Below are 272,749 nucleotides of genomic sequence, written 5' to 3'. Positions count from 1 at the left end.
CGCTGGCCCCCTGGCCGTGAGATGCCCCAGGCCCATGTTCCCAGGAGGCAGGGTGACAGAGAGCGCGGCACCCAAACCACAGGCCCTCCTCTGACACCCGGACCCTCTCTGCCTGTGAGTCCCCGGCGAATGTCACCGTGATGTCTCTGGAAGGGACAGGTTGGCTGGACAACCCCCCCCACCACCACCACCCCAATGTCAGTTGAGATGCGTGACTGAAAGGTGTCCTGGACCAGAACGTGCCTTCCTAGAGCAGGGACCCGGCCGCAGCCCTTCTTCCCAGCGGCCCTAGATCACCGCCCTGTGTGCGCGCCCCAAGGTGGGCTTGCGTGAGGGCTGCAGGAGAGCAGAGAGCAGAGGCCACTCACATGAGAAAGCAGGAGAGAGCTTCTGCGTCGGGGCTCTGCGGGAGGTGCCTCCGGGCCAGCGACTTGAAGCGCTGCCAGCGCCGGAAGTTCTCGTAAACACTCTTGGGGTTACAGGAGTCCTCGGGCGAGGCCGTGGTCCGGCTCCTGGAAGCTCCGTGAGGCTGTGGCCTGGCGTCGACTGGGGGCACGACGGTGGTCAGCTGCGCGGCTGGGGGCTGAGCCGGAGGTGGAAGGCTTGGGGCCGAGCCTCCCTTGCCAGCCTGGGAGCCCCCATGGGCCGAGGCAGGCATGCTGGTCTCCACCGCAGAGGCTGTCACGAAGAGGGGTGCGGGACACGCAGCACCCCCACAGAGGGCCCCTGGAGCACTCCAGCTGAGGGGGGCCTGAGTGAGGACGATGGTCTGAGTCTGGGGGGTCACTGAGCACCCCTGTTCTGACCGGACCTGCACAATGACATTGCAGGTCCCAGTCCCATTGGGGCCGAGGCCAGCCTCTCCTGCCACCAGCGGAGTCCTGGAGAAAGCTGGCAGCACCAGGGGGCCACCAGGAGGGAATGGGGGGTCATGAGGGGCGGCGGGTGCTGCCCCCACAGTGGCCGGTGAGGGGCGCCGGCAGTGGGTGCGGGGAAGGGCCGTGCCATGAAAGCAGACAGGGAGGCTCCTGGGTCCGTGGCCACATGGGGTCCCAGCACTGCAGATGCTGTGGACAGAAGGAAAGGGCCGGATGGGGTCAGAGAACCCGCAGCCGGGAGGGAGGACCCGGGGCCCCCTTAGCCCCGGGGAGCAGAGCAGTGAATCCCGTGGCATCGCGTGAGGGGCATCACGGGAAAAGGTGCGGTTTGCCAGTGTCCGAGAGTGATGTCCATGCTCTGGCCTCCCGCAGGGAACTCCCGCCGCCCCTCCCACCACGACATCCTGTCTGCACAGGCGGTTGGGCCAGCACTGCCTCTGAGAACCACCCACGGACCCCCCAGACACGACTCTCCAGCCTCACGGGCTGCCTCCCAAGACGTGGGCCTGGCTGGACCCCTGACCTGTGGGAAGTGGCCTCAGCGGGCCCCCTGGCAGCTGGGGACCTTCTGCAAGGTCCCTCCTAGGCACCTGTAGGGCCTCTGTGAACGGACAGCGTCTGAACCATTCGGGCCCCTCTCCGCCAGCCTTCCCGTTCCCGACGCTCCCTGGGAATCCCACCCTCTCCTTCCCGGCCCAGCACAACCGAACAAGAACGCTTGACCTGGATCTCTGCCAGGAAAGCTCCCCCCAAACCCTGCGGTAAGCCCGTCTCAGAACCATCCACACACCCGGACACAGGGCCAGGGTCCAGCAGCCCAGAAAACAGGACAAGAGGAAGCAGGTGGGAACTGCGTTTCCTCAAGAGGGAGAGCGACCCAGAGCGGCTGAGGAACCCGAGCCCTACCTTGAGGCCTCCCGGTGCCCCGACCCTGCTGAACCCAAGACAAGGCCTCCGTGGCCTGCGGACACGTGGGCTCGGAGTGACCACCGGCCCAGGTCTCGGGGAGGACACGACACTGCACACTTGGCCGCACACAGCCCCATGCAACGACGTTCTGGCTAAGACCGCCTCTCCGCCTGCCCCGGCCCGCGCCGCCGGCAGGACACACTCCCACCTCTCCCTGCAAACTGCCCAAGGAGGCGTGTGCCCCCGGAGGGAGTCGGCGAGACGGCCGCCGTCCTTTCTCCACACACAGGGCGTTTCCCCCGACAGGGCCTGACCCACCTCCAAGGAGCCCCTCCCCAAGGTCCTTGCAGGTTTCTGCAGACTCCCGGCCTCTCGGCCCCCAGGCCAGCTGTCCTTGGGGGTCCAGTGCGCTCCCTTCCTCTGCCTAACCCACCGGAGTGCCCCTGGCCGGCGTCACATTTGAATCCCGAGGACTTCAGGGGTGGCCTGGGCCCTGACACGTCCAACCCAAGCCAAAGGCTCACCTCCTTGTAAAGCCATCCCCACAGGCAGAGGACGCCGCCGCCTGGCAGCCTCCACACTGAGGAAAGTCAGGTCCGGGCCCCACACGGTGAGCTGCTCCAGGAGACAGTCGGGAACCAAGCCAAGGACGGAAAAGTTTGAATCTAAACAGGGCGAGAACGCAGGACTTCATGACATTCTGTGGTGGGGAGGGGCGGAGGGCCCCTGCCCTGGCTGGGGTGGGGAGACATTCCATGAGTCGGGCTCTGGCAGGTGGGCCAGAACCCCAGGTTCCTTTCGAACGATGCAGGGGCAGCACAGTTGGGGCGCGCGCCTTTCCAGGCAGTTCAGACACTGTTTTCCAGATTCACCGCACCAAGGTGTGACCCGGTGCTCCTTGGCTCGATTTTGTGTCCAGAGACCTCGGCTCGTGTCCCTCCACCCGCTCTGCTTCCTACCTGGCTCTTGACTCCTTCAACAGGGGCTGCGCAGGGGCGCCTCTTCCTCCCACCTCCTACTCCTGGCAACCCGGCCCCTTTCTCCCAGGAACCCAGGGTTACCTGTGTCTTTTAGATCTTCAGAGAGATGCATTGTGCCTCAAAAAGTCAATGTACGCCCTTCGTTTCTTGAAGAATGAAAGCCTATTTCTCTCCGGTTGAAGGTTGAGAGAGGTCCCAAAATGTGTGTGGATATGCACAGTGATTCTTCTTGTCCTGGTAATGTGGCTCCTCTCCTCCTTTCTGGGGGCTAGATTCCCAGAAGAAGTGCTACAGTCCTCTAAAATTCGGAGGGCCCCATCGAATGGGGTGGCCAATTTTAGCAAATAACAATAATGGACACTCAATTAAATTAGGATCGCAGATAAACATGGAATCAGCGTTCACAAGAGTTGTGTCCCATGCAATATTTGAGATACACTTTTCATGCAGATCTTTCCCCCTTTATCTAATTTTGCATTGAGGTGGGATTCTCTATTTTATCTGGCATCTCTACCAAAAATGTGTAACGTACCCAGTTATTATTAGTCCCTTACCTGTGAGAAAAAGATCTTGGATATGAACACTCCAGAGTGCTATCTCGGCTTCACTGCAAAGCTCATTTGTGTACACACACACACACACACACACACACACACACACAGTATCTGCGGGCTCTTTGAATGATTTGGAATTTGGAAGAGCCATCATATATCACTGAGTGTCTAGGCTTAGTGGGGGTGAGGACAGAAAGAAGGCATAGATCTTCCCCTTTTACTTCGAAGGGGCATAGAAAGACCCGATAGCCCTGGTTTTTTGAGCCGTTACAATCCCTGCTCATGAAATGGATGTGCCCCTTGAGACAAAGCCTCCTGGGGTATCCACTCCTATCCATTTCCCACTCACACAACCAGCTTCCTCTAAGGGCTGGCCGGCCACTCTGAGCCTGGAAGCCCTGCTCTGGGCTTGCAAATGGTAGACCCTCGTTCTTTGGAATCCAGGCTCACACTGAATGGGGTCCCATGTACGTGGGAATCATGGTAGCACCCCTTCAAAATCTCACGGACTCTTATCTTCATGGTTCACGTCAATGTCAGTTTATTGGGAACACAGTGATGCGAAGGAGCATTGATTGGTGTTTTCCTTGTGAGAAGAGGACTGTCAGGAAATGGGCCAAGGGTGATGAGGGCTGAGAACTTCAGAGGCTGAAGCCAGATGTCTCGGGAGACAAGCCTCATTCCCACCGCCATGACGGCAGAGTTCCTACGACAGCAGGGTGTTGGGGAAGGAAAGGGAGCGTGAGAAGGATGGCTCCGCTCTGAACTGGCACTGAACAAGAACTCCTTTTGGTTAAGGCGCTGAAACCCTTCTTGCCTCCCTCCACCCTCCTCAAAGGAAAGCCGACTCCAAAGACCACTGTTGGGTGAAAAGGAACCTGGGGCCATTTTGAAGGGGAAGGGCCATGGACTGTGAGCCCAGGGCCTGGGCTGCTTCTCCCCCTCACCCGTGTTACAGTTGTGGAACAAGTCACTTCTCAATTCCTGCCCCATTTCCTCATGATTTTAAGTGTTCTCCCAACACACCCCGTGACTAGGTCTAGGCAATATTGATATGGAATACTTCAGGAGCGTCCCACCAGCCACCTGAAGGAAGGGAGCTGCATGGTGTGGCCCTATGGGACACTTCCCAGGCCTTTCACCCTATGCAGCCCTCACGTGGCCCTCCACACACACCCTGCCTGTTCTCCCGCAGCTGCTCCACGCACGCTTCCTTGATCTTAGCTGGGGACATGAGCTGAGAGCAATTCAGGCAAATCTCAGGGAACTTAATTTCAAAGATCCGTGTTGGGGACTGGAAAAAGAAACAACTTGGAGACATTTCTCAGGCCTTGAGCTCTTATCTTGGGAAGCCTGAAATGATTTCCAGCCGACTTCCCGTTAGAGAGATGCCGACGGAAACTGCTGCACCTGGCGAAAGCACCTCCTTCCTGCTTCCTGCCCTTGTCCTGTCATTCCGTCAAGTTGCCACAAGATTCTCACTCATGGCTCAGATGTAGGATCTGAGGGAGCCTTCCCGGGGCCACTGATACAAAAGTGGCACTGTGGGAAAAGGATCTCGGCTCAATTCTGCAACCACTTCTGTACTGCTTCAAAATCCTACAGCCCAGAAGCAGATGGAATCAAATTCGCCCAAATGCAATTTGGGAAGACCGGTGGTGGAAGGCACCACCAGAAATCCTTCCCGTGCTGGTCTCTGAGCATGCCTGTAGTGACTGCTCAGAGAGAGCCATCTCTGGACAGGGCTCACAGGTCTGCGAAGGGCCATGACCTCCACCCAGTCAGAGGACACTGGCAGAAGGCGAGACAGCAGGCTTGTGTGCTGTGGAGTCTTCTTCCCGTGCACTTGGGGTGGGCCGTGCGACGCTCGCGAGGTCCGCGGTGCCCGGAAACAGCCCTCCTCTGGCAACGGACTGGAAAGAGATGGCATGATTGAAGCTTCTTCCAAAAATGTCACACAAAGTCAGGGCAATCCGTTGCATCCTTTTTTCACGCGCACTGAAGTTCTTCGATATTCCAGAAGAGGAGGGAGGGCAGAGCAAAACTGCGGCCACGCCGCCTGCTAGGTCACCTGAAACAGGCGCGTGCCGACCCAAGGCGGAAGACGAGCCTTGCGAGGAAAGCTGTGTGGACGACGCTCACAGTCACTGAGCAGCTCCGCCAAGAAACCTGTTGTGTACAGGCTGTGCCCCGGGGAAAGTCTGGGAATGGAGTCAGGGCAGATCGCGTCTCGAGTGTTCCCCGGGTCTGGATTCTCCGCCAGAACTGTGCTTCCATGGAACCTTGCGGGGCTCAGGGGTTCAGCCGGGCGCAGAGGGCGCAGAAAGGCGGGAAAGAGCAGCCGACGCGCAGTCGGGACGGAGGTGGCCGCCCGCCGGCCCGCGGGGCCCTCGGGCTTCTTCGGAGGCACCTGTCCCAGGTCGTTCGCAAGGTCGCGTCTGAGGCCAGGGAGTGCACGCCTGCGATGGTAGGGCCCTGAGCGCTCACTTCCCACGCGCTGGCTAGAAGGCAGGAGGACCGCAAAGAGTGCGGGAGGGTAGTCCCGTGCAGCCCCCGGGTCTTGGACCCATCGCTTCAAGCCTCTCCTGCAGGCCTCTCAGGGCCCGTTTGGACTTGCCCCGCGCGCGCCCGCGCCCGCGCCCGCGCCCGCGCAACCTCCCCAGGGGCGGGGCTGAAAGTCTCCCGGACCCTCCCCTGCAACAGCTCCCGGCGTCCGTTGAGGCTGCCCGCGGAGAAAGCGCGCCTGCGCGGGCTCGGGGGCGGGGGTCCCTAACTGTCCTCTGGCTGAGGGGGGGCCGTGCGTGGCCGCCTCGTGCTTGCGTGAGGTAGGCTTGAAGATGAGGGCGCGCGCTCCCCGGCGTGCAGGGGTGGCGGCCCGCGGTCTGTGGCGTTCTTGCTTCGCGTTGTGTGCGCCCTTGAGGTGGCCCGCGGGGACTGGAGGCATGGCCGTCGCTTTCTGCGGCTTTGGCTTTACGCTGAGGTGCGTCGCGCGGTCCCTCGGGCGGGTTGTTTGCACCCTGACCTTGTAGGGGTGAGGTCGGTTCCTGGGATTTGGTGGCCGGTACTTTGGGGCCGCGGGTCTGCGGTCAGTGCTCGGGTCCCTGGGGTCTGGGGTGTAGGTTATGGAGGGTCTGAGGGTTTGGGGTCCGCGCTCGAGGGTCTAGAATTCAGGGGTTGAGGGATTGGGGTCCGCGCGCCGAGTCTGGGGTGTGTGCTTGGGTCCCCGGGGTCTGGGGTGTAGGTGGATGAGGTTGGGGTCCGCGCTCGAGGGTCTGTTATGGAGGGTCTGGTTGGGGGGTAGCGCGCGAGGGGGGTTGTGCGTTGGGTGGCCGGGGGGTCTGGGGTTCGGGGTCTGCGCTTGTGGGTCTCAGGTACCAGGGGCCCGAGGGTCTGGTGTCCTGGGCGGCCTGTGGGTTCCCCTTCAGCTGCCCGCTGTAGTGGTCCTTGGGGCCTGGTGCGGTGGGCGGGAGGCCCTGGGGGCGGGTCCGCGGGGAGGAGCCGTAGTGGTTGCAGGTGTGATGGTGCGGGGCCACGAGGGGAGTGGAGCGCAGGTGGGGCTTGGAGGGTCTGGTTAGGTCCGAGTCGGTAGGTATATTCTGATGTGTGGTATTTGTGGAAAGGGGCGGTGAAGCTTGTGTGTGTGAGAGTGAGCTGAGTGTGGTTAGGAGGGTGTTAGGAGGTCAGGGTCCATACAGAGTCGGAGTTGGTGGTTAGGGGTTTGTAATCGGTGTTGAGTGGAATATGATACGTGTGGCTTCCCCCCATGACTTGGGGAACCGTGTGAGTAAGAGCAGATTTGAAAGCATTATGTGCATGTGGGTAGGGCATGCTTGGGAAAGTGCGCATTCGTTTAGGTAGACCGCGCTGGTTTTTATGTACGGGCATTGCAGGAGGACCATTGGTGTATCAGAGCATGTTGGATGGTTCTGTGTATCTTTTTCTGATCGGCAGCAGTCCTGTTTGTCTCGGTGTGTTGAGGGTAAGCTGTGATTGTTTTATGGCACTGGTGGGTGTTTATATGTGTGATACGGGTTTTGTAGGGCTGTTGTGCAAGACGGAAGAGTTGATTCTGTTGAGAATTTGGGACTGTGAGGTTATGTATGTAGAGGTGGTGTGGCATATGTGTATGTGAAACGGTGTGGGGTGATAAACGGACATGTTGTAGCATACTGGGTTATTTTAGGTATATTCGGGCTTGTGGAGAGAGGTGTGTGTATTGAGTTTGGTGTGTATTCAGGGACCATGGTTATTGGAGGAATATTTGCTGGGGCCGTGTGTTTGTTGTATTGTTCAGTAGGGGCCGTTAAGCTTGTGTATTTTGGAAAGTGAGCATGTATGTGTCTGATGGGGAGATGGGGCAGTGTTCATACGGAGAGGAGAATTGTATTTCTTATTATTAGAGGTATGTGATATGATTATTAGTATTTGCAGGTGTGAAAGCTGACTGCTACTCACTACAGATAGCTTGGGATTTGGAAGTTGTTTCATGTATGGATCGTGAGGGATGTTTCTTTGTGTGTGTGTGTGTGTGTGTGTGTATTGTGTATATCTACTGGTTTGTGTAAATATCCAGCACCAACTGCATGAATTATCAAATTTGTTCGTAAGGTTTGAAGTTAGGGAGTATTCAGAGTGTTTTCTTTGGGTAGTGCTACTCTGTGTCTGAATGTGTTTGGTCGTAGATAGTAGAAGGTGGTCTCTATATTCAGGATGAGGATAGAAATGTGGTGTGTGTGTGTGTGGAGATCTATATGTATTTCGTGTATATATTTGTATATATATGCACATATGTACAGATACATGTAGTGTTTTTGTGTATGTATCTGGGGTGGAGTTGCTTGGCGTACAGTGGATGTGTGCACATACTTATATGAGAGGGGGGTGTGGTGCACTGGAACTGGCTCGTACTAACTTGGGATGGTCGGTGGTGCATCTCTTTCCTTTCTGTTTGATTAGGTAGGTAGCTGGAAATTAGTCATGCTGGGAATATTTATGCCAGGTAAAAAAACCCAAGCAGAAGTCTTTCCCACCTTCCTCTGAGAGCATTTTCTTAAGTATTTACCAGCACACCACTGGTGTCTATGTGTGAAGCAGGCATCATTGGGTGTGTGAGTGGGGGCATCCAGAGCTCTGGGCCCTTGTATGTGTGCCTTGACCCTGGTCATTCTGAACCACTGCATTACTCCTAAGCAGGTTGGCCCATTCTTTCGGGCCAAAGGATCCCTATATATTTGGTTGATTTCCAGTTTTTTGTGCAGGTAGGTTCAGGGGTGTTTATATGTTAGGCAGGTGGACATTCCTTCAGGATTTGTGGTCCTTACATCAGGGCATCCCAAGATGGATGGCCCTGGTAGACATGGCCGTGCAGAGCAAACCTTCATAAATGTGTTGTTGCTGTGACAGGCAGCATTCAGAACATTGTGGGGATCCTGGAGAGGAGGTCAGAGAGCATGCTCTCCCAGACAACCCCTTGTAAATCACCTAGGTAGCTGCAGGCGTCATTGTCTCTTCTGGAGCATGGTAGGAGAAAACGCCTCCGCATGGGTCCAGGAGGTGAAAGCCTGCAGAAACCCTTGCCCAGAGTCATGGGGAGTGTTGGGAATCTCTAGTTCTCAACCAGCCTATCCCAGTGGAAACCTGAGTCCTCGGGGCTAGGCAGGACCCCTAGGGGTCAGCGAACTGACAAGGCTGGGTGTGGGGAGGCTTTGTCCATGAAGAAGAGCTAGGGGCTGTGACCCAGAAGGACTGCGATGTTCTGCTCTGAATGGATATGGCTCTCATGTCCCCAAACCCTTTAGAAATGCTCTCTCTTTTCTGAATGTTCAGGATGCTCCTAGGACTGGGAAGCACATAGCTTCATGTTTCTCTGAAAGGAAAACTGATGCTCTTTCCTCTGTCCAGGTGGAGCTGCAAACCCACCAGCCACGTGATCAGCATGGCCACCAGCTGGCCACGTAGCTGCCTCCTGCCTCCCACCTCCCTTGGACCCACCCAGCATTTCTGGGCCTTCCTTATGGTGAGTCTCTGGATCTCCCTCCAACAGAAGGTGCTATTGCCAGCTTCTTGAACTGACTTTCTTAGTACGGGTGGGTTCCTAGTAGCTCTCACTGCCTCCTTCATAACCTGTCCCCAATAAAATGCCGGGTATGGTAGGCTAACTGTATTGTGTTTGTCGGCGGAATGGATCTCTGCCTGCTTTTCTGTTTTAAAGAGTATTCTAAAGAGAATGCAATATGTGTACAAGGTATACATCCTTGGGTTTAGTGTGCCTTGTCTTTGAGATGGGAAGATGTAGACCCTGAGATTTAAGGGAGAGAAATAGGGATATCGTGGTATTGAACCAGCACTGAAAACCCCCCACTCAGATGGAATGAATGGGGATTGCTGGAATGGCTGAGGCTGGTCAGAGCTGGTTGTTCTGGGGCCTCAAGTATTTTTTGGAGTGTGTATCATGGGACATAGCCTGTGTTGCCCCGTATCTCCACGGACAGAAGGAATCCTCTGTTTCGTACTGAGTGGCCCCTTTGGCCAGGCCATTAGAAGCTCCAACTTGCTCTACTTCCCAGAAGTTGTTGGGGAGAGAGGACCTGAACCCTCTCAACCGCCCGGGGCATGGGGGCCCAGGAGCCCTGCAGCGACACAGGAGTGCATCTGAGGAGAGACCAAAAGGTGGCTCTGTGGCCACTAGGGAACTGTTCCTACAAAGGACACTGTTCTTTCTTTTTAAATTTTTTAATTTAAATTCAGTTAGCCAACACATAATACATCATTAGTTTTTGATATAATGTTCAATGATTCATCAGTTGTACATAAAACAACACCTGGTGCTCATCGTGTCACATGCCCTCTTCAGTTCCCACCACCCAGTAACCCCATCCCTCCACCCACCTCCCTTTCCACAGCCCTCAGTTTGTTTCCCAGGTCAGGAGTCTCATAAGGTTTGTCTCCCTCAATGATTTCTTCTCATTCAGTCCCCCCTCACCCCCATTGTCCTCTGCACTATTCCTTATGTTCCTCTGTGAGTGAAACCTTATGATAATTGTGTTTCTCGGCTGACCTATTTCACTTGGCAGAATACCCTCCAGTTCCATCCACATTGGTGTAGATGTTAAGTGTTCATCCTTTCTAATGGCTGAGTATATTCTGTTGTATATATGAAACATATCTTCTTTTTCCATCATCTGTTGAAGGACATCTCCGCTCCTTCCACAATTGGGCTGTTGTGGACATTGCTGCTATGAACATTGGGGTGTATGTGCCCCTTCTTTTCTACTACCTCTGTATCTTTGGGGTAAATACCCCGTAGTGCAATTGGTGGGTCATAGGGTAGCTCTATTTTTAACATCTCGAGGAAGCTCCAAACCGTTTCCAGAGTGGTTGTACCAGTTTGCATTCCCACCAACAGTGTAAGAGTGTTCCCTTTTCTCCACACAAAGTACCCTGTTCTGATGTCTGCTAGGGTCCAAGAGAGGAGGCTTACAACCTACAGAGACCAGGAAAAGCAGAACAGGGCCAGTGGGACACTAGGAACAGAGGAGGGAGAAGATGGGACTCAGGATGAGGCTGGAGGCAGGCTTTGACTCTGCTGGGCGAGGGGGGGAGCACGTCGGGAGGTAAATTCCTCCACCCTCGGCCAGACCTGCTCCCGTGGCTGCTAGTAGTTGGGGGATGCTGAGAGGATTCTAGTTTGGGGGTCAGTGGTCTACGTCCTTCCTGCAGCTTTCTCATGCTTCGAGCAAGAAACCTGTCCTGACTTGCAAATCTGTTTGCACCTTCCCCCACTTCCTCCCAAGAGATCAAGAGTCCTTTGTCACCGTCTTGACTGTGCACGTGCATGCATCCAAGTCCATGATATAACCATATGTTTATTATCTCTTTTCTCCCTGGAATGTAAGAGCCAGGAGAGGGGTCTTTACTGTGATCCTTGATGCTTGATAATAATTGTCATGGGTGTGTAGAGTGTCATAGTTTGGAACACAGAACCAGACACAGAGTTTAGGAAACAAGGTATTTACTAAACAGCACCTGTGAGGGTAGAAACAGGAAGAACTGGGCACAGTGGTCTCTCAGCAGACTCCGGAACAGCCTCTGCTTCTCCTCCTGGAGCTGAGGAGCTATACTGTCTCTCAGAGCTGTCACCATTGGAAGAAATTGGCCAGGCCTTCATCAGCCCATGAGACAAATGCCTTCCTGGAAACAGGATGCCCCCGGGCAACGCTGTTCTCTGTAGTTGCCGCCATCCCTGAGGGAGCAGGGGGCTGACGCTCTCTCCCAAAGGTGCTCTTGTCAACTCAGGACGCATGCCACTGTCATCAGACTCCTGCCTGTTACAGCTTATAGCAATTCTTTACATAGATTCTGAGTGTGTGAGTGTCTTCAAGGTGGAGGCAATTGTGTATGTACGTGTTGGGGCTGTGAGTGTGTGTGTGTCAAGTCAGGGAGCCTGGAGGTGTGTGCTTGTGTCTGAGGGAGGTTGGGATGGCCCTCGTATAAGGTTCGGAGGTATGTTGGGGGTCCTGAGCCTGGTACACTGTATTGAGAACCTGCAGGGTATGACTTGCTGAAGGAGGGAGCTCCCTCAGCACGGGCACTCCCACTTTGGGGAAGTGAAGGCACAGTTTCAGTACAGCCCCTCCAAAGGACATGGAGTCACAAGATTTACTTACAGATCCCAGTAATGGGGTGTGTGCAATGGAAGGGCAGTTCTCTGTCTCCGGTCACAGCCAGCAGGACATAGAGAGCAGGGTAGCAAGCACTGAGGACTTATAGGTGTTTGGGGCGGAGGTCCCTAAATTTTCGTGGGCTCACCTCTTTAGTGGTTACCTGTAAAGGTGCCCTAGGAAAAGTAGAGTGGGAGCTTGGGGTGGGAATTCTGAGCTCAGGTCTTTATGGAACTGTCCAGACTGGGTGTGAGCAGGTTGTCATGCTGTAGAATGTGCCGGCAGCCCCTCAGAAGAGCTGTTCTCTCATCATGAGGTTGGAGCTCTGTGTGCAAGTGTGTGCTTGTGTACACTCTGTGTACACACTGGCATTGTGTGAGTGCCTCTGAATGTTCACAGTGCTGGTAGGAAGTTGGTGTGGGTGTATAGAGTGTCTATAGCACAGGCTGGGCTGTGGTGTGTGTAAATTCAGAGTGTCTAGTGAGGAATCTAATACATACATTTGAGGGTTGGGGATTGCTTATGTTCTGGGTACATGTATATTTGGGGCATGGACGGTTGCACATGTATGTATTTATGTAGGGGGTCTAGGAGTGTGTTTGATGAATTTGGAAGGGTTCTTGTGTATTTTACGAGGTTTGAGGGATTGGCTCTGTATATTCAGGTTTAAGAAGATCTGATGAGTATTTTTTTCTGGAGACCTTGGGTGGGGACAGGGATTGGAGGGATGTGTGTGTGTGTGTGTGTGTGTGTGTGTGTGTGTGTGTGTGTTGTGTGGAAGGAGGTTGGGGAGAAAGCCTGAATCAGGACATATCGGTATGGGGGGAGCCTATGGGTGTATTTTGGGGGGATGGATGTTTCAGGATAATTTTAAAGATGTGTAGCAACCGTGTATGTGCGATTTTGAGGGGCAATGAAAGCCGTGAGTATATAGTTGGTGTGGCATGTGTGTGTCTGTGCATTTTGAAACTATTGTAAATATGTGTCTGTGCATTTGAGAAGACATAATGTTATGTGTTAATGCTTTGTGTGTTGGTTTTATGTATATTTGCACTATCAGGGCTGTGTGTATACTTAGGGTAAGAATTTAGGGAGTAGAGGGCTTTGGGAGCTTCAGATTGTCAGTGTAGTGGGGTGTTGTGAGTTGTGTGTCTGTAATTGGGGGGTATAGACAGATGCCATTTATAGGTTATCAAGAGGAGACAGGTATAGGTTTGTATTGGGGTGGTGAGGTCATTCTTTTGAGGAGTATTTAGGAGAAAGTAGGGAACCCCATGTGTATCTATTGGATGGTATTTGTGTGTTGAGTTTTGGAGGCATTGTACACAAGTGGACGTTAATAGTTCTAGGGGACTATATGTGGTATATTTAGGATTATGGGATTGTGTTTAATATTAAGTATGTGAGTTTGGTTTTAATGTATTCAGTTATTGTTGGAGGGTTTGTATGATTTCATTGGGGATTGGTACGGGGCTGAGTGGATTTTTGGGGGGATATGAGGATGTGTGTATTTAAGTGTTTGATTATTGGGGGCTGGTTGGGAGTACATTTTTGTATTCAAGACCATGGCTGTAATTTCATTGGGGTTAAAGGTGTAGGTCTGGGACATGAGGGTTCTAGGTGCACTAGTGGGCATCTGGTGGGTACGGTTTGTGTGTTTGGGGACACGCAGAGCTCTGTGGGACTGTGTGGTAGTGGCTCATTGTGACTAGCTGGAGTGTGTGTTGGTGTAGGAGGGGGACAGGGGGCATATTGGCGACTGTGAGGCTCTCCCATGTGGACTGACCCTTGTTTGTTGTGATCTTCTGTTGCTCAGACTCATCCTGTCTCTTTTCTAGAGCAGCCATTCCCCTGGCATGGTCAGTGGTCTTCTTAAGCTTACCTGGATGGGTCTGGGAATATCACTTCTGCTAGTGGCTGGATGCAGAGTGGGGCTGACTTCCCCAGAATTCAGTGTCACTGTCCTCAGTGGAGTGGCTGGGAGATCAGGGATTCTCCTCTAGGAGGTCAGACTTGACCAGTTCTCTCCAGAATGTGCTGGTGGGAGTGACCCATTGGATGAACTCTGCCAGGAAGTAGTAGATCCAAGGATAGTTCCTGAGGGAGGAATCTACTTTCTTCTTTGGATGGCTCCCACAGAGGGTAAGGGCCAAGTTCCCCACAGGGTCTTTCTCAGGCCTGGCCCTGCTGACGGTCTGTGTATGCACATGTTCTACTGTACTTTGTGTCCTCTGGTGACATCAGCATGAGGCCCCCTGCATGTCAGTTCTCACTGTCCTTCCCCAGCCTGCCCCTGCTTCCCATCCTGCTTTCTCTCCCCTGACACCGTGGGTGAGAGTCACCTTCTCCAGGTAGGAGGGATTCCTCTTCCCCATGTTCTCACACCATCCTCCTGCCTCTCATTTCCTCCGCCTTTTGCACCCACTCTTATCAGAACAAACTTGACTCCTCACAGTGTCCCTTCCTAGGCACCTTCTGGGTCTGACCACCCTCTCACTGCCGCCCCACTGCCTTGGTCATGAGCCCCAGGTGCAGCAGCCTTCTTTCTGTCTTGAAAGGCACATTGGGGCCTCTTCATTTTCTGTTTCCTCATGTTAGAATGCTTCCTCTCTTCTCTTTATGGAGTCCTTCCTGACTGAGATCTGCCCCTGTTACTCTCTTGGCCCTCATCCTGCTTCATTGTCCTACAATGTCTCTCTCAAGGCTGAAGTGGGGAAGCTGGTCAGTGTCTTAGCGAGTATCCTAACTCCAGGAATGGTAACCATTGACACATGAGACACCAGGCCATCCGTGAGAGAATGAACTGCATGGTCCGCTTTGTCAACAGGACCTGTGAACCTGCTGCCTAGTGGCACACATGTCCCTCAAGGATGGGAGCATTGAGTCTTCATTACCTCCACCCAGGGACATGTCCTAGGCCTGATCACCGTCAGCTCATATCACTGGCAGGTAGAACAAATTAAGCCAGCTGACACAGGACACATGGCATCCTGCAAAGCAACAAACCCAAATGTTGCTCACGAAAAACCTAAACTCCTATGGCTCATAGTTCAAATGCAATGAAGCAGGCACAGCATATAAGTTAAAATAAACTGGGTATAAAATTCTAAATGTTCTAAATTAGACTGCAGCTTGTCTCCCGTGATCCGAATGTCAACAGCCAAAACTCCTGGTGTCCTGGACCGGTAAAGGAAGAACAGACCCAAACCGAGTGCCCAGCTGCGTTCATCAGGCTCTGTTGAAAAGTAAATTTGCATCATCACTGCACCACTGAGTTTTTAGCATGTGCCAGGCACTATGAGGAATACATTCATATTCATGCTTGCCAAATCCATAAAAAAACCCCTAGTGGGTACATTACTGTTTCACATTTCAGGTGATGAAGTTGATGTTCAGAGGTAAGCAGTTACGACCGAGCACTTGTATGTGCCGAGTATCAGTCGAACTGGTTGACCCATCCCAGCAAACTAAACATGACCTTGATCAATGCATCTGGAGGCCAGGCCGTGAAGATGCAAAGACATCCCAGGAGCAGAATGAGCAGCGTGAAATACCGCAACCGTTCTAGCAGGTGTGAGGTCATACGTCATTGTGGTTTTAATTTGCAAATGCCTGACCGTTAGTAATATTGAGCAACTTTTCTTACATCTGTTGGCCTTTATAAAAAGGGTCTTTGGAAAAAGATCTATTCAAATACTTTGTTGACTTTCTTTTGAAGTATTTGCTATTTGCTGTTGAGTTGAAGGAATTCCTCATATATTTTGGATCTTAACCCCTTGTGGGATACGTAGTTTCAAATATTGTGTCCCATTCTGTAGCTTGCCTTTCATTTTTTGATGGTTTCCTTTGCTGTGCAGAAGCTGTTAGTTTGATGCAAATCAACTTGTCTGTTTTTACTTTTTGGTTGTCATTGCTGTTGGTATCAGATCCAAAAGTTATCGCCTGGACTAATGTCAAGAAGTTTTAGTCCTTTGTCTTTATCAGTTTCAGGTCTTAAGTCTTTTTTATTCATTTAATTTTGTAGATGAAGTTAGATAAGGAACCAGTCTCGCTCTTAACTATGTAGTGATCGTTTTTTCCCGTCATTTATTAGAGGCTAACCTTTCCTCATTGTGAGTTCTTGGAATCCTTCTTGAAGATCACACTATATATGGATTTATTTCTGGGCTCTTGGTTCCACTGATCTAATGGTCTAAATGCCAGTACTAATATATTGTAGATTTATAAAATATTTTGAAATCAGGAAGTGTGATGCCTCCAGCTTTGTTCTTGTCCAAAACTGTGTTGGCTGTTCAGGATCTTTTATGGTTTCGTATGAATTTTTGGGGTTGTTTTTTTCTATTTCTGTAAAGAATTCCATTGGGATTTTAATAGGGATTCTGTTGGGGTGCCTGGGTGGCTCAGTTGGTTGAGCATCTGATTCTTGATTTTGGCTCAGGTAATGAATGATCTGAGATGGAGCCCCATGTCAGGTTCTATGCTGTGCATAGAGCCTGCTTAAGATTCTCTCCCTCCCTCTCCCTTTGCCCTCATCTCTCTCTCTCTCTCTCTCTCTCAAATAAAAAAGTATGGGTTTTATTGAATCTATAGGTCACTTAATTTTTTTATACTTCATCTTTTTAAATTCAATTAGCCAAGATAAGATACATCATTAGTTTTACATGTGTTCAATAATTTGTCAGTTGCATTTAATAACACCCAGGGCTCATCACATACCCTCTTTAATGCCCATCCACCAGTTACCCCATTCCCCCTCACCTCCCCTTCAGCAACCCTCAGTTTGTCTCCCAGAGTCAGGAGTCTCTCCTGGTTTGTATTCCTCTCTGATTTCTTTCCATTCAGGTTTCCCTCCCTTATGATCCTCTGCACTGTTTCTTATATTCCACATATCACTGAAACCATATGATAACTGTCTTTCTTTGGTTGACTTATTTCACTTAAGTGTAATACCCTCCACTTCCATCCTCGTTGTTGTAAATGGTAGGTATTCATCCTTTCTATGGCTGAGTAAATTCCATTGTATGTATGTACCACATCTTCTTTATCCATTCATCTGTTGAAGGGCATCTCGGCTCCTTCCACAGTTGGGCTATTATGGACATAGGTGCTATGAACATTGGGGTGCATGTGCCCCTTCTTTTCACTACATCTGTATCTTTGGGGTAAATACCCAGTAGTGCAGTTGCTGGGTCATAGGGTAACTCTATTGTTAACTTCTTGAGGAACCTCCATCCTCTTCTCTAGAGTAGCTGTACTAGCTGCCATTCCCACTAACAGTGCAAGAGGGGTTCTCCATTCTCTACATCCTCACCAACATTTTTTCCCTGTTTTGTTAATTTTAGCTATTCTAACTGGTATAACGTGTTATCTCAATGTGGTTTTGATTGTATTTCCCTGATGGGTAGTGATGTTGAACAATTTTTCATGTGTCATTTGTATGTCTTCTTTGCTCTTTTTAGAAAGATTTTATTTATTTATTATTTATTTATTTATTTATTTATTTATTTATTTGACAGACAGAGATCACAAGTAGGCAGAGGAGGCGGGGTGGGGCGGGAGGGAAGCAGGCTCCCCTGCGAGCCGAGAGCCCAACGTGGGGCTTGATCCCAGGATCCTGAGATCATGGTCTGAGCTGAAGGCAGAGGTTTAACCCAGTGAACCATCCAGGTGCCCCGTGTTTTTTGAGTGTTGAGTTTGATAAGCTCTTTATAGATCTCGGATACCAGCCGTTTATCTGATATGTCATCTGTAAATGTCTTCTCCCATTCCATAGGTTGCCTTTTACGTTTGTTGACTTTCCTTTGTTGTGCAGAAGCTTTTTAACTTGATAATGTCCCAATAGTTCATTTTTTGCCTTTGTTTCCCCTTGCCTTTGGCAATGTTCCTAGGAAGAAGTTGCTGCAGCTGAGGTCGAAGAGGGTGCTGCCTGTGTTCTCCTCAAGGATTTTGATAGATTCCTTTCTCACATTGAGGTCCTTCACCTACTCTGAGTCCATTTTAATGTGTGGTGTAAGGAAGTGGTCCAATTTCATTTTTCTGCATGTGGCTGTCCAATTTTCCCAACACCGTTTGTTGAAGAGGCTGTCTTTTTTCCACTGGACATTCTTTCCTGCTTTGTCGAACATTAGTTGACCATAGAGTTGAGGGTCTATTTCTGGGCTCTCCATTCTGTTCCATTGATCTATGTGTCTGTTTTTGTGCCAGTACCATACTGTCTTGATGATGACAGCTTGTAATAGAGCTTGAAGTCCGGAATTGTGGTGCCACCAACTTTGGCTTTCTTTTTCAATATTCCTTTGGCTATTCGAGGTCTTTTCTGGTTCCATATAAATTTTAGGATTAGTTGTTCCATTTCTTTGAAAAAAATGGATGGGATTTTGACAGGGATTGCATTAAATGTGTAGATTTCTTTAGGTAGCATAGACATTTTCACAATATTTGTTCTTCCAATCCAGGAGCATGGAACATTTTTTCCATTCCTTTGTGACTTCCTTAATTTGTTTCATGAGTACTTTATCGTTTTCTGAGTGTAGATTCTTTGTCTCTTTGGCTAGGTTTATTCCTAGGTATCTTATGGTTTTGGGTGCAATTGTAAATGGGACTGACTCCTTAATTTCTCTTTTTTCTGACTTGTTGGTGTAAAGAAATGCAACTGATTTCTGTGCATTGATTTTATATCCTGACACTTTACTGAATTCCTGTGTAAGTTCTAGCAGATTTGGAGTGGAGTCATTTGGGTTTTCCCCATATAGTATCATATCATCTGCAAAGAGTGACAAAAGTTTGATTTCTTCTTTGCCTATTTGCATGCCTTTAATTTCTTTTTGTTGTCTGATTGCCGAGGCTGGGACTTCTAGTACTATGTTGAATAGCAGTGGTGATGATGGACATCCCTGCCGTGTTCCTGACCTTAGTGGAAAAGCTCTCAGGTTTTTCTCCATTGAGAATGATATTTGCAGTGGGTTTTTCATAGATGGCTTTGATAATATTGAGGTATGTGCCCTCTATCCCTACACTTTGAAGAGTTTTGATCAGGAAGGGATGCTGTACTTTGTCAAATGCTTTTTCAGCATCTATTGAGAGTATCCTATGGTTCTTGTTCTTTCTTTTATTAATGTGTTGTATCACATTGATTGATTTGTGGATGTTGAAGCAACCTTGCATCCCTGGAATAAATCCCACTTGGTCGTGGTGAATAATCCTTTGAATGTACTGTTGGATCCTATTGGCTCGTATTTTGGTGAGAATTTTTCATCTGTGTTCATCAAGGATATTGGTCTGTAATTCTCTTTTTTGATGGGATCCTTGTCTGGTTTTGGGATCAAGGTGATGCTGGCCTCATAAAATGAGTTTGGAAGTTCTCCTTCCATTTCTGTTTTTTGGAATAGTTTCAGGAGAATAGGTATTAATTCTTCTTTAAATGTTTGGTAGAATTCCCCTGGGAAGCCGTCTGGCCCTGGGCTTTTGTTTGTTTGGAGATTTTGATGACTGTTTCAATCTCCTTACTGGTTATGGGTCTGTTCAGGTTTTCTATTTCTTCCTGTTTCAGTTGTGGTAGTTTATATGTCTCTAGGAATGCATCCACTTCTTCCAGATTGTCAACTTTGTTGGCGTAGAGTTGCTCATGACATGTTCTTATAATTGTTTGTATTTCTTTGGTGTTGGTTGTGATCTCTCCTCCTTCATTCATGATTTTATTTATTTGGGTCTTTTCTCTTTTCTTTTTGATAAGTCTGGCCAGGGGTTTATCGATCTTATTAATTCTTTCAAAGAACCAGCTCCTAGTTTCGTTGATTTGTTCTATTGGTTTTTTTGGTTTCTATTTCATTGATTTCTGCTCTGATCTTTATTATTTCTCTTCTCCTGCTGGGCTTAGGCTTTCTTTGTTAAGTTTGTTGATTTTAACCAAAGAAAAGTTCTACTGGGAACTGATAGGAATTGCATTTTAAGCCTATAAATCAATTTCAGAGGAACTAACATTTTCCTACAACGACTCTTCAAATCCATGAAAGCAATACCTCTCTGCACTGACTTAGTCTTGCTCGTTTTCATTAGTTTCTACAAGTTTCATTGTCTGGGTCCTCTACATTTCTTAAAAGATTTATACCAAACATCTCATTTTGGAGGGAACTATGGTATAGGTTTTTGATTTTGGTTTCCAATTGTTTGTTGCTAGTCTATGGTAATATGATCAGCTGCATATTACACTAATCTTTTATTCTGAGACTTTGCTAAAGTAATCTATTATAATTTATTGTGAGTTTTCTCATAGAGAGTCCTGAGAATCTTCAATGTAGACAGTTATATCGTCTGCAAATAATAACAGGAATATTTCATCTTTTCCAGACCATATGTCTGTATTTCCATATCTTCCTAAACCACACTAAGTAGAACCTACAATAATAAGTTGAAAATGGGATGAGAGAAGATATTCTTGTCTTGTTTTTGAACTCACAGGAAAAGCTTTATCCTAGTTCTCCGCCTCCTCCTCCTCCTCTTCTTCTGATTATTATTATTATTATTAGTAGTAGTAGTAGTATGATGTGTTGGTCACCACACAGTACATCATTACTTTTTTTAAGGTTTTTATTTATTTATTTATTTATTTATTGCAGAGCGAGATCACAAGTAGGCAGAGAGCAGGCGGTGGGAGGGGGGCGGAAGCAGGCTCCCCGCTGAGCAGAGAGCCCAATGCAGGGCTCAATCTCAGGACCCTGGGATCATGACCCGAGCCAAAGGCAGAGGTTTAACCCACTGAGCCACCCACGTGCCCCAACATCATCATTAGTTTTTGATGTAGTGTTCCATGATTCATTGTTTCCACGTAACACCCAGTGCTCCATGCAATACGAGCTTTCCTTAATACCCACCACTGGGCCAACCCATCCCCCCACCCCCCTCCCCTGTAAAACCCTCAGTGTGTTCCTCAGAGTCTATAGTCTCTCATAGTTCGTCTCTGCCTCTGATATCCCCCCTTCATTTTTCCCTTCCTTCTCCTAATGTCCTCCATGTTATTCCTTATGTTCCACAAATAAGTGGAACTATATGATAATTGACTTTCTCCACTTCACTTATTTCACTCAACATAATATCTTCCAGTTCCATCCATGTTGATGCAAAAGTTGGATACTCATCCTTTTTAATAGCTGAGTAATATTCCATTGTCTATATGGACCATATCTTTTTTACCCATTCATCTGTTGAAGGGCATCTCGGCTCTTTCCAGTCTGGCTGTTGTGGACACTGCCGCTATGAACACTGGGCATGTGGCACATCTTTTCATTACATCTGTATCTTTGGGGTAAATACCCAGGAGTGCAATTGCTGCATCCTATGATAGCTCTATTTTTTAACTTTTGAGACACCTTTACACTGTTTTCCAAAATGGCTGGTAGGAGGGTAGGGTAGGAGGGTAGGAGGGTTCCCCTTTCTCCACAACCTCTCCAACACTTTTTCTTTCTTGCCGTGTTAATTTTTGCCATTCTAACTGGTATAAGGTGGTATCTCACTGTGATTTGGATTTGACTTTCCCTGATGGTTAACGATGTTGAATATTTTTTCATGTGTCTGTTGGCCCTTTGTATGTCTTCTTTGGAGAAGTGTCTGTTTATGTCTTCTGCCCATTTTTTGATGTGATTGTTTTTTGGATGTTGAGTTTCAGGAGTTCTTTATAGATCTTGGCTATCAGCTCTTTGTCTATAGTGTCATTTGCAAATATCTTCTCCCATTCTGTGGGTTGCCTCTTTGTTTTGTTGATTATTTCCTTTGTTGTGCAGAAGCTTTTTATCTTGATGAAGTCCCAGAAGTTCATTTTCCCTTTTGTTTCCCCTGTCTTTGGAGACATGTTTTGAAAGAAGTTACAGTGGCCAATGTCGAAGAGGTTACTGCCTATGTTCTCCTCTAGGATGTTGATGGATTCCTGTCTCGTACTGAAGTCTTTCATCCATTTAGAGTTTATCGTTGTGTATGGTGTAAGAGAATGGTTGAGTTTCATTCTTCTGTATATAGCTGTCCAATTTTCCCATTATTTATTCCCACCATTTATTGAAGAGACCATCTTTTTCCATTGGGTACTTTTTCCTGCTTTGTTGAAGATTATTTGACCATAGAGTTGTGGGTCCATATCTGGCTCTCTATTCTGTTCCATTGGTCTACGTGTCTGTTTTTGTGCCAGTACCATGCTGTCTTGGTGATCACAGTTTTGTAATATAGCTTGAAATCAGTCAATGTGATGCCCCCAGCTTTGTTTTTCTTTTTCAACTTTTCTTTATCAAAAGCAGAAGGCTTTTGCACTCCAACAATACAGGATCCTGGAGGCTCCCTCCCCCTTCTGTTTATCTTTTTTTTTTTTTTAATTTCTTTTCAGCGTAACAGAATTCATTGTTTTTGCACCATACCCAGTGCTCCATGCAATGCGTGCCCTCCATAATACCCACACTTGGCTACAGAAAGGGAAATTAGAGAATCGATTCCATTTACTATAGCACCAGGAACCATAAGATACCTGGGAATAAACCTAACCAAAGAGGTAAAGGATCTATACTCGAGAAACTACAGAACACTCATGAAAGAAATTGAAGAAGACACAAAAAGTTGGAAGACCATTCCGTGCTCTTGGATCGGAAGAATAAACATTGTTAAAATGTCTATACTGCCTAGAGCAACCTATCCTTTTAGTGCCGTTCCGATCAAAATTCCACCGGTATTTTTCAAAGAGCTGGAGCAAATAATCCTAAAATTTGTGTGGAATCAGAAGAGACCCCAAATCGCTAAGGAAATGTTGAAAAACAAAAATAAAACTGGTGGCATCACGTTACCTGATTTCAAGCTTTACTACAAAGCTGTGATCACCAAGACAACATGGTACTTGCATAAAAACAGACACATAGACTACTGGAACGGAGTAGAGAGCCCAGATATGGACCCACAACTCTATGGTCAAATAATCCTCAACAAAGCAGGAAAAAATATAGAGTGGAAAAAAGACAGTCTCTTCAATAAATGGTGCTGGGAAAATTGGACAGCTATATGTGGAAGAATGAAACTCGACCATTCCTTTACACTGTAAACAAAGATAAACTCGAAATGGATAAAAGACCTCAACGTGAGACAGGAATCCATCAGAATCCTAGAGGAGAACATAGGCGGTAACCTCTTCTGTTTATCTTTTGATATCTGCCCATGGAATGATGGCTCCCCGCTTCATACCTCAAGACTAACCGCCTGAGATATTCTGTTTATAGAGATCCAGATATACCTCCTTACATCACAGGCTGCTTTTGCGGGTGTTCAGAATGGTCTGGTAGACATCCAGCTCAATTCAAGGACCAGTTGAAATAGGGTCCCCTACTCCTCCACCATCTTTGCCCCTGTCAAGGAGTGCACTTGTGATCCTCACTTTTATCTCTATATAACTTAGAGTTTAAACTTTGGACATATTAGATTACAATGCAATTATATTTTTTCAGTTAACCTTATATGACTTATTCAAATATCATTGGAGAAAACACTTTTAACATCAATTTTATCTAGAAATTCTCAATATTTTGCACTTTCAGAGTAACCAACAGGAGAATGCCCAGATACAGGACACACATTTAGCAGAGTACCCAGAGACTGGAACAGTACAATATCTTCTGCTCTCTGAGACAGCACTAGGGATCCTGCAAAGCCAGTGTCCAGGTAATAATAGGGAGGGAAGAATGGGGTCTGATCTTAATGCACCTCCTAGTTCTGAAGATACCACCATACGTTCACGGTCACTGGTTGATCTGTTTGTATATACTTCTGAGACTATCTTGGCACAATGCTTAGAATCCACATTGGATTGAAAGGTACAGGAAAAATTTTCCATGAACTATATTTCCATTTATATATTCTTAGGAGTCTTATAAGCTACAAAAACCTTAGGAATCCCTCTGCAATTTATGTTTGTGGGTGGAAAACATCTCTACGTACAACGTCCAGACACGTTGTACACGTTCACACAACACGCATCCCTGAAACTGGATCCTCAGAATGAACCAACTCAAAGTACATTCCAAACACAGACGATAGAATGAGAGTGAGATCTGACTTTCAGAGACCCAGGGAGGATGGCAGAACGAACCCTCAGACAGCACAGCGTAACCCCAAGATATTTTACGAAAATGAGCACCAAGGGCCCAGGTGTGCACAGGCATACCAGAGGAAACAGGCCCTCAGAACTCAGGGAGTCATGCCTGGGGCCATCCCAGTGGATGTGCTGGGTGGTGGGGCCCGCTGCCAGCTTGTCTGGGGGAGGGTCCCACCAACAAATACGCCAGGGGGCCGACAAGTGGCGACTATCCAAGCCCAGACTCTCCAGAGCAGACACTTGAGCAGGAATGGCTCCAGCTCGCCCCACTGTCTGTCTGAACACGCAGCCCCCACACCATCCTTCTTGGCCAGAGCCTCCTGTGACACCTGCGTCCAGGGACAGTGGATGATGAATGGAGGCGTGGACACAGGCAGAGCCTGCCCATTACCAGCCGCTGGGCGAGCGCCATGTGTGGGGGCACTGGGGCGCCCTGGCCAGGATCCCACAAGCTGGCTGCTCTCCTCTTCCCGCCCAGCGCACCGTGGCGTGAGGAACACACGCATCTCTGAATGAAGAACAAACATGCAGGCACGGAAGGGTGGCCACGGGAGCCCGAGCTTCCCGGGTGCCCTCAGAAGGCACAGCATTGTCCTCAGTGGTGACAGGAATGCTCCTCTATCCAAGGGATTCCCCAGAACTCCAGGACCCATTGCTGGATCTTGTCCTAGGGGAGCAGGAGGAGGCTCTGCAGCCAAACCCACGAGGCCGACTGACAGGGCCACCCAGGTCCCCAGGCCGCCCGGAGCCCTCGGTGCTCTCGGGAAAGCGTGAGCCTGGCTTCCTGCAGGCTCTCTGGAGACCCAGCGAGCTGACCGGGACCTGCCCCGCTGGATGGTGCAGAGCACAGCTGGGCCCGCTCTGGGTGAGCACCGGGACTTCCCCAGGTGCCCGGATGACCTGGTCCTCACCGCAGATTCGTCCTCACTTCCTGGGAGCTCCCTCCGGATTTGGCCCTGCCACACCGTCCCCGCAAGCTGTCACCTCTCCTAAGTGTTTCTGTGGCGAGGAAGGTTGGCCGCCATAAAAATCTGAAACGTTTCTCCACTTAATTTCCTTCCCGCTGCACAGACCTTCTATTTTCCAAGGAAAAGAGGCAAATCTTCGCGGATGCCGTTAGCATCCAGCGCCCGCTAGGCGCACACCATGGACAGGGACACGGCGGGGTGACAGGCACGGGGGGGGGGGGCCCTCTGTTTGGGTCTGGTTGGGCCCCTGAGCCCCTTCCTCTCTGTGAGGGGCAGCCGCTGGGGAGTGCGACCAAGAGGAAACCTCTGCTTCGGGAAGGGGCAGGAGGGTGGGGAGCACTCCAGAGCCGCCTGCCTGGAGAGGGAGGAGCCCCTGTGGGGTGGCCTGCGGATTCTCTGCAGCGGGATGAGGACGCCGGCATGAGTTCCTTTCTTCACCAAACTCTTTGCTGGGGTCGGGAGGAGGGAAGCAGAGGGCCAGGTGTCCCTTGGACCTGGATGGCCTTGGCCCCATCCTGCTTGCAGGAACAGCACATCTGGGAGTGCTGAGTGCTGTAGGGGCCTCACCAAACCCGGAAAAGCCACGAGAATCTAGAACCTGGAGAGGAGGCCGTGGCTGGGGTGGAGGCCGGTGAGGGCCTGGGTGCTGGCTCCTTGGATCAGAGCATCTGGGTGGGACAGGGGTAGGGGCTGGAAGGGACCAGCACTCCTACTGAGGGGAGGTGGGCGGACTGGGAGGTGCAGGGCAGTTGTGGGGGGCAGCAGGGTCACCTCCCTGCATGGTTGGAGAAGATGGCCCTGTCCAGAAATCCCGCCACGGGACTTGCCGCCTGCGCCACAGCTGTGGTTCCTGCGTGCACACCGTGGCCAGTGCCCCCATCTGCCCTCATCCATGCCCCGTGTCTGTCCTCACTGGGATTGGGAGGATCCCCCACTGGCCCTCCTATTTCGGTGATCCCACTGGGACCAGAAGACGCTCCAGCTACCACGAGCCCCAGGCCCAGAGCCCGTCTCCTCAGGCCCCGCACAGGGAGCCCTGCGGGAGCTGAGGACCACCCGCCCAGTCGGACCCGTGGCGGAAGCTTCGGGGAGGCAGAGGGAGCTCCGGAAGATGGGGCTGTCTGCGGACTTCATTCTCAAAAACGGTCGTGGTGCAGAGGGCTCCCCATCCCTGGACGCTCAGGGGTCCGGATGGTGACGGGAGCCCCAGGAAGCCCCTCTCAGGCCCTTCCATCCCGTGGGGAACCCTCTCCCGGCGGCAGCCCACACGCCAGGAGGAAGACAGTGGCCCAGAGCGTTAACCACAAAACTAACTTTATTCCCCATTTACACACGGTGCCCCAGTGGGCTGCTGCCACCCTGCCCCCACGGTCATGACCTCCCTCCCTCCCTCCGTCCCTCCCTCCCTCCCGACCTCCCTTAGGATCTCCCTTCCTCCCTCCCTCCTTCCCTCCCGCAATCAGGATCAGCACCAGGACGAGAAGGACCCCCTAGGCTCCTTGGGGTCCCCGGGGTGTGCCGGCCCTGGAGGGCAGGCCCACTTCTCCCTACTGGCTGCAGTGACGCTTCCTTCTCCTCCCTGTGACCAAGGAGTCACACCTTCTCTTTGCAGGCTGTGAGGGGTGAACCAGCCCCACAGCCAAGGCCGGCCTCCCAGACACCCTGAGGTTGGCCCCAGGCAGGGGCGTCTTCGCCACAGAGGCAGGACCCTCACACAGAGCCCGCTTCCTGGACTTTGTAGCTGGGGGGGTGGCCGGGCCGAGGCCTATTCTCTGAGGAGAGGGGGCCCGTGGAGCCCCCCGTGGCCCCCAACCGCCAGGGCTGGGGATGACTGAGGCAGGAGCGGGACTCTGGGAGAGCCCCCAGGGCAGCAGGCTGTGCTGAGAGGCCAGGAGGAAGGCCAGGCTGGGGAGCTCCTCCTCGTCCTCACTGGACCCATCTGCCAGCCCTCGAGTGTCCCTAGCAGGAGGGGCCTCTCTGAGAACCGGGGCATCCCTGGGGCCCAGTCCAGGGTAGGCGCACCTTTGACCCTGGGGAGGGGAGGGGACCCGTCCGGCTCGAGGTGCAGGGGACTCCTGTCGTCCGGGAGAGAGAGCAAAGGCTCTGGGCCCCGACAGGTGTGTCTGTGCTCGGCCGTGCCTCTGAAGGTCCTGGCCGTCAGTGTCTGCTGGGCAGGCTTTGTCGCTGACCCCCAGCCCCTTCCCGGGACCGGTCTCGTGCTCAGGCGTGGGGCCCGACCGGGCTGCGCAGAGGCGTGGGGGTGCCTGCACACCCTCCTCCGTATTCAAGGCCATCAGTCGTTTCTCCACCAGCTGAGGAAGGAGGTGAGAGTGACTGGCCAGCATAGGCCAGTGAGATGGGGGGATGGGACAGTGGCACTGGGAGAGGAAGGGAGGGTGACCCACGAGGCTGTGGCTCTGCTGTCATCCCCCTGCGTTCCTCCCTCCCTCCCTCCCTCCCTTCCCAGGCTCCCCATCTTCCACTTCCCATTCTCGGCTCTGTGCCCACCCGACGCTGGCCTCCCCAGTGCTGTGATTCGCAAGAAGCAAAGGGGGCACAGAGTCATGTGGGTCTTTGTTTTGGAGTCCCCTCCTCGGGCTCACCTGGGACCCCACTCCCCCCCCCTGCATCGCCTGGGTCCCCTCCATCCCCCAGCTTGCCTGGAACCCGTCCTTCCCCTGGCTCACCTCTGCAAGGCTGAGTCCTTCCTCCTGCTCCAGTTTCTCAGCCAGGGCCAGGAGGTCCAGCTGTGGTTCCGAGGACAGCAGTTCCGCCAGGAAGCAGGGGTGGATGACTGCCTCCACCTGGGACAGAGGAAAGAGGCTGGGGTCATACTTGGCAGGGAGCCCCCTGTGAGCCAGGAGGGTCTGCAGGAAATGTGGGAAAGTAAAGACTCACCCATCCTTCTCCAGATGGTGGGAGAGGTTTTAACGTTACAGTCACTGGCCCCTCCCTCTCTCTCTCTCTCTCTCTCTCTCTCTCTCTCTCACACACACACACACACACGCATGCACATGTGCAGACACACATTCACACATATATGTACACAGACAAAACCTGGGCATGCACACACACACACACACACACACACACACACACAAACACCCCCAAAACATACGTGCACTCTCAGACACACAAAGGACATACCCCTAGGCAGACACACACGTGAGCAGACACACAGGACCACATGCGGACATACACAAAGACATCCACACAAGGCACAAATACACACACACAGGCCTCTACGCACACAGACACGGGTATGCACGGGTACAAACAAACGTACACACAAACACGATGCTTGGGCATGTGTGCACACATGCCTGCACGCACAGAAGTATACAGACATGCCTGCATGTACACAGGCAAATACACAAGTATGCACACACACATGCACACACAGCCCAGGAACAAGGAAAGAGCTTAATGCCAAAGGCCTGAGCTCAGCCCCGATCTGGGCGTTGGAGTGCCAATCCCTGGAATCTTCCAGACACCAGGCTGCGGGCCAGCGCACCTTGGTGACGAAGTCTTCCTGGGAACACAGCTCGTCAATGTAGCTCAGGAGACCCGGGTCCGGGTAGGTCGCGGCCTCATTCTGCTGTGGCTCCTTTCCATCCTCTCCGCATTCACCTGCCGGGCCCCCTGGGGCCGAGTGGCCCGGCCCCAGCAGCCCCTCCATGATGTCCACGTACTCTCTCACAGCCTCTGGAGGGATCTCCTTGGGCGCCTTGCTCTCCGGGCGCCGCGGGGGTCTGCGTGGCTGCTGGCGGGAGGGCTGGGCCCTGGAACCCGCCTTCCTGGGAACGCACGCTGAGGCAGAGCGGGAAGGAGGGAGGAGGCGTGAGGGGCTCCGGCAGAGCGTCGGGAGGGCAGAGTTTGGGGGACACTGATGTCCCTGGGGGCTGGGTCAGGGCCACCGGAAGCTGTGGGCACCGTGGGACTGGCAGAGCGGGGAGGAGGAGCGTCTCACAGCCAGCCACGTGAGCCAGGGCGGACCCACCGATCCTCCAAGGGTCTCCCCACAGCCCACTTCCCAGGCAGACTTTGTGCCGGGTCCTCTGACAGGCGTGGGGAGAGGAGTCAAGAAATTCACTCGGTCAATACCCGTCCTGACAAAGGGCAGCTGAGACCCCCGGCTGCTCTGGTCAAAGGCCAGACAATGTCCCCTTGTGGGAGCAGACACGACACAGGGACAGAGGCCTTCCCTCGGCCCCCACTGCCACGGTCCACCAGCTGTCATGGGAATGCGGGGGCCTTACCTGGCTGCGGGCCCGCTTCCGCGGCTGGGGGCCCCCGCCGTTCAGGCTTCGGGGGCGCTGGGGGAGGCAGGCCCTGGGCCACCTTCACCCACTGTAACTTCTGCATCTGCATCTCCTCCTCCATCTCGAACTCCATGAACCTGGGGGTGAGGAGGCCCAGGCCGCACTGAGGAGGGGGCCCGGCCCTGGAGCCAGCAAGGCCAGCAGCAGGTTGAGGGACCGGGAGAGGCGGGGCCTTGGAGGGACGGCCGTGGCCCCGGCCACCAAGGAGGCAGCAGGCGGGCTGTCCGGCGCATCGCCTCCACAACCCCCTCGGAGGGAGTCCGACCCCAGGCGAGGCGGCCTCAGGTTCCCCAACCCCGTCCTGAGACCTTCTGGTGGAGGCAGCGGTGGGTCCAGAGCAAGGGAGGGTGGAACCGCCAGGGAGGTGGGGAGGGCGGCCCTCTGGGACAAGCGAGCATCAGCACAGCCAGACCCTGCCCCCGGCCCACTCGCCCAGCAGCCCCGGGCCAGAGACCCTGACTCACTTTCCCGCCATCTCGTAGTAGATCAAGCGGTCAAAGTTGCTTCTGCTCTGCCACTCCTGCACGGCCCGCCACACTCCCTCTTCCAGCGTCATCGTGGGCTTCAGGCGCGCCAGGGACCTCAGCACCGGGCTGTAAGCCGTCGGGGTCAGGGGCCGGCTGCAGTCCGGTCACCCCCAGCCTGCCCCGGGTCCTCTGGAGCCCGTGTCCCCCACCCAGCATGACCGAGTGCTGGCAGGTGACAGGGGGTTTCGGGGTGTGCCAATCCACCTTCTCAACCACCACGGTCAGCGCCTCCCACCACACCAGCCCTGGGCCCTGGGCTCCAGGCTGACTGTCCACTGACAGGAGCAGGGACGTGGTGGCCTGGCAAGTCAGTCCTTCTGGACTCTGCCTCTCAGAGTAATAATACTCGCGGACATTAAGGTACCCAGCAATGAGTCCAGCCTCTGCAGGAAGTGCCATCACCCCGTGTTCGGGAGGGACCCCAGATGCCATGGTCGGGCCTGCCTGGTCAGACCTCTGCAGGAAGGATCCCACACCCTCACCCCTGCACCACCTCTGCTCCCTCCCCTCCCGTTCTGAGGGATCCTCTGGGACAGCGAGGGTGGGGCCCGCACAGGACCTCTGCGGGCCCTGCACGTCCCAAGCCTCCTCTGCTGCGCTGGTCCCCTGGCCGTGAGATGCCCCAGGCCCATGTTCCCAGGAGGCAGGGTGACAGAGAGCGCGGCACCCAAACCACAGGCCCTCCTCTGACACCCGGACCCTCACGGACGAATGTCACCGTGATGTCTCTGGAAGGGACAGGTTGGCTGGACAACCCCCCCACCACCACCACCCCAATGTCAGTTGAGATGCGTGACTGAAAGGTGTCCTGGACCAGAACGTGCCTTCCTAGAGCAGGGACCCGGCCGCAGCCCTTCTTCCCAGCGGCCCTAGATCACCGCCCTGTGTGCGCGCCCCAAGGTGGGCTTGCGTGAGGGCTGCAGGAGAGCAGAGAGCAGAGGCCACTCACATGAGAAAGCAGGAGAGAGCTTCTGCGTCGGGGCTCTGCGGGAGGTGCCTCCGGGCCAGCGACTTGAAGCGCTGCCAGCGCCGGAAGTTCTCGTAAACACTCTTGGGGTTACAGGAGTCCTCGGGCGAGGCCGTGGTCCGGCTCCTGGAAGCTCCGTGAGGCTGTGGCCTGGCGTCGACTGGGGGCACGACGGTGGTCAGCTGCGCGGCTGGGGGCTGAGCCGGAGGTGGAAGGCTTGGGGCCGAGCCTCCCTTGCCAGCCTGGGAGCCCCCATGGGCCGAGGCAGGCATGCTGGTCTCCACCGCAGAGGCTGTCACGAAGAGGGGTGCGGGACACGCAGCACCCCCACAGAGGGCCCCTGGAGCACTCCAGCTGAGGGGGGCCTGAGTGAGGACGATGGTCTGAGTCTGGGGGGTCACTGAGCACCCCTGTTCTGACCGGACCTGCACAATGACATTGCAGGTCCCAGTCCCATTGGGGCCGAGGCCAGCCTCTCCTGCCACCAGCGGAGTCCTGGAGAAAGCTGGCAGCACCAGGGGGCCACCAGGAGGGAATGGCGGGGTCATGAGGGGCGGCGGGTGCTGCCCCCACAGTGGCCGGTGAGGGGCGCCGGCAGTGGGTGCGGGGAAGGGCCGTGCCATGAAAGCAGACAGGGAGGCTCCTGGGTCCGTGGCCACATGGGGTCCCAGCACTGCAGATGCTGTGGACAGAAGGAAAGGGCCGGATGGGGTCAGAGAACCCGCAGCCGGGAGGGAGGACCCGGGGCCCCCTTAGCCCCGGGGAGCAGAGCAGTGAATCCCGTGGCATCGCGTGAGGGGCATCACGGGAAAAGGTGCGGTTTGCCAGTGTCCGAGAGTGATGTCCATGCTCTGGCCTCCCGCAGGGAACTCCCGCCCCCGCCCCTCCCACCACGACATCCTGTCTGCACAGGCGGTTGGGCCAGCACTGCCTCTGAGAACCACCCACGGACCCCCCAGACACGACTCTCCAGCCTCACGGGCTGCCTCCCAAGACGTGGGCCTGGCTGGACCCCTGACCTGTGGGAAGTGGCCTCCGCGGGCCCCCTGGCAGCTGGGGACCTTCTGCAAGGTCCCTCCTAGGCACCTGTAGGGCCTCTGTGAACGGACAGCGTCTGAACCATTCGGGCCCCTCTCCCGCCAGCCTTCCCGTTCCCGACGCTCCCTGGGAATCCCACCCTCTCCTTCCCGGCCCAGCACAACCGAACAAGAACGCTTGACCTGGATCTCTGCCAGGAAAGCTCCCCCCAAACCCTGCGGTAAGCCCGTCTCAGAACCATCCACACACCCCGGACACAGGGCCAGGGTCCAGCAGCCCAGAAAACAGGACAAGAGGAAGCAGGTGGGAACTGCGTTTCCTCAAGAGGGAGAGCGACCCAGAGCGGCTGAGGAACCCGAGCCCTACCTTGAGGCCTCCCGGTGCCCCGACCCTGCTGAACCCAAGACAAGGCCTCCGTGGCCTGCGGACACGTGGGCTCGGAGTGACCACCGGCCCAGGTCTCGGGGAGGACACGTCACTGCACACTTGGCCGCACACAGCCCCATGCAACGACGTTCTGGCTAAGACCGCCTCTCCGCCTGCCCCGGCCCGCGCCGCCGGCAGGACACACTCCCACCTCTCCCTGCAAACTGCCCAAGGAGGCGTGTGCCCCCGGAGAGAGTCGGCGAGAGGGCCGCCGTCCTTTCTCCACACACAGGGCGTTTCCCCCGACAGGGCCTGACCCACCTCCAAGGAGCCCCTCCCCAAGGTCCTTGCAGGTTTCTGCAGACTCCCGGCCTCTCGGCCCCCAGGCCAGCTGTCCTTGGGGGTCCAGTGCGCTCCCTTCCTCTGCCTAACCCCACCGGAGTGCCCCTGGCCGGCGTCACATTTGAATCCCGAGGACTTCAGGGGTGGCCTGGGCCCTGACACGTCCAACCCAAGCCAAAGGCTCACCTCCTTGTAAAGCCATCCCCACAGGCAGAGGACGCCGCCGCCTGGCAGCCTCCACACTGAGGAAAGTCAGGTCCGGGCCCCACACGGTGAGCTGCTCCAGGAGACAGTCGGGACCCAAGCCAAGGACGGAAAAGTTTGAATCTAAACAGGGCGAGAACGCAGGACTTCATGACATTCTGTGGCGGGGGAGGGGCGGAGGGCCCCTGCCCTGGCTGGGGTGGGGAGACATTCCATGAGTCGGGCTCTGGCAGGTGGGCCAGAACCCCAGGTTCCTTTCGAACGATGCAGGGGCAGCACAGTTGGGGCGCGCGCCTTTCCAGGCAGTTCAGACACTGTTTTCCAGATTCACCGCACCAAGGTGTGACCCGGTGCTCCTTGGCTCGATTTTGTGTCCAGAGACCTCGGCTCGTGTCCCTCCACCCGCTCTGCTTCCTACCTGGCTCTTGACTCCTTCAACAGGGGCTGCGCAGGGGCGCCTCTTCCTCCCACCTCCTACTCCTGGCAACCCGGCCCCTTTCTCCCAGGAACCCAGGGTTACCTGTGTCTTTTAGATCTTCAGAGAGATGCATTGTGCCTCAAAAAGTCAATGTACGCCCTTCGTTTCTTGAAGAATGAAAGCCTATTTCTCTCCGGTTGAAGGTTGAGAGAGGTCCCAAAATGTGTGTGGATATGCACAGTGATTCTTCTTGTCCTGGTAATGTGGCTCCTCTCCTCCTTTCTGGGGGCTAGATTCCCAGAAGAAGTGCTACAGTCCTCTAAAATTCGGAGGGCCCCATCGAATGGGGTGGCCAATTTTAGCAAATAACAATAATGGACACTCAATTAAATTAGGATCGCAGATAAACATGGAATCAGCGTTCACAAGAGTTGTGTCCCATGCAATATTTGAGATACACTTTTCATGCAGATCTTTCCCCCCTTTATCTAATTTTGCATTGAGGTGGGATTCTCTATTTTATCTGGCATCTCTACCAAAAATGTGTAACGTACCCAGTTATTATTAGTCCCTTACCTGTGAGAAAAAGATCTTGGATATGAACACTCCAGAGTGCTATCTCGGCTTCACTGCAAAGCTCATTTGTGTACACACACACACACACACACACACACACAGTATCTGCGGGCTCTTTGAATGATTTGGAATTTGGAAGAGCCATCATATATCACTGAGTGTCTAGGCTTAGTGGGGGTGAGGACAGAAAGAAGGCATAGATCTTCCCCTTTCTTACTTCGAAGGGGCATAGAAAGACCCGATAGCCCTGGTTTTTTGAGCCGTTACAATCCCTGCTCATGAAATGGATGTGCCCCTTGAGACAAAGCCTCCTGGGGTATCCACTCCTATCCATTTCCCACTCACACAACCAGCTTCCTCTAAGGGCTGGCCGGCCACTCTGAGCCTGGAAGCCCTGCTCTGGGCTTGCAAATGGTAGACCCTCGTTCTTTGGAATCCAGGCTCACACTGAATGGGGTCCCATGTACGTGGGAATCATGGTAGCACCCCTTCAAAATCTCACGGACTCTTATCTTCATGGTTCACGTCAATGTCAGTTTATTGGGAACACAGTGATGCGAAGGAGCATTGATTGGTGTTTTCCTTGTGAGAAGAGAGGACTGTCAGGAAATGGGCCAAGGGTGATGAGGGCTGAGAACTTCAGAGGCTGAAGCCAGATGTCTCGGGAGACAAGCCTCATTCCCACCGCCATGACGGCAGAGTTCCTACGACAGCAGGGTGTCGGGGAAGGAAAGGGAGCGTGAGAAGGATGGCTCCGCTCTGAACTGGCACTGAACAAGAACTCCTTTTGGTTAAGGCGCTGAAACCCTTCTTGCCTCCCTCCACCCTCCTCAAAGGAAAGCCGACTCCAAAGACCACTGTTGGGTGAAAAGGAACCTGGGGCCATTTTGAAGGGGAAGGGCCATGGACTGTGAGCCCAGGGCCTGGGCTGCTTCTCCCCCTCACCCCGTGTTACAGTTGTGGAACAAGTCACTTCTCAATTCCTGCCCCATTTCCTCATGATTTTAAGTGTTCTCCCAACACACCCCGTGACTAGGTCTAGGCAATATTGATATGGAATACTTCAGGAGCGTCCCACCAGCCACCTGAAGGAAGGGAGCTGCATGGTGTGGCCCTATGGGACACTTCCCAGGCCTTTCACCCTATGCAGCCCTCACGTGGCCCTCCACACACACCCCTGCCTGTTCTCTCCCGCAGCTGCTCCACGCACGCTTCCTTGATCTTAGCTGGGGACATGAGCTGAGAGCAATTCAGGCAAATCTCAGGGAACTTAATTTCAAAGATCCGTGTTGGGGACTGGAAAAAGAAACAACTTGGAGACATTTCTCAGGCCTTGAGCTCTTATCTTGGGAAGCCTGAAATGATTTCCAGCCGACTTCCCGTTAGAGAGATGCCGACGGAAACTGCTGCACCTGGCGAAAGCACCTCCTTCCTGCTTCCTGCCCTTGTCCTGTCATTCCGTCAAGTTGCCACAAGATTCTCACTCATGGCTCAGATGTAGGATCTGAGGGAGCCTTCCCGGGGCCACTGATACAAAAGTGGCACTGTGGGAAAAGGATCTCGGCTCAATTCTGCAACCACTTCTGTACTGCTTCAAAATCCTACAGCCCAGAAGCAGATGGAATCAAATTCGCCCAAATGCAATTTGGGAAGACCGGTGGTGGAAGGCACCACCAGAAATCCTTCCCGTGCTGGTCTCTGAGCATGCCTGTAGTGACTGCTCAGAGAGAGCCATCTCTGGACAGGGCTCACAGGTCTGCGAAGGGCCATGACCTCCACCCAGTCAGAGGACACTGGCAGAAGGCGAGACAGCAGGCTTGTGTGCTGTGGAGTCTTCTTCCCGTGCACTTGGAGGTGGGCCGTGCGACGCTCGCGAGGTCCGCGGTGCCCGGAAACAGCCCTCCTCTGGCAACGGACTGGAAAGAGATGGCATGATTGAAGCTTCTTCCAAAAATGTCACACAAAGTCAGGGCAATCCGTTGCATCCTTTTTTCACGCGCACTGAAGTTCTTCGATATTCCAGAAGAGGAGGGAGGGCAGAGCAAAACTGCGGCCACGCCGCCTGCTAGGTCACCTGAAACAGGCGCGTGCCGACCCAAGGCGGAAGACGAGCCTTGCGAGGAAAGCTGTGTGGACGACGCTCACAGTCACTGAGCAGCTCCGCCAAGAAACCTGTTGTGTACAGGCTGTGCCCCGGGGAAAGTCTGGGAATGGAGTCAGGGCAGATCGCGTCTCGAGTGTTCCCCGGGTCTGGATTCTCCGCCAGAACTGTGCTTCCATGGAACCTTGCGGGGCTCAGGGGTTCAGCCGGGCGCAGAGGGCGCAGAAAGGCGGGAAAGAGCAGCCGACGCGCAGTCGGGACGGAGGTGGCCGCCCGCCCGCCCGCCCGCGGGGCCCTCGGGCTTCTTCGGAGGCACCTGTCCCAGGTCGTTCGCAAGGTCGCGTCTGAGGCCAGGGAGTGCACGCCTGCGATGGTAGGGCCCTGAGCGCTCACTTCCCACGCGCTGGCTAGAAGGCAGGAGGACCGCAAAGAGTGCGGGAGGGTAGTCGTCCCCGTGCAGCCCCCGGGTCTTGGACCCATCGCTTCAAGCCTCTCCTGCAGGCCTCTCAGGGCCCGTTTGGACTTGCCCCGCGCGCGCACGCGCACGCGCACGCGCACACCTCCCCATTGCGGGGCTGAAAGTCTCCCGGACACTCCCCTGCAACGGCCGCCAGCATCTGTTGAGTCTGCCGGTGGGAGAAGGCGCGCCTGCGCAGGCACGGGGGTAGCGTTCCCTAACGGTTCCCTGGCTGGGGGCGGGGCCGTGCGTGGCCGCCTCGTGCTTGCGTGAGGTAGGCTTGAAGATGAGGGCGCGCGCTCCCCGGCGTGCGGGGTGGCGGCCCGCGGTCTGTGCACCCCTGAGGTTTGGCCCGCGGGGAATGTAGCCCTGGTCAATCAATGTGAGGCTTCGCCGCATGCTGAGGTGCGTCGCGCAGACCCTCTGGCAGTTCGGTGTTCCAGCCTGGATCCTGCTGTGGTGAGTACGGTTCCTGCGAGTTTCCTGCGGGGTCCTCGTGAGGTGGCGGGTTTGGGGCCTGGCGTCCACACTTGGGTACCTGGGGTCCAGGCTGCCCGTCGGTCTGGGGTCCGTGCCTGGGGGTTTGGGGTACCGGGGACACGAGGGTCTGGCTTCCGTGCTCGGTGATTTGGGGGTCTGTTCTCTGGTGTTTGGGGAACCAGGGGCCCGCGGGTCAGGGTTCTGCACTCGGTCTGGGATACGAGGGGGCCCGAGGGCTTGGGGTCTGTGCTCGGGATTTTGGGGTCTGCGTTCGGGCATCTGGGGACATGAGGGTCTGGCTTCCGCGCTCGGGGATATTGGGGTCTGAGTTCGGGTGTCTAGGACACTAGGGTCCCCGGGGTCTGGGGTCCGCGCTTGCGGGTCTGGGGTACTGGGGGCCCACGGGTCCGGGTTCTCGTTCGGGGGTCTGGGGTCCAGGCTTCGCACTGGTCACCTCCGTGTCCCGGGGCCTGCTGTGTGGAGCGGGTCTGCGGCAATTAGGGGTGGTAGTTCACCACGTGAGTATAGGCGCTGTGGCGAGGTGCGCGGAGCGCAGGTGGGGCTGATGGAGGAGCGAAGCAAAAACAAAGGATGGCCGTAGGTACCCATTAGGTGTATGGAATTTACAAAGAAGAGTGTTGTAGCTATGTAATTACTGGTAAATACGTGCTGCACATCCGTCATGTGGTTCAAATTAAGTGTGTGTGTGTGTGTGTGTGAGTGAGTGAGTGAGTGAGAATTTTGGGGGAGAGCTGGTTCTGATTCTGAAGCCTTAGCCAGCCCACTACTGCGTGTTCATTTGGGACTTAAGGTGGTGGTGTATGCTCCTATTCTGTGGGACTGAAGGGACTGTGTGGGTATGTTTCTAGTGCAAGATGTATGTCTGTGTGTTCATGGGTTGTTGAGATTTTGCACTTGTTTTGGGGGGTTTGTGGTGTGTATCAGGAGATGTGGTTTATGTGTCTTTGTGGTCTCTGGTGGATTGTAGAACTTCATGGCAGTGGGTGGTTTTGTGCATGTCATATTCGAGTCTCCTGGGAATATGTTTAATGACTTCCTAGTTTGAGGTTTATTTGTGTTTTTATATAGTAGGAATCTGACTGGGATATCCTCATGTGTGGGTTGGTGAGGTCTATGTGGATATTTGGGACTAACAGGAAGTCCTGGGTGTGTTTTTTTGAGGGTGGGGGAGTTAAGTTTATTTAGAGGGTTTGAGTTGTAATTCAGGCATACTCAAGGTGTTTGAATAACACGCTTGTGATTTAGGACTTTGGGAATGTCTGTGTATGGGTGTTAGCCCTGTGAATGTTGGCAATTTGTGTGTAATGTCAGATTTGGAAGGGTTGTTATTTTTGGCATAGCGTCTATTTAAATATTTTCTGTGGAAATGAATAAAGGAAACCCTATTTAATAGGGACTTGGAAGCTCTCGGGCGCTACCACTCACTCCCATTTGTAGACCCAGTAGGATAAAGCATTCTTGACTACTCCAGCAGTGGAAGATTTTTCTCCTTGCCCAGCAGCAGCCCAGCGAATGAAAAGCTGCCACCAACCTGAACTCTTGATCTTCTCCAGTGAACTTTGATTCAAACCCCCTCCTCCCAGCTTACCCCTTTCCTCTCTAAAAACAAGCCCCTCTCCTTTGTTCTCTGCACTGCCTACAATTTATCATAGTTATCGTGTTCCAAATTGTACTTCCTCTGCTGTTCCTGAATAAAGTCATTCTGCTGGTAAACTGACTGGCTATTCTATGTTTAAGGTTGACATTTTGATGTCATCATCCGTTACAGATGGATCCTCTGTGCATTCAGGGCACACTGATTACATGCATTTTTTTGGTGATTTTCAGGAGCTGTGAGCACATATCTGGGGGTGTAAGGGCAAGTGTGTGACTTACAGGATTGGTGGTATGTCCCATATATGCAGATGAATGGGTTGGTGTATGAATGGGGAGTGGGTAAGGTGTAGGCTTAATCTGTATTCTGGAAGATGGTGGAGTTATTGAGTATTTGAGAGTGATTATGTGTTTGTGGGTAATGTGAAGCTTCATGTGTATTTGGGGGTATAAGGTAGTATGTTTTCATTTTTGAAGCATGCTGGGTAATTTGGGGTATATTGGGGGTATGAGAAACCTGTGTTTGTTTATGTTCATGGAGCATGGCAGATGGGGTAAATATTTTTATGGCATGTATTTTCATTTTTCATTAGGGGATTATTAGTACATATCTGGGAGTACTTTTGTATTGATACAGTAATGAGATACGTTTATACAGGGGAGCTGGATTGTATTTGCATGTATTGGGGGTATGTAATATGGTTTTGTGAGTATTAAGGAATGTGGAAGTTTGAAATCCTTTTTAAATTGGGACCTGAAAGGGTTTTACATGAATTTATATATGATGTGCTAGAGATGTTTCTTTGTGTTGTAGGAGTGTTTACTGGTTTGTGTTTACATTTATCAGCACGTGGTGAATTATATAAGGTTATTCATAGGATTTGGGGTTGTCAGGAATAGTCAAAGTGATTTTCTTTGGAGTATGCTAGGGTTTTTGTACATTTTTTGGCATGTCTGGGGATTGTGGTGGTAACGTATTTTAGAAATGTGAGGATGGTGTATAGAGTTTTGGGTAATGTCTATTTGGAGATTGGGGGAGTGTATGTGTGTTTGTGTTCATGGGTGTGTAAGGGTCATGAGTGTAGGGTACAAGGGTTGTTGGTGTTTTGAGTACATCTGAGTGTGAAGGGTGTATGTATATTCATGGCTAGTTTGTGAGTATGTATGTTTGTGGGTTCAGGGATCCACTTCTGTTACTTCTGGAATGTAATGGTTGAAGAACTTGGTGGGTTGCTTATATGCATGCTTTCAGTGTTTGTGGGGGTATTTTATGGATTTGGTAAGTTGGGTTGATTGGCTGTGTGTGTATTTGGGTTCATTGGTGGCTTATGGGGTATGTATTCTACAAAATGCGGATGTTCGGTGTGTGTATTTGGAAACAGTCTGTGTAGGTTGTGTATGTTTTCAGAAATTGTAGAGTATGTGCATTTTAGAGGTGTGAGATTGTGGGAATATTTTTGGGTGGTTCATGAAACAACTGTATATGTGGTACTTTTTGAGGGCCTGTCCTTTTCCTTTTAGGCTATTTATTGTAAGCTTGTGGCTAACATGTTAGCTGTTTGTTTGTGTGTGGGCATGTGTGTATATAGTTGTAGGCATGGCATGTGAGTATCTGAGGTAGGTAGGATTTTGCCTGTAAAAATCTAGTTAGTAAGAAGAGGTTTGTGTGTGTATTCAGGGTGCAGCTAGCAACTGTATGTGTTTAAGTGTACGGAAGACTGTACATTCCAAGATGTATTCTGGAAATATGTGGTATGTTTCTGTTTGTTCAGGGTATTACTTGGGGTACAAGTGGATTGTGTGCGCATGTCATATGAAAGGAGATAAGGTGCAATGGAACTGGCTTGTAGTAGCTTGGGATAGTTAATGGTGCATATATCTTCCTAGTTCTGTGACTTTAGGTGGAATTAGTCATGCTGAGAATATTAACACCAGGTGAATTGTTAAATGACACAGATTAACGCTTTACCACTTACCCCTAAGGAGCATCTTATGAAGCATTTGCCAGTATTTACCACTGGTGTGTGTGGCTGTGGTGTATGTGAAGCATACATTCAGGCATTGGTTGGGTATGTTTATGGAGTCTCTACATGAACTGTTTGCGGGGCATCTGTGGCTGTAGTCTTTGTATGTGTGCCTGGTCATTGTGAATCCCATGTTGCTCCTAATTGGTTCATCCATTCTTTGGGGCTAAAGAATATCTCCATTAATGTCAGTGATTTTTGGCTTCTCCTTATTTTTTAAAAAATTTATTTATTTGACAGAGATCACAAGTAGGGAGAAAGGCAGGCAGAGAGAGGAAGGAAAGCTTGCTTCCTGCTGAGCACAGAGCCGATGCAGGGCTCGATCCCAGGATCCTGGGATCATGACCTGAGGCGAAGGCAGAGGCTTTAACCCACTGAGCCACCCAGGCGCCTCTTGGCTTCTCCTTATGCAGATGGATTCAGGGGTGTCTGTATGCTGTACAGTTGGATGTTCCTTCAACATTCATGTTATCTTGTAGCCCCTATTACCCCTTTACCTGATTCTCACACACTAAGCCAATACTCCTCCTGACCTTAATCATCCCAGGGTTAGACACCAGGCAACAAGAGACAACCCCTATAGCCTAAAACCCACCAGAACTGTTCAAGCCAGGCAATCCTAAACTGTTTATTCAGCCCTGCCTTGCCTTTTCTGTGGACACTCCAGTAAAGAATCTGGCATAGTCTTCTTCCTTACTCCTGTTTCTGCCTTGTGCCCAAAACTGGTGTTTCCCTGGGGCTGTGCATGGTGTACTGTACCCTCCTGTTTGGAGAAATGCAAGTAATGAATGCTGCTTTCAGTGGCATTGGTGCTCCGTGTCATCATTCAGTCTATAAATTAAATCCTGGGTATAATTTTAGAACAATTTGCATTTAGAACAATTTACCAGCAGCATGACTCAGTGTTCAGTAGAGGGGGCTTACCTCTGCACTGCTCTCAGCTTCCCAGCTGATATTACCACACAGCTGGTTCTGCCCGAGAAGGCACCACCAGCTGTTGGCAGTTGTGCTTGGATGCTACCACTTTGTGCCATGTCCTCTGTATGCTGCCTTGGCATTCCAACTAAAATTTTTATAGCATCTTAAAGGTGGTATAGTGTAGGTCTGCAGGGGCCATAATTCCCTACTTCATGCCTTCCTCAGGAGGGTTGATCTCATCAGTCTTTTTCCTGAGACCTACATGACTAGCTTCTGGGCTGGGGGACCCCAGGGGTTACTAGAATAATGGGCTAACATACAAGGCAGAGGATTTCCCCAAATGTGAGCAAGGGGAGTCTTCCTCCACTAGACTGGGTTGGGAATGAGTCTGATCATCTAAGCCAATAGCGCTGATTCAGAAGTAGGCTACTGGTTTTTTCCATCGTTATTGAAGTATAATTGACATAGGACATTGCTTAAGATGTATGGTGTGATGCTTTGGTACACTTATATATTGTAAAATGATTGTTAAGAGAGGATTAATAAACACCTCCATCACTTCACATCATTTTTTGATAGTTAAACCATTAAAGATCTTCTTCTTAGCAACGTAATATCGTTAATGATAGTCACTGTGTTGTAAATTAGGTCCCCAGAACTAACTTGTCTTATAAATGAAAGGTTACGTCTTTGACCAACATTGTCCTGTTTTCCCCACTCTCTGGCTTCTGGCAATCACAACGATTCTGCTCTGTTTCCATGAGTTTAGCTTATTTACATTCCCTGTATAAATGAAATCATATAGTATTTGTCTTTCTCTGACTCACTTCACTTAGTGTAGTGCCCTCAAAGTCTATCCATATTGTTGTAAATGGAAGAATTTCTTTCTCTTTCATGGCTGAATATTCCAGTGTGTGTGTAATTATGTATGTATCTGTTGATGGGCACTTAGGTTGTTTACATATCTTGGCTGTTGAGAAAGCTGCAGTGAATATGAGAGTGGAGTTATCTTCTGATGAGGTGATTTCATTTCTTTTGGATATATACCCAGAAGTGGATTGCTGGATCATATGTTAGTGCTATTTTAAAAAAAATTTTGAGGAACATTCATATTATTCCCCATAGTGGCTGTACCAGTGTACATTACCACCAGTAGTGCACGGGGGTTCCCTTTTCTCTATTTGTTATCTCTTGTCTTTTTGATGATAGCCATTCTAACAGGTATGAGGTGATATCTCAGTGTGGTTTTTTTCCTCTTCCAATTTTTATTTAAATTCTAGTTATCTAACACATAATGTAATGTTGGTTTCAGAAGCAGAATTTAGTGATTCATTACATACATGTAACACCCAGTGCTCTTCATAACAGGTGTCCTCCTTAATACCCATCACTTCTCACTATGTTTTTTATTTTCATTTCACTGATGACTATTGATATTGAGCATCTTTTCATATACCTATGAGTCATTTGCATGTCTTTAAAAAAACTGTGTGTTTAGGTCCTTTGACCATTCTTAATTTGATTATTGGGGGGGAGGTTTGTTACTGAGTCATATGAATTCCTTATATATTTGGAGTACTAACCCTTTTCACTGTAGGTTTTCTTTCCATTTAGTTGAATATTTCTTCGCTAAAGCAGTAATGTTTAGTTTGATGTCCATTTTTTTGTTTATGTTTTTTTAAAGATTTTTACTTATTTATTTGACAGAGATTACAAGTAGGCAGAGAGGCAGGCAGAGAGAGAGAGAGGAGGAAGCAGGCTCCCCGCTTGAGCAGAGAGCCCGATGCGGGGCTCGATCCCAGGACCCCGAGATCATGACCTGAGCTGAAGGCAGAGGCTTTAACCCACTGAGCCACCCAGGCGCCCCTTGTTTATGATTTTGTTTCTGGTTTTGATGTTATATTAAAAAGCTTGTTGCCAAAACTGATGTCAAGATTATTTTTTCCCTGTGGTTTCTTCTAGGAGTTTTACAGTTTCAGATCTTGTGTTTAAATATTTAATCTATTTCTAGTTAATTTTTGTGAGTGGAGTAAGGTAGGGACCCAACTTGATTCTTCAGCATGTGATTATCCAGTTTTTCCAACACTATTTATTGAAGAGACTGTCCTTCCCCCAGTGAGTATTCTTGGCTCCCTTATCAAATATTAGTTAACTGTGTATTCATGGATTTATTTCTGGGATATTTACTCTGTTCTGTTAGGCTGTGGGTCTTTTTTTAATGCCAGTACCGTACTGTTTTGATTATTGTAGTTTTGTAATAAAGTTGGAAATGAGGAAGTTTGATACCCCCAACTTTATTCTTTGTCCATATTGCATTGGTATTTGTGGTCTTTTCTTACTTTGTACAAATTTTAGGATTTTTTTCCTATTTCTATGAAAAATGCCATTGAGTTTTTGATAGGGTTTGCATTGAAAATAGAATGGCCTTGGGTAGTGTGGATATTTTAATAATGTTAATTCTCCTGATCCATGAAAGATGGCATATCTTTCCATTTGTTTGTCTCTTCAGATTCTTTCACCAAAATCTTACTTTTTAAAAAAAGATTTTATTTATTTATTTGACAGACAGAGATCACAAGTAGGCGGAGAGGCAGGCAGAGAGAGAGGGGGAAGTAGGCTCCCTGCTAAGCAGAAAGCTCAATCCCAGGACCCTGAGATCATGACCTGAGCCAAAGGCAGAGGCTTAACCCACTGAGCCACCCAGGTGCTTCAAAATCTTACTTCTTAAGTGTTTAGATCTTTCATCTCTTTAGTTAAATTTATTCCTAAGTATTTTATTGTTTTTGTTGCTATTGCAAGTGAAATTCTTTTTGATTTCTTTTTCAGATGTTTGGTTGCTAGTGTATAGAAGCATAACTAAATCTGAAATGTTGATTTTTGTATCCTGTAATTTTACCTAATTTATCAGTACAGTTTGTTGGTGGGGTCTTTAGGATTATCTGTATATAAGATCGTATCATCTACAAACATAGACAGTTTTACTTCTTCCTTTTGATTTGCATGCCTTTTTTAAATTTCTTATTTTGCCTAATCACTCTGGCTAGGATTTCTAATACTTTATTGAATAGAAGTGGGGAGAGTAGACATTCTTGTCTTCTTGATCTTGGAGGAAAGCTTTTGGTATTCACCATTGAGTACAATGTTAGCCATGGGCTTGTCATAAATGGCCTTTATTCCCAACGTGGTTTTGATTTGACTCTCCCTGCTGGCTAATGATGATGAACATTTTTTTAATGTGTCTGTTAGCCATTTGTATGTCTTCTTTGGAGAAGTGACTGTCCGTTTCTTCTGCCCATTTTTTGACAGGATTATCTGTTGAGTTTGAGGAGTTCTTTATAGATCTTGGATATCAGCCCTTTGTCTATAGTGTCATTTGCGAATATCTTCTCCCATTTCATGGGTTGCCTCTTTGTTTTGTTGACTGTTTCCTTTGCTGTGCACAGGGTTTTTATTTTGATGAAGTCCCAAAGTTCACTTTCACTTTTGTTCCCTTTGCCTTTGGAGACATGTCTTGGAAGAAGTTGATGTGGCCAATGTCAAAGAGGTTACTGCCTGTGTTCTCCTCTAGGATTTTGGTAGATTCCTGCCTCATGCTGAGGTCTTTTATCCATTTCAAGTTTATCTTTTTGTATGGTGTAGGAGAATGATCGAGTTTCATTCTTCTATACATAACTGTCCAATTTTCCTAGCACCATTTATTGAAGGGACTGTCCTTTTTCCATTGGATATTTTTTCCTTGTTTGTTGAAGATTTTTTTTTTTTTTTAGATTTTATTTGTTTGACAGAGAGAGATCACAAGTAGGCAGAGAGGCAGGCAGAGAGAGAGAGGGGGAAGCAGGCTCCCCGCCAAGCAGAGAGCCCGATGCGGGGCTTGATCCCAGGACCCTAGGATCATGACCTGAGCCGAAGGCAGAGGCTTTAACCCACTGAGCCACCCAGGCGCCCCTGTTGAAGATTATTTGACCATAGAGTCCATATGTGGGTTCTCTACTCTGTTCCACTGGTGTATGTGTCTGTTTTTGTGCCAGTACCATGCTGTCTTGGTGATCACAGCTTTGTTGTAAAGCTTGAAATCAGTCAGCGTGATGCCCCCAGTTTTGTTTTTCTTTTTCAACATTTTCCTTGGTGATTCAGGGTCTCTTCTGGTTCCATACAAATTTTAGGATTGTTTGTTCTGGCACTTTGAAAAATGTCAGTGGAATTTTTATCGGGATGGCATTGAAACTATAGATTTCTCTAGGCAGTGTAGACCTTTTAACAATGTTTATTCTTCCGATCCATGAGCATGGAATGGTTTTCCATCTTTGTGTCTTCTTCAATTTCTTTCATGAGTGTTCTGTAGTTCCTCAAGCATAAATCCTTTACTTTTTTGGTTAGGTTTATTCCCAGGTATCTTATGGCTCTTGGTGCGATAGTAAATGGAATCAATTCTCTAATTTCCCTTTCTATATTTTTGTTATTAGTGTATAAGAAAGCAACTGATTCCTGTACATTGATTTTGTATCCTGCCACATTACTGAATTGCTGTATGAGTTCTAGTAGTTTGGGGGTGAAATCTTTTGGGTTTTCCATTCAAAGTATCATGTCATCTGTGAAGAGAGAGAGTTTGACTTCCTCTTTGCCAATTTGAATACCTTTTATTTCTTTTTGTTGTCTGATTGCTGTTGCTAGGACTTCTAGTACTATGTTGAACAAGAGTAGTGAGAGTGGGCCTCCTTGTCATGTTCCAGATCTCAAAGGGAAGGCTGTCAACTTTTCCCCATTGAGAATGATATTCGCTGTGGGTTTTTCATAGATAGATTTTATGAAGTTGAGGAATTTTCCCTTTATCCCTATACTTTGAAGAATTTTAATCAGGAACGGATGCTGTATTTTGTCGAATGCTTTTCTGCATCAATTGAGAGGACCATGTGGTTTCTCTCTCTTCTCTTGATTTGTTCTATCACATTGGTTGACTTGCAAATGTTGAACCACCCTTGCATCCCAGGGATGAATCCCACCTGGTCATGGTGGATAATCATTTTAATGTACTGTTGGATCCTATTAGCTAGGATCTTGTTGAGAATCTTGGCATCCATACTCATCAGGGATATTGGTCTGAAATTCTCCTTTTTGATGGGGTCTTTGCCTGGTTTGGGGATCAGGGTAATGCTGGCTTCATAGAAAGAGTCTGGAAGTTTTCCTTCTGTTTCCATTTTTTGAAACAGCTTTGGGAGAAGAGGTATTATTTCTTCTTTGAATGTTTGGTAGAATTCCCCCAGGGACTCCATCAGGTTCTGGGCTCTTGTTTTTTGGGAGGTTTTTGACCACTGCTTCACTCTTGTTATTAGACATTGGTCTATTCAGGTTATCAATTTCTTGCTGTTTCAGTCTTGGAAGTTTATAGGTTTCCAGAAATGCATCCATTTCTTATAGGTTGCTCAACTTACTGGCATATAGCTGTTGATAATAATTTCTGATGATTGTTTCTATTTCCTTGGTGTTAGTTGTTGAGATACTACCTTACACCAGTTAGAATGGCCAAAATTAACGAGACAGTAAACAAGTGTTGGAGAGGATGTGGAGAAAGGGGAACACTCTTACACTGTTGGTGGGAGTGCAAGGTGGTGCGGCCACTCTGGAAAACAGTGTGGAGATTCCTTAAGGAATTAAAAATAAAACTACCCTATGACCTGGCAATTGCACTACTGGGCATTTACCCCAAAGATACAGATGTAGTGAAAAATAGGGCCATCTGTACCCCAAATTTCATAGAAGCAATGGCCACAATTGCCAAACTGTGGAAAGGGCCAAGATGCCCTTCAACAGACGAATGGATAAAGAAGATATGGGTCCATATATACAATGGAATATTGTGCCTCCATCAGAAAGGATGAATACCCAGCTTTTTGTATCAACATGGACGGGACTGGAGGAGATTATGCTGAGTGAAAGAAGTCAAGCAGAGAGAGTCAATTATCATATGGTTTCACTTACTTGTGGAGCATAAGGAATAAACACAGGACATTTAGGAAGAAGAAAGGAAAAGTGAATTGGGGGAAATTGGACAGGGAGACAAACCATGAGAGACTCTGGACTCTGAGAAACAAACAGAGGGTTTGGGAGGGGATGGCATGGGGGTTAGGTGAGCCTGTTGGTGGGTACTAAAGATGGTATGTATTGCATAGAGCACTGAGTGTGCTGCATAAACAATCTTGGAACACTGGAAAAAATAAAATTTTAAAAATTGTCTTTATACAGAATTCGTGGATAGTTTTTTTTAGGGTTTTATTTATTTGAGAGAGACAGTGAGAGAGAATACAAGTTGGGCGGAGAGGCAGAGTGTGAGGGAGAAGCAGGCTTTCTGCTGAGCAGCGGGTCTGACATAGGACTTGATCCCAGGACTCTCAGATCATGACCTGAGCTGAAGGCAGATGCTTAATGACTGAGCCACCCAGGTGCCCTCCTGGATAGTTTTTAACATAAAAGTATATTTTGTTTTGTCAAATGCTTCCTTTTGCATCTGTGGAGATGATCATTTTATCTTTTTACCAATGTGGTGTATTGTATTTATTGATTTTCATATGTTGAGCCAGCCTTACATCCCAGGAATAAATCCCCTTTGATTGTGTTTATGACCCTTGTAATATGCTGTTGAATTTGGTTTGCTAGTATTTTGTTGAGAATTTTTCATCCATATCTGTCAGAGATACTGGTCTGTAATCTCTTCTTATAGTGTTTTAATCTGGTTTGGGTATCAGAGTAATACCGGACTTATAAAATGAGTTTGGGAGTGCTCCCTCCTCTTCAGTTTTTTGGAAGAGTTTGAGAAGAATTCAAATTTAATTCTTCTTTAAATCTTTAGTAGTATTCACCTGGGAAACCCTTTGTCCTGGGTGCTTTTTTTCTTTGTTAGGAGGTTTTATATTACTGGCTCAATATCCTCACTTACTTGTCTGTTCAGATTTTCTGTGTCTTTATGATTCAGTCTTGGGTGGTTGTATGTTTGTAGGAACTTACCTGTTTCTTCTAGGATGTACAGTTTCTTGGTGTATAATAGTTCATAGTAGTCTCTTGTGATCCTTTGTATTTCTGTGGTATCAGTTGTAATATCTCCTCTTTAATTTCTGCTTTTGAGGTTTTTGTCCCTTTTTCTTAGTCTACTCAAAGGTTGTCAATTTTGTTCATTCTTTCAAAAATCAGCTCTTACTTTCCCTGGACTTTTCTGTTGTTCTTCTGGATTCTATTTATTTTTGCTCTGGTCTTTGCTTTTTCCTTCCTTTTTCTAACTTTGGGTATAGTTTTTCTAGTTTCTTGAGGTGTGAAATTAGGTTGTTTATTTGGGATCTTTGTTTTTAATGTAGACATTTTATCATTATATGCTTTCCTCTTAGAACTACCTCTTCTATATCCTTTAAGTTTTCGTATGTTGTTTTCCATTTTCATGTTTCAAGATATTTTATTTTCCTTTTGATATCTTCTTTAACCCTTTGGTTTTTCAGGAGTGTGTTAATTCCACACATTTGTGAGTTTTCCAGTTTTCCTCCTATTACTGATTTCCAGTTTTATAATATTGTAGTTTAAAAGATGCTTAGTATCAGTTCAGTCTTCATCTTTTTGTTAAGTAAGACTTCTTTTGTGACCCAGCATATGATCTATCCTTGAAAATAGTCCATGTGCATTTTAGAAGAATGTGTATTCTTTTTAAAAATTTTATTTATTGTGCTCGCTTCGGCAGCACATATACTAAAAATTTTATTTATTTAATTTTATTTTTCCTTATGTTCAGTTAGCCAACATATAGTACATCAAAAGTTTTTGTTGTAGTGTTCAGTGATTCATTAGTTGCATTTAACACCCAGTGCTCATCCCAACACATGTTATGCAGCTGTTGAATGGAATGCTCTGTATTCATCTGTTAGGTCCATTTGGTCTAAAGTATGGTTTAAGTTCAGTGTCTCCTTACTGATTTTTTTTTGGTCTAACTGATTTATCCATTGTTGAAATCCTCTGCTATTATGGTATTGTGGTCTCTCCCTTTCAATATGTTAGTATTTGCTTAATATATTCAGATGTTCTGATGTTGGGTGTATATAAATTTATGATATGTCTTCTTGATGAATTGACTCCTTATCATTATAAATGACCTTATTATTTTATTGTAGTATTTGAGTTAAAGTCTATATATCTAAGTGTAGCTATTCATGTTCTCATTTGCATGGATGGTTTTTTTTTCCATCCCTCACTTTCAGTCTTTGTGTGTCCTTGAAGCTGAAATTAATCTCCTGTAGACAGCATATTGTTGGGTCTTTTGGTGGAGGGGGTGTCTTTTTTTTTTTTTTTAATACATCTGCTATGCCTTTTGATTAAAGAAGTTAATCCATTTACATTTAGAGAAACTACTGATAGGTAAGGAATTACTAATGCCATCTTATTAATTGTACTCTGGCTATTTTACAGCTCCCTGTTCATCTCTTACTGTCTTTCCTTGTAAACTGATGATTTTCCATATGGTATACTTTAATGCTCTTCTCCTTGTTTTTTGTGCATCTACAGATTTTTCTTTTTGGTTACCATGAGGCTTACCTAAAACATCTTACAGATAAAACAGTCTATTTTAAGCTGATAACAACTTAATTCCAATTGCATACAAAAACTGTATCCTTTTACTCTCACATTTATAAACTCGCATTTTTAATCTCATTTTATGTTTTGGGTGTCAAAATTGCATCTTTTTATATTAGGTATTCTTTAACAAATCATTTCAACTATTGTTATTTTTAATACTTTTATTCTTTTTTTAAAAAGATTTTATTTATTTATTTGAGAGAGAGACAGTTAGAGAGAGCATGAGCAAGGAGAAGGTCAGAGGGAGAAGCAGACTCCCCATGGAGCTGGGAGCCCGATGTGGGACTCAATCCCAGGACTCTGGGATCATGACCTGAGCCGAAGGCAGTCGTCTAACCAACTGAGCCACCCAGGAGTCCCTTAATACTTTTATTCTTTAGGGGTGCCTGGGTGGCTTAGTCAGTTAAGTGTCTGTCTTTGGCTCAGGTTATGGTCCCAGTGTCCATTTCAGGCTCCATGCTTAGTGGAAAAGCCTGCTTCTTCCTCTCCCTCTGTTCTCCCCTGCCCCACTCATTTTTTCCCTCACTCTGCTCTCTCTCAAATAAACAAAATCTTTTAAGAAGTAGTTTTACTCTTTAATATTTGTGCTAGAGTTAGCTTATTTTCACAACACCATACTACATTATTATTTTTTTTTAAGATTTTATTTATTTGACAAACAGAGATTACAAGTAGGCAGAGAGGGAGGCAGAGAGAGAGAGAGGAGGAAGCAGGCTCCCTGCTGAGCAGAGAGCCCCATGCGGGGCTCGATCCCAGGACCCTGGGATCATGACCTGAGCCGAAGGCAGAGGCTTTAACCCATTGAGCCACCCAGGCGCCCCATCACCATACTACGTTATTACTCTATTCTAAATTTGTCTGTATACTTACCTTTAGCAGCATGTTTTATATTTTCATACATTTTCATTTTATCAATTAGTGCCATTTCCTTTCAACTTTAAGAACTTTTGGGGGCATCTGCATAGTGCCAGTCAGTTAAGCATCTGACTCTTGGTTTTGGCTCAGGTCATGATGTCAGGGTCATGGGATCAAGCATGCTCAGCACAGAGTCTGCTTGAGATTCTCTCTCCCACTGCCCTTCAGACTCATGCTCCTTCCCTCCCTCCCTCTCTCAAAATACATACATACATACATCTTTAAAAAAAAAGAACTTTCAGTATTTCTTATGAAGAAGGTCCAGTTTAGATCTGTGCCCTCAGCTTTTGTTTTTTTTGAGAAAATGTCTCTCCTTCACTTCTGAAAGACATCTTTGCTGGGTAATGTATTCTTATTTGGCAGTTTTTTTCTTTCTGCATTTTGAACTTATCATCCCACTCTCTCCTGGCCTGCAGGGTTTCTGTTGAGAAATCCACTGATATCACTTTATGGGGTTCCTTTATATGTGAGGGTTTTCTCTTAATGCTTTTAAAATTCTTTCTTGGGGTGCCTGGGTGGCTCAGTTGGTTAGGCAACTGTCTTTGGCTCAGGTCATGATCCCAGGATTCTTGGATTGAGTCCCTCATTGGGCTCCCTGCTCCTCTCGGAGGCTGCTTCTCTCTCTCCCTCTGCCTGCCCCTCTCCCCTGCTTGTGCTCTCTCTCTCTCTGTCATATAAATAAATAAAAATGAATAAAAATTAAAATTACTTCCTTCCCTTTGACTTTAGGCAGTTTTTAAATAATGCATATTTGAGATCATTTTGGATTGATATTTTGGTATGACTTATAGCTTCATGAACTTGTATGTCCAAATCTCTCCTTAGGTTGGAAAGTTCTCAAACTTTACATTTTTTTTCTTTTTCTTTCTTCTTTGGCTTAAAACAGAAATTTTTGTTATTTTATACATTGTTGTATTCATTTCAGATGTACAATATAATGATTCACGAGTTCCATATATTACTCAGTACTCATCAAGATAAATGTACTCTAAATCCTCATCACCTATTTCACCCATCCCCCTACCCACCATCAGTTTGTTCTCTACAGTTAAGAGTCTGTTTCTTGGGACGCCTGGGTGGCTCAGTTGGTTAAGCAGCTGCCTTCGGCTCAGGTCATGATCCCAGCGTCCTGGGATCGAGTCCCACATCAGGCTCCTTGCTTGGCGGGGAGCCTGCTTCTCCCTCTGCCTCTGCCTGCCATTCTGTCTGCCTGTGCTTGCTCTCTCTCCCTCTCTCTCTGACAAAAAAAAAAAAAAAAGTCTGTTTCTTGGCTTATCTCTTCCCCCCCATTTATTCATTCATTTTGTTTCTTAAATTTCACATGAGTGAAATCATGTGGAGTTTGTCTTTGACTTATTTCACTTAGCATACACTCTAGATCATCCCTGTTGCAAATGGCAAGATTTCATTCTCTTCATGGCTATATAATATTAAATTATATGTATATACACTGTCTTCTTATCCATTCATCTATCAGTGGATACTTTGGCTGCTTCCATAATTTGGCTATTGTAGCTAATGCTGCTGTAAACATTGGGGTGCATGTATCCCTTTGATTCAGTATTTTTTTATTTGGGGGGTAAATACCCGGTAGTGGAATTACTACATTGTAGGGTAGTTCTATTTTTTCCCCCATTTTTTTCTTATTGTGTATTCTGGAAACCCATTTTCTCAGATTTAGGGTTGCTGTTAGGATTATAATTAAGACATGTGCCTGTTATTTTTCAGCCCAGAGAATTCTTCAGAAGCTTGGGTTAGGATTAGGTTTAGGTTTAGGGTTAAGATTAAGTTTATGGTTAGGGTTACAGTATGAGCCTGGTATTTTGCTGTTCAGGGATCTCTACAGAGAATAAAACCCCAGAATTATGCTTGGGTGAGAGCAGACATGGCAACCATTTACAAAGCTGAAGCAAGGAGGGTATTAGGGAACCTAAGTATTCTTTAAATAGATCTTGAATTGGTCCTTCTGTTTTTATCTCTACCTTCACATGCACTTCCACTACCAATTAATCTCCTGGGGTCATCTACAGGATAACTAGGCTGCTTTTCAGCTCTCCTTATCATGTTCCAGAAGCTACTTCCTCATATCTAGGGTGGTTAGAGTTAGGGTTAAGATATGTGTTAGGGTATATACCTGGTATTCTGCAGGTCAGAGACTTCTCTAGAGAATAAAATCCTAGACCTCTGCCGAGGTTATGATTAGTGTTTGATTCAGGGTTAGCCATTAGGGGTAATTGGTTAGGAGTTAGGAGTTAGGATTTAGGGTATGTGCCTGGTATCCTGAAGTTCAGAGACCTCTCCAGAATGTTAGGCTTAGTGTTTAAGTTAGGGTTTAGTGTTAGGGGTTGGAGATTATTGTTTATGGGTTATGGTTATGGTTAGGTTTAGCTTTTATGGATTAGGATTAGTGTCAAATTCAGGTTAGGGTTAGGATATGTGTCTTATATTTTACAGTTCAGAGATCTCTCCAGATGTTAGGGTTAGGGTTAATTTTGGAGTTAGGGTATGTGCCTGGTATCCTGTAGTACAGAAACCTCTTCAGAGAATAAAACCCCAGACTTCTGCTGGGGTGAGAATAGACATGGCATCCACCTAGGGTAATTATATTTTAATTTTTTGAGGAATCTCCAGTGGCTTCACCAGTTTGTATTTCTTCAACAGTGCATGAGGGTTCCTTTTTTCCACATCACTGCCAACACTTGTTTTGTCTTTTTTTTTATTTTAGCCATTCTGACAGGTGTGAGGTGATGTGTCATGTGTTTTTGATCTGCATTTGATGATGAGTGACGTTGAGTGTCTTTTCATGTGTGTCTTTTGGCCATCTGTATGTCTTTGGAGAAATGTCTATTCATGTCTTCTTCCCATTTTTAAATTGGATTTTTTGTTTCTTTGGTGTTGACCTGTATAAGTCCTTTATGTATTTTGGATATTAAGCCCCTATCAGATGTCATTTGCAGATATCTTCTTCCATTCAGTAGGTTGTCTTTTAGTTTTGTTGATTGTTTCCTTTACTGCATATAAGCTTTTTATTTTGATATAGTCCCAATATTTTATTTTTGCTTTTATTTCCCTTGCCTCAGAGATATATATAGAAAAAATGTTATGGCCAGTATCAGAGTAATTACAGCCTGTGCTCTTCTCTATGACTTTTTGGTTTCAGATTTTATATATATATATATATATATGTGTATATATATATATATATATATATATATATATATATATATATATAAAATTTTTTAAAGATTTTATTTATTTATTTGACAGAGAGAGATCACAAGTAGGCAGAGAAGCAAGCAGAGAGAGAGGAGGAGGAGGAAGCAGTCTCCCTGCCGAGTAGAGAGCCCAATGCAGGACTTGATCCCAGGACCCTGAGATCATGACCTGAGCTGAAGGTAGAGGCTTAACCCACTGAGCCACCCAGGGGCCCCAGATCTCATATTTAGCTCTTTCAGTCCATTTTGAGTTTATTTTTGTGTACGGTATAAGAAAATAGTCCAGTTTCTTCTTTTGCATGTAGCCATCCAATTTTCCCAACACCATTTGCTGAAGATCTTTTCATAGTTTAAATCCAGAAATCTATTCCTGTTAACTTCTCATTCTCTTCTTTCCCCTACACCTGGCAACCATTTATTTTTTCTATCTTTGTGATTTTTGACTACTTTGGGTATATATCATTTAAGTGAAATTTCACAATATTTCTCTATATTTTATGACTGGCTTATTTCATTTAGCATGTCCTTAAAGTTTATCCATATTGTGCTACATTACATCCTTTTTAAGGCTAAATAATATTTTATTTTCTCTGTATATAGCACATTTTGCCTATCTGTTCATTGGTTGGTGGACCCTTGGGTTGTTTTAAATAATGTGACCAATGCTGCTATGAACATGAGTGTACAACTGTTTCTTCAGGACCCTATTTTTTGGGGGGTATGTTCTCAGAAATATAAGTGCTGGGTCCCATATTGATTTTATTTTTAATTGATTGAGGAACAGTCATACTGTTTTCCACAGTAGCCATACCTTTTTACCATTTTACATTCCCAACAGTGCACTAAGTCCTTGCCAACACTTTCTTTTCCTTACAGTAACCATCTTGATAGGTGTGAGGTAATATCTCATTGGGGTTTTGCTTAGCATATCCCAAATGGTAAATGATGTTGAGCATCTTTTCATGTGCTTATTGACCATTTGTGTATCTTCTTTTTATACAACAACTGCCCATTGTTGAATCAGTTTTTTGTTGTTGAGCTTTAGGAACTCTCTATTCCAGATAGCGATCCATTATCAGATACATGATTTACATATGTTTTCTCCCATTCTATATGTTGCCTTTTTACTTTGTGTATAGTGTCTCTTGATGTTAAAATTTGATTTTGCTCATATGTGGAGTTTAAGAAAAAAAAACAGATGAATATAGAGTAAGGGAAGGAAAAATAAAATAAGAATACAGGGAGGTTGGGGCGCCTGGGTGGCTCAGTGGGTTGGGCTGCTGCCTTCGGCTCAGGTCATGATCTCAGAGTCCTGGGATCGAGCCCCGCGTCGGGCTCTCTGCTCGGCGGGGAGCCTGCTTCCTCCTCTCTCTCTGCCTGCCTCTCTGCCTACTTGTGATCTCTCTGTCAAATAAATAAATAAAATCTTAAAAAAAAAAAAAAAAGAAAACAGGGAGGCAAACCATAAGAGACTCTTAACTATAGGAAATAAACCGAGAGAGTTGCTGGAGGGGAGGTGGGGGAATGGGGTAATTGGGTGATGAGCATTAAGAAAGTCACTTGATGGAATGAGCACTGGGTGTTGTATGCAACTGATAAGTCACTAAAAATTCTATCTCTGAAACTAATAATACAGCATGTTAATTAAGTTGAATTTAAATTTTTAAAAATTTTTTGAAAATTTTCATAATGTCCAATTTTCTATTTTACATTGCCTGTGCCTTTGGTGTCATATTAAGGAGGGCACTTGTTGTGATGAGCACTGGCTGTTATATGCAAGTAATGAATTGTTGAACCTTTACATCAAAAACTATTGATGTACTATATGGTGGCTAACTGAACATAATTAAAAAAAAAAAAAGAAAAAATTGTTGCCAAATCCTGTGGCATGAAGCTTTAGTCCTGTGTTTTCTTCTAAGAACTTTATGTTTTAGGTCTCACATTTAAATTTAAGTTCTTGATCCATTTTAAGTTAATTTTAGTTATGTGGTGTTAGGTAAGGGTCCAGCTTCATTATTTTGCACATGCATAACCAGTCTGCTGAAAAGGCTGACTTCTCCATTGAAAAGTCTGGGCACTCTTGTCAAAAATCATTTGACTGTATGCAGGGGTTTACTTGTGGGCTCTCTGTTCTATTCCATTGGTCCATATGTGGTTTCTTTATGCCAGTACCACACTCTATGGATTAATGTAGCTTTGTAGTAGGTTGAAATCAGTGTAAATTTTGTTCTTTTTCAGTATTATTTGGCTATTAGGGTCCCTTGAGATTCCATATAAATTTTAGAGTAGGTTTTTCTATTTCTATTTTGGCAAAAATTCCATTGAGACTTTGGTAGGTATTGCATTGAGTCTTTGGGTAATATTGACATTTCAGCAATATTGTCTTATAATCCATGAGGATGGGATATGTTTCCATTCATTTTTGTCTTTCTAATTCCTTTCAGCAGTGTCTTAGAGTTTTCATTGTGTCTTTCACCTCCTTGATTAATTCCTAAGTACTTTATTCTTTTTGATGCTATTGTAAATGGAATCGGTTTTTATGATTCCTTTTCAAATTGTTCATTTTTGTGGATAGAAATGAAACTGATTTTTGTGTGCTGACTTTATATCCATCCTGTTACATAGCTGAATTCATTCTAACATTTCTTTTGTGGAATCTTTAAGGTTTTCTACATATATCATCTGCAAACAAAGATAATTTTGTTTGTTTTTCTTGCTTATGCTCTGGCTAGGACCTCCTATTCTCTGTTGAATAGAAATTGTGAAAATGAGGATCCTTGCCTTGTTTCTTTTATTTTTTTTTTCTTTTTTCTTTGAAGGAACAAGAGCACATGTGTGAGCATGAGCCATGGAGGGGGACTAACATGCCCAGTATGGAGCCTGATTTGAGGCTTGATCTCAGGATCTGGAAATCATAACCTGAGCCAGAAGTCAAGAGTTGAACGCTTAACTGACTGAGCCACCCCAGGTACCCCAGCCTTGTTTCTGATCTTAGAGGAAAAGTTTTCAGTCTTTCACCTTTGAGGATTGTTTGCTGTGGATTTTTCCTACATGGCTTTTATTATGTAGTATTAATTTTCTTCTATTTGTGTCTTGTAAAGTGTTTTTATTTTGAAAGAATGTTGAATTTGGTCAGATGCGTTTTCTGCATCAATTCAGATTATCATGTGGGTTTTTTCCCTTCATTCTGTTAATGTGGTGTAGTGATTTGATTTTTCTTTGTTGAGCCTTCCTTACATTCTAGGAATCCCATTTGGTCATGCTGTACAATCCTTTTAATATGCTGCTAAATTCTGTTTGCTTTTATGTTGAGGATTTTTGCATAAGTGTTTATGAAGGATATTAGTCTCTAGTTTTCTTCTGCTGTCTTTGCATGGCTTTGCTATCAGAGTTATTTATGTTGACCTCATAGAATGAATTAGGAACTGATCTCTTCAATTAATATGGAAAAGTATGAGAAGGGTTAATACTGCACTTTAAAATGTCTGGTAAGGGAGCCTGGGTGGCTCAGTGGGTTAAGTCTCTGCCTTCAGCTCAGGTCATGATCTCAGGGTCCTGGGATCAAGGCTCTCTGCTTGGCAGGGAGTCTGCTTCTCCTTCTCTCTCTCTCTGCCTGCCTCTCTGCCCACTTGTGATCTTTCTCTCTGTCAAATAAATAAGTAAAACCTTTAAAAAAAAATAAAATGTCTGGCAAAATTCACTATTGAAGCCATCAGGTCCATAAGAAACATATTGATAATATGTTATATTATCATATTATCATATTATTAACAATATTATCAATATTGTTGATATAATAATATTATATTAATATAATATTAATATAATATTAACATATTATCAATATGTTTCTTTACTTTGTTTTCTTTGCTGGGCAATTTTTAATAACTTATTCAATTTCCTTACTAATTATAGTTCTTTTCAGATTGTTTTCTTCATGGCTTCAATGTTGGTAGGTTTTGTATTTCTAGGAATTTGTCTCTTTCATGTAGGTTAACCAATGTTTTGGTGTACAGTTTGTTATTCTCTTATAATCCTTTTTATTTCTTTAAGATTAGTAGTATTGTCCCCACATGCATTTCTGATATCAATTTGAGTCTTCCCTTTTCCTTAGTCCATCTAGCTAAAACTGTCAATTTTGTTGATCTTTTCAAAGAACTAATTTTTCATTGACTATCTCCATTTTTCTGTTCTCTATTTCACTTATCTAGTTCCTTTATTATTTCCTTCCTTCTGCTAGTTTGGGTTTGGTTTAGTTGTTTTTTCTGGTTCATTGAGTTGTAAATTTAGGTTGTTGATTTGAGATCTTTCTTGTTTTTTAATGTGTTTATAGTTACAGATTTACCCCTTAGCACTGTTTTCATTGTGTGACACAAATTGTTATATCATCATTTCTCAGTTAAGTATTATCTAATTTCTCTTATGATTTCTTCTTTTATCCAGTAGTTGTTTAAAACTGTTGTTTAATTTCCACAATGTTGTGAATTTTCCATTTTTTTTATGTTACTGATTTCTATCTTCATCCCACCATGGTTAGAGTAGGTACTTTGTATGATGTCTATTTCTTTAAATCTACAGACTTTGTTTCTTTCCTAATGTAGGGCCTATCCCAGAGGAAAAATTCGCACTTGAGGAAAAATGTGTATGAATTTGTTATTGGGTGGAGTGCTCTGTATATGACAGATCCAATTGGTTTATTATGTTAAGTTGTCTGTATCCTTATGTTCTATTTAATGGTTTTATACATTACTGTGAGAGGGGTGTTAAAGTCTCCAATTATTATTTATTTATTTATTCATTTTTTCCTTTAAATTTTTTTTTTAATTTCAGTTAGGTAAGTTATAGTGTATCATTGGTTTTTTTGATATAATATTCAATGATTCATTAGTTCAGTATGGCACCTAGTGCTCACCATATCACATGCCCTCTTTAATGCCCATCATCCAGTTGCCCCTCCCCCCCAAGACCTCCCTTTCCACAACCCTCAGTTTGCTTCCCAGAGTCCAGAATCTCTCATGGTTTGTCTCCCTCTCTGATTTCTTCCCATTCAATTCCCACCCCCCCGCCACATTGTACTTTGTATTATTCTTTATATTCCAACTATGAGTGAAACCATATTGTGTGAGGCCATAATGCTGGCCTCATGGAATGCATTTGGAAGTTTGCTTCCATTTTTATTTTTTGAAACAGCTTCAGTAGAATAGGTGTTATTTCTTCCTTAAATATTTGGTAGAATTGCCCTGGGAAGCCCTTTATCCCTGGAGTCTTGAATTTTGGGGAGGTTTTTGATTACTGCTTCAGTTTCCTTCCTGGTTTTGGGTCTGCTCAGGTTTTCTTTTTCTTCCTGTTTCAGTTTTTGGTAATTTATAAGTTTCCAGGAGTGTATCCATTTCTTCCAAATGGCCTAATTTGCCGGCATATAGTTGCTCATATGTTCTCATCATTGTATTTCTTTAGTGTTGGTTGATGTTTTCTCTTTCATTCATGATTTTACTTATTTGGGTCTTTTTTCTGTTAGCAAAGCATTTGTTGATCTTACTAATTCTTTCAAAGAACCAGCTCCTAGTTTCATTGGTCTGTTCTACTGTTCTTGTGGTTTCTTTTTCATTGATTTCTGCTCTAATCTTATTTATTCTCTTCTCCTGCTGGGTTTAGGCTTTATTTGCTCTTCTTTCTCCTGCTCCTTTAGGTGTAAGGTTAGCTTTTGGATATGGGATTTTTCTAATTTATTGAGAGAGGCTTGGATGGCTATGTACTTTCCTCGCAGAACTGCCTTTGCAGTTTCCCATAAGTTTTGAACTGATGTGTTTTCATTCTCTTTACTTTCAGTGAATTGTTTAAGGTCTTCTTTAATTTCCTGGCTGACCCATTCATTCTTTTTTTTTAAACATTTTATTTTTTTATTTTTTAAGATTTTATTTATTTAACAGAGAGAGACACAGCGAGAGAGGGAACACAGCAGGGAGAGTGGGAGAGGGAGAAGCAGGCCCCCCGCCAAGCAGGGAGCCCAATGCGGGGCTCAATCCCAGGACTCTGGGATCCTGACCCAAGCAAAGGCAGGTGCTTAACAACTGAGCCACCCAGGTGCCCCTGACCCATTCATTCTTTAGCAGGATACTCTTTATCCTCCAGGTGTTTGAGTTCCTTCTAAATTTCTTCTTGTGATTGAGTTCCAGTTTCAAAGCATTGTGGTCTGAAAATATGCAGGGAATAATCTCAGTCTTTTAATATCAGTTGAGACCGATTTGTGACCCCCTATGTGACCTATTCTGGAGAAAGTTCCTTGTACACTTGAGAAGAATGAGTATTCTGTTGTTTTAGGAATAGAATGTTCTATATGTCTGTGAAGTCCTCTTCAGAGTCCTTTGTTGATCTTCTGCTTAGTGTTGAAGTCTCCTACTATTAATGTATTATCAATATGTTTCTTTACTTTGGTTAATTGGTTTCTATAATTGGCTGCTTCCATGTTGGGGACACAGATGTTTATAATTGTTAGATCTTCTTGTTGGATAGACCTTTAAGTATGATATAATGTCATTCTGCATCTCTTACTGTGGTCTTTGGTTTAAAATCTAATTTGTTTGATATGAGGATAACTGCCCCAGCTTCCTTTTCAGATCCGTTGGTATGGTAAGTAGTCCCCCACCTTCAATCTGGAGGTGTGTTAGTTTCAAAATGAGTCTCTTATAGACAGGATATGGATGGGTCCTGCTTTTTTATCCAGTGTGATATTCTGTGTCTTTTTATTGGAACATTCAGCCCATTTACATTTAGAGTAACTATTGAAAGATAAGAATTTAGTGCCATTGTGTTATTTGTTAAGTCCCTGTTTCTGTAGATTGTCTCTGTTACTTTCTGGTCTGTGTTACCCTTGGGGTCTCTCTTCACTTACAGGATCCTCCTTAATATTTCTTGCAGTGCTGGCTTGGTGGTTATATATTCTTTAAGCTTCTGTCTGTCCTGGAACGTGTTTATCTCTCCTTCCATTCTGAATGACAGCCTTGCTGGATAAAGTATTCTTGGCTGCATTTTCTTTTACCTAGTATATCTCGCCAGTTCTTTCTGGCCTCCTAGGTTTCTCTTGATAGGTCTGATGTTATTCCGATGTTCCTCCCTCCATACATAAGAAATCTCTTCCCCCTAGCTACTCTCAGGATAGCTTCATTGGCTTTAAGATTCACAAGCTTCACCTTTGTATGTTGGGTTGTTGATCTTTTTTTATTGATTTGGGGAGGGGTCCTTTCTGCCTCTTGGATGTGAATGTGTGTTTCCTTCCCCAGATTAGGGAAGTTCTCAGCCATGATTTGCTCAGATATACCTGCTAGCCCTCTCTTTTTCTCTCTCTCCACCCGTCTTTTACCCCACTGATTCTGACACTGGTTCTTTTCAATGACTTAAATTCTCTTAAGTCTCTCTTCATGTGCTATGAATTGTTGTTCTCTCTTTTCTTCAGTTTCTTTCCTTTCCATCAGCCTACCTTCTAAATCACTTATTCTCTTTTCTGCCTCATTTACCCTGGCTTTTAGAGCATCCAGTTTAGACTGCCTCTCATTCATAGCATTTTTAAGTTCATCCTGATTAGATCTCATTTCTTCCCTTAGTGATTCTGTATTGTCAATCCTGGCTATTAGCTTTATAATTGCTATCTTGAATTCTATCTCTGACATCTTGTGTATATCCATATCCATTAGTTCTGTGGCAGAGGATATTGTCTCTGGTTCTTTTCTTTGTTGTGAGTTCCTCCTCCTATTTTGCCAAAGGATAGTTGAGTGAATGGACAGAGTCTAAAATATCGACCACGACCCAAACAAAATGTACCCTGGAAAAAATCCGTAGTGGTCGGGAGCTACTACAGATACGCAAACAAAGCCACAATGATCCAAAACAATAAAAAGAAGGGGGAGACTCTAATCTCTCAGGGTAGATAAAGCAGGGTAATCTATCTGTTCCTGATTGCTTTTTGGTCTCTGTGTTAGAAGACGCTAAATTGCAAAGAAATCAAAACTCATATATGTATATCAAGATAATGTTGAATAGAGTGAAAAATGGACTAGTATGGGGCATAAATCTATAAAACATAGATGTGGGGGAAAAAGTTAAAAAGCAACTTAACATAAGTTGGGAAATAATCTATTTGAAATGGGAACAGGGTTTTTAAAAATGTGAAGTTTTAGCTTGAAATATAAACGAATCATGATGGAACACCTGGAGCTCAATATATTATTTTCCCCTGATGCTGGAGCTTGTCATTCACCTGTTCCTCTATTCTGTCTTTTGGGGAGGGAACTGCTGCTTGGCTTCTCAGGTGTCTTTGCCTGGGTGGAGTTGCCTTGCCCCTTGTCAGGGGAATGGGCTTAATGTGAGTTGGTTATCTCTGTGGCTTTAGTTCCATGGAGGCTTTCCACATCTCTTTAGGGGATCAGAGCAAATATGGCTGTACAGTAATCTCTGGCCCAGAGCCACAAAGTCGTGGTCCCCATTCTTCAATAAATCCTCCAGGTCAAACCACCTCTACTTCTGTGTGTATCAAACTCCACAGACTCACGCTATTTGCAACTCTCCCAGGGGAGTTCTGGGGGTAACTTCCTTCGCCCACCAACATCTCTGTGGTTTTTGCCTTTGCAATTGTGAGCAGCCATGGGCTAATGTATGTGCCCTCTTCCAGGGCTCCTAGCTCATGGCTGGGTACCATCCCAGTGTCCTTTTGGCAGAGACACTGCCCTGAGAGTTGTTGTCCAGTCATGGATGCAGCCTCTGTGTGTGCCAAACCCCTGAATCCTGAGGTTTATGCCCACGGCCACTCTCCCAGGGGAGTTCTGGGGACCCTTGAGCATCTCTGTGTTTTGTGTCTTTGTGGCTGCTCATGCACACACCCAGTTCCACTCTTCTCAGGTCATGGCTGGGTGCTACCCAGGGTCCTTCCCAGGGTTGCTGCCACTCTGAGAGCTGTTGCCCAGTTATCACCACAGCCATTTTGTATCTCCCCTGGATGTTAATCAGCTCCCACCTTCTAGTCCTTTTCAGGGTGCACAGGCAGAGAGCAGTCTCCCTACTGATCTGGCTTGGGGTTTATGGCGACCAGAGCTGGGAGTCACTTCTGGGCTCACTGACCATAACCAGTCTCCCCACTCCACTGCTTGGGCACTCTATAGGTTCAGGCTTCTCTGTTCTTTCTGAGTCTCTTGGGATCCTGGGACCATAGTTATCCACCTAGAATTCTGCCCTACTCATCCCCTGTGCCCTTTTCTGAAAGAGATGCCTCTCACTGGAGCAAACTTCTAAGGGTCCCGATTTTCCTTCTGGTGTTCTATCACTTTCTGGTGGCTGGCTTATGGAGGCTCCCTCCCCACTCCATTTATCTTCTGATATTTCCCCCGAAGATTCAAGATTCCTCACCTCCTACCTTGCAAAAAGTAGTCGTTTTTCTGCTTGTAGAGATCCAGATAAATTGTCTTACATCTCAGGTTGAATTCATGTATGTTCAGAATGCTTTGATAGATATCCAGCTAAATTCAAGGGATCAGATGAAACGGGGTCCCCTACTCTGCTGCTGTCTTGCCCCCAAAATATTTATATTTATTTATTTTTTTATAAAGTGTGAAGATTGGGCTCATGATCCTGAGATCAAGAGCTGAGCTGAGTGAGATCAAGAGTCAGATGCTTAACCAACTGAGGCACCCAGGCCCCCCTAAGTCCAACTATTATTGTAGAAGTAGTTCTTCAACTCTGTCAGTTTCTGCTTTATATACTCTGATGATCTGTCATTAGGTGTATAAATGTTTATAATTGTTTTAGCTTGCTATAGTGAACTTTTTATTAACATATAATGTCCTTTGTTGTTTCTTGTAACTTTTTTTCTATTTAAACTCTTGTTTTGTCTGAGAAATAATGAGTGTTGGTGAGGATGTGGAGAAAAGAGAACACTCATGCACTCTCAGTAGGATGGTAAATTGGTGTAGTCACTGTGGAAAACAATATGGAGGTGGCATACTCCAGCTCTCACTACCACTCAGCTGCTGGCAGGTGGCATGAGGATAACATGAACATGTCTGTCACTTCCAGGGAAGGTGTGAGGTTCCTACCTGGAAAGTGTTGTGATCATTGTTTATAAACATTAAAGTGGCAAAAGGGAAATGTTATAATACAACAGACCCAATTATAAAAGTGATAGGCCAGTACATCCTGTGACTCAAGAAAGGTTCATTAAATTTGCTAGACTTTGTGAAGAGGAATGTGTATTTCTAGCTGCAGTTCATTAATTATCACTTAAAAATTTTACCATTTTGTGTTTTGGGCCTATATTTTTGTTTGGGTCCCAGATACCTGATAATATAAATTTTAAGACAATAAAAAATTAATTTTCTTGTTCTATGATCTATAAAATAATTACAGACATCCCTGGAAAATTATACAAATTGAAAACAATTTTGGACAAAGAAACTAATCAGTTTTAGTTTTTCCACTTATCTGTTAACTGGGTAATTTTAGAGAACGGAGAATTGTTAACATTCTGTGAATATCCTCACACAAACTGAATGCCATCTTAAGGTGAAAATCCTGTTTTATAATTGATAAACTAGAGACTCTCTCAAATCTGAGAGATCTGAGGACTTCTGACAGAGCTATGCCTTGGGTGCCTTAATTATCTCAGTCACTCCAGAGATTAACAGTGCAGTGATATCCTGCCATATCATTCATCTCTTCAAGTCCAAATCCCACAGTGACCCAGCTGAGCATAGCCTATAGCTAGTTTTTCCAACATTCACTATTCTTTTTATAAACAAAATCTTTTAGAATGGTCTATGTAACTGTAGGTGTGTAGGATTTTTCTCTTCTTTCCATTTTTACTTCTTCTCTGTCCCCTACTGCCCCTCTTTCTTTTTCCTTTGGGTGTTCATGTATTAACTCTTGGTGGTCCTGAGTGGCCCTTGCTGTGAGTGTTGACTGCCCTGTCCTGGGCATCCCAGTTAGCCTCAGATGGGCTGGAGTCAGCATCTTGGATGGGAGTGGTAGCAGCATCCTGAGTTTTCAGTGGTAGGTTTGAGGAAGGAACTCAGTATGCTAGTGGGCACTGGCATTTAGGAGTGCCCAAACACATTGACTGGGAGATTTGTGATATTAAGTGTGTTGAGAGACCTCCTTGGGTATCTTGGGGGATGAGAATGAAGTGCCCCTTCCCCTTGACAAAGATTCTGTTCTGGGAAGATTCTACTCAGGGTACTCTGAACTTTCCAACTGGCATTCTTCTGAGTTCTCTGCATTGTCCAGAGTCCTGCTAAGTCATTTCAGCCAGATTCCCCACCCCTGGTATCTGGTCAGGTTCCTTCTCATCTTCCACCACCTCCCAGGGGGTGTCTGATCACCCTGGCCTGCGCCAGCAAAAACCCTATGAGGTCCATTTAGCCCTGGTCAAGGACAGGCTAGGATCATACACATGCTTCTGACGTCCTTTTTTTATCAGACCTCATGGTGACTCCTGGAGCTTTGTATGATCGCCCCCCTCTTATCCAAATCTGGATTTTGACCTCTATCATAGTAGGCTTGCATGACATAGGGCTTGGTGGTCAGGCTGAGGACTGGAATGTGGGATGAGTAGGAGGGCAAGGGGAGCACAAGCAAACACAGAAAGGTTTAGTGGTCAGCAGACATGCAGGACTGTGCACAGGTCAGAGAGGCACTGGGACATATTGGGATACAGCACTCTTTCACTGTTGGCAGCAGAAAAGCCTGTGGATTTTAGGTCCTGCTTAATGGGCATGCATTGCAAGGGAGATACTGGGTTTGAGGACCCTGTGAGGACTACAGAAAATTGCCACCTTAGCGCAAGTGACAGACTGTCAGTGCACAGTTGTTGGAAAGGACATCTCCCCTTAGTTTGCAGAGAACCACTTCTAAGCCAGACATTTGCCCTGCAAGTACTTTCACATCTCTCTTCTAGCCCAAGACAGTCCTGCAGGAATGCATGTCTGAGGGTGGGCATGCCTCCTCCACCCGCACTGGCTTGCAGTGAAGGGGTGATGCTGCTATTTCTGCCCATGTTTGTACCGAGTGCACACATATGCCCCTGTGTGCACACCTGAGAGATTGAGGGGTGGAAGAGTACAGTATGTCTGGTTGGTTGTAACTGTGCCTGAAGGCACAAGGGCTTCTGTCTGTGCCTGTCTTTAGCATGACATGGTTCTAAGGACATGCACATATGTCACCACCTATAAGTTTGGACCTTTGTTGTCCAGTATGATAACCATAAACCACATGTAGCTATTTGAATTTTTAAAAAAAAATTTCTAGGGATGTCTGGGTGGCTCAATCGGTTGAACAGCTGCCTTCAGCTTGGGTCACGATCCCAGGGTCCTGGGATCAAGTCCTACATCAGGCTCCATGCTCGGTGGGGAGCCTGTTTCTCCCTCTGCCTGCTGCTCCCCCAGCTTGTACTCTCACATGCTCTCTCTCTCTCTAGCAAATAAATGAATAAAATCTTTTTAAAAAGAATTTTTTTTGCATTTTTTTTATTTGAGGGAGAGAGAGAGAGCACAAGTTGGGGGGAGAGGCAGAGGGAGAAGGAGAAGCAGACTCCCCACTAAGCAGGAAGTCTGATGTGGGATTCAATCTCAGGACACTGGGATTATGAGCTGAGCTGAAGAGAGATGTTTAATCAGCTGAGCCATCCAGGCATCCCTTAATTTAAATTTAAGTAAAATTAAGATGGTGGGAATGCAAGTTGGTGCAGCCACTTTGGAGACCAGTGTGGAGATTCCTTAAGAAATTAAAAATACAGCTTCCCAATGACCCTGCAATTGCACTACTGGGTATTTACCCCAAAGATACAGATATAGTGAAAAGAAGGGCCATCTGTACCCCAATGTTTATAGCAGCAATGGCCACAGTCGCCAAACTGTGGAAAGAACCAAGATGCCCTTCAACGGACTAATGGATAAGGAAGATATGGTCCATATACACTGTGGAGTATTATGCCTCCATCATAATAATAATAATAATTCATATTCAGGATGAATACCCAACTTTTGTAGCAACATGGACAGGACTAGAAGAGATTATGCTGAGTGGAATAAGTCAAGCAGAGAGAGTCAGTTATCATATGGTTTCACTTATTTGTGGAGCATAACAAATAACACAGAGGACCTGGGGAGATGGAGAGGAGAAGGGATTTGAGGGAAATTGGAGGGGGAGATGAACCATGAGAGACTATGGACTCTGAAAAACAACCTGAGGGTTTTGAAGGGGCGGGGGGTGGGAGGTTGGGGGAGCCAGGTGGTGGGTATTATGGAGGGCACGCATTTCATGGAGCACTGGATGTGGTGCAAAAACAATGAATTCTGTTACGCTGAAAAGAAATAAAAATAAAATTAAAAAAATAAATTTAAATAAAATTAAACAAAACTTAAAATTCAGCTCCTTGGTCACACCAGCTGCATTTCAGAGTGCTCAATCCATATATTGTAGTGACTGCTGTATTGGACAGCACAGATCTAGAACATTTTCATTATTACAAAAACTTCTACAGGAGAGCCCTGCTCTAGAGTGGTGTTTGTGCACCTATGTGTTTGTGCATGTCTTAGTTCTTGAATGTATCCTTGGGTAAATCCCCATTTGTGCATGAGGGTCGGGTTTGTCCATGTGCTACTTCATGTATGTATCCAGAAATGCTTCATGAGTTCACATGGTTGTGTGTGCTCCTGGCTCTGCAGGTAGAATAGTGGCTGCAAGGAGTCACATAAGGTTAGATGTCAGTTTGGGACAGAGTTCAACTTCACTGAGCTTCAGTTTCCTCACATGTAAGACAGCACCAGTAATCCTTTCCTGCCACTGTGTTGTTGTAAATGATGGAGTGCTGATCATTATCATCCTTATTTCAGCTATAGCAGAGGTCTTAGAGATATATTGCAAAATACAACCTAAGTGGTTACTGTGTATGACACCCCTATTATGATTGTTCCTGAATATCTTTAGTGAAAATATGTTGTTAGTGGGTGCCTCCAGACACTGGGAGATATGCTCATTACCCTGAGCTGTAATATGCCATCTCTACCAGCTAACACTAGTCCTTCTGTCAGGGTACACACAGTCTTTACCCAGTGATAGTCCTTGGGTTATTTGAAGGCAATATCTTGTCTTGTACAAATCTTCTCTACCAAAAGTTCACTTCCACACTTCTTGCCAAACTGATCATGTATTCTAATATGTCGTGTTTTTATTTTTTAAAAAGATTTTATTTATTTATTTGACAGTGAGAGAGAGCTCACAGGCAGACAGGCAAGCAGAAAGAGAGGGGGAAGCTGGCTCCCCGCTGAGTAGAGAGCCTGATGTGGGGCTCGATCCTAGGACACTGAGATCATGACCTGAGCCGAAGGCAGAGGCTTAACCCACTGAGCCACCCAGGTGCCCCAAATATGTCATGTTTTTAAAGATCCCTTTGCTCCTTCCTCCCAAACATACAGACCCACCAGACTCCCTTAGAGTGTGGTCTGATTAGGCTATCAAGTATTTGTACTCATTAGTAGTTAGTTGATAATACAAACAAGTTTTGCTAAACCTTTTGTTTCCAAAGGACACAGTTCAAAGTTAAAAATCAGTAAAATTCTCTTGTTAGAAGAAAAAAGTGTTTTCCTGTTAATTAGAAACATTCCATGTTGTTCGGGTTTTTTGCTCCTGATTAAAGAGGACTGGAACAAACATACATGTATCTGCTCCTAATGACGTTAAAAGGAATAAAGTAATGTTATCAAAGCTTATGGAAAGTCATAGCTAAAATCTGAAAACAGAACCATAAAATCTGTTGTCTTCCCTTCCCACTGGAAATTTTGAGCTCAGGAACAGGTGGGCCTCAAACCATGTTGGGGAGAGTTCGGAGTCCTCTTTGGAGACCAGAGTTTCTAATGGTCCACTCTTCACAAGAATTTGTACTGATTCGTAGAGCTATGAATTAATACTGATTCATAGACCCACAGATCCTACCTGATTCATAGAACCATGTCCTACTGATATCTCCAATTCCAGTCCAGCACCACAGAGTACATTATAGCCTTCCTCCTTTACTTTTTCTGTAGTTTCTTTCTCCAACGAGAGAACCTGGCTGTCATTATCCACAACATATTCACTTCTTCCTTAATCCTAGAATATACAGGTGGTGTGGGGTACACAACCCCCAATCTTTATTTTAATGATTTTTGAAGACATGAAAACCAAACATATTTATAAATGTAAGGACTATTAAAAGGTATACCCTTGGGTATACCCAAGTGTTCCTCTTTCTGTTCCATCAACTGTGTTCCCATTTCCCCATCATCACCCCTTGTCCATTCCCATCTATATCATTTCCTTAGTTTTTATTTCCTGTGGAGATTTTTTTGCACATGTGATAGATACATGTATATTTGCCTATTTCCTCTCCTCTCTTGTGTGAAAAGTAGATACTTCATGAGGAAGTTCTTGCCTTTAAGTCCAATCCAATACCTAGACGGATGACATAATCTCAAACATTTAGCAGAAGGCCCTTCTGTATTCACAGAAGGAATTAAGAAAGGCTTCTAAAACTAATCTGAATTATGGATTCTACTTTCTATTTTTCTCTGTCTGTAAACATTTGTGTCCTGTGTATGAGTGTCCAAAGGTACTTAAACATTCAACAAACGTGTAACCACAAAATAGTGGCAGGTACCCATTTACCACTCTGGTAATGTGCTAAATGTGTTGAAATGTGATAGATGTATTGAAACACTCATCTCTGTTTCTAAACTAAAAGTATATGCAAGCTTAGAATCTTCTGATGGGCAAATACAAGAGTTCAGGCTAAGTGGATGGATCTCTGATGCCACTCAGCCCCAAGATTCTGCAGGGCTCTGTTCCCATGGTGTCATGGTTCTAATATTCCAAACTACAGGAGAATCATTTTGCTGAGACATTTACGGGAAGCCTCACTCCTGTCTTGACCTTCCCCTGCCAAAGTTTGACTATGGGTGGAATGGCCTACACAATGAAGAAGCGCACCTTGACAGTAGGAGATCCCATATACCTGCGGAAGGCCCTTGTGAACAACCTTGGAGAGGAGCAGAGGACTAGGCTCCACATTCAAAAACTCCAGAAGGCTTTAGCTATCCGGTTCAGGGAAATTGATAAAGAAAAAGCAGCCCTGATGAAGTTTCTGGGAAAGCTTCACAAGACAACTGGCTATTTCACTCAGCTGCCCTTCTGCTGACCAGTGCCACTATGGGTGAGGAATTCGTGGAAAAGGCTCAATACAAAATACATCTGCATCTGCCGCTATCTCTGTATGACCCAAGAAAACAGTATAAGGAACCACTGAGATAAGTTGAAAAAGGAAAATGATACAGTTGAAGATCCAAGTAGAACGTCAATAAGGGAGTCAACAGAGAACTCTCCTGCAAGAGAGAATAAGGCCTTGTGTTTCCAGATGACCCTATACTGTTACAACTTGAAGTGGTAACATGCAGTACATACACTATTTGCTTTCAAAAGTTCCTTAAGACAAAAATAAAGCTTAGCTATTATAGAGGTTGTTCTGATATTGATCATGGAATACATCATATATTTGCTTTACTTTCTCATTGGTAACAATTATTTTCCTGTACTTTAATAGCATGAATAAAAGTTGAGGCAAAACTTAGGAAAAGCATAGAATCTTGAGTTTATAAAAGAACTTGTGGGACGCCTGGGTGGCTCAGTTGTTTGGACGACTGCCTTCGGCTCGGGTCATGATTCCGGAGTCCCGGGATCAAGTCCCACATCAGGCTCCCAGCTCCATGGGGAGTCTGCTTTTCCCTCTGACCTTCTCCTCGCTCATGCTCTCTCTCACTCTCTCTCAAATAAATAAATAAATAATCTAAAAAAAAAAAAAAAAAAAGAACTTGTTTTGCCATGTGTTACCCGTGTGATCCTGGACTTAGAAACCCTTTTCTCTCATTCAAGATGGAGATGATAACACCTCTATTAAAAGATTACTTTAAGGGTTAAATAAGATACTATATATACATGGCATATTGCAGATCCCCCAACATGGTAATAGTATTGTAACTGATTAATTATTTTAAGTACTATGTAATGGAGCTCTGGTTCTATTCCTAGCTCTTTACTAACATCCTAAGTCTCTAGGCAAGTCTGTTTCCATCCCTGGGCCTTAGCTTTTGCAAGGCTGTAATGTGAGAACCGGACTGGACCATTTCCAAAGCCCCTTCCAACTGTGAGCTTGTTAACACAGTACTACTTCAGAAGGTGTTGCAGCACAGAAAAAGGATCCAGAAATCAAAATGCATACCTAGGTGACTAGGGGCTTAGACATTTTCTATTTAGTCATGACTTACTTACCAATCACGTGTTTAAAGATAGATGTTATTCACATAGGTATATTCTTAGCAGCCTCTTGTGATGTATTTTCTGGATGACAGCAGAGCAAGTGCAGCCTATTTCTTGAAAGCCTTTGGGATTAAGTTGCATGTCTTTATTACTTCTTTAGGCTCTGCCATCCAGCAGGCATGGATTCTGCCAGATACTGCTGTGTTATACTAGGCAAGTTAGCGAACACTTAAAATACCCTCTGTACCATAAGTTGCTTTGATTTTTCAACTATGCAATGGGAATAATAGTACTTCACTCAGAAGACTGTTGTCATGTCTTCCTGTGATACCATGTATATGTCTTAGCACAACATCTAACACATTTTTGAAATTCGTTATTAGAATTGCTGTGGTCATTTCTGGGAATAGGCAACAACTGGGGCTTCTGAGCTAAGAAATGGCATTATGGATTCTGTCAACATTCAGTGTGAGTCATCATTCTTGGATCTCAGATAAGACAACTTTCTTAGCTAGATCTCAGTCACCTAAAACAGAAACGTGTATACACGTATTCAAAAAAAAAAAAAAAAAAAGGTGAGCTCTAGAGATAGAATGTAGTGAGTTTGAGGATTTCAAGGCGCTGATCAAGAAAAAGACATGACCACAGACAGCAGAAGTACACAGTAAGCTTTATGTGGGTGGTGTTTGGTGGGTTGCATGAGGGGCAAAGTCCTTTACAGGAGATCACCTACTAGAGGCAGTGATACAGGACTACTGCCCAGAAGGGGAACAGAGCATAGGCACTCTAGGAGAGATGAGGTTTCATGCAGGGAGCGAAGGTGTCTAGGCAGTTGCTCAGCAACAAGATGGAAGGTACATTGGTTTGCTCAGGCTCCTGTAGCAAGGTACCACAAACTAAATCGCTTAAAACACACTGGTTCTCTCCGTTCTGGAGGCTAGAAATCTAGGGTCAAGGTGTCAGCAGGGGAGGTTTCTCTGGAGGTCTCCTGTTGGCTTGTAGGTGGCTGCCTTCTCCCTGTATCCTCGTAGGGTTGTTCATGTGCATGTCTGTCTCCTGATCTCCTTGTAAGGCCACAGTTACATCGGATTAGGGCTCACCCTAACGACCTCAATTTTACTCCAGCTCTCTAAAGACCCTATCTCCAAATAAAATCACATTGTGAGATACTGAGGGTTAGGATGACAACATAAATTGGGGCACGTTCATATGGTCTGAAAGGCAGCAGCAGTGTAGAGTCTTACAACACCAATGTTTGCCTTATCTGTGGCTAGCAAATGCTGGGTGCAGTTGCACAGGGTGTGCAGAGCAGCTGGGCTTTAAGTGGGCTTATTTGGACTGTATTTAAAGCACATATATAAAAATATGTTTTAAAAAATTGAATTTGGTACCAGTATGCTTTGAACTAGAAGTCTCAGCCTGCTGTGAAGAAACAAACAGCATTGGGGCCAATATATAGGGCATCTTTGGTTCACTTTCACAACAGCCCACCTGCTGGCTCCATGTTTGTTTTGTAGTTGAAATTGTGTGTTACTTTGTATTCCCTGAATCTGGAGCCAGTAATAAAGCATTCTAAAGATTCCATATCCTACAAAGGCACAAAGCAGGATTTCAAAGCCCATTTACAGCCAGCTGGGGGAGAAGTCCAGGAGAAGAGGTCAGAAAAGGAGATTTTTACTTGTTCGATCTGTCTAGTCAGTGAAGTGGTATTATGGCCCCGTTGATGTATGTCCCTGGCTATCTGTTAAAGCTTGATGAGTATTACCAGTGCAGAAGCAGCAAGATATGTTAGCAAGTGTACAGACCCTCCCTGCTCCCCTAACAGCACTTAAGAAATCTAAGGCTTTGCAATTACGTATTATCATGGTCCTAAAGTACACTAACATTTAGCCAAGAGTTCCAGTCCCTGGGCGGTTTAGTTTCTTTGGATAATTCCATGGACACAGCTGTTTTCTTTTAATTGTTGTGAGGTGTACTGCACACCTGCTGTCCTCAGAATTGGTGGTTGTAGAGTGGTTAACACCAGGGGGACTGCTGGGAGAACTTGTTTGTGGCATTGGAGAGGTTGAGCTAGCATGGTTTGTGGACACAAGTACTTAGGAGAGTCTCTTGCTGAGTAAAAATTTACTGGGATTTTGAGCCAGATACAAGTATATGTATATGCCAGGTTGGAGGAAGGCTTGTGACAGGGAGGCCATTTGATTTTCCTTCAGGTCTACCACACTCCCTCTGCTCCCAGTATGCTCTGTGTTCCTGAGAAAGGTAAGTTTATGTGGCTTAATGCAATTCCAAGTGGTGTCATTGTCTGAGGGACATGGGTGTTAACTTCATACTCCGCACCTGGGTTGACGAAGTGGGTTTTAGCCCACCACTGCCCACACATTTCTGTGACTAGCCTCACACAGATTACTGGATGTCGGTGCTGCTGTTGAATGTTGTTGAAGGGGAGTAGGTGCATGTTGATGAGTGAGGTTTACTGGAGACTTTGGCAAGGGGAGAACTATTATGCATATGTGCACCAAAATCAAGTTGTCAGAATCAAGACCAGCATGGAGTGGTCTGATTAGGTATATATCACGATGGCTAAGGCCATGCGCAGGTTTGGTTTGGTGAGCAGTTGTGTGTTCCTTCTAGCTCAGATTACTGTGCATTAGTGATTGAGCTTCCTCCAGATTGCATTCAGTGTGCTTTCGTGGGTGTGGAATGAGCCTCACAGGTGCTCTTGGTGGTTTGAAAAGTTGTTCATTTAGCTGTGTACCAAATTAGACCCTTGGCCATGGGGCACTCACACAGGGGGTCCTCACAGGTGGGCCAAGTTATTTCAAAAATAGATGTCAGTTGTATTACACATTTAGCCCATTTCTGCCCGTTTATGAGAATGTTGCTGTGTTTCACTGTAGGACCACCTGCTCCATTGTCACTGTCTAGGGCAGGTGGTTTACAGCTTTTGTAGCTTCACGGGTGGTACCTTGAGAGGTAGTGGTGTGATTACACCAAAAAAGCTGCTCCTGGGTTGGCTTTATTGCCATTTTTTTCATTGTTTCTATTTTCTGTAAGGTAGAATATGTAGGGTTTTTTAAATTGAGATGTAATTGACATAGTATTGTGAACAACATAATGATTTGATAAATGTATTATTGTAAAATGATCATAATTTTAACTTCCATCATCTCACAGGTAGAATTTTTTTCTCTTGAGACTTTTTAAGATCTCCTCCCTTAAAAATATACAATATTGTTAACTGTAGTCACCAAGCCATACATTACATCCCCAGAACTTATAACTAGAAGTTTGTACCTTTGTAAAAGTTTAGTTTTTTTTTATATTAAACTAGACTTTTTAAATTTTATTTTTTCAGTGTCCCAAGATTCATTATTTATGCACCACTCAGTGCTCCAGGCAATATGTGCCCTCCTTAATACCCATCACCAGGCTTACCCATCCCCCCCCACCCCCTCCCCTCTAAAACCCTCAGTCTGTTTCCTGAAGTTCATACTCTCTCCAATGTAGTTAACATACAGTGTTATATTAGTTTCAGGTATACAATACAGTTATTCAGCAATTCCATGTATTTAATTAAGAAGGGCATATGATGTGATGAGAATTGGGTGTTACATGCAACTGATGAAACTTATCTGAAACTTATGACATACTTACTATATGTAGGTTAACTGAATATAAATTAAAAAGAAAATTCCATGTATTACGTAGTGCTTGTCACTTTTAATCTCTCACTTTTTACCCATCCCCACCACCCAGCTCTCCTCTGCCATCCATCTATTTGTTCTCTATAGCTGAGTCTGTTCCATGCTGTCACAAATAGCTGAATTGTCTTGTTTCTTGTGGGTGCATAATACTCCATTATATGTGTGTATGTATATTATTTCTCACAACTTCTTTATACATTCATCCAACAATGGGCTCTTAGGTTGCTTCTCTATCTTGACTATTATAAATAATGCTTTAGTGAACATGGTGGTGCAGATATGTTTGAGGTAGTGAGTTCATTTCCTTCAGATAAATAACCAGAAATGGGACTGCTGGATTATATGGTGGTTATATTTCTAATTTTTTGAGGAACCTCCATACTGTTTTCCATAGTGGCTACACCAATTTCCATTCCCACCAGGAGGATGCAAGTGTTCATTTTTGTCCACCCCCTCACCAAACTTGTTTTGTCTTCCTGGTAATAGCCATTCTAACAGTTGTAAGGTGATATCATAGTTTTTGATTTGCATTTCCCTGATGATTAATGATGTAGGGTTTCTTTTTATGTATCTATTGGCTATCTGTATGTCTTCTTTAGGTACATTATCTATCCAGGTCCTCTACCCATTTTTTAAATGGATTTTTTTGTTTTTGCTGTTGTAGGAGTTCATTTTTTTTTGTTTGTTGGTTAAACTTTTAATTTAAACATTAGAGTAATATACACATAAAATTTAATATTTTAACCATTTTTAAGTGTACAGTTCAGTGACATTAAGTACGTTCCCACTGTTGTGCAACAACCATCATCCATCCTCAGAGCTTTTTCATCTGCTCAAACTGAAACTCTGTACCCATTAAACAATAACTCCCCATTCCTCTATTCTCTTGGCAACCACAATTCTACTTTGTTTCTATAATTTGACTACTCCAGATACCACATATAGGTGGAATCATACCATATTCATCTTTTTGTGATTGGCTTACTTCAATTAGTGTAATGTCCTCAAGATTCAAACACTCTGAAGCATGTATCAGAATTTGTTTTCTTAATAAGGCTGAGTAATATACCATTTTGTGTGTGTGTGTGTGTATCACATTTTGTTTCTTCATTCATCTGTTGATGGACAGTTGAGCTCCTTTCACCTTTTACCTATTGTGAATAAGGCTGCCGTTCACATACCTTTTGGATATATACTCAGAAGTGAAATTAGTGGATCCTATAGTAGCTATGTTCTGTTTTTTGAGGAACCAGTGGACTGTTTTCCACAGTGACTACACTATTTTGTATTCACTTTTCACTATTGATGTTCTTTTATGCACAGAAGTTTTAATTATGAGTTCTTTATATACTTTGTATATTAATCTCTTATTAGATATATGAATTGCACACATTTTCTCTTCTGTAGGTTGCCTTTTCATTTTGTTGATGGTTCCCTTTGCGTCCATGAGCTTTTACTTTTACGTAATTCCACTTATTTTTGCTTTGTCTTTGCTTTTGGGTCATAGAAAAAAATGCATCAAGATGAATGTCAAGGAGCTTAAATACACCCTATGTTTTCCTCTGGAAGTTCTATGATTTCAGGTCTTATATTCATATCTTTAATCCATTTTGACTTAATTTTCTGTATGGTATAAGTTTTGTCTGGTTTTCCCAAAACGGTTTATTGAAAAGAGTGCCCTTTCCTTATTGCATATTCTTGCATATCATTTATCATAAATTAATAATATGTGCATGAATTTTATTTCTGGGCTTTTTGTTCTGTTCCATTGATCCATGTGTCTATTTTTACATGCCAGTACTATACTGTTTTGATTACTGAAGCTTTGTAAGATCATTTGGAATCAAGAAGCATGATGGTTTGTTGTTCTTTCTCAAAATTGCTCTGGGTATTTGGGTTCCATGCAAATTTTAGGACTTTTATTTCTGTGAAAAAGCCATTGGAATTTTGATAGAGATAGCATTTAATCTGTAGATCGCTTTGGGTAGTATGAACACTTTAACATAGTTGTTCTTATCTACGAGCATGGAATGTTTTTCAATTTATGTCTTTAGTTTTTTTCATTTAATTTTAAATTCCAGTGTAATTAGCATAATGTATATTAGTTCCAGACTTACAGTATAGTGATTCATCAATTCCATACATCACCCAAACTTCATCATGACCAGTGCACTCCTTAATTGCCATCACCTGTTTCCGCCATCCTCCTACGAACCTCCCCTCTGGTAACCATAAATTGTTCTCCAGAGTTAAGAGCCTATTTTTTTGTTTGTTTGTTTCTTAAATTCCACATAGAGAAATCATATGGTTTGTCTTTCTCTGACTTATTTCACTTATGATTATACTGTTTAGCTCTATCCATATCCTTACAAATGGCAAAATTTTATTCTTTTTTCATGGCTGAATAATATTCGTGTGTGTGTGTGTGTGTGTGTATACACACACCATATCTTCCTCATCTATCAATGGACACTTGAGCTGCATCCATGGTTCAGCCATTGTAAATAATGCTGATATAAACATCGGGGGAGTGGTGGTACACATATCCCTTTGAGTTATTTGGTATATAGCCACTGGCATTATTACTGGAATGTAGGGTAGATCTATTTTAAGTTTCTGAGGAGCCTCTATACTGTTATCCTCAGTGGCTACACCAGTTTGCGTTCCCACCCCCAGTGTAAGAGTTTTTCTCCACATCCTCACCAACATATTTGTTTGGGTTTTCTTGGGTTGTTGGTTTCTTGTTTCTTGGGTTGTTGGTTTTTCCCATTCTTAGAGGTGTGAGGTGGTATCTCATTGTAGTTTTGATTTGCTTTTTTCTGGTGATGACACATGTTGAGCATCTTTTCAAGTCTGTTCACCATCTGGATGCCCTTTGGAGAAACGTCTGTTCATGTTTCTGCCATCTTTCAATTGGATTGTTTTTTGGGTATTGAGTTCTTTATATAGTTTGCATATCAATTCTTTATTGGGTATGTCAAATGTATGCAAACATCTTCTATTCAGCGGGTTGCTATTTAGATTTGCTATCTCCTGCACTGTATAAAATGTTTATTTAATTTAAATGAAATTAACCAACATATCTTAGTTTCACATGTAGTGTTCAGTGATTCATCAGCTGTGTAGAACATCCTGTGCTCAACACATCACATTCCCCATTAATGCCCATCACCCACTTACCCCATCCCCCCACCCACCTTTCTTTCCACACCCTCCTTTCCTTCTCAGAGTCAAGAATCTCTCATGGTTTGTCTCCTTGATTTCTTCCCATTCAGTTTTCCCTCCCTTCCCCTATTGTCCTCTACACTATTCCTTATTTCCACATTTGAATGAAACCATGTAATTGTTTTTCTCTGCTTGACTTATTTCACTTAGCACGATCTCCTCCAGTTCCATCCATGTTGATGCAAATGGTAGCATCCTTTCTGACAGCTGAGTAATATTCCATTGTATATATGGACCTCAACTTCTTTATCCATTTGTCTGTTGAAGGACATCTCCGCTCCTTCCACGGTTTGGCTATTGTGGACATTCCTGATATTAACACTGGGGTGCATGTGGCCCTTCTTTTCACTACATCTGTATCTTTGGGGTAAATACCCAGTAGTGCACCTGCTGGGTCATAGGGTAGCTCTATTTTTAGTTTTTTGAGGAACTGCCACAGTGTTTTCCAAAGTGGCTGTACCACCTTGCATTCCCACAAACAGGATAGGAGGGTTCCCCTTTTCCCACAGCCTCTCCAACATTTGTTGTTTCTTGCCTTGTTAATTTTTGCCATTCTAACTAGTGTAAGGTGGTATCTCATTGTGGTTTTGATTTGAATTTCCCTGATGGCTAATGATGATGGAACATTTTTTCATGTGTCTGTTAGCCATTGGTATGTCTTCATTGGAGAAGTGTCTGCTCATGTCTTTTGCCCTTTTATTTTGTTGTTTTGTTTTTAACTTGATTGTCAGTTTTTTGGGTGTTGAGTTTCAGGAGTTTTTTTTAATAGATCTTGGATATCAGCCCTTTGTCTGTAGTGTCATTTGCGAATATCTTCCCCCATTTTGTGGGCTGCCTTTTTTTTGTGACTGTTTCCTTTGCTGTGCAGAAGGTTTTTATCCTGGTGAAGTCCCAGAAGTTCATTTTGTTCCCCTTGCCTTTGGAGCTGTGTCTTGAAAGAAGTTGCTGTGGCCGATGTGGAGGAGGCTACTGCCTATGTTCTTCTGTAGGATTTTGATGGATTCCTGTCTCATTGAGGTCTTTCATCCATTTAGAGTTTATCTTTGTATATGGTATAAGAGAATAGTTGAGTTTCATTCTTCCATATATAGTAGTCCAATTCTCCCAACACCATTTATTGAAGAGACTAACATCAAGGAAATAGAAATAATTATTAGAAATAATTATCAATAACTATATGCCAATAAATTAAGCAACCTGGGAGAAATGGATGCCTTCCTGGAAATCTATAAAACCATCTATGAGAAGCCCACAGTGAAAATCATTCTTAATGGGGAAAAGCTGAGAACCTTCTCCTTAAGATCAGGAACATGACAAGGGTGCCCATTCTCACCACTCTTGTTCAACATAGTACTAGAAGTCCTTGCAACAGCAGTCAGACAACAAAAAGAAATAAAAGGTATTCAAATTGGCAAATAAGTCAAACTCCTTTTTCGCAGATGACACGATACTTTATGTGGAAAACCCAAAAGACTCCACCCCAAAATTGCTAGAATTCATACAGCAATTCACTAATGTGGCAGGATACAAAAATCAATGCAGAGAAATTGCCGCTTTTCTAACAACTGTAGAAAGAGAAATTAAGCAATTGATTCCATTTACGATACTACCAAAAACCTTAAGATACCTTGGAATAAACCTAACCAAAGAGGAGAAGGACCTATTATTCCCTAGGAACTACAGACACTTATGAAGGAAAGTGAAGAAGACACAAAAAGATGGAAAAATAAACATTGTGAAAACATCTGTGCTGCCCAGAGCAAGCTATACTTTCAATGCCATCCTGATCAAAAATCCACCGGCATTTTTCAAAGTGCTGGAACAAACTATCCTAAAATTTATATGGAATTAGAAAAGACCCCAAATTGCCAAGGAAATATTGAAAAAGAAAAAGCTGGGGGCATCATGTTGCCCGATTTCAAGTTATATTACAAAGCTGTGATCACCAAGACAGCATGGTATTGGCACAAAAACAGACACATAGATCAAAGGAACAGAATAGAGAGCCCAGATATAGATCCTCAACTCTGGTCAAGTAATCTTCGACAAAGCAGGAAAACGATCCAATGATTACAGTTTTGTAATACAGCTTGAAGTCTGGAATTGTGATGCCATCAGCTTTGGTTTTCTTTTTCAATATTCCTTTGGACATTCTTCCATTTCTTTGTGTATTCCAGTTACTTTCAAGAGGGTTCTATAGCTTCCTGAGTACAAACCCTTGGCCTCTTTGGTTAGATTTAGTCCTAGATATCTTACGATTTTGGCACAACTGTAAATAGGATCCACTCCGTAAGTTCTCTTTCTCCAGTCCCATTGCTAGTGTATAGAAATGCAACTGATTTCTGTGCATTGATTTGATATCCTGCCACGTTGCTGAATTGTATGCGTTCTAGCAATTTGGGAGTGGGGTCTTTTGGATTTTCCACATAGAGTATCATGACCTCTGCAAAGTAAGTTTGACTTCTTCACCAATTCAGATATCTTTTATTTCTTTTTGTTTGTCTGCTGAAGCTAGGACTTCTTATACAATGTAGAACGGTTGTGAGAATGGACATCCCTGTCATGTTCCTGACCTTAGGGGAAAAGCTCTCAGTTCTTTTTTTTATTTTTTAAAAGATTTTATTTATTTATTTGACAGAGAAAGAGAGTGCACAAACAGGAGGAGCAGCACGCAGAGGGAGAAAGAGGAGCAGGGAGCCCAAAGTGGGCTCCATCGCAGGACCCTAGAATCATGACCTGAGCTGAAGGCAGACACTTAACTGACTGAGCCACCAGGCGCCCCCTGGATGATTTGTTTAAATGTGCAGGTGCTAAAGCTCAATCTTCAGACCGCCAAGTTCTGTGCATCTGGCAGCTGCTTGGCATTCTGTATCCACCACTCCAGGATCGTGCAGGCTAACCACATCACCTAAAACTCCCCCAGGCTTCCCCTCTGCAATGAACCATTTCCCCTTCCCCCAGACCCTGTCAACAACCCATCCGGTTTTTTTGCGCTACAGCTTTGCTTTTCTCAGAATGTCATGTGAATACACTCACACAGCATGTAGCTGTTTGGATGTGTGTTCACTCACGCAGCAAAATGTATTTCAGATTTCTTCATGTTGATGTGTGAATCAGTAGCTCAGTCCTTTTATCGCCAAACAGTATCCCACTGGGTGCTCCACAGTTTATCCATTCACCTACTGAAAGACAACGTGGTTGCATCCAGTTTTTCATGATGAACAAAGGTGTGGTAAACATTGGTTTTCAGCAAATAAGTTTTTGTGTACCCTACGTTTTAATTTGCTGAGGTAAATTACCTAGGAGTGTGATTAATTCAGAGTCCTATGGCAAGTCTATGTTTTTTTTTTTTTTAAGATTTTATTTATTTATTTGACAGAGAGAGATCACAAGTAGGCAGAGAGGCAGGCAGAGAGAGAGGAAGGGAAGCAGGCTCCCTGCTGAGCAGAGAGCCCGATGTGGGACTCGATCCCAGGACCCTGAGATCATGACCCGAGCCGAAGGCAGCGGCTTAACCCACTGAGCCACCCAGGTGCCCCGGCAAGTCTATGTTTAACTTTAGGTAGAAACCACCAACCTGACTTCCAAAATGGTTGCATTGGAGCACTGGGGGTTATACACAGACAATGAATCATGGAAGACTACATCAAAAACTAATGATGTCCTGTATGAATAACATAATAATAATCTCTTAATTCTTCCCTATTGAGCATGTTTGCTGTGGGCTTTTCAAAGATGGCCTTTCATATTGAGGTATATTCCTTCTATCCCTACACTATGGAAAGTTTTAATCAAGAGAGGATGCTGTACTTTGTCAATGCTTTTTCTGCATCTGTTGAGAGGATCAGATGGTTCTTTATTCATGCAGTGTATCACACGGATTGATCTGTGATTGCTGAACCACACTCACAGCCCAGGAATGAATCCCACCTGGTTGTGGTGAAGAATCCTTTTACTGTACTGTTGGATCCTCAGTAGGATACTAGTCAGTGCTAGTGTCTAGTTGAGAATATTTGCTTCCATGTTCGTCAGAGATACTGATCTACAATTCTCCTTTTTGGTGGGGTCTTTGGTTTTCAGATCAAGGTAATGGATCCTGTGTGCATTTTGGTCCATTTGTTAGAAAACTAGATCCCAAAATTGTAAAGAAAACTATATATTGTCAAAAATAAATACAATGAAAGGATAGAATGTAACTGTAAAATGAAAATTAGACAAAAAAAGAAAAAGGAATATAAACAGACAAGTGAGCAGAACAGAGCCCCATCCTGAGTGCATTTTCATCTGTTAGAAGAAGCTGCTCCCAAAATTGTAAAGAAAGAAAAACATATATATACAAAAATAAAATTAAATACAGTGATAGGATACAATGTAACTGTGAAGATGAAAACTAAAAAAGATTTTTTTTAAAAAGTTGATAAATGGGTTGAAAAAACTTAAAATTGAATGACTCAAGAATCATGGGGGGAAAACCATAAATTCTATATACTATTTTCTCCTGGTGCTAGAGTTATGCAGTTCTTTGTGATTGGAAAACTTGGTCTTGGCTGGATGTTTCTCCTGCTCTTCTGCGGAAGGGACTTGTTACGCTGATTCTCAGGTATCTTTGCCCTGGGCTGAACTGCACTGCCCTTGACAGAGGGCCAGCCTATGTAAATTGCTCCAGATTGTTCTCTGTGGCTTTTATTCCCTGAAGGCTGTCCATGCTGCTTATAGGATGACAATGAAAATGGCAACCTCCTGGGTACCTGAGTGGCTCAATCAGTTAAGCATCTACCTTTGGCTCCGGTCGTGACCCCGGGGTCCCAAGATGGAGCACTCCATGTTCACCCAGCCTGTGACTGAGTGTTTCGATGTCATGTGACCCCATTTTAAGTCTCCAAATCCTGTGAACTCCTGTAGCATACACCTGCACCTTTCCTCCCTGGGGGAATTGAGGGGGAGGTCTTGCAATGGTTCTGTCGCTTGCTGGGCCCCTGCTCAAAGAGCAGTGGCCTGATCATGGTGTGGTTCATGGTTTATGGCAACCCTGAGCTGAAAGACCACTCCTGGTTCAGCTGATTGCCTCCAGCTTTCGGCACTGTGATGCCTGGGAGCTCTGCCACACTCAGGCACCCCCGTTCCTTCTGTGACCCTGAGGATCCTGAGACCACATTGTCCCACCTAGGATTCTACCCCATTTCACCACCTGAGCACCTTTCAGGCAGGAACATCCCTCAGTGGAGCAGACTACAGAAAGTTCTGATTTTGTGCTCCACTGCTATCATATGGTAGTCGGCTGACAGAGGCTCCCTCCCTGCCCCCAGTTTATCTTCCCGTATGTCGCCTCAGATTCACTTCCCCATATCGCCTACCTTCCAGAAAGTGGTCACTTTTCTCTTCATGGAGTTTCAGCTATTCTTTTCTCAGATATCCAGTTGCATTCACAAGTGTTCAGAATGATCTGATAGCTATCTAGCTATGTTCCTAGGACCATGCAAAACTAAGGTCTCCTACTCCTCTGCCATCCTGGACTATGTCCTATGTTTTGACATCTTAACATTAAATCTTCCAGTCCACGAACACAGGATTTCTTTCCATTTATTTGTGTCTTCTTTTTTCCTTTAGCAGCATTTTGTAATTCTCAGCATACAAATCCTAAACAAGATTTAAGTACTACCCCAATACCAAAACCAGAAAAAGAATCCACTAAAAAGAGAACTACAGGCCAATATTCCTGGTGAACACAGATGCAAAAAATCTCAATAAAAAACTAGGATATAAAATGCAACAATACATTTAAAAAATCATTCACCATGATCAAGTGGGATTTATTTTTGGGTTGCAAGGGTGGTTCAATTTCACAAATCAATCAACATGACCTACCACATTAATAAAAGGAAGGAAACATATGGTCATTTCAATAGATGAAGAAATTTATCTTTAATAGACACAGAAATGTGTTGGTAACACCAACATCCATTTATGATTAAAAACCCTCAACACAATAGGTTTAGAGGGAACATACCTCAATAATAAAGGCCACAATGTAGAACCTCCAGTATCATACTTAATCAGGAAAAACTGAAAGCTTTAACCCTATAGTCAGGAACAGGACAAAGATGTCCACTCTTGCCACTTTTATTCAACTAGTACTAGGAGTCCTAGCCACCGCAATCAGATAAGAAAAAGGAAAAAAAATGCACCCAAATTGGTAAGGAAGAAGTAAATCTTTCACTATATGCTGATGATATAATACTATACAGAAAGAACCCTAAAGACTCCACCAAAAATCTACTAGAACTGATAAATTCAATAAAATAAAATTGCAAAATACAAATTCAGTGTCCAGAAGTCTGCTGCATTTCTATACACTAATAATGAAGCAAGCAGAAAGAGAAATTAAGAAAATAACTCCAGGGGCACCTGGGTGGCTCAGTGGGTTAAAGCCTCTACCTTCGGCTCAGGTCATGATCTCAGGGTCCTGGAATCAAGCCCCGCATTGGGCTCTCTGCTCAGTGGGGAGCCTGCTTCCCTCTCTCTCTCTGCCTGCCTCTCTGACTACTTGTGATCTCTGTCAATTAAATAAATAAAATCTTAAAAAAAAAATAACTCCACTTACAATTGTCATGAAATAAAATATCTACAAATAAACTTAAGGAAGTGAAAGACTTGTACTCTGAAAACTATGAAACACTGATAAAAGAAATTAAAGATAACAAAAAGAGATAGTAGTAAGATATTCCATGCTCATGGATTAGAAAAACAAATTCTGTTAATATGTCTGTACTACTCAAAGCAGTCTACAAATTTAATGCAATACCTATCAAAATACCTCCAACATTTTTCACAGAAGTAGAATAAAAAAAATCCTAAAGTCTATATGGAACCACATACTTTGAATAACTAAAGTAATTTTGAAAAAGAAAACCAAAGGTGGAGGCATCACAGTTCTGGACTTCAAGCTGTATTACAAAGCCGTAATCCTCAAGATATGGTACTGGCACAAAGCCGTAATCCTCAAGATATGGTACTGGCACAAAAACACACACACACATCAATGGAAGAGAAGAATCCAGAAACGGACCCTCAGCTCTCTATGGCCAACTAATCTTTGACAAAGCAGGAAAGAATATCTAGTGGAAAAAAGTCTCTTCAATAAATGGTGCTAGGAAGATTGGACACCAACATGCAGAAGAATGAAATTGGACTACTTTCTTACACCATACACAAAAATAAAAATGGATGAAAGACCGAAACGTGAGATGGGAGACCTTCAGAATCCTAGAGGAGAATGCAGGCAGCTACCTCTCTGACCTCAGCCACAACAACTTCTTACTAGACATGACTTCAAAGGCAAGGGAAACAAAAGCAAAAATGAACTACTGGGACTTCAACAAGATAAAAAGCTTTTGCAAGCGAAGGAAATAGCACAACTAAAAGGCAACATATAGAATGGGAGAGGATATTTGCAAATGTCTTCAGATAAAGGGCTAATATCCATATAAGGAACTTATCAAACTCAAAACCCAAACAACAAAAATCCAGTCAAGAAATGGGCAGAAGGCATGAATAGATACTCCTCCAAGGAAGACCTACAAATGGCCAACAGACAAATGAGGAAATGCTCCATATCACTTTCCATCAGGGAACTACAAATCAAAACCACAATGAGATACCACCTCACACCAGTCAATATGGCTAAAGTAAACAAATCAGGAAACAACAGATGTTGACAAGGATGTGGAGAAAGGGGAACCCTCTTAGACTATTGGTAGGAATGCAAACAGGTATACCACACTGGCGAACAGTATGAAGGTTCCTCAAAAGTTAAAAACAGAGAAACCCTGTGACCCAGCAATTTCACTATTGGGTATTTATTCAAAGCACACAGACATAGTGATTTAAAGGGACACATGCACCCCACTGTTTATAGCAGCGATGTCCACAATAGCCAAACTGGAAAAGAACCCAAATATACATTGACAGATGAATGGATAAAGATGTGGTTGGTATACATATAAAATGGAATATTACTCAGCTGTAGAAAAGAATGAAATCGTGCCATCTTTAACAATGTGGATGGAACTAGAGGTTATTACACTAAGCAAAGTAAGTCAGGAAGACAAATATCATATGATTTGACTCCTATATGGAGTTTAAGAAACAAAACAGATGAATGTAGGGGAAGGAAAGGAAAAAGAAGATGAAAACAGAGAGGGAGACAAACCATAAGACTCTGAACAACAGGAAATAAACAGTTGCTGGAGGAGAGATGGGTGGGGGATGGAATAACTGGGCGATAAGCATTAAGGAGGGCACTTTATGAGCACTGGGTGTTGTATATAACTGATGAATCACTAAATTCTACCTCTGACACTACTAAGACCCTGTATGTTAGTTAAAATGAATTTTAAATTTTTTTAAAGAAAAAAGCTAGAAATATCAATTCCAGGCTTAAAGTGATATTACAAAGCTGTACTGATCAAATAGTATGTACTGATCAAAATAATATGGTAGTAAAAAAGGCACATAGGTAAATAGAACAGAATAGAAAACCCAAGTATACACCAACAATTACATGGCAAATTAATCTTCAACCAAGCAAAAAGAATATTCAATGGGAAAAAAGTCTCTTCAATAAATGGTGTTGGGAAAACTAGGTAGCTACATGCAAAAAAACTGAAACCAGGCCACTTTCTTACACTATATACAAAAGTAAATTCAAAGTGTATCAAAGACCTAAATGTGAAACATGAACTCATAAAAATCCTAGAAGAGAATACAGGCAGTAATTCCCTTGACATCAGCTGTAGGAATCTCTTTCTAGATATGTCTCCTGAAGCAGGGGAAATAAAAGCAAAAATAAACTACTGGGATTACACTATTCCTGGGATGCAAGGGTGGTTCAGTATCTGCAAATCAATAAATGTGTTAGATCACATTAATAAAAGACAAAAACCATATGATCCTCTCAACTGATGCAGAAAAACCACTTGACAAAATATAGTATCTTTCCTTAATTAAGTCTTCAAAGTTTTGGGATACAGAGAACATACCTCAATATCATAAAAGCCATCTATGAAAAACCCACATCGAATATCATTCTCAAGGGGAAAAACTGAGAGCTTTTCTCCTAAGGTCAGGAACATGACAGGATGCCTACTCTCATCTGCTATTGTTTAACGTAGTACTAGAAGTCCTAGCCTCGGCAATCAGACAACAGAAAGAAATGAAAGGCATTCAAATCAGCAAAGAAGTCAAACTGTCACTCTTGCAGATGATGTGATAATTTATGGGAAAAACCCAAAAGACTCCACCTAAAATTGCTAGAACCCATATAAGAATTCAGCAATGTGACAGGATACAAAAATCAATGCACAGAAATCAGCTGCATTTCTATACACTAACGATGTGACAAAGCTGGGGCATCACACCGACTGATTTCAAGCTATATTACAAAGCTGTGATCACCAAGACAGCATGGCACTGGCACAAAAACAGACACACAGACTAACGGAACAGAAGAATGAGCCCGGATATGGACCCTCAACTCTATGGTCAATTAACATTAGACAGAGCGGGAAAAAATATCCAATGGAAAAAAGTCTCTTCAATAAATGGTGCTGGGAAAATTGGACAACTATATACAGAAGAATGAAACTCAACCAGTCTCTTACACAATACACAAAGATAAACTCTAAATGGATGAAAGACCTCAATGAGACAGGAATCCATCAAAATCCTAGAGGAGAACATAGGCAGTAACCTCTTCGACATCGGCCACAGCAACTTCTTTCAAGACACGGTTCCAAAGGCAAGGGAAACAAAAGCGAAAATGAACTTCTGGGACTTCATCAAGATAGAAGCCTGCACAGCAAAGGAAACAGTCAACAAAAAGTCTCTTCAAGAGGCAACCCACAGAATGGGAGAAGATATTCGCAAATGACATTAAAGAAAAAGGGCTGATATCCAAGATATATAAAGAACTTCTCAAACTCAACACCCAAAAAACTGATAAGTCAAAAAATGGGCAGAAGACATGAACAGTCACTTCTCCAAAGAAGACATACAAATGGCTAATAGACAAATTAAAAAATACTCAACATTATTAGCCATCAGGGAAATTCAAATCCAAACCATGCTGAGATACCACCTTACACCAGTTAGAATGGCAAAAATTGACAAGGCAAGAAGCAACAGATGTTGGAAAGATTGTGGAGAAAGGGGAACTCTACTACCCTGTTGGTGGGAATGCAAGGTGGTGCAGCCACTTTAGAAAACAGTGTGGAGGTTCCTCAAAAAACTAAAAATAGAGCTACCCTATGACCCAGCAGTTGCACTACTGGGTAAATACCAGTAGTGTACAGGTATACAAAGATACAGATGTAGTGAAAAGAAGGGCCACATGCACCCCAATGTTCATAGCAGGAATGTCCACAATAGCCAGACCATGGAAGGAGCTGAGATGTCCTTCAGCAGATGAATGGGATAAAGAAGATGTGGTCCATAATATAATGGAATTTTACTCAGCCATAAGAAAGCGTGAATACCCAACATTTGCCCAACATGGATGGAACTGGAGGAGATTATGCTAAGTGAAATAAATCAAGGAGAGAAAGACAATTATCATATGGTTTCACTTATTTGTGGAACACAGGAACTAGCATGAAGGACACTGGGAGAAGGAAGGGAAAAATGAAGTGGGGGGAATCAGAGGGGGAGATGAACCATGAGAGACTATGGATTCTGGGAAACAAACTGAGGGGTTTAGAGGGGAAAGGGGTGAGGGGATGGGTTAGTCCAGTGACAGGTATTAAGGAAGACATGTGTTGCATGGAGCACTGGGTATTATATGCAAACAATGAATCACAGAACACTGCATCAAAAACTAATGATGTACTGTGGCTAACATAATTTAAAAAATTGTAAAACAAAAAAACACAATGCTGTCATCATCATGTCAGTATGGTACTGGCACAAAAACAGAAACCAGATCAATGAGCAGAACAGAGAACCCAGAAACGGACCCTCAACTCTATAGTCAGTTAATCTTTGACAAAGCAGGAAAGAATATTCAATGGAAAAAAGTCTCTTCAACAAATGGTGTTGGGTAAATTGGACAGCCACATGCAGAAGAATGAAACTGGACCATTTCCTTACACCATACGCAAAAAGACTCAAAATGGATGAAAGACCTAAATTGTGACAGGAATCCATTAAAATCCTACAGGAGGAGATGGGCAGTAACTTGTGTGACCGTGGCTACAGCAATTACTTGTTAGGTCTCCAGAGGCAAGGGAATAAAAGCAAAAATGAACTATTGGGACTTCATCAAGGTAAAAAACTTTCCACAGCAAAGGAAACAGCTGACAGAAGCAAAAGAGAATTGACAGAATGAGAGAAGCTATTTGCAAATGTCGTATGACACAGAGTGCTAGTATCCAAAATCTATGAAGAATTTACCAAACCCAAATGAAAGGATAAATAATCCAATCAAGAAATGGGCAGTATACATGAACAGACATTTCTCAAAGAAGACATACAGATGGCCAACAGACACATGAAAAAATGCTCAGAATCACCTGGCATGAGGGAAATACAAATCAAAAGCACAACGAGATACCACCTCACACCGGTCAGATTGGATAAAATTAACAAGTCAGGAAACAGATGTTGGGGAGGATGTGCAGAAAGGGAAACCTTCCTACACTTTTGGTGAGAATGTATGCTGGCACAGCCAGTCTATAAAATACTTCGGAGTTCCCTCAAAAAGTTGAAAATAGCTAACCTACAGCCCAGCAATTGCACTACAAGGTATTTACCCCAGAGATATAGATGTAGTGATCCGAAGGGGCACCTACATCCCAATGTTTATAGCAGCGATGTCCACAATAGCCAAACAATGGAAAGGGCCCTGATGTCCACTGATGGATGAACTGACAAAGATGATGTGGTATGTATGTATGTGTACATAATGGAATACCACTCAGCCATCAAGAAGTGAAATTCTGGGCACCTGGGTGGCTCAGTCGGTTAAGCGGCTGCCTTTGGCTCAGGTCATGGTCCCAGGGTCCCAGGATCTAGCCCCGCATCAGACTCCCAGCTTAATGGAGAGCCCACTTCTCCTCTCCCTCTGCTTGCTGCTCTACTTGTGCTCTCTCTCTGTCAATAAATAAATAAAATCTTAAAAAAAAATGAAATCTTGACATCTGGAACGACGTGGTTGGAACTAGAAGGTATTATGCCAAGCGAAATAAGTCAGAAAGACAATTATATGATCTCACTCATATGTGGAATTTAAGAAAACATAACCATAGGGGAAGAGAGGGGAAAAGAAAAGACAAAATTAGGGAGACAAACCACAAGAGACTTTTTTTTTTAAGACTTTATTTATTTGACAGAGATTGCAAGTAGGCAGAGAGACAGGTTGGTGGGGGACAGGCTCCCTGCTGAGCAGAGAGCCTGATGTGGGGCTCGATGCCAGGACCCTGAGATCATGACCTGAGCCAAAGGCAGAGGCTTAACCCACTGAGCCACCCAGGCGCCCCACCATAAGAGACTCTTAATCATAGGAAAAAACTGGGTGGTGTTGGAGGGAAGGAACTGGGGTAACTGGGTGATGGACATTAAGGAGGGCACGTGATGTAAGCAGCACCAGGTATTCTATAAGACGAATCACTGACCTCTACCTCTGAAACTAATAATATATTTTGTTAATTTAAATTTTAAAAATTTACATTACGTATGTATTATGTACAATAACAAATTATGTATTATGTACAATTAAAAAGTATGTATTATGTACAATTAAAAAAAATTACATTATGTATGTATTATGTACAATGAAAAAAAGTTCCTGTAAAGAAAAGCCAACAACTGGGCGCCTGGGTGGCTCAGTGGGTTAAGCCGCTGCCTTCGGCTCAGGTCATGATCTCAGGGTCCTGGGATCGAGTCCCGCATCGGGCTCTCTGCTCAGCAGGGAGCCTGCTTCCCTTCCTCTCTCTCTGCCTGCCTCTCTGTCTGCTTGTGATCTCTCTCTCTCTCTGTCAAATAAATAAATAAAATCTTTAAAAAAAAAAAAAAAAAAAAAAAAAAAAAAAAAAAAAAAAAGAAAAGCCAACAACCAAATGGCTTTTGGCTTGTGAGTTCTGCCAGACATCTGAAGAATAGCACCAATTATTCACAAATTCTTAAAGCAGGCAAGACACTTCCCAACTGATTCTAATGAGGCCAGCATTATCTTAATACTAAAACCACACAAAGGAGTTTGGTCCGAGATGACAATAGAGGAAGATCCTGAACTCACCACCTTCACAGAATACACTAAAATACACATATTCATAGAACGGTTCCTCCTGAAGAACTAAGGGCTCACAGCAGCTTCTACACAACCGAAGACAAAACAGCCAAAGAGAACTATAAGAGCTGGAGATCTAGGAGCAAAGGGAGCACCTACCCTGATGCTGCGGACTGCAGGGGAGAAACAGTACTGAGAGACTGGAGACAAATCCGTCTGTCCTCGGCACAAAAGGAAAGCTGCGGTTTAAAAGAGCAACTAGCATATAAAAGGGACGACGCTTGAACTTTGCCAAATGGCAGACAGGCCGCAGAAATTCTCTCTGGGTTGGAGGTATGGGAGAGAGACGTGGTTTACACTCCCCCCTCAACCTTAAAAGCCAGCCTGCAGCAGGTCTGGATGCCATAGCTGGCTTGCCACTCCCTGAGCCCCACGTCCACAAGTCCAGACCAGACCCAGCTGTGCTATGGCATGAGGGAAACTGTGCAGCATATGCGGCAGGCGGAGCACTCCAGAGCCGCTGAAACACTCTCCACGGGGGAGGGGCCAAGGGGCATGGTCAGCACTCCCTTCCCCCCAAAACAACAGACCAGAGCACAGTATGGATGCCTCCAGAAGTACAACGCTCCTAGCCCACGCCAACCACAACTGCCCCACCAGAGTGGCCACAAAGTGGTGCACAGCAGGAAACCTCGGGCTTGCACCCAGTTGGGCTTCAGCTGTCTTACCAGGTCACGCTCAGTGGTGAGAGCGCCAAGATAATCGGGCTTGCAAGCATTTCAGCATTTCAGCTTTGGCTATCCTGCCCGCCAGGGCGTATTTGCACAGAAAGCCCACAGACCGCATCAGCCCACAGCTGTCCTGCTAGGGTGCCCCCTGTGCGGAGCACCCCCGGACCTCCTGGCCTGTATCCCACCTCCGCTCCAGCTGCCCCTCTGTCACATGCTCCGTGCAGACAGTCCTGAAACATCCATTTACAGCCACTTCAGCTTTATCCTGCCAAGGTGTCCTCTGTGCATGAGCCCCAGGTCTCCCCTGCTTGGATCCACTTTCGTTTCAGCGACCCTACAAGTGTAGCCTCTGCACAGAGAGCTCAGAGACCTCCTGGCCCTCACCCTATCTCAGCTCTGGCCACCCCACCAGGGCGCCCCCTGCACAGTGCCTTGGGACACCCAAGCGTGCACCCTTTTCAGCTCCAGCTATCCTGCTTGGGTGCCCTGAGAGCATGGCATGCTGGGATGCCCTAGCCTGCATTTGCTTCAGCTTTTGCTGCCTGACAGGGTGGCTGCTGCACAGACAGAGCCACAGGATCCCCCAGCTTACACTCAATTCAGCTTTACCTGTCTTGCAGGGTACCCTCTGCATGGACCTCCTGCCTTGCACACCACCTCAGCTCCAGCTCTACCAGGGCACCCACAGCATGGAGAACCCTGAGACTGCCGGATGTGCACTTGCTTCCGTTTCACTGGTCTTTCCAGGGTGTCCTCACTGCTTAGAACCTTCGGACCCCCCTCAGTCTCCACCCACTTAAGCTTTAGCTCATTTGCCAGGGCACCTGCTGCATGGAACTCTAAAGCCCTGAGATCTGACCGATACCATTTTTCACCCTACCAGGCCACCTTCTGCATAAAGAGCCCTGGGACACCTCACATAACACCCATTTCAGCTTCAGCTATCCTGCCAAAGTGCCCTCTGTGTGCAGAGCTTCAAGACACCTGAGCAGGCAGCCCCTTTGGACCTAGCTATCTCATGAGGGCACCTGCTGCATGGAGGGCCCAGGGACCTTACTGACTGGCATCCATTTCAGCTAAAGCTGATAGCAGGACAGGGTTTCAACTATGGAGGCCCCCAGCCAATGCCAGCCACCACTTCAGCTAGCAGAAGTCACACACGTTCTACCTAGGGGACAACCAGACACTGGATTACCATTCAGATTTGCAGGGGAGATAAATAGGTTCCCAAACAAAACATAATGGAGTTTATCACCACTGATCCAGCCTTGTAAGAAATGCTACCGGAGTCCTGCGATGGCGGGAGATTAGCGAGACCTTAGTCTCTCCTAGCCCACAAGCCCCGCTAGATAACCATCCAATCAGACTAAATACCCAGAAAATGACTGGAAGACTGAAAGAACAAAATGCCAACTAAAGTTAGAGAAAGGTCCACATCAAAGAAGGTGGGAAGTTTGGAGACACTGTTTAGGGGAGAAAGAGATCACAGGGAGGGTGGGAGGGAGGCAGCTGTGATTGGGGAGAAGGGCCAGAGAGAGGAGCACATGGAGAATGAATAAGAACATCTTCCCCAAAGCCAGTGGGTTGGAATATGAGAAGGCTGAACTTCATCTGTTCTTGGAACCAGTGGGACGCAGAGCCTGGAGTTTTAAAGATCAGCAGGTTTGGCTGGGGTAGAGCCCAGGATGGGGGGCTGGGGAGCACTGCACTGCTCCTGGAGAGAAGGCAGGCAAACAACCTGGAGGCAGACAGCATGGACACAGAGATCTGAAAAACACTGTGGGCACACTGGGGAGAGATTATTTGCTTTTCCTGGGAGTGCCTTCCTGAGAGGCAGCATTCACGGAGTCGCCTCTGTGACAACAAAGGAGTTGGCTAACACCATTTCCCTCTGCCACACCTTAGCATAAACACGGAGCCGCCTGCGGGAAGGGGCACAGCACCAACAGCAGCTGCCACCTTGATTACACCAAGCTCCGTCCCTTGTGCCCTGGTGTGACCGCCCTTCTAAGTCAAGCTTGCCTCCGTCCTGGCACAGCAGGCACCCCCTCCCCCCACCCAGGAGACCAGTGCAGGCCTCTGCCAACACCATGTCTCTAAAACCTAGTGGTTTTTTTTTTTTTTTAAGATTTTATTTATTTATTTGACAGATCACAAGTAGGCAGAGAAGCAGACAGAGAGCAGGGAAGCAGGCTCGCCGCTGAGCAGAGAGCCCGATGCGGGGCTCGATCCCAGGACCCTGAGATCATGACCTGAGCCGAAGGCAGAGGCCCCAACCCACTGAGCCACCCAGGCTGCCCCACTAAAGCCTAGTGTTTTAAAGGTCAGCAGGTGGCTAGGATAGGGCCCAGAGGGCACTGCACTGCTCTAGGAGAGAACATTCTGGGGGAAGACAGCACAGAAACAGCTATTTGAAGAACACTTGGGGCACACAGGGATGAGACTTTTGGCTCTTTTTAGAGGTGTCTTCTGAGAAGGAGCATCCATGGAGCTACCTCTTTGGGAACGAAGGCGCTGGCTCGCACCGTTTCACACACACACGGCCCTCGGCATAAACACGGAGCCGCCCTCGGAAGCGGTGCAGCACTCACACCAGCTGCCCGACTCGCTTCCACCGAGCCCCACCCGCCCTGCTCTCCAGGGGGACTGCCCTTTGCAGTCCGCTTACCTCAGCCCCAGGGTGCTAGGCGCTTCCCACCATCACCAGCACAAACCCCTGCCCACACAGATTCCAACCAAAGAGTTCTGCAGGGTTCAGTTCTGACAGAGGTGGTGTCCGGTCTTATTTCCACAAGCACACAAGAGCACACCTAGTTAAAACCGGACACATTCAGGCAAGGGAACAAACACTGCCCAGAGCAGGCAAGGACAGCCTCTGCCCAAAGGATAAAGCAGCAAAATCACAACAGCAGAGCGAGCATTCAGCACATGAATTCCTAGAAAGAGGAAGAAATAGAAAACTTGAACACACTGATAACCAGCAAAGAAATTGAATCACTAATCAAAAAACTCCCAAAATACAAAAGTCAAGGGCCATGTAGCTTCATATGTGAATTCTACCAGACCTTTAAAGATCAGTTAATACCTATTCTTCTCAAACTCTTCAAAAAAAAAGGAGGAAGACTTCCAAATTTATTCCATGGAGCCAGCATTACCCTGATACCAAAACCAGATAAAGACCGCACTAAAAAAGAAATCTACAGGCCAATATCCCTCTTGAACATGGATGCAAAAATTCTCAATAAAATACTAAGAAAGTGAATCCAACAATACACTTTAAAAAATCATTTATCATTATCAAACAGGATTTATTCCTGGATTGTAAGGGCAGTTTAGTATTTGCAAATCAATCAGTGTGATACATTAATAAAAGAAAGGATCAAGAACCATATGAGCCTCTCAGTAGATACAGAAAAAGCATCTGACAAAGTACATCCATTCCTGATTAAAAAAAAAAAAACAAAACAAAATGAAAACACTCAACAAAGCAAGTTTAGAGGGAACATACCTCAACATAATGAAGGCCACCTATGAAGAAGCCACAGTTACTATCATCCTCAATGGGGAACAACTGAGAACCTTTCCTCTATGGCCAGAAACAAGAAAAGGATGAACATTCTCAACACTGTTATCTAATATAGTACCGGAAGGAGAGCCTGAGGGGCTCAGTGGGTTAAGCCTCTGCCTTCGGCTCAGGTCATGGTCTCAGGGTCCTGGGATCGAGCTCTGCATCAGGCTCTCTGCTCAGCAGGGAACCTGCTTCCCCCCTTTCTCGGCCTGCCTCTCTGCCTACTTGTGATCTCGCTCTGTCAAATCTTTTTAAAAAATAAGTACTGGAAGTCCAAACCACATCCATCAGACAACAACAAGAATAAAAGACATCTAAATCAAAGTAAAACTTACACTATTTGTAGACGAAATGATACTCTATATAGAAATCTGACTCCAGAGCAGGCTGAGACTACTTCAGGTAGCGGGAGATCAGCTCAATAGCTTATCTAAAGATTGCAAACACCTACAAATCCAATGGGAGGTCAAAGAGAAGAACAGCAACTCTAGAAACAGAAAATCAACCACTATCTGAAAGGTAGGACCGGCGGAGAAGTGAATCCAAAGCGACGGGAAGATAGACCGTGGGGGGAGGGGCCGGCTCCCGGCGAGCGGCAGAGCAACGGAGCACAAAATCGGGACTTTTAAAAGTCTGTTCCACTGAGGGACATCGCTCCTGAGGCTTAACCGGGGTGAAGCCTACGCAGGGTCAGCGTGGCCTCAGGTCCCGCAGGGTCACAGAAGGATCGGGGGTGTCTGAGTGTCGCAGAGCTTGCAGGTATTAGACCAGGGAAGCCGGCTACAGAGACAGAGCCAAGGAGTGACTCTCAGCTCGGGGTTGCCTTGAACCGGTCGCAGGCTCGGTCAGCTCGGAGCATGGCCGGAGGCCAGGGTGACGGGAGTCATTGGGCGCTGTTCTCTGAGGGCGCACTGAGGAGTGGGGCCCCGGGTTCTCGGCTCCTCCGGGCCAGACACCGGGAGGCCGCCATCTTCATTCCCGCCCTCTGGACTCTAAGGAAAGTGCTCAGGGAACAAAAGCTCCGAAAGCGAACCCGAACCCGAGCGGATTACTCAGCCCGGCCCCGGGTAAGGGCGGTGCAACTCCGCCTGGGGCAAAGACGCTTGAGAATCACTACAACAGGCCCCTCCCCCAGAAGAGCAACAAGAAACCCAGCCAGGACCAAGTTCACCTACCAAGGAGTGCAGGTTCAATACCAAGGAGAGCGGCGGAATTCCAGAGGAGGAGAAAGCAAAGCCCGGAACTCATGGCTTTCTCCCCATGATTCTTTAGCCTTGCAGTTAATTTTTTTTTCTTTTTCAATTTTTTTTCTTCTGCTGCTAGATTTTTTATTAACTTTTACCCTTATCTTTTTAAACGTTTTTTAACTAGTTTTATATATTTTTCCTTTTTTATATTTTTTCTTTATTCATTTTCTTTTTTTGTTTCTTTTTTTTTTTTTTTTAACCTCTTTTTATACCCTTTCTCCACCCCCACCAGGATTTGGGATCTCTTCTGATTTGGTTAAAGCACATTTTCCTGGGGTCTTTGCCACCCTTTCAGTATTTTACATGCACCTTCATATACTCTCATCTGAACAAAATGACAAGGCAGAAAAATTCACCACAAAAAAAAGAACAAGAGGCAGTACTGAAGGCTAGGGACCTAATCAATAGGGACATTGGTAATATGTCAGATCTAGAGTTCAGAATGACAATTCTCAAGGTTCTAGCCGGGCTCGAAAAAGGCGTGGAAAATATTAGAGAAACCCTCTCGGGAGATATAAAAGCCCTTTCTGGAGAAATAAAAGAACTAAAATCTAACCAAGTTGAAATCAAAAAAGCTATTAATGACGTGCAATCAAAAATGGAGGCTCTCACTGCTAGGATAAATGAGGCAGAAGAAAGAATTAGCGATATAGAAGACCAAATGACAGAGAATAAAGAAGCTGAGCAAAAGAGGGACAAACAGCTACTGGACCACGAGGGGAGAATTCAAGAGATAAGTGACACCATAAGACGAAACAACATTAGAATAATTGGGATTCCAGAAGAAGAAGAAAGAGGGGAGCAGAAGGTATATTGGAGAGAATTATTGTAGAGAATTTCCCTAATATGGCAAAGGGAACAAGCATCAAAATCCAGGAGGTGCAGAGAACCCCCCTCAAGATCAAGAAGAATAGGTCCACAACCCATCATCTAATAGTAAAATTTACAAGTCTTAGTGACAAAGAGAATATCCTGAAAGCAGCCTGGGAAAAGTCTGTAACATACAATGGTAAAAATATTAGATTGGCAGCAGACTTATCCACAGAGACCTGGCAGGCCAGAAAGAGCTGGCATGATATATTCAGAGCACTAAACGAGAAGAACATGCAGCCAAGAATACTATATCCAGCTAGGCTATCACTGAAAATAGAAGGAGAGATTAAAAGCTTCCAGGACAAACAAAAACTGAAAGAATTTGCAAACACCAAACCAGCTCTACAGGAAATATTGAAAGGGGTCCTCTAAGCAAAGAGAGAGCCTAAAAGTAGTAGATCAAAAAGGAACAGAGACAATATACAGGAACAGTCACCTTACAGGCAATACAATGGCACTAAATTCATATCTCTCAATAGTTGCCCTGAATGTAAATGGGCTAAATGCCCTAATCAAAAGACACAGGGTATCAGAATGGATAGAAAAACAAAACCCATCTATATGTTGCCTACAAGAAACTCATTTTAAACCCGAAGACACCTCCAGATTTAAAGTGAGGGGGTGGAAAAGAATTTACCATGCTAATGGACATCAGAAGAAAGCAGGAGTGGCAATCCTTATAGCAGATCAACTAGATTTTAAGCCAAAGACTATAATAAGAGATGAAGAAGGACACTATATCATACTCAAAGGATCTGTCCACAAGAAGATCTAACGATTTTAAATATCTATGCCCCTAACATGGGAGTAGCCAACTATATAAACCAATTAATAACAAAATCAAAGAAACATATCAACAATAATACAATAATAGTAGGGGACTTTAACACTCCCCTTACTGAAATGGACAGATCAACCAAGCAAAAGATCAACAAGGAAATAAAGGCCTTAAATGACACACTGGACCAGACGGACATCACAGATATATTCAGAACATTCCATCCCAAAGCAAAAGAATACACATTCTTCTCTAGCGCACATGGAACATTCTCCAGAATAGATCACATCCTGGGTCATAAATCAGGTCTCAATCAGTATCAAAAGATTGGGATGATTCCCTGCACATTTTTATTTTTTTTTTAAGATTTTATTTATTTATTTGACAGAGAGAGATCACAAATAGACAGAGAGGCAGGCAGAGAGAGAGAGAGAGGGAAGCAGGCTCCCCGCTGAGCAGAGAGCCCGATGCGGGACTCGATCCCAGGACCCCGAGATCATGACCTGAGCCGAAGGCAGCGGCCTAACCCACTGAGCCACCCAGGCGCCCTCCCTGCACATTTTTAGACCACAGTGCTCTGAAGCTAGAACTCAACACAAGAGGAAATTTGCAAAGAACCCAAATACATGGAGACTAAACAGCACCCTTCTAAAGAAAGAATGGGTCAACCAGGAAATTAAAGAATTGAAAAAATTCACGGAAACAAATGATAGTGAAAACACAACGGTTCAAAATCTGTGGGACACAACAAAGGCAGTCCTGAGAGGAAAATACATAGCGGTACAAGCCTTTCTCAAGAAACAAGAAAGATCTCAAGTACACAACCTAACCCTACACCTAAAGCAGCTGGAGAAAGAACAAGAAAGAAACCCTAAACCCAGCAGGAGAAGAGAAATCATAAAGATCAGAGCAGAAATCAATGAAATAGAAACCAAAAAAAACAATAGAACAAATCAATGAAACTAGCAGCTGGTTCTTTGAAAGAATTAATAAGACTGATAAACCCCTGGCCAGACTTATTAAAAAGAAAAGAGAAAGGACCCAAATAAATAAAATCATGAATGAAAGAGGAGAGATCATAACTAACACCAAAGAAATACAAACAATTATAAGAACATACTATGAGCAACTCTACGCCAACAAAGTTGACAATCTGGAAGAAATGGATGCATTCCTAGAGACATATAAACTACCACAACTGAACCCGGAAGAAATAGAAAACTTGAACAGACCCATAACCAGTAAGGAGATTGAAACAGTCATCAAAAATCTCCAAACAAACAAAAGCCCAGGGCCAGATGGCTTCCCGGGGGGAATTCTACCAAACATTTAAAGAAGAACTAATTCCTATTCTTCTGAAACTGTTCCAAAAAATAGAAATGGAAGGAAAACTTCCAAACTCATTTTATGAGGCCAGCATCACCTTGATCCCAAAACCAGACAAGGATCCCATCAAAAAAGAGAATTACAGACCAATATCCTTGATGAACACAGATGCGAAAATTCTCACCAAAATACTAGCCAACAGGATTCAACAGTATATTCAAAGGATTATTCACCACGACCAAGTGGGATTTATTCCAGGGCTACAAGGTTGGTTCAACATCCACAACTCAATCAGTGTGATACAACATATTAATGAAAGAAAGAACAAGAACCATATGATACTCTCAATAGAGGCTGAAAAAGCATTTGACAAAGTATAGCATCCCTTCCTGATCAAAACTCTTCAAAGTGTAGGGATAGAGGGCACATATCTCAATATTATCAAAGCCATCTGTGAAAAACCCACCGCAAATATCATTCTCAATGGAGAAAAACTGAAAGCTTTTCCGCTAAGGTCAGGAACACGGCAGGGATGTCCGTTATCACCACTGCTATTCAACGTAATACTAGAAGTCCTAGCCTCGGCAATCAGACAACAAAAGGAAATTAAAGGCATCCAAATTGACAAAGAAGTAGTCAAACTATCACTCTTCACAGATGATATGATACTATATGTGGAAAACCCAAAAGACTCCACTCCAAATCTGCTAGAACTTGTACAGGAATTCAGTAAAGTGTCAGGATATAAAATCAATGCACAGAAATCAGTTGCATTTCTCTACACCACCACCAAGACAAAAGAAAGAGAAATTAAGGAGTCAGTCCCATTTACAATTGCACCCAAAACTATAAGATACCTAGGAATAAACCTAACCAAAGAGGCTAAGAATCTATACTCAGAAAACTATAAAGTACTCATGAAAGAAATTGAGGAAGACACAAAGAAATGGAAAAATGTTCCATGCTCCTGGATTGGAACAATAAATATTGTGAAAATGTCTATGCTACCTAAAGCAATCTACACATTTAATGCAATTCCTATCAAAATACCACCCATTTTTTTCAAAGTAATGGAACAAATAATCCTAAATTTTTTATGGAACCAGAAAAGACCTCGAATAGCCAAAGGAATATTGAAAAAGAAAGCCAAAGTTGGTGGCATCACAATTCCGTACTTCAGGCTCTAATTCAAAGCTGTCATCATCAAGACAGCATGGTACTGGCACAAAAACAGACACATAGATCAATGGAACAGAATAGAGAGCCCAGAAATAGACCCTCAACTCTATGGTCAACTAATCTTCAACAAAGCAGGTAAGAATGTCCAATGGAAAAAAGACAGCCTCTTCAATAAATGGTGTTGGGAAAACTGGACAGCCACATGCAGAAAAATGAAATTGGACCATTTCCTTACACCACACACAAAAATAGACTCAAAATGGATGAAGGACCTCAATGTGAGAAAGGAATCCATCAAAATCCTTGAGGAGAACACAGGCAGCAACCTCTTCGACCTCAGCCACAGCAACATCTTCCTGGGAACATCGCCAAAGGCAAGGGAAGCAAGGGCAAAAATGAACTATTGGGATTTTATCAAGATCAAAAGCTTTTGCACAGCAAAGGAAACAGTTAACAAAACCAGAAGACAACTGACAGAATGGGAGAAGATATTTGCAAATGACCTATCAGATAAAGGGCTAGTGTCCAAAATCTATAAAGAACTTAAAACACTGATGAAAGGAATTGAAGATGACACAAAGAAATGCAAAGGCATTTAATACTCACGGAATGGGAGAACAGATATTCTTAAAATGTCTATACTACCCAAAGCAATCTAAATATTTAAGGCAATCACTATCAAAATACCACCAGGATTTTTCACAGAGCTAGAACAACTGTAAAACTGTATGGAACCACAAAAGACCCTGAATGGCCAAACCAACCTTGAAAAAGAAAAGCAAAGCTGGATGTGTCACAAGTTATATTACAAAGCTGTAGTAAAACAGTACGGCACTGGCACAAAAAGAGACACATAGATCAGTGGAACAGAACAGAAAACCCAGAAATGAACCCACAAGTATATGGTCAATTAACCTTTAACAAAGCAGGAAAGAATATCCAATGGAAAAAAGACAGTCTCTTCCACAAATGATGTTGGGAAAACTGGACAGCAACATGCAAAAGAATGAAACTGGACCACTTTCTCATATCACACACAAAAATAAATTCGAAATGGATGAAAGAGCTAAATGTAAGCCCTGAAGCCATAAAAGTCCTAGAAGGGAGCACAGCCACTAATGCCTCTGACGTTGATGGTAGCAACATTTTTCTAGATATGTCTCCTGAGGCAAGGGAGACAAAAGCTTCTACAAGGGAGATAAAAGGGATACAAGGGAGATAAAAAGCTTCTACTCAGTCAAGGGAACAACAAAAGCAAGGCAACCAACGAAAATGGGAGAGGCTATTTGCCAGTGATATATCTGATAACAGTAGTATCCAAAATATATAAAGAACTCAACACCCAAAGAACAAATACTCCCAACACCGAAGAACAAATAATTCAGCCAAGGAATGGGCAGAAGATACGAATAGGCATTTTTTCATAGAAGACCTACAGATTACCAACAAATCCATGAAAAGGTGCTCAGCATCACTCATCATCCCTGAAATACAGATCAAAACTACAATGATGCAATTTTAAATGGCATCAATTCCTTGATATCCCTTTGTTCTGCCTCATTGTTAGTCTACAGAAATGCAACTGATTTCTGTCCATCGACTTTGTATCCTGAAACTTTGCTGAATTTCTGTATCAGTTCTAGCAACTTTGGAGTGGAGTCCTTTGGGTTTTCCATATAAAGTATCATGTCATCTGCAAAGAGTGAAAGTTTGACTTCTTGTTTGTGGATGTTTATGTCTTTTATTTATTTATTTTTTTTGTTTGATTGCTGAGGCTAGGACTTCTAGTACTATGTTGAAGAACAGTCGTGAGAGTGGGCATACCTGTTATGTTCCAACCTTAGGGGAAGAGCTCTCAGTTTTTTCCTGTTGAGGATGATATTCACTGTGGGATTTTTGTATATGGCTTATATGACATTGAGGTATATTCCTTCTGTCCCTACAAGGTGGAGAGTTTTTAATCAAGAAAGGATGTTGTATTTTATCAAGTGCTTTTTCTCCATCAGTTGAGAGGATCATTTGGTTCTTATCTTTTATTAATGTGAGACATCACCTCACACCAGTTAGAATGACTAAAATCGACAACACAAGAAACAGCAGGTGTTAGCTAGGATGCCGTGAAAGGGGAGTACTCTTGCACTGTTGGTGGGAATGCACACTGGTGTAGCCGCACTGGAATACAGTTAAAAACAGAACTACCCTATGATCCAGCAATCGCACTACTAGGTATTTACCCAAAGAATGCAAAAATACTAATTCAAAGAGATACATGCACCCCAGTGTTTACAGCAGCATTATTAACAATAGCCAAATTCTGGAAAGAGTCCAAATGTCCATCAACTGATGAATGGGTAAAGATGTGTTGTGTATGTATAGAGACACACACACACACACACACAAATTATGGAAATAGCCGGTGTTCACTGACTGATAAATGGATAAAGAATGTGTGCTGTTGTGTACACACACACACACACACACTGGAACATTAATTGTAAAAAAGAAGGAAATCTTGCCAGCTGCAGTGACATGATAGGAACTAGAGAATATTATGTTGAGTGAAATAAAATCAGAGAAAGGCAAATACCATATGATTTCATCTATATGTGGAATTTAATACATAAAACAAATGGACAAAGAGGGGAAAAAGACAAAAGGGGAAGCAAACCAAGAAACAGACTTTTAACTATAGAGATCAAATTGAGGGTTACTGTAGGGGAGGTTGGTGTGGGGATGGGTTAAATAAGTGATGGGGACTAAGAAGTGTGCTTATTCTATATGTTGGCTAACTGAACATAATTTTAAAAATATAGGGAAAAAACTATACTTATTGTGATGAGCACTGGGTGTTGTATAGAAGTGCTGAATCAATATAGTGCACACCTGAAACTATATCACACTGTATATTAACTATAACTTAAATAAAACTTTAAAAAATAAAATATACCTTAAATGTAAATAGTTGTTATATTCAACTAATGAACTGCTGAGCACTACATCAAAAACTAATGATGTAATATATGCTGGCTAACTGAACATAATAAAAGTAAAAGTAAATGTCCTGAGTCCTCCAATCAAAGCACATACGGTGGTGGAATGGATTTAAAAAAAAAAAAAAGAACCCATCTACATGCACCCCAAAAGCAACTCACCTCAGTCTTAAAGAAACATAGAGACTGAAAGTGAAGGGATGGAATTTACCATGCAAATGGAAGTGGAAAAAAAAGCTGGGCTAGCAGTGCTTATATCAGATAAAACAGACTTTAAAGGAAGACTTACCAAGAGACAAAGAACAGCATCACATAACAATAAAGAGATCCATGCAACAAGAGAATATAATAAGTATCTACACACCCAACACAGGAACATCTGAATATATAAAGCAGATATTAATGGACATAAAGAGAGAAACTGATGGTAATACAATAATGATAGGGGACTTTAACAGTCCACTTCCCTCAATGGATAGGTCATCCAGACAGAAAATTAATAAGGAAACATCTTTCTTTTTTTTTTTAAGATTTTATTTATTTATTTGACAGAGAGAAATCACAAGTAGGCAGAGAAGCAGGCAGAGAGAGAGGAGGAAGCAGGCTCCCTGCTGAGCAGAAAGCCCGATGTGGGGCTCGAACCCAGGACCTGGGATCATGACCTGAGCCGAAGGCAGCGGCCCAACCCACTGAGCCACCCAGGCGCCCCATTAAGGAAACATCTTTCAATGACACTAGACCAGATAGACATTACAGATATATACAGATCATTCCATCCCAAAACAGTAGAATACACATTTCTTTCAAGTACACATAGAACATTCTCCAGAACAGATCACATTTTAGGCCATAAAACAAGCCTCAATAAATTTAAGAAGAGTGAAATCCTACCATGCACCTTTTCTAACCACGATGGTATGAAACAAGAAATCAATCACATGAAGGGAAAAAAAAAAACAAAAACGGAAAAAAGGCAAAAACATGTGGAGGCTAAACAATATGACACTAAACAACATGGTTCAATGAAGCAATCAAAGAATAAATTTTAAAATATATGAAGACAAATGAAAATGAAAGCACAATGGGCCAAAAGCTTTGGGATGCAGTGAAAGCCATTCTAAAGAAAAATAGTGATACAGGTTCCTCACAAAATAAGAAAAACAGCTCAGAAAATCTAATCTTAAAGGAAGCAGAAAAAGAAAAATAAAGCCCAAGGTGAGTAGAAGGAAGGAAATAATAAAGACCAGTGGAGAAATAAATGACATAGAGACTTAAGGAAAAAAAATCAATGTACCCAAGAGCTGGCGCTTTGAGAACGTAAACAAAACTGGTAAACCATTAGCCAGATTCATCAAGAAAAAAAGAGAAATGACCCCAATAAATAAAATCTAAAACAAGAGAGAAGTAACAACTGATACCACAGAACATACAGAAGCGTAACAGAGTAACACAAAAAAACTGTATGTGACAATAATACAAAAAACTATATGCCAACAAATTAGAATACTTAAAAGAAATGGATAAATTCTAGGAATATATAATCTTCTAAAACTGAATTAGGAAGAAATAGAAAATTTTTACAGACTGACTGCTACTAATGAAATTGAATCAATAATCATAAGATCTCAAAACATAAAAGTCTAGGGCCAGATGAATTCACAGGTGAATTCTACCAAACATTTATGTTAGAGTTAATACTTATCCTCAAACTTTTCCAAAATATAGAAGAGGAAGAAAATCTTCCAAATACATTCTAGGAGGCTAGCATTACCCTGATACCAAAACCATAAATACCACACACACACACGAAAACTACAAGACAACATCCTTTATGAACATACATGTAAACATCCTCAATGAAATAGCACCAAGCCACATTTGAGAATACCTAAAAGGATATTTCATCATGATCAATTGGGATGTATTCCAGGGATGCAAGGATGGTTCAATATTTGCAAATCAATCAATGTGAAACACCACATCAACAAAACAAAGGAGAAAAATATAATCATCTCAATAAATGCAGAAAAACATTTCACAGAATTCAACATCCATTCATGATAAAAACTTCAACAAAGTGGGCTTACAGGGAACATGACTCAACATAGTAAAGCCTTATATGAAAAACCCACAGCTAACAACCATACTCAGTGGTCAAAAACAGAGGTTTTCCTCTAAAATCAGGAACAAGATAAGGATGTTCACTCTTGCCACTTGAAAAAAAAACAACAACACAAAAAACTTTTTTTTTTTTTAAGATTCTATTTATTTGACAGAGACAGTGAGAGAGGGAACACAAGCAGTGGGAGAGGGAGAAGCAGGCTTCCCACTGAGCAGGGAGACTGATGCAGGGCTCGAACCCAGGACCCTGGGATCATGACCTGAGCTGAAGGCAGCTGCTTAATGACTGAGCCACCCAGGTGCCCCTACTCTTGTCACTTTTATTCAACACAGTGCTGGAAGTCCTTAGCAATCGGATGAAGAAGATGTTAAACTGTCATCATTTGCAGGCGACATGATGTTACACAGAGAAAAAATCCTAAAGGTTCCACTAAAAAAATGCTTGTAGAATACAGTAAAGCTACAGGATACAAAGTTAATATCCAGAAATCAAAGCATTTTTGTCCACTAATAATAAAGCAGAAAGAAAAATTAAGAATATTTCATTTATATTTGCAACAAAAATAAAAAAATACTTAGAAATAAATTTAAGCAAAGAATTAAAAGATCTAGACTCTGAACAATACAAAGTATTGATGAAAGAAATGGATGATGACACAAAGAAATGGAAAGATATTCCATACTCATAGATTGGAAGAATATTGTTAAATGTCCATACTACCCAAAGCAATCTGCAAATTCAGTGCAATCCCTATCAAACTACCAATAGTATATTTCCTCAGAACTAGAAGAGAATCCTAAAATTTGTATGGAAGCACAAAAGATCCAGAATAGCCAAAGCAATCTTAATTAAGAAGAACAAAGCTAGAGATATCACAAATCCAAGTTTCAAGATATACTACAAAACTGTAGTAATCAAAACTGTATGGTATTGGCACAAAAACAGACACACAGATCAATGGAACAGAACAGAGAGCCCAGATGTGGACCCTCAACTCTATGGTCAAATAATCTTTGACAAAGCAGGAAAAATGTCTCTTCAATAAATGGTGCTCGGAAAATAGGACAACTACATATAGAAGAATGAAACTCAACCAGTCTCTTAACACCATACACAAAGATAAACTCTAAATGGATGAAAGACCTCAATGAGACAGGAATCCATCAAAATCCTATAGGAGAACATAGGCAGTAACCCCGGCACTGGCCACAGCATCTTTTTTCAAGACACATCTCCAAAACAAGGGAAACAACAAAAGCTGAAATGAACCTTTGGGACTTCATCAAGATAAAAAGCTTCTGCACAGCAAAGGAAACAGTCAACAGAACAAAGAGGCAACCCATGGAATGGGAGAAGGTATCTGCAAATGACACTACAGACAAAGGGCTGGTATCCAAATCTATAAAGAACTTCTCAAACTCAACACCCATAAAACAAGTCAAAAAATGGGCAGAAGACATAAACAGACACTTCTCCAAAGAAGACATACAAATAGCCAACAAACACATGAAAAAATATTCAACATCATTAGCCATCAGGGAAATACAAATCAAAACCACACTGAGATACCACCTTATACTGGTTAGAATGGCAAAAAATAACACGGCAAGAAAAAAAAAATGTTGGAGAGGTTGTAGAGAAAGGGGAACCCTCCTACCCTGTTGGTGGGAATACAAAGTGGTACAGCCATTTTGGAAAATAGTGTAAAGGTGTCTCAAAAAGTTAAAAAATAGAGCTACCCTATGATGCAGCAATTGCACTACTGGGTATTTATCCCAAAGATACAGATGTAGTGAAAAGGAGAGGTACATGCACCCCAATGTTCATAGTAGCAATGTCCACAAGAGCCAAACTGTGGAAAGAGCTGAGATGTCCTTCAACTGATGAATGGATAAAGAAGATGCGGTCCATATACACAATGGAATATTACTCAGCCATCAGAAAGGATGAATACCCAACTTTTGCATCAACATGGATGGAACTGGAGGGGAAGATACTAAGTGAAGTAAGTCAAGAAGAGAAAGTCAATTATATGGTTTCACTTCTTTGTGGAACATAAGGAACAGCATGGAGGACATTAGGAGAAGGAAGGGAAAAATGAAGGGGGGGAAATCACAGGGGAAGATGAACCGTGAGAGACTATGGACTCTGGAAAACAAACTGAGGGTGTCATTTATTTCTAAAATAATTTTATGGTGGCCAGAGAACATACTTTGACTTTTAATTATTTAACATTCACTGAGACTTGATTTACTTCCCAGTATATTCCTTTTTTCTTTTCAAGTGATCTCTGTGTTCCTACAAAGGAAGTATCTTCTGTAGTTGTAGATGTGATGCCCATACTGGGAAGAAACTTGGTGCACCTTCTTAGATTCTCGAGTACTCCTGTTTTATTTCTCTTTGTCAGTGACCCACCTGAATTAATTGCCCTTCTAGCACTTGGATAAAATTCAGTACCATTTCAGTTTACAAAAAAAAAGTAAATGATAGTCATCCTCCAACTTCAGAGAAAATCTGAAAGTCAACCTTATCTTCTGTCAGCACAGGATGGAAAGCAACGAAGTCTGCATGTACAGCCTCAGCAGGTCTTAGTGAAAATCAGGCCCAGTTGCAGGATGAGTAACACTCTAATATTTGGGATTGAGATACTTGGTGGACAATCTGAGAATCAGGACATACACACCCATTTCCCTGAACCCTTTCTGATGGCAGAAACATCCCCTTCCATGTTAGCCTCACCTGAGGTGGATGCCTTGAACAATGATGTTTGTCCTCCTCAGGACCTTCCCCTCACTTCTCATTGCCTCTAGGTTGGTATCGAGAATCAGGTACCAGCAGAGCCTGGAGAGAGAAATACAAACCCTGCTTTGGGGAAAAAGTGCCTACAAAACAAAGGAATTACAGGACCTGCCTAATAATAGGGCCTGGGGAGTGTGTGTAAAAGTGGATCCTGGTGTTCAAAGAGGGAAGGTAGAATTTAAGACCCGACGAGATTTACCTGGGGCACTCACCTTTGATTCACAAATTTTACTTGAGTAAAAATATCTGAAGCCATCCCAGTGGACTAAGGATGTGCAGAGTCAGAATGGCAATCAAGATGGTATGACCTGGGGCGCCTGGGTGGCTCAGTTGGTTAAGCAACTGCCTTCGGCTCAGGTCATGATCCTGGAGTCCCGGGATCGAGTCCCACATCGGGCTCCCAGCTCCATGGGCAGTCCGCTTCTCCCTCTGACCTCTCCTCTCATGCTCTCTCACTCTGTCTCTCTCTCTCTCAAATAAATAAAATCTTTAAAAAAAAAAAAAAGATGGTATGACCTGAAGGGATCTGAGGCAGTGGCTGTTACACCACAACTCCCTAGGACACTAACTTATTTACATAAAAAGAAAAAAAAATGTAGTTGCCTTCCACCTTGGTAGAAAATTGGGACTCCCCCCCACCACCACCCAGTTCCCAGCTCTAAATTTATAGGCTCCAGAGCACACTCAGTGAAAAGAAGGTCAGTTCCCCTTCAGTGACATTCCTGAAACTCCATCACACATGTATACAGTGAATATTCCTTCAGTTGTTCCTCAGAGGAACCTGTGGCCGTCTGCCAGGGTGGGCACGCACTGGGATGGTAAAAGGTGTGTCAAGATGTTTCTTCTCAGGTGAAGGACAAGCAGCTGTACTTGAAGTATCTCTCCACTTGAACAAAAACAATGAAAATAGGGACGCCTGGGTGGCTCAGTGGGTTAAAGCCTCTGCCTTCGGCCCGGGTCATGATCCCAGGGTCCTGGGATCGAGCCCCACATCGGGCTCTCTGCTCAGCGGGGAGCCTGCTTCCTCCTCTCTCTCTCTCTGCCTGCCTCTCTGCCTGCTTGTGATCTCTATCTATCAAATAAATAAAATCTTAAAAAAAAAAAAAAAACAATGAAAATAACACTTTGTGGGTCTCTCTGGAATTTGAATTGGGACGCAAGTACCAAAGCTGAGAATATTCCTCTGACTCATATACTGCGCAGCCCCAGAAGCCGCGAGCTTCTCAGGAGCCCAGAAACAAAGCCAGAACAGACCCTCGCTGTGGCACAAGATACCCTCTTTCTTGATCCTAGAACTCAGCAGGTCAGAAGGTGCTAGCAAGATCTAGGATTGGTAAGGATGTTGTCTGGAATCTGGAAACCTCCAACAGGGAAGACAAAACAGAGAGGTAAGATTCTGGAGTTAAATATGTGCCTTCTAGGAATGAGAGCGAGTCATGTGAAGAGCAGCTCCTGTGCCCTGGTAGTGACAGATCACCCAACAGCAGGACATAAAGTGAGAATGGATCCGTTTCCCATCCTAAGCTAGATGTGATATGAGCTGCCCATCATAGAATTCAGTGTGCACAGCAGTGATCTCTTGTGCAATGGTAATGGCCCTTTTGGGACTGGACCATAGGGCCCAAGTGAATCACAGAACAGGTGACCCAGATTCCTACCTGTGCTGCCTCTCCTGATAGTTCCCATGCTTCTTGGGGGGTTCCTACCAATAACCAGCATGAGGAAAGGACTCAGAGTGAATCACAACCAGGTTGGCACAACCAGGTTGGCTTCTTGTGCGGGTGTTGGCGGAAATGGCCTGTGGGGCCACTGCTGCCTCATTACAGCGCCACTTGGGATGTCCCTGAAAGACACTGTGAAAGGAAGTCCTTCAAATGAACCAAGCTGAGAGTGGCTCAGTCATTCATTCATAAGAAAGAAAATGACTGGAGGTACAGAGACACATGGACTTTTGACAGTGGCAGATGGCTGACCTAGAAGGGTCCAACTGGAGGTCCAAGAAAGGTGGAGGAGGGCAAACAGCATGAGATTTTTGTGTCTTACCTGAAAGCCCACCAGAGACCATGTACTACAGGGAAGGCTCTCAGTAACACGGCAACAGGATGACCGTCCTCTGGCTGCCAGGCAGACTCTTCTCACACATCCGGTCCTTGTGCAGAGGCCTGGGAACAGTGTCCAGGATGACAGCTAAGCATAGGCTCAATGGCAAGGACTTCCTATACCAAGACTCATGTTACCACCATAGCTGAAGGCCTGTCCAGTGGACAGCAGACTGATGCTATCAACTCAGCACCATTAATCATGGGGCAGTATTTTGTCCTTACGGCCCCTGCCTATGGTTCTGCCAGCGCCATCCCCAAAGACTCACAGAATGCCTTACCTGTGATATCCCACAGCACTGCCTCAGAGCGAAGGACTCCTTTTCCACCAGAGGAGGTGTGACCATGAGCTCATGACTATGGAATGCACTGGTCTTGTCCCATCCCATCATCCAGGATTAACTGGCCTGATATGATGGTGACATGGCCTACCAACGGTTACTAAGGTGCCGGCCAGGGGGTCAACACTGAATGTGGCCTGGGTACCATCATCCAATCCAGGATGTGGCACACATTCTGAACCGATTACCAATGATGAACAGTGCCCCTACTGCTACAGTATAGGAGTCTGAAGACCAACAGGTGTAGGAGTGGCCCCAACTACGACAGCCAGCAACCCTGCATATTTCGTTGTTTCTCATTCATGCACCCTGGCACTCTCAGGGATTGCAGGTGAGCCCCAGCTCCGGGAGACGGGAGTGGAGACAGCTCTTTCAGGGTCACAGCAAGAATACCTTTAAGGGGAATCTGTGATTACCACCTGACTCTCTAACGTTCTTGGCCCAACAGGCAAAGAAAGGATTGGTTCTGATGATTGGGAGAGTAACTGACAAACATCAGGGATGAAGGTTGCTAGTAGATAATCGAGTACGGTAGGATGTGTCTACAACCTAGGTGAAGGAACTGGGTATCTCTTAGCAGTGACTTAGCGGCAATGACTTTCAATGAGCAAGGGAAACCACCACGACCATCACCTTGGGGATGAAGGTCTGGGTCATCCCACCAAGACAACCCAGATAGCCCAAAGTGCTACTTAAAGGGAATCCAACAGAGGGGCTCTTGCCACAGGCATCCAGAACAGGTCGTCAACTTTGGGACTCTGGTCACACCTGCAGAGTAAGGATGCCCTTGTTCTCAGCAGGAGGTGGCCCAGGGATGGTAGGTCCCACCATGTAGTCTGAGGGCTGTACACGATGGGAGTGGGTGGTGCAAAGGGTGGACTAGCTGGGACACAAAACTTATACACCTCCAGTTCCCTCAACCAGTCCGTCTCTCCTGCAGTTGGCACCCCATCTGCACCAGGCTGCCCCGCACCGGAGCTCAGGCACCCAATGCAGGGCATTTGAGCTGACTCTGCCAGCCACCAAGGTGCTGGGTGGTGCATACTGGAGGCACACGGGAGTGAGCCCACAGTGAGCAAGGACCTCAAAGAGCTACACCCTCAGAGCAAAGGGTGCAGGAAGTAAGAGAAGGCAGCTTAGTGCTGACCAGAACAGGGGATGGGTGGGGGCCTGGTAGGGAGCCGAGGCAGTGCTACCCGGAACCTGCACCACTGGACCACCTACCTTGGATTGGCCAAAGATGTTCAAATGCGAACAGGACTGAGGCAGCCTCCATCACTGGGTCCTGTGTCTTCCGTCCTGTGTCCACGCGTCCGCAAACACTGAGCATCATCCGGCTTCCTACTGTTTACACTTTTTTTGGCCAGCCTAATAATGCAAAGTGATGGGTCATTTTTGTTTTATTCAGCTGTAATTACTAATGATTTTGAGCATTTCCCCCTTACTTTAGGGTTTGGTTTCTTCTGTAAATTATGTTTCCTCTTAGTTCAATTTGGGGTTTGCTGTCGATGGCATTTTGGTTGTCACTTGTACAGAAAATTTAAATTTTGATATAAGACTATTTCACTATGGGATTTGCTTTTGTTATTATTTAATCCTGCTCTAAAAAGCCTTTTCTAATTTTCCTATAATTATAAAATATAACTTTTTATTTATAAATTATAACTCCTCCCCTATAATTTAAAAATATGCTGTTTAGGGGCTCCTGGGTGGCTCAGTTCATTGACTGACTGCCTTCGGGTCAGGTCATGATCCCAGAGTCCTGGGATCAGTGCCACGTTGGGCTCCCTGCTCAGCAGGGAGCCTGCTTCTCCCTCTCCTCCCTGTTACAGCCCTCTCTCTCTCTCTCTCTCCAATAAATAGATAAAATCTCAAAAAAAAAAGATCAAAAAAATGCTGTTTAGATCCTTTACACACAAAAATAGTTTGCGCATGGTACGAGAAGAAATCTGATTTTACTCCATTTGCATAGCCAGTCCTTCCAAGATCACTTACTGAAGCATCATTTCTGACTTATGTGACTTACACTGTATACCCAACCTCCAAACATACCTGCGCCTCGATCCTCCATTGTCTCTTCACACACGGATGCCACTTGTCTCAGTGACAGAGTTTAATTCTGTCTTCATAATTCACAGAACAGGTCTACCCCTTCCTTTGCCCTTTTCTTCCTGCAAGACTGTCTTGGCTACTCTTGTCCTCTTACAGCTCCATATACATCTGATCATCTTTTTACACTCTATTTTAAAAACAGTAGCAATTATATTGGTATTGCTTCCAATATATGGTCTCTTTAAAGTAGTAATTCTTCTATTCACGAACAAAGGTTATCTCTATTCTTTATTCCTTTAGAAAAGCTGTGTTTTTTCTTTAGAAAAGTTTTTTTTTTCTTTTTAAATCCGAAGATATTACAGTTTTTGGTGTTATTGTGAATGGGATAATTTTCCTATATTTTCTCATTTTTGTTACACTGATTTCAGTATACAAATAACCTATTCACCAATCATGATTTGCTAATTCGAATGATTTTCTTAGGTTTCTAAAGGAGATAGTACTATTTAGAAATTACAGCACACATACCCATTTCTAATTTTTTTTTTTAATTTAAAAAAGTATTTACATTTAATAGTACATCAAGGGCAATACTTAATTATAGTGGTGATCAGTATCATATTTATACTGTTTCTAACATCAGTAAAAATTTTTCTGATTACCTATCATTAGGCATGTTTGCAGTCTTTCACACTCCCTTTATCCAGTTAAGAAAATTATTTTCTAAGATATTTTTCATAATTCCTGCTTAGATTTTTTTTTAACTCATCAGTTATTTAAAAATGAGTTTTAATGGTGTGTATGTGTGTGTGTTTGGTATGACTATTCAAAAAGGAATTTTTGTAGTTAGCAATTAATATTTTGGAATTTGTTAAGACTTAGCTTGTGGCCAGGTATTAGGGAAAGTTCTTGATGTTTTCTGTTTCTGCTTAATAGAGAGTATCTTGGCTGCACCTGGAGTAACAGAGGCTCAGAGGAAGGCTGTGTCCCTCCTGGCAGGAATCAGAGGTGCCACTGAGGCCCTCGTGCTCCCACAGCAGCAGCGGTCCTTGCCATACGAGGGGAAGGAAGCCTCCGAACTTGGATTTACAGGACATGAGAGCATGACACACTTCGGTGTTTCCCCCAGGCTGTGATATCACACCTCAAAGACCTTGCTTTCCTGTGAGGAGCCTGTGGGCCAGACTTCACACACACCGTCTGCAAAAGCTTCCTATGCTCCCATTAGGACTCCCTCCAGAAGCTTCCTACATCACACCCAAAGCAGGAGCCCACAGAGGTGTCCCTGGGCAGGGCCACCAGAGCCGGAAAAACCACCATCCTAATGCTGCAGCCAGCGCGAGCCAGGCTCTGGCCAGTGGCCTTCCGTAAGAACTGACCTCACTGCTTTCCCAGTCGCCACATGTCCACGCCTCTCAGGTGGCCCAGACACTCACCAATCCCTTTGCTGAGCTCCCCTCCTTTGCCAACACTCCAGCCTCTTACCATGTGCCTTCACCAAAAACTCCTGTATCTCAACTTACCTGAACTTTCTTCATCTTCTGAATGAAACAGCTATTTCCTTTCTTGCTGTGTCACGTGTTTATTTTAGCTAATTTCTTGTCTCCTCTCCCTTTCCTCCATGGCTTTATGCAGGATGCACTAGGACCGCTGACTACCAGACAGGACTGTAATAGGATTAACAGAGTTCTGACTTCGAGATGACAAGGACTCTGGACAAGGACACAGACACATAATATCTGTTATGTAAGACACTCACACCAGGGGGAGGCCGGGCAAAAGGTATATCCATATACCTTACGGCACTGCCTTTGCAACTTTTCCGTAAACCTAAAATGATCCGAAAATAAGCCTTATCTTAGATTTTAAAGGTGGGGGGAGGCCACAGATTTTTTTTCCTTTTGAGGAAATGACTGTATCTGGGCTTGTCTGTACAGGGCTCAGGAGCTAAGGGGTTGTGGTACTGCACAGCTGGAGCAACAGGTTGTAGTCGAGAGGTTTTAACCCTCATTGGCTGTCAAGAAGTTTTCCTATTTTTGAAGACTTTTTCACAGTGCAAGTCAACTGGGAGCCACTCCATCGAAGCTGAAGAGGTCCCTCTCTCCCGTCCTGGCCCAGGGGGCGTGGGCATGTGGTGAAGCCAGAAACACACGCATCCTGGTGTTGAGTGTCGGAGCAGCCGGGACGTCTTCGGGCAGCGTCAGTGCCACGCACATAGCGGCAGCAGTGCGGGGGCGCCCGGGGAACGGCGGCAGGCGAGGCCTTGCTTGCCGCCCGCTGCCCTGCTTCCTGTGGGTCCGCGTCTGCTTCTCCCACTGACCAGTGCACAGCTCTATTTCCTGCCAGTAAGCTCCATTCTTGGTGTTAGCCAGCCTTCTCTCCTGTTGCTTGCCATTGGGAACTCAACTGATATGCCCCCCAAAGCAGCCAGGGCTTCCCTGCGGACCACCTCTGGGGGTGCCACTTGCACAGAATACAAAATGGTATCCCTACGGTTCTGCAGTGTGGCGCCACACAACTATTTATTTATGTGTGTCTAAAGCACGTGACAGAATAGAGGAAAAAAACACTACTTTATTACATATATGAACAACTAAACAATGAGGATACAAGCCCAGCACCTTGAATGTGGGCCTCCTTGCATCCATTCCTCTCTCCCACTTACTGGTCTGAATAAGCTTGGGCAGGTGGCAATGCAGCCAGACAACAGGCCAGTAATGGGTGACTCTGTTATTGGTCAGGCTCCCAGCTGGAAAAATAGAAACATCATATATCCTTCATAGGCCTGTTGTGAGGATTAAAAAAAAAAAGTCACATAGCACAGTGCCTGGGCCATAAGAGGCCTATGAGAATCGCTCCTTCCTTTTCCAATGTTGATAAAATAATCAGTTTGTATGCAGACAAGCTTTTCACCAGAGTGAGATTATCTTCAATTGACACAATCATCTGAGCCATGCCGGATGTTGAAGCAGTATGACCTCAGAATGCTTGTCCCGATGTTTCTGGCTTCCACACCTACAATGCTCACACTGTCGCTTTCCACGTGGGTGAATCCACTGCAAAAGGAAGGGACGGGCTGTGTGTTAACTTGCGGAAGTCACATATTTAGGGAGGTAAGTCTTTACACAAAGACAGAACACAACCTCTGGACCTTCTCCATCCTAGCATACCCCATCCGTGTTGAGATCTGCGTTCATTCCTGACAATTAGCAAATGCACTCACATTCTGGAGTGGGAGTATCAGCTTTGAGCCCTCCTGATGGTAGCTGCCCGAATTACGATTTCAGGAAGTCTAGAAACTTCCAATAGAAAACATATACCTCATCCAATCTCAAGAGGGTAGTCATTTCTCCAGAATCGAGAATCAGGCCATCAATTCCCAACCAGTTTCAGTGAAAGACATCAACGTAGGAGCCATCATTTTCCACGATGCTATCTTTGCCTAAAAAGGCAGACAGTGCTGCTCTGAGGCATGACAGCGAGCGAGCAGTGTGGAGACAACCATACCAGCCAAACCACACAAAGGACTTGAGTTTCCTGTAAAAGCTGGTTTTGGCTACAGATTGCTTCTAAAATATTGCCACTTTTTGGGTTTTGTGAACTACCTTTTAGCTTAGAATAAATTCCACACTAAAAACGACAGAAGTAAAGCTGCTAAGAACATTCATGTACAAGTGTTTGTTTGGATGTAACAGATCTCCTGGGTAGATACCTGGGGTATGTGGCTGGGTTGCTGGTAAATGTACATCTATCTAACACACCCATTTTCCCGGTTTTCTTTAGAGAATTATTTATGTATTATGTATTCACAGATGATAACATTTTAGGAAACTGAAAAGCTCTCAGAAAGTACTGTTTATGTCTTGCAGCATTCAAAAAGGTGCTGGGAAAAGCTTACGGGGAACAGCATGAAGCAGGACTGCTGGGCTCGTTGTTGCCAAATGAGGCTCCCAAAAGAAACTGCCACGCAACTACGGATTTCCGTAGCAATCTGTTCTGAATCAGGGAAGGGGCGTAATTAAAAATCATGATCCATTCTAGGGTCCTAAGTAAAACACACTTCTGAAAAGGTATTTCTAGGTGTGCTACTTATTTATCACATCGAGAATGGGGTCAGTTCAGTGAAGGACATTTTCCATTCTATGTCCATGTAATTCAGTGTGTAAAAACGCACGTGTGAAAGATTCTCCCAGTGCTACGTGCTCAGCACAATGGTCCTGTTGTGTAGTGCACACAGCACAGTTAAAAGACATGTAAAAAGGAAGTTTCTAAAAGGGTCACTTGTCTGCTAAGTTGAGAACGGTGTTATTTCAGTGAAAGGATGCTCTAACCACTCAGTAATGATGTAGAGAATTCTTTAAGGACACACATAGAAAAGAGTGGGGCCAGGTATATTTTGAGGCCAGAATGGGAGCACGAGCCCCTCAAGGGCAACCTCCCCACCTGGTCGCTATCCAGAGACCATGAGTACAAGCGTCAGCGCTGTGTCCCTCAGCGGGCAGAGGCTTCCTGCCACCAGAGGAGGAGCCATCACGACGGTCCAAGTGGCTGTGGCGTCTAAGTGGGACCTCTCCCACCAAAGGGGCTTGTCACAAACGCCAACCTCTGGTCACACGCAGACTCAGCATGGTGAGGCCGTGATGCCCCCACCCCTGAAGGGCAAGCGCGTGAAGGGGCAAGTGTACCGGGTCATTAACTAGCAAAAATACAGCAATGTAGGTGTGAACGTCAAAGGAACTGAAGGAGGAATCCTGGGTAAAGAAGTGATGGAAGCCTTCTTAGAACGAGCGCGGCAGGCTGTCCTCTGTGCTTTGCTTAGCAAGTCAGTAGAGCGTTACAGCTTACTGATTATCGGAAGATTTAAGTTCGATCTCTACTTATCAGAAAGTTGAGCTGGTTTACTAAAAGGAATGAAGTTTTTCTATATTAATTAGGAGTTTTAATAATTATCTTCAAATAACAACTGATTGAAAACTCAGAAATGAGGTAGGTTTGCTACAGACATCTGTAGTATTTTTCAGTATTTGGTTTGGGGCTTGGTGTTTTTCATTTTTCATTTGCGACAGTAAAAGGTCTGCCACGAGAAGCTGAGATCACCCCAGACCCCATACCAAGTCAGTGAGGCGGTCGGCCATCTCACTGTGAGCAGCCCAGGGCAGATCTGTCCGCCCTGTTTGTAGAACTCCATCTGGCAAGAAGAAATGAATGATTCCAAAATACTAATGACAGAACTCAAAGCAAAAGCGCACTGTTTGGGACTTTTCCCATCCCAGCCCCACTGACTCCACCACCACCTGCGTTTGGTAAGTGGTTTTGGAATCGTGTGGCTTAGGGCAGGAGGCAAGATCAGGGCTGCAGGTCCAGTCCAGGCCGGCCCAGGTGTCGCTGTGCGTCCCTGCCGGACTGTGGGCAAAACAGCCATATCTCAGCGCCTCTGTTTGATCTGGGAGAGTGGGTGGCACCGCCTGCGGGGTTTTGTACACCAGAGGAGATAACGTAGATGATGGTTGGCATCTTTGTTTTTAAGTGGAGGAGAAAATGGCATCTGAGCAGGGACTTATCTCAGGCCCCCAGATAACGAAAATGGGCCAGGCTGAGACCCAAGTCCCAGCCACACCCTTTCCAGCTGCTGCCGGTGGGCCGGGTGAGGCCACTTCACAGGTGAAGGGAAGGGAACTGGGAGCAGTTACCTGGCCCATCTGTGGGAGCCGCCGAGCAGGTGATAGCAGCTCTTCAGGACAGGAAGCGGATTCTCCTTGCTCCACACGTAGACCCGCAGGGAGAGGTCGAAGGAAGCAGTGAGGACTCGACTCTCGTCCTTGAAATGAGAAGCCAAGTGAGGCCGAGCCATGGGCCCTGGAGTTGGGGCCACAGTGCAGGCAGGCGGACCCGCACTCACCACCCACAGGGCCGAGATGGGCTTCTGGTGGTCCTGGAAGGCTGCCAGCTGCAGGCCCTGGATGGTGAAGAGCACCAGCTCCAAGCCCGACACCAGAAGGATCACCTGAGAGCCGCGGGCCTTCATGAGGTGAGGAGGCGTCATGGTGTCTGGCAGGAGGAAACTTGCAATCTGTTGTACTTTTTGAAATGAAAACACACGGACGGTCATCTCTCAGTAGCAACTGGGGGTGTGGAGTACATGTGCCTCACCTAAGATGCTGTGGGATGCTGACAGGAGCAACACCTTTGTGGCCACACATGCAGTTACTCCCTGAAGCCACCCAGTCATCCACTTTCCAGCATGGAGGACGGTGCCCTACTTGCGGGGACTATAAAGATTCGAGGCAAAATGCATGTGGAAGTGGCAATATCTGACACAAGTACATCCCAGGGGATGCCCCCCTGCCCTTCCCCAGCTACACCAAGGTGATGTGAGAAGAGCCCCGCGAGAACTATGACATTTATAACATCTGCCAAAAACTATTACTGATGATACTGTCCTTTATACTGAATAGCATTTTTTTTTTAATGAATTGGATCATTTCCTTATGGTTTACCAGCAGGGGAAAAAAAATTACCTCTTTTGAAGAATTCATGCTCATATCAAACAAGGGATCAGAGTACACATCCTGTTTCCCTTTTTTCCTCAGCTGCTAGGAAGCTCAGAGTAAAGTTTACGGTCAAAAGATGACATGAAAACAAATTAATGTAATACAAAAGAAAAAATGCTAGGGGCCACAGGGCAGGCCAGTGGCCATGAAGTGGAGTTTGGGAGACAGGGAAGGCAGAAAAAGAGATGACTGAGGTCTTGTTTTCCTGCTGGCTGCGAGCTCCTTGGGGAAGCTACAGTTGTGGCTTTTACTCATCTCTGTGCACACTCAGCACCAAAAGACTGTGTTTACCACAGTTGTGACAAGACAGTGAGGAGAGGCAAGACTGTAAGTGGCCAGTGGTTAGTGTCTGGATCCCAGGGCCACCCAGAGGGCCCGGCACGCGGCAAGCGCGCAACCACTCGGCCAGTACATGCACAAACAAGACATGTGTTGGGCCCCTGTATTCACTGAGAGGGAAGAAAAGTGCCCCAAAGGAAACCACATTGCAAAGGGCATGGTCCCGGCTCAGGACCCTTACCCACAACGTCCACTCCCTCCTGGGACTGTTTGGCCTCCAGTTCATAGGTGGTGATGGCCAGCTGCCCGCTGTCATGGTTTCTGTGCATCACCATCAGCCTGGCCGTCTCGTCAGGGGCCCAGCAGGCTCTGGAAATCCGCCAGATGGGCAGAGTGGTAGAGACGGGAGGCTCCTCTTCCACCAGAGCGAGCAGGGAGCGAGTGCAGAACACCTGAGGAAACACCACCACATGGTCCATGCCACAGAGAAGCACCCAGGAGGGCCGCAGACCCACAACCGGTGACGTCACTGTGTCTTTACAGGGTCACCCATGTCCCTTGTGTGTCTTGCTCTCCAGACTGCTCAGTCAGGCCCCGCTGCAAACAGCCTGCACACCAGTACCGGGTCAGTCACTGTGCCAGGACAACTGAATCAATGGCTCTGTGGTGTTTTTTAAGGGCTCTTGGGAGTTCTGAGCAGTGTACGTTACTGGTGTGCTTTTGTCTCCAATGTCTTGCTCTGGATTTCTGTCCTACCCGCTCGAAGTCTGCTCCTGATGACTCCTCTGTCCCCGGACCATCCTGTCTGCAGGTGCTGCTGGCAGCCTTGGTCCATTACTGGAAGTCGCCTTCCCAGACACAGCCACAAACCTGGGCACAGAACCCACCACCTTATGTGCACAAAGCCAGGACCCTGGAGCAGAGGGTGCAGCTCACCACTGACCTTTGGGCCCAGGTCTGAGTCCTGGGTTGAAGCGAACACCCACTGGCAGTCAGGAGAGCAGAGGAGGCTGGTGGGGCTGCCTGGAAACACCCCAGTCCTGGAGAGCAGCCGCAGGTGGGGCACAGTCAGCGCATACAGCATGCCCTCGGCAGAGGCCACCTGCACAGCAAAGGCTGTGGTCAGCACCCAGCCTCCCCCAAGGGCAGGGGGCCATCGCCTGACAATGCTGGGGTGATGGCACTTGCGTGCGCCAGAAACAAACACACTCCGACAGTACGGAAACCTTCAGAGCAAACCCTCTACTCCCTCCTCCCAGCAGCCGGGGCCCGGCCTCAGGGGCTCCTTCTATCAGCTACGCTGAAGTAGCCACAAACTGCCTTGTCTACAGCTCCTAACGCTCCTTGGAAATATTTCCAAGGAGACATTTCCCACGACTTTTTACTTCCTCTCGCTCTTAGGGAAGTTCAAGTTGTTCACAAGTCTCACTGCCGCAGCAGGAAGTGCTCCCACAAGGACGCTCCGGACCGCAATTCCAGTACTTCCTCCCAGAGACCCCTGGAGCTGGCCGGTCAGGTCAAAGAGGGTCACGCTGAGGACTTAACAGGGAAAAAACAACAAGCTTTTCAAAAAAGCGCCAATCTTACTTGCCAGGTATATAAAATACCCATATCTGACTACTTGTAATGCCAGTCTTTGCAAATGAAAATCCTCATCCTGTCACTTTCTTGATTACGGGTTAGTCATTGCATATTACTGGCCATTTGTGCTGTTTTCTGTGAACTGACTACTCATATATCTTTTTTTTTCAACTAGATTCTATGCTTCATATCATTTGATATCAGTGCTTTTATTAAAGATTTGGGGCCCCTGGGTGGCTCAGTGGGTTAAAGCCTCTGCCTTTAGCTCGGGTCATGATCGCAGGGTCCTGGGATCGAGCCCCACATGGGGGGGGGGGTCTCTGCTCAGCGGGGAGCCTGCTTCCGCCTCTCTCTCTGCCTGCCTCTCTGCCTGCTTGTGATTTCTGTCAAATAGATGAGTAAAATCTTAAAAAAGAAGATGATGATGATTCAGTGTTTTCTCATAATTTTCATGTATTTTTTTTTTTGTTTAAAGAATTTTTTTTAAGGTTTTTCATTTATTCATTTAACAGAGAAGGAGATTACAAAGCAGGGAGAGCAGCAGGCAGAGTGGGAGGGAGAAGCAAGCTCTCTGCCAAACCAGGAGCCAGATGTGGGACTCGATCCCAGGACCCCAGGACCACGACCCGAGCCAAAAGCAGCCGCCCAACAAACTGAGCCACCCAGGTGTCCCAATTTTCATGTATCTTAATGTTAAAATATTCTGTTTCAGATGTTTTGGATTTTTTAGGTAAATCAAACCTATGTAATTTTCCTTGATTCAAAAACCGTTTATATATTCCTGAGAGAATTTTATACTATGTCTTTTGCATTAGTTTTTAATTACTTTAAATATATTTCTACAACAGAGTGATATGGGATTAACCTGTTTCCTTCCTGTCCATATGTTCCATTTCTCAAATAGCTCGTCCTTCACATACTATACTAAAAGGACATGTTTATGGTTTGTTCCCAGGTTTCAGCACCAAAAGAACATGTTTATGGTTTGTTCCCGGGTTCCGGCACCAAAAGAAAAAAAAAATTTTAAATAAAAGGACATCTTTACACCGGCACTTACACAGGGAACACTCTCCGGACTTTCTATTCTATTCAATTTCCATAAAGACACCTGTTCTTACTAGCCAAGAAAAAACAAAAATTTCAAAATGCTCAGAAAATGGCAGGCAACATTCAAACAAAGTCTTTAGGAAAAAGTGAAAGAAAGAGAGAAAGAAAACATTTTAGCTGATAAACCATTCCCCCAAAAAACAACCAACAGGGGCGCCTGGGTGGCTCAGTGGGTTAAGCCGCTGCCTTCGGCTCAGGTCATGATCTCAGGGTCCTGGGATCGAGCCCCACATCGGGCTCTCTGCTCAGCAGGGAGCCTGCTTCCTCCTCTCTCTCTCTCTGCCTGCCTCTCTGCCTACTTGTGATCTCTGTCAAATAAATAAATAAAATATTTTTAAAAATAAATAACTAGGGCGCCTGGGTGGCTCAGTGGGTTAAGCCGCTGCCTTCCACTCAGGTCATGATCTCAGGGTCCTGGGATCGAGTCCCACATCGGGCTCTCTGCTCAGCAGGGAGCCTGCTTCCCTCTCTCTCTCTGCCTGCCTCTCTGTTTACTTGTGATCTCTGTCTGTCAAATAAATAAAATATTTTAAAAATAATAAAAAATAAATAACTAAAATTAGTGAATTCAGCAAGGCTGCTAAACAGAAGGTAAATATACAAAATTCAAAATGTATTCTTACGTATATTTATACAGAAGTAACTTCCATGTGTGCTATGTACAGTAGATATAGCAACTTCCTTATAGAGAACTACACATTTATATATTATTTACATATTCCTATATACGCTACAGACTAGGAATGAAAAATCAGAAATTAAATTTTAAAACAATGACATTTAAAATAATATAATATACAATGAATAATTTTAACAAAATCTATGCAAGCCCTGTTCACTTCAAACTATAAAACTCTGTTGAGAGACCAAAGGAGGGCCCATCTAAATGGTGACATATATGCCATGTTTGTGGCTTAGGAGACTACACAGATGTCAGTTGTCCCCAATCAATCTATAGATTCAAGGTCACCAAAACCCCAGCAGAGAGTTTTAAAGACACTGACAGGCGCGTGGTGAGGAGCACTGGGTGTCACAGGCAGCTAACGAACTGCTGGACACCACATCAGAAACCAGTGACATACTGTATGTGGGCTCACTGACATAATAAAAAAAAATTTTTTTTTAAACTGGGGCGGGGCACCTGGGTGGCTCAGTGGTTAAATCCTCTGCCTTCAGCTCGGGTCGTGATCTCGGGGTTCTGGGATCGAGTCCCGCGTCGGGCTCTCTGCTCGGCAGGGAGCCTGCCTCCTCCTCCTCTCTCTCTCTCTGCCTGCCTCTCTGCCTGCTTGTGATCTGTCAAATGAATTAAAAAAAAAAAAAATCTTAAAAAAAAAAAAAAACTGACAAGCTGACTTGAAAATTTTTACAGAAATCATCTATTTTTGAAATAAGAAAATGCTAGAAGTCTTGACTTACAAGTCTACAGCCAACAAGAGCCTGTGTCTGTCCTTACTGCAGACCTGGACCCACACAATGCTGGTATTCTGACAAAGGTGCTGATGTAGTTCAGTGAAGAAAGGATGGCCTTTCCTACAAATTCTGGAAACCCATTTGTAAATAAAAATGAACCTTGATCCTGACCTTGCACACACGTGTAATTTAACTTTAAATCATCTACATGTACAGTCTCTACATAATCCGTGCGTCAGAGAAGTCACGGGGAGCCGAGGCGCCAGGTTTTCAACAGGGCCCAGCGGAGCTGCTGGCAGCTTGGGCCCTTGTGGCCGCAGGCAAAACTGAGGCTTCCCCGGTGGCGGGTGCTGGGGCGTTCCCAGGCCCACACAACACGGCAGTCAGTGGGGGGTTCACGTGAGTGCCCCCCAGGCCTCCGGTCTCTGACCTGTGTGTCCAGCCTGAGAAAACCCGCTGCCTTCAACGGTTTCAGCGGGTCCACCCAGATCATTTCCCTTCAGCTGCGAAACAAGCTTCTCACAACGCCTGTAGATTTGACCATTTCTTGAAATTCCACAAATTTTGTCCTATATGTGTTTAGGCCAATTTTAGCCTTGCTCTATCTTCCTGGGAGGCTAATCTAATTACTATTACAAAGCTCCTTCTAATATCCAGTGACGAGTTTTATCCTGAAGTCTTGTACTCTAACGCCAACAGCTTATCGGCTGCTTTTCCTTAGCCTCTGCAGTGTGTCCTCTTCCCTCCTTTTCATTCCAAACTTTCCTAAGCGGTTCTGAGTTTTTCTCTTTTTTTTTTTTTTAAGATTTTATTTGTACGTAATCTCTACACCCAATGTGGGGCTCGAACCTACAACCCTGAGATTAAGAGCTGCACTCTACCCGCTGAGCCGGCCTGTGGTTTGCCCACACTACCTGAGCCAGCCGGGGGCCCCAAGTATTCTGTCTCAGGGTCTTACACCAACTTCTTACGCTGCAGTAACAAGTCGGGCGGTTTAAAAACCAGACATTTATTCTCTCACAATTTTAAAGGCTCGAACCAAAATCGGGTGCCAGCAGGGCCCTCTCAATCGGAAGGCACTAGAGTTGTTCTTGACTTGTCTGCCCCCGTGTGCACCTTCTCTGTGCGGCCTTCTCTGCGTATCTGTGTTCTCTCCTCCCCTCACGAGGACACTACTCATCGGACAGAGGACCTAAACCCAGGATGATTTTACCCGAGATCCTTAACTGGATACCATTTCCAAGTAAGGTCACGTTCTGAGGCTCTGGGTAGACGTGAAGGGGATTTCGGATTCCATACCCCACTGGTGCCCGGACAGAGTCCGCCATCTCCAAGCCGAGCCCAATCTTGGTAGGGGCTGATCTTGCTCCATTCCCCTACAGGGCAACCCCAAGAAGACGAGGGCTTCTGGCCAAAGCCTGCCATCTCGGGTCACCTAACACCCCATTAGCATCTGGGCCCTTGTGCTGAGGTTGCTGCTCAGAAGCCCTGAGCCCCCGACTTCCCAGGTAGGCATGAGGCCTCAGGACGGGAAGGAGCGCCTCGAAGCCTCTGCCCCGCCCCTGAAGCCTCCCTGCTGAGAGCAAACTGGCATCTCCAGAGTCCAGGCAGGTGTGGGCCATGCTGGGCTTTCCCTCTGCAGGAGGAAGGAGCTTCCTGTTGTCCCCGGGCCCTTGCCACATGCAAGGACCCTGGAAAAGGGCACCCTCTGAACGAGAAAGGGAGTCCCCACCACACACGACAGAGCCCACTGCCGTGCCCCCTCCGCCAACTGGAATATCACTGAGAAAGGTGGACCCCATGGTCAGCACAGACAGCCGCAGCTCGGGCAGTCACCTTGGCCCTGGCAGCCCCGCTGAGGACCCACCGCGGACGCACACACACGCTCTCCGGCCGTTGCCAGTACTGCCACCCCGTGGCCAGAAACAAAGCTGCTCATCCCCAATTCGCCCTCCTGGTGACGACCTCAGAAGTCTTGCCTCCCAGACACCCCAAGACATCAGCGGCAATCATACATGTCTCTGCACGTCATACACCCCCAAAGCCTCTGGAGACCCAGACATACCTACAGTGACCAGGCACTCACTTTGCTTCTCGAATACACAACACTGAGCTCCCAAACGAGCCACGCAGGAGAACCTCCCCTCGGGCGCCGGCCTTAGCACGCGCCCCCAGAGCACCACGCGAACGGCTGGCTTCGGCAAGTCCGGGTTCAAGGATATAAAACGTGTACATTTCAGCCATCAGCCCCAAGACAGAATTACAGAAAAGTCACCAGAAGGGAAACTGACTGGAGTCTGACTGTCTTTGATGTTTGGTAACAGGTGGCTTTTCGTCCTGCCCATCCCACCCTCTGTTCCACATATGGGCAAGTGGGTAAAAACCACCCGTGGAGAACTCAAACCACAGACGCCGGGCCCACGCAGGAGCCCTGCCTGCATCCCACCCGACCACAGAAGAGCAGGCCGCTCGCTCCCCCTTGCGGCCTCCGGCCACTCAGACCTGCCTCCCGGGAGCCTCTGTCCCCAAAAGCCTGGTTCTGTGACAGACGGCCTCTGCAGACCCCCTGGGAGATCACGGAGCTTCATCACTGTTGAAAATCGAGCCAAACTGGGGTCGCCGTTGGTCCTGCCCCTTCTGCTCTTAGGACACTTCGAGGCCTGATGGTCCTTCACTTCTCCTTTGGGCGGCAGGGAGGCCCCTGCACGCAGCCTTGCCTGGCAGACGTCGCTGCCCACTGGTACATGAAGGCTTCCCGCAATTCGAGGATCCTGGGTCGTTCAGCTCCTCCTAACCTGCTCCTCGCGCAAACGCTAGCGCCGTGCTCCTTCGCCGCCCACAGTAGAGAAGCCAGAGGATGCGGCTCCCGCGGTCGCGCAGCCGGAATGCTGGGGCCTGCTCGGGCCGGTGCCGCTCGTCCCCTCCTGCTCCGGGTCGCACGCGCGCTCTCGCCGGGGCTGTGGCGGCTTCTCTGGCCGTCTGAGATGCCTCCGCTCCCCTCCACTCCTGGGGGCCTGGCACGGGCTTCCTGCGAGCGGTTATTTCTTTCAAGATCCTATTCCGCGATGCCCGAGCTCCACGGCTGCCCGCAGGGGTCGGACCCGCAGGGAGTCCGCGTGCTCCGGCGGCTCCCAGATGGGCTTCCTCGCTCCCCCGGGAACCTCGGAGCCCTGCGACGGCGCCGCCGGCAGACTTCGTTTTTCTCCCACTTGGGGCTTCTTGATTCCACGGATCAACGTCCGCAGTCTGTCTGCGAGAACTCCCTGCCACGACCCCGTCGGATGCTGCCTGTGACCCATTCGCTCCCTCAGCTGCTCCTGACACCACACACTAGAACTTTCCATGGATCCTTCGTGGTCTTGCTACTCAAGCGTCGTGCGCAAACCGGCCGCACCGCTACTCCCAAGACGCTTTTAAACCTCAGACTCCAGGGGGCGCCCGGGTGGCTCAGTTGGTTTAGGGTCTGACTGGGTTTCAGCTCAGGTCATGATCTGAGTCCTGGGATCGAACCCGCATCGGGCTCTCTGCTCAGTGGGGAGCCTACTTCCCCCCCCCCCTGCCTGTTGCTCTTGCCTACTTGTAATCTCTATGAAATAAATAAATAAAATCTTCAAAAAATAAAGATAAACAAAGAACATCCCCAGTGGTTCATATGCCATTAAAGCCTGAGAAGGACTGGTCTACATCTCCTACCCTTTTTCCATTTACCTCACTCAGTATCCGCATTTCATTCCAAGTAACCTCTTAACTTATTCACTGATGCAGAAAACAACATACAGAAAAGCGCACAAAACCAAACACAACGCTCGATGAATCACTACAAAGCAAATATTCTCACTGTCACCCAAGTTAAGAAATGGGACCGTTGCCTGAGGCCCACAAGCTCCCGTCTGCCCCCGATCCCAGTCCATCCTGCTGTGAAACCCAGCCACTGAGTACAAACACCTCCGTACTCAGTGTTTCTATTCTGGAATCTCTACTTGGTTCCTCTCTGAATCTGTGATGTCCGTTTTCCAGGCTTTGAGCTCTGCTGAAACCCACCTCCCCAAACAGCAAGCACAGGGTGCCAGCGGTGAGGACCCCAGCGTCTGTGGCTCACCCGCCACTGGAGCTCGTACACTCTCATCTCTCATGTAACTAGTTAGCGCCAAATGTGTGCTGAAAACCGCATTTCAAAACAGAAATAACAGGCGGCCTCGGGTGACGTCATCCCTCCCCAGGAAGAAGTCTCGCTTACTCCTCCCAAGCAGCCAGGGTGCCGGGCCACAGCCAGGGGGAGCACGGCCCCACCTGCAGGAACCCGATGCTCCACCCTCACGGCCCCTTGCTCCCCGGGTCCCTGGGCCATCAGAGGGCTCCGGCCTCTCAGCTGCCGTAGGGTAACCGTCTCCGGGGCCAGGCCACCCCACTGCCGGCGGCTCCGCTCTGACTGCCACCGGATCTCCTGAACCCCGGTCTAGATGCTCGTTCTGGCTCCTCTGACATCATCCGGCGATGTCCGCATCCCGCCCTGACCGGCTGTCCCGGGAGACAAGTAACCGGGAGCCCCACGGCCCACCACTCCCATAGGGAACCACGGCAGGCTCTTTGTCTACACTACAGACTCTCGGGTGGGTCTGGGGATCCCAGTTACACTTACTCTGAAATCTTCTTCGACAGCTGCAAAACGGTTTATGTGAAATCTCGTTCATCAAATGTTACTTATTTTGTGCTAAGCTTAGTTCTTCCAGTCAGTTCTGCACGCATATGAAGCTGCTCCCGGATATCTGCTCCTCTTGAGCCCTGGGACGGGACGCCAGCCTGCCTGGCCTTCCCAGGGCCTCCTTCCCCAGAGGTGGGGACACCGCCTCCAGCTCAGAGCCACTGCCCGCTTTCCTTGTTTCTCCCGGCCAAACCCTCCCAATGCCCAGGAGTCACTTCTAAATGGACATTCTGGTAACACAGGCTTCTGGCACCCTGGGAAGTGCTCACGTTCATCAAACATGCCTCAGTTTCTCCTGAGTTGGGCCTTAGCTGGGACTTGAAACAAGGGAAGGAAGTTAAGAACGCAGACGAGAGAAGGACTGCAGGGAGAAGAGAGCCTGCCAGCGAGGTCAGGGGACAGGAGGAGAACAGGAGCACGCAGAGCCCACAGGCAGCCCACAGCTGGGTCTCAGCGACGGCTCATGAGAGGCAGAGACAGGGCTGGGGAGACAGGCTGCTGCAGGTGGCTGAGCTGGACAAGAGGACGGGGGACCAAGCAGCAAAACGATGGCCTGTTCTGCCACATCGAGCGCCCAGCTCCAAGAGCCACCCACCACAGTGGTCACGGCCCCAGACTGTCCATGACCCTGGGAGACAGCTAGGACCTGCGGAGGCTCCCAAGAGCCAGAGACTCACCAGCAGGAAGGGGCCCTCTGGACGGTCACAGGCCTGCAAGGCGGACGAGTGCGCAGGCAGGGAGAAGGAGGCCCACTCCCTGCCGTTCTCCGCCTTCCACACCTTGATCAGGCCCAGCTTGTCCACGGTGACAGCAAGCTGCAGCCGAGGGAAGGTCACCAAATTCACCAGAGCGGCAGGCTGCACAGGGCTTGACCAGATCTCTGCGCCCTGGGCAACGACAGCAGGGAAAAAATAATGTATACGGGGGCCATTCATTTCACAAACGCAGGAACCTCGCCTGGGGCACCCGGGGACGCATAGGCGGAGAGCACAGTCCCCACGCTCACAGGAGCCACAGCGCGGCGCAGAGCCCGACACGGACGTGGTGCTTCGGGGCACAGCAGTGGCTGAACTGGGGGTGTATGGAAATCCCCAAGTGCCGAGTGGCACCACCAGGACGGGGGATGGGGGCCGGCCACATGACTGCATCCAGAGGACTTGCACGCGGACCGTCTCCCTCGGGCCTCGGCAGTCCCGCTCTACAGATTAGCTGACTCCTGCTCGTGGGTGACAACGGGTCACACAGCATGTCTGTGTCATCAGCGTAAAATACTCCTCTTCCTGGCCAAGGCCCGAGATGGGTGATTCCATGGTCTTTCCCAGGATTGTAAGAACTGGAATGGGTGGGAAAGAGCCAGTGCCCCGGGCCCAGGGCACCTGAAGGCAGGACACCACGGGACCATCTGCGACGTTCTGTTCCTGGTCTCCCACAGCTGCCCCCTGGGCTTCCATTCCCATTCTGGGTCATTATGATGCTTTTTCTATCACATGTTCATTTTACCATGATCTTTATCTCTTTTCTCCAACTACAATACTAGGGATTCCTCTATGAGTTCCTTTCTCAGCTGATTTCTGTTGCTCGAGCAGTCACGTGACACAGGGGACAGCACGTTCACCAGCGTTAGTGAAAGAGGCATGAGACTCCCTCCCAGTGTTGGGGCGGAGGCGGGGGTCAGGGGTCAGAGCACAGAAACACACTGACCAGCGACTGCCGGGCAACGCGCCCGCCGCAGGGCCCAAGGGGGCTGCCGGCGGCACCAGGACTCTGACGCCAGAAACAGACTAACTCGCACCCTAGAATTCTCGAGGGACAGCGGATGAGCAGCGGCACGGAAAGCCAGACCAGACACCAACATAACCAGTCAAAAGCATGGTCTTGCGCACTATGCTACGTGGAAACTAAGATCATTTTTGAAAAGGAGGATTTACTGGGGCGCCTGAGTGGTGTAGCCGGTTGGGTCTGCCCCTGGTTTCAGTTCCGGTGGGGTCTCATGGGCCGTGGGATCGAGCCCCACGACAGACCCCACGCTCAACGGGGAGTCTGCCTGAGACCCCCTCACTCTGCTCCTCCCACTCGTGTGCGCTCTCTAAAATGAATACGTAAATCTTTAAAAAGAAAGAAATACTAACTGTAGGAAAAGCCGCATGTCAGTTTGCCTCACAGCTCGGTGTGAAAAGCACTTACACGACTATACAACTGCTGACCCTACAGATACTCGTTTGGGGACAGGAAGATGGCTCTGTGGAGACGTGGGAGGAAGAATGGGGCTTGTTCTCTACAGGTTTGCTCGTGAGGAGTACGAGGGTTGTGCGACCAGGCAGGACATACGCAGACGGTGTGGGCTCTCGAAGAGGCTCCTGCAGGCCAGACAGATGACACTGCAGCAGAGTTCAGCCAAACCCAGCCCACTGCTCGTGCTCGTATCTTCGTTAAAAAAGAAAAAGACGACTGTGCACCTCATACGTCAGTGGGCATCGCCAGCTCTGCCAGAACACGGCCATTCTCCTGTTCGCTGTCTGCTCCTGCGTCGTGCCCGCAGAATGGGGGCTGCAGCGGGACCGGGCCCAGGACCAACGTCTGCCGAGCCTGTACCCAGCACTCTCCCCGTTCAGGTGGAGACCTGAGCATCCGGGCAATGCCAGGGCCTCCCGCCTGCCAGGCCTTCTTCTGCCAAGCCCTCCCCGACCCCAGGTGACCAGGTGTCCGCCGCCCAGGCAGGTGCTTCAGAGAGGCCCCAGGAAGGCGGGCAGCCTCCTGCCCCGGCAACCACAGCGCCTTCCCGTGAAGTGACCTCAAACACTGCGTCGGAGAAGGAAAACCAAGCACAAAAAGAGAAAACTATCAGCACCCACTGAGAACTGGGCCATGGAGTACAGAGAAATGACGCAAATAGGATATGATTTTGTATCCTTTAAACAAAAGCAAGCACGGGGCTAAGAGCAGGCTCCTGGGAACGGAAGAAGTTTCTGCAAAGCAGGCAGCCAACACACACTCTCTGTCTCCCAGACTCTGAAGTGACCTGTGGGCGGAGCAGGGACCCCCAAGGCTGGCTCGGGGGTGCAAGGACGCAGCCCCGGCAGCCGGCTTCCCTTGCAACCAACAAGGCAGGCCCAGGTCTCCGTCGGCGTGCTGAGAGCCAGTGTGCCCAAAGGGACCGGGGAAATCTGGGGCACCCCCCTCCCCCCGCTGTCTGGGCACGAACTGGGCACTAGCAGCAGACCTGGCCGACGGCGACACGAGCAGGCCTCCCACTGCACGCAGCAAGGACCCCGCGGTGCCTGGCCGGTCCAGCGCTTTCAAAAACAGGAGGTAAAATCTGTAGCTTTCTGGGAAAAAGTCCTGTACAGGAGGTTGGGTTCTATGCATGCAGAAGCCTTGGATTTACAGGGAACCACATGGTTCAAGACTCGGAAACACTTCCCTCCATCTCAGATGGATCGTCTGTAAAATCGGGATGATAACGCACGCTCTGCTCCGCTGCTCAGAGGATCCGTGAAAAACGGACTGCAAAGCTTTTTCACTACGGTGACAACCAAGTGTGACATGCCAGTCTCAGCACTTAATGATACACAGGGGTAACTATAAGGGGCAACTGTTGGGGCAAAACGGCCAGGCCTGGACACTGGCTCCACTGTGGATATGGCGGGAACGGGTACAGGGGCAGCCACCTCGCCCCTGCCGCTCACACCCTCCTCCCCGAGGCAGGCCACACAGAGTCAAGGGCAGGCCAGGGTCCCTCTGCAATCGGACCAGAGTTCCAAGCGCAGCCAACGCTTCTCATCTGTACCACGGGGATCCCGCCGCCTAGAAGCAGCCCACAGGGGTGACCGGCTAGTGAAGGGGAAGGCCTCACCAAGATCCTGTGAGCTGCGCCCTGCCCCCCGCCCCAGCTCACCTCCTGCACATCCCAGGCACGCACAGTGCTGTCCGAGGACACGGTGCACACCACCGACTTCTCCTGCCCATCAAACCGGCACCCGCTGTTTGAGACGTAGGCCAGCTCGTCTATGCCTCCTAGAGAGAACAGAGACTCGCCCTGAACACACACACGTATGTCTGGGATGCGGCCACGCAGACTGGGGAAGGACAGGCGGGACACTCCGTCCTCCCTCCCTCTCTCACACACAGCGCTCCTTCGGGGACAGCAGTGGCCATAGGCCTTACACCCAGGACCGCCCCTCTCACCAGCCACATGGCCGCAACTCCCTACTCTCCTGCTTTCTGTTTCTCTCTACTCTGCAACAAATGTAACGATCCCTTCTTCACGGGGTGACTCGAGCACCAAGTGACTAAGCCAAATCCAGAACCCAGCAGGGCAAGTGCTCATCAAGCAGCCCCTTCCCTCTCTGGCTGAACACCACATCCCAGGGCACGCGACCCAGGCAGGCGAGCAGCAGGAAAGCTCACAGCCGTACCTTTGTGCCCAGCAATGGCTCTGCAGATGAAGTCCTTCTCCGGCCGCCCACATTCCATGCGGAACTCCAGCTCGGCGCGGCAGAGATAGTACTGTTTCCACGTCTGCGTGCCCAAGGTCATCTGGGAGGCTTTGCATGAGGACCAGCGCCTCAGACACAGCTGCCTGGAAAACAGACCCATGATCCCAGGCAAGACAGGCCAGGTGTTAGAAGAAGGTACCACGATGCCCGCAGGACCAGCTCTGATTCCCGGCTTCACCACCTAGTGGCTCGTACAATGCACTCTGCCCGGGGGCCTCAGCTGCCTCCACCTCGGAACGGGGATGGCGATTAGAGGACACCGAGCACGTGCTCGCCACCGCCCTGCGCAGTGCCTCTCAGGTATTCGGCCAGTTTTCTCAACACCTCCATGAAGTAGGTCCTCTGACAACCCCATGTACGTAACCGGGGCTTCAACCGATCCAAGGCCAAGGGCATGCAGCTTTGGTCATGTAACTATAATTCAAGAGAAGGTGCCTGGGGGTGCTCAGTGGGTTAAGCCCCTGCCTTCATTTTTTTTAAAGATTTTATTTATTTATTTGTCAGAGAGAGTGAGCACAGGCAGACAGAGTAGCAGGCAGAGGGAGAAGCAGGCTCCTTGCTGAGCCGGGAGCCCGATGTGGGACTCGATCCCAGGACGCTGGGATCATGACCTGAGCTAAAGGCAGCCGCTTAACCAACTAAGCCCCCAGACATCACTAAGCCCTTGCCTTTGACTAGGGTCGTGATCTCAGGGTCCTGGGATCGAGCCCCACATCAGGCTCTCTGCTCATCGGGGAGCCTGCTTCTCCCTCTACCTCTGCCTGGCACTCACTCTTCCTGCTTGTGCTCACTCTCTCTCTCGCTGACAAGTAAATAAAATCTTTTAAAAAAAAAAAATATTTCGGCATGCCTGGGTGGCTCAGTGGGTTAAAGCCTCTGCCTTCGGCTCAGGTCATGCTCTCAGGGTCCTGGGATTGAGCCTCGAATTGGGCTCTCTGCTCAGCGGGGAGCCTGCTTCCTCCCTCTCTCTCTTGCCTGCCTCTCTGCCTACTTGTGATCTCTGTCAAAAAAATAAATAAAATCTTTAAAAATAAATAAATAAATAAAAGTATTTCTTGAAGTCTCCAACTCTTACTGCTGAACTGTCCATTTCTCCCCTTCGCTCCAGCAGCCCTCCATGCATGCTACTGGTCTGATCAGGTACGTGTGCAACTGTAATTTGCAGATCTTCTTCGGGGAAGGAGTGACCATTAAAACAGCCTTCTTTGTCTCTACAATGCTTCCGGTCTTACAGTCTGTCTGATATCAGCATGGCTATTCCAACTTTCCTTTGGTTACTGTCTGCATGTACATCTGTTTCCATTCTTTAACTTTCAACATATCTTTGAACCTAAAAAGTTTGTCTCTTGTAGACAGCGTAAAGTCGGAAACTGTTTATCCCCTCTGAAACCTCTGCCTTTTTACTGGAGTAGATACTTCATATGTTTCACATAATTTGTGGCAAGGCATGATTTACATGTCATCTTGCTACTTATTTCTAAGTTTTATGCATTTTCCCCTCTAGTCTTCTGTTTCCACCTTCTTTTGTGTTGAATATTTTCTAGTGCACTATTTTATTTCCCTTGTCATTTCTTCTACCTTATTTTTTGAGTTCTTAAGGTTGTCTTGGAGGGTAATCTAGTTTTGCTTACCATCAACTTAATTTCAACAGTATTCAAAAACCCTACTCCCATGTAGCACCATCTCCTGCCCCCTCCAACTGCGCTGCTATGTCTACAAATTACATTTTATACGTGATATATGCCTCAACAGAGATCCCCACAATTATTGTTTTATACGGCTGTAATTTAAATCACAAAGAAAAACAGACTTAAAAATAAGCACATTTATACTGCCTCTTACAGACACCTACAGACTTACCTCACTAGAGTCTTTTTTCTAATGTGGAGTCAACTTACTGCCTAATGTCCTTTCCTTTCAACCTGAAAGACTCCCTTCAAGATTTCTTGTAGGGCAAGTGTATAGCAACAAATCCTCTCAGCTTTCGCTAATCTTAAACCGTCTTCATTTTCTCCTTTATTTTTCCAGACATTCAACTTTAAGTAACGGTCTTTTCTTTCAACAATTTCAGTGTCATCCCACTACCTTCTGGGTCCCGTGTTTTGTCATGAGACACCAACGGTTAAATCTCACGGGTTGCACGAGTTGCTTCGCACATGAGTTGCTTCGCTCTTGCTGCTTTCAAGATTCTCTATCTTCAGCTTTCGAGTTTGATTACAATGTGTCTTTTTAAATATTTTATTTTTTTAAAGTAATCTCTACCCCCAATGTGGGGCTTCACTGAACTCATGATTCTCAGATCAAGAGCTGTGAGCTCTGGGGCACCTGGGTGGCTCAGTGGGTTAAAGCCTCTGCCTTCGGCTCAGGTCATGATCCCAGGGTCCTGGGATCGAGCCCCGCATCGGGCTCTCTGCTCAGCAGGGAGTGTGCTTCCTCCTCTCTCTCTCTCTGCCTGCCTCTCTGCCTACTTGTGATCTGTCTGTCAAATAAATAAAATCTTTAAAAAAAAAAAAAAAAAAAGAGCTGTGAGCTCTACCCACCGAGCCAGCCGGGTTCCCCTACAACGTGTCCTGACGCGGACGGACTCTGGGAGGCAGCCGTGCTGCCTGCCGCACTAGGACGACACTGGTGACGTGGAACTCTTTGAGTTTATCCCACTTGCAGTTCACTGAGCTTCTGCTCGTGTAAATTAACATCCTTAATCAAATCTGGGAAGTTTCCAGACTTTACTTCTTTAAATATTTTATTCCTTCTCCTTTTTCCCTCTCATTCAGGGCCTCCTATTACGCAATGATGCTGTGCCTGATGGTGTCCCACGGGTCTCGTAGGCAGCTGGTTTTTCTTCCTTCTTCATATTCATTCTATTCTTCACACCAGATAATATCCATCGACTGATCTTTGTTTTTTTTTTAAAGATTTTTAAAAATTTACTTGACAGAGAGATCACAAGCAGGCAGAGAGGCAGGCAGAGACAGAGGGGGAAGCAGGCTCCCCGTGAGCAGAGAGCCGGATTCGGGGCTCGATCCCAGGACCCTGAGATCATGACCCGAGCTGAAGGCAGAGGCTTTAATCCACTGAGCCACCCAGGCACCCCTCGACCAATCTTTAAATTCACTGATTCCATCTTCTGTGGTTAAACCCCAAGTGTGTAGAGTATCACTGTCTGCTCTACAATTTCTACGTAGTTATTTTCAGAATTACTCTTTACAGATATTCTCTATTGGATGAGACTCTGTCCTACTTCCCTTTAGTTCTTTGCACATGGTCGCTTCTAGTTGTTTGAACATAATGGAAATAGCTGATTTAAATTCTTTCTCAAAGTTTCTGTTGTTTGCTTTATTTCCTACGTATAAGCTACACCTTTCTTATTTCTTTGCATGACTCATAACTTCTGTTGAAAACTGAACATTTTAAGTAATGTCAAATTCTAGAAATCTGACCCCCTCCAGGTCTGCTGTTTCAGCTATGTGCTGTTATTGTTTATTTGGTGACATTTATGAACAAATTCTGAAAAGCCTGCGTTTTTTGTCACACATGGCCACTGAAGTCTCTGCTTAAATTAGAGCTCACCAGCGACTGGCCACGGATTTCCAAAATGCCTGCAACTACGAAGTCTGCTGCTCATCCCCCAAGGGCCCCTGTGTGTGTTGGGGTGCGCATTCAGCACTCAGTACAGCAGCCGAGAGCTGTACCCAAGCCTTCACCTCCTACTCGCGTAGAACCTCGGCGTCAGCCAAACAAGTGAGTTTAGAGCCTTCCTAGGTCTCCCCTGAAACTGTGCACACCCCCGTTGCATGTGGCTGGGGTTTTCGATTCCCAGGCAAGTGTCAGAGCTTTTCAAAGCCCAAGCCCCTAAAGACATCACATTCTCAGCTTCTTCTTTTAAGCTTTTTGGTTAGCCTATTTGCTCAACTGCTGTCCATCCTCTCTGACAGTCACAAAGTTAATCAGGTGTCAGTTACTGTTTTGACAAAGGTCCCGAAGGAGAGGCTTTCACACTCCGTGAACTCCAAGTCAGACCAAATAAAAACAGCAGGCCCCTGGGGTCTTCCAAGATATACCAGCAGGTCAAATAACGACAATTCTCTGGTAATGAGAATCCAATCCCATTCTTCCCCCTCCAGTGACTGCCAGGCTCCTGGTTTCGCGGGGATCGTGAACCGATGACATTCAAGACTAAGGCAGAACCGGAGACGTTTATGGGAACAGGGCAAGAAAACTTGCTGTTCTAAGATTCAAATATTTTTTCTTGAATGAACACTTCCTTGACTACTACAAGTCTCTTGTTAATTTCCAGAGTTCTGAAAAAGTCGATTTTGACAATTTGTGTCTTTACTCACTGCTTTCAGGGAGGAGAGAATTTTCAAATCCACCGTGTTCCAGAGCCTGCGTTCTGCGTCTCCACGCGACCGCCGGCCGCTCTAGGATAGCAGCTTTGTCACTAGGCTTTTGAGAGTAAGAACGTTGGCTCACAACACTGTAGAGAACTGTGGACTCTGCGTCGAGTCTGTGGGCACCACAGTGAGGGAGACGTGGCTCTTACCACAGGGCACTCTCGGCCAGTGGTTAGGAGGAGAAGCAAAATGGAAGTTCACGGGAGAAACGTGACATTTCAGAAGGCGCAACCTGTGACACGGGACCTGAGCACAGAGAGTGGACTTCTGGTGAGGAGACGGCCAGGAGGCTGCTCGGGCAGAGGCCTCCGGCGCTGCACAGGGCAGCTCGGCCCCCTCCTGTGCGTCCTGGAACGCCGGGCCTGTACGTAGCGTACAAGGGCTCCCCGGGGGGCTCAGGTCATGACCTCCGAGTCCTGGGATCAAGCCCCGAGTCGGCTCCCTGCTCCACAGGGGGTCTGCTGCTTCTTCTGTCCCTCCCCCTACTTGTTCTCTCAACCTCTCTCTCTCAAATAATAGAATTTTTTTTAAAAAATTCAACTTAAAAAAAGTAGCGTGCTGGCAGCCTATGCGCCCAACGGACCCTGATTATTCTGCTCGGCTGCCACAGGACCAGCCCACGCGGACTGGCTGCCACACCAAGAAGTCGTTAAGTTTTCACATGAAATTCAGGAAAAGGCAAGTGGTCTGGCTATGCTGAACCCGAATTCCCACCTTCCAGAATCTGTCCAGAGCTGCATAAACCTGTACCCTTCAGCTAAAAACGAGCTCTCGGCTTCGCCACCTCTTCTACCTTCTGGATGTTCAGACCAAGTGTCAGTGAGCTCCCATCACTGCTCCTTATATTGTTGGTTTTGAGTTGAAATAAGAAGGGAAATTTCTTGTACCCTATCTTAATCTGAAATGTGTGAAAATGAAAGCTAGACCAAGAAGATAATATGGCTTCAGAAAAAGTCAAGTCACGTTTCTTTGTGGAAGTAAAGTCTATTTTACGTATTTAAGGCCATTACACACCATTACACAAATCTTAAATAGGACCCATGACCAATACTTAGAAGAAATGAAAAGAACAAATGATTTGAAAAAGCAAAGGCAGACTGGGGCGCCTGGGTGGCTCAGTCAGTCAAGCAGCTAACTCTTCATCTCAGCTCAGGTCCTGATCTCACGGTCATGAGTTCAAGCCCCATGCTGTGGAGCCTACTTTAAAAACAAACGGGGGGGGGGGGGGGGGGGGGCGCCTGGGTGGCTCAGTGGGTTAAGCCGCTGCCTTCGGCTAGGGTCATGGTCTCGGTGTCTTGGGATCGAGCCCCACATCGGGCTCTCTGTTCCACAGGGAGCCTGCTTCCCCCTCTCTCTCTGCCTGCTGCTCTGCCTACTTGTGATCTCTCTCTCTCTCTGTGTCAAATAAATAAATAAAATATTTTTTAAAAATAAATAAATAAATAAATAAAAAATAAAATAAAAACAAACAGGGGCGCCTGGGTGGCTCAGTGGGTTAACTGGCTGCCTTCGGCTCAGGTCAGGATCCCGGGGTCCTGGGACTGAGTCCTGCATTGTGCTCCCTGCTCAGCAGGGAGCCTGCTTCTCCCTCGGCCTGCCCCCTCCCTGCTTGAGTGCTCACTATCTGTCTCTCTGACAAATGAATAAAATCTTTAAAACTAACAAACAAAACAGAAAAACCAAAAAAATAAAAAAACAAACAGGATGCCTGGTGGCTCAGTCGGTTCAGCGGCTGCCTCCAGCTCAGGTCATGATCCCAGGGTCCTGGGATCAAGCCCCACATCAGGATCCTTTTGCTCAGCAAGGGAGTCTGCTTCTCCTTCTCTCCCTGCCTGCCGTTCCCCCTGCTTGTACTTTTTCTCTGAGTCAAATAAATAAATAAAATCTTTAAAACAAACGAAGACCATCAAAAAGGTTAAAGTAAAATATGAATAAAGTATGTGATATGTCCCTGAATTTCGATGTTATCAAGTGAAAAAATACTGTGATACCAAAACTTTTCACAGATAGCAATTAGTAATGATCTGTTGTACACAACAGAAATTATGTACCTTAAACAAAAACCAATATTTGCAACTTTACTTCTAACCAAAGTTAATGTTCAGCATGTTGAAGGCAGAATTTAAAAGGTCATGAGGCATTAAAAAAAGGAACTAGCAGCATTCTCCATTAAAATTACAGAGTACGCATTAAAAATATATGACCGGGGCGCCTGGGTGGCTCAGTGGGTTAAGCCTCTGCCTTCGGCTCAGGTCATGATCTCAAGGTCCTGGGATCGAGCCCCACATCAGGCTCTCTGCTCCTCGTGGAGCCTGCTTCCCCCTCTCTCTCTGCCTGCCTCTCTGCCTACTTGTGATCTCTGTCAAATAAATAAATAAAACCTTTAAAAAAAAATGACCACTTACCTACATTCATTTGCTGTGTTCCTAAGAATTTCTAATGCGCCTGGAGAAACTCTGGGGCCTGGTACCCGTGAGAGACACAGCCTCAGAAATGATATATGCATGTGACCACAGAGGTCGTTGCTCCCGAAATGCTGCTGTCCCCACTCCAGAAACATAAACCCACTGTTTTTACAAGAACACAGTTCAAGGCTACAATGCTGAGGAGTGGCTGAATGCTAAAACAGTCTAGCAGCAAATGGTATGAAATAGTAATGAATGGAAACCCACCGGTGACCGGGTAGCAGAAGCCAAACCATCTACCGGAGGAATCACAGGCACAACAAGGCAACACATGACATACGTGAGGAGGTCAGTGATAAGCCACAGAAGGTATGTTCCGAACTGCTGAAAGAAAGCCACTCCTGTCAGTCAAACAGAAACTCCTCTCCTGGCTGAGCAGCGAAGATGAGCACGAAGGCTGGGGTTGGTCTGGCGTCCCACCTACTTCCACGTGTGAGTACCGCTCTGCCCGGCTTCCGCAGATACTCGCACCAACCCGCCAGTCAGTCCACTTGTTTCCTGTGACACAAAGTCACTGAGAATCGTATCTGGCAAAGACAGAATTCTGTCCACCGCTACAGAAAAACCAATCTCCAGAACTGGATGTTCTATCTAGAGTACACTCCCCCAAACTGTAAATACAGAAAGCCAGTAAAAGTTCTCTTCAAAACTAACTAAAGGGATCAGTATAATTTTTCTAGCTAATATCATTAGCAATAATGAGTGAATGAAAACCAACAGATACTATAGGACACTGAACACTAAATACAGCAAGTCTGGCCTTCCAGAATTCTCAAATATCTCAATGCACAGCCATCCTGGAAACAAAACCCATCAAGCAAAGATTCCCTCCACGTTTGTCAGTCCCTTCACGTGTGAACAGCTGTGGCAGCTAAAACCTAATACAGCTCCCAGCTGACAGCCATGGCTATCGTCTGTCTCAGATCCAGCAAGAGACAGACTATCTGACACTCCTTTCTTGGGACAAAAGAAGTCAGGTTCCAAAGGGAAAATGAATAAGAAAGAAAAACATAATAAATTAATGATTAAAATATTTTTTATTTTCAAATTTAATTTTTTAAGATTTTATTTGAGAGAAACAGTGAGCACACACACGAGAGCGCGCACGAGCCGAAGGAATGGCAGAGGCAGAGGGAGCAGCAGAATTCCCACGGAGCAGGGAGCCCAAACCCCTTCTGGGACTCCGGGATCGTGGTGTGAGCCGAAGACAGACATTTAACTGACTGAGCCACCCAGGCGCCCTGATTTTATTTTAATTTTAGGATCGTATGTGCTCATACAGCTCTGTGTTGTTGCTGTCACACGAGTTCAAATTAAAGCCGTTTGAGGACGGTCTTGTCAGCCAGCCGTGCGCATCTGCTGTATCTTTCTGCCCGAGTTTTGTACTCCTGCCGTATATCGCTCTCTCATTCAATTAATAAAACTCTTGTATTTCAATACACTATTTAAAAAAGGAGTATTACAGCCTAACGGGAGGGGGAGGGAAAGAGTTTCCTGCCGATAGGTGCTGCGGATTGTCCTTTCTTGTGAACTCATCAAAGCCAGAAACAGTGCTCACAACCCTTACCCAGTGCCCCCCTCACGTTTGTGGGACACTCTCCTGCCAACATCTGGCTTTTCCTTCACTCACCTCCACAGTTCCTTGGTCCTTGAAACTTCATTCCAGACCTAGAACAAGAAAGCACAGAAGTGGGGCGCCTGGGTGGCTCAGTGGTTAAAGCCTCTGCCTTCAGCTCAGGTCATGATCTCAGGGTCCTGGGATCGAGTCCCGCATCGGGCTCTCTGCTCAGCAGGGAGCCTGCCTCCTCCTCCTCTCTCTCTCTCTCTGCCTGCCTCTCTGCCTACTCATGATCTGTCAAAAAAAAAAAAAAAAAAATCTTTAAAAAAAAGAAAGCACAGAAGAGAACGTCAGTCAACGGCAGGCGGCAGCCAGCCGGCCTGACACTGCGCGACTCAATGCCCACGGGCACAGGGACTCGCCCTGCGGAGACAGACATACTTGGAGAGTCCAATAAAAACCACCAGATGAGTGAAAAAGGAGAGAATGTCCAACTCAACGGAGCCAAGGGGCTCCGAAGCGACTACTGATCAAGCCCCCGATGGGAATGAAGCACTCCAGGGAGAGGTAAGACTACTCCAGCAAAGATTCTGATATAAGAAAAAAAGGAGGAGTATTCTGCCATAATTGGAGCATAGGGTTCTGGGGAAAGGAGCTAGAGATCTGATTAGACCCAAATCACAAAGTCCAATTTGCAAAAACTGTGAGAAGCCACTCGGGAACTGGCTGGAGGAACGCAGGGTGACACTGATTTAGGACCAGGGGCTTCCGTCAAAATGGCTGCTGCACTGGCCTAGAGGATGTCCGAGAGATGTCAAAATGGTGGAACCGAAGAGCCCCCTGGGCGAGTGGGGGTGGGACACACTATCAGCCCTACTCCAGAAACTGCTCCCTGCAGAAGCATCTGGGAGAGGCTCAGTGTCAGGCCTGGGAGGGGACCAGAGTGCCATGCCAGCCCTCCCTCAGGCCCATAGCTGCGTCCTGGGACAGCCTGGGCAGGAACGGCTCCGGAGTTGTCTGTGGTCCGGCTCCACTGAAGACTCCATCCCCGAAACTGGCTTTCTGATCCATGGCAAAGGGAACCACCTTCCTCTGAGGCCAAGTCCCCACCTCCACAGCCCTTGGTCATCTGCTAGATCAAAGTTCCGCGGTATTCTTGGCAGAAACGTACAATTTATATTTTGCAAAAATCAAGCCAAGTCAGGCAAGAAGATTTACACATTTTCCTTTTCTTTAGCTCCCAGCTCAAAACCCAACTGAGACCTTATTTCCCAAACACAGAAATATAATGTGTAATATGACCGGAAAAATACTTCCCACCGCTGAGGACACCTCTGTTCGATCCTGGCCTTCAAGATGACACCGTGAGGCAAAGATTACTGACCTCATCTTACCTAAGGAGTACACTATGTCCCAGAGAAGCTGGTGCTAGCCAACGGTTTAAGTCACACCCCTTCCAAACTCTGCACCTAAGCTATCCCTAGACTGCTGCTGGGAAAACTGCCAGGGATCCAATTCCGGCCCTGAATGGAGACTACCTGCATGACACACAGTTTCCTTACTGGTAACAAAGGGATGAAAATCCGGCACAACTGCAATTCTCTGCTATTCCCAAATAAACAAATTTTTGCTGGTAAAGTAACTGGCAGTTTCATTTCCAAGGTTAACAAACTCATTTACTCAGCACGTATTCACACAGGGTACACTAAATGCCAAGAAACTCACTGGGTGCTAGAGACAAGACGCAAAACACAGAAATCCTGCTCGCAGTCATGAGTCGGGTAATGGAAAAGCAAGCGTTATAAACACGCTCTACACTCAGTTGTGTGGGTTCTGGGAAGAGCTCCGCGCAGGTGCACAGGGGCACGGCCGCGCAGGTGGATGCACTTAACAGGCCTGGGCAAGCACAGCCAAGCTCCAGGTGTGCAAGCGTCCTGAGCGCAGAGGACGTGCCACTCACAGGAAAACCTTGGCTTCCCAGGCAGGCCCCGGGCGGGAAATTCCAGAATATTCCAGAAGAGTTGGGAGGAGCAAGGAAATTGGTGCCCAAGCCCATCTTAGCGGTGAAACCTGACAGCAGGGCGCCCGCTGCAGGCGAACCGAGCAGAGTTCTGGGCGCTGCCAAGGGCCGGCGGCTTGCAGAGCTGCTCCCCCAAAAGCCGCGCAGGTTACACCCCGGGGGCCGCGAGCATCAGGCCCATGGCATCAGGGCCGCCGACGCCGCCTCCTAAATGGGGAACCAAGCCCCGAGCACCGCCAGCCGCGAACACTCAGGCACCATAAAGCCAGCCCTGCCTCCGCCCCGGACAGAGCGCGCTACCTTGTCCACCTGCGCGGCACAGAGCAGGTCCCGGGCCTCCAGGAAGGAGAAAACGTGCAGCAGCTCGTGGAGCCCAAGCCGCGGCTCCATCTCGCCCCGCCGACCCGGCCCCTCGCACCCGCCACACCTTTCACACGCTTCTGCGCCTCCCGGCCAAACCGCACCCCACCTCACCAAGCTTGCGCAGAGCTGACCCGACCCCGCCCATCCCGCCGCTCTTCCGCTTCACTCGGCCCAGTCTCGTCCATCCCACCGCGCTTCCGCCCCGCAGGCCAAGCTCCGCCCACCCCGCCGCGCCACCGCCCCACTCAGCCAAACCCCGCCTATCCCGCCGCGCTTTCGCCACGAAGGCCAAATCCCGCCCATCCCACGGCAAGTCCAGCCCACAGGCCATACCCTCTCAGCCCGCGACACTTCCGGCCAAATCCAAACCCACCGCGCTTCCATTTCTCTCGGCAAAACCCCACCCGTCCCACGGTGCTTCCGTTCCAGTCTTGCCCCGCCCATCCCGCCGCACTTCCGCCCCGCAGACCCCGCCCCCGTAGTGCTCCAGCTCTTGAGTCAATCCTGTTGCGGCCAGACGACGCTCCTCCTGGTGCAGTACCCATCTCGCCCCGCTGCTCCCACTTGCCTCTGCCCTCCCCCTCGACCCTCGCCCTAACCTTCACCCCTGCACTAACGCTCACGACAGGGCCCTGGCCGTTGCCCTCACCCTTGCCAGTAAACGCCCTGTCCTGCATTGCGTCTCCACTTTTACTCTCTCAACCCGGCCTTTGACAAGGTCCTCTCCTTCACCACGGTCGGGCCGCCCCTACTCCTGACACTCACCCTTACCTTGACCACGACCCTCCCCTTCAACCTCGCCCTGCTTTTAACCCTCAACTCTGCTATCATCTGCCATCTCCCCTACCTTCACCTGATCGTGGACCCGGAACCCTCAGTGAACTTCACCTGGCCGTGATCCCCAGCCTCACTCTGACCTTGACATTCAAGGTCAGGGTCAGTGGTAGAGCTGTGGGTACAAGCTCAAATTTATACTGAGCTTAGAGCTCCCAGAAGGTCTCGAGACTGCAGCTCAGAGTTGACAAGATGTGGCTGGAGAAACAGGCACCCATCCCTCAAACATCAAACCTCTCCCTGAAAGCAACTTGAGTCTACCCTGTTTTGCATTGGCCTAGGAGCTTGGAGGGCAATGAGCCGTCCTCAGTGTTCACAGAAGTTCATCCACATGAAGAACAAAATGGTATTTTACGAATAAAAGACCGTTAAGTTTCTCCGCTCTGTTTTTAATTCTTCCTGAACTAAGACTGCATTGTCCCAACTGTTGAGTGCTACGGCATTAGGTCTAACGGAGTGAGTTTCTGCTGCCTTCTCTTAATCCTTTTATTTCCGTACACATTGTAGAAATGGCTTATCAAATCTTATTAAACAACAAACAAGGGCTGATTGGGCTTGTATTTGGATTTACTAAATTAAGACATGAGTTCCAGGAATGCCTATCTCCTCACTTGCTCTGTATCTGAGGAAGGAGGTGACACGTCTGGTCCTGGCTCACCCTTATCCTGAGGGTAGAGATGTTGGTACAGGCTTAAACCTGATCAGTCCCCAACCTAAGCCATCCCTGGGCTTGACTTCTGCCACCCAGCCTCCAGATGGAAGCTCCACACTGTACGAAGCCCCCAGGACCAGAGTAGCCGTGAATGGGTCCACTTTCCTCATGACCACAGAGAAGCAAGGGCCAGGAACTGATGCCACTTCAGCCACTTCCTTCAAGAGGAATGGAAGGGGGTAGACACCAGGCAGAACTACCTGGGCTTTTCCTAATAAATCTCAAAACTGAACTAGCTTTTAATGCCTCTGCCAAAACAGACCTGCCCTTCTGCCTGTGTTCCACTGTGAGGACATCGTTACACTCTGTGCTCCCCTGAACTGGGACCATCCTGACTGGGAGGCCAGGGCCTGAAGGACCAGCACCATGACAGGCACAGCCCCAAAGCCCACAGTCAGCAGCACACAGATGGGAAGCTGACAGCGCAGGCTGCTGGTCTCCTCTGCTGCGGCTGGACGTGCTCATTGCCTGGCTGAGAGCGGGACCAGGCATGGAGTGGACCAAGGAGGCTGGGTAGAGACCATGGGAGGTCGAGTCAGGCTAAGCAGAAGAACAAGGCTGGGGGGCTTTGGGGAGCAGGACAGCAGGGCTGGCCCAGCATCTCAGCCTTCTGGGATGAAAGGCCGGATCAGCTCCGGGTTCAACAGTGACTCTTCGAGAGGCCGGTCCACGTGGAAGTCATGGACGTGGGGGGGCCCTGGGTGGGCCTTGGGAGCAGGTCCCCCTGGACGCTGGGGAATCGGCAGCTCTGAAGGGTGGGCAGGCAGGGGAGCCGTGAAGAAGTACTGGTGCAGGAGGGCCTGGGGGCAGCAAGAAGGGACAGCAGAAGGAAATCAGTCACCTCACCATCCCAGCCTCGGCGCACTTCCCCGGGAGGGGGGAATCTGAGCGCCCCCCTCCCAAGGCTCGCTCCCACAGCATCTGAGTGCTCATCGTCTGAGCACTGTTCCAGAAGCTGGCAGAACCAAGAACCTGCCCTCGAGAAGTCTTCCGCGAGTCAGGGGTGCTGTGGCTGACAAGATAAAGGAGGAAGATACAGGGTGCATCACATGACTAGGGCTGTGGTAGAGACAGCAAGTGGCGAGGGACACTGGAGAGGCTGCAGGCCTGCAGAGTGGGGCTCGACCAGAGAGCTGAGAGGGGCGCAGGTGAGGCCCGAGGACGCAGAGTGCACCTGCAGCCCAGGGGGCAATGAGCAAAGGGGCAGGAGCTGGCAGGGCCAGAGGTGATGGCCCCAAGTGTGTGACACCCTTGGGCCCCTCGGACCTGGGCTTCTGCTTGTGGGGGAGGCAGTGTGCAGGGGCTCAGACTGCGGGAAGTGGTCAGATGACCTCCGCCCACTTTAGACATCCTGATGATGTGAGAACTCACGGAGCTAGTGCTGAGAGCAGCCGTAGGCTGGGGACACGGGTACACCCAGAACAGAGGCCCTGGCACTACTGGCCAGCAGTCTAAGGTCCTCCCCATCCTTCCCTGCCACACAACCCACCCTTCTGGGTCCCCCCTGCCAGACTCTGCTCATCATTTCTCCCCTGCTTAAACCTGCACTCCCCAAAGTCAGTCCCAACTCCCCACCCCCAGGGCCCAGGATGATACCGGGCGTGTGCAGGTGCAGAGTATCTGTTGAAGGGATGAGGGTGCCAGTCACCGATAATCCAGATACTCTCTTCTGCAAGGTGGGCATGGGGCCTTTGACCTGCCCATGACCCCCTGGGCTCTGGTTCCAGCCCGTCCAGGTCCTGAGGGGCCTCAGCCTTGGGCTGGCAGGGCCCGAGCAAGGAGGATCAGGGACAATGGGTCACCGTACCTGGGCGGCTGAGATGCGCCGGCGCGGAGGGTAGAGGAGGAACCGCCCCAGCAGGGCCAAGGCTTGAGGAGACGCGTCGGGCAGCACCTCCTCCAGGGGCACAGGCGCCTGCTCCTTGAAGGAGATCTTGTTGTAGTCGGGCAGCTCCAGGACCTCCTAGAAGCACCGTCATCAGTTCCTGCCCGCCACGGCCCCCACTCGCGCCCCCGCAGCTCCGGCTATCACTCCCGAGTGCCCACATCCTCCCTGACTCAGGCACCTGCGCCGCACCCAACTCGCACCCAACTCGGGAGAAGTGCAAGTGTGCCGGGAAGGAAGGGGCAGGACCTGGCCTCAGGCACCCAGCAGGGCAGAAAGGGAGAAGCCCCCAAGGGAGGCCAGGACAGTGGTCTGGGAGGTCAAGGAGACATGGGGCCACGAGGAGAAGGTCCAGGAAAGGGCAGCCCTGGCCACTGGGGGGAAGGGAGGACCCCTACCCCCACCCCCTCCCCACCGGGAACCCCTGCAAACCGGCCAGACTTGAGGACTGGGGGTGCCCAAGATTCGAAGCACACAGCAAAGCTGTTCGATGTCGTTCTCCCCAGGAAATAGAGGGGAACCGTTCAGCAATTCCCCCAGGATGCAGCCCACAGCCCTGTGGATACAGACCCAAAGAGCTCAGAGATCTCACACCGGGACCCAGATCTACCCCCACCAGCTCCACTGCCTCACGCTAAGGACCCAGATCTCCCCCCGCCAGTTCCGTCGCCTCACACCAAGGACATAGATCTTCCCACATAGCACCCACACCCGCACACTGGAGCCAAGGCACCATGAAACTGCAAAGATGCTTCAGATCTAGGAATACAAATTCATACACAAAGACCACAAGCCTAGAACACAAAACGCATCCTCCTACTGAAGAGCTCACTGGCCTCAACCCTAGAAAACACAGCAACACCCTCAACGGTTCTGAGACTTCTCAGAGCCTCATTTCGAGAACATGCAGCCGCCACCTCACACTCCCCACCTTCTGGGCCACACCTCCAAAACTGCCCCCACATGTCAAGCTCTTAGGCATGTACAGACCATCCTGGCCCAAATAAAGGCTCAGAGAGATCGGGGCCTCTGGAGAGCTCACCTCCTGGGGTATACGCAACCCCCTGCCCAGTAATGCAGATGATCCCTACGTCTTGAACCCCAGACCACGTCCCGCACTCCAGCCCGCAAGCTTCCCACTCTGAACACACTGGACCCCCACCCAGCTCAAAAATGTCAGAGAGGAAAACTGACCCCAAACTCCTCAGAGATCCTCCGACCAGGGAAGACACCCCCAAATGGCTCAGCAACCCCAAAGCCCAGGAGAAAAACCCAGATTCCCCCACGCCCAGCCCACAAGAGCCTCACCACAGGTCAACGCCCTGGTCATACTGGCGGGCACCGTACAGGAGCTCAGGGGCTCGGTACCACCTGTGGGGGGTGCGGGGAGCAGGCAGTCACAACCAGGTCGCCAGTCTTCCAGCAGGCTGCCGAGACAGGTCACCGCAGCCCCACATCAGCCCCACAAGCAATATCTGAACTGAAGGTCCAGAAGCATCTCATCCCCAGCGAGAAGCTGGGGCCCGCCCATTGCCAAGCCCTGCCTGGGAACTGGCCTTCCCTACCTGGTGGCTACCTGGTGTGTGTAGAGGCGGCTGCCGTCTGGGGAAAAGACCCGCGCCAGACCAAAGTCCGCTATCTTGAGCTGGCCTGAGGCACTGATGAGCAGGTTGGCTGGTTTCAGGTCCTGAGCACACCAAAGGAGGCATGAAATCCTCCCGATCCCCCAGAGGCCCTTGGGAGGAGAGCTCGGCAGGCTAAGCACATAAGTCAGCCCGGCTCCCCATCCTAAGGGCCACTTACTCTTTGGTGTGGCCACACCACAGGTCCCATCCAGCCACACCTTCTTCAAGGGCTGGCCCCGCAGGTCCCGCCGCAGCCCGTGCCGAGACTGACCCGATGCACGATGTTGTTGGCATGGCAGAATGCGACACCCTTGAGCAGCATCTGCAGGTAGCTCTTGACCTGCGCGGGGACCAACGGCCTCTGCGCATGGCGCACCACCTCAGCCAGATCCGACAGCATGAACTCGAAGGCCAGCACAAAGCCCGCGCCGTGCGGAAACACAGCCTTCAGCTGCACCACCTGCGGGGCGGGCATGCTGTCAGCCCTGGAGCCACAGTGCTCAGACCCTCCCGGGATGCCCAGCCCCTGCCCTGACGGAGGACAACGTGGGCAGAGGAGATGCAGGATCTGAGCTCAGAAGGGGAGCTCAGGGTTCCCTACTTGCTGCCTGCTCTGGAGAGAAGACAGGTCCCTGTCTTCCGCTGCACACTCCCATTCAAGGAAAGGAGGTTTATGGAAGGTCACCTAGGCCAGGGTCTGGTCATCCACCCAGACCAGGAACTAGAAAATCACCAGGGGTCAGGGGGGAGGGGTCTCTCTCTCTCTCTCTCTCTCACAGACACACACACACACACACACACAACACAGCACAGGTGTCCTCTGGTTTCCTGTAGGGCCATGAAGTCCCAGCATCAGGAGACACCTCACACATACTTCCTGAGGGCCCACGGGGGGTCACAAGGACCAGGCAGCTCAGCAGTGAGCAGTGGCAAGGGCTGGCAAGGCCTGACAACCTTAAGAAGCTCACAGCAGAGACACACACATCTGACACAGGAGCAAGCAAACCCCCCAGGAGTGTCCGGGTTCTGAAGAGGACAGACAGAATCTGAACTGGAGGGGTCAGCAACGCAGGGACGTGGGAAGGAGCTGAGGGCAGAGGGACAGCAAGCACAAAGGCCGGAGGTGGGAACAGGAAGGAGGGTGGAGGGATGCGGGCATGTAGGATCCTCTAGGGGAAGGACATTTGCGCAGTTCTGTGCTGTGGCCTGGATGGTGTCAGAAGAGGCACTTCAGAAGGTGTGTGGAAAGAATGAAGAAAGGGGCTGGAGTTGTCCGTGTAGGGAAAAGCCAGTGCGCTCTTCCAGCAAGCAAGTGCACGCCATCTACACTGACGGGGGAGAGGAGCACAGTGAGGAAGCAGCTGCACTGGCCCCAGTGAGAGCTGCAGGTGCCAGGGCTTAATCTGGAGGGTTTTACAGTAGAATCTTCTGGGCTGCTGACCGGATTGAGGGCCTCTGTCACCAGCCTTCTTACGGACTTCCCCCCCCACACACACACACGTGGGCTGTCTGTGTGCCCTTGGACTGTCCTCAAAAAAATGTGAATAGCCTTACTGCTGGTTTTCAGACTCTGAAGGCAGCACACAGTCATTTCACAGATCACACACATACATTCAGGTAATACACAGAATTATAAAGAGAAAAACAAAAGAAAAATCCTGTCACCTACAATCAACCTTAGAGTACATTCTATCAGACTTTACAACAGATATGGCTTGTACTAATACATATTCACGTGTATATCTATACACGCATTTTCATATAAAACTGGACGACATATTTTTAGATGTGCTTTATAAACCGTTTTACAATATGCTTTTGTTATATATCCAATATACCACGGACATCTCCAGAGGACAACAGACTATCACTCCCCAGGGTTGAGAGAAAGCAGTGAAGTTCATGAGGTTGGGGGTATATGTGTCCCTCCCCGTGTGCCCAGAGCACATCCAACCCCATCACAACAGAACCGGGCCACGTGGGCCCTGCCCTCTCTGAGCATCTCCCCTACTGCACTTAAGTTATCAGAAGCCCAATTGGGGCCCATGCCCAGCACAGGGTACAGCCTAGGGACGGCTCCCAGGTTACAACATCTGGACTCCTCAATCAGACCGCACCCAAAGCCTCCACAGACCAGGTGCCTGCCCACAGCTGGTGGAGGAGCCTCCTCCCCTGGCCTGAGAATAGGGAGATCCTGAACTCCGCCTTGCAGAGCAGCGGTTAACCCAGAATGACAATGGACCTAACACAGTTCACCCTGCCTGTGGAACAGAACAGAAGCTCAATAGAGACAGATATCATTATCATTACAAATCGTCAAATGTTTTATGAAAAGATATCAGTGAATAAATGAACAAATGAGGAGTACAGGAAGAAATAAGTGCGTGAATAAGAGGGAATACGTGCGGAACGACGTAAGCGGGGCCCGAGGTGGACAAGACAGGGAGTAAGGGAAGGGTGCGGGAGGAGCACAGGGAGGCTCCGGAAAGGGGCCCTCCGAGCCCAACCCCACTCACATGCTGATTGTCCTCGATCTCCTGCAGAGCCTTGATCTCCCGCAGGGCCTGGTTGGGGATGCCATCCTCCAGCCGTCGCAGGGCCACCTTCTTGAGCGCCACGATCTCTCCAGTCTGCGGGACAGAGCGCAGACACTGCCACCCATCCCGCGCTGGGGAAGGGCGTGCGCCGACGGGGCAGGCGCCATCTGGGGGGACGCAGAGGCCCGAGGCCCCCGTGGAAGTGGGAAGCGCCCCCACCCCGTTCTGAAGGGAAGTCAGGTGAGCCTGGGACCCAGCTGTTACAGAGCTGCGCGAACAGCTCCGAGTGCTCCCTGGGGCACTCGCGAACGACTGCGGTGGCATCGCGGGTGGACGGGCAGCTGACCGCAACCTGACGGCCCACACTGAAGGGGGCCTAAGTGGTGGGCGCACACCACTAAGCGGGGCGGGGAGGCGGGCGCAGCGGTGCAGACGTGGGCACGGGAAACACGGGGGGTTGTCTCTCGGCCAGGAACGGCTGGAAGGAGAAGGCAGGCCCCCGCGCCGCCCCGCGGCTCTGCTCACCTCCACGTGCTTGGCCTTGAAGACGATGCCGTGCGCGCCCTCCCCGATGCGGCCCAGGATGCAGTACTGGTCCATGCCCGCGCCCCCGCACGCCCCGCCCTCCCCGCCGGCCCGACGCCGCTGCCTAGCAACGGGCTGTCTCCTAGCTCCGGCCCAGGCGGCCGGCAGCAGCTGGGGACGGCGTCCGGGCCTCGTCTACGCCTTCTCCGGGTCCCCGCGGTCAGGCCGCCGCGTACTACATTCGGAGAAAACCATAGTGCCCGGGACGCTTCGGCACCTGGACCGCGGAACAATGGCGCCCGGTGACCCCTGCCCGCAACTCCCAGACGTCACGTGACCAGCGACGCTAGGGCACGCAGCGGGGGGTGGGGCCGCACAGCCTGGGGGTGGGCTTAGCGTTCAGGTGGGCGGGGTGGGTGGGGCGGGGCTGCGCGTCGCGATAGGCCGGCCTCGCAGGTGAGGAGGCGGGGCTGCGTGACTGAGGCGGGGCCTCCCGGCGACGGGGCGGGGCCTCTTGAAGGGGCGGGACCAGCTCCGTCCCAGCAGGCCAGGATGCCCAGTTGCTCCAGTTTCCGACCCTCTGGAGCCAATAATGTTGGGAGTCTGGTTCAGGGCCAGGTTGTGGAGGGAAAGTCAGTAAGGCCTCCCTTCTGGAAGGTCAGCTGGCAACACGTAGACACATCTTTTAAAAAGTTCAAACTCTGACCAGAAAGTCCATGCCTAAGGCTTCTCATGAAGAAATAATTGGAGGAATTCGCATGACTGATTCTGAAGAAGTGAATACCATCAAAGGACACTGACAGAAAACACAAGTTGCTCTTAAACCCCTGAAAAGATGCTCAATCTCACACACAAGATAAACGCAAAATAACCTACAATTTTCCCCTATCAAGTGACTAATGATCCCAGATCTAAGTCCGTTAGCCAGGCTATGGGAAAACAAGAGCTTTGTAACTTGGCAATGCTGATAAGTTACAGATGCATATCCCTGGACTCAGGGAGTCCACTTCCAGAAATTCCCCAACAGATATACCACACACACGTGGGATGACCTGTGCAAAGTTACTCACTGCAGCACTGTGGGAAGAGCAAAAAATAGTAAACACCACAGATGTCCACAGTAGGAGACTGCCTAAATGATGGCACACCCATCTAGTGGAATATGTGGTCTTAGAAATGAACAAGGATGCTTTTTAATATGCAGCAATAAGAAGACTTCTAAGATACATTGTTTAAAAACACAAGATGCAGAACAGAGCATACAGTGTGCCCTGAGCTGTGTAAAGAAGAGAAAAAAAAAAAGTCTAATGTCTGTTCATCCATTACAAGATAACGGCAAAGATACACAAGATTTCAGAACTGTGGTTACCTGGTGGAGGGACTGGAAGAACTGGGGACAGAGTAGGAGGTAAAGGTTTCTCTGGGCCTTTTTGTATTCATTGTGTTTTGAACCTTATCATTTATTAATTTTTCAAAAAGGTAAATATTTTCTAGCTCAGATGTTCCACCTTTGTTTTAAAAATTGCAGAAGAATGCCTTGATGTCCATACAAGAATGTTCACCCTATATGATGATAGCAGAGGCCAGAAAATAACCCAAATATCCCAACGAAGAATGGATACATAAATTATGGGAGAGCCTTAGCATGGAATATTTTGTAGCTATTACAAATGGTGAGGAAAAGGATGTGGCTTGGGAAAAGGATGGTCTTCAAAAAATAGTCCTGGGTCATTTGAAAGGTCATATGAAGAAAAAAATGTATATTGACCCAAACCTTACACCATACACAAAAACTGATCCCAGATGAACTGCAAAAACTAAATATGGGGGTGCCTGGGTGGCTCAGTGAGTTAAGCCGCTGCCTTCGGCTCAGGTCATGATCTCGGAGTCCTGGGATCGAGTCCCGCATCGGGCTCTCTGCTCAGCAGGGAGCCTGCTTCCTCCTGTCTCTCTGCCTGTCTCTGCCTGCCTCTCTGCCTGCTTGTGATCTCTCTCTGTCAAATAAATAAATAAAATCTTAAAAAAAAAAAACTAAATATGGAAGTAAACAATGAGGTTTTAGAAGAAAACAGAATATCTTAATGACTTTGTGTTAAGTAAGATTTTTCTTAAAGAGGTTATAGAAAGTACTAAAAGGGAAAGTGTAAGTACTAACATGAGAAATTGGACTTTATCAATAGTGAGAACCTCTGTCTTTCTTTTTTTTTTTTTTAAAGATTTTATTTATTTGTCAGAGAGAGAGGAGAGCCAGTGAGCACAGGCAGACAGAATGGCAGGCAGAGGCAGAAGCAGGCCCCCCGCCAAGCAAGGAGCCCGATGCGGGACTCGATCCCACGACGCCGGGATCATGACCTGAGCCGAAGGCAGCTGCCTAACCAACTGAGCCACCCAGGCGTCCCGAACCTCTATCTTTCAAGAGGTACCACTAGAGAGTGAAAAGGAAAGTTACAGAAAGGGAGAAAAAAACAAAATACATATATATGACTAAGGGCTCCTATCTAGAACTTATAAAGAACTCATAAAACAATTGAGAAACAGACAACCTTACCAGAAAAATGGGCAAAACCTAGAATAGGCACTTCACAAAAGGCAATACACAAATAGCCAATAAATGTTTGACAAGTCCTGTGCTAACTTCACTAGCCATCAGGAAATTTCAAATTAAAACCATAATTGTACTGGGTGCCTGGGTGGCTCAGCTGGCTGAACGTCCGACTCTTAATTTCAGCTCAGGTCATGATCTCAGGGTCACGGGATTGAGCCCAGCATCAGACTCCATGCTCAGCAGGGAGTCAGCTTGTCTCTCTCCTTCCCCCAACTCATGCTCTCTTCTCTAAATAAATAAATAAATAAATAAATCTTTAAAAAGCTCATAATTTTGCTGTAACCACCCAAAATCATTTTAATGAAAAAGAGAGACAATACGAAATGCTGGCAAAGATGTAGCGCAGCCGGAACACTCACACACTGCTGATGTGAGTGCAAGTTCATAAAACCACTTTGAACACTGTTTGATACTATCTTGTCATGCTCACATGGCGATTTTACATATTTACAGATAAATAGATAGACAGACACACACACATATATATAATCTAGTAATTCCATCCCTGGGAATTAAACATGGCAGAAGTGAATATATGTATGTTCCTGATGGACACACAGGTTCATAGCAGCACTCATTAATATACTAAACCCAGAAACAACCCAAATGTCTACAGTAGAATGGACAAGTAAACTGAAATACTCACCCAATGGAGAACTACACAGTAATGAGCATGATCAAAGCATCGCCGCTGGCAACAACACGGATGAACCAGAAACAATGTTAAGTGAAGAAGCTAGACACAAAAGAATGTAAAATGGTGCACCCGCTGTGGAAAACAGCATGGTGGTTCCTCAGAAAGTTAAAAATAGAACTGCCATATGATCCAGCAAATCTAGTTTTGGGTATATAACCAAAATAAGTGAAAGTAGTATCTTCAAGAGATATTTGTACACCTATTTTTATACCAGCATTATTTACAACAGCCCAGAGGAGGAAGCAACCCAGCTGTCCATCAACAGATGAAGAGGATTTTTAAATGTGGCATATATGTGCAATAGACAAGTATTTATCCTTAAAAAGGGAGGAAATTCTGACACATGTTACAGCATGAATGGATCTTGAGGACATTATGCTAAGTGAATTAAGCCAGTCACAAAAAGACAAATACTGTAGGATTCCACTTATATGAGTTATTTCGAATGGTCAAATTCATAGAAATAGGAAGCAGACTGGTCAGTGCTAGGGGCTGGAAGGGAGTGGGATGAGGGAAATAGGGAGTTATTATTTCGTGGGTATAGCATTTCAATTTTGCCAAATGGAAAGTTCTGGATATTGGTTGCCCAACAATATAAATATACTTAACCCTACTGAACTGTACACTTAAAAATGGTTCAAAACACAAAAGAAATTATTCAGATGGTAAATTGTATATTTGTTTTTTCTCCACAATGAATTTTTTTAAATTAAAAATCTAAAAAGAATGGAGTGGGGCACCTGGGTGGCTCAGTCAGTTATGCATCTACCTTCAGCTCAGGTCACGGTTCCTGGGTTCTGGGATCCAGCCCCACATTGCACTCCCTGCTCAGCAGCAAGTCTGCTCCTGTGTCTCCCTCTGCCTCCCCCCCTCATGCTCTCTCTCTCCCTCTCAACTAAATAAAATGTATTTGAAAAACATTAGGATAAATAATAACAGAAAGCTTTGCAAATTGGGGGAGGGGGAGATAATGCACAGATTTTAGAAGCTGAGTGAACCCCAAACAGAATAAACTCAAAGAGATCCATTCCCAGAATCATCATAATCAAATTTCTGGACACTAAAGGGAAAAGAACATTTGAAAGCATCCACAGAGAAACGATACATTGTCCACCCAGAGTACAATGTCTCCAGTGACCATGATTTCTCACCAGAAGCCACAGAGGCCAGAGAAGTGGCACCACGTTTTTCAGGTGCTAAGAGAAGAATTCCATATCCAGCGAGAAAATCCATCCGAAATGAAAGGGAAATAAAGATGTTCTCAAAAGAAAGAAAACAGAGGTTTTGTTGTTAGCAGACCTCACCTAGAGGAATTGCTAAAGGAAGTCCTTGAGACAGAAGGGAAATGATAACAGAAGAAAGCAGGGAATGTTGGGAGTGAAAAAGAGGAGCCAAACCGGTTAATATTTGGTGAATATAATAGATTCTTCTTCTCCACCTGGGTTTTAAAAATTGTTTGATATTTGAAAGCAAAAATTATATCATTGTTTGAAGTCATTCTCAAAGTAGTCACAGACAATACTGAAAATGAAAAGAAAAAAATGCTTAAAAAAAAAAAGTTCACAGGAGCTAACGAAAGAGATCCCAACAGCCAGCGCTGTAACTGTTCAACTGACAAAATAAATAATGTAGTATTGTATTATCACCCCAAGTAGAAGTAAATGTCCATGGATCCATAGTAATATAAATGATTGAATAAATAAACAGATGGAGGATAATGGAAAGTATCTTATGCAGAAGAAATAATTTATGTAGATACTCTGATCTCAGAGGTGCAGCGTGACTCCTCGATCTTTTGTGCACATCGTACATTGTGTCTTCCTGTCAAAGAGGACAGTATGGAAAGTGACTAAAAGAACTATGCAGGGGAGACACTTGACAGAGATCATCTCAGCCAGGAGATCAAGGTTGACATCACTAGTGATAAGTTGTGATGGTATCTTATCACTGATAGGTGGAGAGAATAGAACTTTACCTCTGTGGTCTCCACTCCTTCCCATAGCAGTCATTTCCCCCTTGCCCTCTTCTTCCAACCCTGGACAACCACTAATCCACTTTCTATCTCTATGAATTCACCTAGTTTGACATTTCATATAATCATATATGTGACATTTTGTGTCTGATTTTCTTCACTTAGCATGTTTTCAAGGTTCATCCATGTTGTAATGTATCAGTATCTCATTCCTTTTTTATGAATAAATCATATCCATCATATGGGCATACCTCATTTTGTTTATTCATTCCTTAGGTGATGGACATTTTGGTTGGTGCCACTTTTTGGCTCTGTTAGCGCTGCTATGAACATTTGTGTACAAGTTTTTGTGTGAAATTATGTTTTTGGTTCTCTTAGGTATATATGTGGGGGTGGAACTGCGTGGCCATATGGTAACAATGTTTAACTCTTTGAGTCACTGCCACACTGTTGTCCAAAGTGGCGCACCTGTTTACATTCCCACCAGAAGTGTATGAGAGTTCCCATTTCCCCACATCCTTGCCAATACGTTGACCATCTTTTTTAATTTCAGTCACCCTGATACTGTGAGCATACATTGGTTTGATTTGCATTTCCCTAATAACTAATACTGTTGAGCATATTTTTATGTGCTTGTAGGCCATTTGTATATCTTCAAGCCCTTTCCCCATTGTCTATTGAGATATTTGTCTTCGTATTGTTGACCTGAAAGAGTTCTTTATGTGTTCTGGGTGCTACATTTTTATCAAATATGTGATTTGCAGATATTTTCTCCTATTCTGGGAGTCTTTTCACTTTCTTGATAGTGTTCTTTGAAGCACAAATTTCATTTCAAATTTCAAGCATAAATGAAGAGAGATAAATGATGCTTTTGCTATAGGCATCATATCTAAAAAACCATTGACTAATCCAAGACCACAAAGACTTGTATTTTCTTCTAAGAGTTTCGTAGGGTTAGCTCTTACATTTAGGTCTTTGACCCATTTCGAGTTCATCTTTTTTTTTTAATATTTTATTTATTTATTTGACAGGCAGAGATCACAAGAAGATCACAAGAGAGGCAGGCAGATAGAGAGGAGGAAGCAAGCTCCCCGCTAAGCAGAGAGCCCGATCCAGGGCTCGATCCCAGGACCCTGGGATCATGACCTGAGCTGAAGGCAGAGGCCTTAACCCAATGAGCCACCCAGATGCCCCTCGAGTTCATCTTTTGATGTGGTTTGAGACAGAGGTCCAACTTCACTATTTTGAATGTGGATATACAGTTGTCTTAGCGTATCTATTGAAAGGACTATTTCTTTCTTTTTGTGTTGTCTTGGAACCCTTGTCAAAAATCAGCTGACTGTAATATATGGGCTTTGCTTCTGGACTACCAATTGTATTCCACTAGTTTGTCTATCCTTATGCCAGTATCACCCAGTCTTGATTACTGTAGCTTTGCAGTAAAATTTGAAACCAGGAAATGTGAATCTTTTAATTTTGTCCCTATTTTTCAGAATTGTTTTGGCCATTCTGGGTCCCTTGCATTTTCATATGAATTTTAGGATCAGCTTGTTAATTTCTACCAAAAAAGTGAACTAGATTTTGTAAGGACTGTAATGTATCTGTACATAATCTGGGGAATTTTCCCACCTTAAAGATATTGTCTTCTACTCCATGAAGATAGGATGCCTTTCTATTTATTTAGATCTTCTTTAATTCCTTCAATGATGTTATGTGTAGTTTTCAGTGCAACATCGCTGAACGCTTTTATTAGCTTTTATCATTTTCATGTGGATTCCTTGGTGTTTTTTGCATACAAAATCATGTCCTCCATAAATGGAGATAGTTTACATCTGTCTTTTAATTTAGATGCCTTCTATTTCTTCTTGTTGTCTAATAGCCCTGGCTAGAACCTCCAGTAAAATGCTAAGTAGAAGTGGAGAAATCAGACATGGTTGTCCTGTTCCTGATATTATGGAGAAAACTTTCAGTCTTCCACCATTAAGCATGATATCACTTGTGGGATTTTTCACAGATGCCTCTACTAGGTTGAAGAAATTCCCTTCTATTCTTATTTTGTTGGATATTTTTATCCTGTAAGGGTTTTGGATTTGTTAAATGTGGTTTTTCTTTTCTGGGTCTATGGAGGTTAGCATGTGGAATTTGTCCTTTATTAATATGGTATATTACACTGCTTGATTTTCTTATTTTGAACCCACTTGGCATTCCTTGGATAAATCTCACTTAGTCATTATGCATAAGCTCTTTTGAGAAAAGCATCCTTTATTTTTCAGAGCAGTCTTATAGTCGCAATGAAATTGAGGAGAAAATACAAAGTTCCCATATACTCCCTTTCCTCACAAACACACAGCTTCCTCCACCAACAACATCCTGCTCCAGAGTGGTACATTTATTAGAATCAATGAACCAACACTAATACGTCATTATTATTCAAAGTCCATGGTCTACATTAAGAACTACTTTTGATATTGTACAGTCTATGGATTTTGACAAATACTTAATAGCATGTACCCACCATTCCACTATTATACAGAATAGTTTCATTGCCCTAGAAATCCTCTGTGCTTATCCTATTCAAATCCTTTCCCCTAATTCCTGACAACCACTAAATTTTTTACTGTCTCCATAGTTTGGGGTATTCCAGGATGCCATGGAGTGGAACTGCACAGTACGTAGCCTTCTTTAGATTGGCTTCTTTCACTTAGCATTACACATTTCAGGTTCCTTTATGTCCTTTCATGGCTTGATAGCTTATTTTTATTTTTTTATTTTGAAAAATTTTTTTTAAGATTTTGTTTATTTATTCGATGAACAGAGATCACAAGTAGGCAGAGAGGCAGGCAGAGAGAGAGGAGGAAGCAGGCTCCCCGCCGAGCAGAGAGCCCAGTGCGGGGGCTCAATGATCTGAGATCCCCAATGCGGGGATCATGACCTGAGCCGAAGGCAGAGGCTTTAACCCAATGAGCCAACCAGGCGCCCCTATTTTGAAATTATTTTAATATACGAAACATTGGAACAACAACAAAAAAGAAATGAAAGAAAAACAGAAGACATACAGGCAAACTTTTACTCCGGGAGCTTCTCAAATCCTCACTTGTTCACCAACGCCCAAGATGCAAAATTTTTCTAAAAAGGTATTCAGGGTCCCTGGGTGGTGCAGCTAGTTCAGCGAATGACTTGGTTTTGGCTTAGGCCCTGATCTCAGGATCTTGAGATCAAGCCCCACTTTGGGCTCTGAGCTCAGTGAGGAATCAGCTTGAGTTTCTCTACCCTTCCTTGCACTTGTTCTCTCTGTTGCTCTCTCTCTAAAATGAATAAATACATCTAAAGGTATTCAGTCACCAATGATGATGTTGTTAACAGCAATATGGATCAATTTCACAAAAAGGCCAATAAATCCCACTATAGCAAATCCTATTGCTGTTGCCATGGCAATCTTCTGGAATTCTTTTCTACCAGGTTTAGTGCATCTTTTAACCGGACAAATTGAGTCCTTCTCAAACTGCCGACTTGGCTCAATGAACCGCATCACCTAATCCATGATGCTAACACCTCAGATGCCCAGGACATGTAGCACAAAAGTGGACTAGCGCATCTCTTTTTAGCACTTAGTAAGATTCCATTGTTTGGATGTACTAAGGTTTATTTATCCAATCACCTACTGAGGGGTATCTTGGTTTCTTCCAAGTTCTGGCAGTTACGGAATAAAGCTGCTATAAACATCCACCTGCAGGTGCTGTGTAGAAATAAGCTTCCCACCCCTTTGGGTAGATACTGAAACAGGAGCTAAGTTGCTGAATTGAACAGTAAGAGGACATTCAGTTTCGCAAGAATCTTCAAAACTTTCTTCCAAAGTGACTCCACCATTTCTGCCTCCTTGAAGGCAATAAATGAGCTTTTTTCCTTGCTCTACATCATCACCTGCATTTGATATTGTCAGTGTTTTTGATTTTCACCATTCTAATAGATGTGTGGTGGTATCTTGTTGTGACTTTAATTTGGGGTTCTTAATGACATATGACACGAAGCATCTTTTCATATGTTTATTTACCATTTGTATATCTTATTTGTCAAATTATTTGTTCTGATCATTTGCCCATTTTAGGTAACAGTCCTTTATCAGATATGTCTTTTGCAAATATTTTCTCCTAATATGGAGAGGCCTGGTTCTCATTTGTCTGGTACTAGCTTCATTATGCTAGTTTTTTTTTTTTTTTTTTTTTTTTGGTAAGTTTTAAAAATCCACATTCATAAAGGATATCGGTTTGCAGTTTTCTTGTGATATCTTTATTTACTTTTGGTATCACGGTAATACTGGCCTCATAGAACGTGCCGGAAAGTGTTCCCCCCTCTTCCATCTTTTGAAAGAATTTGTAAGGATTAATGTTACTTCTTTGAGCATTTGGAAGAATGAACCAGTGAAACTATCTGTTCCTAGGTTTTCTTTGTGGAAGCTTTATGATTATTAATCACTCGCTATGGGTCTGTTCAAAATTTGTTTCTTATAGAGTCAGTTTTAAGAATCCATGTCTTCTCATGAATTTATCCATTTAATTTGGGTGATCTAATTTCTTTTTTTTTTTAAGATTTTATTTATTTATTTGAGAGACAGAGATCACAAGTAGGCAGAGAGACAAGCAGAGAGAGAGAGGAGAAAGCAGGCTCCCCGCGGAGCGGAGAGCCTGATGTGGGCCTCGATCCCAGGACCCTGGGATCATGACCCGAGCTGAAGGCAGAGGCTTTAACCCACTGAGCCACCCAGGCGCCCTGGGTTATCTAATTTCATTGTATACAATACTCCTCCCCTCCCCCACAAGAAATGAAAATAAAAACACAATGATCCAAAATCTTTGGGATGCAGCAAAACCTGTTCTTTTTTTTTTTTTTTTCAAGATTTCATTTATTTATTTGAGAGAGAGACAGTGAGAGAGAGCATGAGCAAGGAGAAGGTCAGAGGGAGAAGCAGACTCCCCATGGAGCTGGGAGCCTGATGCGGGACTCGATCCCCGGACTCCGGGATTATGACCTGAGCCGAAGGCAGTCATCCAACCAACTAAGCCACCCAGGCGTCCCAGCAAAACCTGTTCTAAGAGGGAAGTTTACAGCAATACAAGCTTACCCCAAGAAGCAAGAAAAGTCTCAAATAAACAACCTACCTTACATCTAAAGGAGCTAGAAAAAGAACAACAAAACCCAAAACCAGCAGAAGGAAGGAAATAATAAAGATTAGAGCAAACATAAAGATATATATACAGACATCTCTCTCTCTCTCTCTCTCTCTATATATATATATATATATATATGTAAAACAAGGAGTTAGTTCATTAAAAAAATGAACAAAATTGATAAACCTTTAGCCAACTCATAAAAAAGAGAGTAAGAGAGAACTGAAAGTAAAAAAATGAAGAAGAAGGGGGCGCCTGAGTGGCTCAGTGGGTTAAAGTATCTGCCCTTGGCTCAGGTCATAATCTCAGGGTCCTGGGATCGAGCCCCACATTGGGCTCTCTGCTTGGGGGGAGCCTGCTTCCCCCTCTCTCTCTGCCTGCCTCTCTGCTTACCTGTGGTCTCTGTCAAATAAATGAATAAAATCTTTTAAAAAAATGAAGAAGAAGAAATAACCAACACCACAGTAATACAGACAATTGTACAAGAATATTATGAAAAATTTACATCCAACAAATTGGACAACCTAGAGAAATAGATAAATTCCTACAAAGATATGTAACCTACCAAAACTGAAGCAGGAAGAAATAGAAAGTTTAAACAGACTGATTGCCAGCAGTGAAACTGAATCAGTAATTTAAAAACTTCCAATACACAAAAGTCCAGGACCAGAGGCTTCTCAAGTGAATTCTACCAAATTTTTTTTTTAAAGATTTTATTTATTTATTTGAGAGGAAGAGTGAGAGAGAGAGAGAATGAGAGGAGAGAGATCAGTAGGAGAAGGAGAAGCAGACACCCAGCTGAGCAGGGAGCCAGATGTGGGGCTCAATCCCAGGCCTCCAGGATCATGACCTGAGCTGCAGGCAGTCACTTAACCAACTGAGCCATCCAGGCTCTCTAATTCTACCAAATATTTAAAGAAGAGTTAATCTCCATTCTTCTCAAATTATTCCCAAAAATAGAAGAGGAAGGAAGCCTTCCAAATTCATTCTATGATGCCAGCATTACCCTGACACTGTAAACAAATACAGACAGCACTAAAACCCCAGAACACTGGTCAGTATCTCTGATGAACATAGATGCAAAAATCCTCAACAAAATATTAGCAAACAGGATTCAACAATATATTTAAAAGACCATTCACCAAGATCAAGAGGTGGTTCAATATTTGCAAGTCAATCAGCAGATGAATGAATGAAGAACAGAATAGAATATCATTCATCCATAAAAAAGAATGGAATCTTGCCAATTGCAACAACACAGATGAATATAGAGGGTATAATCACAAATGAAATAAGTCAGAGAAAGACAATTACCATATGATTTCACTCATGTGGAATTTAAGAAGCAAAACAAATTAAGGGTAAAAAGGACAAACAAAAAACCAGACTTCTAACTATAGAGAACAAACTGTCATCAGAGGGGAGGTTTGTGGGGGATGGGTGAACCAAGTGATGGGGATTAAGAGTCCACATACCTTTTTTTTCCTTTAAGATTTTTTTTTAAGATTTTATTTATTTATTTGACAGAGAGAGAGAGAGAGCGATCACAAGTAGGCAGAGAGGCAGGCAGAGGGGAGGGGGAGGCAGGCTCCCCGCTGAGCAGAGAGCCCGATGTGAGGCTTCATCCCAGGACCCTGAGACCATGACCTGAGCCAAAGGCAGAGGCTTAACTCACTGAGCCACCCAGGTGCTCCAAGATTTTACTTTTTTATTTGAGAGAGAAAGAGAACATGAGCGGGGCCGGGGGAGGGGCAGAGGCAGAGGGAGAAACATACTCCCTGATGAGCAGGGAACCCGACATGGGGCCGGATCCCAGGACCCCGAGATCATGACCTGTGCCAAAGGCTGATGGGGTCCCAAGAGTACACTTACCTTAATGAGCACTGAGAAATGTTTAGAATTGTTGGTTCTATATATTGTACACCTTTAACTAATATAAGACTGTATGTTAATTATACTGGAATTTAAAAAATAAATACATAAATAAAGCAGTAGATGAAATTCCTATGTGAAAAATGTTCTCCCTTGTCAAGGTAATTTTCTTCTTCTGCCAATGGTGCAAGTGCCTGTGTGAGAGTACCCCCTTCAGGGCCTCCTAAGCCCATTCTCAGTGAGGTTTCTTTTATTTATATTCATTCACAAAGGCATATTGTGGTGTGACAGCCTCTAGTTTCCTTCAGCTTAATGGAATTTCAACTTTATTTTTTATTTTCCTTCTCAAAATTGCCAGCAAATCAGTAACAACTCTACAAGTGGGTCTTACTGTACAAATGTAGGGGATGGGACTGGAGATAAGTGAGCAAACCGTGGACGCCTGGTTCCCAGACTCCCGCTGAAGAGAACAGAAGGGTCATGCTGGTGGGAAGCAGTGGTATTCCCGAGAGAGGCCTGCCCCAGATGGTGTGCAAGACTCTGGGCCACAGCCATCCAGGGTACCCGGCAGGGTCTGGGGACCCCTACTATAGGGCTAGGAACCCCTTAGAACCTGAACAAAACCCCACAGGGCCAGGAAAACATGGGGTGATGGTTTCCTCTGGGGGCACCTGGGTGGCTCAGTGGGTTAAAGCCTCTGCCTTTGGCTCAGGTCATGATCCCGGGGTCCTGGGATCGAGCCCCACATCGGGCTCTCTGCTCAGTGGGAAGCCTGCTTCCCCCACTCTCTGCCTGCCTCTCTGCCTGCTTATGATCTCTGTCTGTCAAATAAATAAATGAAATCTTCTAAAAAAAAGAAAAACAACTTTTAAAAGGGCTTCAGCAGTGACTACAGGGTCCATATGACCCTGGGAAAACTTAGGACCCTCTGCAAGCTAGAATGGCCTAGTTTTGATGTTGGATGGCCCTCATAAGGAAACTTAGATTTGCCTACCGTCTGACGTGTTTATCACATGGTCACAGGAAACCCAGGGCACCCAGATCAGTTTCCATATATTGACTCCTGGTTAGAAATAGCTAGAACCCTTCCTCCATGGGTATGGGTCTGCAGTAATAGTAAGGGACAGTGCAGGATCCTTGTCGCTCAACCAAACAGAAGTACTCGGAATAAAGCCATACATCGGGGGTACCCAGAGAAAGATCTCCCATCACCGCCATGTTCCTCCGCCCCCCCCAACTGCTCCTGAAGTGGGACCTGGCACCCTGCCACCCTCAGTCTCCCCGCTGCCTCCGGTTCCATCCCCGCCTCCCCATTCCAGCGCCAACTGCAGCCTCTCCGACACCTCTGATTCCACCAATGGCCGCAGTCTCCCCACCACCTCCAATTCCCCAACCATCAGTGGTCTCACTACCAGCCTCTGTACTGCCCCCAACTACTCGTAATGGGGATACCTCCCCAGAACCCAAACCCCGAAACACCACGCACTGTCTCTGAACATGGGAGATCCCAGTTTACAAAATGCCCCTCTATGAGACTTGAGGTCCTGATACGATTGGTGCAGATGGCGCCCCCTCAACCAAGTGGGCCCATCATCCGTTATCAGCCTTTCACCACTACCGGCCTCCTAAACTGGAAACGTCATACTCCCACTTATTCAGGAAACCACCGGCAATGACTGACCTCATGGAAACCATCTTCCAAACCCACCCACCAACGTGGGAAGATCGTCAATGTTGGGGTCCGTTCTCAAATGAACGAGACTGAGACAAACTGAAAGTTATACAAAGCCTTATTCTATGCCAAGCATTAGAAGTCAGACGGACTGGCCAGGGGAACGAGACTGAGACAAAGTGAAAGTTATGCAAAGCCTTATTCTATGCCAAGCATTAGAAGTCAGACTGACCGGCCAGGGCCACCTCCGAAGAGAGCGACCCCCTCCCGATCTCACAGGCTGGGTTTATAGGGCATAACCGCAGACCCAAGGTACGTGGCTTCTATTGTTAAGGCGTTTACTCCCGGAATCGATACCCGGAACCATACCAGGAACTACGGGGGTGTTTATTCCCGGAATGAAGTCCGTGGATGTAAACAACAATATGGCTACCTGGGCAATATGGAGTCGCTCTGGCTAAGCAGACCCTAATAGTTAAACAGGTTTTAACATTAAATGGGCCCTAACAGTCAACAGCTCCTTCGCACCTTGTTCAACACCGAGGAGAGAAGAATCCTTCAGGAGGCGCGTAAGTGGCTCAAGGAGGTGGCTCCAGCAGGTGTTATGAGTACCGAGGGATGGGCTCAGGGGTCTGCACCAGACAATCGGCCCGACTGGGACTTCAACATGGAAGAAGGCTGTAATGCCATCAAGTGCGACCAGGAAGCCATCCTGCGAGGTCTCTGACAAGGTGCAAGAAACCTACTAACGTGTCAAACACAGCTGATGTGACTCAAAAGACAGGGAAGAAACTCCTGGGAATACTGCGAGTGGCTTTGCGAGGCTTTCCGCATATACACGCCATTGGATCCAGAAGCACCCGAGAACCAATGGATGGTAAATGCAGCCTTCATGACACAGTCATTTCCTGATATCTGTCGCAAGCTCCAAACACTTGAGGGTTTGCTGGGATGAACATCACCCAGCTACTAGGAATAGCCAGTGAGGTCTATCGAAACCAAGAGACTGTAGCAAAACACAAGGCTGAAAAGAAGATACAACAAAAGGTCACCCTGTTGACGGCAGCCCTTCAACAAGACTCTCAACTACGAGGACCCCCAGAACGGTTAAGAGGACAGCCTCAACAATGCAGAACCCTCAGAAAGGAGCAATGCACGTACTGCAGGGAAATGGGGCACTGGAAGAATGAATGCCCAAATCGAAGGCCAAAACCATTCAAATCCTCCACCCGACGTGAAGCCCAGGCAGACCGGGATCCAGACTTTATTGGACTAGCCAACACAGACTCGGACTAACGGGGACTGGGTTCATTAACGTTAGGCCCCCGGGAGCCCATGGTTGATGCAAATGTGGGGGGCCAAAAGATCACTTTCATGGTGGACACCAGGGCAGAACACTTGGTAGTAACTACACCAGTGGCACCTCCTATAGGACGAACCATAACCATCATGGGTGCCACAGGGGATCGAGCCCTAAGCCAACCCTTTTGCCAAACCTGAACTTGTTAACTCGGTGGACATATTGTGTCCCATGAATTTCTATATGTTCCAGACTGCCCTTTACTGGGAAGTCTGGGACTTCCTTTACTGGGAAGAGATTTGCTTTCAAAATTAGGAGCACAAATCTCCTTCAAATCTTCTGGACAGGCCACAATGAGTATAAACCCCTGCCAGACCCCAAATCATCTTGTCCCTTAACACACCCTGGGACAAAGAGTGGAGACTGTTCGAACAAGAACACCCTCAGAAAAACCCTGAGGCCTACCGGACTGCAGTCCCCAACGTATGGGCGGAAGATAACCCTCGCGGACTTGCCATCCGGCAAGCTCCACTCATTACAGAACTAAAGGCTGGAACACAGCCACAACGGCAAAGGCAGTATCGGATTTCACGGGAAGCCCAAACAGGCATACAGGCCCACCCACAGCGACTAAAAGAAGCAGGCATTCAAGTCAAATGCCAGTCTCCCTGGAACACTCCACCGCTCCCAGTCAAAAAGCCAGACGGTGACTACCGGCCCTTCCAGGACTTGCTTGCCGTAAACTGGGTTGCTCAGACTCTACACCTGGTACTCCCAAACCCCTATACGCTCTTAAGCCAGATCCTGCCAGACGCTGCCTGGTTTACCGGCCTCCATCTAAAGTTCGCCTTTTTCTGTTTTCGCCTAGCCCCTGTAAGTCAACCTCTCTTTGCCTTTGAATGGACTGATGTCAGCTTGGGACACCAGATGCAACTCACCTGGACCAGACTTCTGCAGGGGTTTAAAAACTCACCAACAACATTTAGTGAATCCCTGGTCTCTGACTTGACTGACTTCCCCAGGGAGCAAACCCACTGCATGGTACTCCAGTATGTTGACGACCTCCTCGTCACCAGCCCAACTAAGGAAACCTGCCACCGAGCAACATTCAACCTCCTATATCACTTATCAAAAAGAGGATATCAAACATCCTGGGAAAAGGCTCAATTATGTAGACAAGAGGTCAAATACTTAGGATTCATGATAACTCAAGGAAGATGGGCCCTCAGCACCAAAGGAAAGGCCGTGATAACTAACCTCCCACAGCCCACCACCAAACGAGCTTTGCATGAGTTCCTGGGGGCTGCAGGATTCGGTAGAATCTGGATACCAGGGTTCTCAGCCATGGCCAGACACCTGTATGATTCCCTAACGGGACCAGATAATCAGCCTCTACAATGGGAAGACAAACAAGAGAAAGCTTTCAAGGAACTCAAGGGCTTACTTGGAAGGGCCCCAGCCCTAGGCCTACCTGATACCAGGAAACCCTTCTGCCTGTATGTTCATGAAAAAAACAAAACTGCCTTAGGACTTCTAACCCAACCAATAGGCCCTTGGGAAAAGCCCATTGTATATCTGTCAAAGAAATCAGACCCTGTCGCCTGCGGATGGCCCCCTTCCCTATGAGCCTTGACAGCCGCCACACTTCTCATCAAGGAGGCTGACAAGTTCACTCTAGGACAACAGCTCACAGTAAAAGTTCCCCACTCAGTGATCACTCTTCTGAACAGTCAGGGTCAGAAATGGATATCAAACACCAGGCTCACTCAATATCAAGGGCTACTTCTAGAAAATCCTTGCATAAACCTACAGACTGTGCAGGCCCTCAACCCAGCCACATACCTCCCAACAGTGGAAGGGGAACCAGAACATAACTGTCTGGAAATCCATAGCTGAAGTCTACGCCACCCAGCCAGACCTCCAGGACTCCCCTCTGACGAACGCTGACCTTACCCTATGCACTGATGGTAGCAGCTTCCTAAGCAATGGCCTAAGAAAAGCGGGTTATGCTGTTACCATGGCTACAGAAGTCCTAGAAGCCAAAGCACTCCCTGCGGGATTGTCAGCTCAGAAAGCTGAACTCTGGGCCCTCATTCCGGCACTCATACTGTCTAAGGACAAAAAGGTCAACCTATAAACCGACTCAAGGTACGCCTTCACCACTCTAGGTATACATGGGGCAATCTACAAAGAAAGAGGACCCCTCACATCCGAGGGAAAAACCATCAAGAACAAAAATGAAATCCTCCAGTTGTCAGAAGCAGTATGGGTGCCCGGAGCTTAGCTGTCATCCACTGTCAGGGACACCAAAAAGAAGATGCCAAGCCAGCTACAGGGAACCGCTTAGCTGACCAGGCAGCCAGGGAAGCTGCCCAAGACGGACAACCTGCCATTACAGCACCTTACCCCCTCCTTACAAAATCCCACTTATAGAGCAGCTGAAGATGACTGGGCCAAAACCGAGGGAGCCATTCACCATCCCCAAGGGGGGTGGATCCTCCCAGATGGGTGCTTACGCATTCCAGCAAACCTCGCCCCTATGCCGTCACTGAACAACATTCAACTTCACACTGGTGAAAAACAGGGCTTGAAAAACCGCTGACAAAACACTTCTACACCGCCAGACTTGCAACCTTAAGCAAGTTGGTCACAGATCGGTGTGCCACTTGTGCTGGACACAACCCAAAAACTGGATCTTCCCCACCTCCCAGAGTACAGCGCACAGGGACAGCTCCCTTCGAAGACCTAGAAGTGGACTTCACAGAGATGACCCCTTACCGAGGTATAAAATATCTGCTAGTTCTGGTCTGTACCTTCTCAGGATGGACAGAGGCATATCCAACCCAGACCGAGAAGGCCAGAGAAGTCACCAGACTTGGGAGGTCAGTGACTGGGAGGTCGTGCCTCGGTACAGGATCCCACTTACCATACACAGTGACAATGGCCGGGCTCTTATCTCTGAAGTTCTACCAGAGTTAACTTCAGCCCTCAATATCTCCTGGACACTCCACACAGCCTACCGGCCTCAGAGCTCAGGGAAAGTAGAGCGTATGAACCATACCCTCAAGGAAACCCTGTCCAAATTACATGCTAAGACTTCCTTAGGGTGGACAGATCTACTTCCCTTAGCAGTGCTCTGCTCCCGCTGTACCCCTCAGAAAAATGGATTCTCCAATTTTAAATACTCTATGGCAGGTCACCCCCACTGTTGTCTTCTTTCCAGGCAACCTTAATGTCTTAGGAGACACATACCTCCAAGACCCAATGTTATCCCTAGGAAAGATCCTCGCACAATTACACGCCTACATATTAGAGAGGGCCCCTATATCCCTAGGGACCCCTGTCCATTCCTTCCTCCCTGGAGAGGAAGTCTGAGTAAAAGATTGGAAACATGAACCCCTTCGCCCAACCTGGACTGTCCCACATACAGTAATTCTCATAACTCCCACTGTCCTTGGGTTACCAACATCACACCATGGATCCACCATTCGCGAGTGAAAAAGGCAAACCCGGACCAAGCTACCTGGACCCCACATCCGTCACCATCAAACCCTCTGAAGATCCCTCTAAAGAAGGGCCCATAAACTCAAAAATACCTCCCTCCTTTCTCAACCCACCTGGAGCCTCACATTACGGCTACTAATTTTCCTCTGCCTCTTCCCACCAGGGACCCCCACTAACCCCACAATATACAACTGGAAATTAACCCAGACTTTGGGAGGCCAGGACAAAGTCCTTCACAACCAGACCACTGCGAGTGTCCCACCTTCCAGATATCCCTATGCCAACTCCTGGCTCCGTTCAAGGAACAAGTGCTTGAAGGGAGGCTATGGAAAGAACAGGGACACCAGATGTACCTTTGCCCAGACCAGGGATTAGAGGAATACAGGGAAACCTTCTGTGACCAATGGGGGTCTGAGACCATGGCCCCATGGGTGACACCAGGCAACTTTCGGGTCTCCCCAGTTTACATGTCCCAGGCTAACCAAACACTCACAATTACCCCACAGAACTTCGGAGGCTCCTACTGGGACCGGCCGCGACGCGGGGGACTGCGTTTGTATGTTTCCGGGAGGGACCCTGGAACGACATTCACTCTCCACCGGGAGAGACTCCCTCCGAGGCCCGGGTTCTCTTCTATAAACCCCACTCCCCCAGGGCCAACCATTTAAAACTGTACTCACCAGCTCTTATTTTATTTTTTTTTTTTTTAATTTTTATTTTTTTACTCACCAGCTCTTAAACACCTCCTACCACCTATGGCTCAACTCGACTCATTCCCCTACTGGTTCCACCTGCTGGGTCTGTCTCCCCTTGAATCGACCAGCTTTCTTCGGTATCCCTGTCCCTCCTAACTGGCCGTTGCCCAATAATACAAGCCCTATGAGCTCTGGTCCCGCACAAAACTCAGTCCCGCTGCTTCCAGCTAACAATCTAACCTGCTTTCCTCCCGCTGGCTGCACCGAGGCCCCCGACCCAGGCTGCCAGAACTTCGCGGCTCCTCTACCTGACTGCACCCGCCCCCGCCGGCATCTTCCTCTCCTGCGAAAACAACCTTCTCTTTAGGTGCCGCAACGAAAGTAACGCCCCTTCTGGTTGCATACTTGTGTTTTTGTCCCCCTCTGCCTCACTATACTCAGACCTCCAGTTCCGGTCCCAGGTCTTTCCTCACCACCGAAGCCGACGGGCAGTAGTCTTACCGTTCCTCCTGGGGGCCAGAATCTTCGCTGGCGTAGCTACTGGCACATCGGGCCTCGGGACTACCCTTAACTTTTACTTCAAGCTTTCACAGGAACTCAACAATGACATGGGACGTATCGCAGATTCATTAACGTCCCTCCGGACACAACTCTCCAGGCTGGCGGCAGTAGCCCTCCAGAGTGATCGAGCCCTAGATCTCCTCACTGCTGAGGAGGGAGGAACCTGTCTCTTCCTACAGGAAGGATGCTGCTACTACGTCAACCAGTCCGGGATGGTCTCTTCCAAGGTTCGTGAGCTCCGGGAACGCATCCAGCATCGTCAAGAAGATCTCACATCTTGGGATTCACATAACCCACAATCGTGGACATCTTGGCTATTACCCCTAGCAGGGCCTTTACTGTTCCTACTTCTCCTAGTTACCCTTGGTCCTTGTCTCCTCAATAGCCTCGTCCGTTTCATCACAAATACCATCTCTCATCACACAACAGCCCATATCCTCACCCTCCGAGAAAACAGTCCCTTAAATCTAGATAATGATGATCTCTAGGGTACCTCTGCCGATCAAGAGCGGGTCATGAGGCGGATAGAGACCCCCAGGCCTCAGCCCCTCCCTGCCAGCTGCTCTCCACTGCTCCTGCCGAGAAGAAAAGACCAAATGACTGTCCTGCTTGGTTAAGAAAAGAAAACAAGTCCCTGGGATGGCTTAGCGCCCTCCTGAAATTGCCCTATACATTATACTCCAGCATAAAGGGGGCCAACTGGCCCTCAGAGACCGCGAAAAACGTCCCATTACCATCCTCCATCCCCCATAACCACAAACACTCACCCCTAACCCCGCTGGATGCTCAGTCTTTGGGGAACGATCCCACTGAGCCCGCCGGCGGAAATAAAGCTGTGTTTTCCAATTTCCGTGTGCCGCTTGAGTTTCCTCGGTCGCTTCAGATTTTCCCGCAAAACACCAAGCACCAGAGGCATTTTTGGGTCTCCCCCGCGTGACCCACCTGCACCTCACGGGGTAGAGCCCTTCCTGCCGAGCTCACCACTCCCAGAACACGGCTTCTGCTTTTGCACACGGCACACCTGCCACGCCCTCCCTCCTGCTCTACCATTGCCTCCACCACTGCCTCCTGCTCTACCCTCTGGCTACCTTACGCTCATGCCTCACACACAGACCTTTTTGTGGACGTGTCAGGCCAGGAGCAAGTCCACCAGACCTTGCCCACCCACAGGCCGTCCGCGGACATGGCCCCTGTTATGGCAACATGGTGACCTTTACCGTCCCAGCCACCCTTGGCTCCCTCGGCTTCTCTCTACCGCAGCCTTCCCGTGTACTTACCAAAAGGACCCATCCTATTGGAACTGGTCACCTCCACTGGTCCAGCAGGAACGTGATGCTAACAGCTTAGCCCCAAATCAATCATTAAAAAAACCACACGGCGATTCTCAGCTGCTCTCATCAACGGTGTGCAGACGCAGCACCAGGCTCCGGGTCTGACCCAGAGCAGGAGCGCCACTCGCCAAGCCCGCAGTGACAGGGGTCCCCAGCACCAGGTTCCTGGGGGTGTAGGGGTGGAGCCTGCTCCTTACAGGACGCCTTTCCCTTCACGCCGAACAACTTGGGACAGTCCAGGTCGACCTCCAGAAGAGGCCTCAAGGTATCAGTCAGGTCACGCAGCACCTAACTGAAATAGCCAACAACCGCCATGCCGGGCACCCGGGGGCAGCAGTGAGAACGACTGCAAACGGCCCCTGACCCTATCTCGTCCCAAGCCTCGTCGCCGTGGCCTTGGTTAACTGTGTGTCTGGTGGCTTCAGAAATATGTCCTTTAACAGATTCGCCCCTCAAGCAATTGCTGCAGCTGATGGCCGGGCGACCCACCTGGACATCCGTGCTCTGGATAAGAGCGCTTCCAGGCAGTGTAAAGAGGCCACACGGAGGGGCGCCGGGGTGGCGCGTCGGTTAAGCACCCAACTGTTGGGTGCGCTCGGGCCCTGATCTCAGGGTCGGCTGGATCTGCGCTCAGCAGGGAGTCCGCTTAAGTTTCTCTCTCCCGTGCCCTCCGCCCCTCCCCTGCACACCCAGGTGTGCTCGCTCGCTCTAGGTCTCTAAGGGAAAAAAAAAAAAAAAAAAGGCAACATTGAGAGTTGGCAGGTGGATTGCTTGAAAGCCTCACCCAGGACTTTGTAAGGATGCTTTAGGGTTTGGCTGCAACACGGCCACACACTCTGCTCTGAAAATTGTCATTCTCTGTCTGCTGAAGCTCCCGCGCAGGCAGTCCTTCCTCACTGACAGGTTCCCGCGCCTCCTTCCTGACTGTGGCTGCTGGGTTGGTGAGACCCTTCTGGCCTTGGGATGCCAGCTTGTGCCGAGGCATCTTCCCCGGAGGCCCGGCCATCCCTGGCGTGGTGCTCCCTCTGGGCAGAGGCGGCGCCCCGTCCCCTCACCACCCGCGGCCGGAGTCTGGTCCGCACTCACACGTCCCTGGAAGGACACGCCCTGGACTCCAAAATGCTGGACAGGAACGTACCTGTTCGCGCAAGGAGGCAGGATGAGCTGACACAGAGGGAGTCCGGACATCTGACGTCCGTCCGCAGGGCCGCTGTGCGGGGAAGTGACACAGGAAGAGGAACCAGCCGCCCCCGGACGGCTGAGCACACTTCGGTTTTTGCAAGTAAGATGTTACGTGTAGAAACGCGAGGAAACTGCGGCAAACAATGTGAGCAGTTACCCCTGGGCTTGCCATTGGAGGCGCAGGCATTAGGGGCTGTGGGTGCAGGGAAGGACATGTTTTACTCTGATTTTATACCGTTTTTAGAACTGTGTGGGATTATCGTTGGCTTTGATTTTGTTGGTTCGGTATTTTTCTAGTGGAACCACGGACACGAACTTAAGATGTGGAGGAAAGGATTGGGCCCCTGTGTGCTGTGTGTGTCCTTAGCCAGGCCCTGGTTTTCAAGGAGTGTCCCCACCTGGTGGAGCCTACCGATCCGTGGAGACCATGACCAGTGCCCACCCCCTCCCCGACCCCGGCCCCTGTGTCCAGGGTGGTGCCGGGCACAGTCCTGTACCCAGAGTCTCAGATTCAGGTTCCGATGTTGGCTCCTGCCACCGGTGGGAGTCATCCTTTTGGGGAAGTAATTTCCCATCCCCGCCCCCCCATCACGCCCCTAGCCTTCGCCCCCAGCCCCAGGGTAAGTTATGGTAATTTTCTGGCTCCCATTATAACCTCTTAGGTAAAGAAACTTGGAGAAAAGTCACAACAAAGTTGGGACTAGTGCAACCCTTCTGCCTGGAGCCATGAAACACTTGGGTGGTGGTTCAAATAGGTCTGCGCCAGTCTATTTGCATTTCAAAGGCTTTTGGAGGCGATCTATTGTAGTCCCTGTGTGTCACTGATGCAGACACCCAGGCTCCAAGGCTCCAAAAGCAAAGTGTCTCACCAAGGCCCTCCCCTGTTCTTAGGCAAGGCCATGGGCTGGGCAAGGACTGGGTGAGAGCCGACCCCCATCCCACTAAGGGAACGGTCCACAATCACCAAAGTGCATCTCCCTCTGGGAACCTGTGCACCTGGGCAGCAATGAACTCCCCAGGAGTTCTGGGTCCTCTGTCTCTCCTGGAGAGGTCAGGAGGGGCCAGAGGCCAAGACTGTCAACCATTTCCAAAGTGACTGGGGAAAAAAAGGAGGACATAAACATTGGTCTATGATTGTAGGAGTCTTGGCGTCCCTCCGGGTGTCGCCATGGAAACGTAGAAAGCCCCTGTCCTGGGGCCTGGCTGGCTCCCCAGCTCTGCTGCCCAGTGGTCAGGTCTGCTGGCAGCTTCAGGGCCCACTCTTCGGGACTCCCATCTGGAGCAAAAGCAAAGAGGTGACACTGATTTTAATAATACATTTTATTTTACCCATATATCAAGAATGTTATCGTTTCGACCATGTAATGAATATAAACATCACTGAGCTACTTTACATGTGTTTTTTGTGTTGAGTGTTCAAAAGGCAGCGTGTGCGGGCACTCATGTCACAGCACAGCTCAGACTTGCCATGTGCGGGCGCCCAATAGCACGCATGGGTCACGTGCTGTGTAGGACAGAAGCGCCCTCATGGCCTGTGTCAGGGGAGGAAACAGACAGGAGGTCGTGTCCAAGACCACTGGAATCCAGGGCTATGTCTGCTGAGGGGCCTGGGCCTGACCTCTGCTCTGGAAGAAACAGAGATGAGAGTGGAGGTGAGGTCCACCTAACACACAAGCCCGGTTGGCCAGGGCTCCGTCCCAGCAGAGGTCCACGGGAGTCCCGGAACTCTGGGCTCATTCCTCTGCCTGACGGCCCCCTCAGTCTCTGTTTGGATCCATTCTTTCCTAGAACGTTTGAGGTTTTTGCCCCCTCTGGAAAAACCTCCCCCACTTCCCACGTCCACCCCTCTCAGAGTTTCCCCTGCTCCCTTGCACACCTGCCTGGGTCGTGTATCCCAGTCCTCCTGTGCCTCTGTTCTCTCTGCTAGTCCCTGCAAGGGCAGTGTGGGTCTCCTCAAACCTCAGAGCTCTTCAGTGGGACTGTGGAAGGCAAGAAAAGAAGGAAGAGCTTTCAAGGGTGGAAGGGTTGATCATGGCCATTGGGGGTCATGTGGGGTGCTATGGGTCCTTGTGTGGTCCTTATAGGGTTGTTGTGGGGTTGTGAGGTCAGGGGGGATCATTGCGGGGTGGTGGTTATTTTGGGGTGGCATGGGGCAGCGTGAAGCTGGGGTGAGGGGACTGAGCTAGCCTGTAGCTGGTATATCTGTCCCCTAGGGGGGGGGGGGGGACTTTAGTACACATCTGGTGACTCCTTCACTCCCAGGCAGGCTCTCTGATACTGAACATACCCAAGCAGAGACCCTGTGTATGTCTTTCAAGGATATACAGCTTTGGAGACCATTTCTAACCAGAACTGGTGCCTTTTAGGAGTGGAAGGATTCTGGATTTGTGGCCTGCTTCCCCTTTACAGCAGGGGAGCAGACTGGCAGACAGGCCGCAGAGCGGGAACCCGTTTCCTGGAACTGTCTCGGGCGATTATCAGGACAGTTCTGTAGCCTTTCGTGTGGTTCTCGGCAGCTCCCAAGGACGGTCCCACTCTGCTTCTCAGCCCCTCCATCTTCTCAAGGCTGCTCCTTTGGATATTTAAATCATTCTGTTCAGCATAGGCTTTTGTGAAAGCAATTTCTTTCTTTTTCTTTGTTTTTCCGAGAGGACCTCGTGAGGATGTCCCAAAACATTTCACTTGCAGATCAATCCAGCCAGAAACAAAACAAAGCAAAACTCTATGGAGTTTGAAAGGAGCACCTGATGCTCATTAAAATGTGGTTGTAACTAAGGACCCGCCCCGCTAATCGGGAAGTGAGATAAGCCAGCAGCAGAGGGAGATAAGGCAGCGGACGTGCGGGTTTGCACTGGGGCCTCTGCTCCTCGCTGCCTCTCCTGGAGCCTGCAGCTTGGGGCCCTTCTCAGCCCGCTGTCCTATTCATGGAGGTTTACACGCTCCTGAAAACACTGGGACTTGATCTGTCCACCCAGATTCCAGGAAAGGGGGCTCAGATATTCGGCATAAACCTTGACTCCCCACAATCTGTGTGCCAGGTGGGCATAGTGGAGCTGCTTAATGGAAAGCTCATGCTGCGGTCACAGTTTGCCCATTAGAGTTCAGAGGGTGCGCAGGAGCAAGCAGCCGTGGAGGGCTGCACAGGGACTGAGGAAGGGGTGAGACGCCCAGCCCCCGTCGCCTACAGCACAGCACACACGGGCAGGAGGCGTGCACTGGGGTGCAGGGGAGGTGCTCCTGTCCACTCTTTTCACTGAATTCACTGGTGACTGAGCCCCGCAGAACGGCATTCTTGGGTGACGCGCGTGGTCGGCGGAGTCTACACCTGGCGGCCTGTCTTGGGCCACGAGGTAGGTGCGCTCACCGGGTGGGAAGCCCTGCAGGGCCCAGGGCGGCCGAAGAGAGCTTGCGCTGAAAGGAAGCAAGAGAAGAGTGGCTTTGCCACTCTAGGAAGCACCCTTTCCCGGGAAGATGGTGTTAAGGGAGGTGGGCCTTGCAAAGTGCTAAAAAGGGGCTTAACTGGGTGGGTCCCTCCGCCTTTCTATAAGACTCCCGGTGGGGAAGAGGGAGGCAGTTCCCACCGAGGTCCCTTCTGGCTGCCGTCGGTGGCGGCTTGGTCATGTCGTCAGACCGTGAGTCCTTGCAAGGGTGGGGGGGCTCTGGAGGGTTGGGTGCAGAGGTGAGGAGCAGGGGCCAGGCAGATCTCCGCCGTGTAGTTTGAGGGTTTGTGTTCACTGTGACATCTGGTATGGAGACCCAGGAAGGGGGGAGACAAACACACCAAAGCAGCCCCTGGAAGGCCTCCTGAGGAGCTCAGGTGGTAGGAGGAGGAAGGTGGGACAGTGCTCACTCGGTTCAGAAGAGCGGGTGACTCGCCTTGGCGGGATGGTGGTGCTGTGGGACTTGTCCGGGCCTGTATTTTGCTGGTGCATTTTGTTTTGGCCTCAATCTCCTGTCAGTGGTGAGCCCAGCTCTGACAGACTCAGGGCGGCAGGGGAGGAGAGGTTAAAATTGAGGGCGTGGGGCTCCCCCCCGGTCACAGAGGAAAATGCTACTGTACAGAAATTCCTTGACGCCCAGATTCCTCACTTTAAATACTTTTCGGTTTTTGCCATCTCCTCTTGTTTGTGTGTCGTGGGTACAAGTAGAGGTAGGGACCCGGGTGTGCTTATCTGGTACCTGATGGGAACGCGAGCTGTCCCCACAGTTCATGGAGCAGCTGCGGGGAACTGTTCGGGACGGCTGGCTGTGGCAGGATGAGCCTGCGGAGCCCCAGGTGTGGGAGCTGAAGGGGCTCACGGGCAGCTTCTGCCGAGGGCCCCGGGTCAGGGGCAGCATCTCTGGAGAGACTGAGAGAAATTTAGAGGGACCTGAGTCCCATGCCTGGAAGCACCTGCCTTGTCCTTGGGAGGATGCAGGCTGCTCGCCGACCTGGACACGTGTGGGGTCGGACTAACGCCACCTCTTCCCCTGTGTATCTGTCCCAGAGCCCCAAGGAGGTCGGAGACGCCGAAGGACCAAGTTCAGCAAAAGCCAGTACAAAGTGCTCATCGAGGCCTTTGAGAGGGACTCGTACCCTGATATTATCGCCAGAGAAGAACTGGCCAGACGAACCCAGATTCCAGAGCCCAGAATCCAGGTGACTGTAGACCCGTGCTCCCTGATGGGCAGGCAAGGTGGGGCAAGGGCCGCTTTTAACTCGGACTTAACCACCCGCTTTGCATTAATCCTCTCAATACCGTTAATTATCTCCGTTCGTGGGGCTGGGCAAATACAAGATTATGGTTTGGGGACAGGTGACAGCTCTGGCCGGGCTGTATTTGCCAAATATTTACCATGTTCTTGATTTGGACAGAATTTCAAATACTCACTGATTCTTTTAAAAATAACTGTAACAAGCTCATTACATGTTAACTGAAACTGCTCACCAGGACGAGCACACGTATTCTCACAGCCGGAAATCGCCTCTGTGAGAGGATGAGAGAAGGTGAGAAGAGCAGGGGTGGGGTTGCGCCTCTGGGAAATGGAGAGTGAATGTGGTAGAGGCAGACTACATCTGGATTTTAACTTCACAGGGATCCCAAAAGGGCATCAGGGATCCTGGGGGTCTGGGATCATTGAATCCTCTGGGTCTCAGCGTTCGGGGCACTGGGTCCCACCTCCAGGAAGCCTGCGGTGATGAGCGCGGGCGCGGCCTGGATTTGAGAGTGGAGCCCCGACATGGAAGGTTGTTTGGAAAGCCCCCGCCTCGGGTAATTCTGCTGTGTAGCCAGCACTGAAATGTCTGTCCTGGACTGACGATTTTCAGTCAGACTATCAGGGTCTGTGGGAGTGGCCCCCGGTGTGCAGAAGCTTTTAAACCCCTGCCCACCGCCATCACCCCGGGGGGGGGTTCTCTTGTCCGCAGAGTCTGGGTTCAAGCTGGTCCTGGGACATCGTAAATCTCCCTGGGTGGTTCTCAGGCACAGCTGAGTCAGAGTCCCCCCACCGGGCTCCCGGGGGCCCCGTTGAGAGGTGCTTGATCACAGTGGAGGCACAAGTCAAGAGGCTGCTGCCTGGGAATGAACATCCTTGAGGGTTTGCTGAAGAAAATCAGCCCAGAGGGGAGAAGGTTACCAGAAACACCCTGGTGGGCTCATCTGAGATAAACCCAGGTGGTGAGGGCCCTGGAGCTTAACTGTTTTTAGAAACATAACCAAAACCAAATTTTTCTAAATGAATTCCCGTATCTGTCCTAGAAGGCCCCCTGCTGTTGCAAACCCTACAAAGAGAACCAGGACACAGAAAAGCTTAGTGAAAGGCCTGTGCCTGTGATGCTTGATTCAGAGGCCTCTCAGTGGTTTGACGTAGTGGCCTTTTATCAGCCGCCTGGAACCTCACTCGGAGGGGGAGGCAACGCTGCCTTCAGGACTCGATCCCATTCCCAAGGGCTTGCCAGGCACCGTCTCCTTGAAGCCCAAACAGCCCTATGTGCCAGGTGTGACCTGATGACCTTTCACAGATGGGAGAATTGGCCACAGACATTTCAGTACTTGCAGTGGGATGGGTGGGTTCTGGGTTTGCGCTCAGAGCCTGGAAGAAACCCTGGCGTTGCTTGGGCCTGCCCTGGCTGCCGGTGTGAGTCCTTGGGGGCAGAGATGGGGGCTGCGGTGTGAGGAAGGCTCGCTGGGTTCACACAGGCAGCACCAGCACCTGGGCCTAGCTTGGGGCCAGGGTGTGTGCGGGGAGGGTGCAGGCTTGGAGTTCTGGGAATGGCCCACCTTTATCTCGGAGTTTCTAGATCTTTGTTTCCTCCTGCTCAGAGAAAATGCTGGGAGTTGCTTGCCTGTCCATGTCCCATTGTTCTGTGGGATCTTCAGGCCTTGCTTGGTGGCGGGGCCTATAAAGAGGTCACTGTTCTATTCTGGAGGGGTGAAGGGAGGTCTGGTTGAGCTCCACTTGGGAGCCCCACGGGGGCATGTGGGTGATTCTGCTCCTTGCTCCGAAATGGGGAAAGAAAAGGAGGGGGCACCTGTGTTTGGGCAAAGGCGGAGGAGTCCCGACCAACCCTGGGCTGCACCAAGGACCTACCGCTCAGGTGGCCCATAAAGGAACTGACATTGAACCTGGGTGGAAAGGGCTTTACTCAGGTGTCTGTCTCACTCCCTGTGTGGTGGAAAGGAGACCACCCAGATAAGGCCGCTGGAGGACGCGGCAGGGTGCAGCCCTGTCACTGGGTTCAGGGAAGCCTGGAAGGCAGGGGGGGACCGCGGGTCTGGGTGTGCTCTGAGGGAGGCTGTGGGCACCGGGACGCCAGGGCAGTTGGCCCAAGGTGGCATCTCGTGTACCAGTCCGGGGAGCAGATGTGGCATCTGGTCCTGAGTTTGAGAGCAGGTGACGGGGGTCCCGACTGTTGGAGTCCCAGAGGCTGTGGGTCAGGGGTCTGTGGCCATAGATGCTCTGGCCCCATCTGTCTACAGGTTCAGCCCTCACTGTTTCCCAGTACATTTAAAAAACATCTATTTTGAATACTTGTTTAATGAACAATGTGAAAAAGAGGGCAAAGGTCCTCAGAGCTTTAAAAAATTCTGTCTGAAAAAAAAAAAAATTCTGTCTGAAGGTACTAGTTACCATCGCTTTGTGGGGAGAACATTTAGAACCTGCTCTCTCGGCGACGTTCAAGTATATGAGACAGAATTAGTAGCCACAGTCACCGAGCTCTACCTGAGATGGTGTGAATCTTGAGCCTGGAAGTGTGTGCCCTCTGCCCAGCACCCCGCATGCCCCTACCCAGGGGACACCTACCTGGCAGGTGACCCAGTAACAGAGGGTCAGTTGCACTTGGCAGGGAGAGAAGGTGCGGGCAGGGAGAGAAGGTGCGGGAGCCCCAGAGCACGAATGTGGCTCGCTGGACTGGGCAGGGCCCTGGGGCCTCTGTCCAGCCCGTCACTGGAGGTTCTGGTCTTGGCCCAAGATGAGGAAGCACCAGACACAGAAGTTGAGCGGTTTGAGAAGGAAAGTATAGTAAAGCCAGCACCGGCGGGCTCAGGAGAGCTGCCCGCGAGGCCTGGGTCCCCATCTCTCGTGGACAATGGTTAACTAGGGAGCAGGGTCTCTATTACTTGGGAAGGGGATTTTGTGGGGAGCAGGTTTTCGTGCCTTTTTCTCCGTCACTGGAATGGGGTCTCTGGCCTTTATCGGGTGCCGGTCTGGTTTGATCTGGCTTCCTGTGGCCGCCAGGATAGGTCCCTAACTTTCCCCTGTTAGAGGGCCACAGCTCCCCCTCTGCTGGGCTCCGGTGGCTGCCCACACAGGGGAGCGCGGGGTTTCACCCTGGCAGCTTCCCTGCAGTGCTGTGCACACCCACAAACAGGTGGGGACCAGGTGAGCGCTTCAGGGAGATGCCTGGAAGGCGGGCTGGGCTGTGCTAGGAATGGTCTGGATCAACCGAGCCAAGGAGTTGGCTTTTACTCCAAACTCGAAGTTTCACTTGATAATTACCCTCAGCTACTTGGTGATGATTTCTCAGACTGGGCTTCATTTTAAAGTGCCTCTTCTTTCTCTCCCCTTCTCGCACCATCCTTGTCCTCCAGGTCTGGTTTCAGAACCGGAGAGCCCGAATCCCGAAGAGCAGCCAGAGGAGGCCAGATGTGGAGGCGGACGCCCAGCTTCCAGGGCCCGTTCAGCGCGGCAGCTGTGCCCCAGACTGCCCGTGTCAGCAAAACCTTGTGGGGGCCCCGAGCGATGCTGGACACTTCTCTGGGGAGTCTGGGGCCGCTGCTGCTCAAGCTCTTCCCTCGGGGCATGCTGATGTCCTGAACGAGAATGTGGCCTTGCCTGACCTGGAGACTCCAGTCAGTGCGATGGGCGAGCCTTCCAGAAATTTCCATTACTCTCCCTTGACCTTCAGCCCTGAAGCTGTGTGTTCACTTCGGGCTCCCCTACAGACCCTCTTCCAGCAGGAAGCTGGCTTCGGCGGAGCTCAGCAGGGGGACCCAGGACAGCTCCTGTCCTACAGGGACTGCACCCTGCAGGGGTGGGAGCAGCCTCCTCCCTCGGAACAGCAGCCGTGGTGGGGCTGGCAGCCTTCTCCCACGCTGGAGCCCGAGATGGCGCCCCAGCAGCCACTGCCCCAGCATTTGGGGGCCTGGGAGCAGCCACCGCCATCCCCTCCACCCTGGGAGCAGTGGCCGCAGCCCTCACCCATGGAGGAGCTTGCTGGCGTCTGGAGCGGTTTTCCTACCTCCCTCAGAGACAGGATGCTGGCGAGGGGCCCTGGGGCACCCCAGCCCTCACCCCCACAACTGTGGGGCAGCCCCTGAAGATGCTCCCTGAGCAAGATGTTGAAATGACTTAACTCTCTGGTGGGTAGGAGAGTAAATCAGCAACGATTCCTCTGTACACTTAAGGCAGAATTAGAAAAGTGCACCAGTTTGTGTCCTTGCCCCCGGAGAGGTGCCCCAGCCTAGCGCTCAGGCAGCTGGGGTCTGTCATAAGGTGCAGAGAACCCCCAGGGGATTTTTATGTGGGAGAAAAAAGGGATTTTTAAACCCTGTCTGTCCTGCCTCCTATTAATTGGTAAACGTGGAGCACTTACAATGCCCTGTAAATGCTAGAAGGGCCTTGGGGTCGCGTGGGTCTGACAATAAAGGATGAGGACTCACTCTGGCTGTGTCTGTGCACCTGGAACAGATCGCCCCTCTTCTTCGTGTGCTCCGTGCTGCTGCCTCTGCATGGCCGTCACGGGGCTCCTCTCCCGTTCTCCCCGCCTCTCCCCATGGCCAGCAGTGTGTGGCTTCTGTAAGTTGTGGTGTGAAAGGGACGGGTGTGAGTAGAGGGGAAGCCGGGAGGATGGGGTGACATTTACCCCGTCTCCAGTCCACAGCATAGCTCAGGCCCTCCCAACATTCACCTGTACGAAGAAGCAGAGGGGGGGAGCCAGAGTGTGTGCTCAGCAGTGGCCATGGTCCCTCATGGTTGGAGAAATGAAGACCCCTCTTGGTCACAAGGAACCAAACTGAGGTTACAGAGAAGTAAACAATGAGCTTCACTCACTTTCCAGGCAAGGGCCAGGTGCTGGTTGGAGGTGGGCGCAGGAGACCCGGCGCCCCGCAGCCCTTGGGAATGCAGGAGCCGAGCACCGGCTGGTGGTCACACGCGTCACTTGGCAGCTGCCTGGCCACTCTGGGAAAGGAAGGGGAGGGAAGGGCACACGTTGGCAAAACTGCAGGACTTCTGTGAATGACGGTGCGTTGGCTTCTTGGTCCCCAGGTACCCCTGCTTGTCCCCATGTCGGTACTGTCCATCTCGACCGAAGCCCACTCAGGTGTGTGGATTGGCACGTACCCTCCTGGCCTATGGTCCCTGTGACCCCCCAGCTCCCGTTCTCCTGTCCCAGGTGACAGTCCCCACTGAAGGGGTGTGCAGGCCAGGTGCCGGTTGCGAGGCGGTGTTTGTCAGGAACCTGCCCCGTGTTACCTGTTCTGTTTGGATTTCCCAGGCCTGGGGTAGAAGTGGCAGGAGCAGAGCTGTGTGGCAGGGGACGTGGTGGCTGTCCTGTTCAGATGCAATAGGGTGAGGGCTCGGTGGACCGCTGATGGGAGGGTGTTCTGACTCCTGCCTTCATCTCAACACCTTGAACATGTGAGTCCACATTAGACTGGATCAACAAACCGTGGCCTTCGCCATGTGCCAGGTTGTGGTAGGGACCAGAGAGAAGGTACCTGCCATCTGTGTATTACACACCCCGGGGGATGCCGGGCCCAGGACTCACCTGCGCTGAGACGCTCAGTGGGCCTCGTTCTTCCTCTGAAGTGAGCCGCCGGCATCTCCAAGCTTCCTGTTGCTGCCAGAGAATCCAAAGGAGCGGTTTCTTTGTCTCCGCAAGAAATTTGTCTTCACTGGAGGAAGGCCTTTGCGGGACTGGTATGTGGTAGGAAATGGTCTGGGATATACAACAGGGATCCAGGCTCATGGAGGCCCCAGGTATTCTCCGATGACAACTCCTGGGTCAGCAGCCGGCCTCCCTGTCCCCAGCTGCCCGTCCCCCAGCTGCCCGCAGCTGGCCGGAGGGAGTCTGAGGAGCAGGGGAAGAGCCGCAGTGGGAGCGGGGTTCAGGTCTGCCCCAACTCTCCTAGCTATGGGGTCTGGACGGTATTCTCTTACAACCTAGTTTCCTTAATTACAGGGCGGCACTGGAGTGCTCATTTGGGCTAAGACAGCGGTTCCAAGCATAAACAAACATAAGAGAAAAGAGGGCTCTGCTATTAGGGAGAGAGAGTTACTGCAGACAAAACTCTCCATACGACAAAGTGGGGCAAAATAAGCATTTATAATAGAGAAACTAACAAGTTCAGATAATGATGAACAGCACCTCCCAGGGATGCCTGGGGGCTCAGTCGGTAAAGCCTCTGCACTCGGCTCGGGTCAGGATCTCGGGGTCCTGGGATGGAGTCGCTTGCCGGGCTCCTTGCTCAGCAGGGAGGCTGCTGCTCCCTCTCCCTGCCCCTCTGAGCTCATGTGTGTGCATTCCTTGCTCTTGCTCTCTCTGAAAAATCTTAAAAAAAAAAAAAAAAAAAAGCACACCCCAAGATGAAATTACAATGAAATGGGCAATAAACATATTTTAAAAATCGTTTTAAAATTTAAAAAGCAAGGCAACTTAAAATAGTGCCATGCCATTTTTTACCTATTATATTGGATTAAAAATGAAAATAGACATCACATAGTACAATATTTAAGGATATGCATAAGAGCTTCGTTGATAATAGTAAAAATTGGGAGAAATTTGCCAAGCTTAAGGAACATAGAATGGTTAATTATACGGATCTTCTAGAACATGAACTATTATGCACCCATTTCAAACAATGTTCTAAATGAATATTTAACTGACACATAGTCTTATTTCCAAATCTGGGCAAGAACTATTCAGCTAATTAAATCCTCTACCTTACAGGAAATATTCTGAGCAGATAATTAGCCAGACTCAACCTCTTTCCTTGTCCTTTTTATTAAATCTCTCCAGGTAATTATAAATGCCTTAAAGGCATACCAGCACCATTCACATTTAATTTTTTTATTTTTTTTCAGCATAACAGTATTCATTATTTTTGCACCACACCCAGTGCTCCATGCAATCCGTGCCCTCTACAATACCCACCACCTGGTGCCCCCAACCTCCCACCCCCCACCCCTTCAAAATTCTCAGATCGTTTTTCAGAGTCCATAGTCTCTCATGGTTCACCTCCCCTTCCAATTTCCCTCAACTCCCTTCTCCTCTCCATCTCCCCTTGTCCTCCATGCTATTTGTTATGCTCCACAAATAAGTGAAACCATATGATAATTGACTCTTTCTGCTTGACTTATTTCACTCAGCATAATCTCTTCCAGTCCCGTCCATGTTGCTACAAAACTTGGGGATTCATCCTTTCTTTCTTTCTTTCTTTCTTTTTTTACAGCTTTATAAACATATATTTTTATCCCCAGGGGTACAGGTCTGCGAATCACCAGGTTTACACACTTCACAACACTCACCATAGCACATACCCTCCCCGATATCCATAACCCCACCCCCTCTCCCAACCCCCTCCCCTCATCAACCCTCAGTTTGTTTTGTGAGATTAAGAGTCACTTATGGTTTGTCTCCCTCCCAATCCCATCTTGTTTCATTTACTCTTCTCCTACCCCCTCGACCCCCCATGTTGCATCTCCTCTCCCTCATATCAGGGAGATCATATGATAGTTGTCTTTCTCCGATTGACTTATTTCGCTAAGCATGATACCCTCTAGTTCCATCCACGTCGTCGCAAATGGCAAGATTTCATTTCTTTTGATGGCTGCATAGTATTCCATTGTGTATATATACCACATCTTCTTTATCCATTCGTCTGTAGATGGACATCTAGGTTCTTTCCATAGTTTGGCTATTGTAGACATTGCTGCTATAAACATTCGGGTGCATGTGCCCCTTCGGATCACTATGTTTGTATCTTTAGGGTAAATACCCAGCAGTGCAATTGCAGGGTCATAGGGTAGTTCTATTTTCAACATTTTGAGGAACCTCCATGCTGTTTTCCAGAGTGGTTGCACCAGCTTGCATTCCCACCAACAGTGTAGGAGGGTTCCCCTTTCTCCGCATCCTCGCCAGCATCTGTCATTTCCTGACTTGTTAATTTTAGCCATTCTGACTGGTGTGAGGTGATATCTCATGGTGGTTTTGATTTGTATTTCCCTGATGCCGAGTGATATGGAGCACTTTTTCATGTGTCTGTTGGCCATCTGGATGTCTTCTTTGCAGAAATGTCTGTTCATGTCCTCTGCCCATTTCTTGATTGGATTATTTGTTCTTTGGGTGTTGAGTTTGCTAAGTTCTTTATAGATTTTGGACACTAGCCCTTTATCTGATATGTCATTTGCAAATATCTACTCCCATTCTGTCAGTTGTCTTTTGGTTTTGTTCACTGTTTCCTTTGCTGTGCAAAAGCTTTTGATCTTGATAAAATCCCAAAAGTTCATTTTTGCCCTTGCTTCCCTTGCCTTTGGTGATGTTCCTAGGAAGATGTTGCTGCGGCTGACGTCGAAGAGGTTGCTGCCTGTGTTCTCCTCGAGGATTTTGATGGATTCCTTTCTCACATTGAGATCCTTCATCCATTTTGAGTCTATTTTCGTGTGTGGTGTAAGGAAATGATCCAATTTCATTTTTCTGCATGTGGCTGTCCAATTTTCCCAACACCATTTATTGAAGAGGCTGTCTTTGTTCCATTGGACATTCTTTCCTGCTTTGTCGAAGATGAGTTGACCATAGAGTTGAGGGTCCATTTCTGGGCTCTCTATTCTGTTCCATTGATCTATGTGTCTGTTTTTGTGCCAGTACCATGCTGTCTTGATGATGACAGCTTTGTAATAGAGCTTGAAGTCCGGAATTGTGATGCCACCAACTTTGGCTTTCTTTTTCAATATTCCTTTGGCTATTCGAGGTCTTTTCTGGTTCCATATAAATTTTAGGATTATTTGTTCCATTTCTTTGAAAAAAATGGATGGTACTTTGATAGGAATTGCATTAAATGTGTAGATTGCTTTAGGTAGCATAGACATTTTCACAATATTTATTCTTCCAATCCAGGAGCATGGAACATTTTTCCATTTCTTTATGTCTTCCTCAATTTCTTTCATGAGTACTTTATAGTTTTCTGAGTATAGATTCTTAGTCTCTTTGGTTAGGTTTATTCCTAGGTATCTTATAGTTTTGGGTGCAATTGTAAATGGGATGGACTCCTTAATTTCTCTTTCTTCTGTCTTGTTGTTGGTGTAGAGAAATGCAACTGATTTCTGTGCATTGATTTTATATCCTGACACTTTACTGAATTCCTGTACAAGTTCTAGAAGTTTTGGAGTGGAGTCTTTTGGGTTTTCCACATATAGTATCATATCATCTGCGAAGAGTGATAGTTTGACTTCTTCTTTGCCGATTTGGATGCCTTTAATTTCCTTTTGTTGTCTGATTGCTGAGGCTAGGACTTCTAGTACTATGTTGAATAGCAGTGGTGATAACGGACATCCCTGCCGTGTTCCTGACCTTAGCGGAAAAGCTTTCAGTTTTTCTCCATTGAGAATGATATTTGCGGTGGGTTTTTCATAGATGGCTTTGATAATATTGAGGTATGTGCCCTCTATCCCTACACTTTGAAGAGTTTTGATCAGGAAGGGATGCTGTACTTTGTCAAATGCTTTTTCAGCATCTATGGAGAGTATCATATGGTTCTTGTTCTTTCTTTTATTAATGTGTTGTATCACATTGATTGATTTGCGGATGTTGAACCAGCCTTGCAGCCCTGGAATAAATCCCACTTGGTCGTGGTGAATAATCCTTTTAACGTACTGTTGAATCCTATTGGCTAGTATTTTGGCGAGAATTTTTGCATCTGTGTTCATCAAGGATATTGGTCTGTAGTTCTCTTTTTTGTTGGGATCCTTGTCTGGTTTTGGGATCAAGGTGATGCTGGCCTCATAAAATGAGTTTGGAAGTTTTCCTTCTATTGCTATTTTTTGGAACAGTTTCAGGAGAATAGGAATTAGTTCTTCTTTAAATGTTTGGTAGAATTCCCCCGGGAAGCCGTCTGGCCCTGGGCTTTTGTTTGTTTGGAGATTTTTGATGACTGTTTCAATCTCCTTACTGGTTATGGGTCTGTTCAGGCTTTCTATTTCTTCCTGGTTCAGTTGTGGTAGTTTATATGTCTCTAGGAATGCATCCATTTCTTCCAGATTGTCAAATTTGTTGGCGTAGAGTTGCTCATAGTATGTTCTTATAATTGTCTGTATTTCTTTGGTGTTCGTTGTGATCTCTCCTCTTTCATTCATGATTTTATTTATTTGGGTCCTCTCTCTTTTCTTTTTGATAAGTCTGGCCAGGGGTTTATCAATCTTATTAATTCTTTCAAAGAACCAGCTCCTAGTTTCATTGATTTGTTCTATTGTTTTTTTGGTTTCTATTTCATTGATTTCTGCTCTGATCTTTATGATTTCTCTTCTCCTGCTGGGTTTAGGGTTTCTTTCTTGTTCTTTCTCCAGCTCCTTTAGGTGTAGGGTTAGGTTGTGTACCTGAGACCTTTCTTGTTTCTTGAGAAAGGCTTGTACCGCTATATATTTTCCTCTCAGGACTGCCTTTGTTGTGTCCCACAGATTCTGAACCATTGTGTTTTCATTATCATTTGTTTCCATAAATTTTTTCAATTCTTCTTTGATTTCCTGGTTGACCCATTCATTCTTTAGAAGGATGCTGTTTAGTCTCCATGTATTTGGGTTCTTTCCAAATTTCCTCTTGTTATTGAGTTCTAGCTTTAGAGCATTGTGGTCTGAAAATATGCAGGGAATGATCCCAATCTTTTGATACCGGTTGAGACTTGATTTAGGACCAAGAATGTGATCTATTCTGGAGAACGTTCCATGTGCACTAGAGAAGAATGTGTATTCTGTTGCTTTGGGATGAAATGTTCTGAATATATCTGTGATGTCCATCTGGTCCAGTGTGTCATTTAAGGCCTTGATTTCCTTGTTGATCTTTTGCTTGGATGATCTGTCCATTTCAGTGAGGGGAGTGTTAAAATCCCCTACTATTATTGTATTCTTGTCGATGTGTTTCTTTGATTTTGTTATTAATTGGTTTATATAGTTGGCTGCTCCCACGTTAGGGGCATAGATATTTAAAATTGTTAGATCTTCTTGTTGGACAGTTCCTTTGAGTATGATATAGTGTCCTTCCTCATCTCTTATTATAATCTTTGGCTTAAAATCTAATTGATCTGATATAAGGATTGCCACTCCTGCTTTCTTCTGATGTCCATTAGCATGGTAAATTCTTTTCCACCCCCTCACTTTAAACCTGGAGGTGTCTTCGGGTGTAAGATGAGTTTCTTGTAGGCAACATATAGATGGTTTTTGTTTTTTTATCCATTCTGATACCCTGTGTCTTTTGATTGGGGCATTTAGCCCATTAACATTCAGGGTAAGTATTGAGAGATATGAATTTAGTGCCATTGTATTGCCTGTAAGGTGACTGTTATTGTATATTGTCTCTGTTTCTTTCTGATCTACTACTTTGAGGGTCTCTCTTTGCTTAGAGGACCCCTTTCAATATTTCCTGTAGAGCTGGTTTGGTATTTGCAAATTCTTTCAGTTTTTGTTTGTCCTGGAAGCTTTTAATCTCTCCTTCTATTTTCAATGATAGCCTAGCTGGATATAGTATTCTTGGCTGCATGTTTTTCTCATTTAGTACTCTGAATATATCATGCCAGCTCTTTCTGGCCTGCCAGGTATCTGTGGATAAGTCTGCTGCCAATCTAATATTTTTACCATTGTACGTTACAGACTTCTTTTCCCGGGCTGCTTTCAGGATCTTTTCTTTGTCACTAAGACTTGTCAATTTTACTATTAGGTGACGGGGTGTAGACCTATTCTTATTGATTTTGAGGGGGGTTCTCTGAACCTCCTGGATTTTGATGCTTGTTCCCTTTGCCATATTGGGGAAATTCTCTCCAATAATTCTCTCCAATATACCTTCTGCTCCCCTCTCTGTTTCCTCTTCTTCTGGAATCCCAATTATTCTAATGTTGTTTCGTCTTATGGTGTCACTTATCTCTCGAATTCTCCCCTCGTGGTCCAGTAGCTGTTTGTCCCTCTTTTGCTCAGCTTCTTTATTCTCTGTCATTTGGTCTTCTATATCGCTAATTCTTTCTTCTGCCTCATTTATCCTAGCAGTGAGAGCCTCCATTTTTGATTGCACCTCATTAATAGCTTTTTTGATTTCAACTTGGTTAGATTTTAGTTCTTTTATTTCTCCAGAAAGGGCTTTTATATCTCCCGAGAGGGTTGCTTTAATATCTTCCATGCCTTTTTCAAGCCCGGCTAGAACCTTGAGAATCATCATTCTGAACTCTATATCTGACATATTACCAATGTCTGTATTGATTAGGTCCCTAGCCTTTGGTATTGCCTCTTGTTCTTTTTTTTGTTGTGAATTTTTCCGCCTTGTCATTTTGTCCAGATAAGAGTTTATGAAGGAGCAAGTAAAATACTAAAAGGGTGGCAACAACCCCAGGAAAATATGCTTTAGCCAAATCAGAAGAGATCCTGAATTGTGAGGGGGGAGAAAGGGGATAAAAAGGGGTTCAGAAAGAAAGAAAAAAAAAACTATTAAAAAAAAGAAAGCCGATAAAGAAAAAAATATAAAAAGAGGAAAAAATATATATATATTAAACTATTTAAAAAACGTTAAAAAAAAGAAAATGGTAAAAGTTAAAAAAAATTAGCAGAAGAAGAGAAAAAGAAAAAAAATTGAAAAAGAAAAAAAAATTAAATTAACTGCAAGGCTAAAAAATCATGGGGAGAAAGCCATGAGTTCCGTGCTTTGCTTTCTTCTCCTCTGGAATTCCGCCGCTCTCCTTGGTAGGTGAACTTGGTCCTGGCTGGGTTTCCCGTAGATCTTCTGGGGGAGGGGCCCGTTGTAGTGATTCTCAAGCGTCTTTGCCCCAGGCGGAGTTGCACCGCCCTTACCCGGGGCCGCGTACCAGCACCATTCAGATGAATCGCTTGAAACTTCTGAAATGCTCCTGGTCCGGGTCCTGGTCCGGGTCAGGCTCAGGCTGGGGGTGGTTGGGCAGGAGTGGGGGACCCAGGAGTGGAACCTGTCCATCTGAGCTCTGGGTTCTGGGGCAGAGAGGGGCAGAGATGTTTGCTGAGAAATTCTTTCCTTGGGTTGGGTGGGCTGAACATCAACACCAAGGGATCCTTCCCCATTCAGCCCCCAAACACGTGTCAGTCCGTGGAACACATTTGACTTCTAGGAGGTCTCCCTTATCTCTGCGGCCTCTCAGCAGCTAGCACTCCCTGACAGGCCGCTTCCTGGAAGGTGGGTTCATGAGAAGCAGAAGCAGGGGTGGTGGAGGGCCTGTGCTCATCTCCCCACACGGTCCGGTTCCGAGAGGAGAGACTGGGAGGAGGACAGAAGGTGACCAGTGGCCCCCCACACTCGGTGTGGTGCCTGCGGGTGTTCTAGAGAGTGTAGATGGTGGCTGACAGGGGTCACCCCAGCCCCATCTCTGTCTGAAGCCTGGGCTTGCATCTCGGCTGTGGAGGCCAAGAAAAACAAGGCTGTACCCACCTCGAGTCTAGCCCTGACATAAGTGCCGCCATCTGGACAAAGCCAAAGCCGGCACCGGCACCCCCTCTGCACCCGCTCCCCTCCCCTCGCTAGTATGTGTGAACAAATAGTTAACTTGTAAAAATCACAGTCCTGCAAGACAGGAGTCTCCCTCGGTTTACAAATGTCCCAGTGCTAAATCTCACTAACAAGGACGCTTGATAGGAGGAATGTGACATTCCACCAGGAAACTCCCAACTGTCTTCATGTTAGTGTCTCATTAGAGGGAAAAACGGCCTTGGCTTGATAGTAACCAGGCCTCCAATATCCTGACAGTCTTCTTTACCCCGATAGCCCTTCTGAACACCCCCTTTGTCCTCACCCACCGCCGAGTTCACCTCTACTCTGCCTTTAAAAACTCTTGACTGTAATCTGGTTCAGGGTCTAAGTCCCTACTCCGCTGCGTTGGGTATACTTGGGCCCAAGCTTAAGCTTGTCAAATAAAGCCTCGTGTGATTACATCGGAGTTGGCTCCTGGGTGGTCTCTTAGATGCGAAAACTCGGGCACAACATTGGCCTTATGGGTTTGGCAACTGCCCTGCCTGCCTCGCAGAGGACAGCATGTGGGGAAGGGCTGGGACCCGCACTCTAGGGAGAGGCTGGAAGGTCCCCCATGGCTTTCCATGGGGCTGGGAGCACCAGTGCAGCATTGTCTGCGTGTAGCCATCAGCGAATGGACAGGCACAGGGGGGCAGCACTTATCCCAATGACAGGAGCACTTTCCATCTTCGCGTTGTTTTTCCAAAGGTTGATCCCAGGTTCCTCCGTCTGCTAAGCCCAGAGCACAAGAACGCACTCCGCGTGATGGTTTCCCCCAATCCCACCCACATCTCAGCTGCTGGGGCATTTCCCACCTGCTCGGGCATCCAAGTCTCTCTGTTGGGTAGGACTGCGGACAATCAACTGGAAGGTCCTCCCTTGTCTTTTTACATTTTTGTCCACCTTTTCGCGTTTATTTATCTTCCAAGAAGCGGGGGATTTTTCTTTCTCCTTTCCTCACCCTCGACTCTTCTTTTTGAGTAAAGACAAAGAGTCCTGGAGTTACAGTTGCCATCATCCCTCCTCGCCCATGGAGATCTGCGGGGGCAGGACCTGGGATGGGTGGCCAGAGCGGTGGGGGGATCACCATAATGTCCCTCGGCCCCTGAGGCCCTAGGCATTGCTCTGCCTGTCCGAAGGGCTTGGGGTGCGCAGGGTCGCTGACAGGGCTTGCATGCGGTCTCAGACTCTGACGAGCTAAAAATGGTGCCATCCTTACTGCAGTGGGTCTCGATGGAGGCGAACACCCCGGGCAGGTGTTTGGGCACACCCCACTTGCCCCATTTTAGAAGGACTTTGGCGTTTGCATATCACCGAGGAAAAATATTATTGCTACTGTCGGGTCAACAACCACAAGAACGTCTTCCAAGGACTGCGTTACATCTCCCACCTTCTTCTCAACACTTAGCTCCGGTGCTCTCTGGAAGTCCTCATATTTGACACTGGGATTACAGAAATTAACCTCTGATTTCCTTGACTTTTTTTTTTTTTAAGATTTTATTTGTTTATTTGACAGAGATGACAAGTAGGCAGAGAGGCAGGCAGAGGGAAAGGGTGGGGGGGCAGGCTCCCTGCTGAGCAGAGAGCCCGATTAGGGACTTGATCCCAGGACTCTGAGCTGAGGCAGAGGCTTAACCCACTGAGCCACCCAGGCACCCCTCCTTAACTTTTCTCTGTTCTCCTTTTTTGTGTACCATTATTTTCCTTTGTGAGATTTCCTCAAATTTTTCTTCCAACCATCCTATTGGGTTTTTAATTACTCGCTTCCTTTCTTTTGTTCTAAATGCTCCTTTTTGTGGCATCCATATCCATATTCTTATTTCCTCTAAAGATACATAATATACGTATAATATCCTCAGAGATCATATGTTTGTGGGTATAATGCTAATTTTGAAGTTTTTCTTTTCTTTACAGACTTCTGTTCCTCCAAGCTGAGTCCTTCTTTTTTCTTGTTTCGGTCTTATTTTCCATTTCAGAAGGTAATCCACGGTTGTCTGCTGACGGTTGAAGATAAGCAATGGAAGGGCTTCCCGGAAGTTCTGTAAGTGGGTGTGGCTTGTTGACCTTGCCAGACTCTGCGGGGTGATCTTGTCCTGCTCCGCTGTCGGGTCAGCCCTCAGCCCAGAGCTTCTCTCCACAGAACAGATGTCTGTCCAGCGACTGTGGCCATCACACAGCCCTGTGGGGCGGCGACAGGGGTCGGAGCAAGCTGCTCCTTACACTTAGCGTGGTTCATTGAGATGATGTTCGAATTTCCGCGAGTCAACGACCTTCTGTGCTTTAGTTTCCGTCTGAAATACAAGGACAGTGATGCGCTGCCGTGGGCCATCCTTCACAAAGCATCGGGAACAGTGTCTGCTGCATGGAAAGCGCTCCGTGCGAACTGGCGCGTGACGATCAAAGAATCTGCTGTAGCGACTTTGCCTCCTGCTCTTCCCCAACTCCGGCCAGAGTACAGCGTCTTCCTTTCCTGGTGAACAGTCGTGCCAGAGGCTGGCTGCTTGTTGTACTTACCCTTGGCTCTCCCCTAAATAACCAATTTTAGACTTTTGGGGAGCCCCTCCAGGTATATTTTGTTTCCTTTTTAATCCATTTCTGCTATTATTTATATTATTTTCTGCTTTCTGCTTTTGGAGCCAATACACTCCTTCGTTGGCTGCTGGCGTGCACGGAGCGCTCCCAGTTCCCAGCGCGGAGTTGTAGCGGACAAGGGGGTTCAGCATTCGACCTGTCCAGCTTCCATTACACTCTCTTCCTTAGTCCACCAGTTATGTAGAATCACTGACTGATTGGCTTCTAAGCCTGTAGGCATTGCTTTCGTAATACTATCTTCTTTCATTACTGCTTTATGTTTTAATTGAGTTATGGTCAGAAAATGTAGTCTAGGTGGGTACCAGTTCTGTGAAATTCGTTGAAACCAGCTTTACGGTCTAGGATATGGACAATGTTTGTATGTTTTCCCTTAAACGTTTGCGAAATGATGTGCATTTCCTAACTGAAGGGTGCGGTGTTCTGCCTGCGTCTCCAGAGGGATCAGACCTGCTGATCAGATATTTCCCAGTTGCCGTGACTTAAATGGCAAATCACTGAGAAACATCTTTCTACGACTGTAGATTTTTTAGTTTCTCCTGGGATTTCTATGAGTTTCTGCTTTATATTTTTTGAGATTTTATGTACTATTGGACACATATCTTCTAAAATTGTTATATTCTCCTGGTAGTTGGAACCTTTACCTGCTAGCAGTATTTTCGGCCTCGGAACCAATGCGTGGCCGACGGGCATGGCGGGGCCAGCTCTGGCCGCTGTGCCTGCCCAGCCTCCACTTTTCCTTCTCTGTGTGCTGCAGGCATTTCTCCAGACAACACACAGCTCCACCGTCTTCAGGCCGCCTGGGAACATACTAGATTTATTTCTGCTGTTGCATTTAGTGCTTCCTAGTGACTCTGATGTTCCCTCTCCTTCCCTTTTTCTGCCTTCCTTTGTATGGTCCAACTTTTCCTCAACGTTCCATCCTCCCACCCCATGAATTTGGAAGTGATATACGCAGGAAGTCCTTACTTTTCACAAACCTTAAAAGCTGATTCAGACGACAGAAGGTTTTCTGCAGGCTCTACTTTGCTCCAGTAGGGAAATGATCAGCTCTTCTGCTCTACTTCTCAGACTCTTCACAGGAAGGGAATGTTCGTCTGTTAAAACTTTTGCCTTTAAAGGGACATAAAACCTTCAAAGAAAAACTGCAGTGTGTTCAAACTCAGGTTGGATACTCAGGGCCCCTGATCTCGGGACCAGGACTAGATTTGGATCCAGGGAGACCTCAAGGCATCCTGAACATCCCTAAACCTAAAACTGAACCCCAGTGACGAGGTTTTCTTGGACTAGCTGACTGCCCTTGAAACTGGATCCCAAACTTTCTCCTACAGCTCAACCTCTATTGTTTTACTGAAAATCTTTCCTATCATTTGGAAAGATCAGGATGTGTGCTTTCAACCAGAATCCAAGTTAATGCTGGTCCCCAATCACAGGGCACTCTCGTATTGGGTTATTACTTTCCAATGGGTCACTTCTGGTGGCTCCCTCCCCCTTTTGTTTATCTTCCAATATTAGTCCGATGTTCCCACTCCGCTTTACCTGTCCACTGGCGTCTTCTGCCCCCGTAGAGATCCAGTCGTGGATAATTCTAATCTCAGGCTGATTACACGGGTGATCAGAGTTCTTTGGTAGGTAATCAGCTCACTTTAGGGAACAGGTTGAAACAGTGCCTCCTACTTCTCCACCATCTTGTCCTGGAAAGCTCAGGATAACAGAGCATTTGTGACTTCAAGGAAAAGCCTAATAAGGCCCCTGCCTTTGGACATCTTAACCATCAACTTCCCTTTTCCCTTTTCTTTGTGAGAGGGAAGGAATGCCCTTGGAGCGCTCACCCCACCGGGGACCATCGTCGCCCTGTAGGGCATTACAGCCAACAACCGGACCCTGAATATGGCTCAGGTATAACCCCCTTGCCTCACAGACATTCCTGCCACTGCCCTCTTAGGTAAGGCTGGGTTCCTTCTAACCATTCTTGTATTTTGGCCAAAGGAAAATCGTAAACATTTATACAGATGGCTGATACATCTCCTAGTAGCTCATGACTTCGGAATATTATGGAAACAGCAAAATTTACCTCCGATGAAGGTAAAACAAAAACTGGCTCCAATGTTCAAAATTTATTACATGCCACACTTTTGCAGCTGCTCAGGCCATTACCAAGTTTCCTGGGTATTCCAGATGTGACTCCCTGGAGGCCAAAGGAAACCACCTCACTGACATTTCTGCCCCAAATGCTGCTCTCAAAGAGGCCAATAGCCAGACCTCTGTCAAGTCCAAAGGGAAGTTTTCCCAAATGATAATTTGGAAAAATGGAACAGAGACCCCAAAAATTGGCCCCAGAAAATGAAAAACAGTATTAGAAATCTAACAATTATTGGTTTGATAAAAAGGGAGAATTCTGGTTTGGGCCAAAAAACAATCTGCCCACCAGAAGTTCCAAAATTCCCAGTACTTACCACTGTACATGCTTTAAACCACTGGTCTCCTGACGCCGTGACTGCATTCACAAACCAGTACTGGGGCGGTTGGGGGAGCTAACAGGGCCACAGAAAGTGCCTACTTTGCTTGTCCCACCCGTTCTGAGCCCAGTCCAGAGAAAACTGCTCTGCTCCCAGACTCTGGACCGCCTGCTGGGCCACTCCAGTTTGGCAAGTGACTCCCCTACAGTCTCCCTATCTCAGGGACAGACAGACATTTCAGTCGTGGTCTGTATGTTTGGTCACTGGACCGAAACGTTCCCTTGTAGACAGGCCACTGCTTCTCGTGTGGCTAAGATTCTGTGAGAAAGAGAATCCCTACCTGGGGAACCCTCTCCAACGTCCCCACGATCGGGGAACCCCTTTTACTGGGCAGGGGCTTTGGCAGATCTGTGCTGTCGGCGGGCGCTATGACACTTGCCCTGTGTACACCGTCCTAGGTGCTCAGAGCTCGTCACACTCACTGACCGTGTCACGGAGTCTCCGCTGGCAACATCTGTGAGACCCTCTGCACACCGTGGCCGAAAGCACTGCCGTGGGTCCTTCTAAGTCTCAGATCCACGGTCTTTGGAACTCCCAGACTCACCCTCCCAGAGAGTCCTGGGACATCCGGCCCACATGGCCTCCTCTGACCCACAGCTGATAAAGGGGGATCCACTTCGCTGCTCTCAAGGCCTAGCTGTTTATATTTTTAAAAAACCACAGTCTGGGGACGCCTGGGTGGCTCAGTCGGTTAAGCAGCTGCCTTCGGCTCAGGTCATGATCCCAGCGTCCTGGGATCGAGTTCCACATCGGGCTCCTTGCTTGGCGGGGAGCCTGCTTCTCCCTCTGCCTCTGCCTGCCATTCTGTCTGCCTGTGCTTGCTCTCTCTCCCTCTCTCTCTGACAAATAAATAAATTAAAAAAAAAATCTTAAAAAAAAAAAAAAAAAACACAGTCTGGCAGAGCGATCTTTCCACGCTGTGCTCCCGGGGGACGTGACCTGCATCACACCTTGCAACCCGAGATTCCGTCTGTTGGAAAAGATGCTTCCAGAAGGACTCGCTTCAACCTCGCTGGAAAGTGCCGTCAAACTCCAGGGAATAGGCTGTCGGGTTCACGTGAGACCTGCAGAGAAACCAGCAAACCCCGACTGCCCCGCACGCCATCTGGTGAGCCTGAAGTGCAGATTCCCCAGAACTGAAGCAGGTGACACCTGACCACACGGCTTTTCCACAATGTCCCTGCTCTTTGCACTTTTTCTCCCCTATTTATGTTGGTCTCTCTGTCTTTCATGTTACGGCCTTCTTTCAAATACTTGCTGATCCTCATTCATTCAAGTGTAAGACTGAGTAAGTGTGACCTGAAGCTTGGGTAGGAGCTGGTGCGTGTGGGCGTCTGCTTCAGATGCAGATGAGTGTGCACTGCCTGTGTCTAAGTATTTTTCCTCTTCTGCTGGTCACTTTCCTGGAAGGAGCCTTCCATGTCTCTGAGCTTCAAAGCAAGTGTCAGTAGCGATATGGGAGGAACATGGAGACATGCAGCCATGTGTGGGGTGGGAGGACAGCTGCCTGGGGACAGGTAAGGGTCTGTTCTCAGTCACGTGGTAGAGCTGCAGGGGAGCAAACTGTCACCCTAAAATGTGTCTCTCTGGGATGTGGGTGTTATGGGCTGCTTATTTTTAAGAAACAGAAGGCTCAGGAAGAACCTTGGCCTCCCCTCTAAGTGTGTAAAGAATGTAGGTAGAGAACCTGCTCCAGGAGAGAGCTGTGGCCATCAGTCAACCCGGTGGAGCAGGAACTTGCTGTGCTGGACAGGGGGGCACCCCACGAGGTCTGCTTGCTGAAGTTCCTCCATGTCCCATGGTGTCTAAGTTGTTTATCAGACATTTACTCCTTTCATCCTCCTGTGAATTGTCTTCCTTCTCCTTGAAGGACCGAACACCAGTTGTTGCTAGATCCCTTTATATGGGAAAAAACACATAAATGGGGAATAGGAAATCACCTAACAGAGAGGCTTTCACTTGAAGATCTAATTTGAATTAATTCACATTCAAAGAGAAAGAAAATTGTTAAGATTCTCTTGCTTTCAGGTGCCTGATCGGCTCAGTGGGTTAAGCCTGTGCCTTTGGCTCAGGTCATGATCTCAGGGTCCTGGGATCGAGCCCCACATTGGGCTCTCTGCTCAGCAGGGAGCCTGCTCCCCCCGGCCGCCTGCCTCTCTGCCTACTTGTGATCTCTCTCTCTCTGTCAAATAAATAAATAAATAAATAAATAAATAAATAAATAAATAAATCTATCTTAGGGAAAAAAAGAAAAGATTCTCTTGCTTTCCTGTACTTGGTCTGGCACCTGTTAGCTCATGACGGAAACACATGTCAGTTGAAAAAATTGTGCATCTTTTTCTCCATTTCCCAAGCAGAATGCACATGACCTGTGAGATACTATGAAAACAGAGCTGCAGGGCAGGAGGACACACACTACAGGATCTCTTAACGTGCGGCCACCACCCCCAAATCCTGGAGGTAGCCAGCGCCACTGGGCACTTCTCACGCAGCATCCTTCAAGGACATCCAGTGTTCCCCAACCTGGTGTCTCCCTCTCCATAGCTAGCTGTCTAGACCATGTCCTTCTGGAAAGGGATTCTGAGTGAGATTTGCCTGCAGGTGGTTCTCAGGAAGTTCTCAAAGGAGCCACATGCGGGAGGGAAGCAGGACCGGATGGAGAAGGCAAGTTACTACAGAGGCTTCATCTGATCCCACAGGGACGTCTGAGGCTGGTGTGGTGCCCCAGAACTGCCCCTTTGCACCCTGCATTGACAGTCACCAGAGTCAGGCTGCCTCCAGGGAAGGGACAGAAGTTGGCAGAGGGCAGTGCCTGTGGAGGGCTCTGCTCCGCTCTGAGCCGTTAGCAGGCAGCACACCTGGCAGCTGGGGAGAAGCCTGTCCTGGCAGTGGGGGGTGGCGGGAGCTGGCCATGCACTTGATGGGCCATCATTCAGAAACCTGCAAACCCCCGACCCCCAGGTGGCTGCTGCTGCTCTGTGTCCATAGCTCATGGTCACATTTACAATCTCACATTCTTTATCTATTTACTGTGCAATTAAACCTAAATGCCGGGGCTTTCTCCATCAGCTGTTCCACCTGGGGTCATGTGTCAACGTCAGCGGAAGCCTCGCCGCCCCGCAAGGACGCGCCACGATCACGGCCGGTCTGGAGAACGTACTGCAAGCTCCTCCGTGCTTGCCACCGGCAGTGGCACCATCGCTCTGTGACCTGAAGGAGGGGTCCTTCTCTCTTGCCTGAGTTCTGACTTGACCTGTGTGCACTTTTGGAGCTGAGAGGTCTGAACGGATTCGACAGATTGCAGAGGTCACCTGTTTGCCGCCGGCGCCTCCGCCCACAACCGCACGCATCAGTGTTCTCGCAGATACTGTGGCCTACTGGATGTGAGGGTAGAATAATGAACTCTTATTTAAAGCCGCTATTTCATTTGCTGAGGCTTGTTCACGAGTGTACGTATGAGTCTGCTCGGGCTGCCGTGGCAAAGGACAACAGACATAAGGGACGTTTGGAAGCTTGAGATCTGGGTGTGAGCAGGGCTGGTTTGAGACCTCCCTCCTGGGCCTGCGGATGGCTGCCACCTCCCGGTGTCCCTTGGTGTGTGTCTGTGTCCCCATCTCTTCTTATGAGGACACCAGTCATGCTGAATTAGGGTCCTCTTGCGACCTCATGTCAGCCCACACCAGTGTGGCACCCATTCCATTTCTCAGCATAGGTCCCATGCTCCCAAGATTTGCTTTCAGACCTGTGTTCAGAATGTGTTTTTCCCTCAAAAAGACCAGCATGCTTTCCCTTATGGGTAGTTTGGATGTTGGGGCTCTATATGCATTCATTGGGCCTGGAGTCAATTTCTGTCCCATGTTCAGTACATCAAGAGTCATCAGAATCACCCAGAGGGCTGTATTAAAACTAATCGCTGGCTCCACCCCCAGAGTGTCTGACCCCAGGGGTCTCGTGGGGCCTGAGGTTTTGTGTTTCTGACAAGTCTCCCAACATTCCCCGGGCGGGGACGGGGGGACGGGACACGGGACTCACTCACCCATTCCAGGCATGGCCCACCAGGTGGCGCAGTGGGAGTGCCCCGGACAGGGGCCCTGCTGGTGCTGGTCGGGGAGGGGGTTGGGGAGGGGTAAGGCACCTGGGCACTAGGGACCCTCCCTACAGCCTGTGGATCTCTTCACCCCTTGGGAGGATTTCTGCCCTGAACTGTTGTGACCCAGCTTTAGCTGTGGCATTTCAGATCTCAAAAGTAATAAAATTCTAAATGACACGGACCGGTAATGAATAAAACCGGAAGGAACCGTAAATCTTTTTCAGTACAGGACTTTTTCACACCCGTGCAATCAGCAGATGCAAAATAGAGCTGAGAAGGACAAAGGGTCTTCCTTCGGCTTTGACTTTTTTTGTTCTTACATTTTGTTTGTCAGAGTCAATAGGATCCACTTACTTGTGAAATTAATTTCCTAACCATCTGCTACACTTGAACCTAACTCATGAGGCAGTGTTAACTCTTCCTGTTTAAACTGCGCTTGTCACCGACGGCAAGAGAATCGTAAGGGTTTATAGGACTCAGATGTTAATCAGAGGAAGTGGTTATTAGTACTGGGGGCGAAGGGAAGCTAATTAAATATGCAACTAATTATGTGTATATTAGAAGTAATGTCACGAAATTGTCATTTTGAGTGGTACGCGTCCGTGTGATGATTGAAAGCAGAGGTCATGAATAAATAAAACTTTTTTTGTAGAAAAAATAATCTCACTTTATTAACAGATGTGTTTCTCAGTGTAGTAAATAAGATGTTCATTAAGTGTAGGGGGATTACAAGATCTAAGTGCTCAGAAAGTTTGAGCTTATGTGCAAACCCTGTGTCTTTGTGTCCAAGCATCTGAAATGTGCCGGGCAAGCTATATAATTACTCTATGAATCGGGTCTATGATTTCTAGTGTTTTCCGAGGGATGTGAGAAAGCAATTATCAAGAATGCACCTTTGTGGAGGGAAAAAAACCCAAACTGCATTAGAGGGAATAAAAGTCATGCAAGGAATGTCGAGTTATTTTAGCGCAAGCAGATTTCTGAACACTTCATTAACAGAGGGTATCTGCCAGGAATCTTTTCTCTTTTTCTATATGTTTCCTTAAACTTTAGCAAAGAATATTGCTTTTTATCAAGGCAAAGATTTGCATGCGGTGATGGGGAAGAAAAACAGTAAGGAAGCAGATCATCTTGACAGGTGGTCCTCGGCACATTTAGACCCCGCAGCAGCAGGAGGTGAGTCAGTCTGCGCACTAAGTGCCCCAGGGCCTGGGCCTCAGCTCTGATGGGTGCGGTTCTGTAGGCTCTGTTTGGGGGGCACAGAGGGATTGAGGGCTAAGATGGTAAAATCTGCTGGGAGGGGCATGTGAGATCCTTAATCACAGGTTAATTCAAAGTGAATTTTATTTTTTATTTATTTTTTTCAAAGTGAATTTTAAATGGAATCCTACATTTTAATCATCACATCTGGGGTATATGTGCTGCCCATACTTCTTGTAAAGGATCACCTGGGCCCCTGTGGTGCGTCAGTCAGCTTGGGTGGTCACAGCAAACACGACGGCTGGAAGTCTGATATCAGCGTGTCAGCCCGGTTGGGTCTTTCTGAGGCCTCTCTTCTGGCAGGTAGACACTGTCTTCCCCTGTGTCCTCTCGCGGTCATCCCTCTGGGAGTGTGTGTGTCCTCTTCTTTGTTTATAAGGACATGAGTCACATTGGATGAGGGGACACCCTAATGACCTCATTTCACTTTCAGATGTAAAATCCTCTGTCCATATACAGCTCCATTCTGAGGCCCCAGGTGTTAGAAGGTGACCATATGATCTTGGGGGGCCAGAGGGCAGAGTGTTACGGCAGCCACAGCAATTGTACACACACGGCTTCCGGACCCAAGTAACCTGCGGAAGCCTTTGTCAGGAAGGAGTCTGTGGCTCGGCAACTGCACCAGCAGCGTCTGGCACCGAGGGGGACAGAGTCCACCCGTGACGAAGTACGCACATGGGGTGCCTTGGCTAACGAGGGTAATGGGAGTGCGGTGGTAGACGTTCTACTTCCAGTGAACAGGATGCTGATAAAGTTAACATGCTTAGCAAGAACTGAGTCACCCGTGTTGACGGGGCACTAAAGCTTCTCGTTGAAAAGCAGAGTGTGTTTCCCGAGCATGGGAGCAGCTAGCTGGTAGGCATCAGACGCAGAACGGTGTCTAAGTGGCTACAACTCCGTCAAGTCCCCTACCTGCCTCGTGCTTCCCAACTGAGCCTTTCAGACAGAGCGGGTGTGGACCGGCCTGGGCCCACGTGAGAAAACGAGCCTCGGTCCTCAGCTCACAGGAGCGCATGGCGCTTCCGCTGGACCACGGAGGGCTGCACGCCCCCGGGGGAGGCAGGAGACGAAATGGCAGAGGGTGCACAGCTGACGTCCCCAGAGCATCCCTCCCGTGGGCAGGCCGCCGGAGATGCAGAACCGTCCTCACCCCGGGAAGGCTTGGTGGACAGCGATTCTCAAAGTGCAGCCCTGGGCGGGGAGCATCAGCTTCACCAGGGAATGGGCTGGCAATGCATGTTCTTGGGCCCCGCCCAGATCTAGCAAACCTAAGAACCAGCATTTGAACAGGCTCGCTGGGTAAGGTTGCCACATAGAGTAAATAAATACAACACAGGACACACAGTTTAATTTGAATTTTAGAGAAACGGTGAATCGTATTTTAGTATAAGCATGCTCCAGTCTTTTGCATAAGACATACTAGAATATGATTCACTATTTGTCTGAAATTCACATTTGACTGGTGTTCTGCCTTTTATCTGGCAGCTCTCCCTCCACACGATTCTGGCACATGTCAAAGTTTGGGAGCCACTGGTAGAGATCTGTCTAGGTCAGAAGCCCTGTTCTGGCTCTTTCCATGATGAACCCCAACCTTTTTTCATTAGATTCCCTTCACTTTTATCTCTCTCTGCTCCTCTTATAACCAGTGACTCTGTTCTGCACACTTGCTTTTATGCATCTGGGTGCTAGCTTACCCGAGCCAGGCAGACACCCAGAATGTGGCCGTATTTTGTGTCTATCCCAAGGGATTTGAAATGTAGATATTACTGGGGAGAAGGACAGTGATCCTAGCCACAGTGCCAAGCGGAACTGCTGTCAGCTCCTCCTCTTCTCTGTCCTTATGCTCCCTGAGACTGCGTCAAAATTTGTTCTGACATTTGCATTGTTACCCAAAAGCATCACCATTTTCTCCCACTGGGCCGCCTTGACAGCAGCCTTCCTCAGGTTCCCAGGTTCTCCAAAAAGAGCAGGAATGTTGGGCACATAACCATCTCCCAGATCACTCTTGTCAAAATGAAATAACACACTTATGGATTATGGGAACGGCTACAAGCATTATACACTCACCACCTTGACGTCGAAGCGACATTCATCATCACGGAGGGACGAAGCCCTTGGATGAGCCGACACAAACCTTGGACCGTGCACGTTGGCTGACACCCGGGGCTGCACTGATCCTTCCTGGCCTCCATGTGGGAGTGGGGTCAGAAGGTCCAGGAACGGGGCCACAGTGTGTATTTGTGGAGTTCTGAAAGGCAGAGACATCCCAGTTACTGACCACGAAAGCTTTGTTTCCAAGATGGGTTGGTGATTCAGACAGCTGAGCCTAAGTCTGGATGCCATTTGTCACCCCATGTCCCTGTTCCTGTTCCTTTCTTGTCTGTCTTCTCCCTCTTTTTTTTTTTTTTTTTTGCATCAGTGGCTTCTTAGTTCTGTCAGGGATTATTTTAAAATGTCCAGATAAAAATTGCATGGGCCTGCTATGTATTTGTTTATGGCTTGTGGCTCACTGGAAAGGAGCTAGATCGTGCACACTCTGACCAGCACACAGCACCCCCAAGTTCATCAGTGCATTGGTAGGACCCTCGAAAGCCTCGTCCTCCTTGTGCATCAGGTTCATGCCTCCACATGTACACACCAAATAGGTCATAGCCATTAAATGCAAAGAAAACAGAACTCCATTCTTAAAAATTGTTGTGGAACAAGCTCTAGCTTTGATTTTGGGTTGGATACTGAGCTGTTTGGAGCTATTGATGGTTGAAAGGCCAATCCTTTCCTATGAAGGGCACAGCAGGTGCTGCAACCTATTGTTCATGATGCACAGTAACTACCAACCAGGACTGGTTGAATTAGTGACCCAGGGTGTTTGTCAGCTGAGAGCCTACGATGGTTGTATAATATTTGGCAAATGTGTTAGAGAAACGGAGGTAAATGGCTCTGCTCTTGCTGGTGGCGCATCCGATCACAGACAGAAAACTGTGGCGCCCGGTGATGATGGAAGTAGACACTGGGTTTTCTTTTCCTTGAGCAGAATTTGGCCAAGGATTCAGTACAACAAGAAAACGGAGTTTTATGCTTACGAAGAAGGCATATTGCAGTCAAGATACAGATTGTTCACATTTTTATCAGGCTTGAACTGGGACAGTGACGTGTGGTCTGGATAGTTCAGGCTGGGGCTGCGTGTGTGGCCTTAACAGTAATGGGGTTTGGGGCTGGGGGGCTCAGACGGTGAAGCGTCTGCCTTCGGCTCAGGTCATGGTCCCAGGGTTCAGGGATCGAGCCCCATGTCGGGCTCCTTGCTCAGCAGGGAGCCTGCTTCTCCCTCTTCTCCCCACGCTTGCTCTCTCTCACTCTCTTTCTCGCTCTCTTAAATAAATAAATAAAATCTTCAAACAAAACAAAACAGTGATTGGAATTGTATTCGTGAAAGATCATTCCAGGAGCGGCCTGGGGTTTCAGCCCTGTTGCCAAATGGGGAGATGTCGCCATCATGATGTGGACACTCCATGCTGCTCGCTCTGGGACCTGATGTCACTTGGGTTTATGAAGACCACTTCCGACAAGGCCAGCACGACTGCCGTGTGCTGATTTCCGCCCTGGGATTCAGCACTTAGACCAACACGCGGACAGCCCCGATGTGGTTCCAGGTGCGGGGCAGTGGGCCGGCCCGAGCAAGGCCCACGTGCAGGCGCTGCCAGAGGCGGGAGAGCAGGCAGCGGGTAAAGGTGACATATAGGACAGAAAGCAGGGAAGGCTTTGATAGGGCTTGATACCAGGGAGTGACTCCACTGGTTTACGAGGTTTTCGGGTCATAATTATTAATGACCGATCAGAGGAGCTTCGGTTACTCATGAGATAGCCCCTAATCCCAGCTACCATGATCCCTTGCTCAAGTTCCCCAAAAGAGAAATGTGGGAATTAACTTCCAAATATTATGCTCTAAAATCATATGATGTCACCGTGGATGTGGTTAAAAGGCGCAGCGCCCACATCACCCACCATCAGTTTGGCAGTTGCTCTGTGCCTGCACTGGGGGCTAAGCTGTGCACGCCCCCCCCCCCCGGGACCCCGCCTCACGGAGCCCTCCCTGCTCCTGCCCGGAGCTCAGGCCTCGAGCCAGTCCAGGGCTCGGGCATGCCGAGACCCGGGCAGCAGAATTGCCCAAGAAGGACACCGGCGACGTCCTCTGTGTGGGCTGCTGTCTTCAGATGACATGACAATGGAAAGCCGTATTGGGCTTCTCCAGAGAAAAGAACCAACACTGTGTGTGCGTGTCTGGACACAAAACGAGAGAGGGAGGAAAGCTGGGAGAGCCTGAGCGGGAGAGATTTATTTGAGGAAGTGGCTCACACGACTGGGGAGGCTGGTTTCAAATCTGCAGGGTGGGCCGGCGGGCTGGAGACCCAGGGAAGACTTCGTGCTGCAGTCCTGAGTCTGAAGGCCGTCTGGAGGCGGATCTCCCTCTTCCTCCGGGGAACTGTAGTCTTAAGACCTAAACTGACTGACATTACAGGGGTCATCCGCTTTAACGTCTGATAATTTGAACGTTAATCTCATTTACCAAATACTTCACAGAAATCCCCGGAATAATGCTCGACCAAATATGGGGGCCTGCGGCCGGCCACGTCCACACAAGAAAGTGACCGGCGCGCCGACAGAGCGTGCGCGATGAAGCGAGGCCGCAGCAGCGCCCTCGGAGGGGTCTGGAGGGGAGGAGGCCCGTGCCCGGCTGTGTGCCCCGCAGCACTCGAGGAGAGAGGCATGAGGGAGGCCAGGAACATCAGGCCAGGAACATCAGGCAGGTAGGCAGGCACCCGGGGAACGAGGCCGGCAGCATGAGGTCGTTCTGACCACAGGTGGGAGCTGCTGAAGGAAGAGCGGGAGGCGTGGAGGGCCGGGGCTACTCCGGAGGGCTTCCAGGTTCACGCTGTGTGCACCTTGCTGAATAGAGAGGGCCCGGAGCTAGCCTCCCAGGGGGCAGAGTGCTGTCAGGCGCCTACGAGCTTCCTTACCCTCTCACCCCCGAAGGATGTGTTAGCCATGGCCAGTTCCCTAACCAGCACTTCTGGACATGTTTGTGTTACGCAAACAGCCCTGTTTTCCATCCTAGGTGGCACTGCATCGCCTCATTCTGCATCACAACATAGAGACCCCAACAAAGGCAAGTTTCCGACCAGAACACAACTGGCGGGCACTCCTAGCGTCCAGGAGGTCGGCCCCTCCTTCATATGATGACTGATGCAAACCTTTCCAGGAACTTCGACCGTGTTTTCTTTGGACCCAGCTTGTAAGTGGTCACCACTGGGCGCTTGGCGCAGCGCGAGACGGCTGACGTCTGGCTACCACAAAAGGCACACAGCTTAGCAATGAGCCCAAAGCCAAAGGTTTACGGGGAGTCCCCTCAAGGATTCTAAAGTGGTCCTTTCAGGGTCCTTAAGAGAGAAGCCTCGGGAAGCGGCGTGAGCGTGAGCACGTGTGCAGTCTCTCGGGCTTCTCTCACCAGGAATCCGGCGGGCTCTAAGAGGCTGCTATTTGTAGCTCCTTTGACAAAACCATCTCAGGGCGGCTTGGTTAGAAGAAGTACTTGAGAGGAACAAAGCACGCGGTTCAGCGAGTGGATGAGGGAGGCCGCGGGCTCTGCCGCAGGCTCCCGGAGCTTCCCTGAGGGGCCGGGGCCTCTCCCTGGGGGGCTGCCAAGGGGCCGAGGCCACTTGCTGGGGACCGAGAGGACCAGACACTGGGCAAGACTGCCTCTTCTCTGCTACCAGAGAGGCCCGCCCAACGGCCTGACAGGCTGCTCTGAAACAGCAAAAACAAGAGGACACCAACCTGTCGATCGCCCGCAGTTCTGGGGCGTTCCTGTGCCCTTCCCCCACACCTCCTCGCTGTGGCTGGAGCCCCAGGAGAGGCCTTCCCTTGTCTTCTGAATCCCCTTGTCTTCTGAATCCTGAAGGAGAGAAGGATGAGGCCTCACACGTCCAGCTCAGGCCCCATCACACCGGCGCCTTCTCCGGGTTCCATGAAAGGCTGAGGGCTGTGCTCGGGGCTGTGCTCAAAATTCAGGAGAGGTTTGGGGTTTTTCCCCCTCTACAAGCAGGCACTTGCTAGCAGAAGCTAGCTGTGTAAATGGGAAATTGAGGTACATGTTAGAATTTTCCTGTTTTAGGACATAGGAAGAAAGATAAACGAGCAGGATAAGTCGGAGAAGTGGGCCCACATCCTGTGCGTAACGTCATCTCACTCTGGACCTGACAGAAACAAACACGTGCATCTCCTTAGAAATTTACTTTGTATAGAAATTTGATTTTGGGGAGCAACTGAGTCCAGGTGCCTCAGGACGTAGCTGCACCTGTTTCTGGGTCTGAGGACAGACATGGGAGTACAGGGAAGCCCCGGAGTCAGGGCCCTGATGCACGGGGCTGCCGAGCGTGTCGCCGCACACCCACTGTGTGTGGGGGGCCTGCGCTGCCCGCCTTCTCAGTCTGGGTCTGAGTGTGTGCAGGCCGGCGAGGAGCAGACACAGCCCAGAGTAGCCCGTGTGAGCACAGGCGTGGGCACCGCCGAAGCCAAAACAGCCCTGGACAAGGGGAAACAGGAAGGAATGACTCTGCAGACCTACTGCAGTGGGAAGAGAGGCGAGAACTCAATCTGGACTCAGCTCCTCTGAGACAAAGGACGGGGTTCTTCAAGTGCTGGCTCACGGCGGCTCAAGACTGCCTGTGTTTGCGCTGGCTTTGCCCAAAGGAAAAGCGGACTTCTCCCGTCTTGGCGACGGCCAGGAGCTGTCCAGCGTGGAAGCTGGGCGCCCACCCTCACAGACTGGGAGATGGCATGCTACCTTCTGCGGCATTTCATTTCAGAGAGTTGGCTCCCAGGTCCTCAAGAAGAACATTCCTGTGATGTAACACTGGCAAGAGGCTTTAAAAAAGATTTACATACATCTCACAGGGGCAGAGAAAGAATTTACAATGATCAGTTGTCTAGAGAAAATGCTAGTATTAGTCTGGGTAGTCCAGAGAAACAGAACCAGGAGAATTTATTTATAGAAAGAGATTTATTATAGGAGCTGACTCACCCAGTTACAGAAGCTGAGCGGTACCAAGATTGCAGTCGGCAAGCTGGAGGCCAGGACAGCCCCAGTAAAGGCGGGGGCCCCGGGTCTTGCTGCTCTCTGCCTGCACCTACACCTCTCGACCTTCCTGTGGGGCCTCTCGAGGCAGTACCTCCTCCAGGTTCTGTGAGTAATAAACTTCTCTATTTCACCTTCTCAGTGGTCTGTTGTGGAACCACACTCACTGTCCAGCACCCAGGGCTGCAGGTGCGGAGGTTAATTTAGCATGACCTCTGTCTTGGGCATGGATGCATCGTCTTCCCTGTGTCCTCACGTGGTCATCCCTCTACGCATGCCCATGTTCTGATCTCCTCTGCTTATAGGGACACCCGTTGCACTGGATTAGGGCCCAGCCTGAGACTTCATTTTTAACTCAGCCACCTCTGTAAAGACTCCATCTCCAAACATGGTCACATGCTGAGGTCCTAGAATTGGGGCTTCAACATAAGGACTTTTGGGGGGCAAAACTCAACCCATTGTTCCCAGTCCTCAAGGGCATCAGGAACGTGATGTGTTGGGGCTTCATATCACCTCATGTGGTTCTCACGGTCAGACAATGTAGGGGGTATTCATATCTTAAAGAAACTTATATGAAATGGGCAGAAGATGTGGAGAGACACTTTTCCAAAGAAGACACCTAGATAGCCAACAGACACATGAAAAGGTGCTCAACATCCCTCATCATCACGGAGATGCAAATCAAAATCACCATGAGATACCACCCCAGACTAGTCAGAATGGCAAGCTGGTGCAGCCACTCTGCAAAACAGTACGGAGGTTCCTCAAAAAGTTAAAAAGAGAGCTGCTCTGTGATCCAGCCACTGCACTACTGGGTGTTTATCCAAAGGATACAAACAGTGATTCAAAGGGGGCATGTGCACCCCAATGTTTATAGCAGCGATGTCCAATAGCGAATTATGGAAAGAGCCCAGATGTCCATCGACACATGAATGGATAAAGAAGATGTGTTATATGCACACACACACACACACGCGCGTACACGGACACACACACACTGGACTATTATGCAGCCATCAAAAAGAATGAAATCTTGCCATTTGCAATGACATGGTTGGAACTGAAGGATATTATGCTACGTGAAATGAGCCAGTCAGAGAAAGACAATTATCATATGATCTCACTCAGATGTGGAATTTAGGAAACAAAACAGATGAACATAGGGGAAGAGAGGGAAAAATAAAGTAAGATTAAAAAAAGAGAAAAAAGCAAACCATAAGAGACTCTTAACAACAAAGAAGAAACTGAGAGTTGATGAGCTACCAGTTCTCTTTAGAAAAATGTCTCTTTCAGGGTGCCTGGGTGGCTCAGTGGGTTAAAGCATCTGCCTTCGGCTCAGGTCATGATGTCAGGGTCCTGGGATGGAGCCCCGAGTCTGGCTCTCTGCTCAGCAGGGAGCCTGCTTGCCCCTCCTGCTCTGCCTCTCTGCCTACTTGTGATCTCTGTCTATCAAATAAATAAATAAAATCTTTAAAAAAAAATAAGAAAGAAAAATGTCTCTTTCTACTTTGGGCAGCCAGTTGTTTTCTGAGATTTGCAAAATAGAATCCTGACTTCTGCTTCCTGTGGCCACAACAACATGTGTTCTTCTGTCTTCAGAGTGATATTTGGAAATGAATTTCTCTTATGAAGGAAATTTATTCGACATAGAGAAACTCCTGAAATTGACTCATTCCATTTCCTTCTATTAAGAAATTCCAGAAAATTAAATTTGACAATTTTATTTAAAAATTGCATACATATTATAATCCCATGTTTGTAATTTTGTTTTCCTATTCTTCTGTCTACAAATTAGGCATGCATAGAAAGTCATTCTCTGGGTGCTGCCTTGTGTTGCTTTGAGCTGACTGGAGTCGGGATTGTATGTACATTCATGGGGGGGTTTTCTGTATCACTTTTTTAAAAAATAAGAATTATTTATTGTATGAAAAACAATAATATTTTAAAAAGCATATTCTCAAAAAAATTTGACAACGTGAAAGAAAGTGGATTACAAAGCTGCATATCATGACATTGTGCAATCGTCCCTAGTGATTTTTGAGAATTGAGATTATAGGTGATTTTTTCATAGCTTTTTTTGGATATGCTAAGTATTTAAAATGAATGTGGATTACTCCTCTGTACTAGGGTTCTCTAGAGAAACAGGGTTGACAGAACATACAGAGATTTATTATAAGGAGTTGGCTCACGTGACTGGAGTCCGGGAAGTCCCTGACCTGCCGTGGTCATGCTGGAGACCTGGGAGCTGGGGTTGTGGGTTCTGTCTGCTTTGGCTCCGAAAGGCAGCAGAAGGGGGTGCCCCAGCTCAGAGACAGTCAGGCAGAGGATGCCTCCCTTCTTGGCTTTGTGCTCTACTCAGGCACAAATGGATGAGGCCATCTGCCTTACTCAGTCTGTTGATTTAAATGTTTATCTCATGCAGAAAACACCCAGAATCATACTTAACCGAGTATCCAGACACCCAGTAGAGATGACACATAAAATTAACCATCACACTCCTTACAGTGAAAAAATAAATGATCAAGGCCACTGAGGGAAGAAACAAAGGGTGATCTTTGAGAAGGAGCAGAAAAATCCAGAGGCTGCTTATTGGCACAGTTCTACACGGGGAGCAAGCCTGTGGAACCCCAGCATGAGAAGCTGACGTTGGGACCTTCTCCGGGGCATTGGTAAACACTCTGCAGTCAAATGCTCTACCACTGAGCTGACCCCTCTCATTGGTAAACACTCTGGATGACCTCACTCCTTCGTGCTGCATGGAGGGTATCTGGTATCAGGGGTGAGAACTTTGGGCCCAGGAGCTGCTGCTTCAATTACCATAGCTCTGCTCAGGGAGGGTCCTGTGAACCTGGTACTGTGCCATAGCTCACTCCTCCTCCTCACCCCTGCAAGGAGGGGTGTTATTACTCTTTATAGACGGGGAAGGTGAAGGGCAGAGAGGCCATGTAACCCATCCAACACTATGCAGCAGGCAAAGGAGAGGAGAGATTTGAACCCAAGAGGAAAATATGGATGGACTCTGGGGTAGCTGAGTGCTTGCTTCTGGATCTGGAGCTCCATTCCTCTGTTTCTCTTAGATTCTGGGCAAGAGGCAGCAGAATTTTTTTTTTAATTGGTCATATTTATTGCCCCTCCATACACATATACAACACAATGCATTTATATATACTCGAATGCACTTGAAATATTAGTTCCCAGCTAATTAACATAAAGTTGATTTTAAAAGGTGCAAAAATTTGAGTTTAAGCTGTGACCAGGGGAGGAATGAATTATACTACCTGGGGCTGCTGTCCTACAGAAGGACTGTCTCTGCTCCAGAAGAGATCTCCAGGGCATCTGGTCTTCCAGAGAGCTGAATCTTTGGCACAATTCACATTTTTGCACATTTCCTAGAAACAAACCATCTATTAGATTTTGTAACACCACCGCTTTCTTTCCTATGGGAACCCTTGGAGATTCCCCATACGTAGAATGAAATTAAAACAATCTATCCTATCTCACCAGATGTTTTACCATCATGTCTGGTCTCAGTAACATTTCGAGGACAACAGACATTCGGGCTGAGTGGGATGCATTTTAAACAGTGCGGCAACATGGGCTCTCATTCACCCCAAGACTAGATATTTGTTAGTCAGACGGAAGGTTTTCAGATTTCTAGACAAATGGAAAATTTGATATTTTTTCTTGAGCACATCCTCACTCCTGGCCTTCTTCTTACTGCTGGCACACTGAGAAGGTTGTAAGCAATTCTGTACGTGTAGCTGGCCGTACGCCCCTGGGGCTTTAGTGGCCCTCCTATGATAGATAACTCACTTCCTGGAAAGAGCCCTCTGTCTTCCTGCTAGAAAAACTTGCTTGTGACAAGTTGTTTATGACAATTTCAAATTTTGGTGCTAAGGATGAACGTTTTGAGATTCAAGTCTTTTTTCTTCTAAACAGTTACCTTGGCTGGGACTTCAAAGTCCATCTTGAAACTACAGGCTAAGAGACAGAGTCGCTTCTCTGTAGGCCGGACTCTGCTCCTCCGGGGCAGGAAACGAGGATGGAACAAACGGAAACAAATACAAACCGGCCAATGTCACATGGGACAGTCACTTTGGCCGAAAGCAATAATACACTGATAAGACTTTTGGCAATTTCAGTGACATTCTCTTCTTAATTTCAGAAATATCCAAAGTAATAGAAACAAGATGATTGAGGGCACCAGAGGAAGGCCCTTTGGGTCATTATCAAAGCAGCTATGGATACTGCATTTTATTGGATACACTTAGACATGACTTGATTAGTGACCATTTTTGAAGTCACATTTAAAAGTCTTAAATGTAATTTTTTAAAGATTTTTTAAAGATTTTAAGATTTAAGATTTTAAGGTTTTTAAGATTTTATTCATTTGTCAGAGAGTGAGAGAGAGCGCGCACACAAAAGGGGAGTGCCAGGCTGAGGGAGAAGCAGACTCCCCGCTGAGCAAGGAGCCTGACATGGGACTTGATTCCAGGACCCACTTAACCAACTGATCCACCAGACGCCCCTTTAAATGTAATTTGATCAAGACCTTTAGCAGCAGATTCAAAGAAATAAAAGTCATAGAAACTTAGAAAGATACTTGAAATGCAATAGCGTAATATAATCTGGATCCACTAGTTTGCTAAATGTAAACCATTCCATATAATAAAATCTTAAATATTTCTTTTAAAAATGAAAGAAAGAGGGCACCTGGGTGGCTCAGTGGGTTAAGTCTCTGCCTTCGGCTCAGGTCATGATCTCAGGGTCCTGGTATCGAGCCCCACATTGGGCTTTCTGCTCATCAGGGATCCTGCTTCCCCCTCTCTCTCTGCCTGCCCCTCTGCCTACTTGTGATCTCTCTCTTTGTGTCAAATAAATAAAATCTTTAAAAATAAAAAGGAAAGAAAGAATGTTTCATGTCACTAATCACTATAAATATATGAGGGGATTCTTTGGAATTTTTTATTGAGGTTAGTTTTCCTTTTGATGTTACGAATCTCTTAAAAGATCAAACACACACATGGACACACGTGGGACACACGTAAGAACATAATACATCATTTTCAACATCTTTTCTGCCACAAAAATAACAACTATGACTTTATCTAGGCATGTGTGGGAAATTTCCTAAAGGCAGGAATTTAACCATTACTGTTTGAGTTTCCATGTTAGTTATTTCCAAAACTCCAAATTATAAATAAGTAATACACTTAATGAGTTTTTCCATCTTTAAACCTTAATTTGTTTTGTGATGATTTTCCACTAGGAAAAATGAAGGTTTGGCTGAGTTGTATTCCCCTCTCTTTCCTCTAGATTGCTGTGGATACATTATTGTAGCCAGCTCTCCTGTGGGTTCATGATTTAGCTTTAAATGGTGTGCTTGAACGTGAATTTCCTGCTGAGTTACTTTAGATGGGAGTAACTGTTGAGAGAGGTGGGTTTCCAAACCCTGCCCTTCCCTCTTTTTCCCCACTTTATGCATCCCACATTCTTCCAGCTAGATACGCATTTATTTTTTCAATGATAGATTTTTTTTCATTTTTAACAGTTGGTATGGTTTACATAACTGTAACACTCCCCCACTGTCAAACCACAACTCATTGATGTTTATAAGTCTAGTGCTGGGTGAGCTCCCCCAGTTCAGTTTCAGGACATTCCCAACACCCAGTGAGCACTTACTCTATTTCATCAAAGTTAATGTCATGGAGTCTGGTTCCCCGGCCATATATGCATTTTCTGGTTTCATCTGAAGTCGGGTCGATACACAACACGTAGACATGATTATGACAGCGTGGGAAGAGACCCAGTGGAGACTCATGACTATTCACATAATTCACGCAACAATAAATCATTACTGAGTCTCCCTGTGCCAGGTGCTGTTTTAAACACCAGCGATGAGATGGTGAGTAGAGTGTACCTGGAGCCTTTCTTCATGGAGTGGGAACTCTGGTGAAGCTATTGACATCATAAAGTACTGACCCAAATACATGCATATCCATTAGCTTCTGCCCGCGAATGGTGGCTTCAAACCACAACCACCTGGTTATTGCTCGTCTGGTTACTGAGTCATCTGGGCTGGCCGTCCAGGCGGGGCCAGCTTGGTTGGTCCCTACACCTGTGGTCAGTTAGAGGGTGGTGTGGAAGTCAGCTGATGCAGATGGCCTCATGTCACACAGGGTCCCCTCCGCTATATTCTGTTGGTCAAAGAGTCAGAAGCCTGCCCAGATAGAAAGTGGGGGACATAGACCATACCACTGAATGGAAGGGCCCCCATGTAAGAAGCCTACCTGACCCGAAGCAGCCATGCTGGGAGGAAGCCCAAGCCTCACAGAAAGCCATGTACAGGAGCTCAGGCCTGGATGAGCTTCACTGGATGAGTGAGGAAAGAAGCCCCTGGTCTTCTTTTGGTCCTCTTAGTGGGGGTTCTGGACTCTGTGGAGCAGATAAGCCATGCTCTTGGGGCTCTGTCTAAATTCCTGACTGCAGAATCCAAAGGGCATAATAAAGTAGATGTTGTTTTATAATACTCATTTTCACAGCAATCCATAACTGGGGCAAGGAGAAAGATGACACAGGTATTGGGTAACTCACAGAGAAGATGGTGTATGTTTGCGATGCTGTCTCTTTCCATTAAAAATGTTTCCGTGGGACATCAAGAATGAATGTGAGAAACCAGGAGCTCTTCTGTGTTTTGCATTTGCATGGCACAGGACCAGAGCATTATCCAAAGCTGTGAACGGAGTACCTCCACCCAGCTAGAGATGAGTAGAAATGATGGCCATGGAGCAACTGTGGGTGGGACATACCCAGAACGGTGGGGGCATGAGGCCACTGGGCCTAGTCTGCCTTGGGAAAGATATTCATACAGGTTTCTAGATCAGAAAGCTCTGAGTTCAGGACAAAGAAAAGAGTACTTTATGGAAAACTACAGAAGTTGATTTTTTTTTCTGGAATATTTACTCTTCATTTGTCCTTCCAAATGAGTAAAGAAGAATTCTAAGGACTATTCATTGGATTAATTTTGTTCTTTGGAAATTCAGTGGTGAGTTTCTAGGGGAATGAAAGGTACATGCCTGAAAGGGCTTTACTCCCGTTAAAAAGTGCAATTAGAAGATTACCCAGGATGCTCTGTCCTGTGTTTTCCCTGTGGCTTTCATTACGGCTGTTCCTTCCACAGCAGGCTCCATGATTATACAAATGTCTTCGCCTTTCAAGTGTTCCATTACTCATTTGTTACTCACTGGAGCACCTACGGCCTATTCAGCGGTGGAGCCAGCTTGCTCAGTGCATTTATTTTTGACTTGGGTTTTCTGTGTTTCTGGGAAAGATGAAGAAGAGGAAGATGGCATTTAAGTGGTGGCTCTCAGACTGGGGTCTTATTCTTTATCGCCCACATGTATGAGCCCACGCACTGTGCAATCCTTGATTGCCTGGTTGCACTTGCTTGCAAATTGTAAGCCCTGTCACCGAAGCAATCTTGCCTACTTGAAATATCTCATTTACCGTCCCTGCTTTGTGGGCCGTGGTCTCCCATCCTCCGAGTCTCACTGCCCCTGGCACCATTCACTTCCATTTACCCATTCTGTCACACGCAGCTTAGCAAAACCATCTCAGCATCCCCATTTCCAATCACAAATGTTGCTTTGATAGAACTAAAAAAGATTATACAGAACTTTTGGCTGTGTGCCTTCAGAGATATGGATAAGGGGAAATGATTCAGTGACATGAAATGGATAAAAATGATAGATTCTTTTGACAAACAGCAGCTAATAACAACTTTCAAATGGCAAATTAATCATTTGGGTCTTTTAACTGCCATTTAGAAGAGTTCAGAAATTCGAATGCCTGTGAGAGTAAGGGGACAGTATACTTGTGTGTGGGGCAGGCTGGGGTGTACAAGACATCTACAGTTACACTACATCTTACTAAATTAAACTTTCATCTAGAGAAAACTGCACATTGACATATGGTTGTAGGAAAGAATACAGAGACATCATAAGCACCCAACACCCAACTTCCCCAGAGGGTAATGACTTCCAAAACTACAAGATGATGTCACAACCAGGACACTGACATGGACACAGTCAAGACACAGAATTTCCATCACCACAAGACCCCCTCAGGTGACCTCTGTCCCCCCATGCCATCCCTAACCTGGGTAACCATTCCTCTTCACTAGTCTGGTCTCCATCTCCAGAATTTTGACAGTTCAAGAATGACATATAAATGGAATCATGTGGTATTGTTAAAAAGAGAAAAACAGGGGCACTTGGCTGTCGCAAGTCAGTAGAGCAGGTGATTCTTGATTTCAGGGTCATGAGTTCGAGCCCCATAGAGACTGCACATAGAGATTACTTTAAAAAAGAGAAAGAGGAAACAGCCAAAATGGAGTCACTTGAGATAAGTTCATGTCAGCATACCAAGAGTTAATATCTAACCTAATTACGGTTTCAGCCTCTCCCAGGACTGTAATCTTAACCAGTCAGTCTGGGATTACCTGGTCAGCACTAGGGAGGCCATCTGCCTGACGGACCTTTGGCCTTCCCCCAGAGGAAGGTGGCCTGGTCTAAAACAACCCACTCTTTGCTGGCAACATCTTTGTCCTGCCCCCTCTGCCTGTAAAAGTCTTCTGTTTTGTACCATGTGTGAAACAGGTCTCCTTCCTATCTGCTAGATAGGAAGCTACCCAGTTCACAGATCACTGAATGAAGCCAGTAACATCCTGAAAATACACTCAGGTGACAGGGCTCTTGGGCAGCTCAGCAGGTGGGGCCTCTGCCTTCAGCTCAGGTCATGATCTCAGGGTTCTGGGATCAAGACCCACCTCAGGCTCTCTGCTCAGCGGGAAGACTACTCCCCGCCGCCCCGCCTCTGCCTGCCTCTCTGCCTACTTGTGATCTCTCTCTCTCTGCCAAATAAATAAATAAAATCTTTTTTAAAAAAGGATTTAAAAATATTTACTCAGGTGAATTGCTTTTTAACAGTAATCTTTTGGAATTGAATCTTTTACTTTTTAGAACGCCCTTGTAATCTGTTGCATGTATAAAGTTATTTTGCTTGCTGAGTAGAATTCCATGGTGTGGAGATACCAGAGTCTGTGTGACCATTCACCCACAGAAGGACATCTGGGGTGTTTATAGTTTTTGGCTCCTACAAATAAAGCTGCGCTGAACGTTTGCATGTAGGTTTTTGTGTGAACATTAGCTTCCATTTCTGAGGGATAAGTGTCCAAGTTTTTCTTTCTTGGTCATACAGTGATTGTGTGTTTAGTTCTGTAAAAACTGCCATGCTGTTTTCCAGAGTGACCACACAAACTCACATTCCCTCCAGTATGCCGGAGTGATTCAGTTTCTCTGCATCTTCACCAGCATTTGATATTGTCAGTATTCTGTATTTCAGCCGCTCTGTTAGGTCTGTAGCGATACCCCACATGGTTTTAATTTGCACTTGCCTCACGGCTAACGGTGTTAGGCATCTTCTCCTGGGCTTACCTGCGGTCTTGTTCTCATCCTCAGGACATGTCTGCTCTATGTTCTAATTACACCATATTTTAAAACACAGGACAGAGGAGTGCAGCAGGTCCTGGCTGGCAGAGAGCCTGCTACAGGGATGATCACCTCACAGAGACTAAAAGCCATGGCTCCTGTTTAAGGATTTCACAGTGTCCCAGTGCACTCACTTTAATAATCACAGACACACACCCTGAAAGAAAAGTAGGGTTTTTTGCCAACAGCAGGTGGACTCTGAAACCTAAGAGCAGGATCCCTTGTAGCCAACAAACAGAAGAAACATCTGCCCTGACCACGGTGTCCCCATGTCCTCCCTGCTGTAAATGGACAAGGAGGCAGCTGGGAGCTGGAGGCGGTGCAGAGGGACGTGTGGGGGAGGGCAGCGCTCAGAACCCCAGGTTCCTTCCCTTCCTCCCTGGTACTGAAACTTCCACTTCCATCCACAGAGGCTGCTCAAGCAAGAGTTTCTTGCTTTGGGCCCCAAATCTGCATTCTCAGTGAGTATGCAGGTCATTCTTAATCCGCTCCTAAATTTGGGAAACAACTCCTTCTATTGTCCCTCTGTCACAGGTTGGATTCCCAGCGAGCTGTGTGAGCTGGCCTCCAGCAAGGGTGTGGCTTGGAGCCGTTTAGCTCCTGCGGGGGTCCTCTGTGTCTGGGGTTAGAGGCCGCCAGCCTCAAGTCCGCCCCCACTGCCTCGGAGCATGTCCCGTTGAACTACTGACGAGCATTCACAGAACAGGGGACACAGGTGTGTTCTTACTTGTCCTTGGCCAGTTTGTTTCACGTAATCTCACTTTCTGCTTCCTACTTCCCCAGCTTACACACGTTTTGTGAGCACAAATTCTTTGGGGGGAAAGGGTGTAACAGGCTTTGTTAACACTAGAAATTGCGAGTTACCTAAGAAAGCAATTCTAAAATAATTCATGTGAGATATTCCCAAATATCCTAATCAGGAATCCTTCTGCCCCATGTATTAGGAAAAGATTCTCAAAAGAAAGATGAACAGTTTCCTGAAGTCCCGTCTGGCCAAAAGCACCTATAAAAGCTGCTTCACCTAGATGAATGCTACACTGTTGTCCACTTCAAGCAGCTTTAATCATGTCCACTCAGCAAAAATCTCACTAAAGGGGCGCCTGGGTGGATCAGTGGGTTAAAGTCTCTGCCTTCAGCTCAGGTCGTGATCCCAGGGTCCTGGGATCTAGCCCCGCATCAGGCTCTCTGCTCAGCAGGCAGCCTGCTTCCTCTCTGCCTACTTGTGATCTCTGTCAAATAAATAAATAAAATCTTAAAGAAAAAAAATCTCACTAAAATTGCTGATGTCAATTACACATCAAAATAATATTCTGGTATATTGAGTTAAATAGAATATGGTATTAAAATTAAGCTCCCCTGTTTCTTTTTAGCTTAATAATGTAGTAACTAGAAAATCTAGAAATGCGGATGTGATTTGTTCCCCTTCCCCTGGACGCGGGGCGGCCCCTCCTCACAGAGCTTTTTGCCAGAGGTCACCTCTGCCTGACCTGTGGGACCTCCCACCCTGCGGGATTTCTGTTCACACTCTGGTCTTACCCGACTTCATGTTTGTCATTTTTTGTCTATTCTCCTTAAGTGAAAATGCGGGGAAGGCAGGGACTGAGAGTAGGGTGTGGTTCCTGTGACCGCCTAGCAAACAACTCTATCACAGACAACGGAGTCCAACTGCTGACCCAATGCTATATTTTGTAAACAGTTAATTAAACAGAGATTAGTTTTGAAATGCACATTTTTTCTTCCTTTTTTCAAATCTCAGATTGTTTCATAAGCCCTTGAAGGCCTGTAGCGCTGACCAGGCCCTCGAGGCTAACGATACATTTCTATTTTAATGATCTTTTCGCTGCTCGGGTTCTTTGTGCCTTATGGATGTAAGCAACCTGACCCATGGTCAAGGATGGAAATCAGGTCTCTATTTTAAAACTATATTTTTAAACCCGAAAGGTGGCAGTGGGTGAGAATCTGGGGGTTTCTCTGCACCTTGGTGCAGGGTGTGCCAGGAGGAACACTCCCAGCCCAGTGATGCCAATATTCTCTTAAACTCTATGCATTCAAGTTTTACCATGTCACGTCGATTCTTTGGTTTGTTGGATGTAGCAAACATTCTAAAAAGCAAAAAAAAACCACCACTCAAAAAAAAAAATCCAAGAAACAAACTGAACAGCAGAGTAATAGGAATGTGAGTCAGTAATTCCAACTCAGCCCTCTGGGCGGGGCACACCAGGCACCCACGGTGGGGGCAGGGGGCGGGTTACATCCAGTATGTGGCGCAGGTCCCTGCCACGATTATTAGCCTCTCGTGTCTTGAGGACGCCGGTTATAATGTCCACATCCTCCACTAGCTGCTGTCACTCTGGACCTCGCCCCATTCCCAAGAAAACATTGCTTAACCATCAGCCAAGTGGACAATCCCAACAGTGTCAATGTCCTGTGAATTGAAACCTGCCCATTCTAAAAGACTTTGTCCCAGTTTTATTAAGGTACGACTGGCGTACAGCACAGCGACTTGACTTAAAATATTGTGAAACGCTCTCCACTGTCAGTTTGGTGGGCACCCATCATTTCAAACAGATTCCCAGGAGATCTCTTCCCTTCGGAGCTGCTCCCTGTACCAACCTCCCCGTGCACCATGTGGCTGTGGTGGCTCTGGTCCGCGTGCATCTCACACCCTAGCTCCTGTCTTCTCACTGGAAGCTTGTACCTTTTGACCACTTTCCTCCAATCCCTTCTTCCCCCACCGTCCCTGCGTCTGGGAACCACAAATCTGATCTCTTTTTCTATGACATTAGGTGTTTTTATTCTTTCTTTCTTTCTTTTTCTTCAAATTCCACATACAAATGAGATCACATAGTATTTGTTTCTCACTGACTGTCTTATTTCACTTGGCATCATGCCCTCCAGTTCCATCCATGTTGTTGCAAATGACAGGATTTCCTTTTTTATGGCTGAGTAATATTCCACGTACATGTATGCCCTGCCTTCTTTATCCATTCCGCTACGGATGGGCAAGGATGCTGCTTCCGCAGCCTCACTGCTGTAAATAATGCTGCGGTGAACACAGGGGTGCAGGTGTCTCTTCCACAGAGCATTTTCCAAACCTTTCCACTTTAATTGGGGTTTTGACCCTCCTGTGCAGTGTTGTGTTTTCACGTACATGGTGGATATGCGCCCACCCTCCAAATCCCAGAGCATGTCTAAGAACCTTCAGTCTTTACAGACTGTGAAATTCAAATCCATCTTGGGAAGGTACCCCTGCCTCTTAATTTCACAACTGTCCCTTTCATGTGGTTCCGATTTCTCCCTCTTTTCCAAATATCTTTGATAAATTTATACATATCTTCATAGCCGGCCATCTACAATATTATGGTAACAGGCAAGGGGTGACCTAAGGAAGAAATGAATACTTTGTTCTGTCACAGACTGGCACACCTTCCATGGAGGGCCAGATGGTAAACATGTGTGGTTTGCAAGCCTCTGTCCCAGCTCCTCAGTCTGCTACGGGAACAGGAAGGCAGCCACAGACCATCTGTAAATGGGAGAGTGTGGCTGTGTTCCAATAAAACTTTATTTTGGATATGTGTTACAGACACAATTTGAATTTCCTATAACTTTCACATGTCACTAAATAGTGGTCTTCTTTTCTCCACCCCCGCCCAACCATTTAAAAATGTGAAAACTATTCTTAGCTCGAAGGCTGCCCAAAAGGGGACTGTGGGCCTAATTTGCTACCTCCTGCTATAAATTGTCAATGATCATGGTCAATAATTATCATGAATAGTTTTGGTGCTGTTAACAGTACCAAGCAATTGCAGTGACTAAATGACTTTTTTTTTTTTTTTTTTTTTTTTTGGTCAGAGAGAGAGAGGGAGAAAGCAAGCACAGGTAGACAGAGTGGTAGCCAGAGGCAGAGGGAGAAGCAGGCTTCCTGCCGAGCAAGGAGCCTGATGTGGGACTCGATCCCAGGACGCCGGGATCATGACCTGAGCCGAAGGCAGCCGCTTAACCAACTGAGCCACCCAGGCATCCCCTAAATGACTTTTAAAAGGGCTTCTAGGCACCTGGGTGGCTTAGTCAGTTGGGCCTCAGACTCTTGATTTCAGCTCAGGTCATGATCTTGGGGTCTCAGGATCAGGCCTCATGTCACACTCGCCACTCAGTGGGAGGAGGCCGCAACTCAAGAAAATTTTTTCTCAACAAAGCCAGACAAATGGAAAATGGAAATTGGATTTAAAAATCTGTTTCCTCCTATTCTAATTCTATCCATCGGCTGCTTGCTTCCCTGTTTTGCTTCCACCAGCAGCCCTGGATCCAGCACCTCACCGTGAACACCTGGAACAATGGGACACCCTTTCCTCTTCTGTCCCTCATGCTGCGGCACGCTCACTCTTTCTCTGCACCAGCCCAGCCAGACCCCTCAAGCCTACACTCCCGCAGCATGAGGCTGCCACTAGCCTAAGGATAGGTCCCCCTACGCAGGACCCCCGATTTAATCCTGAACCACCGTGGGCTGTGTGTCCATTTCCTGTTTGTCCTCTTGCTCTCCGGTGTCCAGGTGACTGCTGTGTAGCCGACACAAGGTGAATTCTGAATCCTCCTGCACCTCTATTCCTGTATCTGTGAAATGGGGGAAACGGGGGTTTAGATGGGAAACCCCACAGGCACCCCAAGGAAGGGTGAGGAGTGTCAGCTCCTTCTCCTGACTCTGCCCACTGCTTTCAGCCTGAACCCGAGGGTGTAAGACTGACTCATCCTGACCAACAGAAAGCAAGTACCCTTTCTTCTCTTTCTGGTCACACCTCAGACACACGGCTGCTCTCCACTCAGGGCATCATCCCATTTCCCCTCATGCAACTTATTTTCTCCCTAATGCAACTTATTTTTCTAATAAGTTTACACATTTAGAATTAAGAGAACTGTAGTTTGTCAGTTTGGCTTATCTTAGGAGAACTAAATGTGTAATAAATTCATTTTGAAAGAAACAAGTCTGGAGGAACTGTTTTGTACTGATGTTAACAGTTCAATGGGAAAAATAAAAGCTCTTTAGACAAATAAAAGGTGGGGAGAGCTCCAGAAACTATGGTCATTATTTAAAAGAAGTTCCTTATTTCTGGCACTATTACGGATACCGAAGTTTATCTTGATGAGCTTGTAAGAGATGAATCCACGCTTTGTGTATACTCACTCAGGCACAACAGTTTTCAATATTGTGACCAATGACTTGAAATGAATTAAGCTATGACTATAATTTGCAATGAAATATGTGACAGCTTTTTTCAAAGACAATGAGGGCCTCCATGTCATATGAATTCCTCCTTCTGGGATATCTAGTTCTGAAGGAGACACTTATGTTGGAGTGTGACCTGGAAAACAAAACATCTAGGAACTTTCCTCCTTGGAGAAAATGTTTTCTTATGGAAAATGAAATAGAGAGTGTTCTGGGGGTATTGGTGCAGGGCTAATTCTGAATATTCTGTCATTTTCATCAGTGTTGAAGGCTTGACCCCACTCTGATGCCAAAGAAGGTGCGTGCTGGCTACTCAGACAGTGTTCTTCTGGGAACTGGCTCACTGGTAGGGTCTTCACTCCAGGGTAGCATCCATAGTTAACTCAAGTTAACCAAACTCTCAAGAGACTGATGTATAAACCAAAATGCCAGTTTATTATTTTCTAGTGAGGAAAGCACAGAAGCTCGGTTCTTCTCTTCAACACATTCTCCCTTCAATACTGACAGCCAGTCATTCTTTGGAGACTGTTTTTGATGGAAATTAGGTGTGTGTAAGATGCTTGGATGGCATCTCGCCAGGTGGAAGCCTCAGGACACAGCTCTGAATCAGAAGCTGAGCTCCCGTCCTGTGGCGGCCGATGCAGCCACCATTCCTGCATGAGGGCCTCCAGGGCCTGCCCACAGGACAGCTTCTCTCCGCAAGTGGCTGGAACGCTGGCAAGTCCTGACTTTGTCGGGCCTGTGGTCTACGGTACTCACAGCTGTTTCTCTCGGACGAATACTGACTCTTCAGACAAGATGCAACATACGTGGTGTGATTCCAGCTTCCCCGAGCGACAAGCGCCATGGGTCCAAGCCATTGGCTCCTCCGCCACGGGATTCATTCCACTTGACCACACCTGGACATTCCCAAATCTCTCCAGCTCTACAGTGGCAGGTGATGCCTGAGGGTGGTTGAAATGCCACTTTGAGAAGGACTCATTTCTCAGCTGTGTGGAAAATTGATCTTATTTAGCTGTACCGTCACTTGTATTCTGAAGCCGGCTCTTATCAGGGAATTTGTCAGTTTATTCTTGCTATATTGTTGGGTATTTTGCAGTTTTGTTTCGGGGACATAATATCATCAGTTTGAAAATAGATCCTCGGGGCGCCTGGGTGGCTCAGTGGGTTAAAGCCTCTGCCTTCGGCTCAGGTCATGATCTCAGGGTCCTGGGATCGAGCCCCGCATCAGGCTCTCTGCTCCGCAGGGAGCCTGCTTCCTCCTCTCTCTCTGCCTACTTGTGATCTGTCAAATAAATAAATAAATAGATAAATAAGTAGATCCTCACAGGGAATGTCTGTACTGAGCTGGAGCTAAATTAGGGAGGGTACAAAAGTGGGAGTGGGAGAGAGAGGAAACCAGCACGTGCGTACTTGGCCGTCGGCAAACTTGGGTAAAGCAGGTTACACAGTTGGAAACGTTTCTGTTCCAAGCCGCAGACTGTCCATGCCTGTGAGACTTAAGCTGATGCCCAGGGCCTGTTCAGCCGGGGTGAGGCTGCGCCGGCTTCCTGCAGTCCTGCAGTCCTGGATTCCCATTAGTGTCCCCTGATTCCCGCCCCCCGCCCCCCGCCCCCCCCCCAAAGCACCAGCAGGGCCCAGCTTACCCTCTGAGGCACACGATACGGGGCAAGATGCTGGATTTTTGAATTTTTATAAATCCTGGCAATGGCCTTCCTTCTTTCCCTCCCTTCCTACCCCCTACCCCTTCTGTGACAAGGCTGTTCTGCTGATCTGCACCAGCTGACATCATGGACGTCTGCATCCGTCGAGGCTCATCCCACAGCTCACATGTTGGCTGCTTTCTGCCACGTGGCTTCTTTGGCACAGTGAGCTGTGGCTCTCACTGACGTGCTGGCAACTTTCTCCAAGAAGTTCAAGGTAAAGAAACGCAAAACTCCACGCCGCATTCCTCCAGGAGCCACATGCACTGTTGGAAATGCTTTCTGTTGACCTGCCTCCCTTTCTTAGACTGGGGAGGTTAGACAAGGGCCGGCCTGGAGAAGCAGCACCATTCAGACCAGTGGTGCCCAGTGCCTTTGCCTTTTATGAAGTAGGTGCCACTCCCAGAAGGAAGGGCTCCCCACCCTGGGCCCACATTTCTTGGGGCCCCAGGGACACAGTTTGGCAAGGGTGGGCAGCTCCAGGAGCCAGAAGAAATAGAAAATGCCTCATCTTGCACCAAATCACTCCACTTTGACTCATTCCCTCATCTTTCCTTTGGACCCTTAGTGGCATTACTTCGAAATGGATTCTAAAATGAGGACTGCATGGAGGGCGCTATCAGGTGGGGATGGGGACGGGGCTACCTCCTCACCCATCCCTCACCCCACTCCCTGCCCATGCCGCTCAGATGCATCCAGAATGCCTTGCCTCCAAAATCAGCTCAGAAGCAGCATATTTTAATTCCAAATTCCATCTGAAAACTCATAGAACACAGATTTGTTTTTGACAAGAACAACTCACAATATGCTTGAAGGCAAGATTCCCTTCATCGAGACTGTCCCAAGAGCACCTGGAAAGGGAAGCGTTGTTACGCTTTGTTAACTGTTAAATTAAAGCAGTCCACTTGAATTTAATGGCCATAAATTTCAAGTAATATCTGCCAAAACCAGAAAATTATGCTTCAAAATAATTAATTTTGTAACTTTTGTCTCCATGAACTTGACTGCTTGACAGCTATTTTGATGTCACGTGAATTTCGTCACCATCGAACAGAAGTAGCATTCCTTGGTCAATGTCAGTTAATACCACCCTTGAAGAGAAAATCTCGAGGCCAGCACATGACAATTTTATGACAATTGGGACATTTTGATATATTGCAACACTCCTATAAAGAATGAAGTGGCAGAAGCCACACTATCATTGGGATTCCTCAGAGAACAGAGTCGGAAGGGAGACTTACAGGCAGGATCTTTGAGGTTCCCTCTTGGGAGCCAGCCACTTTGTGACGGCATGAGGGCAGCGGCCTGGCAGGGTAAAGGTGGCTGTGATGTGGGCGCAGCAGCAGCCTCAGTGGGCTCAGTTCTGAGCAGGCACAGCTTTTCTGAGGATCTGCTATGAGGTCAGGGGTCCAGGACTTGCACCCTGCAGGGAAGGCAGGTGATCTTGGATGAAGCGATGTCCTTTCCTGAGGGCAGTTCCCAAGGAGGGACCCGTCTAGGAGCTGTTGGCAACAGGTACTCCCAGCAGCCGGGGGGAGAGCCAGGTCGGGGGAGATCCAGGAGTACACCAGCATCCACCAAAGCAGTTATTTTATTTTAATTTATTATCACTTTGGCGGGGGGCGGGGGGGCAGAGGGAGAGAATCGTAAGCAGACTCTACCCAAGTCCACGCCCCACATGGGGCTCAATCTCATGAGCCTGAGACTGTGACCGAAGCCATCCAGGCACCCCACCATCAGAGCCGTTATTAAACTGCTTCTTTTCTCCTCTTCTTGAATATGGATCCTAACAAGAGGAAAGGGAAAGCGGGTAGTCCGCCAAGACCAGGAGGTCCGTGTGGGGCTCCAGTGTCTTGCTGGTGAGGACTTGGGAAGCGTCTGTCGTCACCACCGGACCCCCTGCCCGAGGGCCTTTTCTGAATTGTACCCGATGCTTACACTGAGTCACCCGAACAGATCCTCTCGCACATTCTCAAAACGGCAGTCTTACTCGTGGTCCGGCTGAGTCCAGACTAAGCGGCCACGACTTCAGCAGTGTGTTGCCGTCTCTCTCTGCCGTGCTCTGGGAGACCTGAGTGCACATGTTTCCCTGGGCAAGATGCTTCCGACGGAACGAGTGACGTCCCGAACCAGCGACTGCCAGGGAGACCGCGGGCGCCGTGGTGTTGGCGACTTGGAACTCCCACAGACTGCGCTGCTGTAACCTCACTGAAATTGAGTCTCAGCGACTACTTAATGACTTCCTAAATGCTTTTGGGGGTTTTCTGGTTCTCAGAGGGTTTTTTTTGAAGGTAAAAGTTTTAAATTTCAGCTTTCTTGAGGAACAACTGATAAAAGTATAAGCTATTTAGCGCGCACATCAGGGCAAACTGATCTATGTGTGGCGAGAGGATTTGCTCCATCTAGTTAAACATATGTATCACCTCACATCTTTTTTTTTTTTGAGCACATTTAAGTCCTACTATAGTAAATTTCAAGGGCACAATACAGTATTAGCAACTAAAGTCACTACATTTTACCTTAGATTCTCAAATCTTATTCATCTTTTTTTTTTTTTTTAAGATTTTACTTATTTATTTGACAGACAGAGGTCACAAGTAGGCAGAGAGGCAGGCAGAGAGAGAGAGGGAAGGAGAATCCCTGCTGAGCAGAGAGCCCGATGTGGGGCTCCATCCTGGGACCCTGAGATCATGACCTGAGCCGAAGGCAGAGGCTTTAACCCACTGAGCCACCCCGGCGCCCCTCAAACCTTATTCATCCTATAGCTGAAGTATCTACCCTTTTAACAAACTCTCCCTATTTCCTCCTCTGCCCCCAGCCCCAGACAACCCCATTCTACTCTGTTTCTGCAAGTTTGAACTTTTTTTTTAAAAGATTCCATGCATAAGTGACACCAGGCAGAATTTATCTTTCTGTCTGACGTATTTCATAATGCCGTCCGAGTCCGTCCATGCTGTTGCAAGCAGCAGGATTTCCTTCTTTCTCACGGCTCAGTAACATTCCATTATACACGTGTACCACACCTTCTTTGTCCGTTCACCCACCGATGGATACTGTACTTCTCTGTCCTATCGTGAATAATCCTGCAGTGAACACGGGGGCGCAGATCTCTCTTTGAGACACTGTTTCATTTCCTTCGGGTGTATTCCCAGGAACAGAATTGCTGGGTCATAGGGTGGTTATACTTTTCGTTTTTTTGAGGAACCTCCATACTGTTCTCCACAGCGTCTGCGCCAGCTTGCATTCCCTCCAGCTGCGCATGAGGGTTTCTCCACATCCTTGCCAACACTTACTTCTTGTCTTTTTGTTAATGGCCACGCTGACAGGTGTGAGGTGGCATCTCACTGGGGTTTGATTTGGATATCCCTGATGATGAGTGCTGTTGCGCATCTTTTCATGTACTTGCTGACCCTCTGTACGTCTTACTGGGAAAAATGTTTATTCAGGTCCTCTGCTCATTTTTTAATTGGATTTTTTTCTACTGGGTTGTATGAATTCTTCATGTATTTTGTATATAAACTCCTTAGATGACTTGCAAATATTTTCTCCCATTCCACAGGTTAACGTGTCATTTTACCAATGGTTTCCCTTGCTGTGCAGGAGCTCCATAGTTTGCTATAGTCCCACTTTTTATTCATTCATTCATTCATTCATTATTTTTCATTATTTTTAGAGAAGGAGGAGGAGGGGCAGAGGGAGAGGGAAAAAGAGAATCTGAAGCAGATGGCACACCCAAGCATAGAGCCTGGCGAAGGGCTTGATCTCACGACCCTGAGCTAAAATTAAGAGTTGGACCACTTAACCAACTGAGCCACCCAGGCACCCCACTATAGTCCCACTTTTAAAAAATTTTTGCTTTGCTTTTGGTGTCATGAAGGGAAAAAAATCTTAATTAAGAATGAAACAGATTCAGTTCAAAAAGTGAATTGCTATTAACATTTGTCTTCTCTCTTTATGTCAATAGCAAAAATATATTGGTCGTTGAACATGTTAATGTGCTGAATAAATCCTATAAAACAACATAATTTAATCAATGCCTCTAATGTTTTTTTTTAATGGTCTTCATTTATACTCCTTTGCACGTAAGGAATAACTTTAATCCTGAATTCTTGAAATATTCAAGTCACTTACTCAGTGAAAGAATATTTTATGAGAAGCTCTGCCTTTCTTATTTTTTCCTAATGCTTAGCTGAAATGGTGCCAGTAAACAAAGTATTTTCTCTAAATGTGCATGCCCCATTGAAAACTTACTGGAGAACTTTTTAGAACCTGGCACCCGTTACCCCAGACAGCATGGATCCAAACTTGCTGTGTCCCATGTCCCAGGACCCCCATCACCTCTCTTGCTGCCATGCTTCCTCGGCAGTCGATGTTGGCACCTGGGCTGGGCTTGCCTCTAGGGGAAATTCCTACAGCGACCTTGTAAAACAAAAAAATAATAGTGAGTCAAAGGCTCTACCTATGAAGCTACAGGAATCATGGAGGAGTGGGAGCAGAACCCTCGGGCAGGGGGTGCTCCAGGTTCACCCTGAGGCTCTGGCATTGTTCTGAGGACAAGGTCGCCTTCATTTCTCCAAAGCAGGTGGCCATCTGCCTGCCTCCAGGAGCCGAATGGTGAGTGGATGGACCTGGAAGGGCCTGGGCACACACACAGAGCTCATGACCATCCTGTAAAGTCATCGTTTCTCAGCCCAGGCAGCTCCTGCCATGCTGGAGGCTTGGAGCTACTGATTTTTCTGGAGAAGCCAGAATCTAGACATTTTTAATGTCAACATTCTCAAATTTTACATGTTAAAACTATTTACATCTTTGAAACCACAATGTGGCCCCCCCCCAAAAAAAAAAGGTATGAGGCTGTGTTTAGGCCCCAGGCTTCAGTGTTCATGCTTCTTGCAGCACTGTTGGCGCTGTGGCTGATGTGACACAGAAGGGAGGAGGCCCCGCCTGGGAGGCACCGCACGCCCCCTGCACGTCAGCAGGACTCAGGCAGGCATCCAACCCTGACGCACTGGGAACCCATGACACGGAGAGGACTCGAGCCATGCTGCCAGCCGGGCTCCTCACAGGACAGCTTGCTGTATGTGATTTCAGACAAACACACATGATTCATGCAGTGCAGTGATTCATCCAACACCCGTGCCGTAAAAATGTAAAGTGCAGAAGGTCCTGCAGTGGCCCTCAGAGACTCTGCAGCCAGGATGGGCAGCTCCAGCCAGGGCACCACACGCTTGCTTGCTGGGTCCCCTGCATCTACCATCGGTTTCTTGTGCTCCCACAGGCACTGAAGGCTCCTGTCGTGTGGTCCCATGGGGACAGGAGAAAGCCAGCAAGCATGTGGATGGCGTTCTGGTGATATGTGCACCAAGAGGGAAGCATTCTCGTCATCTTTCCCATGTGCGGTGCTGATGAGGACCTCCACAAATGGGAAGCCTCAGAAACGGGGGCCCCGCTTCCCAAACAGGATCCAGGGAGCGGAGAGGGCCTGCCCAGCAGCCACACTTCCCGAAACGGGGCCTGCTGGCTGCCAAGGTGCAGGAAGGTCAGAAGGTAGAAACCAGACTAATGGAGAAAACTGAGGCTCACCTCCTTGCACCCAGCAAAATTTACACTTTCTCAGCATTTCTATGAACTGGAAACTTACTAATTATTCTAAGGATAACCTATTACAATGATGGCACAAAAAGCTGGAGTGGGTCATGGCTGTCTATGTCCTTTATCCCCCACAGAAACGTGCTTACTCATCAAGCACACAACGTGATCTTACTTTCTGTCTGGAGCCGCTGCCGCACGTCACCCCCACAGAAGCTCTGATTGCATCGTCTGCGCGGTGCTGAATCGGTGGAAGGTTTCCCCGGGTGAGAGTCATAGCTGGCCTGGCAGGAAATGAGCACATTCATACTTAATTGCCACATAAGTGCCTTCAGCTCTTTTACTCCAGAACTACAGAGCAAAAATCTTTGGATAGGACTAACCCTTTTCATGCCGTCTTGCTGTGAAGACTTGTGTTACATGCCTCAGGGAGCCTCCCTTTATAAAGGGCACCTGCCACAGGCTAACGTATGGGCCTGGCTCTGGGGACTTATCCCATCAGCTGGGGCATCCCCTGGAAGGGCCACAAGGAGGCTGAAAACTCACCTTCACGTCACCAAGCAAACTGGTAGCAGCAGGATTCCTGAGTCCTGTTAGGGAAATCCACTTTAAAAGTCCAGTGAGTTTAAATAGCCAAGACATTAAAAATAATTAAAAATTCCTATTTTCTTCATCTCTTTACAATACTTCAGGTGCTACAACTATTGATTTCCTGCTCAAGCCTGTGATTACACTGCTGTGCACCGTAGGCTGACATGCGTATTATGCAAATGGCATTTCTGTTGCTGGAGCAGGTTTCAAAAGCCGGGCACATAAATTGCACCAGAGCGATTCAACAGATACTTTTAAACAGGGCTGCAACAGAACTCAAATTGTTTTCAAAGCCAAGAGCAAATCAACAGAAAATATGATCCAGATAGCTCTCAGATACAGGCTTTCAAGGACTATGGGCCTCATACTACAGCAGTGAAAGAATATAAATTACACTTTTTATAGGAAAACTTGAATGTCAGCTAATAGAATCAAAGAAAGATCAACAGATGTAATGAGTGTGGACAATTTCAATACTGGTTCCAAAGATAATGGCCTGGTTTCTTCTGATTCTGTGGCTCTTCAAAATAGATCCTCTGGAAGTAAGTTTCTCATTACAGTATTATCTTACTTAATTCGGCTTTTTTTTTTTTTTAAGATTTTATTTATTTATTTGACAGAGATCGCAAGTAGGCAGAGAGAGAGAGAGGAGGGAGCAGGCTCCCTGCTCAGCAGAGAGCCGGATGCGGGGCTCGATCCCAGGACCCTGGGATCATGACCTGAGCCGAAGGCAGGGGCCTTTACCCACTGAGACACCCAGGTGCCCCTTTGACTTGTTTCTGATGGAAAAAAAATGAACAATTTTTTCTCTAGATTTTAATTTGAACACATTGGTGGCTTTTCTTACTGAAATCATTGAAACCAATCTTTAACCTCTCCAAAGACTGGAAAGCTTCTCTATCACCTTTCCATCGACAGACTCCAAAACATGTGAATTTGGATTTGGTTTTTCCAATGTCAGAACAGTGACTTCTTGGTTTTGTTTCGTTTTTAAAGCTAGGAATATCATGAAAAATTATACTCTCTTGGAGGCGTATGGATTTCTAGAAGCTACTTTGTTATCCCGCCTCAGTTTCTAGCGAATGCAAGAGTAGGCATGCCCGGGCTCTGGCCACCACTCGCCTGCCTGGAAGAGCAGGTGCTCGTCTGTCACCCCAGCATCTGGGCCCCCCTCCGTCCTCGGCTGCTGTGTGATGCAGATCAGCACCTACGCAGTGCTCAGCAGTGATCCGCATTGTCATTTACAGAACGCCCGGAAGATACTTCAGGAAAATATAACTGATTTCCCCCCAAAAAAGTTCATATTAAATAACACTAGTTTTTAAAGTATATAGACTCCCGTAACTGTGAATAATGGCATTTTCCTAGCTTTTATTCCATAATGAAGAGGGAAGGTGGTTTTCTCAGGCTGAGGAATGCTGTGGTGACAGTTTAAGGAACGTCTGATTGTCTGAGTAAGAATGTAAGAATGACACAGAGAAACATGGAAGCCTGAGAGATGTGTGTGGTTAGATTGGAGGTCAGACCGAACTTTTAGGATGGCCGTCCCAAATACCCGACAGCACCAGCTTTTCACTGAGACTTTAATTTTCAGTTTAGTCGTTTGGTGGTGGTGGTTGTGATTTTGTGGCGTGAGGAGGAAACATGTTTCCGGACAGGGTGTGCGGTGGCCTCGGTGCTGCAGACACCGCTGTGCAGACGCCTGGCACCCTTCAGAGCAGCTGTGGCCCAGGGCGCACTGCACTCCGTCCTCAGGACCGCGGGAGCTTCTCTGCACACACACTGCGGTTGCGGATGCGGTTGCTCCTGCACCAATGACTCAGTTTACCTGTTCTTAACAGCTTGTCCCCGCGCTCGCTCCTCACTTCACCCCATTTTTGCGGAGCACGTCTGAACATCTCCGAGGACTCTCATTTTTAAAAAAAAAATCAGCCACCAGTGTAAAGTGTAATTTACATAAACAAAATGCATCCCTTTCCACAAATGTGCAGAGAGAACACTGCAGCCCAAGACGTTTTCTGTGGCCTGCAGCCCATCTGTCTCCGCACGCCCTCGCTGGCGCCAGAGCGCCCCCGGCTCCGGTCTCCATGACTACGGAGCAGCTTCCCCGGGGCGGAACCCGTGCAAAGGGACTCCTGCAGCACACGTGCAGCGCCTGGCTCTTCTCCGACCGCACCGTGTTCTGAGATCTATCCTCTGTGCATCCGCAGCTGATCGAGTTTATTGCTGAGTAGTGTTTCAGCCTATGAACTACCACCCTTGGTTTTCCCATTTTCCTGTTGGTGGACATTCGGTTGCTTCCTGACTCTGGTGCTTTCCCGTGCATAGTCTGGAAAACGCTGGTGTGGAAGAATGTTAGGAGTAGAGTGTTACAGAATCACACACGCTCTCAGAAGCCACGACAGCTGTGACAGGGTTCCTGGGGAAGCAACTGGGAAAGATGCTTCATCGGTATTTCAATCAATAGTCACAACAACAAGGGTGATCTGCAGCAATGTCTGTACTGACTGCTAACCTACACGGATAGTTGGTGCAGAAAAGTAGGTACTTTTTTTTTTTTTTAAAGATTTTATTTATTTATTTGACAGAGAGACACAGTGAGAGAGGGAATACAAGGGGAGGGGCAGAGGGAGAAGCAGGCTCCTTGCTGAGCAGGGAGCCCGATGTGGGGCTTGATCCCAGGACCCCGCCGGGGTCATGAACTGAGTGGAAGTCAGATGCTGAATGACTGAGCCACCCAGGCGCCCCGAAAACTAGATACTATTATGACAAAATCTCAAAGGTGTATAGCTTATCAATGTATTTAGTCATTTTCTCTGAAGAATTAAAAATTTGTTTCCACATAGGCTTTTAAAAATACATAGATGGTTTATATTAAAACATATACTGAATAATGTAGATAATTTTGAAAACATAAACTCAAACCAAGCAAAAGGAAAATGCAAATATTCCAACAGTAAAGGCCAATAAAATTACTGGGACTGAGCTTAAAATTTGTGTTCTGGTAAGAATTCACACTAGAAGCATTAGAAGCCAGGCTGTTCTCCTTACTAAGTGACAAAAAATATGTAATTTCCCTCAGTAGAGATGAAGTCGTTGCCATAACTAAATTCTAAAATTTTTAAAAAATATTTTATTTATTTATTTGACAGAGAGAGATCACAAGTAGACAGAGAGGCAGGCAGAGAGACAGAGAGAGGGAAGCAGGCTCCCCGCCGAGCAGAGAGCCCGATGCGGGACTCGATTCCAGGACCCTGAGATCATGACCCGAGCCGAAGGCAGAGGCTTAACCCCCTGAGCCACCCAGGCGCCCCTAAATTCTAAAATTTATATGAAAAAAAGAAAATTTAAGTGAAGAGACAAGTCAGTTGAACAAATACATTTTAAAAGTTCAACCAGCCAACTGAGAAACTGGTTGGCACTGTTGTGTGAATGAGCTTACCTTGGTGTCTGTTTGTCTGATGGGGACACAGACTCAAGGCTCAGAGGCTTGGAACAGGGGAACTGGGGGGCACTCAGGCGACTGTACACTGGGGCATATGCAGGACCAGTAAAATGTGGGGTATAATTTCCCAGTGAAAACCTTGTTCTTACATGACCGAGAAAGAAATTGGATTTAAGCTGGCAAAGGTCAAGAGTGAGAGTGTATTGTAAGGTCAAAACTGCACAGATTTTTAATTCTTACATTTCTTTGTGAATTTTAACTTGAACTCTGTTCGCTTTTTCTTTTTTTTTTTTTTAAGATTTTATTCATTTATTTGACAGATAGAGATCACAAATAGGCAGAGAGGTAGGCAGAGAGAGAGGAGGAAGCAGGCTCCCTGCTGAGCAGAGAGCCTGATGCAGAGCTTGATCCCAGGACCCTGGGATCATGACCTGAGCCGAAGGCAGAGGCTTTAACCCACTGAGCCGCCCAGGTGCCCCGAACTCTGTTTGCTTTCTTGGGGACCATAAGGTTTTACGGGTGCACGGTGACAAATGTGCTGAGGTGGCAAGAGGTTTGGCCCTGGTTCTCTTCCCATCCGTAGGCCAAGAGCTTGGAACAGTGGCACATACTCACTTCACTGTTTTCTCCAGTTTACAAAAAATGCTTCCTTCGGTTAAGAATATAGAAAAAATGAGAATTTAACTTTTTTTCTGAAGATTTTATTTATTTACTTGACAGAGATCACAAGTAGGGAGAGAGGCAGGCAGATAGAGAAAGGGGGAAGCAGGCTCCCTGCTGAGCAGAGAGCCTGACGAGGGCCTTGATCCCAGGACCCCGAGACCATGACCTGAGCTGATGGCAGAGGCTTAACCACTGAAGCCACCCAGGCACCCCGAGAATTTAACTTCTTTTTACTTATTATTATTTTTTGCTTCAGACCAGTGGAAACATCACTGAAAATGTCTCCCATCTGTGGACTCAAAGGTTTTTATTGATTTCTAGTTTTTTCCCTCCAGAGACTCCTGAGGAATGCCACATGGGTTGGGTCACTTCACAGGTAACATCCCGTGTCTGCTAAGTAATCAACCCACACTGCAGAGTGGAATTTAGTTTGTAGATGGTAGAATCGGGTCACAAGACCCTGGATAGAAAAGATACAAACTGAATGAGGAAACTTTGTTTCATCTCGTATGATTGCTGATTTTAAAAATTATGTTTAGTGGGGCGCCTGGGTGGCTCAGATGGTTAAAGCCTTTGCCTTCAGCTCAGGTCATGATCCCAGGGTCCTGGGATAGAGCCCCACAATGGGCTCTCTGCTCGGCAGGGAGCCTGCTTCCTCCTCTCTCTCTCTCTGCCTGCCTCTCTACCTACTTATAATCTCTGTCAAATAAATAAAATCTTTTAAAAAAATATTTAGTAATTTATCAACAAATACGACAAATGCCCTCATGTTTTATCTATCTTAAATACTATTTTTATTAAAATGAATCTGTTAGAAATCTCCTGGTCACAAGTGACAGAAGCCTCAATCCACTGACCAGGGGCCCATTCAGGAGAGGTGGCCTCCCTGAGCACGGGCTCCCCAGCCTCCTGGCCACCTCCCTGGGAGCTGGCCTTTGCTTCCTCTGCCGGAATGCAACTCTGCTGGGGTCCCAGGGAGACAAGGACATCTTCTCAGGGCTCCTGCTGGAGGGGGCAAGGGAGCCCTGGTGGTCCTGAGGCCTAGCACACGTCCCCAAGATGCCCCCACTGGTGATCACCTGGCGAAGTGCCCTGGGGGGCTAGTGTGGCCAGGGGCTGGGGCTTCCACAGGCCTGGGGGCCCTGTCAGCAATTCCTCCCTACCCTTCTGGTTACTTTGTCATGGCTGAGCTCTTGCTTCCATTCTCTTTTTCTTCTTTTTTATTATTTACAGAATCAAATTTATTATATATATATATATCTTTCTTTCTTTCTTTCTTTCTTTTCATTAAAGAACACTTAACATGAGATGTACCCTCTTAACAGACTTTCAAGGGCAGGGCACAGTGCTGGTGGCCATAGGCAATGGGTATCCAGCCTTCAAGGAGGAGAGAACACAGTGGCTGGAGGCGGCAGCAGAGGGCGCTGTAAAGAAGGCTGTGTGAACCCAGAACTGCTCTAAAAAATTAAATTTATTGGTTAAAACAAAACCAAAAACAAACCGGAAAGGAGGAGCACTAAATTTTGGACACAACTGAGAGTCTGTACGAACTGCTAGTTTGGTAAGAAGCAAGTGCTTCTTGCTATTGGACTGGCCCCCACCACCTGTCTGCCTCCGAGCCTGGACCAGCAAGGAGACCTGGTGGAAGGTGGTACCAGTGACCAGGGAGGCGGAGGGGCCTGTTCCATACTCGTGGAGACAGGCGTGCTGGCAGCATCACCGGCCTTCTGGCTTGGGTGTTCTGTCGGAGAGATCCGGCGTGTGTGAGGGTCACAGAGGTCTTCTGGGCACTCTGCACAGCCTTCAGGGCAGTGGCATGGGCCGTGGGTGCAGACAGTGGCCAGGGCAGGCATTCTGACAGCTTAATCCCTCGGAGTTCTTCATGAGCAAGGTATTTACACCATGATTTGGTTTTTACCGCTGGCCTCTCTTGCAAATAAAGGCTTGTATCTGGGACGAGACTCTTCTGTTTTGTAAAAGTACTGTTTTAGAATATCTCAGGACGACTTTGTGTGTGTGTGTGTGCGTGTGTTGACAATGGAGAACGATGGGGTGTGTGATTAGTCAGGGTCTTCCAGAGAAACAGGACTAACAGGATGTGTGTGTGTGTGTGAAGTCATTACAAGGACACGCCTCATGGGTTACGGAGTCTGACCAGTCCAAACCCATACTGGGGCTCGGCAGAATGGAGAGCCAGGAGAGCTGGTGGAGCCCGTGACACGGAAGGCCATCGGCCAGAAAGTTCCCTCTTACTCGGCAGAGATTGGTCTTTCTGTTCTGTTCAAGTCTTCAACGATTAGATGAGGCCCACCCACACTTGGGAGTTTTGTCTATTGATTTAAATGCTCATCTCACCCTTTCCTCCTTCATTCATTCTCTGTTCCCTCCTTCCTTCCTTCTTTCTGTCTCCACACAACTCTTTAGTGCTTTTATATCATAGTCATTTCTCTACAAGTTGAGCCCTAAATTTTATTCAATTTAAACCCATGCATAACAGAAAATAGGTTAGTACCTAGATATTTGTTCTTAACAAATAATTTGAGGCAGTGAAGGCATATGTTTAACTTGACTCCTTCATCAAGTAAGTGGTGCTGGAAAAAAGTCAGTTTCTCTTCCACCAACGTGGAGGCTGTTTTAATGTTTATAATTATAACGTTTATAATGTTTATAATTATAAACCACTTGATTTTGGTTCATTTACTGATCAAAGTAAAACAAACATTTTTAATATCTCTGATGTAGTTTTTAATCTACATAATTGCATGATACTTCTCAAATACTGAACTGTCTCAATCCACCTAATTGAGGTACATTTTGGAACTTTCCATATAAAGTGTCATACTTGAATTTCATTTATGATTATGAACATAGTGTTTACATAATCTAGAGGATAAGGACTGGGCTATAAGTCCATGCTCATAGAAGTACAAATATCCAAAGTCATTTTTAGAAAATATTCTGCATGGAAAACAAAATAATAAAACCCCGAACAAAATACACGTGTGCATACACACACACACATCTACTGCCTCTCTTCTCTGTCCTCGGGAGTTGGCTGAGGCAGGACAGGAGATGCACATTCAGAAGCCTCTAGCATCTAGACAGACAACTCAACTCCACCAAGCATTAGCAGGCAGGTATGGGGACTGTGGGGAGCTGCAAGGCACATGCTGCTCCCAAAAATCCTTACAGTTGTGTCATTCCTTCTGCAGTGGGAAAAGACCCCGGCATGAACAGTACAGGACACACAACATGTATAAAACTGAATGACTTCAGGAGTTGGGAGGGAATTATGACAAGTGTAAAAGATTTTAAAGGCAAACGCTATCACTATTACACCAAACTGCAAGGCCACTTTACTTTGAGAGGCATATGATGGTCTCTGAAGATTTAGACATTACATAGTCTCGTCAACAAGGAGTAGCAGATGAATTAAAAACATATCTGCATTAAGTTCTTTGCTACAAGGAAAAGCTAGGGTGTATCTATTATCTTCAGCAATGCTGGGAGAAACCAAGCTCTGCAAATCCGTGTCTCTAGCTTTTTACTCTAATCAAAGGTCAGCATCTTCTTCCATCTTCCTGACCCTCTCCCCAGAGCACCTGCCAGCAGATTTAGTGTCTGTCATTCTGGTTTCCATTTAATTTATTTCCAGAAAAGTCCAGACACGATTGTATCTGCAAAATGGGGAGGAGAGAAGAAAGCATCACATGTCTTATATTATTCACAGAAACTAGACAGGTTTTATTTCAGGCCATAAGTCATTCGAGACCACAAAGAGAACTCTGACCTTAATCCATTTGGTCCGGTTTTAAGAGGAGGAGCATCTTGTGCTTACTTTGAAGGTGTTTTTAACTTCAGGCTTGGTCAAATGTGACATTTTGATTCGGAGAAAAACTCATTTTAGAAGGCAGAATATCTTTTTATCTGGAGCGGAGAATATGACATCCCTGGTGGTGACTCCCCATTTGACCACTTACCACCTCCATTACTAAAGCTAGTGACTTCTCACCACACTTCTGCATCTTCACCTATCAAATCAGTGTCTCAGGATCGCGCTTTGGTTTCCTTAGCCTGCTTACATTCCACAAGTAGTCTTTTCATTACTGTACTGATTTTCAACCTTCTCTGGCCATTGGAATTGACTGTAAAGCCTGGTCCCATCCTCAAGCAGGGGGAGAATGAAAGCTCTCACAGGACTCTAATGGACAGCCATGGTCGAGAGCCGCTGTGTTCAATCTCCGGAATGAAACCATCCGATGTAAATTCTATTTTCTGCTGGGATCCTGGATACAGATATTAATTCCTTACATTATTTCCCACTGAACACTCACTGAGTGCTTACCATTAACAGACTTTGTGGTAGGCTATAGGGATATATAAATTCAAAGAAATTCCCTGCTTTTAAGAATTTTAACTCATGTGTAGAAGACACATGACTTAGACTCAAACAGCATAGACCTTGCCAAAAAAGATTCACTTTGTTAGCTATAATCATATGTTGTTATATGCTGCTCTGAAAATATATTTTTGACAATAAGACAAGAAAAGGAAATAAAAGGCACACAGATCAGGAAGGAAGGAATAAAACTGTCTCTGTTCATAGATGACATGATTGTCTATGTACAAAGGTCCAAAGAATTGACAAAAACTACAAACTTCTGGAACAGAGGGGTGATTAAACAAGGTTGCAAAGTTGTAGGATACAAGGATGAGACATGTAAGAGTCGATAGGTTTCCTATCTTAACAACAGTGAACAACAGAAACTTGAATTTTTTAACCATTTTTTAAAAAGAAAAGAAAATGGCAATTATGTGAGTGATGGATATATTATTTAGCTTGACTGTGGTGATTATTTCATAATATAAACATGTCAAACATCGGGTTGTATACCTTAAATGTATACAATTTTTATCTATTATTAACCTCAATAAAGCTGAGGGGGGTACCACACCACCATTAACACTAGCATCAAAAAAGAGAGAGATTTAGATTTAAGTATAACAAAGTTTGCACAAGATCTATGTGAGAAAACTACAAATCTCTGGTGAAAAAGTCAAAGGAGATCTGGGGGCACCTGCATGGCTCAGACATTGCGCGTCTGCCTTCTGCTCAGGTCATGACCCCAGGGTCCTGGGATCCAGCCCTCTATCAGGCTCCCTGCTTGGCAGGAAGCCTGCTTCTCCCTCTCCCACTCCCCCTGCTTGTGTTCCCTCGCTCGCTGTGTCGCTCTCTGTCAAATAAACAGACTGTGGACTCTGAGGAACAAACTGAGGGTTTTGGAGGGAGGAGGGTGGGCGGTTGCGTGAGCCTGGTGCTGGGTATTAAGGAGGGCACGTATTGCATGGAGCACTGGGTGTGGTGCATAAACAATGAATTTTTTTTTTTTAAAGATTGCACTTATTTATTTGACAGACATCACAAGGCAGGTGGAGGCAGGCAGAGAGAGAGAGAGAGGGAAGCAGGCTCCCTGCTAAGCAGAGAGCCTGATGCGGGGCTCGATCCCAGGACCCTGGGATCATGACCCGAGCTGAAGGCAGAGGTTTTAACACACTGAGCCACCCAGGCGCCCCATAAACAATGAATCTTGGAACACTGAAAAAACAAAACAAAACAAAACAAAACAAAAAAATAAGTAAAACCTTAAAAAAAAACAACAAAAAAAACAAAAACAAAAAACAAAAGCAAAGGACCTCTAAATATATGGAAAGAGAATCCGTATTCATGGATAGGAGAATTCAGTACTGATGTCAGTTCTTCCCAACGTAAATCTACAGAGTCAAGGCATTCTCAATAAAAATCCCAGCAAGTTACTTTACAGTCACCTATAACCTGATTGTAAAGTTGATATAGAGAGGCAAAAAGACCCAAAACGGCCAAAACAATATTAAAGAAGAAAAACAACGTTAGAGGGCTGACTTCACTCCAACTTCAAGTCTTACTGTAAAGCAGTGGTCATCAAGACAGCGTGGTGTTTGTGACAGGACAGGTACATGCATCACCCGGACAGAACAGAGAGCCTAGAAGCAGACCCACACAGACACAATCAGCTGACCCCGGACAAGGGAGCAAAGGCAATTCAGTAGAGAAAAGGGAAGAACCGTCTTTTCAACAGATGGCACTGGGACAGGTGGCATCCGCATGCAGCACCGTAAATCTAGACACAAGTCTTACCCTCTTCACAAAAACAGACTCAGAATGGCTTGTAACCTAAATGTAAAACTCAGAACTGTAACACGTGGAACACAAACCGTGGGAGAAAATCTAGGGGACCATGAATTTGGTGGTAAGTTTTAAGATATCAAAATCATGATTCATGAAGGAAAAAATTGGTAAGAGGGACTTCATTAAGAAAAAGAGAGGGGCCCCTGGGTGGCTAAGTTGGTTAAGCATCTGCCTTTTTCTTGGGTCATGATCCCAAAGGCCTGAGACTGAGCCCCACTTTGGGCTCTCAGCTCAGCAGGGAGCCTGCTTCTCCCTCTCCCTCTGCTCATCTTCCCTTAGTGCTCTCTTTCTCTGTCAAATAGATACATAAATAAAATCTTTAAAAAAAAGGAAAACCTTCTGATCTGTGAAAGACCCCGTTAAGAGGACACAGAAGAACCTTAGCCACACATCACTAAGTGAAAGAAGCCACTCTTAAAAAGCAACCAACGGCAGGACCCCAGGTGTCCGACAGTCTGGAAGAGGCAAAACTTTGGCAACAGTGAAAGGATCAGTGGTTGTTGGGGGTTTGGGGTGGTGAGGAGTATGGAGAACACAGAGGATTTTTAGAGCACTAACACTATTCTGTCGTACACAATGGTGACATCACGCATTTCGCAAAACCCAAGGAGCTGCACCATACCAAGAGTAAACTCTAAGGTAAACTGCAAGCTTCTGCTAATAACAGCAAGCAGCACCAGCTCATCAACTGAAACGAACGTACCATCCTAGTACAAGACACTAAGTGCAGGGAAGCTGAGAGCAGGGAATAAAGGGAATATATAAGAACTCTCCGTACTCTCTGTCAATTTTTTCAGTAAACCTAAAACCGCCCTAAAAAATAACATTAATTTAAATATGTGTGTGTGTGTGTGTGCGCGCGCACACGTGCGCACGCTGCAGAAATATCTCAGGCTCCACTTAACAAAATTAATTCTCACGAGCATCTAAAATTTTGAAAAAAAAAATATTAATAACATCTGATTGATTAGAAATAGTAAAACATCCAAATGAAGGCAGGGAGGGGTAGGCATTAGTGGTCATTGTGTCTCTGGAGGAGGAAGCCACTGCATGCTACAGTGGACCAAACACTCACAGGCAAAGTCCTACTATGTTGGGACATATCTTAGCTCTCCCACTGATGACACGTGGGAGGCCACCGAGGCCTAAGGAATCGGTGGAAATGTTGCCCTGAATTTCACTGGACAGGCTGTCTTACAGGTCTGAAGCCGCATAAAAAGAAGGTAAAATCATTTGGGGGGAATCTCATGAAAGTCCCTCCAAACTTTAGCTTCTTTAACTGCAAACAAGGGTAAGAGAATTGAATCTTTGATATTTTGAGTACAGTAGGAAAGGAATGGAATTTTACATTTCTCAGCTGATCCCTTAAAGGCAGCAGCAGAAAACTGCTTCTGAAAGAGCTTACATAGGAGGTGCCTTAGGCTGTGCGGCCCTGCAGGAGTCACCAGTCACAAGTCAGGACGGTTCTGCTCTGCTGCTGTAGCAGAAAGCAGCCACACCTCCTGCCACACATCGAGGACAGAGCATGAGCTGGACAGTCTTGGTCAGCGGGCAAGAGACAATGGTCTGGAATTACCCTTAACCAGAGAGGTCCCAGACTTTTCGTGTCTGGGGTCTGACATGTAAATTAGCTCAAACCCTTTCTTTAGATAGAAATGGGAGTATATCAGTTGTGGTTTGTTACAAGATCACAGGAAGGTGGTGCCTTAGAAAATTTTTGTTGAATCCGTGCAGCTAAAATGAAGCAGAAACCCACAGTTAGTTACTTGGGTGAAGATGATGTGAACACCTCTCCTCCCTCAGTGACCCAGATGGACAGTCTCCTGGGTGGGACAGATGTGCTGGTAATTGCTGAACTCCCCTCCCACACTCCTTTTGCTTTTGACTTAGTGTTTTTAACCTCAAAGTCTCCCTCTGAGGGGAAAATATGGCATCAGGAGATTAAAACTGAAGTGATAAATGCCTGGGATTTGAGACCTGCTCTCAGAAGAGAAATGGGCTCATTCCAACTTGCCCAGGAAGTGGTGGGCAAGGACACACATTTCAGCATCTCTCTCCACATCTGCTTTTGTGCCCTGTATGTGAGGAAAGCTGTGCCTAACAAGACGGAGCTCTTCCGCCGCCCCCTGCCTCCTCCCAAGGGACATGGAATGAGATGGAGCAAGGCTAGAAAATACACTGGGGAAAAACTCTGGCTCCATGCCAGAACAGAGAAACTAACACAGAGGAGAAGAAAATCTGGAAGAGGCTGAGATACATAGACACCCACCACACGATCTTTGAGCCAAATATGGAAATACAGTGATGCGGTAAGAACATTATGGCAACATTAACACATAATGAGAAAATTATGGAAAAGATACTCCTCTCCTTGGAATACGGAACCAAGAAAAACCAAGGTGAAACTGAGGATTGTATATGCATCTGGGGGGACAAGTGAGTCCCAACAGATGGTTCTTGGTCCTGTAGTTAATTGCTGTACATGAATATGAGTGTTTTGTCCTTTAAAATTTTAAGTTCTGCCTTGTAACCAACATATGGTCCCCTGTCATTTGCATAGTTATCTGTCAGTTAAGCACTGACTTATTTATTATACTCCAAAAAATATTTGCAGAATGAAGAATGAACTGGCACTAGTAAAAATAGTCATTAGAATCTTATTTCTGAAAGTGACTGCCGAGTGTCTTGGAGCACCACCTTATGTTCCTGAAACCCCGAAACTCACAAAATACAGATTTGCCACAGAGCAGACCCACTCTTATTTATCAGCCCCACGTCACGATGACGCTCTGTGCTTATTCAAACACACCTCCTTTTACTGCTTTGCCTTCCTGTGCTTTACAGAGCGTGTGCTTTTTACTAATTGAATGTTTGTGGCAAGCCTGCATCGAGCAAGTCTGCTGGCACCACTTTTTCCAACAGCATCTGCTCACTTCATGTCCCTGTGTCACATTTTGGTAATTCTCACAATATTCCCAAGTTTTTATTATTGTTATATAACATAACATGGGGGCATCACAAACTAGGCACATATAAGACAGCAAACCTACTCAGTAAATGTTGTGTGTGATCTGACTGCCGATGTGGGGGAAACAGCAGGAGGAGCGGATCAGAAGTGTGACCTGAAGACGGGACTGAACTGCTAGAATCCCGTGATCAACCTTGAACAGACAAGGACTTGCTTCTTACGGAGGAGCAAAGAAAGTGGTTTCTTGAGATAGAATCTACACCCGGTGAAGATGCCGTGAAGACTGCTGAAGTGACAGCAGAGTAAGGGTTAAGGTATGGGGGGGGGGCGGGTGTCCCTGGCTGGGCTCCGAAACTATTCCTGGCAGGCAAAAGCCTAAGTCAAAGTGACCAAAAGATAAGGGAACAAACCAGGCTACCCTGCCCTGGGTGTTAGGGAGTGTTTTTCTTTGGTGGCTACATAGTAATGACAGAAAATGACAAAGAAGTAAGCCATTCTCAAAGAATGACAAAGAAGTGAGCCACTGAGGGGTCATCAACAGTCCTCGCTCAGACCAAGATGGCACCAGAATCTCAAGACCGCAAGCCTCCTGGCCAAGTTGTCAATAAAAGATTGGCCCTGAAACCCCTCAGAGCCACCCATTCAGGACCTCTCACTCTAGAGAGCTTTTTCTTTCCTTTCTGTTCCTAGCGTCGCTTAATGAACTTGCACTTCACTTCACCCTGTTGTGTCCACGAGATTCATTCTCTGACCATGCGAGTCAAGAACCTTCAACCCTGCAACAAAGGATTCAGAATATCACGCAAAAGTAGCCGTAGCGCAGCAGCAGAACTGGAGAGGAAGGACTGCAGTTGCGAAAGAAGTTCTGCTGTGGGTCAAACACTACCATAAAGCATCACGGGCTGCAGAGAAACTGGTCCCGGAAGAAGAGTCGGTCCATGCGGCAAACTCCAGGGTTGTCTTACTTTCGGAAACGGCCACCGCTGCCACCACCCCGATGGGTCGGCAGCCTTAAACAGCAGACAAGACCCTCCACCAGCAAAAAGATTATGGCTCCTGAACGCTCAGATGATGGTAAGCATTTTTCAAAAACAGAGTATTTTCTAATTGCGGTATGAACATTGTTTTTAGACACACCGACTGCACACTCCGTAGGCCACAGTACCCTGGGAACATCACTTTCATGTGCACTGGGAAACCAAAGTGCTCTTTGACTCATTTCACTGCAATATTCGCTTTATTGCTGTGATCTGGAACCAAACCCACAGTATCTCCAAGGTATGCCTGTAATTTTTCCTAATTTTGTACACACTGGAAAAAAAGCTTAGCGTAATTATCAGCACTTCTGTGATCTCCTTGCCGCCAGCAGCCCTGCACACTGGTTCCTACCGGCGGATGCTTGCTCACTGCCCAGCTCCTCACCGCGGCCCCGGGGAGGAGCGTGTGGCCCGGCTCCAGAGGAACCGTGTCTGCGTGCTCGTCATTCTGTCGTCACAGCTCTACACACACACAGACTTGTGTTTTATTTTCTTCTTTGGAAGGGTAGTTTGTGAGAACAGAATCAGGGTCTTCCTTGATAAGACCCACAGCAAGGTGTCCCAAAGCTATGCCTATCCCCATGGGTCACCACGTTGCGATTTTTAAAGTGATCCCCAAGTTACCTAAAGAGACAAACAAAACCTGACCCCATTTGTACAGCAAGACGCTCACAAACATGACCCAGGCAATTCCTTTGTTTCTGTGTTGAGGGGAGGGGTGACCACAGCGCATTCTCCTCCTGGAGGTTCTCCCCTGGCATGGTTTTATACCCCTGAGGCAATGCTAACCCAGTTTGCCCACAGTCTCCTTCTGTGTCACATTTCTTTGCATAATGGAGCTTTCTCTATTTTCCTTCGAGGAAGCGTAAGGAAGAAGGGAGAACAGGGGGAGGGGGGAAGAAATCACACAATGTTGCATCTTTCTCATGCTGGGCATGAGAGATGGTCCTTCCCAGGACAGGGCTTGTTTTGAGTTGTGCGTGTGCGAGCCTCCCCCATGGGCTAGAATGCAACCATGGCACTTCTGGAAAAGGGAATAACCCCTCTATTATTTATAGAAAATAATTTTTTAGAACTTGCAGGGAAGGTTCTACGTCACCTCCAATGGCAAGAGTGAGAAATACAAGGACAGAAATGGGCATCAGGCAGATAGCGAGGATGAGGGACACTGGAAGCCATCATTTCTGAAAAGTGATGGTCAGAGAAAGAAACAGAAGCCAGGCCTGGCTTGGAGACGTGTCTACCCTCAGAAAACTCCCCTAAATAAGGGGAAAGCAGTGGGAACAAATCCTGAGCATCCTCTTAAGTGCCCCCCTCTCCGTCATGTGCTGTCGAGAATGGGGGTGAGTGGGGGAAGATAAAAAGATGGGAGAGGGAGGAGAAGCTGCCTCACTCTGGGGAGGGCAGGAAGGGGAACGTGGGGCCTCCAGGCTCAATGTGTGTGTTTCCTCAAGCTGGGAAGAAAGTAGAGAAAAGGCAAAAATCCCATGATTTCTCATGAATAAATAGACACTTAATGGAAAGGAAGAGAAAAAAGAAACAAAAACTATCCACTCCCTGGAAGGAGAGATGGGGGAGATGGGGGAGAAGAGACACTCCCTGGGAGGAATGAGGTTCAGTCTCAGCCCTGGAGGGAGTGAGCCCAGGAGCCAAGGCAGGCGGAAAAGTGAGGGCTCCCCAAGCAGGTGGAGGGCACCAGCCCTCCCAAACCTGGCATTCAGTGTAGCCTGAGGAGTTTCAGCCCAGCCTGCTGTGCCAGCTTCACGAGGCCACAGCCCAGGAAGGCAAGGACACAGAGGTGGCCATGCCCCATGGTGGGAGAACACTGGGACCCATTTCAGAGATTAGGGCTGCCTCAGGAAAGCAAGACTTGAAGATGGCAAAGTTGGGACTTCTCAGACCTTTCTTTTTCTCTTAACCTTTAGGAAAATAGTGGGGAAATTAGGAACAGAAAGTGCAAATCCCATAAGACATATAACATAGAACTCTAACGCCAAACCTCGACAGAGGCAGGGGAGCTCAGACACCATGAGAACACCCCAGGGAGGCCTCACACGTAGCTGGGAGAGCAGGAAAACAGGTCAGAACAAGCAGTTGCTCCCCACAGTTATGTCACCCAGCAAGGCTTGTTAAGTTTCAGAGTATTTGATGAGAAAACCTTGGAGGAAATAGACTGATGTAAGTTCTTTGAAAATGCAAGCGCTGTGATGGCTACTATGTGCGAGAGCAGAAATGAAGAAAAACGGTTGCCATGGGAGCACAACCAGCAGAGAACAAGCTGCGGGGCCTGGGCTCACACGTAGATCAATTACAGTCTTCTCTTCAGTGTCTGCGGGAAGATCTCCCAGGCCAGTGGCTTCCAACCTGTTTTTTTCTGGACCACCAGTAAGAAACACACTTCCTTCACACGTACATAGGCAGATACGTTTGTATTCCTGGACAGACCTTCATTTAAAAATACATCCTCTTACTACATATGATGCGTTCTAATGTCTTCCATAGAGTTCTGTTCTACTTATTTTTGAAACACAGCTTTGGTGATAAGACGATTCCCAATAATCTCCAGCACTGGTGTCCCCACCTTTGTATAATCCCCTCCCCTGACTGAGGGCGGGACCCGCAATTCAACATCACTAACTACTAGAAACACACCGAAAGCACAATGAGATGCCACCTTACACCCATTAAGAGGGCTACCATTAACAAACCATAAAGTACCCAGTACTGGTAAGGGTACGGAGAAATCGGGACCCTTTGCACTGTTAATGGGAATGGAAAGAATGCAGCTGCGGTGGAAACTAGTATGGTGGTTCCCCAAAACATTAAACATGGCACCTCTGTATGATCCAGCAATTCCATTTTTGGATATATACCCCCCAAATTAGAAACAGATACTTGAAGGGGTGTCTGTATACCCAAGTGTTTAGCAGCCAAAAAGGTGGAAGCACCCCCAGGATCCGTGAGTGGAGAAGCAGATAAACACAATGACCGATATATACACAGGGCACTCTTACTCGGTCGTGAAAAGGGATGGAATTCTGACACATACTACAAAATGGATGAAACTTAGGAACATTCTGCTAAGTAAAATAAGACCAGTCACAAAAAGATAAATACTAAATGACTTCACCTAGATGACGTACTCAGAACAGTCAGAAAGTAGAAGGACGGGTACTCTTCAGAGAGACAGAAAGTAGAAGGATGAGTACTGGGAGCTTGGGGAAGAGTACAGAGTTACCGTTTAGTGGGGACAGAGTTTCAGCTTGGTAAGATGAAGAGTTCTAAAGATGGGTGACACGACACTGAATGTACTTACCACCACCGCACTGCCTGAAAAATGGTGGAGGTGGTTCGTTTCTGGGTTTTCCTTTCTGTTGATCTATAGGTCTATTTTTGTGCCAGGATCATACTGTTTAGATCACTACAGCTTTATAGTCAATTATCTTTAACAAAATAGAAAAGAATACGCCATGGGAAAAAGACAGTCTCTTCAACAAATGGTGCTGGGAAAACTGGACTGATATGTGCAGAAGAATGAAACCGGGCCACTTTCTTACATCATATACAAAAATAAATTGAAAATGGATTAAAGACTTACATGTGACACAGGAAACCATCAAAGTCCTAGAGGAGAACACAGGCAAATAACCTCTTGGTCACTGGCTGTAGCAACTTCTTGCTAGACACGTCTCCTGAGGCAAAGGAAACAAAAGCAAAAACAAACTAGTGGGACTTGATCAAGACAAAAAGCTCTGCACAGTGGAGGAAACAATAAAACTAAAAGGCAACCTACGGAATGGGGAAGCTATTTGCAAATGACATATCTGATAAAGGGCTAGTATCCAAAATCTATAAACAACTGATACAACTCAACACCCCAAAACAAATAATCCAGTTATAGAATGGGCAGAAAACTTGAACAGAGTTTCTCCAAAGAAGACGTCCCAATGGCCAACAGACACATGAAGAGATGCTCAACATCACTCCTCATCAGGGAAACGCAAACCAAAACTACAATGAGCTGCTATGTCACACCTGTCAGAATGGCTAAAATTAGCAACATAAGAAACAACAGATAGATGTTGGAGAGGATGTGGAGGAAGGGGAACCCTCTTACACTGTTGCTAGGAATGCAAACTGGTTTAGCCACTGTGGGAAACAGTAAGGAAGTTCCGCAGAAAATTAAAAGTAGAATGACCGTGTGATCTGGTAACTGCGCCACTTGGTATTTAACAGAAGAACATAAAATACTGATTCAAAGGGATGTGCGCACCCCGGTGTTTACAGTGTCATTTTAAAAAAGATTTTATTTATTTATTTGACAGAGAGAGAGAGATCACAAGTAGGCAGAGAGGCAGGCAGACAGAGAGGGGGAAGCAGGCTCCCTGCTGAGCAGAGAGCCCGATGTGGGTCTCGATCCCAGGACCCTGAGATCATGACCTGAGCTGAGGGCAGAGGCTTAATCCTCTGAGCCACGCAGGCTCCACTATTTGTAGCATCATTATCTACAATAGTCAAATTATGGAAAGAGCCCAGATGTCCACTGACAGATGAATGGAAAAAGAAGATGTGGTATACATACATACATATATATACACACATATACATATACATACAAGGAAGTATTACTCAGCCATAAAAAAGAATGAGATTGGGATGCCTGGGTGGCTCAGTGGGTTAAGCTGCTGCCTTTGGCTCAGGTCATGATCCCAGGGTCCTGGGATCTAGTCTTACATCAGGCTCCTTGCTCGGCAGGGAGCCTGCTTCTCTCTCTGGCTCTGCCTGCCGCTCTGCCTGCTTGTGCTCATGCGCTCTCTCTCTCTCTCTCTCTCTCTAACAAATAAATAAATAAATAAATAAAATCTTAAAAAAAAAAAAAAAGAATGAGATCTTGCCATTCACAATGACATGGATGGAACTGGAGAGTATTATGCTAAGCGAAGTAAATCAGACAAAGACAAATACCATATGATTTCATTCGTATGTGGAATTTAAGAAACAGAACAAAAGAGCAAAAGGGAAAAGAGAGCAAGAGAGAGAGAAACCAAGAAACAGACTCTTAACTACAAAGAACACACTGATGGTCACTGGCGGGGAGGTACGTAGGGAGGGGGGATGGGTGAACTGGGTGGTAGAGATCAAGGAGTGCCCTTGTGATGAGCACTGGGTGTTGTATGAAAGCAATCACTACACTGTATACCTGGGATTAATATTACACTGTATGTTAACTAACTGGAATTTAAATTAAAACTTGAAATATATATACATTAAAAATGGCTGAGATGGTAAAATTTATGTTTTATATATTTAATGATCATTTAAAATAATTTTTAAAAACTCAGATGGAATCACAAAGCAAAACCCAATTTATATGTCACATAAAAGAGATGGGTCCAAAATAAAGTAACTTAAATACTATAGTAAAAGATGGACACAGACACGCCAGACAAATGAAGACAGAGAGAAAGCAGAGATTACAAAGTCACCATCAGAGGAGGTTGCATTTAGGACAGAGTATTCAGTGTGACGAAGGAAGGCCAGTCATAAACGACAAAAGGTACAGTCTAACATACCAAGTAGCCCAGCTCAGAAAATGTTATTCAAATGCTCCGAGGAATACAAGAAGCCATTGACAGAAACATTCTGGAATTAGGAGGCTTTCATTCACTCATATTGGTTCATGGTGAGTCAGATAGGGAAAAATAATAATTACATCTAAAAGAGCCTGAAGGATATAAAAAATAAGGCAGACCTAATTGATTCACGTAAACTCTATTCACTGTTAACAAAGAATATATATTTTTAAGTGCTTGTAAGATAGTCAAGCACATTAACCATAAATTTGGCTAGTCCATCAGTTAGAAACCTTTACTCACAATTTATAACTGCTTATTCATAAATGAGATAATTGTACTATTGACAGTTCTTAATTAAAGTAAATACGGGGGCACCTGGCTGGCTCAGTTGGCGCAGCATGTGTCTCTTGGTCTCAAGGTTGTGAGTTTGAGCCCTATGTTGAGTGTAGAGATTGCTTAAATAAATAAACTTTTAGAAAATTTATGGGATGCCTGGGTGGCTCAGTGGGTTAAGCTGCTGTCTTCGGCTCAGGTCATGATCCCAGGTTCCTGGGATTGAGTCCCGAATCGGGCTCCTTGCTCGGCAGGGAGCCTGCTTCTCTCTCTGCCTCTGCCTGCTGCTCTGCCTGCTTGTGCTCTTTCTCTCTCTCTCTGACAAATAAATAAATTAATAAAATCTTAAAAAAAAAAATTTAAAGTGGGACTCCTGGGTGGCTCAGTCAGAAAAGCCTCTGGCTCAGGCCATGATCCCTGTGTCCGGCTCCCTGCCAGTTGGTAGTCTGTTTCTCCCCCTGAACCTTCCCCGCCCCATGCTACCCCCTCCACCAACTCAAGCTCTACTCTTTCTCAAATGAATACAATCTTTAAAAAAAAATTTGTTTAAGTAAATACAGAAGTTCTTTTTTTCTTATTTCTTCTTTCTTGTTAGTTCCCAAGAACACATCTTTTTTTTTTTTTTTAAGATTTTATTTATTTATTTATTTGACAGAGATCACAAGTAGGCAGAGAGGCAGGCAGAGAGAGGAGGAAGCACACTGCTCGACAAGCAGAGAGCCCGATGCGGGGCTCAATCCCAGGACCCCGAGATCATGACCTGAGCCGAACACAGAGGCCTTAACCCACTGAGCCACCCAGGCGCCCCGAGAACAATCTTTTGCATCCTTCTGTGAACAGTTCTGCATTGAACACAAAGACTGCCTCAGGGAAAAGACAAAAGCTACACATGACTTTCTCTGATCTCAGGTCAGAACAATTAGAATAAATTATAAAAATTAGGAAAACACCCTGTTACCTAAATCATTTTCTAAAATCTCTTAATACATTTGGGTCAAAGAAAAAATTTGATAGCTGAGAGCAATAGCACCAATACTAAAGCTAAAACACTGCTTAGAAAGATTCATAGTCAAGTATTATTTTTAATAAGAAAAAAATAATGAAAAATAGTTTAAGCATTCAACTCTAGATGTTAGAAAAAGAACAATATTTTTAAACTAAAGAAACTAGGGGGTGCCTGGCTGGCTTTGGTGGAATGTGTGACTCCATCTCAGGGCTGTGAATTCAAGCCCGACATTGGGGGTAGAGATTACTTAAAAATAAAGTCATTTTATTTTTTTAAAAATATTTTATTTATTTGTTTATTTATTTATTTTAATATTTTTAAAAATATTTAATATTTTTAAAAATATTTATTTATTTTATTTATTTATTTATTTTAAATATTTTATTTATTTACTTGTCAGAGAGAGAGATAGCACAAGCAGGGGGAGCAGCAGGCAGAGGGAGAAGCAGGCTCCCCGCTGAGCAAGCCTGATATGGGACTCCATCCCAGGACCCTGGAATCATGACTTGAGTCAAAGGCAGATACTTAACCAACTGAGACACCCAGGTGCCCAAAATAAAGTCTTTTTAAAAAACTAAAACAAGGGGCGCCTGGTGGCTCAGTGGGTTAAAGCCTCTGCCTTCGGCTCAGGTCATGATCCCAGAGTCCTGGGATCGAGCCCCACATTGGGCTCTCTCCTCGGCGGGGAGCCTGCTTCCTCCTCTCTATCTCTGACTGCCTCTCTGCCTACTTGTGATCTCTCTCTCTCTGTCAAAAAAATAAATAAATCTTTAAAAAAAATTAAAACAAAAAAACTAGAGAAACTAGAAGGAATAAATCAACACATATAAAAAAGAAAAATGGTAAAACTAATAAATCTACTATCAGCTAAGATATATAAAAGAATACTAAGTAAGTAAAATCGATTATTTCTAAAAATGAAAAGGCCCATCTTTCCCTTTTGCTGTAGGGAAAAAACCTCAGTTCTGGGTCCTGGGCATTTGTCCTCCGAGGACCTCCTCATTCTCACACAGAACACTTAACTTCTCACACGGCCAGTCACCAGATGTGTGGTTTCCTCACAGCAACAAGCAATCCTCAGACACCAGCTGGGTGTTCTGCAGCTCAACTCAGTTCTGTCACCATCTACCTGGAGGCAGCATCAGATCTCCCAGGCTAAGGGCTCAGTCCCACCAGACACCCCTCCCCCACTTCCAAGGTCAGAGCAGGTCCCGGGGGTCACCTGAGCATCAGACCAACAGGATATAACTCAGAGGTTCCCATGACCCTCTCCTTGGGTTCCATTTATTTGCTAAAGCTGCTCACAGAACTCAGGGAAACATCTCCATTTGCTGGGTTTTTAAAGGCTATGATAAAGAATACAGAGGAACAGCCAGATGAAGAGAGCACAGGGTGAGGTCTGGGAGGGCCCCGAGCATGGGAGCCTCAGTGTCATGCTCACCAGCCTGAAAACTCCCTGAATCCTGTTCCACTGGGACCTTATGGAGGCTTCCTGACATAGGCATGATGGATCATAACTCCATTTTCAGCCCTTTTCCCTTCTCAAGAGAATGCAGGGCAGGGCGGAAAAATCCCAAGCCTCTGATCATGGTGACCAACCCCAGAGACACCCAGGAGCCCACCCAAAATCGTCTCATTAGAACCAAAGATCCTCCTACCACCCAGGAAATTGCAAGCATTTCAGGCGCCCTGCCTCAGGAAACCCGGGTCAAAGACCAAACATTAGAAGAGAAGATGATGGGGCACCTGGGTGGCTCCGTGGTTAACATAGTAGTCAACAGACTGCAGACGCCAAAACCACCCACCATTATATATATATATATATATATATATATATATATATATATATATATAGTATATATATATTAGAACCATCACAGGTGACCTCAAATTCAATTACTAAAGCAGAAATCCAAAGTGAAACACTAGCAAATGGAATCAAGCAGCACTTGATATCATGATCAACTGTTTTCAGAACTGGAACACAAGATGACTCAATATTGGAAAACCTATTAACAAAATTAATTGAATGTATGGATAAAATTGGAAAAACCTGATCACCTCATAGATGTTGGAATGAGATTTGATAAAATTTCAAAGTCTATTCCTTAAAACCCCGTAATAAAATACGGAAAGAAGAACTGACCTAATCCAATCCATAGTCCAGTACCACAGTCAATGGAGAAATACTGACAGCTTGTTAATAAGGTAGAAAGAAGACAAGGATGTTCACCATATTTCAGCATTGTTCTGGAGTATTTGAAGATGAAAGAATTTTCAGGATGGAGGACAGGAGATACAGATTTTTAAGGTAGCAGTTAAATGAGAATCTTATTGCCCCAAATTTGAATTATAAATAGAAACTTGTGATTTATATTTTTTAAGAAACAAGAACAACTAAACTTATCTCCTAGATCTGTCCACTGATAAATATGGAAGCAGAGACCAGCCCAGAAGTGTGCAGATTCCCTAGCCCCCAGGGTGTGTCACTATCACTATTTCTCACTTCGATGAACCAGGGCTCCTTGCAGAGGGCAAGTTCCTGGTCAAGGGCAGGATGACCTGAAACATCTTGTCACACCAGATAGCAAAGAAGTGACGGCGTGTCAGAAGGACTCAGAAGCCAAGCTGAGGAAGCCCTCACTGGCCAAGAAGGGGGCGATCTGATCATCAATAACACAGTAGGCTGAAGCATGCCAAATCCATTTAAGCACATTGGTTCATAAAAATACTATTACTAAACACACCCAACACCACCCCGCACCCCAAAAAGAGAGAAGAAATACAGAAAGCACACTAGTTACCTCTGGAAGATGCTGAAGGGGAAAAAAAATATCAGGCTTTCAAGCTGTTATCTCACCTTTTCTTTATAAACTGTAGTAGATGAGGAGCTGGTATTCCAGCTAATAAATGAAGATAAAGGCTTACAGAATACCACTATTCTGCAATCCCTAATGAATTAAAGGATCTAAGCAGTGGGCATTGGTGACTGCTGACATTGTAAAAAGAGAGATCACCAGAGACAACGGGCCTTCCAATGGAGAAGCACAGCCCCTGTGAGACATGCCTGTCCAAATAAGCCAGAATCCGATTAAGTCCCTAGATCCTACTACTCATCTATAGGAAATAGAGTAGAGGAAGGTGTTGAACACGATCTAGCGAACTACAGACTGATTCCACTTATAAATATTAATGTAAAAGTTATAGTATTAGTTTAAAAAGTTCATCAGTACATTATAAAGTCATAAACCACAGCCAAGTAAAGTATCAATTCATTCATTCAAGGATGTTTCAATATCAGGAAATCTACCAGTATAAATAATCATCTTAAAAGTCAAAGAGAAAAACTATATGATCATTTCAAAATTCATTCTTGATTGAAGTCATAAATGCAATAGGAATGAAAGAATATATCAAGTACTCAATAAGATAAATGTGTGACTATATAGCATTTAGTGGTGAAATGTAACATTAGAATCAGGCACATGTGGTATGCACATCTCCATTATGCAATATTATTATTAAGTTATTATTAATAATTATTAGACAAAAGAAAGAAATAAAATGTAATTATAGGAAAGAAGGAAAAATATCATTATTTATAGATAATAGGGTTAGATGCCTGGAAAACTTAAAAGAATACACATTTTATTATAAGGAAAAAGAAGATGGTTCAATCATTGTCATCATAAGGGTTAACTGTGTGCCAGGCACTGGAGTATTTCTTATATATGAACTTGTTTTGTTCTCATAACAATTCTATGAAGTAGACACTGGAATAAATCCCAGCTTTACAGAAGAGGAAACTGCGACACAGAGAAGTTAATAATTTGCCCACAGCTACTAAGTGATGGAGCTAAAACACAGAATTGTTGGTGTCCATATTTGCCAACAATACCCACTTCTGAAAATGTCCCATCAATTATAAAAACCTAATTAGAAATACCTAGAAATGTGCTTATCAAGAAATAAAGATTAGGGCACCTGGATGGCTCAGTGGGTTAAGGCCTCTGCTTTCGGCTCAGGTCATGATCCCAGGGTCCTGGGATCGAGCCCCAAGTCGGGCTCTCTGCTCCTCGGGGAGCCTTCATCCTCCTCTTTCTCTCTGCCTGCCTCTCTGCCTACTTGTGATCTCTGTCAAATAAATAAATAAATAAAATCTTAAAAAAAAAAAAGAAATAAAAATCTATATGACTAAAACTTTAAAAGGAGGAAAGATGATGAAGAGCAAAGCAGCTGAAATTTTGGGGACCTCTAACCTAACTGGTTGTCTAGACCATCAGTCTCCGCAGTCATATGTGAACAGCAAACCTCCCCATCGGGATGACTGTTCATGCACATCTCTGTCATGGTAAGACAATGGGCATGTCTGAAAAATAAACAGAGACTCCATAAAGAGAGCACTGCCCCTGCTCCACTCACTCACTTTTAGGTTACCATAGCATATTCAAGTTTGCCTGCATCCAAGTAGTAAATATATGGGTTCTAGTATTAAATGGGGAGCCTAATTTACTGTGATGACATGGAGAATAACCTGGAAAGTCTAAGGCCATTTATGGTAATTTTCAGATGATCTCATAATATTTATTTTTTAAGAATTTATTTATTTATTTGAGAGAGAGACCAAGACAGAGAATATGAGTGGGGGGAGGGGCAGAGGGAGAGAATCCTCCAGCAGTGAACAGAGCCCAAGTGAGGGGTTGGCTAGATCCCAGGACCCTGAGCTCATGACCTGAGCTGAAACCTAGAGGTGGGTGCTCAATCAACTGAACTACCCAGACACTGCCCCCCTTTAAAAAAATTATTTTAGAGAGAAGGAATCATAATAAAAAATATTTAAATGAGGTTTTTAGCTTAGACATTACAACAAAAGTTGAAAATGTTGCTAAAATTTTCAATGCCTAGAAGTGTCCCTGAGCAGTTTGTCACCTACAAGATACTTTCCAAAATGATCAGGCATCATCTACTCCTTCCTGGTAAATTTCAGGACTTAACACTAGGATAAAGATAATCTCCTTTTCCAAAGAAAGATGTTGGGATGAGAGCACTTTTTGCTGCCATAATTGTGTTGTTGTGAGAATCTCACAGCACACTTAAAAATTGAGGAATGGAGTGTTTTTTTAACTTGTTTTGAAATCTTCCAAAAGAAGAACCCACTTGATAAAAATAGAAAAAGTAAAATATCTGATTAATATGCAAAACCTCCTGACCCCCATCAGGAAAGATAAAACTGTCCCTTAAAATCTCTCCAGAATGAGTGGAAATGCCTGAATTACTGGAAGCACAACCCAAGGAGGGCAGCCAGGGCCCCATATCCTCCTCCTGGAATCGTGCATATTCCAGAGAATCCTTCTCACCAATGACAGAGATGAAAACCAAGTGTCAAAATAAATGTAATCTAGAGCCAGACCTCACATGTCTGCATCAAAAGCGGCAAACCAAATTTAAAAAATAATGATGCACATTCGATCACACTGCTCTATTATTTTTCTAGTAAAAGTAAAATATTTTTGTATCATTAAATAAGATGAAAATATTTTAAAACAGTGCTTATTTCATTTTCCATTTATCTTTTTCACTTCTCTTTTTGCATATGTAATATATAAATATGTATTAATGTTGTTCTAAATACTTTAAAGATAAATATATATAAACCTACAATTAAAAAGAAATAAATATATCAGGGCACATTCTGGTCCCCTGTTTTAAGTGCCTAAGGTACATGTTAAAACGTGGAGACTCCTATATTGACTTTCCAAAACTGTAATTTTTGATCATTGAATAACAACCTTTTTGGGCTACTTAGTGTAAGTATTTAACCAGAGCGACTCCATCTTGGTTAAAAGCCATTTTGTTGTTTGTGCAGTAAAACTTAAACCGACCCTGCCCCCCTCTCCCCAGAGAAACTTACTTAGAAGCAAGTCTGGGAAACCAGTAAAATATGGTCAGCTAGTTCCTAATAACAGAGCCCAGAATACAAGGCCAGGTCGGCCAGTTCTTGATAACAGGGCCCAGAATACAAGGACGAGTCGGGCCAGGTGGAGACATCCAATCAGTAAGAAACACACATACTTTTCCCCTAACCACCAAAGAATGCAAACCCCGCCCTTTGGGCGCCAACCTTGAGCACCAACTCTGACCAGAGTAATAGGTTAAGTCAAACAGCTACTATAGGGTAAACTGTAATTCAATTGGCCACCTGCGCGTGACCTAACATGACTACAATCTCATTGGCCACCTATGTGTGGCCAGACTTTTGCTCTATAAAAGGTAGTCTGTAAGATGGGGAGGGGTCGTCCTCTTCAGAGCGGCCCTGGCCAGTCAGTCTGACTTCTAATGCTTGGCATAAAATAAAGCTTTAAATAACTTTCACTTTGTCTCAGTCTCGTTTCGTTTAATAACGGACCTAACACTTAGCAGACATGTGACTGATGTTCTTAAAAGTCTGCGCTGGTGAGACCTTAAGAAGTGCTGTTGGTTCTGTTGAGAAAAGCAAAGTGAGGTCTTAAATACACACAACACAGGCCCTGCTGAGACATTTGCATTTGATTACAGGAAAAAAAATCTAACTGATCTAGTATCAGTTTTTCCAACTAAGATTCTTTTAAATTCACATTTAATGATTAAAAAAATCAATTTAATAGTTTTTTTTAACTGATTACCAATATGGAAAATAACTGAGTTCCTATGTGACTCCATCTGACATTACTGTTTTTTTGTTTTTTTTTTTTAAGATTTTATTTGACAGAGATCACAAGTAGGCAGAGAGGCAGGCAGAGGGGGAGGGAGAAGCAGGCCCTCCGCTGAGCAGAGAGCCCGATGCAGGATCGATCCCAGGACCCTGAGATCACAACTGGAGCTGAAGGCAGAGGCTCAACCCACCAAGCCACCCAGGCACCCCTACTATTATTATTTTAAGGATTTATTTATTTTAGAAAGAGAGAACACACAAGTGGGCAGGGAGTGGGGGTGGGCAGAGGGAGAGAATCCCAAGCAGACTCCCTGCTGAGCAGAGCCCAGTCGTGGAAGCACAGGCCGCAGTGGCTGAGAGCCAAAGCAGGTCTGTCTCCGTGGAGCTGAGGTGCCACCCGGCCGTTGGCTTGAGGTCTCTGGCACCAGATGACGCTTCTACCACCATTTTCAGTTGTTATTTTTTATTTTTGTGCTATGTTCCTCTCAGAGTTTAAAACAGTTGTGCAGAACTTCTGGCTTTAAAAAAAAAAGTGGTTAAAAATATCATAAGATGCTTCCAGAAGGCAGTAGAAGTCATAAAAATGGAATTGTACATGAGACACATTGATCCTTGTCAATGGAGAAAGAACAGAAGATCTATTGCCTCCATCTCCCTAAAAACAGCAAGCAGTGAAGACTCTGGAAATGCAAATAGGAGCAAGAAGGAAAACCTGGTCAGGGGGCACAGGGGCCTTGAATCACACTACTCTGGGACCAGAAATGAGCAAGACCGCAGGGAAGAAGACACAAAAGGGAATCAGGAGCGTGACAGCTGTGACTTACCATTTTTATGTTTTAGCTAATGAAGCAAGCGCTTCGCAAGACAGTCACGTCTTAAAGTTCAAAACTGGACATCCCGGGGCGCCTGGGTGGCTCAGTGGGTTAAGCCTCTGCCTTCAGCTCGGGTCATGATCTCAGGGTCCTGGGATCGAGCCCCACATCGGGCTCTCTGCTCCGCGGGGAGCCTGCTTCCCCCTCTCTCTCTGCCTGCCTCTCTGCTTACTTGTGATCTCTGTCAAATAAGTAAATAAAATCTTAAAAAACAAAACAAAACAAAACTGGACATCCCTCGGCCTTGAAGAACGGGGGTGCTGACGCTACCGGTCCCGGGGGCGCACGCGAGGAAGCACGGCGCTGGACATGCTTGCAACAGTGCTGGGGAGAGAAGAGTCTGCGGGAAGGCCACGGTGACGGAGAGGAGACTCCCCTGAGAAGTGTGTGGCGTCCGGGGCAGCACGACCGTGTGATGAAGCGAGGCTGAGGAGCTGGCCCCCGGGGCTGTGGCTGAGGGACACAGTGGGAAACGCCCGGAGCAGGGAACCCAGGACGCCCAGAGGCCTGCGGAGGAGACAGACTGGAGGCGTCCTCGGGGGTGTCCGGGAGGCAGTGCGCGACACCGGACTGCAGTGCGCGGGAGGTGTGCGGAGGGAGAGGCCTGCGGGCCGGGGGAAGCCATGCACACGGGCCAGAGGGCCCAGGGACAGCAACGGCCCGCAGCAAGGAGCGGACCCGGGGCGTGGCCTTGGGCATCAGGTGGAGGCGGGAGATCCTGGGGTTCAGGACGGAGCCGGAGGGCTGCGGGGAATACAAGTGCTGCACACGGAGCTGCGCACGGAGCACCTGAGGACGCGCGGCGGAGCGGCACCCCTGCTGCCCCCGCAGGGACACAAGACACGGCCGGGACATGTCCAGTGAAAACGGCTGCGGAGCTCCGGTGCTTTCCGTGCACGGAAGAGCGCGGGAGCCAGATTCACAGGGGCTGGAGCCAGGACTCGTGCTTATCACCTGATGCGCAGTAGCAGCTGGGGTTCCCGGGGCGGGGGCCCTGGAAACACCGGGCAAGGAGAAGCCCTGGGCGGGGCGGGAGCACGTCGGGGGCAGCTGCGGAGGAGTGTGGGCGTGCCAGCCGGGGACACAGGGATGGGGGCATGTGGAACGGGGACAGCTGGGTGGGCGAGCACCCTCAGACTGGGGACAGTGAGTGGCATTACCTCATCCTCCAGGAGAGGAGCTGGAACTGCAGCCTGTGACGTCAGAGCAGGGGACGGTGTCTGTGGACGCACGAGGCTCGCTGTGGAGAATCAGGAGGGTCAAGCAGGGTCGGGGAGGAGAGACCATAAGGGGTCCGGGAGGACAGAAAGTGTGAGACGCGGAGGGGAGAGCGTGAGGGTCGCGGAAGAGAGTCTCTGAGGGCCACGCAGGAGAAGCCGAGCCTCAGCAGAGCACAGGGGGCTCAAGGCGGCCGCCGTGTGTCCCAAGAGCGCATGCGTGGACAGAACGTGCCGGGCCGCAGGGCACGTAGGGCACGTAGAGCCGCGTGCAGACAGCTGGGAGCTGGGGCAGGAGGGAGGTGGGGCTTCTGCGGGCAGCTGGTGCGGAAGCAGGAGGGTGGGCCAGGATTCGGGGATGGACCCGCAACATACAGGCTTGAGCAGGGACCTGCGCTCGGCCTGCCCGCAGAGCGGGGCACGTGGAGGGCCCCAGAGACAGCGAGGGCAGCGGGAGCAGCAGGGGCAGGAGCGGGGGCCGCTGGAATGAGAACAGGCTCGGGCTCTGTTAGCGCTCCTTGTCCGTGAATGTGATGTCCCTCAAACTCAGCATGAGCGCCCATCAGAGAAGGAAATGAATGTATTCATTTGTATTTGGAAGTCTGGAGGGTCCTCTGGGTAGCCACCAGGGCCCTTGGACACTTGGAAAGCCAAGGTAGCCAGCTGTGTGGTGACTGGGAGCTGAGGTGTCATGACCGCACCTGTCACAGAAGCCACTGTGCTGTGACACCCGGGACCCCAAGGAGCCCCATGGGGTTGGTGAAAGCCAGAAGTGTTCCCATATGTGTGGGTCTGAGGGCACAGGGTCAGACAAAGCTGACAGGTTGCTAGTGCTATTATCACACTTTGTCCCTGGGGTTATTTTATAACTTGTACAGATAAAGAGCCCGGAGCCAGTGGTGGGCGGCCAGCGGGCTGCCCCGCAGAGCCAGCTCACCGCCATCATCCACCCCACTACAGCTCCCCAGGACCATGTCCCATCTCAGACGCCTCAGTCACACTCTCATTCTGGGTATGGCGCAGTGAAGACGTGTCTGCCCCTCTCCCCTTGATCACGTCTGTGAGCCAGGAGAATGGGAGGGACAGCAGCAGCAGGACCACAGAGAGTCACAAACACTACTGCCTGTGGCTGAGAGTCCTCGACACCCCAAAGGCCACAGCTGAGTACGGAGCAAAGTGATCACACACTAGCAGTGTGTGCAAGTGAGTGAGGAAAGGGGTGAGGTGTAGGCAGGGAGAAATAGGAGGCCACTGACTCCCCCCACTCGGCTGGCGCAAAGGGCTGCTGGACCAGGCTCCGGGAAATTCCAGATGTGGGGAAATGCTGAGGCGTGCAAAACCAGAGACAAGGGAACAAATAGGCCACCTGGTCCTGGAGCTACTCTGTCATCAAAGAAAATGACCAGACCTCAAAGAGTAAGCTAGTAAAGGTGTTATCAATAGTCTGTGCCCAAATGCAGATGGCACCGGAATCTCAAGGCCACCAGCTTCCTGGTCAGGTCTTCATAAAGACTGCTAGTGACAGCCCTCAAGGGCCACCCCGCTCATTCTAGAGAGCCTTTCCTTTCTGTTCTCACCTTCACTCAATAAACTTTCACTTCATTTCACCCTTTCATGTCAGCGAGAATCATTCCTCGGCTCCCTGAGACAAGAACCTGCAACCCTGTAACAGAATGATACCCAAGGGTGCACCTCGGCGGAGCTCAGGGTTGCTCACAGATGGAAGGTCTGGGACCTTGAAGGCTTGAGTAAGGTGCAGACAGGAAAGCAGGAAAGTCCTGTGAAAAGTTGTCAGGATCCTCAGACCTGCCTTTGCACCAGAGGGAAGCCATGTGACCTCCCTTTGCTGGTAGGTTACTTCCCAAAAGACTAAAATCATTTCCCAAGCCAGGCTTGGCCTGGAGACTTGCTTTAACCGGTCGAATGTGGAAGAGACAATGTGGTGCCAAGTCTGGGCTCAGGGCCTGAGGTTTCCTTTAGTGTCTGCTCACTCACTCTCTGGGAACCCCACTGGGCTGCCTCGTGGATGAGAGAGACAGAGGGTGCCCCCACCCCACTACAGTCCGCCAGGCTGTCCCAACAAACGAGCTCCAATGACAGATTCACGAATTAGCTGGACAAACTGCCCAGCAGAGCCTGTCCTAGATTGCTGACCCACAGGATCTTGGGCTAAATTAATGGCCGTGTTTCTTTAAAACCACTATGTTTTGTGGTGGTTTTTCTTTTCTTTCTCCTTTTTTTAATGCAGCTAAAGTTGCCAGGGTCACCTCCATGGGAAACTAGAAATTGAACAAGAAGTTCTCCTGATGCAGGTTATCAGGTGGAGTAGTGGGTAGGGGTGAGACTGGACCTGATGAGAGGGGATTAATGAGAGGGGGACACCTCTACCTGTTCCCCAGCCATTACACGAATGGAAAGCCCCTGCATCTGGGCACTTATCTGCCAGGAAGGAGAACAGAACAGTCTCTGCAGGAACCCGGGGAGCCCAGAGAACCCTGAGCAGGGACATGAAGTGGGAGAATCACGTCAGTCTGCTCCCAGTAAGATAGTTTATTACCAGACCTTAGTGCATCTTCCACTGATAGCAGGAAAAGTCACGGACAGTAGAAAATCCAGCTTTCTGCCCTGTCACATACCACTGCCCCATCACCATGCATAAAAGTCAAGCAGCTTTTAGGTGCATTACTCCCAAATATTAAAGAGCATCCAAATGTGGAGGAGGAAATATTCTTCCTCTACCTTCTTAAACTCAGTAGTTGAAGCTTATAAGTCAAATTGGTAAAGACAGATTAACAGGAGAAAAAAAACCCAAAAGGTTATCTATACATGCAACATGCATACACATGGGAGAACTCAGTGTGAGTTTGGGGCTTGTGTACCATCCTACCAGAGGGCAATAAATTGTGGAGAAGTGACAAGACAAAAGAAAAAGAGTGTGGGCTTCAAGGGGTGGTAATTGTGGATGGGGAAGTATCTGGAGAAATTAATGGAAGATGAAGGACGTTTCAGTAAGCTTTGCTTGTACAGGCCCAACTTGGTGCCGACTTCTGTCTCCAGTGATAATGGTTATTTGTCGTGATAATTGGTCTCTTCCAGCACCAGAGAGGAGTGGGGAACATCTTACAAAGGAAAATGTATACCCTGCATTTAGGCAGAAAGGAGGATAGAGAGCTTTTCCTGAATCTGCTGTTTCTCAATTGCTTTCCATTCAAAATAATTCTTATGCCAAGGTGGCCTATTTTGGGATGGTCTATTCTGATCCCCTTCACAAGGATAACCAGAAATCTGAAAAGAGCTATAACATGAAAAGCAACAAATACATGAAGGAAAAAAGAAGACAAAATAAATGTTAGCAATGTGGACAGTAAAAATCAACTTCAAAAGACCCTGCAATTAATATGTTCAGGGATATAACAGAAAAGAGTGAACCTACAAATCAAGGACCAGATGCTGTGAAAAAAGAAAAAAAAAAAACAAACGCTAGGTAGAAAGCTAGGAAATTAAAGTATCATAGTGAATATTAAAATTTCAATAGAAGTATCAGAAAATAATGTTAACACAGTGTTCGAGAAAGTAAAACAAAAACGGATGGATGCTTGGGAAGAGAAGAAAACGAGGGAATCAGTCTGAGATTGACTGGTGAGCACTTGAGAACAGGAGAGCAGGGAAGGCAGCAGCTATAGGGGTCTCATCACAGCATCTTACACGTGGCTTTCCCCAGCAGGGAAGGATTGGGCTTTTCAAACTGAGAGGGCCACCAAGTCCCACCAAAATGAATGAAAAAATGCAAACACCATTAACATGAGTGGTAACACAGATCACAAAACATTCTGAGGGAAGGTGTGTACTTTACAAAAGAGAGGGTATGAAATGTTAGCAGATTTCTCAATACTATTAAAAATAGAAGAAAAACTGAGGTATGCCCTCAAAATTCTGAAGAAAAATGATATTCAATCCAGATTTCATACTGAGTCAAATTAGGAAACAAGTATGAGAGTAAAAGAAGGCTATTTCTAGAGATGTGAGGGCTTAAAAATTCATCACCCAGGCACCATTTTCCAGGAAAACTGCTAGAAGAGGTCTTTTGTACAAGTGAGAGAGAAAGCCAAGAAAGAGAATGACGTGGGGACATGGGATTCAAAACTAGGGACCCCACCCAGGGGGAGGTGGAGAGCAGTCCCCAGACGGCGCTAATGCGAGGCCCCAGGACCACAGCTGGAGGCAGCTGCAAGGAGAGCAGCTGCACATTCCAGGAAGTTGGAGCTTCCTGGGGGAGAGAGGAAACAATGGAGCCCATGTGTAATCTGGTAACTGGGCAGAGTAACCGCCCTGAAGAGGTTGCCCCAAGGGTAAGATAGAGATACAGATGAAGAAAAGCTAGAAAATGTAAAGGATGTGGCAATCATTAACTACAACCAAAAATGTATATAATAAAGAGACTGAATGCACAGTCCATAACTTGACTCAGGGAGAACAGTATTTATATGGCTACAATTCAGAAAGCACCAAAAAGATGTCTATCCTCCTGGGAGATGGGGGGGGTGGAGAGCAGGGCACAGTTGGAGACCTGAGTCCTCGTCTCTCATAACAGAAGGTCGATAGAAAGGGGAGACTGATGAGTAAAGACCCGGTGGACCCACTCTACAGTCTGCCAGTACTGAGAGTTTGAACTGCCTGACAAAAACTCCTGAAGATAGAGCAGACACAGACGGACAACACACAAGGGCCCAGATATTCCACCCAAATATACATAGAGGACCCCCCACACACACCCAGTAAGGTCTGATGCGCTGGGACTGTGGGAATTCAGTGAGCAGCAAACTGCCCGAAGGGTCACCCGAGAAAACAAGACACTTGGGCAGCACAGAGACTACTCAGAACAAAATTAGTGTTTCCCCTTGTTTCTCTGTAAGAGCAAAACAAAAAACAAACACATACATACAAATAAACAAACATACAAAGGTTTGGGGCCATTTTCTCCAAACCAACTGAAGCTGTGTCTTCTCATCCCGTGGCAGAGGGCCCCCACGGTGAACTCCTCTGTAAGAGCTGTGACACCGGCATCTGTGGCGGGGTGAGGCGGTGCGCCAGACCGCGGTTCTCAATTCTCTACTCCCTCCCTCTGCGGTGCAGCCTTCCCGTGCCCCGAGCCAAACCACGCTTTGCCAGGGGACTTGCTTTGGCGAATGGAATGAACGGCAGCAGAGGCAACGCACGCAGAGGTTTCAACTTTCTTGTGCGATTTGGCTGTGCTCCAGTGGTCTGTCAGTTCAAAAACACGCCCCCGAGAGCTACCGAACCAAGGGAACTAGAAAGAACTGAAGCCAACTGAGGTCAAGACCAACTGGCCCTGAAGCCGGAAGAAGAGCCAACCTATAGAATCACAGAATCATAATCAAGAAAAAAAAATACTTGGAGCACCTGGGTGGTTCAGTCATTGACATCTGCCTTCGGCTTGGGTCATGACCTCAGGGTCCTGGGATCGAGCCCCGCATCCCACTGGGTTCCCTATTCAGCCTGCTTCTCCCTCTCCCCTGGCTTGTGTTCCCTCTCTCGCCATCTCTCTCTGTCAAATAAATAAATAAAATCTTTAAAAAAATACTTACATCTGTAAACCATTATGATTCAGGCTGATTTTTACACAGCATTGTAGTGAGAAGCACTGACTGGTACATATGGAGAATGTGCAGATTTTGGAGTCCTAGACATCTGGGATCTGTTCCTGTGTCTACCACTTATCACTTGTGCAAGGCTTGGAGACAATCTTACTCTTCCTAGGTCTCATTTGTTTTTTAAAATTGAGATATAGTGGGGCGCCTGGGTGGCTCAGTGGCTTAAAGCCTCTGTCTTCTGCTCAGGTCCTGGGATCAAGCCTCGCATCGGGCTCTCTGCTCAGCAGGGATCCTGCTTCCCCTCTCCCCCTCTGCCTGCTTCTCTGCCTACTTGTGATCTATCTCTCTCTATCAAATAAATAAATAAAATCTTTAAAAAGAAATAAAAATAAAATTGAGATATAAGCCCCAGATCATGCAACTCACCCTTTTAAAGGATGCAGTTCAGCGGTTTTAGTGTGATGATAGAGTTGTTCGGCCATCATCACAATATAATTCAGAATGTTTTCATCAACCCAGAAAGAAACCCCATACCCACAAGCACTTAACTCTTCAGACACCCACACCCTGGCCCCTGGAATCCACTATTGGTTTTTTTGTCTTTATGGATTTGCCCTTTTTGGACATTCTATGTAAACAGAATCATACAGGGTATACCTTTTGTGTCTGGCTTCTTCTTTTTTTTTTTTTTTAAGATTTTATTTATTTATTTGACAGAGAGAGATCACAAGTAGATGGAGAGGCAGGCAGAGAGAGAGAGAGGGAAGCAGGCTTCTCGCTGAGCAGAGAGCCCGATGCGGGACTCGATCCCAGGACCCTGAGATCATGACCTGAGCCGAAGGCAGCAGCTTAACCCACTGAGCCACCCAGGCGCCCCTTGTGTCTGGCTTCTTAACTTAGCATAATGTTTTCAGGATTCAACCACTTAGCATCATGTACCAGTATTTCACTGCTTTTTAAGAATCAACGATATTCCACCATATGGTTATATCACGTTTTGTTCATCCGTTCATCACTTCTGGAACATTTGAATTGTTACCACTTTTATGACTACTATGAGTAATCCTGTTTTCAACATTTCTGTGTAAGTTTTTGTGCGGACCTATATTTTCAATTCTCTTTGGTCTTTACCTAAGAGAGGACTTGCTGGGTAGAGTTGGGAAAAGTCAGTCCTTTGACTATGTCTTTCTTCAGCGTAGTGTTCACTATTCTGGATGTTTTCCTTTATGTCTGATTGACTTTTACATGTTGGACCAACCATACATCCCTGGGATAAATCCCATTTGATCATGGCAGAGAATCTGTTTTAAATATTCCTAGGTTCAGGTTGCTAGTATTTCACTGAGGCTGTCTGCACCTGTCTTCATAAGAGACATCGGGATATAGTTATCTTTCCTTGTGACGTCCTCTCTAGCTTTGGGACCAGAGTACTACTGGGTCATAGAATGAACTGGGAAGTGTTCCCACAACCTGCCATGTTTTGAAGAGCTTATGAAGGAGTAGTACTAAAGTACTAAAGTAGTACTTTAGACCTTTGATAGAATTCACTAAAGAAGCCCTCGGGGCTGGGCTTTTACATTTTTGTAGGAAAGTTTTGACTACTAATTCAATCTCTTTACTTGTTGTGGGCCTATTCAAATTTTCTATTTGTTCTTGGGTTTTGGTAGTTGGTGCCTTTCTAGGAATTTGTCCATCTCATCCAGGTTATCCAGTTTATTATTGTGTTAGTTTGCTATTGTTGCCAAAACAAATTACCATTAATTCATGACTTTAAACAACAGAAATATATTAAATATATCATCTTATAGTTTTGTAGGTCAGAAGTCTGACAGAATTCCTTGGGCTAAAATTAAGGTGTTGGCAGGGCCGTTCCTCTTAGGGAGCTCTGCGAAGCATCTAGCTTCCTTTCCTAGCTTCCAGAGGTCTTCTGCGTTTCTTGACTCAAATTCCCCTTCCTTCATCTTCAAAGCCAGCAATGGGTCAGGTCCTTCTCATTGGGTCTTATCTGGTCCTTTGACCATAGCCTGGAAAAATTTTCCACCTTTAAAGACGTGTATGATTAGGTTTGCTCACCCGCATCATCCAGAATAATTTCTCTACTTCCAGGTCCTTACCCTTAATCACATGTGAAAATTCACTTTTGCTGTAGATGGTCACATATTCACAGATTGTGAGGATTGAGGATAGACATCTCTGGGGAGAGAGGGAGCCATTGTTCTTGCCGTAACTGGCATATGGTATTCATACAAGTCCTTTATAATCTTTTTTATTTTTGTACTATCAGTTGTAATGTCCTCTCATTCTTTCCTGATTTAAGTAAGTTAAATCTATTCTGTTTTTCTTTGTTTTTTTTTTTTAAGATTTTATTTATTTATTTGGCAGAGAGAAATCACAAGTAGGCAGAGAGGCAGGCAGAGAGAGAGGAGGAAGCAGGCTCCCTGCTGAGCAGAAAGCCCGATGTGGGGCTTGAACCCAGGACCTGGGATCATGACCTGAGCCGAAGGCAGCGGCTTAACCCACTGAGCCACCCAGGCGCCCCAGTTCTGTTTTTCTTTGTAAGTCATTATCTACTTTGTCAAACTTTTTAAAGAACCAGTTTCAGTTTCCTTGATTTTCTCTATTGTTTTTCTATTCCCATTTCATTTCTTTCTGCTTCTAGTGTTCATCATTTCTTTTTTTTTTTTTTTTAAGATTTTTATTTATTTATTTGACAGACAGAGATCACAAGTAAGCAGAGAGGCAGGCAGAGAGGGCAAAGCAGGCTCCTTGCTGAGCAGAGAGCCCAATGCGGGGCTCGATCCCAGGACCCCGGGATCATGACCTGAGCCAAAGGCAGAGGCTTTAACCCACTGAGCCACCCAGGTGTCCCTCATCATTTCTTCTCTTGTGCTTGACTTGGGTTTTAGTTCGTTATTCTTTTGCTGGTTTCTGAAGGCGAGCGGCTTGCAGCATTTTGAGTATATCATCCACTGACCATCTGATCTCCGTGGCTTCATGTGAGAAATCGGTTCATCTTCTTGAGGACAGCTTGCACACGATTAATTGCATATCTCGATGTTCTGAAGATTCTCTCGTTGTCTCCTGACAGTTTCATTATGATGTTTCTAAATGTGCATCTCTGAGTTTATCTTCTGTGAAGTTTTTGTTTCTTAAATATGTTGATCAATATGTTTTCCACCCAGTTCAGGAAGCTTTGGCCATTTTTCTTCAACTATTTCTTCTCTCCCTTTCTTTCCCTCCTCTTCTTCTTCTGG

General features: G+C 46.8%; 5 protein-coding genes, 2 long non-coding RNA genes and 1 pseudogene across 23 annotated transcripts in view; 1 reads left to right on the top strand and 7 right to left on the bottom strand.

Annotated features, from left to right (window-relative positions):
• Positions 1–2,409, bottom strand: part of LOC125083716 (NUT family member 2G-like) — a 32,147-nt gene extending 29,738 nt beyond the window's left edge. The window contains 3 exon segments of the mRNA XM_047700563.1: positions 369–927; positions 930–1,067; positions 2,312–2,409. Of these exon segments, the coding sequence (XP_047556519.1) occupies positions 369–927; positions 930–1,067; positions 2,312–2,327 (713 nt within the window). The 5' untranslated portion in view covers positions 2,328–2,409.
• Positions 2,410–26,530: 24,121 nt separating this feature from the next.
• Positions 26,531–33,394, bottom strand: LOC125083895 (NUT family member 2G-like). The gene is made up of 8 exons (XM_047700898.1): positions 33,351–33,394; positions 32,813–32,953; positions 30,863–31,562; positions 29,851–29,979; positions 29,324–29,463; positions 28,579–28,874; positions 27,752–27,868; positions 26,531–27,376 (listed from the first exon to the last, which is right to left on the bottom strand). Exons 1-8 carry the CDS (start codon positions 33,379–33,381, stop codon positions 26,612–26,614), a joined length of 2,319 nt encoding a protein of 772 aa, XP_047556854.1. The 5' UTR covers positions 33,382–33,394; the 3' UTR covers positions 26,531–26,611.
• A 46,095-nt stretch (positions 33,395–79,489) lies between these two features.
• On the bottom strand, positions 79,490–113,494 carry LOC125083896 (uncharacterized). Its single transcript, XR_007122402.1, has 5 exons — positions 112,972–113,494; positions 111,351–111,469; positions 109,248–109,349; positions 81,487–81,597; positions 79,490–79,541 (listed from the first exon to the last, which is right to left on the bottom strand). It is a non-coding gene; the product is annotated as an uncharacterized LOC125083896 (long non-coding RNA).
• A 2,861-nt stretch (positions 113,495–116,355) lies between these two features.
• Positions 116,356–153,176, bottom strand: CDK20 (cyclin dependent kinase 20). 14 transcript variants are annotated; one of them, XM_047700882.1, is made up of 16 exons: positions 152,844–153,176; positions 152,298–152,411; positions 150,053–150,241; positions 149,722–149,843; positions 149,465–149,527; positions 148,589–148,712; positions 148,079–148,234; positions 142,415–142,452; positions 133,845–134,008; positions 133,325–133,443; positions 130,107–130,316; positions 121,573–121,731; positions 120,871–121,081; positions 119,699–119,877; positions 119,490–119,617; positions 116,356–116,855 (listed from the first exon to the last, which is right to left on the bottom strand). In XM_047700882.1, the coding sequence occupies exons 1-16, from the start codon at positions 152,916–152,918 to the stop codon at positions 116,729–116,731; spliced, it is 2,178 nt and encodes a 725-aa protein (XP_047556838.1). In that variant the 5' UTR covers positions 152,919–153,176; the 3' UTR covers positions 116,356–116,728. The 14 variants fall into 14 exon arrangements, with proteins under 14 accessions (XP_047556838.1, XP_047556839.1, XP_047556840.1 ...); XM_047700883.1 differs by having other exon boundaries at positions 119,499–119,617; XM_047700884.1 differs by lacking the exon at positions 121,573–121,731.
• Positions 153,177–161,450: 8,274 nt separating this feature from the next.
• Positions 161,451–161,658, bottom strand: LOC125083717 (protein transport protein Sec61 subunit gamma-like; annotated as a pseudogene).
• Positions 161,659–179,018: 17,360 nt separating this feature from the next.
• On the top strand, positions 179,019–184,476 carry LOC125083715 (double homeobox protein 4-like protein 4). The gene is made up of 4 exons (XM_047700562.1): positions 179,019–179,031; positions 179,442–179,549; positions 179,887–180,038; positions 183,472–184,476. Exons 1-4 carry the CDS (start codon positions 179,019–179,021, stop codon positions 184,198–184,200), a joined length of 1,002 nt encoding a protein of 333 aa, XP_047556518.1. The 3' UTR covers positions 184,201–184,476.
• A 469-nt stretch (positions 184,477–184,945) lies between these two features.
• On the bottom strand, positions 184,946–197,689 carry LOC125084059 (uncharacterized). The gene is made up of 3 exons (XR_007122453.1): positions 197,180–197,689; positions 185,357–185,723; positions 184,946–185,062 (listed from the first exon to the last, which is right to left on the bottom strand). It is a non-coding gene; the product is annotated as an uncharacterized LOC125084059 (long non-coding RNA).
• A 1,868-nt stretch (positions 197,690–199,557) lies between these two features.
• Positions 199,558–264,077, bottom strand: LOC125083880 (uncharacterized). Of its 4 annotated transcripts, none has more exons than XR_007122397.1 (8): positions 263,827–264,077; positions 251,787–251,880; positions 233,434–233,542; positions 231,921–232,088; positions 218,319–218,518; positions 214,476–214,586; positions 206,136–206,316; positions 199,558–200,615 (listed from the first exon to the last, which is right to left on the bottom strand). XR_007122397.1 is itself a non-coding variant. In XM_047700871.1 (8 exons), exons 1-8 carry the CDS (start codon positions 263,829–263,831, stop codon positions 200,553–200,555), a joined length of 906 nt encoding a protein of 301 aa, XP_047556827.1. In that variant the 5' UTR covers positions 263,832–264,077; the 3' UTR covers positions 199,558–200,552. The 4 variants fall into 4 exon arrangements, 2 of the variants coding, with proteins under 2 accessions (XP_047556827.1, XP_047556826.1); XM_047700871.1 differs by lacking the exons at positions 218,319–218,518; positions 251,787–251,880 and adding exons at positions 208,419–208,569; positions 209,898–210,015; XM_047700870.1 differs by lacking the exons at positions 199,558–200,615; positions 218,319–218,518; positions 251,787–251,880 and adding exons at positions 204,135–205,228; positions 208,419–208,569; positions 209,898–210,015.
• Positions 264,078–272,749: the final 8,672 nt, after the last annotated feature.

Source organism: Lutra lutra, chromosome 13, assembly GCF_902655055.1.
Source record: "Lutra lutra chromosome 13, mLutLut1.2, whole genome shotgun sequence".
Classification (NCBI taxonomy): domain Eukaryota; kingdom Metazoa; phylum Chordata; class Mammalia; order Carnivora; family Mustelidae; genus Lutra; species Lutra lutra.
The sequence above is the reverse complement of the archived record's forward strand: the minus strand, read 5'-3'. Positions and strand labels throughout refer to the sequence as shown.

Bases quoted from the DNA above. Each gene is read 5' to 3' on its own strand.
- LOC125083715 (XM_047700562.1), top strand. The intron at 179,550-179,886 runs GTAGGGACCCGG...TATCTGTCCCAG, and splicing joins TGTCGTGGGTACAAGTAGAG to AGCCCCAAGGAGGTCGGAGA. The intron at 180,039-183,471 runs GTGACTGTAGAC...CTTGTCCTCCAG, and splicing joins TTCCAGAGCCCAGAATCCAG to GTCTGGTTTCAGAACCGGAG.
- LOC125083895 (XM_047700898.1), bottom strand. From the start codon at position 33,381: ATGCATCTCTCTGAAGATCTAAAAGACACAG. The intron at 28,875-29,323 runs GTAAGGCCCCCG...GCTCTGCCTCAG, and splicing joins GGAAGCGGGCCCGCAGCCAG to CGTGCGTTCCCAGGAAGGCG. The intron at 27,377-27,751 runs GTGAGCCAGGGG...CTCCTTCCTCAG, and splicing joins AAGGACTCAGCCTTGCAGAG to CTGGTGGAGAAACGACTGAT.
- LOC125083880 (XM_047700870.1), bottom strand. The intron at 232,089-233,433 runs GTAAGATCACGT...TTGTTTTACAAG, and splicing joins GCAGCGGCTCCAGACAGAAA to GTCGCTGTAGGAATTTCCCC. The intron at 206,317-208,418 runs GTGAGCCACTTC...TCTGCCTTTCAG, and splicing joins AAACCAGCCTCCCCAGTCGT to AACTCCACAAATACACACTG.
- CDK20 (XM_047700882.1), bottom strand. From the start codon at position 152,918: ATGGACCAGTACTGCATCCTGGGCCGCATCGGGGAGGGCGCGCACGGC. The intron at 149,528-149,721 runs GTAGGGAAGGCC...CACCCCCCACAG, and splicing joins ACACACCAGGTAGCCACCAG to GTGGTACCGAGCCCCTGAGC. The intron at 119,878-120,870 runs GTAAGGGTCCTG...CATTTCAAAAAG, and splicing joins GGAGGGAGTGGACGTTGTGG to TACAACAGATTGCAAGTTTC.